Source organism: Engraulis encrasicolus, chromosome 18, assembly GCF_034702125.1.
Source record: "Engraulis encrasicolus isolate BLACKSEA-1 chromosome 18, IST_EnEncr_1.0, whole genome shotgun sequence".
Taxonomy (NCBI): Eukaryota; Metazoa; Chordata; class Actinopteri; order Clupeiformes; family Engraulidae; genus Engraulis; species Engraulis encrasicolus.
In genome coordinates, this window is record NC_085874.1 from 980,564 (window position 1) to 1,240,000 (window position 259,437).

At 41.2% G+C, this 259,437-nt stretch overlaps 13 protein-coding genes across 23 annotated transcripts in view; 5 read left to right on the top strand and 8 right to left on the bottom strand.

Moving 5' to 3' along the window:
- Positions 1–31,579, bottom strand: part of cd2ap (CD2-associated protein) — a 40,016-nt gene extending 8,437 nt beyond the window's left edge. The window contains exons 1-10 of one of the 3 annotated variants that reach the window (XM_063222721.1): positions 31,291–31,579; positions 25,690–25,847; positions 24,923–25,088; positions 20,390–20,490; positions 19,521–19,638; positions 16,856–17,025; positions 16,140–16,209; positions 15,734–15,828; positions 9,394–9,492; positions 7,368–7,404 (exon numbers count right to left, since the gene is read on the bottom strand). In XM_063222721.1, coding sequence (XP_063078791.1) covers positions 7,368–7,404; positions 9,394–9,492; positions 15,734–15,828; positions 16,140–16,209; positions 16,856–17,025; positions 19,521–19,638; positions 20,390–20,490; positions 24,923–25,088; positions 25,690–25,847; positions 31,291–31,294 — 1,018 coding nt within the window. In that variant the 5' untranslated portion in view covers positions 31,295–31,579. Of the gene's footprint in view, positions 1–7,367; positions 7,405–9,393; positions 9,493–15,733; positions 15,829–16,139; positions 16,210–16,855; positions 17,026–19,520; positions 19,639–20,389; positions 20,491–24,922; positions 25,089–25,689; positions 25,851–31,290 lie in introns of all 3 variants that reach the window. The other 2 variants (XM_063222720.1, XM_063222722.1) reach the window with 2 other exon arrangements.
- A 13,211-nt stretch (positions 31,580–44,790) lies between these two features.
- On the top strand, positions 44,791–54,699 carry adat2 (adenosine deaminase tRNA specific 2). Of its 5 annotated transcripts, none has more exons than XM_063222725.1 (7): positions 44,791–44,987; positions 46,732–46,900; positions 48,226–48,330; positions 51,863–52,013; positions 53,060–53,166; positions 53,454–53,526; positions 54,358–54,699. In XM_063222725.1, the coding sequence occupies exons 1-7, from the start codon at positions 44,806–44,808 to the stop codon at positions 54,384–54,386; spliced, it is 816 nt and encodes a 271-aa protein (XP_063078795.1). In that variant the 5' UTR covers positions 44,791–44,805; the 3' UTR covers positions 54,387–54,699. The 5 variants fall into 5 exon arrangements, with proteins under 5 accessions (XP_063078795.1, XP_063078796.1, XP_063078797.1 ...); XM_063222726.1 differs by having other exon boundaries at positions 44,816–44,987; positions 46,768–46,900; XM_063222727.1 differs by having other exon boundaries at positions 44,824–45,000; positions 46,768–46,900.
- A 2,415-nt stretch (positions 54,700–57,114) lies between these two features.
- On the bottom strand, positions 57,115–66,847 carry aig1 (androgen-induced 1 (H. sapiens)). Its single transcript, XM_063222265.1, has 5 exons — positions 66,437–66,847; positions 63,145–63,300; positions 60,818–60,919; positions 58,665–58,780; positions 57,115–57,474 (listed from the first exon to the last, which is right to left on the bottom strand). The coding sequence occupies exons 1-5, from the start codon at positions 66,575–66,577 to the stop codon at positions 57,294–57,296; spliced, it is 696 nt and encodes a 231-aa protein (XP_063078335.1). The 5' UTR covers positions 66,578–66,847; the 3' UTR covers positions 57,115–57,293.
- A 4,300-nt stretch (positions 66,848–71,147) lies between these two features.
- On the top strand, positions 71,148–80,742 carry ptchd4 (patched domain containing 4). The gene is made up of 3 exons (XM_063222266.1): positions 71,148–71,900; positions 75,036–75,513; positions 78,780–80,742. The coding sequence occupies exons 1-3, from the start codon at positions 71,301–71,303 to the stop codon at positions 80,429–80,431; spliced, it is 2,730 nt and encodes a 909-aa protein (XP_063078336.1). The 5' UTR covers positions 71,148–71,300; the 3' UTR covers positions 80,432–80,742.
- Positions 80,743–103,171: 22,429 nt separating this feature from the next.
- Positions 103,172–128,438, top strand: slc5a6a (solute carrier family 5 member 6a). Its single transcript, XM_063222598.1, has 15 exons — positions 103,172–103,519; positions 105,862–105,927; positions 106,376–106,427; positions 106,842–106,909; positions 107,149–107,303; positions 107,933–108,073; positions 109,181–109,310; positions 121,317–121,405; positions 121,843–121,955; positions 122,109–122,176; positions 124,140–124,226; positions 126,000–126,148; positions 126,475–126,578; positions 126,930–127,039; positions 128,424–128,438. The coding sequence occupies exons 1-15, from the start codon at positions 103,172–103,174 to the stop codon at positions 128,436–128,438; spliced, it is 1,695 nt and encodes a 564-aa protein (XP_063078668.1).
- Positions 128,439–133,830: 5,392 nt separating this feature from the next.
- On the top strand, positions 133,831–135,164 carry tcf23 (transcription factor 23). Its single transcript, XM_063222267.1, has 3 exons — positions 133,831–134,043; positions 134,368–134,643; positions 134,764–135,164. Exons 1-3 carry the CDS (start codon positions 133,912–133,914, stop codon positions 134,863–134,865), a joined length of 510 nt encoding a protein of 169 aa, XP_063078337.1. The 5' UTR covers positions 133,831–133,911; the 3' UTR covers positions 134,866–135,164.
- Positions 135,165–141,132: 5,968 nt separating this feature from the next.
- On the bottom strand, positions 141,133–144,543 carry srp9 (signal recognition particle 9). The gene is made up of 3 exons (XM_063222730.1): positions 144,325–144,543; positions 143,660–143,728; positions 141,133–141,665 (listed from the first exon to the last, which is right to left on the bottom strand). Exons 1-3 carry the CDS (start codon positions 144,496–144,498, stop codon positions 141,546–141,548), a joined length of 363 nt encoding a protein of 120 aa, XP_063078800.1. The 5' UTR covers positions 144,499–144,543; the 3' UTR covers positions 141,133–141,545.
- A 580-nt stretch (positions 144,544–145,123) lies between these two features.
- nsl1 (NSL1 component of MIS12 kinetochore complex) lies at positions 145,124–152,908 on the bottom strand. The gene is made up of 6 exons (XM_063222268.1): positions 152,590–152,908; positions 152,161–152,233; positions 151,905–152,032; positions 149,332–149,386; positions 148,758–148,825; positions 145,124–146,199 (listed from the first exon to the last, which is right to left on the bottom strand). Exons 1-6 carry the CDS (start codon positions 152,785–152,787, stop codon positions 146,113–146,115), a joined length of 609 nt encoding a protein of 202 aa, XP_063078338.1. The 5' UTR covers positions 152,788–152,908; the 3' UTR covers positions 145,124–146,112.
- A 16,496-nt stretch (positions 152,909–169,404) lies between these two features.
- Positions 169,405–206,481, bottom strand: ncoa1 (nuclear receptor coactivator 1). Of its 3 annotated transcripts, none has more exons than XM_063222733.1 (20): positions 206,264–206,481; positions 199,081–199,189; positions 194,986–195,152; positions 194,161–194,267; positions 192,745–192,922; positions 188,545–188,724; positions 187,530–187,628; positions 184,488–184,628; positions 183,989–184,136; positions 182,323–183,397; positions 180,642–180,819; positions 177,675–177,798; positions 177,209–177,377; positions 176,350–176,527; positions 175,719–175,870; positions 174,099–174,185; positions 172,606–172,984; positions 172,329–172,497; positions 171,671–171,860; positions 169,405–170,832 (listed from the first exon to the last, which is right to left on the bottom strand). In XM_063222733.1, the coding sequence occupies exons 2-20, from the start codon at positions 199,170–199,172 to the stop codon at positions 170,671–170,673; spliced, it is 3,975 nt and encodes a 1,324-aa protein (XP_063078803.1). In that variant the 5' UTR covers positions 199,173–199,189; positions 206,264–206,481; the 3' UTR covers positions 169,405–170,670. The 3 variants fall into 3 exon arrangements, with proteins under 3 accessions (XP_063078803.1, XP_063078802.1, XP_063078805.1); XM_063222732.1 differs by having other exon boundaries at positions 194,161–194,270; XM_063222735.1 differs by lacking the exon at positions 174,099–174,185 and having other exon boundaries at positions 194,161–194,270.
- Positions 206,482–210,208: 3,727 nt separating this feature from the next.
- LOC134468328 (sterol 26-hydroxylase, mitochondrial-like) lies at positions 210,209–220,274 on the bottom strand. Its single transcript, XM_063222269.1, has 9 exons — positions 220,029–220,274; positions 217,877–218,067; positions 216,335–216,534; positions 214,552–214,749; positions 214,055–214,218; positions 213,298–213,464; positions 212,677–212,758; positions 211,477–211,677; positions 210,209–211,126 (listed from the first exon to the last, which is right to left on the bottom strand). Exons 1-9 carry the CDS (start codon positions 220,245–220,247, stop codon positions 211,010–211,012), a joined length of 1,539 nt encoding a protein of 512 aa, XP_063078339.1. The 5' UTR covers positions 220,248–220,274; the 3' UTR covers positions 210,209–211,009.
- Positions 220,275–222,636: 2,362 nt separating this feature from the next.
- On the bottom strand, positions 222,637–229,453 carry rpl7l1 (ribosomal protein L7-like 1). Its single transcript, XM_063222737.1, has 6 exons — positions 229,339–229,453; positions 226,991–227,099; positions 225,714–225,877; positions 225,131–225,268; positions 223,900–224,009; positions 222,637–223,422 (listed from the first exon to the last, which is right to left on the bottom strand). Exons 1-6 carry the CDS (start codon positions 229,350–229,352, stop codon positions 223,214–223,216), a joined length of 744 nt encoding a protein of 247 aa, XP_063078807.1. The 5' UTR covers positions 229,353–229,453; the 3' UTR covers positions 222,637–223,213.
- A 56-nt stretch (positions 229,454–229,509) lies between these two features.
- Positions 229,510–243,376, top strand: pex3 (peroxisomal biogenesis factor 3). The gene is made up of 12 exons (XM_063222736.1): positions 229,510–229,797; positions 230,068–230,199; positions 233,425–233,506; positions 233,608–233,651; positions 234,028–234,149; positions 235,803–235,869; positions 236,188–236,242; positions 238,280–238,430; positions 241,287–241,348; positions 241,462–241,575; positions 241,854–241,950; positions 242,568–243,376. The coding sequence occupies exons 1-12, from the start codon at positions 229,728–229,730 to the stop codon at positions 242,643–242,645; spliced, it is 1,074 nt and encodes a 357-aa protein (XP_063078806.1). The 5' UTR covers positions 229,510–229,727; the 3' UTR covers positions 242,646–243,376.
- A 1,060-nt stretch (positions 243,377–244,436) lies between these two features.
- The window catches only part of serac1 (serine active site containing 1), an 18,117-nt gene continuing 3,116 nt past the window's right edge, over positions 244,437–259,437 (bottom strand). For all 3 annotated transcript variants that reach the window (XM_063222738.1, XM_063222739.1, XM_063222740.1), the window contains 12 exons: positions 258,455–258,580; positions 257,185–257,306; positions 256,681–256,809; positions 255,314–255,427; positions 254,582–254,744; positions 254,044–254,194; positions 252,890–253,139; positions 252,324–252,424; positions 251,264–251,361; positions 249,262–249,444; positions 247,147–247,290; positions 244,437–245,714 (listed from right to left, as the gene is read on the bottom strand). In XM_063222738.1, coding sequence (XP_063078808.1) covers positions 245,575–245,714; positions 247,147–247,290; positions 249,262–249,444; positions 251,264–251,361; positions 252,324–252,424; positions 252,890–253,139; positions 254,044–254,194; positions 254,582–254,744; positions 255,314–255,427; positions 256,681–256,809; positions 257,185–257,306; positions 258,455–258,580 — 1,721 coding nt within the window. In that variant the 3' untranslated portion in view covers positions 244,437–245,574. The remainder of the gene's footprint in view (positions 245,715–247,146; positions 247,291–249,261; positions 249,445–251,263; positions 251,362–252,323; positions 252,425–252,889; positions 253,140–254,043; positions 254,195–254,581; positions 254,745–255,313; positions 255,428–256,680; positions 256,810–257,184; positions 257,307–258,454; positions 258,581–259,437) is intronic.

Genomic DNA, 259,437 nt, shown 5'->3' on the forward strand with positions numbered 1-259,437 from the left:
TGCGCCGAGAAGATCACCATTTGCAAGAATCGCTAAAGCCAGACATTGATGTGAGCTGTTCCAAATTGAGACCAAGCGCACAAGTCTGCAAACAAGGGTTTTGCAAAGTGCACCACTAAAAATAAGAAAAGATATTCGTTGTGTTGATCTGAGTTATTTCTAATGTGTTGGTCACTGATTTTTATTCATTTTTGGAAAGGTAACGGCAGTCTTATTGCTGCCTGACTGGCGCCCATCTCATAACTTAAAACTACAGTCGGTTGCACCGCTACAATATCGACGAAATGTTTTAAAATGTACAACAGTAATTTAAAGGTAAGGGATAATGCATTGTCCACACGTGACTATAAGAAAATATTTCCCTACGGGGCAAATAACACCCCCGACGCCGAAGGCGGAGTGCTGTTATTCCGCTTTCTTGCACTGATGAGATGAAATGACTATGAATTGTTTTTGATTTCCCCATTTATAAATTGCAGTGGTGTGACTTGAGTGTGTAACTTAACTTAACTTTTGTAGGCTACTATCGTCCGAGTGTCTCCAGATTGTGATTATTTATTCAAAGACGATAGCAGTTTAGCGTCTGCCAAATGCAATGTAATGTAATGTAATGTAATGTTTACAGACGCTGCTGGCTGCATGGATATTGTGGGGGTTTTCCCTCCTAATTGTATTTTATGAAATTGTAAAAATAAAACTACCATAACCTTTACTCCTGTTGTCGGTCGTTCCTGAATCGTGGTCTAAATTTCACCTCTTACAATAGTGTCCAGTCCAGTGAATGATCTTGCATCCATGGCCAATTCGATAAAGCATATCAAGTGGACATGAAAGAAATGCGAAACTAAAACAACAGTGTGTCAATGCAAGCACTTTATTTATCACATGTGAAAAGAGAAAGCAGAAAGTGCAATGAGTTAATACATGTATGAAACAGTGTACAGGTCAGTGCTGGTTAAAAAAAAGAGATGGTAGGCTATGTGAGAAGGTATCTAACCCTTCTCACTGGTTTTAATGACTTGCACAAAGTTGATGCTCGTTTGGTGAACTTCAAAACCTGCGCTGTATTCGGGGATTAAAGTTTTTAAAAAATCCTGAGCCTGAACCTTTTGGTGCGTCCACGCGACCCTATACGATAAACGGTGAAACGAGAATTTCATTGCTTTTTAAGCTTAGTATTTACACTTATGTTTATCTTATTTATCTTATTCTTATGTGGGTGCCATGTCAGGGTCAAAATGATGAATGACTTGAATGACTTTTGCAACTCGAATAGGGCCTACCAAGGAGACCAAAAGGATATCAATAGCGCTAATCATTACATAATTACATACTTATTATTTGTAGTTACATAGGCTATTTCATCACAAAAGCATTAGAAAAGTATGTGTAGCAGAATATGAGCAACAAAGATTGAAATACCATGACATGTTAGATACATAAGAGGTAAAAGCATAATCCTTGGTTAAGCTTACTTAGGCCTACGTGTTTAATCCTGCCTTAAAAGAAAAGAAATAGCAAATGCCTGGACATGGCTGAATAATAATGCAAAATACTTTCAGTTTTAACGAATTACAAACGCAAATCAGCTTAATTCATTAATGTCATTTTGGTGGCTACTATGGACTATGTTGTCTGTGTCTGTACATAGATGTTTCTAGGTTTCTCAGCTGTACAATCAGTCTGCATGGATAGAGCTAGCTCTAGGTGAGAATTTGTGGTGCCTGCCCTGTAAATATTTGGGTTACTCTCCTATTGGGCTATTCTCGGAAAAAAGACTGCCTTGCTTCATCATCAAGCTCAAGTTGTTCTGTCCATCACCAGAGAGCAGTGTTATTGTTAGCCCTCAATCAATGACTAGAATTCCACTGAAAACTAAAGCCAAATAACAGATTGTTAAAAGCCATCAACAAGCCATTATGTGACAAATTATTTAACGATCTCACAATCATCATGAAAACGGCACCTTGATGTAGACTAAAAACGTGACAATGACAGGAATTATACACCCAACAACCAAACCTGTATTAAACTGCAGCTAATGGGATGAAACTTGCTGCTGTCTGCATGCAGACTGCCATCTTGCTAGGCGCTATTTGAGTCACTTTAAGTTGAACACAGCGCCAATGTCAATACTTTTGCATTGTTTTTTCCATCGGAGACAATATCAGTTAATATGTAGGTGGTGTTTATAAGTAACCCGACTCCTCTTAGCTAAAACATTAGCATAAAAGTTCGGTAGTTAGCGTACTAACAAAACTCATCATGAGTGTGGCATCTGCAACATGCTGAAGTGAAACTACCGTATTTTTTGGACTATATGTCGCTCCGGAGTTTAAGTCGCAATGGCCCAAAAATGCATTTTGAAGATGAAAAAAAACATATATACGTCGCACCGGACTAATCGTTGCACATTTTTGAAAGGTTATTCTATCCATGGAATCTATGTTGTGATAACTGGCGCATGGTAAGCTGCTGCTCAAAGACGGCATTGTTTTATAAACCAACATCTGAAGCAGTGGCAACGCATTCAGAGGTGGTGGTAATGCACCAACTAAGATGGTTTGCCAACCGCCATAAAACCACAAAAAGAAAAAGAAGAAGAAACAGTGATAACGCGCCATGTTGCCCTGTAGTCAGAACAACATTCAATTTTCGGCATTGTTTTGCGTTTGGACCGTGGGAGCGTTCGAGGCAACTTTGTTCCGTCTCCAGAGCACGCCTTTCTTTACCCCCTTTTCTGAGACTTCGGCCCATGACGGTATCAAAGGTGAGGGGGATTTCATCCATGTTGTGTAGCCTATGGTAGTGTCACGTTGTGCTCGTTTGTCAGAAACTCGCGGAAATGACCGATTTTCACCTGGAAGTCGGCTGACTGTCTTTTATAACACAGACGCTCGTTCTCGGATAGAGAGGCGATTGCGTTGCATAGCGCAAATAAATCCACGAGAGGGGATTGCATTGCATAACGCGATAAATCCACGAGGTCCCTGACTTCCGCAAAAAGTCCTAGGCCTATTCATTTCTTTGGCAATGTCATGGAGTCCGTAACAAGACCGTTGACTCGCAGCGCGCGCGTTGTTCGAGAACACATTTGTCCTGTATTCAGCTCTTCTTCTAGACGTGGGCCTTGAACCTTCAGATAGCTTTTTTGTTTTTTTTTCCAAACATGCACATTTCCTCCGCTTTTCTCCAGTCCCCAAACAGTTTTCCATTGAATCCAAACTTTCGTTCAGCTGCCCTATTGCCATTTTCGGCTGCATATTTAATTACTTTCAGCTTGAACTCAGCAGTAGGCTATATTAACTTCTTTTGGGTGGTATATTTCTATTCAGTCGTCATTGTAAATGCTATTTTTTGTTGTGGTAGGCTAAGTTGTAACATTTTTTTCTATCAGTGGTATTAGGCAACACAACATAGGCCTAGTTGCGCACATAGTGCTCTCCCGTGGACGTGGAGAAAAAAAACATATATATGTCGCACCAGAGTATATGTCGCATGTCCAGCCAAACCATGAAAAAAAAGTGCGACTTGTAGTCCGAAAAATACGGTATAACGAATAACAAATTATTTTCTTACTGTTGGCGTTCTCACAAGTAGTTGTAGATTGAAGCACATCTTCCTACAACCTCTTCCAACAACCCCAGAAACTTAAAGTAATCTGGTGATTGATTCATGAATCACGGTATCCAGCCATTATTTTGAATGGAACTACCGGTAGCATAATGCACAGGCAGTGGTTGACATTAGGAGATGAGACACAGATAAACGTTCCGTTCACCCGCTCCACACTCCGGGAGATGCTGTGACAGCTCTGGGTTAAGTTTTAAGTTGGGTTCAGAAATTATGAAAAGACACAGAGGGATCGAACGTCCGTGGAAAAAACAGAACCTTGTGTGTTGTTGACAGCTAATAATTAGCACTGAGCAGAGAAGCTCCATCAACACTGTAGTGCTTATCGACATTCTGTATGTCCAAACATAATGTCCAGTTTCATTTATGTTTTTGATGACAACGGCATCACCAATCCATAGCATGCAGATTAGTTATCTTTACACATATTTCTGCTCATAGAGCAGTAAACGGTGCAAGGTGCCTTGCCATGTAGAGAGAGTTGTTGACACTGCTCTGTGACCGCGCCATGAGAGCAGAGTCGGCGACTGCGAGCAGTAGACCGGCTGTGGTGGTCCGACTCGAGCAAGATACTGAAGTAGCATGCTTTCCTAAGACCTGCCCCCTTCTTCTTCTGATTGGTTAACAATGTTAGTTTTAGTGCGCTCCTTTGCTACCATTGGCTGACAAACGCAGGAGGGATTTCGGTTGTCTTTTTATTTATTTATTTACCGTCAATTTATTTTCGAGTTTTTTTTTTTTTTTTTTTAACCCACTGCCAATCGCTGCAAGCCGGAAATCCGTCCGGGGGCCGGAGAACTTTAATCCCTGTGTATTCAATAAAAGCTGGACATAACGCACAGTAAATAAAGAAAATGACATGAATCAAATCCCAGGAAAATCCCAGACAAATCCCATACAAACCGTATCCTGGGAAATAAGTGATTCAAAGTCTATTGAAATTTGTCCTCAAATTGCACCAAATCTGGGTGGTAATCCCCTACTATATGTGGTACATATGTTGTAGCCTACTTCAGTTGTTGGTACTCAGAATTGCATTTTTGTTGAGTAATGTCCATTTGAACCTCACGTGAAAGGGAGGGAACAAACGAGTATGGAGGGAACAGAAACACTCGCGCACGCACTAAAGGACAAGTTGCAACTGGTCGCGGAGCTTGCACCGACAACTAGCAAGGGGGATTTGTTTCCTACGTCGTGGCTGCTAGGCGGGCTGCGCACTATGGCAGCACTTCATCGTTGACTCGAGGAGATGTCTTTAGCGGGAGCATTTGAATGTATAAAAGGGCGTTGAACACGATGGCTACCTTTTCAGTATGCTTGGGGATGTACATCAATATTCTACGTCTTGATTCACCGTTGGTGCTTGTATCAGCACACCAAAAGTTACCTGACTAACGTTCATGCTGTGCTTTGCTGAGTAACCTAGCCGAATATATCCAGATAATCGTGAATTATGCAAAATAAAGTCTGCCAACATGTATTGCCATTCTAGGAGCGATGAAGGGACAAAGGGTTCCTTTGACACAGAGAATGTGTGTGGCTGCGCGCACGCAGTGTTTAGGTTACAGGTTTCAGGCAAATCATGGTGATCGATACGCCCTAGGTCCATAAGACTAACAGTAAAACAGGGACAATGACAAAAGGGATGAATTGCTTGAGAAAATCAAAAGGGACAGAGCAAAGTTATGACAACAAATTGACGTACACCATTATGCAAGGCTACATGTAGTTATGATGGATTAACCAATCAGTTACCGTTGCGTTAATAATATTTATGATAAAGATGACTTCAGCGCAGGATATCAGAAATAAACAAGACGGCTTTTAATTTTTAATATGGCCACATTACGCGTCAATACGCCAATGCGTATTAGGCTATTAATCATGAAACCTGAAATCGGAAGTAGCCTTATCTTGTACCCACCACTTTTCAAACCTTACTCACGTTTATGATAATTGTCCGGGCCAACACTTTTGAAATCAAACGGAAGCCGTTGCCTGCATGACATGGCATTTGCATGATAAGAGCATGGACGATCACGGCCATTAGCGAACACTTTATTCTCAACACTAAAAGAAATGTGTAGACTATTCCGAATGTGTTCGTCGTCGTTTTCAGCAAGCCTGTCATTGTCATGAGGACCCAATTTTTTCTCAGAAAACCTGACATCACAGTCCTCGTTGCGGACTCATCTGGCCGTAGTCTTTATTATTTGGTGTTGGTACTGTCTGTGCATCGTGTGGCATGGACATACGTTGGTACACACATGCACACACGCACACAACACGGTTCAGTTCAACGTTTATTGACCAGTAAGCGAGCAGACCAGCTGATTTGCTCTGGAATCTCGAAGTGAAAACTGACTTTTCTTGGGTTAAGTGTTGCAAGAATATTGAACTCATTTAGTAGGTCTATTATTGTGCAAAGTGTGTGTCGCAATATTGTGCTGGGGATATGTGTTAGGGATTGTGTCCATTTTGTTTGCATAAAATGTAACCGTTTGTGTGTTTAAACCAGTCGGTTTTGTTTTATGTCTAGTCATCCTGCACGTGAGAAGCAACGAGAGTGCAAATTACAAGTAGCCTACATCTGACACGTAGGCCTACAAATAGGCCTAAAGAACAAATTCTTAAGAAAGTGAAAGGTAATACAAATTAAATAATTGCTCAATAACATTTAAAATGAGCATTAAAAACAGTTGACTTACATTTTTAAATCAACAAAAACATTTAAAATGAGCATTAAAAACAGTTGACTTACATTTTTAAATCAACAAAAACAGTTAAAATGAGCGTTAATAACAGCCGATTTACATTTTTAAATCAACAAAAACTAAAACAAAATAAGCAGCCTGAAGGGACGTTTAGTTGAAACCTAAGGATGTTTAGTTTCGTAGGTCTTTTTGGTAGACGGAACGTCCTCGACGAAAGATCCCATGCCTTATACGAATGATCCCAAGTTTTATACGAATGGTCCTCGCGGAACAATTCATTAGACGAAACGACCTGTACCCACGAGCGCTAGTCAGAATTCCAAGAGCTAGGTGAAATTTAGCTTCTACTGTGATGGACCAACATCTGTTTAGCTATCGTTATAAATCTCAACTTTCCACCCATTTACGAGGCTCTAAGTTGCTCAATACTTCATTCCTCAGAGTCGCGGGGTTGTTGACATGTAAAACGAGGCATAGGGAACTTTGCTAGTGCACTATTAGTTTAGAAACAAGGCCAATTGTAGAGTCTGCGTCACATCACGGCTACAGCCTGCACCACAGAAGGTCTACACTGCCCTACAAAGCAAAAAGGCAGTAACTGCGCTGTTGTCAAAAATGAGTTACTATGACTTCAATGACATATATATCAAAACATTAATTTAAATAAAATGATTAATCTGCATAAAAGGTGGTAATATAAAGTAACAAAACTGCTGCATGTCAATAATCTCTCCAAAACTACTAAGACTGGATTGCAGTATCATTTTAAAGTCATTTTACTCAGTTTGGAGCTCTGTGCAGTTACTGCCTTTTTGCTTTGTAGGGCAGTACAGTACATACACATTACATTAAAAAAGCCAACATGTTTCGACTTTACACACAGGTCTTCATCAGGGCTTGGTTTGCAAATGAAGACAAATGCCTCACTTGTATATAGTGTCATATCACATATGCGTAAACACCAATGTGAGAATAAAACCTTTGTATAAAATGAAAAAAATCACTAAATAAATTAATTACCTGTAATTTTCACAGGCGGTGGGGGCTTCTTTGGTTTCTGTGAAAGACACACATCCATTTGTGATTAGAATTGGTGCAAAATTGTCATAAGGACTTCGAGTCCTATGGAATGTAGAATGTTCCAAGTAAAATTCTAGATGAACTGGGGTAAAATCCTTACTCCTCTAAAGCCAGGCCCAAACTACACGCAACTCCCGATTGTGTGTCCGATTTTGACGTCGGGTTGCACCGCACACTAGAAGATAATCGCAACTGTCAATCTTATCCCTGCTCGCAACCACAGAGACAATGCCCAACGTTCTATTTCCAGTCGCAAATATCAAACAGTGTTTGATTTCTACGATTTGCAATCAGTGACTCTTTGAGCTGCCAAAGTTCTATCTTAGAACGTCGGCCACGAAGGGGAAATCTTGCCTGACAATCGCTGGTCCTGGGGGGTAGCTTTCCACCGATTGTCGTCAGGGGGGTTTTCAGCCGAGAATCGGGCCGATAGTTGTGTAGTTTGAGCCAGGCTTAAGGGTTGATAGACAGGACTATGAAACTTCTCCAATGTATTAGGGAATTACAACCCAAACATTTTGTTTTAGAAGTTTGCCGAATGCAAATTAGACCCTAGTTCATTAAATATGCATATATTTTGGGTGAATCTTCAAAAGGTATTTTGCAAATTTGGGTGATGCCAGAGTGAAACACCTGGGATCATTTTGTTGGATGCAAAATAAAACTTTTTAAAGAAGGGATTGTGGTTATGTGCTTTGGTTTCCCCATGATATACCATTTCTACATCAACAAAACCCTTCTTTAAAAAGTTACAGAATGTTGCTAGGAAGAAGTTTTGAGATATTGTCTTTTATGTGTAATAAAAACATGTGAATCACACTTTTGAGAATTCGATCACATTTTGCATTCTCTACAAGTCAGGCCAGGAATAATATACCGGTATCAACAAAGCCTTTGGTGCACAGAAATCACATGTAGATATGAAGATCTGCCAATTTTGGTGTATCTAAGTAGAGAAGTAGGTATTAGAGAAGTAGGTATTCCATGTATTGGTTTTAGGGATGACCACTCCGTGCACATATTTTCGGAGTACAGTTTTTATGTAAACGCTTCATTTATCTACCACATGGTGGCGCTATGTCAGATTTCATTGATGCCATTTCAGTGACAGAAATTTTGGGAAATGTTGTACAATGAATTGATGACACTTTTTCTATTTTTTTTTATGATACCCAAATTCATCTTGGAGAGATACATAACCCCACCGACAGAGGGGTCCGCAGCATGTACTCTATATCGGCCCCGCCCCTATACGTTTCAGGGGGCGCCACAGAGTCCCTGTGCACCATAAGGGGTTAATATTCGGTGTCTGAGTAGCGATGGCCATTTGGGTATCAAATGCCAAGTATACAAAAGTACCGGAAGCACCTGCAAAATTACCCAAGATCGCAGAATGAGAAGAATAAGAATAAGAAGAATAGACCCTGCCATGGCTCTAACGATAGGGCACTGGGCTACTACGCCAGCGACCCGGGTTTGATTCCGGACCGGATCATTTGCTGAACCCTCTCCATCTCTTTCCCCATTCACTTCCTGTCCACCTCTCATACTGTCCTCTCATCAATAAAGTCGAGAAAGACCAGGAAAAAATCTTTTAAAATAATAGTAAATTAATAAATTAAAAAAAGGAAGAAGTATCGTTCGGAGAACAATGAGCTTTGCACCTCTGTGCTAGGGCTCTAATAATCTTTTTGAAAACAACAAGGCTTCAGACCGAGAAGGCGAAGGCACTTCAGTGCTCGAGCCATAGATATCTTAAAAAAAAAAAAATACTACTAATAAAATAAAAAAAAATTAAAAACTGAGTGATACAGAAGAAATACAAATGTCAAAGACTGGCCTATCTTCCCTTGCATGGACATGAACATTTACTTTGGAGTCCTAACGCTGCCATTCACTACATACGGTTTAATATAAATATCTTTAAAAAAAAAAAAACAATGAGGTAAAGAATAAACGAATTAACCTCTTTATCAGTTTCTGAAATCGCCACCACAAAGTTGTCCGGGAAAACACCCTCTCTCCCATTTATTTCTCCTCTCCACCACCCAGGTTCTCCTGTGTCCTACAAATGAAAACAGAAACATGTGAATCTGGCTGATAACAACTACATTGGATGGGCCATCCAGCGCCATCATTGAAACTGTATGAGAGTTAAGTGGACGATGTTCTATCTCTCAATAGATTGTTGTATGTAGGCCTAGGATTTATCACGATTAATTGTGATTAATTAACAACACACACATTAATGCAATTTTAAAATTGACACATTTTAAGCAATTTCAATTTCTTTAGTCACTGTTAAGCAAGACAAATGTAGAATTATGCCAAAGTAGTTCATAAAGTTCACTAAATTGTGCTAGGTTTCTTAAAAGATAATGTATTAAAGGATGTTGTGAGTCTATTTTCAAATTTTAACCTTTCCTACTAAAACAAATCATAGGAACTAGGGCTGGGCGGTTTTGGAAAAAATGAGCATCACGGTTTTCTTGATGAAAATTGACATCACGGTTTTCTGCACGGTTTTTTGATAAGCGGCGATTTCCCCCCAAAACTTAATCTTTCGGACGAAAAAAATGAAATTAAATTTAAAAATGAGATACAATCATGAATTTAAATTAATCTCCATTTCTATTTTATCACTTTTTCATTTCAATAATATTTTTATAATTTATAGTTTATATTTCCCTACCCAACACTTTAAGTTCCCTTTCAAGTAAAAAGGGTTAATAAATTATTATAAGCAGCTGTTTTTGGCTTTTTTCCCCCCAAGACAGCCCAAAACTGCATATTTCTTGTTCTACACCTGGCAACACTAATTGCTTAGTTGTTGTGGTACACGTGGCAACACTGATCACTAGGACCGCGTGTTGCTTGCGCAGCGCATGACTAGCGAGTAAACACAGTGGGACAGAAACGGAACAGACTGAAGAGACACGAAAACAAACGGATTTACTTGACATTGTGTGAATATTTTCTGTGAATTAAAGGCCAAATCTAACGTAGAATGTATTTTGTCAGGTAGTTTGTGTCTTATGGCGATGTATTTTGCTCCCAAATCATTTCAAACAGCAATGTAGCAATGTATCTTGTCTGCCCATTGCATTTTGCAAGCTAGGCTAAATTAGACTCAATGGCAAAACTCATAAGCAGCCTTAACAGCAGTCCTGCACACCAGTGTTAATTTCGTCAACCACGACGATGACGAAAATATTTCGTCAACGCCCCTTTTTCCCTTGACGATGACGAGACGATGACGCACTAAAAATTGCCTCAAGCAAATCAAATTATGACGAAAATAAAAAAAAAATTCGTCAAGGAGACTAAGACGAGACGAAATTTACAAGCCATGGACGAATGGACATTAAAAATATATAATATATAATTTATAATTAATTTGTAATTGTAATATAGGCCTAAGTGTCTTGAACGTCATAGGTGATTGCGGGCTCACGCTGTGTTGCCTGGCTTGTATCTGCTGGCAGCCAATGCATGGCGCCGCTCAGTCAGTAGTTCTGTAGCCTAGTAATTCAGTGTGTCCATTTAAGTTGAGTTTAGGTCCTAAAACATTCCCAGAGAAAGAGAAAAAATAGCCGACGTTGAGGGAAGTGTTCATTTTGAAACATGTTCAACAACCCTCTTATCCATCACGAGGACATGTGTTTCTGCATGACAGTCGCGCCAATCCTCCTCTGATACTGTCATTCTAAACCTCCTCGAGCTTCCACTATTCTCCTTTTCACTTAGGCTGTCTTAGCCCGGCGTTCGTTGTCTGTTCTTTTTTTGTAATGTTTGCTATATTTGTTGTTTAACCATATGAGTAGGCAGCAAGCAAATCATGAAGGTCGGATTTGTGAATTTATTTAAGTCAGTCACCGCGGGAGCGCGCGCCAGCAGGGGGAAAGTTGGCCTGTCTAAAGTAACAGAGGCACGGCTACTGTAGCCTAGTTTTGAAAAGAATCAATGGATGGGCGATCGCTAAGGAGTTTTAAACTGTTGAGATTTGAAACTTGTTCTCGCCGAGAGCAACGCTAAAAGACCCAAGGAAGTCGACAGCCGTGAGTCTTCAGCGTCTTCCTAAGTTCCAAAAACTCTTTCCAGGTCATGCTTATCGAGCCTCGACACCCCCGACAAACAAAACAGCATAGTGTTTAAATATTTGTATGTGCGTGTCCTTTCTATCGTCCAGTCTGCATACCCCTGCCTAACTATTTCTCCTGGGACTTTTGCAGGGCATACGAAGTGTGCTCTCGAAATCTATTTAAGCCTATTCCACACATGCCGCACGAGTCACTATCGTTCTCTGCTCGCATTGCCAATTGAAAACAAAAACCGTTAACTTGCATAGTCTAACATCAGCAGTATTTTATCTGACTCGTGGTCATCGGGAAGCCACTATCAGGGAGACTTCTTGAACTTCATGCAGACTTGGGATGTCTGGTCTTCCCACTGCCGGCAATCTGCAGGCTTTAAGTCCCGCGGTCAGGTGAAGAAGAGCATGTAGCTTCCTCCGTGATCAAACTCAAAATGAAATATAATATGCAGCAGCTTCTAATGCACGAGAGAGAGAGAGAGAGAGAGAGAGAGAGAGAGAGAGAGAGAGAGAGAGAGAGAGAGAGAGAGAGAGAGAGAGAGAGAGAGAGAGAGAAGCCTGCACCTGGATGTGTGTGTGTGTGTGATGCTCTTTTGCTCTATGATGTTGAAATTACTGATTTGGGTTATGGTGGAAAATGACCAAGTAACAAGGTGAATATTTGCTGCAATAGGCAATATTAGTAATACTTTGTGAAATAACAATAGCCATTGTAGGTTGTTTATTTTACACAATATTGACTAAAATGACTAAAAATTGAAATGTTGACTAAAATTTGAAATATTGACTAAAATGACTAAAATTTGACTATGACTAAAATTGATTTTCGTCATTTTGACTAAGACTAAGACTAAATTGGGAAGGCAATGACTAAAATATGACTAAGACTAAAATAGATTTTCGTCATTGTGACTAAGACTAAGACTAAATCAAAAAAAGCTGACGAAATTAACACTGCTACACACACAGTTGGGATGGTAATTAAATACAGTTAAGAATCTAAGAACTGTTGTAGCCTATTAGAATAGCCTTTTATTTAACTTTGTGAGATCAAATGTAAGCTAAGTGAATTTAAATGTTCATCATGATTCATCCATGCCATGTGGGTCCTTCATTAGGCTATGCTTCACTCTCACCAGCTTCTTTAGCGCGATTAACCAATTATTTGTATTGCTTCAATCAACATCTTAAATTGTGTTGACATTTCCTAGTAGAAAAGCAACAGTGGACTTATGTAGGCCTAGCAGAGTTGAAATGAACTGTGACACGAAGTATGAAGTTCACGCACATAGCCAACATGAACAACAACAACAACAACAACAACAACAACAAAAAACCGTCTCTCATCAAAAAGAGAACCTTGTGTAGGTGAAACCGAGATCACGTTTTTTTAACGGTATACCGCCCAGCTCTAATAGGAACACAAAAATTGTCATTACGTCTTTCACTCTGAAATTGAAACTTTTTTGTTTGCCTGGTTACCACCTGACCTAATCACAAGTGTGTCTTTCAGATCGGAGCGATTGTGTAGAACTAAAGGCAGTATGGGAGTTCCAAGGCTTTTGTAATCAACTGTTGATAAATCAACAAAGTCTGTTATACCCTCTGAAGCAACAGAGAGATGTTTTTGTAATGGTCAGGGTTTACAGTGTTCAGAATTCCGAGTTTTACAACAGCAACAAAAAGAAAACAATTTTATAGTTTACTGAAGGCCTATCTATACCTGTACCTAAAAATGCACTGGTCTGTTGTTCTTGGTTGGTTAATTACCACATTGAAAAAAAAAAAATGTTGTTGATTATCTTAGCGTATACATGCAGTCAGGGTCAGTTTTCCCAAAAGATGAACCCTGAAGTCAAATCATGTTAATTTTTGGTATACAGCACAATTGATTTAGGGGTATTCAAGGGTGCTGAATCCAAATCTGTTCTATGCCGGGTGAAAAAATGTACGGAAATGCCTCAAACGGGCAAAATCCAATATGGCCCCGATAGCAGGTTAAAATCTCGCAATCCATTTTCTTTTTAGCGAAACAAGGTATGAATATGAAAACAACACTTGTTTTTATGTTTTCATATATGGGGAACCCTATTCTGTCATCAGATTTAAGGTCAGATTTGAAGAAAATGCTTATATCATTGGCTGGCAGCTTTTTTTTTAAAAGCAGAGAGCCTCATTGTCAGCGATTTTTAGCATTTTGATCAAACTTTCAAGATCCACAGAAAATAATATCTGATGTCTTTGTGAACACCAATACTACCAAAAACTGCACTGAACTGTCTATTTCCACCTGAAAAAAGAATTTTGTGTCTACCTATTTCCATTCTTTAGTTACTGGCAGTAGAACATAGGATGACGCCACCAAAAAAGCCCTGATTTCTGACCCAAGAATAGTACTCTTCTGTGTCCATATTTTTTCTTTCAGGACAAAGTGCCTTTTATAGTGTTCATGTTTGGTACACAGCATTTCCATGAGTTTTGAAAGCGTTTGTAGTGTAAAATGAATCACTCATCACTTAAATTGTCTTGGGCCGATTCAAAACTTAGTGCGTGAACATGCCGTGAGGAGGAAAATTCGTATCATTCACATAGCCTGACCAGAGGCGTGTGTTCACCGAACAGCGTTTGTATTAGGGATGTGCTCGTTATTCTTTCGAATTTAGAATAGTCCTGTCGAATAAAAAAAAACGAGCCAGTCTCAAAATCCACAGTCATTCACAGCCTGTAAAATGCAGATCCCACATAAAAAAACTGCAGGGTTTCATTAAATTAACTTAGTATGATGCTCATCTTTCATTTCCAACAAGTAAGGCGAGTGTGTCTGAAAGCGTCCCGCCCCCCGCCGACACACACACTGTTTACAGCCAGGGAGAAGCAACGCATCTCGTGCATTTCAGGAATGGGCATTGGACATTTATCAATAAATCGTTGACACTGTAAATCTGCAATTGGTGATGGTTTTGTAAACATGGACTGTCATCTGCAACTATTCGGGAATAATGTCACATCAATTTGCGTCTGATTTGGCCAGCGGAAACTTTTGCGAGGTAAGCTACCCAGCTGTTAGCCAATGTCAGTGTCAACAATGGCAGGTTATTTCAATATCTCTAACGCTAATAATAATAAGCTAACAAGCGAAGTAAACATGGTACTCTTAGCTGAGGCGATTTTATCTGGCTCACTACACTATAATTATTATACAACTATATATAATTATTATGCAACTATTTGGGGGTCGTTTCATATGGAGTTGCTTCGGATTTGGAAAACAAACTTTTCCGAAGTAAAAAAAAAAAAACACCCCTAGCCGTCCGAATCGGGATACTGTCTGTCAACAATGTCAATTGCTAACTAATGCAGCCCAACTATCAAACAACTGTTCTTCAGTGGGGTTTATTTTGCCGTGCATGAAACTGGCTGGGAGTCTTGGGCCAACATTTCAAAAAACGCCTGGTAGTCAATGTGTTAAAAATATTTTTGTTTTCATTTTATTATGGCAGGGATTAACATGCATTGGTTTGATTATTGATTATCAATTATTTAGTCTTAGGTTCCTTAATATTTATTGTTCCATTTTTCCTTTCTTGCTATACTATTTTAATATTAACCTTACTTCATTTAGCCTTACTTTTTGATTAATTTCCCCATCAATTTTATTTCTCATTATTTTTCTTTTATTAGTTGTATAATATTTTATCTCTATTTTTATTTCATTTTTGTTTTACAAGTGTTTTGAGACCATGATGTATGGTGATATTGCACTCTAAACAATACATATTATTATTGTTTATTAAATATTATTTACAGTGAATCTGATAAAAGTAGTGTGTTATCTTCACAAAGACACCAACTCCATCTCTCTACTGCAAAGGGCTGAGCTCCAATGTCCATTTGAATATGGAGTGTCAGGCATTTTTGAAGTCAAATCACTTTAAATAAATAATTGTTTAAAATACTTGATTGACAGGTGCTATGGGGTTTGCTTTATTGGTTTAAACAATTATTTAAAGGTAAAAAAGGTTAAAAAAAAAAAAAAAAAAAAAAAAAAAGAGTAAATTTGAGTGTGCATTTTCTGGGTTACTGCTCCATTTCATACTGGGTTCAGTACTCCACTTCATAATATCATGATACCTCCAAAAAGTAAACATGTTCATCACAATTATAAGACTAAATGCTCAAAATAGCTGGCAAACTTTCTCTTAAGTGATGTTACCTTTGAGAGAATCTCAATGATGTCTCCTTCCTTAATGTCGAGTTCATCTTGATTTGTGGCATCATAAGCATAAGAAGCTTTGCAGTATTCTTTTACTGGATGATAAAAAAACAACATTCACATACACAGAATTTAAAAGGTGCACTGCGCAGGATTGTGGCCAGACCTACTTATTGCAAGTTAACTATGCTGTTCATTGAAACTGTGCTGTCTATTGCCAAATTTGATCTTTTCATGAATATTTACAAAACAACCACAACAAATATTACATAGTAGTGCACCTTTAAAGGGATGTTTACAAGTTTACAAATTTGCCATTTCTGTATCTGAAATTCTCGATGGGTAGATGAATAGAAAATTTAAATTAACATTTTTAACAGAAAAATCTTAAAAGTTGCATTCTCACCCTTTGCTTTGCTTTCCTCCTCTGTTTTCAAAGACTCTGGGTGGGGGGTTCCTACTGCAGTTGGTACTGGCTTTAAAAGAAGGAGGAAAGGGATTTAAAATGCCTCAGTTCTTTCCGATGTTAAAAATCTTTTTTATTACGAGCCGAACAGCAAAGCTTCATCTTGGCTTCATCTTGGATTTTGAGAAACTTGAAAAGATGCTCCTCTTCCCACAATTCCACCGGAGACGTTCCGTTTAGAACTAAGGAAATCTTTGATCCAACTCTTCACAATTCTTATTGACGTACAGCAGGTACAGGCATACAGGTAACATACAGCTACAGTATTACTCAATATAATTTGAGACAAATTATTGCATAAAATTATTTAAGTATTAATTAGAATTCAATAATTTAAATTCACAGACAGTTGATATTCATTACGTATGTTTTGCCCCGAAGTGCGGGCTGTCAAACTAACAATCACAAGTTTGAAATTTCATGGTTACAATTTTTTTTAAATCTTGTGATTAGCTGTTTGATCAGCGCTTTATCGAAGTTAGTGATTGGCGATCGGAGCATGTCTAAAATTAAACATTCATTCAGATCCTGTTCCATTTTCCATCAATGTCATCTTATCCACAAAGGGCATTAGATGTATTAAATAATTGTATAACTGTAATTAGCAGACATATACAGTTTAATCCCAACATTTAACCTATCATCATGATCCTTACCTTCTCTTTCTTCTCATCTGCTTCTGAGGGTGTTCGAGCTTTAAGCTTTACAGAGCCCTGGCTGAAAATGTCACCAAAACCAACTCCTTTGATCTTTTTGGGTTGAGCTTTGCTCCCATTGCCGGAATGAGGCAACGGTGGAGAACTGTGGTCGTCCTTGCTGCTGCTGGCTGAAAACCAAGCAAGCAAACACACAGACACACACACCTCTTGTGAATCATGGTAGGTGTAGAGAAAGCCATTTCAGACTAATTCAGTTAAAGCTAGGTTGCAGAGGTATGTAATTAGTTAAGTGATACGTTGGTGGGAAAAAATCCCTTTATTGACTTAGACCAGTCCTGAAACTTTTGTGTTCTGAAAATAGTGAGCCCTCCAAGTACCACCTTGACAACCAACTTTGGAATATCGCTGTAAAGGCCTTCCCTATTCACTTTTTACCAGTCAATACAGGAGAGATTCATAATGTTCATTCATTCCTAATGTGATGGCTGTTATTTCTGTTAACAGCCACTGAGGATCACTGAGCATAAAATATGTTGTACTGCAGTATCAAACCTGCAGCATAATAATAGCATTTCCTTATACACCAGTGTGGAGCCTACACTCCATCCAACAATTCTCACTTCCTCTATCATACACACACACAGCAAACACTGGAGATACAAATGAGTAGACATGCCATAAATGGTTTAAAGTGCACTGTGTAATATGTTTTAGCAGGTTCTTTCCAGAATTTATGCTGCCCATTCACAAATGTGTCCTTTTTCCACAAATATGTATTTCCAGAAATAAACATTTTTACTTGCAAAAATTGCTGTCATACAAGTAAATATGAGTTTATTATTATTTCATTATTCATGAAAAGACCACATATGGCAATAGGCAGCGCAGTTTCAATGAAGTGCATAGTTGCAATAAGTACTCTACCTTACCACTACCTTACACAATGCACCTTTAAGCATACAGTACACTGTGTGCAGAATTATTAGGCAAACATGTTTTTTGACCATATTGTCCATTTTATGCGTATTTTCCGCCACCAACCTTTATGAACATGAAAACCTATTGGATTTAAGCATTCCAGATGATGCATATGTGTATAATAAGATGGGGTGTGATCAAAGGAGCCCAACACCCAATATCCGGTGTGCATAATTATTAGGCAACTTTGCTTTCTTCTGGGAAAATGGGCCACAAAATAGATCTAACAAACTCTGAAAAGTCTATAAACAATTTTGAAGTCTTCCAGAGGGATGTGGCTCTCTTGAAATTGGCAAGACGTTGGTCACGTTAGCACAGAAGTATCAAATGCACCATTACAAAGTCATCAGTCTCACATGAAATGTCACTGCCAGAATTTGAGAAGAATTTAAGGTGAAACTACAAGAAAAGTATTACCCTGCAGTGCTATCATATTCCAGAATGCAAACTTACATCAGGTGTCCAGAAGAACAGGTTGTTGAGCACTCAGAGACATAGCAAAGGTAAGAAGGGATGACACCAGACAACCATTTAACAAGTTAATTAAGTCAAGACTGGGTCAAGAAATACCATAGGACAGAGTTTTCAAAGGTATTATGGACTGGTGAAAGTGACTATTGACCGACAGGGTGGATGAGCCCATAGCTGGATCTGTGAGGGAAAAGTTTGCAACTTTCAAGAAGACAATAGTATTTATGCAGTATTCTGCTGGCATTTCAGTAGAACTCAGGAACTCATCTGAGTGTGCACATTACCGATCTAGCCATGGGCTCATCGATCTGATCCATTAACAGTCACTTTCAGAAGTTCATAAAACCATTGACAAAATTGTCTTAAGACCTTTCTTGACCCAGTGTTGACTTACGTTTCTTGTTGAGTGGTCTTCAGGTTTCAACCTGTTTTACCTTGGTCATGTCTCTGAGTGCTGAATACAATGTTCTCCTGGACACTCGATGTAGGTTTCAGTTCTGGAATATAACAGCACTGCAGGGTAATAATTTTTTGGTAGTTTGACCTTCAATTCTTCTCAATCCGGCAGTTACTTTGTGAGCACAATGCATGTGACACTGATGGCTTTGTAACGGTGCATTAGACGGATATGACCAATATCTGGGCAATTTCAAGACAGCCACATCCCTCTGGAAGACTTCAAAATTGTTTATAGACTTTTCAGAGTTTGTTAGATCTCTTTTGTGGCCTATTTTCCCAGGGGAAAACAATGTTGCCTAATAATTATGCACACCTGATATAGGGTATTGGGCTCCTTCGATCACACCATCTCTTACTATACAAATATGCATGACCTGAAATGCTTAAATCCAATAGGTGTTCATGTCCATAGAGGTTGGTGGCGGAAAATATGCATAAAATGGACAATATGGTCAAAAAACATGTTTGCCTAATAATTCTGCACACAGTGTAGTCTTATGTCATTTGTTGAGAGTTTGAGCAGGCCTTCCAAACTATTCCATAGAAAAAAGAGCTGACCAGAAAAAGGTAGTCCGCTGCAAGAGCAAATTAATTAACTCGAGGGGAGGTGTAAAGTGAGCATATTTCCAGAAAAGGTGGAATGCCAATTGTGCCTACAATTTTTCCCCTTCCATTTGCTTACGGTGCACCTTCCGAGGTGTTTCTAGCTGGACCTTGCAAGGAGCAATCATAGCTACCGTAAGTGCTAAAATACCTGATTCCATGTTACTGTCTCCGTCAGCGTTATCCTTTTCCTCCATTTCTTTTACAAAATTAGAGGGAAAGAGGCCAAATTTTCCATGAAGAACACCGCTCCACCATCCCTCTTCCACCTGTAAAACACAAGGGTGTATTTAATCAGGCAATGGCAATGTCATATAGCAAACCATATGCAGAGTTTTGACTGACATATTACATACAGGGTGCTGGATGAAGTGGATGGCTGAGATTACAGTGCTATGACAAAGTTTGGACACCCTTTTTGGAAAATCATTGCATTCGTTTATCTCTTGTTGAGCTTTTGAACCAGCGACTTCATTTCAACATATATTAAACCACAGAAACAAAGAAACATTTCAGTCGTGAATTCATTTTAATAGCTGCAACAGAAACAATTGTAAGTGGTTTAAACAACAATAGGAATGTGCCTAAATATGGGCACCCTGAAGAATGCATTCCATTAATATGGTAGGGCTCATTTTTGCTGATCTAATATCAAGTATCCAAAAGCCTTTAGATCAGCTAAGGCGAGCTCTACTTTATATCAATGGAATAACTTCTTTGGGCTGCCCATATTAGCAGTATGCACATGCACATTTTTGTTTCAATCTACACTGCTGCAGCTACTAAAATGATTTCACAACTGAAAAGTGGCTGCTACAAAAGCTCAACAGGAGATAAACCAATAAACCAACAGTGTTGGTTAGGGTGGCAATGCTCTAATCCATGTGGGAAAGTACACTAACTCCATACTACAATACAATAGATGTGAATAGTAAACACACCTAAAATATAAACATCTGTAATACCAGAATTTTAAAGAAAATAATGTGCAATTAATTATTTTTATTAGGATCAGCTCACTTCTTCTGTGATCTCAATGACATCTCCCATCTTAAGCTCCAACTCATCTTCATTCTGGGGTACATATTCAAACAAAGCCTTGCAAAGGCGTTTCTTCGACTCTATAAGGTAGAGAGCACAAAGCCCACATCAATAATGACATCATCACAATTTAAACTTCATGAATCTGCAAAAAACAGTAAGAAACAATCAAAGGCAAACCAACCAGTGTGGTTTCTATATCATATTTGCAAAGAGAGAAGCTCTAGTCAGTTCATGGTGAACCATCTTCAGTGACCTCTGCAATCTGTTTGCGTTGGTACTCTGAATGAATGGTAAGGGACTGTTCGTTATTTATTTTCGGGGTCTTCGGAAGACTTCCACCTTTGGTTGTCAAATTTTGCATGACCCTCCCCTAGCGAGCATCAAAACTTTGACTACCTTCCCCACGTCGTCATCAAAAAAAAAGCATGAACCTCCCTTACGGAGAAGTTTCATCAACAGCCCTACTCTACATCATCTTTTGACAAACGTTGATTGACCCACGTTGCTGCTGACTGAATGTTATTGCATAGTACTGATCTTGAACACTATACTTCATGAAGGCGAGGCCATTTCGTAGATTTAGGCTACTGACAAATGTTCTTCCGACACAACGAGGGTCTGATGATGTGATCAATTTTAGCGAAAGGGGGAGGCGTTTGGATTTTGTTACATCGAAACATTAAACAAGGCAAACTACCTTGGAATGTTTTTTGCTTTTTTTTTAATTAATGTGCCAAACGTTTTTGCATGACCCTCCCCTTGAGATCAAAAAAAAATATTGGTTGAGACTCTCCGCAGCAAAGAAAAAATGGCACTACCCTCCCCTACTTTCCTCCGGTGACTCCGAAAATAAATAACGAAGAGTCCCTAAGATGGGTAAAGTGGCAAGGTTAGGATGATAGTTTAACCATACCACTGTGTGATATCAAAAACATTTTCATTAAAAAGAGTACTCCCCCATACGCCACACCAGACCATTGCAGATGGTCTGTGGAATTTTGTCAAACATTATATGTGTGAACATAATAATTAGGCAAAATTAAAGCATACTGTATTTTTTGTCCCCTTGTTAAGTCATGAAGGTATTGATTAATGTCTCGAACAAAAGGCATTGCAATCAATCCCTTGCATCAGTACTTTTGCATACAGACAGACTTTTCCCCCCATACACAGTAACACAATCATCTGAAATGTGATCTGAGAAAGACTAACTTCAGCCCCACACGCTGAAAAGAAATGTTTATCAGAAAGACATCCTCTTGTTTTTCCTTAAAGGGACACTGTGTAGGAAATGGTCAAAAATGGTATTGCAACTATGGTGCTCATTGAAACTAGGCTCCCTATTGCCAACTTTGATTTTTACATGAAAGTTTACTGAGTAATAAACAAATATTTTCTAGTATGGTCCAACTACAGTCATTTTTGCAGCTAAAAATGGTTATTTTAGGAAATTCAAAATGGCGGACCATGGAGAAGATCCCCCTTTTCATGGGTGAGTTCCAATATGTGACCTTCCGTCCTCCACTTGTGCTTGTGGCCTCATACCAGGAAGTACTATGTCATGATGACATCACTGACATCAGCATTATATTTCAATATCTCGCAAAAGCTCAATTGTAAAGTCATTTTCTCATTTGCAATTGGGATGGTGAATGTAAAACAGTCCACCAAAAATTGGTGTGGCTAGGATGACAGCTGGGAAACTTTATTATTTTCTCCACGGAGGAGGGGCCAGGAGGCGGGGCGAGGCCACAAGCACAAGTGGAGGACGCAAGGTCGAATATTGGAATGCACTCCATGAAAAGTGCAATTTTTCCAGTCATAATGAATACTTAGAATTTGATGGTGGTGGTAAGTATTCATGAAAAAGGTAACATTAGTGAGTGGGGCAGCATGAATTCTGGAAATAAACAACTAAAAATCTCACATAGTACTACTTTCTTGATATTATAAAACAAGCAAAAGGTAACTCAAAGTTATTATGGAGAACTATTGATCAACTCTCAGGAAAAGAACGCAAAGAGACTGTACCCCTTAATCTTAAAATAAATGACACATTGCAAAATGATAGTCTAATAATTGCAAATAGTTTTAATGATTATTTTATTAACTCTGTTTTAGAATTGGGTGGCAGCACATCAGCTCCTTGTCCGTCAACCAATCTAGACAGATCTCAATTCTGTGTTCAAAATTGTGCAATCTCTGTCTTGGATTTTAATATTATAGATGAAGTAAAAATAAATAAAATTTTATCAACTATATCCACCTCCAAAGCTAAAGACATCTGGGGCATGGACACCTTTCTCCTAAAGAAATTTAAAGATGTCTTAACTACTCCCATAGCTCATATAGTAAACAAGTCCTTGGAGGAAAATTATTTTCCTAATGTACTAAAAACAGCTATAGTGACTCCTATCTTTAAAGCTGGGGACAAACAGGATGTCACTAATTATAGACCCATTAGTATATTGCCGGCCATTTCGAAAATAATAGAAAAAACAGTTGCTGAACAGCTTGTGGAGCATTTAAACACAAAAAAACTCATGCACCCCATGCAGTTTGGTTTTAGAGCCAACCACTCAACCGACACTGCCATGCTGCTATTTTATAGAACACATCAAGGCAAATCTTGATAATGGAGGAGTGGTGGGTGCTGTGTACTTAGACCTTCGCAAGGCTTTTTGACACAGTACATCATCCAGTACTCCTCTCAAAGTTGGCGTGCTTTCAGCTGGCTCCAGGTGTACTAAACTGGATAGAGTCCTATCTATTAAATAGGGCCCAATGTGTTAAGATAAATGATAAAATATCTTCCTTAAAAAGCATGCTCTATGGGGTGCCACAGGTTCCATATTGGGACCTTTGTTGTTCAGCACTTACATAAATGATCTTCCATCTGTATGTGAGGGTGTGGAGATACTGATGTATGCTGACGACACTGTATTATTTACACACGGCAAAGATCCGGAAAAGGTGGCCAGCAAATTGACTCAAACACTAACTAAGGTCTCAATGTGGTTAAAAACCTCCTGTCTCACACTAAATACCAACAAAACTGTCACAATGTATTTTCACAATAGATTTAAACTAAATGTTGTTCCAGACATATATGTTGATGGAACAAAGCTAAATAATGTTGATGAGTTTAAATATTTAGGTGTGACCTTAGATTCTAAGAAACACATTAAAAAGCTGGGTAATACTGTAAAGTATAGCATATCAAATTTTAGACATATCCGTAACTCTCTGAGTATTGATGCTGCTGTGACTTATGTCAATGCTATGATCATGTCCCACCTGCATTATTGTTTATCAAGCTGGTCCCAGGCCAACAAGACTGTCTTAAGATCCATTGATTCACTGTACAAGCAGGCTCTCAAGGTCTTAGACAGAAGATCATTTCAGTACCACCATTGTCCTATACTGAGCAAGTATAATATGCTCAGCCTTGAAAACATCATACAATTTTCTGATCTGCGGCTAATCCATAAAATTATTCACAATGCAGCACCCCCACCCCTAAGAACATTTGTTCAACCCTGCTCTGAATTGATGAGCAGAACGTCAAGATCCACCATTAGGGGTGATTGTAGTCTCCCAATCCGACGAACTGCTTTTGCTCAGTCAGCCTTCTCCTTCAGGGCAACCAAAACATGGAATAGTCTACCCAGTAACTTAAAAAGTATTACTGATTATCAGGCCTTCTCAAGGGGTGTGAAAAAATGGATATTAACCAACCAGTCTTGTCAACATTAATCATATGTTTTTTAAAATATGACTCACACTGCATGCCATTTTAATGTGTGTGTGTGTGTGTGTGTGTGTGTGTGTGTGTGTGTGTGTGTGTGTATGTGTGTGTGTGTGTGTGTGTGTGTGTGTGTGTGTGTGTTTGACCTATGGCCTATGGATGTGCTTACTTGTTTATATCTTGTCTATGTTATTGTATTTTAATATTTGTTTTACCTGTCCAGGGACTGCAGATGGAAATTAGCTATATAGCTATAATCTGGCACAAGCCATCTTTTTACTTCTGTAATCAATGTGTATTGTGCATGGTCCCTGTTGAACTAAACTAAATAAACTAAACTAAACTAAACTTGTGTCCCTTTAAGGTAAAAAAAGACAAGATCCAGTCACGATGGCAGTCCTTCATTTCCCATGTTGAACAGCTGACAATGCACCGTAATGATGTGTAATGCATCAATGTGCACTTATGTACTTGCTCTTTGTCAATATCCTGTAAAATTACTCAGGGATTATCTTGTACCAACAAATTTGCCTTGTACAATGAGGCAGCCTCACATGTTTTTTTTTCTTTCTTTTAAAATCTTATGTGGAACAGTGGACAATAAAGCTGGACTAAAGCTGGAGTCTGGGCTTTCCTTTAGTTAGGGGTTTTGTTTTTTTTCTTGCCTGCTTTACATCTAATCATTTAGGTTGATTGCCTTGTACATATTTTTTTATTTTTTAAGATTCATTGACCAAAAAAAAAAAAAAAGAAAGACATACTCTTTTTCGACACACTGGGCTGGGAGCCGGGCTGGAAACCGCCAGCTGGAATGTCATAGGTGCTGATTCTCTGGACAAGACTGGCCACATTTCCAGCAACTCGCCGTGTGGGTTGACACTCTTCTTTCGCATCCTCTTTGTTTTCTTTTGATACTTTTTTCAGTTCCTGAGAAAAAAAGTTGTCGAGAACAAGGTTCATGTTACTTGTGTAACTATTAAGATGTAGAGTAGAGTAGTAGAGTATCATTTATTGATCCCGAGGGAAATTAAGGTGTCAAGTAGCATACATACATACATAAATACAGAAGAAGACACACAACATTGCATATATATTCACAAAAATTCGCCATACATATGTTCACAGGGTTAGATCTCCCTATCCTACTTAAAGGCTAGGTTTAGAAAAGCAATTGGCGATTTAAAAATATAGCTTTTTTTGATATTCAACTTTTATTATTTTAATATCTCATAATTCATTTTCAGATGACTGTTGTGTTCCATGTTGTTAACTTTCCAACAACATCAAAACCATCTCTTTGTGGCTTAAATTGACTGACGTAATGAAGCATGACTGTCCTACCCTCTCAATTCAAATATTCATTGTCAGTTTATCCCTTAATATTAGTGCCAGATTCCTGCAAATGCAGGTTCTGGGTTTCTACCTTGCCACTAAAAAGGTACACCAAGTTGTATTAAAATCTGTGTGGGTCGGGTTCGAGAGTGTCTGATTTCACGTAAAATGACCCAATGTAATTACATTGGTTTACCTTGACAAAATTGTCTGGAAAAAGGCCTCTTTTCCCGTTCAGCTCGCCCTCCATCCATCCCTCTTCCTCCACTCTGCGTACGTTCTTGATGACCTCCCCTGGCTTCAGGGTCAGCTCGTCCTCGTGGGCCGCTTCATAGTCATACTCCACCACAACTTCTACTTTGGATAAAACAACATGACATGAGGCAAGATGAACATTTACTAATGAATCACATGCCAACATAATACATATTTTGGCAACACTTGACTTGACACCAGCGTCAAAAGTATGACATGAAAAGTGTCGTAACAGTGACGTGACGCACTCATTGACATGTAAATAACATTGTCAATGTCAAACATTTTATGCCTCTGGTGCCGTGTAAGATTGTGGCCAGAGTAGGTATTGCAACTATGCTGCTCTATTGCCAAATTTGATCATTTCATGAGTATCAATAACTAATAAACCAAACAACTAAAAATATTACACAGTCCACCTTTAGGTGTCATTCAGTTATGGAGTTTGTGATTAACTTAACAATTTAACCAGACATGGAAAGAAAGCTCGTTATCTAAATCGAATTCGGTTGAGCGTATCCAAAAAGTGCATTAAACTGAGGCATTTTGTCAAAGACACAGTATTTTTTAATGAGCCCCTATTTCAGGTTGCCCACCACATTCGTTCAAGCGCTAAGAAAAGTAAAGACATGAGTGGAAATTTGAGCCAAGTAATTTTTGTGCACTGATCAACACTGTCCCTGGGGAAATGGAACAGTAACAACTTAATGCTAGATCCGAAAAGACGCTAAGCTTATACTTTGCTTGACGTGGGCATATTTTTGGCTTCAAACAAGTATGATGTGTATGTATATTGCTGATTCTATCTCTGCACTTGGATATCGACACAATGCAACACCCTGTAAGAATGGCGTTGTTTCTAAACAAACGGTGGACCAAAGTTCTCTATGCCTGGTTTTCCATGTCAACAACGTGTCCATGTCCATGCTTTGGGCAACTTTGAGCGTCGTAAATGGGTGGAAAGTAGAGATTTATAACGATGGCTACTTTGATGCCCTGAGGAACCACGGCAAAAGCCTTATGTTAGCATCGGCTAACTAGCGCTGGATTTCTCAATGCAAGGCACGAATGGAGTTAAGGTAAGCACCCAAACTTAGCCCGCAGCATCATGTTTTAACACCATTTAACCAATTTCACACCGGATTACCCCTTTAAGTACCCCCTGAAAAGTGCAAGAAATGGCACTTTTATGTCCAGAGCCAACTTTTGACTTCTATAAATCATGATCTAGCTCTGCCTCTGACAGCTTTGTCAGTGCAGACAAACATTAAGAAGTTCAGAGAGGCCGTCTTGGGACTGTCATCATGATTTAGCATTGAACAGTCACACGTTAAAAATGATTTTAACTAGAAATACTCCTAATGCTTGTTAAAATCATGATTAATATGTACTGTACACTTTCCAGACCCTTTTGTTTTCTTATATTACGTTGTGCTACTTTTTTGACTAGCAGATGGCAGCAGAAAAAACAGACAGTGTGATAAGATATAGACAGACATATATCTTGAAGGCCTAGATTAATATGAAGAACCCATGAAGAATGTTTGATACAGTGCTACTGTAAGTGGGGCTAAATGGGCGTTCCAGTCATCAAGTGCCCACATGGTTAATTTGAGGCCTGTATCTTCCTTCAAATTAAAACTAGATGTGTCCAAATGTGCTTGTACAGTTTGTATTTCATTCACAGGCTTGAAAAATGGGCGTGGCACCTAAACTTTGGAGGTCCTCATGTCCTCAACCGTTGGACGTAGGGTGCTAATACTTGGGGTTATTTCAATTGTACGGTACCCTTATTTGAGATATCAGGAAAATTGGAGTGGGTCACCTGGGGAGATTCTAGGGCCGTGGTCCGCAACCAACGGACCGCGGTCCAGATAGGGACCCAGAATAAATTGTTAAAATATTTTTGATGGGAGAATTCATTTTAAGCCGGAGCGTTACTTTTTTTCCCTATCCGATATAACTGCGCTTTTACCAGCACTGCACTGAGCAAGGCTTGGAAGCTACAAACCAATCATATGCGAGTCATACTAACTAAGGATAGACCGATATCGGTCCGATATTTGCATATTTCAAATGTATCAGTATCGGCCAGTAAGCGTGTGGTTTTGGCCGATAGGCAATATTTATTATTTTATGTCATTCAGGTTTTTTTAAAAGCACCAAAACACTTTTTTATTACTTGATTGTCAGACATTACTTGATTGTTAGAATGGATGTTTAAATGTTACAAGTTCTACTTCAATTTGATAATATTAAAGGAATGTTTATTTTCAACTTGAGACCTGGAATATTTGTCATTTTTTAACCATTTTTTTACCCATATCGGCCTCAAATATCGGGTATCGGAAATCGGGTATCGGCCAAGGGTGATGAAAAAAACATTGGTTTCGCATCGGCCATTAAAAAAACCTGTAAGCTTATCGGTCGACCACTAATACTAACCACATGTGTTACTTTTTAGGCTTTTATTCTGACGGATAGGCATGCCTATTGACAGTGCGTGTTGTCACTGTGACAAACTTCGGTCATTTAAAGCTTGCACATTAATGGCCATTCATCCGATTGATGTAGTCTATAATGTCAATGGATGGTGCAGACACAATTTGTAGCATGTGCATTTGCAGGGGTATACTCTGTTCCTCGGCATGCGATGGATTCTCATGACCCACTGTGGGGGTAAAAAACATCTCGCCGATCTCACTCAAGTAGCCGACCTCATCAGTGTGCCCACCTGCGACAACTCATCCATCATCCATACCCGTCATCCATCCCTAATTTCCCGGGGAAACTCCCTAAATTTGGACTCATTTCCCGCTTTCTTCCCGATTTGACATTTTTCCCAATTTCCCGATCTTTCACATTATCAAAAAACACGGTCGGTGCAGTATGCTAATTATCCCCACGCCCCCGTCAGTAAGCCCAACGAGCCACACCCCCTTTTAAAGAGAGACTGAGAGGGTCTTGCTTAGCAAGCTACCTGCCAGTGGATGTTATGCCAGATGCAACCAAGAATTGTGTTCCTTGAAAATACGAGCTGTCACCCTTGAGCTCTGTAGGCGCATGTGTGCCTCAGAAGCCGTTCTACAACGCTGTTCATATGGTAAACAGTCTGAGAACAGCGAATCATGTGAGTAACCTAATCACAACCTGCATCAGCACTAGTGGTGTCAACAATGATCCATATGGCGATGCAATCTAATGCGGGCATGGACGATCCAGAATCGATCCGGCAAGTTCCAGAATCGATCCGGCAATTTTTTTGAGTTTCAATTACTTCTATGGATATTTCTGGAGCAAATGAATGTTAAATTAAATAAAAACACTTCAAAACATTGCAAGACTGATACAGACTGATACAGACTGATACAGATTAAACATTTGTTTTGCTTTCAGTAGAAATGTAATGCATTGCAATGCATTGTAGAATTGAATCGGATCGCATAGAATCGAATCGTGATCGAATCGGATCGTGAGGGCAGTGCCAATCCACACCACTAACCAGCACTAGGTTTTACAAGAGCCCCAGACAACCAAACAACAAGGAGAAACTGATATTACATTATTTTCACACTGTATACTCATTTAACACATGCGCTGGGGGATTTTAGACAGAATCCGTCTTCGCACGCAGACTGTTGTGAAAAGCAGAGTAGAACGCACCGTCCAATCAGACTCTGTCGTCCCGTTGACTGTCAGGATTTGGCCTATAGAAAATGTCTCGAATTTTGGCTAGAAATATGGCATCAGGTCGTCGCAGCAAATCAAATGGAATGGAACAGTTATGTTGTTGACTTGATTGGCCGCCACAGGTGAAATTCGCTCCTCATTTTCATAATACTGAACTTGGCTTCATAATTTTGCTTCGCTTCACTCCCGTTTGCTTGCTTTCGCCTCCCTCACAGGAATGAATGGCAAACTTTGCTTCGTTTGGCCAAATTGTGTCCCTACCGTGACTGCATTTCCATAAATGTCATGTGCCTCGCGGTTCCGAAATGTTTGTGGATTGAGTTATTTTTATATTCAACAACCAGGTTAGGCTATTCAGTGTACAAAGTAGCTTGCCCCCGCTTTCATGAAGGATATTGGGGAACTGCTTGACCCTGTCCTTCACTGTTTTTTTGTTGGAAGGAAGTCACGAACATGCCGCTTCTTGTGCACACTGCCGAAAATCATTAAATTCTAGTCACTTCACTTCACATAAGGGCAAGGGCTTTCGGTGACATCAGTGCAACACGTCACCAAACATTGGTCAAAGTTGAGGGAAATCGTGGTGATTGGTTAAAATTGCGACACCACCTGGAATTCACGGGAATTGACTTCAGTTGCTAAAAGTTGCAAATCGCCAATTCCTGGAGGGACTGTTGGAGTGCACTTAATAATTAAGTTACATACATAACTACACTGGTAATGACAATTCATTAGCAATAATTAATGACAATAATGGCCCCATCCTATCACATTAATAGACATTATGCCGGACGTTTTACCCCCTGATCTTGGGAAACGTGTGGTAGTCCTGGCAAAATTTTAAATCTTTTAAAACATCACAATATGTCAGGGAAACGCAGGCCCGAGGACCAAATCTGGCCCACCTTGGGGGTAATTTTATTTGCCCTGCAAGACCATTTTGTCTATTGGCCTAAATTCTCACAAGCATGTCTCAAAGGCATATTCAGGCCCAGCCAGGACAGATAATACCTCAACCTCATATAGGCCCAGCCTATACACAGAATATGCGCAGGAACATTTCAACTAACTGATGAGAATGAGTGCTTGTGACATTTGCCTTAATTAAGTGCGTGTTTGCTACATTTTTCATTTAGTAGGCCGGCCTAAATATTGAGTTTGGCCCGCGACTTCGTCCCAGATTAAGAGTGGCCCAATGACAACTGGAGTTTGACACACCCCTGAAATATGTAGTCCAAATAGGGTTGACAACAGTCCTTCAGATTTCAACAGTAATCGACCCTTTTGCTTACAAGCAATGACATCCTTCATTCAGTGGCCAGGAGAAGTATAAATCCCCCTTGGACAGCTCATTAAGATCCGGGACATAAAAGCGGGACATATGTCCAAAACAGGAATGACGATAGCCTAGTTGTCACGTCAGCTTATTAACTTAACACTTTATAACAAATTAGGTCTATATAGGGACACATACATTGTTGTCGAACTTCTTCTTAAACCATGAGACACAAACTATACACTGCAGTAACAATAATGTTGAGCTCGTTAAATTATTTAACAATCTTGACGGTGGACTACTGTGGCGCAAAACTACAGTGCCACTGCAACCTGGATGGCTACCGCGGTGACACCTCACGCTAATTAGATGAGCTACCATATACAGTGCTAAACTTAGCATGCTAACTAGCCTGTAAGTAACATTGCATGGCATTTTTGATTCGGGATGACTTGCTATGGAACTCATCATGCCAGTCTGATGCAAATGTATCGTCAGGGTGTCTCTTGAAGAAAGGAAAAAAACAGCGGAATTAAAACAGTAGTAAAAATCGGGATGGTTAGCACATTCACTCACCCATAGCTGCTGTTCTTCAACTCGGGACAGTCTTATTTTTCAGTATCTATCCCGTGCGCTGCGTAGGCTTTCTCTCGTACCAGTAGCCAGCTATCCGAGTTGCTACTCCGGCTAGGTAGTAGGATTGAAAAGCATATGATTTGAAAATGACATTTAAGCGAACGTGAAGTTAGATTATTTCGACGACTTTATACCACCTGGCGGTGGACGCCCTGCCGCAGAGACTTTAAGATTATTTTGCAGGAACTGCACTCAGTCTCCGCCTGGCTGTCTAAGTTGCAGTGTTACCAACTTTCACCAAGTCCCGCGATAGTTGAACTGAGTTACCTTTGCCATCACATGATAACGAGTCAAAAGGGGCGAATTATAAAGCTATTACGTTGTTGTTGTTGTTTCAGACAAACATACAGCGCATTATAACACATTATCAGAATAGTAGCCAGCAACGTTGAATCAGCGCAAAAAATAAATAAATTAGATCTCACTATGAATTAGGCCTAATGCTGTTGTCCGATATTTGCCCATTCATATTTCCAGAACAGACACACACGCGTGCGCGCGCCTGCTGTTCATCATGTGTGCTGCACAGTTCATGGGCCTACACACACAAAGCTAATAAGTTGAGGTGAAGTTAAGAGGTAAGTCATCTAATACAAGAGCTTTTCTTACTCTACTGCATGAATTATTATTTTTAAAGTGTAAAAAATGTTTCAGTGTTTTTTGTGTTAAAATGAGTTAAATAATAGATGTCCAATTAAAAAAAAATATATATATATATATATATATATATATATATATATATATATATATATATATATATATATATATATATATATATTATATATATAATAATAATAATAATAAAGTTTTTAGCTAATAGTTGCCAAATGGCAACTTCATGCAGTCGTGGAATCTTGTGTAAAATCAGGGTTTTCCTTTAAAAGAGAATTTTCCCTTCATAAATCTTCAATATATTACTTTCCAAATGTTAAAACTCATTAAATGACATCAATAAAAAAAATATTTTTAGTATTTAGTGAAAATATTTTTGGTAAAATAGCAAAATATGGTAGTATATAGGCATACCCACATTTACATAAAAGCTTCCGAAAAGGTTGTTTACAATTATTTGCCAACATTTACAATGTATTTTCACATTAAGCATGTCTAAAATTACAAATATAAGTACAATGATTAATTTGGCACTAACATTGTAAGAAATATCTCATACTAATCTAATTCTAAGTCATTCCAATGGGGTTGATTGGGGTGAATGGCCAACAATGTTGTTCCATAACTGCATGAAGTTGCCATATGGCAACAATAACATTTTACCATTTCATAAAAAAAACCTTTGCATCTAAAGTTGGTTTAATGAAGAAAAATAACTGTTTACATATTCCAGATAGTGTTTGTATTTTTTTATAACAATATTTTGGGCTGAAATGTTAGTAATACCTTGGTTTATGGAGGCCTTGAGCGATGAATTCCACACACCAAAGTAGGTGATGAAAAAGGGCTTTCTGTGTTTATTTCTTAATGATGTGACCTGACGTTTTTTTTGTTTCAAAGTAAAAGGCTGTCTTATCACTAATAAGTACAAATAAACAGGTTATAGTGCACCCTCTATTAGAAAAACTGGAGAAAGTTTACGATTGCCATATGGCAAGCCCATGCAGTAGAGGCTTAAGAAAATGAGGTCTCCCGGCTCTTCAATTAGATGATTTACCTCCTAACTTAAAATGTACTTATAACTTAAAATGTACCAGCTTTGTAGTATAGGACCCATGTCAGTTTAGCCTACTTCATCCTACTACTTACTGTATATCTTGTCAGTCTTTCAAGTCACTCTTTAAGTCAGTTGGAGTAATTCTCCTGTTGTAGGCTAAGCATTACAATGTAATGTACACATTAGCCTACATGATGTGCAAGCCAAGGCCCTAATTCATTTTGCATGATCCTTTCGCAAGACTCATTTGTGACAACAAGGAAAACAGTTCTCAAGGAGGCCTGGTGGCATATGCCTAAGTCGCCGCCCCTTCTGGACGGCTCATGGGGCCCGAGAAGTCAAAAAATTTGACCGGGCTTTAATGGACTGATCAAACTTTTTTTCCAATCCACCTTGCCTCTCCCCCTAGAATTTACTTAGACATTTCTGAGGCACAGCATTATGTGTGATCTAGATGTGTGGTTCGACTCCCGACCCGACATACGAAAATTACACCAATCCAAATCTTTAAAGGGACACTGTGCAGGAAATGGTCAAAAAAGGTACTGCAACTATGCGGCTCATTGAAACTGGGCTGCCTATTGCCAAATTTGATCTTTAAATGAAAGTTTACTAAGTAATAAACAAATATTTTCCAGTATGGTACAAGTAGAGTCATTTTTGCAGCTAAAAATGGCTATTTCTGGAAATTCAAAATGGCAGACAATGGAGAAGATCCCCCTTTTCATGTATGAAAAGTGCAATTTTTTCAGTCATAATGAATACTTAGAATTTGATGGTGGTGGTAATTATTCATGAAAAAGGTAACATTAGTGAATAGGTAGCATGAATTCTGGAAATAAACAACTACAAATCTCACACTGTGTCCCTTTAAAATTCATTGCAATCACGTGAAATCCAGAGCACATGTCAAATGGATCAAGATTTAGCTTGACTTGCTGCATTCACTCTCACTCAAGTTACTGTATTTTGACTTAAGGCCACATGGACCGGAAGTAAAAGGGCGTGCCTTTATTAATTAATTAATGGGCTCGTGTTTGATGGCGAATGACTGGTTAGAAATTAGGCTCATACGATTTACCATCAACGTCTGCATGCGTATACAGACAGCAATGCATTCTGCATGAAAATGTTACATGATGGTTAGATGTCTTGGCCAACTTACCAAATTTCAGTCATGTTGCGATGAAAAGGTGACATGTCACATGGTGTCAAACTATCGCACGATCAATGCGACTGCAGACGGACCTGGCAACTCCTGCAGTTGCTCATCCCCGTTGATGCTCGTCTGCATGCCGCCTCCGCGAGGACAAACCGCTGAACAGTTGGCCAACAGTACACTACAGTACAGTACACGTGTACACGTGTGTGTAGGCTCACTGTCCCCTACATAAGTTTGCACTGCACCCCACTTCAGCTCGTGGCGTGCTAGTAGATCAAACTGGTGCGAGCTCATTGTCTCCTGGACATTTGTGGTCGACTTTAATGCACACCCCCGACCCCCCCAAAGTGATATATCTACCTACATCAGACACTGTGTGGGCCCCCTATACAGTGCATTTGGCCCTGGTAACTCAGTCCAACTTTACCCCCCTGTATGACACCCCTGCCAAACTGACCAGGCTACAGAATGAAGGTATCTTAGAGCCTGTTAGTTTTGCTGAGTGGGCAGTCATATGTCTTCCTTGAGGGGGTATTATCACCCTACTAGCCCACAGTATACACCCCTCCTCCAGAGCATGTGCATCCCACAGCAAGCAGCTGCCAGAATGCAAAGGTGGGCATTGATACTCGCTGCCTATGAATACACACTGGAGTATAAAGAGGGCTCAAAACATCAGAATGCAAAACATCAGACTTACTCTGCCATGCTCTCCCAAGGTCACCTGTCAGGAGGGAGAGGTGACGCTTATGGAACACGTGAATGGCACACCGCTGCAGGTCAAGCAGATCCGTGACTGGACTTGGAGAGATCTTGTACTGTCAAGAATACAGCAGTGGATGATGCAAGCCTCTTGGCCTACAACATGCACAAATCCAGAGCTCCAGCCCTACGCAAAATGAGCATGGAGGAGGAAGACAGACCATGATAGAAGAAGAACTACATGAGGCCCATTCAGGAGCCTCAAGGGTGAAAATGCTAGCTCGGAGCTATGTGCGGTGGCCTAACATGCTGACCTGGAGGCAGCAGTGTGTACTATAGATGTCACGTTTGTCAGTCCAACCAAGCCTCTCCAGCTGCAGCACCTTCACATGCTTGGGAGTGGTCCTCCCAACCACGGGATGAGACTGCATCTGGATTTTGTGTTTCCGATTGCCATTGATGCCTATTCTAGGTGCATTGAAGCTCATCTAATGCAGGCCTTAACATCTGCTACTACCACAGAAAAGTTACGAAGCATCTTTGCCACTGGAATACCGGCTGTCCTGGTCAGCGACAACGGGCCTAGTCTGGTCAGTGCGATACCAGCAGAGCTTCTCATGAACAGGAGACTCGGGAGTCTGGTTGAGTTAGTTCGCCCTGCACGTGGAGACAAAGTGGGACAGAAACAGACCATACAGAAAGAATATCACAATAAGCATGCACGGGACAGAGTATTCACAGAATCAGACCAAGTTTACGTGAGAGGATACTCAGGTCAGAAGTGGATTCCTGCAGTACTCATCGAGATAACAGTTTCATGGAAGGTGAAAACACAGGATTGAAAGGTGGCAAGACAACATCAGGACCAGATCCGTCCTTGTTACGATCAGGAAAGTATGGAAGACAAGATAGTTTTCAAGAAGAAAGTGTACCAGTAGACCTGGCACCTCCTGAACTTTGAGATTCAGAGCCGGAGCCAGAGCTGCCAGCACCGGAGACAGGTACCCCTCTGAACAGTCTCTTGAGGAGGGACCACATTTACCAGGTGGTTAGATTTAGGCAGGCACCCACTTATCTGAAGGACTACGCTCTTCTAGGGGTGCAATAATCCTTGTGTGTGTCTCGAGGAGGGCAGTCTACCCCTACCTTGTAGTTCAGTCAGCAAGTGTTCAATAAAGTGGAGCCTTTGGCTAGTTGGCACTTTATTACATAGGCTATATACAATACAATACAATACAATATATTTTATTTGTCATTGTGACAAGCACAATGAAATTGTGCATTCCTTGTTGTAGCAAAAATAAGTAAAAATAAAAATGGAATAAAAAGAATGGTATGTATATAAAAGCTATGCTTTTGAAGCAAAATTCAGTTCTGTGATGGCCGCTGCATAGAAAGTGTTTTTCAGTCTGTTTGTCCCTGTCTTCATGGACCTGAATCTCCTGCCCGATGGCAGCAATTCAAACATACTGTGACCTGGGTGGGATGTGTCTCTCAGAATGCACTTGGCCTTTTTTAGGCAGCGGGTGCTGGATAGGCCCTCAAAAGATGGAAGAGGGCAGCCAATGATGTTCTCTGTAGACTTTATGACCCCCTGGAGCTCTTTCCTCTGTGCCACAGTGCAGCCTGGGAACCACACACAAAGACAATATGCCAATATGCTCTCCACTGAGCAGCGGTAGAAGGACACAAGCAGCTTCTGACCGATGTTGTTTTTCCTAAGTATTCTTAGGAAATAAAGTCTTTGCTGTGCCTTCTTCACTAGCCCAGTGGTGTTGACACCCCAGGTCAGGTCCTCCCTGATGTGAACTCCCAGGAAACGGAAGTCTGAAACCCTCTCCACACACACCCCCTCAATCATAAGAGGCTGGATGGCCTGGATGGTCCTATTCCTCCTGAAATCCACCACCAGCTCCTTGGTCTTTGCTGTCTTCAGGAGCAAGTTGTTCTCTCTGCACCACCCCACCAAGCGCTCTACTTCATCTCAGTAGGCAGACTCATCTCCATTTGAAATAAGTCCAACTACTGTGGTGTCATCTGCAAATTTCACTATGGTGTTATTAGTGTAGACTGGGGAGCAGTCGTGGGTGTACAGTGTGTACAGCAGAGGACTTAACACACATCCCTACGGCGAGCCAGTGCTGAGGTTGAGGTCCATGGAGTCACTAGCCTTTTGGCCGGTAAGTTGTTTGGGGTACGTTTTTTTTTTTTGTAATTTTTTCTGTGTTCGTTATAAAAAAAGAATCCAATGTAGTCCTGGGCACTCATGTTTCTTGCATGTCCCAATAATATGCACCTTGTGACCGTGGAGGTCTGACACACCACTGCGTGCATCCTAACAATACCACCGAAAATCCTCCGGATAAATAAATAAAGTTGCGAAGTTTGATCTTAACTGACAAGCGACACAATATAGTCTACCTATTTTGGAATCTGCCTTGGAATCTGTTGTGGTAATCATCAAAAGGACCAAGGCAAGAGGAAAATATGATAGTAAGACAAAAGCTAGGAAGTTTGAGGACGATACAAACTAGGACAAGTGTAGTGGAGGCCAACTAGCAGAGTGTGGCATTGAACGTTAGTAAACCTCCCTCTCGAAGCATCATACAGTATCGGCAGCGTTGAGCTATCGGACTGATCTTTTAGCTCAGCACTATCGTGCTGTGCCTCCCATAGCCGAACCAATGCGTTGACTAGGAGGTAGCGAGTTTGAGACCCGAGGGGGACGGACTGCACAGGAACACTTCAGTTACACTGGGGCCGTGATCCAGATGGAAGTGAGGTTTAGGAGGGTGAGTGTAACGGAGGCCAACTACCAGAGTGTGGTGTGGAACGTTAGTAAATCTCCCTCCCGAAGCCTCATACAGTAACTATCGAACTGGTCCTTAAGCTCAGCCGTATTGTGCTGTGCCTCCCATACCCAAATCCATGAGTTGACTAAGAGGTGGCGAGTTCGAGACCCGAGGGGGACAGACTGCGCATTGTTGGTGAGATGCTGATGGGCTTTTTGTGCCTTTATTGATGATAGGACAGTAGATACAGTAGGACAGTGACAGGAAATCAGTGGGACAGCGAGATGGGGGAGATAGGGTTGGGACATGACCCAGGCCGGATTCGAACCTGGGTCCCCATGGGCATGCAAGCCCAAGTGGGGAGCTTAGCGCGCTGCGCCACAGCGCCCCCGCATTTGGTCAGTAATGTGTTACACAGGCTGCTGAGGGCTAGAGACATAGCCTTCAGAGCTGGGGATGAAGGGGGCCTAAAAACAGCAAGGGCCAACCTGTCACGAGGCATTAGGAAGGCAAAACAAGAATATACACAAGAAATAACCTCCCACTTCAGTGATAGCAAAGATGCACGGAGCCTATGGAAGGGCATCCAAGCTATCACTGACTACAAGCCGTCACCTCGGAGCTGCGAAAACAACACATCCCTGCTGAATGACCTCAACAGCTTTTTCGCACGCTTCGAGGAACAAAACAAGACCCACCTACAGAAAACATCTCCACCGCCACACGACCAAGCACTGTGTCTACCTGTTCATAGCGTGAAGAGGGCTCTCACCAGGGTCAACCCATGCAAAGCAACAGGCCCAGACAAAATCCCTGGACGGGTGCTGAAGGACTGTGCTGAGGAACTAAAGCATGTCTTCACTGACATCTTCAACACCTCACTACAACTATTTTCCACTCCTGCTTCAAAGCCGCCATCATACCGGTGCCAAAGAAGTCATCTCCATCCTGCTTCAACGACTACCGTCCCGTAGCACTGACACCCATCATCATGAAGTGATTCGAATGGCTGGTCATGACACATATCAAATCGATGCTGAACATCCACGCGACCACACACACTGCAGCCCACCGAGAGCCACACATTAACCCGAAGGCAGAGAAACTCAGGCGGCCATCCATCGCATTGGCGGGAACGGACGAAACATGGTCATACTTCCTGACCCGCTGGGGCGAATACAAGAGGGGCACTAAATTGGTCGGGTCCGATGTTGTCACTCAGCTGCTGGAGTGCTGCGAGGAAGACCTGAGAAAAGACCTCACCCGCACAGCAGGCAGAAGCCTTGTGGACAGCGATGAAAAAGACGTTCTCTCAGCTATGAAGGCACTTGCAGTCCGTGCAGAAAACACAATGGTAACGCTAAGGGGAGCCCAAAGGCAGAAAATCGAAGGTGAAGCCTGAGGGGGCCTGCATCTACTGTGGTGAAACGGGCCACGGCAAGACGCCGCAGTGGCGTGCCCGCCGTGCCGAATGTCCCGCATATGGCAAAACATGCCGGAAATGCAGCCGCCGAAACCACCTCGATAAAGTCTGCCTGGGGGGCCGCTCACCTACACCCCCGCCGGATGAGACTGGTGGAGTGTGCAACAAACAGCAGGCTGCAGCACACATCAAACTTTGCACACTCACCACAGACAGCGCCAACAAGGTATGCACACTGCCCTTGGCCCACCATCTGTACGACGACATGTGCGACAAGTGGATGAGACGCCCGTCTAGCCCTCAGCCATACGTCTGCCTCACCCTCACCATCGAGTGTGAAGACTACAAGGCGCTGGGCCTCGACCTTCAGACACACACCCGTGCCGTGACCCTACCTGCCATGGCTGACACGGGTTGCCAGAGCTGTCTGACTGGAGTCATAGTCGCCCAGCAGCTGGGCCTGAGCACAGACGACCTCATCCCTGTGTCCATGACCATGAGAGCCGCAAACAACAAGGGCATACGCATCCTTGGGGCCGCCATCGTCAGGTTCACCGGCAGCAGCAGCGACGCCCGGAGGCTGGAGACGCGCCAGATCGCATACGTCACTGACTCCTCAGACCGCATCTTCCTCTCTGGCGCCGTCTGCGTGGATCTGGGCATGATCTTAGAAAAATTTCCAACACTCGGGGAGGTCAACCTGGCAACCTCAGAGCCATGTAACTGCCCACCGCGTGCGGAACCCCCGGCCAAGCCGAACACTCTCCCCATGCCGGCCACGGAGGCGAACAGGGAAGCCTTGCAGAGACATCTCCTGGCTCTATACGCTCAGTGCAGTTTCAACACATGCCCTCACCCTCATATCTGGTCCACCGCTTCGCCTCATGCTCGACTACGACGCGACACCAGTAGCCCACCACACCCCTATCCCGGTGGCCCAGAGTGAGGTGAAAGTCGGCCTTGACCAGGATGTTCACCTCGGGGTGCTGGAAGAGGTGCCTGTTGGTACCCCCGTGACATGGTGCCACGCCACCGCATGGTGATCTGCGCAAAGAAGAATGGCAAGCATCGGCACACAGTTGACTTCCAAGCCCTGAACAAGCACGCTGTTCTTGAGACCCACCACACACAGTCCCCCTTCCAGCTGGCGAGCCAAGTGCCCAGCGGGATGTACAAGACTGTGTTTGACGCCTGGAATGACTACCACAGCGTCCAGCTGCACGAGGACGACCGGCACAAGACGACGTTCATCACCCCATGGGGGAGGTACCGGTACCTCTCAGCGCCGCAGGGGTACATAGCGTCGGGGGACGGCTACTCACGGCGCTATGACGAGGTGGTCGTGGACATTGGCAACAAGATCAAGTGCGTGGACGACACGCTGCTATGAGCTGACTCTATCGAGCTGACTCTACTTCCAGGCCGTACAATGGCTCGACGTCTGCGGCAGAAATGGCATCGTCCTCAACCCATAGAAATTCACTTTCGCCTCACCCACAGTGGACTTCGCTGGCTTCACCATTATCATGACTGATGTACGGCCATGCAGTCATTACCTGGAGGCAATTAGAGACTTTCCCCGGGCACAAAACGTCACCGATGTCAGGTCCTGGTTCGGGCTAGTCAACCAGGTGGCCTATGCCTTCAGTATGACCGAGCGCATGCAGCCGTTCGGGAAGCTTCTACAGAACGGCGTGTGCTGCGAGTGGTCCCTGGAGCTGGAGGTGGTCTTCCGTGAATCCAAGATGACGATCGTCCGGGAGATCGAGCGAGGCATTCGCATCTTTGACAAATCCAAGCCCGCATGCCTTGCCATGGACTGGTCGAAGGACGGAGTCGGCTTCTGGCTGTTTTAAAAGCACTGTCCGTGCCTGCCAGTCAAACCCTTCTGCTGCACCGATGGCTGGAAGGTGACCCTAGTCGGCAGCAGGTTCACCCACGCGGCTGAGTCCAGATACGCACCCGTAGAGTGTGAGGCACTTGCGGTCGCCGACGCCCTGGACAAGGTGCGCTACTTCGTGCTGGGCTGCAGGGACCTCATCGTAGCCGTGGACCACAAGCCCCTGCTTAAACTCCTTGGCGACAGGGCACTGGACGACATACCCAACACCCGCCTCAGGAACCTCAAGGAGAAGACCCTGCGCTACCGCTTTCGCATGATTCACATACCTGGCATGAAGAACAGGGCCTCTGATGCCATGTCGCGCAGACCGGTTGGAACTCGACATCCATCGCCCATGGTCCTCATGGACAACAGCGTCGCCATGGTAAGCCACCTCTCACCCAGCACACACACTGACATTGTGTCTCTCATACTGCGATCGGAGCCTGTGGACGACGACGAGGGTGACGTCAACGACAACGAGGTTGGCGACCTGACCTGGTGCACAGCGGGGCTCGAGCCACTACAGTCTGTGACATGGGACCGCATCAGAGAGGCCACCAGCAGTGATGACGACATGCACGCGCTGGAGGAGATGGCGGTGGACGGCTTCCCAGAGTCCAGGACGGGCCAGCAATGATCCGTGACTTCTATCAGTACCACGAGGACATCACGTCGGCTGACGAGGTGGTTCTGTACGGAGACAGAGTGATCACATCACCCTCCCTCCGCAGCAAAGTGCTACGTGCCCTACACGCCGCTCACCAGGGCGTCTCCATGATGGCAGCCCGCGTGGAGTCGTTTGTGTTTTGGCCGGGCATGTCAGCCGACATCCTGGCCACTCGGCGTGACTGTGAACATTGTGACCATATGGCACCCTCTCAGCCTGCAGCGCCCCCGATCCCCCTGTCATGCCTGTTTACCCATTCCAGGCTGTATGCGCTGACTTTTTCATGCACAGAGGGGTTCACTACCTCGTGATAGTGGACCGTTACTCCAACTGGCCGATCATCACCAAGTCTACGGGTGGTGTTCAGAATTCTGGCGTCAGGGTGTCTGAGTCTGTGTCTGTGTCTGTGTCTGTACCAGTGACGTTTTGTGGACATGCACAGGAGTGCTGCGCACGATGTTATTGTCACCTGTGATTGGCGCAGACTTTCGTGCACGAGCTGGACACGAGCTCATTTACATAGACTTCGCGCCAAAAACACTCTTATTAGGGGGTCGGACTTATGCCCTCCAGCGCAGAAGTGACCAACGGGGACTCCATGCAGGACTATGGTCGCATTGTTAATGTTGGATCCGACTCTCTCTCTCTCTCTTCTCCCTATTCTCATTTCTCTCTTTGTGTCTCGGGCGATTCAGGATCCTATCGTCCTCATTTCTGAGCCTGTGTGCCGACCGTGCGTCCTTGAGAATGTAAGTTGCTGTTATTGTGTTGTTACTGTGTTGTGTGTGTACTCGCGATTGTTGTTACATTGCAACATTGCGTCGGCAGCGCGAGTATGTGTTAACCGTTTCTGTGTTCCGTTGTCTCTCTGTTTATGTTATGTTTGTAATAGCACTTACTGTTTCTCAATGTCCGCGGGTTTGTCATAGTGCAGATTTGTGCAGTAATCTGTTACTGTGGCAGAGTAGTGGCTACATAGGTCCGTGTTCAGTTAAAGGGCTGCGTCACCGATTGTGCTCTGTGCGCTGTAGGCACGCCAGAATGCAAGACCAGCTCTCTTAAAGGAGCCGCGCTCCTTTTCTGTTGCAAAACACACTCGCTGTGTTTTTATTGGGTTGACTTGTGTACTTTGCTGTAGGCATGTACACATTTATGTGTGGTTAAGGAAACCTGCTTTAGGCAGTTTCCCCTCATTTATCATTCCTTTTCACTTGTATATATTTTGTATATATTGTTTTTCCATTTATTCATGAATGTTGTGCATTCGTGTTTATTGTGTTAATTATGATTATTATGTATATATGATTACTTATGTCTTTTTGTATTTCTATTTTTATTCTATTTTAGTAAACCACGGTTTCACGGTTCATGGTTCAAGGCCTTCAAACTTGTGTGTGTGTCCTTTCATTGGGATTATCCATTTTTGTTCTTACCGGACAACCTGTGCAGTTTGCTATTTTTCCCTGGATCAGCCCATTATACAGTCCTTTTTTATATGTCATATTAGCACCATTTTTCACGGGTGGCGCCATGGTCCTCATATGCCACTTGCGCCGGGCCTTCGCCACCTACGGGACACCTGAGGAACTGGCATCTGATGGGGGGCCTGAGTTCACATCAGCGGACACCAGGTCTTTCCTGCACAGATGGGGCATGCACCACCGACTCTCTTCCGTGGCCTTCCCCCACAGCAACTGCCGTGCCAAGATTGGCGTTAAGACTATGAAGCGTCTCATTACGGACAACACGGGCCCGAAGGGGGAAATAGACACTGACTCTGTGCAAAGGGCGATACTACATTATCGCAACATGCCCGACCCTGACACGAAAATCTCTTCTGCGATGTGTCTCTTTGGACGGCCTATACGGGACTTCATCCCTATCCCCCCCCGGCAAGTACAGGCCCCATGCAACATGGCGTGAGACTCTGACGGCGAGAGAGGAGGCCCTCCGCAAACGCCACATCCGCACGGCTGAAAATTGGGCCGAGCACACCAAACGCCTTCCACCCCTGAAAGTGGGGGACTTCGTCCTTATGCAGAACCAGACAGGTCTTCACCCCAACAAGTGGGAAAGAACAGGCCGCGTTGTTGAGGTGCACCAACATGATCAGTACGTAGTCAAGACTGATGGGTCGGGCAAAGTCTCTCTTCGTAACCGGAGATTCCTGCGGCGGTTCCTCCCCGTCCGCAATGATCAGATTCCCCCGGTCTATCCACGGCGACCTGGCACCCCGTACTGCCAATCCAGCTCCTGACGCCTTGCCGTTGCTGCCCGCCCCCCTGGGTAGCCCTGCGACGACGCCTGGTCCCTCCTAGTTGTTTATTTCCAGAATTCATGCTGCCCATTCACTTTAAGGCTCTCTGACGATTTTGAAAATTTGACCAAAAAAAAATTGACAAAGAGCCAAAAGTGACAGCCATCTTGAATTTTAAGGTCAAAAATAGGTAAAATCAATAAATCTACATAATTTGTAAATTTCTTGCCCAAATAGTCTCAGAAACCATGTATTATGCAGCACTGTGGGCAAAACCATTAAAAAGCAAATTTCCAGCTTGGCTGGCAGCAGCCATTTTGGATATAGGGCTCTAAAAATGTTCCCCACATTTTTGTGAGGGGCACCCCGGCTCATTTTTTTAATTTAACCTTTATAGATGACAAATCCAGTGAGAAACGAACCTTTCCTCTCCACGGTCAGGGAACTTCTACAAATGACCCAAGCCTACAATCCTTTTCAGGTGCATCACACCGCACCATTTCTGCATACAACAAATGGCATTCTTGGCAGATCAGTTCCTCTGGACTTTCCACCCTCTGTGCATGCATGGGCCAGTGAAACTTGAGTGAAATATTACACATTATATTATATTAGGCTATAACATATTAAAATGTAGTAGGGTCTTGTAAGGGGAGAAATTAAATGTAATTTGTTTATTCATTTTGTTTAAATAGCCTAGAATTATTCGAATTGATTCGAGGCCACTTCCACTTTACATAAATACAACTTTTACGAAATTATTGGCAACTGCAACATATAATGAATTGGGAATTTCAACGCAATCACGTATTTTAGTATGCACATTAGTATGCACTAGTTGTCGCACTACAATCGCACTACAATCAGCCTAAAATGCACTTTTGTTTTGAAAACCAGAATGACGGCCGTTCATAATTTTTCTGGTGTAGCTAGCTTCACGCACAAACACTTGGAACTAAGTGCGATCACAGTGCGATGCCAATGTAGACAAACTGACTTTGACAGTGCGCAAACACTGTTTTACTGTCTATGCCTGCACGCAGACGAAGCGATTTTTTCCCCAGAGAAATCTGTTGCAAGGTGGATATGTTCGGTAAGTTTTGACGTAGGTAGATCGATGGCTGGCTCAACGTTGTGTTAGTTATTCATTCCTCTTCTAGCTCTTACAAAAAGTATCCGAACCAATAAGCCTAATAACTACATGTCATAGTGGTTGCATCATAGTCCAATATCTGTCATTTTCATATCAGAGCGTTGTGATCTCAGGAGCATACTTTTCTTTATTACTTTGGTTCTGTGTCCCCCGGTGACTCGATTTTCTAAGGCACCGCTAGTCGTCGACTTCCGATTACAGTAGCATGTCTATGGTAGTGTTCCAATATGCCACCTTGCGTCCTCCACTTAACCAAACAGTAAAGTTTCCCCGCTGTCCGCCCAACCAAAACATTTTTTTGGGGGGCTATTCTGTATTCACCATCTAGTTTGCAAATGAGAAAATGACTTAACAATTGAGCTTTTGCGAGATATTGAAATGTGCTGTTGTCAGATGTCATCATGACATATTACTTCCTGGTACGAGGCCACAAGCACAAGTGGAGGACGCAAGGTCGCATATTGGAACGCAGCCTAAGACTTTTAACATTGTTTTTTAGGCCCATTGGTTCCACAGCCCATTGGTCCCACAGCTTGTAACTACTGGCCCGTGTTCCCACATTTCCAAGAATTTATTCAAATTTAGGCCCTATGTCCCATGGCTGGGAGAAAGGCATGTTCTCTTCTACCTCTGCCTTCCTGCTATTTCTGCCTCTCCTCTCTACCGCTCCTTTTTAATCCACCTCTAACAATGATGTTTTTTCCCCATTTGTTAAGCACTTTGAGTTATATGCCTTGTATGATACAGTGCTATACAAATACAATTACTATTGTTATTATTATTATTATTATTATTATTATTATTATTATTATTGTTAGTTTACTCGGAAGTTTGGGAACATGGAGTTGTGAAACATAGGGCCTATATTTGAATCATTTCTTTCAAATATGGGAACATGGAGCAGCATGAATAAGATGTGGGACCAACGTGCTGTGGGAATATAGAGCTGACCCCGCTGAGACCATTGGCTGGAACTGCTAGCCGAATCTCATACACATTTCAAGCTCATGAGTAGGTTACCTGGCTGTAGCCTGTCTAGCCTAGAGGTGGGCCATACATTAACTATTACTTACATTATTCCACTATAACTTGTGCATGATTATTGATAAGTGATTGATAAGTGTTACCAAATACTTCAGTTACAGACAAGCAATTCAAACAAGGTGGAGTGTTCCTTTAAAGTGATACTGTCTCATTTTTGGGAATAAGCTTATTGTACACCTCTCCTTGAGGTAAACAATTGAGTTTTACTTGTCTCCTGTACTTCCTGCCATTCTCTGAGTATGGCAGTGCACATTGTACCTCCAAGCTAGCAATTAACATTGAGTCCTATGAGACCACCTGGCGGCTAACTGGTCTCATAGGACTCAATGTTAACTGCTAGCTTAGAGGTAAAATTTGCAGTGCCATACTCGGAGAGAACGGTTGAAAGTACAGGAGAAACGTAAAACTCAATCACTTAACTCAAGGAGAGGTGTAAAATAAGCTTATTTTTAAAAAATGGGACAGTATCACTTTAATGGAGGCACTTTTCGATTTTTGACTGATAGTCTTCACAGATTTCCCAAAATATATTAAAATGTGTGTTGTAAATTACATTTCAGTCACATTGTTTGCATGACTCAAGAAAGTAGGATTAAAATGCTAGAACATGTTTTTTGTTTATTCTAGCTCTTCTGTTGCAACTGATCTGGAAATCCATTTCAGGGTTAGGAGTGGTATAAGCAAATGCAGACTGAAGATGAGAACACCAAACTTGAGCAGTGAAGTCAAGATACAAGAATTTTCTCCCCCTAACTTGGCTGATGTTGAGCGGTGGATGGCAGCCGCTTTTGATTTGGTAAGCTTTTACATAGTTTTATTTACATTGTTTTTATTTAAAAATCACACCCTCCGTTTCTTTTCTTTGACATTCTTTTCTGCTGTTTATTTATGCACTGGCAGGAGATGACGTTTCAACCTTGTGGTCTTCCACAGATTCCTGTAAGGTCGAACCGTGAAAATGATAGTGGTGCAAAGGCACGGAGACACAGAATTGTCTGTATTAACTTTTGACATTGGAGTTGTTCAGTGCTTAGCCCTTTCAATTGCTACACTGGGAACAGCACTGTTCTGTTCTGTTTTTTTTCTCCCAAGTGCGTCACTAGATCACATTACTTATTTTGTCCTCCAATGTTTATTTTTTCAGGGGTCCGAGCATTGGTTCATTAAAAGCTATTCGGGCCATTCTACGAAATGGGTGCCATTTGCATGTCAAAAGTTTTCAAAATTCAAGTTACCTTTTTTCAATTTTTAAACACTAAATGTACTTGTACATACATTAACTTACTTAAAAATGTTAGTGGGCCATCTTATAGCCTTTTAAATGTTTTTTTTACAAGACTTAAAGAATTAATCTGAATATGTAATTCTCAGTCCTGTTACCAAAATACATATGATATTTTAAAAAGACTTTTTAATGGAAAATAAACCATTTCTTTTGTTTTCCTCTTGAAAACACATGTTATTTTAAGTATTGACTGTTGTTTTGTCCCTAAAATGCATATATGTCTCCAAAATTAACATTATATGTGAGCAAATGGATTTTTTTCTATAAACGGAAAACGTTTTTTTACAATTACAGATTATCCAAACTGTAATTTACAATATGGTTTATATAATGCATATTATTTAACAATAACATTAATCATGGACCAAACATAGTTAGAGGAAAAGGGTTTTTTTTCTTTATTTTTTGTTAGAAATCATTAAGTAACAGGAAAGAGTTATGAGTAACAGGAATGAGTTTTCGGTAACTGGAATGAGAATTGGACATTGTTTTGAACATTTCATATTACATAACAAAACATAACATAATACAAATTTGAGAATGAGTAGATAATTGCGTATAGAGAATAGGATAATTGGGTATGCACCATGAAACAAACATGGAGAGAGAGAGAGAGAGAGAGAGAGAGAGAGAGAGAGAGAGAGAGAGAGAGAGAGAGAGAGAGAGAGAGAGAGAGAGAGATGTCCCATTTAAATAAAAGGACTTATAAACTTTAATTACAATTCCGCTTTCCAGTTCTGTCACTAATCAAAAGAATACCCCAGAGATATGTAAAAGTGTGTGAAACTTTTTTATTTTTTAAACTTAGTTGGTCATTAACGTCTAACTTTTTTTAGGCTACTGAAGCTTTGCAAAATGGAGAAGTGCCTGTTGGCTGCCTCCTGGTCTACAGAGACAATGTTCTTGGCAAAGGAAGGAATGAAGTAAACGACACGAGAAATGTAAGTTAAACCTTATATTATACTATTTTGTTTTGTAGCTGCTTATATGTTTTACCCCTTTCCTCTGAAGCAGTAATTCTTAACCATAGCGGTGTGGCCCAAACCTGGCCTCAATCACCAATTCAAGGGCCAGAAAAGAAAAGTTTTGCACCAGTGGGCTGCGAGTGCTGCATAGATTTGCAGAGGACACCCGAGGGGGCCTATTACGTCTTCTTCTGCCATGATTTAAGACACCCAAGACAAAGGATTTAACTCTCAATTTAGGCTCAAATTTGGCATACTGGTTCAGGTGTAGTATGCAGCTAAATTGTCATTGTAGCATGAGATGATGAATACAATGCACCATTGAAATCTTTGATGTCTTTGGGTTTAACAACCAAAGGGCGCTGCCAAGAAAATACTGATGTCAATGTTTAACGTTTCTGTGTACAGTAACAGTACAGTGCTGCTTGAAAGTATGTGAACCCTCCAGGCATGGTCAATACTGCCCTACAATATCAGAACGCAGTATCTTGAAAATGGTCGAAAATGGGTTTAGACCGGAAATTGGCTTTAAAATACCTTCTTCTTCTTGTGTTAAAATTTTTCGGCCCAACTTGGTCCCGTTTCGGAAAAAAACGCAAAAAACTGATTATACTGCGCTTTGTGGTTTTAGTAGGTTACGTGGTAGGCTACTAGCCAAGAACGCAGTATAATGCGATACTGCACTTTTATACTGCACTTCTCCATTGACACCGTGGTTTTGGTGTAGACAGTAATACCACAACAGAGCGCAGTATAATGATTTTTCAGCTAAAAAGTAATGAGAATGTTGTTTTTTTTCTTTTTTTCTTGTGTGCATAAATTTTCACCCTAAAAAAGTATTATATGGAAGTGTCATCACCACTTTACCTCCAACACAGTCGCGTGGACAGAAAGGAAACTTTAAAGCCTTTTTTCTCAGTTTGGCATTTTGAATTATACTGCGTTCTGAAATTGTAGGGCAGAATAGTCTGTTGGCTTTTGTAGAAGAAGATACCGCACACTCTTGTCCATCGTGCTGCAATTTATTAAATTGCAGCACGATGGACAAGAGTGTGCGGTATCTTCTTCTACAAAATTGATCTTGCACCCGCTACCTTCACCTCGATACCTCTGGTGTGCGCTGGTTTCCTCCTTCAAAACAATAGTCTGTTGGCACCATTTCCAAATACAGAACACACAGAAAAATCCCATATGTAATTCAAGAAATGTGGTTTATTTCACAAAAACTGAAAATGTATCGCATGCAAAAGTATGTGGACCCTTCTGTTAGTACCTTGTGGCTCCTCCTTTTCCAGTTATTACTTTGACCAAACATCTTCTTTTAAAGGGTCATTTCACGTGAAATCAGACACTTTGGGACCCGACCGTCACAGATTTCAATCATACTTACTGTGCCTGTTTAGTAGTAAGGTAGCACCCCAGAACTGCATTTGTGTGAATCTGACACCAATATTAAGGGAGAAACAGACTAGCAAAGGTTTACATATGAGGGTAGGACACTATACATTCAGCCTTGATTATATCAGTCAGTGTAAGTCACAAAAAGATGTCTGAGATGTTGTTTGAAAGCTCATTTCTATCTCTACAAATTACACACACAGTATGGAATACACAAACCTTCAGAATATGAATTATGATGCATTGTAAATTTAAAAAATGAATATCAAAAAACATTATATTTTAAAATAACCGGTTTCTTGTCTAAACATAGCCTGTAAGGTCATAAACAACACCTGAAAATTGAGTGTTTGGTTCTTTGTTCATTTCAGAGATAATGGGACATAAAGGTTGAAATTAGTTGTAATGAAGTAGTAATAGAGTAGTGTCAGGGACTGGACTGGCCATCCGGCAATACGGGCCTTTTCCCGGTGGGCCCTGCACCCTCGTCGGTCCCTATTCCAGGTACTCAGAAACTACACAGCTTCTGCCCATTGTCAATGAACACAGTGGAAGCTAGACCATTTTCAGCATTCAGAGAAGGCAGGGTTGAAAGAATAAGCTCAGTAAAGGAATTTTCTAAATGTTCAAGCATCAAAGGGTATGTTGTAGCTGTATATGATGGCAACTAGTGGCTAGCATGTGTTGAGGAATGTATGCCGAGGACTGGAGAGGTGAAACTGAACTTCTTGCATCCTCATGGACCATCTCCATCCTTCCCATATTCCGATAGACATGCCGTCATATGATATTACTATGGTATTACCATATTATTACTAGGTGATTTGTATGATGCCATATTTTTGAGTCCCATTATCTCTGAAATGAATAAAGACCAAACACCAGCATTTCAGGTGTTATTCATGACATTGCCATCTATGTTTAGACAAGGAACTGACCATTTAAAAAAATGTTTTTTTGATATTCAATTTTTAATTTTTCAATTTATGATAATTCATATTCTCAGGGTTATTGTATTCCATGCTGTTTGTGCAATTTGTAGAGCCAGAAAATGTCTTTCAAATAATACCACAGACATCTTTTTGTGACTTACACTGAGTGATGTAATCAAGGCTGAATGCATAGTGTCCTACCCTCATATGTACAGTAAACCTTTGCTAGTCTGTTTCTCCCTTAATATTGGTGTCAGATTCACAGATTCACACAAATGCAGTTCTGGGGTGCTACCTTGCTACTAAACAGGCACACCAAGTATGATTGAAATCTGTGACGGTCGGGTCCCAAAGTGTCTGATTTCACGTGAAATGACCCTAAACTCTAACCAGCCCCTCACATCGGCGTATGTTTTTTTCCCCCCACTTCTCCTTGCGGAACTCAACCAGTTGAGAGAGATTGGAGGGACACTTGGCCTGCACACAACATCTCAATGCTTTTGGTCTTGTTGTATAATAAATTTTGTTTCCAGCTTCAATTGTCTGACTGCTGGCAGGAGATTCTGGTCACAATTTCTCAAATTACCACTGTTAACCAAGGTCTGAGTCAGATCATGATGTCTTGATTGAAATGCGAAGATTTTAAACCGCCGCGGTAATTCCTGATTAACAGTAGGAATTCACACAATGAATTGACCTTTGATGCACCACATTGACTTATTAGCGAGTCCTTTATGACTCCTATTTTGAGTCATTGTGGGTCGTTATTGATTACTAATGAGTTCAACATCACTTTCTACATATTGCATATCTTAATTTACCATACATTAACTATTATTTACATTATTCCACTATAACTCGTGCATCATTATTGATAAGTGATTAAGAAGTGTTACCAAATACTTCAATTGAAGACACAGCGCACAGACATGTGACAACCATTTAAATATTTTTTTGTGAAGGTAGAGCTGGCATCCGATCCTTTGACTTACTTTGGAAGTTTTGCTCTGTGCGTTATACCGAACCACAGTGATGCTGCAGGAGGCGCACACAGGAGCTGGATGCTAATCAGTGAAACTGCATTAAAAGCTGAAAATGGGCTTGTCATCTTTAAAAAAAAAATTATAGACAAGGAGTTGATTGATATTTCATTTTGACTCTGTTTTTGTGCATCACAGGCCACTCGACATGCTGAGATGGTGACATTTGATCAAGTGTTGGAGTGGTGTCATTCAAACAATCGTGATGTAAAGGAAGTCTGTTCACAAAGCACCCTCTACGTGACTGTGGAGCCCTGCATCATGTGCTCCACTGCTCTGCGCTTGATGAGTATGACAAAGTTCATTTTTTTGGTCCTTTTTTACCCTTTTTTTACCCTTTGACGCTCGTGTTTGTGTGACCAAAATCCAGAATCCAGGAAGACAGACGAGATTTGAGATTTGTAAAAGCCGTAGGGCCGATAAGCGTTTTTTAATGTACTAGCAGGCTAAATAAAGATTGTTTGGAAGTGCCTGGACCAATGATTTTTTCCTCCCTTTTTGTTGAACATTGCACCCCCTCCAAGAGCACCAGTTGTTTTTTGAAGACTACTAGCAGCGCTCTACTGTTCGTCAGACGAGATTTGAAGTTGACGGATGTTTTGCTTGTAGTTTGTTTATCGTGTCATGACCAATCAAATAAGGCTCCTTTAGCCGTTCAAAATAAAGACGGGCTGAGTAGCCTAAATTAAATAAGCAGGGAAGTCACAGCAAGGCAGGTAAGGCCAAAGGCTCTGTGCTCCCAGTCAGTCGCAGCGGTTGAGGAGTATGCTCATGCTGACACTATCAAAAACAAAACTCAGGTTACAGGGATACGCCACTGAAAGATTTTGGCCAAGTGAATTAATTCACTGAATTCCCCATTGCTTTAGTTTAGTACTTTAGTACTTAAGTTTAGTTAGCCGCCAGCTGGTCTCATAGGACTCAATGTTAACTGCTAGCATGGAGCTAAAATTTGCACTGCCATACCCAGAGAACTGTTGAAAGTACAGGAGAAGGGTAAAACCGTATTATTTAACTCAAGGGGAGGTGTAAAATAAGCTTATTTCCAAAAATGGGACAGTATCACTTGAAGTCTTGGGACAGTGGCGAGACCCTGAATTTGACCTGGGGGTTGCATATCCCTTTAAGTTGCTGGTTACACTTATGCAGATATTAAATATAGGGTGTCCTCGAAAAATTGTATACACACACTGCAAATCAATGTAATCAATGTTTGGACTTCATGTAATGCGATTTTGAGACATCAAGGGAGATTGAATATGTGCAACGTCTGACATTAATATATGATTTCTGATACATGAATTTCTGATGGAAAATGTTCTTCCATTTTGGCAGATATCCCACTGATTGTGTATGGCTGCGGGAATGAAAGGTTTGGAGGCTGTGGCTCTGTTCTGGATGTTGCCTCAGATGGTGAGCTGCACACTGGCTCATCATTTAAGGTAAGAAGTCATGTGATATACTGCCTTGTTTAGCCCTTCAGTACAGAGCCTCTGTTATAACCGTGTATTGCCACCAAAATGGTAATGACCACGTTTTAATCGGTTACTCAAGACTCTTCATTTTCATAGCAATGTTGCTATGATGTAGTTGACTGTTTCCGGTTAAGACAAAGAGTGAATAGGCCCGTTGATGGGTCCAGCTGGAGTAAACAGTACATCTTGCATGCATATATGTTGATGTTTTGACATGACGTACACTTTACCATTGTCTTGAACTACACTTGCAGTGCATATCTGGCCATCAAGCAGAGGAGGCCGTCGAAATACTGAAACGATTTTACAAGCAAGAGAATCCAAATGGTAAGGAATTGCCATCATTTTAGTCCATTATGCGATTGTTAATACATAGTGTCGTGGGTTTGGTAAACAAAGACATGGCCAAGAGTGAATCCTTAAAGGAGGATTTTTCAGACCTCATCAGACAGGTGCTCTGTTTTGAATATTAAACCCCGTTTTTTTAGTTGTCTGCAATATTTTAGAGTCCCCCTCACAGTTCATCTGATGTTTGCTGCCATCTCTTTTATTTGGCTAATTTGTTTTTTGTCTCAAACGGCTTTAGAATGGCCGTCTAGGCATTTGTCCATTCTTAAAATCACCTTAATTGTTTTCATAAGTATGCATCTCTCCAAGTAGTTAGGGGTGTTCACTGGCATTCTCTGAATGAAAGGGGGAAAAAAGTATTTATAAAATGCTACATAAAACACGACAGAAGCAATGTTTCACGACCAAAATTGTTTTGGAATACTAGTGAATATCCAAAACACTTGGTTAGCTGCACATTCTTGCCTGGGGTGTGGGTGGCTATGTATAACAGAAAGTGCTCATAGACCCTCAATTAATTAATCATAATTTTGGTGAGCTGTACATTTTTGCCTGGGGTGTGGGTGGGTATGTATAATAGAAAGTGCTCACAGACCCTCAATTAATTAATCATATTTTTGTTAGTCACCCTCAATTAATAGTTTTGTTAGTCACCCATAAAGTTGTTGCATGAGCAAAACTGAAATTCATGTTTTTATGACTAAATTTACATTCCATCAAATATGTGCCATTCCCATCTGCAACTGACCAGATTTGATTTGGAATTTTCCATGTGTCTCTTTCACATTTTGAAAATTGTTCTTCTTTCAGCTCCCAGGTGTAAAGTGAGGAAAGTGTAGACATGCCGTTCATTATGGACAATCATCCTGTTGCAGATCCAAAGCGCTGTGACCAGACATTGACCAAGCAACTTTCTGATCAGGAAAATGGACACTTTCATTTTTAATTTTCTTCTCTTTTTGATTGTGTTGTAACCACTGCACTTTTGTGTATAAAAAAACTAGTCTTCAGCCATTGCCTGAATCATGGTTTTACCTTTGCGAAAGGGTAATGTTTTGGTGAAAGTTTGTGGTGGTTTTGTGTATGCACTCGCGATGTGTAAATGCGTGAATTTTCAGAGCTTTTTTGAATAAATAAAAACCAAAAAACTAACATAGTATGTAGTGTAGGCTGCTGGTTTTAGAAGTGAAGTTCATGATGTCATAGCTATGATGCCTTAACCAGAGTTCATTTTCAGCATGAGTCCGTAAAAGAGTTGTCATCTAATCTGTGATGTGGATTCAGCGGCTTAAAGGGGGAAGAACTTTTTTTTGCATGTGGGGCCTTATTTCTGGAATAAAACACATCACTCTACACACCCATACCACTTTTTTCGCATTTGGAAGATATTGTGTCAGACATTTTATTTTTGTATCCTGGATATGTGCAAACTCGACCCATTGCAACTAAATAGAAAGTTTACTCTGTTATTGCGTTGTCAGTAGCTGTCAAGAGTAGCTGCTGGCGCAGGCTGATGACATAGCTGCGTCGCCTCCTTTTGGTTTGAACAAAAAAGTGTGGACACATAGGGAGAGATGCGAAAGACCACTTCATGGCTTCAATTGATATCTCTACAACTGTAGAACATCTTAAAATAGGCACCAACTCATTTGTTGCCCCCACGGCTACCGTTGAGTGGATACCGTCTGACACAATATTTTCAGAACTGCACCAAAAGCGAAAAAAGTGGTATGGGTGTGTAGAGTGATGTGTTTTATTCCAGAAATAAGGCCCCACATGCAAAAAAACGTTCTTCCCCTTTAAAGTTAAATGAAGAGGACCGTGCGCCGGTGGTGATTGTAATAGTCTTAATGCTCTCTGGCATAGGCCACTCACGCTCTACTGTGTTGGGCTGTAATCACAGTCCCCATGTGTGGAGTCTGTTCCTGACAATTTTAGCAAATCAGTGGCCTGCATAGATCCTTTTGTAGGGCTCTGGAAGTGCCTCCTGTACCTCATTGTTCCAAGAAAGAGGTTGCAATCCTGCTGCTGAGAGATGACCCTCGGATGGAGATGCTTTGTTAGTCTAATCTAATGCACTGGGGAGGAAATGGCTTAAAAATACACCCTTAGTTGTGGCACCAGCATTTCTTCCCTTTTTGTCATGTCTGGTCATAGCCTTCACTTGTTGCACCAGATTGTTACTAGAAGCGCAGTGTTCTCCTTTGACCTCTTGGTAAGCTTTAACTCACTTGCTGCCATTGATGGCTATAGACATCATTCCAAGACTGGAAAGAGGATGGTTGTAAAGTGGTTAAAAACTGTGGTTATAAAGTAACACTATTAATAAACTAATATTTACTGGTCTGACCAAAGTAGAATATGTTGCTGTCGAAGACAGAGGACAGGAGAAGAGCCACCATTTCATGTATGAATGAAAAGTGTCATTTTCCCAGTCATACTGAATACTTTTGAAGGTCATTTTGATTCTTCTGTGTCTTTGGCATTTTCTACATTTAAAGGAACAGGCATTTTTGAATTTCACATATTTGCAGTATTTCCACATTGCATATTCCTATTCTTGAATGTGCGGATAATTTTCTTCTCTGTGTTTCAGTACTTGGATTTATTGGATCCGAATTATTAGCATAGCTCAGCATAATCACTGGAAGTAAATAGGAACATTAGCATCAAGCCACAAGTGATCACAGCACAGGATTAGTTTGGTGAATTTTACATTATTTCAAAGTAGTTTATAAGTACATTTGAGAGTGTGTTTGTTTGTTCCCATAGACTTGTATTGCTACGCTTAATTTACCTATGCTGTTAAACTAGGCAATGCAAACATGGACAAAAATGATATGCACATTCATGAATAAAGCTTGGAAATACTTCAAATATGTGAATCAAAAAGTGGTGGACTGTTTCTTTTAAGGGATTCGCCGCCCCCAGGTCACATTGAGGGTCTCACCACAGTTTCGACCAAAGTGAATTAATTTACTGGATTTTTTCCCCCAATTACTTTCTGTGTACTGTACATTGACATTGAGTGAAAATGACTAAAGTCATTAAAAGACTTAAGTAGGATAGTGTAATATACACTTATCAGCAGAGATCATTTCATACACTGGAGATGTATCGATGAGCAATTTCATCCCGCCACTTTAAAAATGTACAACAAAAATAAAACCATCATTACTGAATATAAAACTTGGTGGTCTACCCTGGGCCACAGATAAATATCGTCATTGAAAATATATTAGGAAGAATAGTCCTTTGTAGAAGAAAATGTAACAAATAATTTAACGCTGATATTCTTTTTTGTTTATTGGGCAGGGCATGTTGTGTTGTTCCATGTGGTTGGTGTAGTGAAATAAAGTTGAACACTTGAGAAGGGTTGGCCTCAGGGCTCTAAATTAACACCAGCCAACCGGCCAAATGCTGGTGAAATTTTAGTTTGGCAGGTAGAAAAGACCAACTTACTAGCCACTTTGTCCAATTAGTGAGTGTGTGTTTGGCTTGTAAGATTAACCTCTAACCCATTTTGGCTAGTGATGAAAAAAGTTAATTTTAGAGCCCTGATTGGCCTACATACTAGGTGATCATAAAGTGGTCTGCGAGTAAATAATATCACAGTTATGTATTGTCTGTATATCTGATCTTGATTCAAATGCTGATATACAGAATATTGTGAAGGAACCATTCCACAAGTTTTTTATTTATCATTTTTTAATTAAACATGTTTGAAATTCATCATACTTATCAAGTTATGATGATTTTTGTTTTGATGTCGAGTCCCATATATAGCTGTTAAGAATGTCTCCAAGGATGTAGAACAGACTGATGAGGACAGGCAAACAGGAGAAGATGACTACTTTCGACACCGTGTCAAGACGCTCCAACAGCGGATAAACCCATATTCCAGTCACTTGATGGACCCAACACATCCTGAAAAGGAAGAACGTAAGAAAGTAAGTATGTAGGCGTGTGCTTGTGGACAAGAGAAGCCAAAAGCCTCATAAAAAAGATGGGTTTTAAGGTGTTTAAAGATGGCCAGTGAAGGGGCATTCTGAATGTGGTTGCACAGTTTATTCCAAAGCAGCAGCTACTGTACATGGAGGGCTCTGTCACTGGTGGCCTTGAGTCTGGTGCAACGGATGGCCAGCTGGCCCTTGGAAGAGGACCATAACGATCTTGAGAGGGGGTATAGGGGAGGAGGAGGTTGTGGGGTGCCAGATCATGGAGGGACTTGAAAGTGAGAAGGAGAACTTTGAAGATGATGTGAGATTTGATGGTGAGTGCAGTTTTTTGAGTACAGGGGTGATGTGCTGCCAGGGCCTATAGTGCCTGTGAGGATCCAAGCAGCAGAATTCTGGACATATTGCAGTCTGTCTTAGGCTTTATTGGGAAGACCAATCAGGTTAGCATTGCAATAGTCTAGGCGGGTGGAGATAAAGGCATCAGTGAGGGTCTCTGACTGTTTGAAAGTGAGGGCCTGAGAGTCTGCAGATATTTATGAGATGGTAGAAGGCAAATCTGGTGACTTTTTTTGATATCTGACTGTAATGATGATGAATGTGTGAAACAGGTTTGTTACATTTTTCTTCTGTCCAGTTTAACCAATTTGATGGAAAATGAAACCCTTTTTTTACCAATAACTGTTCAGTACATACAATACCTTTGTATCATTCCAAGCTATTCAATAAATGTATAAGGCTTCAAATGGGAAAAAAAACTTAAAAATTAGGGTGACCTCAAACTTTTGAACGGTAGTGTATATCATCCTGCATGCATCACCCTTTTGTATTCGTTATCATCCACTTACATACATTCATTTTAAATGTTAAATGACTCCATCTCTAATGAGATACTGTTACCATCTACCATACTGTTACTGTTATTATCCCAATAGATGTCTTAGGTCTTCAGTGTCTCCTCTACTGGTTGTGCCTAGGCTAATATCCAGACAGGGTGACATGGCATTTGGTCATTATGCTGCAAAATGATGGAACCAGTTTCTTGCCCAAATTATAACAGTATCATGTTTTAAAAAGAAAAAAAACGTGTGTGCATCCCTATTAATTGTGTCTATTCCTATTCATTTTAAATATTAAATCTCTGATGACAATTACTGTTACCATAACACGTATCCAAGGGTGAAGCTGGAGACTGTGAGAAGTCCACAAAGCCGGCCTGGATACTTATGTGGCGTCGTCCGCATCTCAATAATGATGAAGGGGAGGACCGTTGTATGCTTGAATAAGAAATAAATGACATTTATCAACAACACAATAAAATTTAGCCATTTGTTTTGAAATCAGTTGTTCAACATCATGTCAGGCAGCCAAGTCGTGGGACTCGGAGGCAGTATGGAATGCAGCAGAGAAGTGGGACACAAAGTTTTTTAAATCCTCTTTAATTTTTTCTCTGTCTATGAACGGCTTCCCATACTGTTCCTGAGCGGCCATTGAACTTGTAGCTGAACTTACAAACATCCTTTTTGAGTTCATTTTTTCCAAAGAATGGCCTGCCCTGCCGCATCAGTTGGAAAACTGTTTTCTTTCTCTCTTCCAAGCCACATACTGCAACTATTCATAGAAGGGTTTGTTGAGATCTCATTCACAACTGGAGTTAGAGCAAGGTTTCTGAAAAAAAAACCTGTTTTTTTGTACTGAAAGCAAATAACAACAGACCCCTCAATGAATAGTTTTATTTTGACTGTTATCAACGCATAGCCTGAGTATCATCCTCCGTAGTGACCGCGCTAGCTCAATACTTTCGCTTGCTGACCACGGAGTCTGACCCTGCAGCCACCCCCGGCAGTTGGAAATTATCTCACTTAATGAGGGAATTAGCCTTTCGCAAAACCCCTCCCACAAACGGCCGCCAACCAATCCGAGCTCAGCAACGGTAACTAAGGAGTGTAGAACTTGTCGAGGTCCACCGTCCGTCAAAAACCTACGATTTCAGGGAGACATACAACGTGTGCCTATGGCACCGTCAGGGTCCGACACCATCTGAAGATTAATTAGGACCTCATTTTTTCACTTTCCCGAAGCAAAAACCTCAAGCGGACTGATAACAGGGATGGATTAAGCCATGTGAAGGCTATTAGCTCCAGGTGATCATATTTAAAATTAGCAGGCTAACTGTGCAATCGTCTTGTTTGCTAATATAGCCCCCTTCCCCCTTGCATTTAGCTGGCAGAAAACGTACCCTAAACAAATAATCAATGCATCGCTCAGACTTAAGGACAATATTATATGATATTATAGTATTGGATCCACGGCATTATGATTCAAATTTTATTGGGAAACTACTAGTTGCGTTGTTTAATATGCGCCAAATGCACAGCCCACGGAGCAGCCCCCACCCTCTCTCCTTCCCAGTTTGTGTCTGTGTATATGCGTCGAGTGTGACAGCAAAAAAAGTAACACTGAAATGGGGCTGCGCTTGTTCCAACCTTGTTATGAAGATATTAACTGTCAACTAAAACCATTAAAGTGAACAGAAGAGAAACGCCCAGTGTGACTGCCCAAGAGCTGCGCAGTGTCAGTGCCGAAAGCCCGTCAAAGGTCTTGGCAGACGGCAATGTCCCAGTTTACACCAAGCACTATCAAATGTCCTGGTTACAGACATCACATCGCCATCATCAAGTTGTTGTATTTCAGTTGAATATGTAAGAGGGCTTGGGGAGGGGCTTAGACTATCAGCGAGCCTATTGGCTGTTCAGATACTGAACGAATATCTGAATTCCAACTGCCAGGGGTGGCTGCAGGGTCAGACTCCGTGGTCAGCAAGCGAAAGTATTGAGCTAGCGCGGTCACTACGGAGGATGATACTCAGGCTAATCAACGCAATGATTGATGGACGTGTTCAACACACGTTTCCAATAAGACCTTTCATTCAAAATTGAGACGTTTCGTAGAAGACCTGAAGACGTTTCGTAGAGGACGAAATTTTGAACAAAACTTCTTTTTGGAAACATGCGTTGAACAAATTGTCCGTTCCCCAACACAATGAGCCCACGTGTTGGGTCTGGCACCATCCAATGTGGCTCCACTCGCTTTTGAAGTTTAACAAAAAATATACACATATTGTATGAGTTTGAGCCTCATTTGCATAAAAATAAATATAATTCAGAAAACTTCCAAAGCAAAAAATCTTTTTCTTTTTATTTTATGTCCCTAATAACTTAGTTTTGTAATCCAGTCTATTCATCTAAACTTTTGGCCTATCTAGGTGTGCCCTCTCGCCTTCAATCAATGAAAAATAAATTCTTCATACATACCATCCCATGGTTCAGCCACTGTGGAATAAATCCATCCAAAAGTCTGGGATATATCAACTCCCTGTCGTACAGGTAAAGGGTCCAAAACGATGCAACCACAAACTTGAAAAAAAAAGCAGTGAAGAATTAGCAGTGAAGAGAAATGCTGTAGTAAAATCCATTCAATGGTCAAAGGTCCCTACAATACGCTTAAGAGTCATTCTATAATTAGGGGTACACCTCGAGTCCATGTGCTGTATTTGTACATTTCTCTAACTATTAACTTTAACCAATCTTTTGTACATACACACAGGTTTATGTTTTAAATATTGCAAAAAGTTAATATTAACATTATTTTCCTCTACAAAAAATGTATATACAATACTGTTCTCTTTCGGTCGAATCGTTTGACACAGACTGTGACTCTATGAGGTTTAGCGCCCTTGCGTGACCGCTCTTGAAGCCTTTTTAAACACGCCTATTGCCTGAGTTGAGCTGTCACTCAGGCGCCCAGGCACCTATATAACCTGAGACTGCTCGCTCATCTTCACATTTTAGTTCTTCAAGACTCGCCAGCACAAGCCTTCAGAATACCACACCGATATCTAAATTTTCACTATATACCCCAACTTAACGGCTAAGTTTTCTGGGAAGTACATCTTGCCATTAAGCATTGAGGTAAAACTTGTAAAAACGTGTATTTTCACGTCAGCATACACAAACACCACAGACAGTTCCTGAGATTTCATTTCGAGGGCAGAGCACTAAAATTCTAAGTGTTCGATAATTTGTCTCTAACAGTTTCCATTCGGGCTGGCTACGGCACCCCGCCTTTTTACAGAAATAATGGATGCTGCCATACCCCCACTGAGGGAAAAAGGGATGCGTATTTTCGGGTACATAGACGATTATCTTCTATGCACCCCGTCAGCGCAGCTGGCTGTGGAACACACACATCTCTTACGCAGCCATCTGGAATCCCTAGGTTCCCGAATAAACTATCAGAAAAGCTAACCCCAGCTTAAATTGTGCACTTCCTGGGCCACACACTGAACTCCACCACGTTCGGTGCCAAACTCACGCCACAACGTGGAATCATTTCACAAGTGTCTCTCAAACTTTCAACTGGGGAAGGAAGTTAAATTTCGTATTTGCCTTCGCCTTCTGGGCTTAATGGCATCTATGATAGCGGTTGTACCGTTGGGGCAACTGTTCATGAGGGACATGCAGAGATGGGTGTTCTCGCTCCGTTTGCGTCCCAAGCGTAGAGCACATCTCAACCGGCAGGTAACGGTTTCCATCCCGTGCATCCGCGCACTGCTGGCCCAACTCATTGTGATTCGACGTGTGGTGACAACAGACGCTTCACTGAGTGGCTGGGGTGCCACTCTAGGGGATCTGGCTGTGGGTGGTGTTTGGACAACTTCACATCAACATTCTGGAGCTGACCGCAGTATTCTTAACGCTTAAGCATTTCTTGCCTTTGCTGCGCCATCACCACGTTCTAGTCCGTATGGACAACACGGCAGTAGTGTCATATATAAGTCACCAAGGGGGTCTGCAGTCGATTCGGCCTCACCGCATCGGTCACGATATTATACGCTGGGCACCGCACACCGCACACCTTCGTAAAACACTATCGCCTTGATGTTACAGCGTCCATGGTGGCTCACGCTGTCCTTGAGGCTGGGGGATCGAGACCTATATGAACTGCTTTGCACTGCTTTTTCACTCCCATTCATTTTCACTGGTTGGGTATGAGCACTCAGGGGCGTATTTAAAACTCCCATAGAGTCACAGTCTCTGTTTGACCGAAACAGAACGTATGGGTATTTCATACCCTCAGTTCTCTGAGGGAGATAAGTGAGACACAGACTTGTGCTGCCCCTTCCTGCTTGCTCGTCTTGCAGAGCTGGTAATGTGAAGATGAGCGAGCCGTCACAGGCTATATAGGTGGCGGGGCGCCTATGAATGACAGCTCAACTCAGCCGATAGGCGTGTTTAAAAAGGCGTGAGGGCGCTAAACCCCATAGAGTCACACAAAATAAAGCTGTTTTTAATTTCGTTTTAAAACAAGATACTGTTGGAGCAGTTCTAATATGGACAGGAAGCTGGCTCCAACATTTAGCAACATAATGACTACAGGTAAATGCTATTTCAACCTGTCTGGATTTGACCCTTGGCACAACGAGTAGAGGAGCCTCTGAAGAGCTAAATCATCCGAACCGTGGCTCAGTGCTTAGAGCACTGGGTTGGCAACCCAAGGGTTCCCCTAGGGGGAACCAAAATTGGCTCCAATCTCCAATCTGTTAGGATGATATTGCTCTAGCATATCTACATTTACTTACTACACCAACAGGAAATGCCAGCACAGCCATCAGCCAGTCCCTCAGACCAATGAGTTTTTTTCGCTGCCTCTCTTGTTCTTGGCAGAAGGCGTCCTTCATCAAGAGGCTGGCTAGGTCTGTCAGCACACATACACCAAAGAAAACTGCTTGGATTACCTAAGGGAAATGGAACAATGGACACAAAGGAGAATATTAAGAAATGCATTATTATTATTTAGTTACAGTGCACATCAATAATGAGTACACAACTTTAATCTTTAACTTACTCTGTGCACATATAACACCTTTGAAGCTTACCACAAAAAAGCAAGTGTAATGTTGTAACTGAAATTACATAATTTTCCATTTTTGTGACACAGGTGCTAAATCAGTCTCAGAATGTAGAATGACTCATTACACAGTATAAAATCACATCAAACGGTATACAAATATAGTGTTTAATAGAGAAAACCCCTTTCCATTTGTTGCTGTAAGCAATTAAGAGAAAGGACAAAGGGCCTGAGAAAGAAAAAGAAAGTTTTACACCTGAACGGTTGATGCTTATTAGAAGAAGACCATCAGAACTTTGGGTCATTTCACGTGAAATCAGCTTTGGGACCCGACCGACACGGATTTCAATCATACTTGCTGTGCCTGTTTAGTAGCAAGGTAGCACCCAAGAACTGCATTTTTGTGAATCTGGCACCAATATTAAGGGAGAAACAGACTAGCAAAGGTTTACATGTGAGGGTAGGACACTATGCATTCAGCCTTGATTATATCAGTCAGTGTAAGTCACAAAAGGATGTCAGATGTATTGTTTGAAAGCTCTTTTCTGGCTCTACAAATTACTCAAACAGCATGGAATACAACAACCTTCAGAATATGAATTATGATAGATTGAAAAATTAAAAATGGAATATAAAAAAACGTATATTTTAAAATGGCTGGTTTCTTGTCTAAACATAGCCTGCAATGTCATAAACAACACCTGAAAATGGGGTGTTTGGTTCTTTATTCATTTCAGAGATAATGGGACATAAAGGTCGAAATGAGTTGTAATGAAGTAGTAATAGAGTAGTGTCAGGGACAGGGCTGGACTGGTCATCTGGCATAACGGCCATTTTCCCGGTGGGCCCTGCACCCATGTCGGTCCCTATTTCAGGTACTCAAAAACTACACGGCTTCTGCCCATTGTCAATGGACATAGTGGAAGCTAGACCATTTTAAGCATTCAGAGAAGGCAGGGTTGAAAGAATTTTAAATGTTCAAGCATCAAAGGGTATGTTGTAGCTGTATATGATGGCAACTAGTGGCTAGCATGTATTCAGGAATGTATGCCGAGCACTGGAGAGGTGAAACTAAACTTCCTGCATCCTCATGGACCATCTCCATCCTTCACATATTCCGATAGACATGTTGTCATGTGATGTTACTATGGTATCACCATATTATTACTAGGTGATTTGTATGATGCCATATTTTTGAGTCCCATTGTCTCTGAAATGAATAAAAAACCAAACACCAGCATTTCAGGTGTTGTTCATGACATTGCAGGCTATGTTTAGACAAGGAACTGGCCATTTTAAAATATAAGCTTTTTTGATATTCAATTTTTAATTTTTCAATTTATGATAATTCATATTCTGAGGGTTGTTGTGTTCCATGCCATTTGTGTAATTTGCAGAGCCAGAAAAGAGCTTTCAAATAACACCACGGTAGGGATGCAAATTATCGATTAATTCATTAATCATTAGTTGATAGCCTTATTGATCGACTTACGATTAATTGATAAGCGGCGTTTTCCCCCCGAAATCTCAATGTTTCTAAAAAAAACCTACTAAATCTAAAGAATTTAATTAAAAAAATGATATAAAATACCACATTTAAATTGATTCTATTTCAATTCTTTAATCCAAAGGTGATTTAAATAATCCCACTATTCACACCTCTCTTCACACACACTCTTCAATATGCCGATTTCACCTGGGTCTCTTGTCAGTTAAATTCTCGATTAATTGCGATTAATGTTTTTTAATCGATTAACACATTGATCGATTAAAGTCGATTAATCGATTAATCGTTTGCATCCCTACACCACGGACATATTTTTGTGACTTACACTGACTGATATAATCAAGGCTGAATGCATAGTGTCCTACCCTCATATGTAAACCTTCGCTAGTCTGTTTCTCCCTTAATATTGGTGTCAGATTCACACAAATGCAGTTCTGGGGTGCTACCTTGCTACTAAACAGGCACAGCAAGTATGATTGAAATCCGTGTCGGTCAGGTCCCAAAGATAGATAGATAGATAGATTAGATAGATTATTTATTTGTCCTTTCGGAAATTTCACATGAAATGACCCCTTTACTTATCAGTCAAAACACTGTATCCAATGTGGTCCAAACTTAGGACATGGAATTCTAAAGTGGGGTGATTAATTCCCATGAAACCATGAAATATGCAGCACATGCCAAGGCATGGTGTATGTGGGTGTCGTCCACCTGATGAACACTTGTGCCAAATTTCATGCTTTTATCACCTTGTGAGCGATTCTTTCACCCTATACAGTGAAAGTGATGACTGGTGCACCAACTTGCACAAACCGTGACGGTGATGCAAACACTGCAGACAGGGACTAAACTGAACATTTGCAGTGGTATTAAATTAAGCTATTGACAGGAAAAGCAAAATAAAGAATTTTCAATAAATTCTATTATTAATGTACACCAATAGGCCTATAAATCACAAATAAGCGTAACAATATCTCCATCAGTTAAGAACTGCATTATAATAATCTATTCTATTGCATCTCTAAACATAAGTGGGGAACTAAGACCTACGGTTGTGAGGGGATGCACATAAAAATGAGTGGCACGACCCATGGCCTTGGCTGGAATATACCAGTATTTGGGGGGTCTTCGCATGGTAACATGAGAAAATCATTGCCCTTGTCTGTGGGGCCTACTTATAAGCATGTCTGAATACAGCCAGCATCCACTGAGTAGCTACACCGGACAAAGATGAGCCTGGGTGGATCACATTTCCTGTTTCACCATGCAATAACCTTGAATGATTATTGTATTGGTAGGCTGCCTAATCCTGATTTGCGGTTTCAGCCTATTATTATTGTTGTGCTATTGTGTGTAGTCGTTGTTAGTAACAGGCTAGGCTATAAGCTACTTGATGTTTTGGCAGACGTGGGTTTTTTTTTCATCGCAGGGAATTCAAGCAATTCTTGTTAGTAGGCTTTAGGCAGGACAGCGAAACAACAATAGCCTATGTCAGTCTTTGCCGTGAAGCACTTACCAGGTTTATGAAGGTTAAAAACTTCCAACTACCACCGTATGTTTGGTGTGCCGGTATCTCAATGGCTTTATAGTTGCACAGAATAGAAAAATAAGACAGAAGAATCGCAACTCTTAATATTTGAGAAGGGATGAGCGCCATGTTATTGGCAGCCTACGTCCGTTGGGTGTGAACGTGAATCCCCTCGCGTCCTCGCAGAAAAAGTGTTCGATTGTGTAGAGATCACACAAGAGCAATGACGGGATGTGCCCAGTTTTCACCACAAATTAAGCCAACAGCTCAGCTGCATAGCCGTCTACACGCGCGTGGACCAGTGATGCTGCTGCTGCTGCGAGACATGCAGGTAAGCCGCCTACGATTTCTCTGTTGTTCATGCCATGCCCGCTTCCTCCTTTGGCGCGTGTGCGAATGATGCGCATCCAATACGTGATGTGTCAGATGTTGGAGGGGCGGAGAAACGCTGCTATCAAGTGAACAATATTGACATAGTAGGCCTAGCTTATGTCTTTGTCTGAAAACAAGGGAGAGAGTTGACTCTAGACTGTTATTAATCTATCACAAGAATTTCGAGAATGGCCTTTGCCATATGAAGGCAAGAATTTAGAATAGGCCTATAGCCTACATAGAATGGCCTATATTTTTATTTGTCATTGTGACGAACACAACAAAATTGAGCATTCCTTGTTGAAGCAATAATAAAAATAAAAATAAATTAAAAATAAAAAGAACTGCATGATGAATCATTTGAATGTCTGTAAATGTTAACACTTATCCTACAGTAGTCTGATATGTGTCACTTGTTGTGGGAGGCTACACTTATCATACCCATGGTGAAGATTACATACTGCCATTCCAACATACCGCCATTCCGACATACCGCCATGCCAAGACCAAGTTGCTTTTAGGGGAGCGAGCATACACCTTTGGCATGTCCGGAGCTGTCCACGCATGTGGTGCTGAAATCTGCGTAAATCGTGCTCCAAGGGAAGGATGTCGGAATGGCGGGACATTTCATGGGGAAAAAAAGATACCGCCATTCCGACAATTGAACGTCAATGTCGGAATGGCGGTATGTCAGAATGCCGGTTGCCCCTCATGGCAATTCCAACAGCCGACTATCAGTGGCAGAACAATTTCACATAGGGCCCCAACCAAAACACAGATAGGGCCCCATACGCCCCCATATGGCCTGTCATGGTCATAATAGAGCCAGCAAGCCTCCATAACCATACAGAAGGGCCCTGGACCCTGGCACAAATGCCCTGTTTGCCCCCGCCCCGCCCCGCCCCCATAGCACTGCCCTTGGTGACTAGGCTATGTCTTCTGGCCAGATGTTGTGTCCAGATCTGCAAAACTCTTTCCTTCTTTTTTTTCCTTAAATCTATTCAAATTCGACTAACACGCTGTTTACACATACCCTGTGTATTTCAAAAAACAAAGACTTTTCCCTACGTTTGTGCCTTTGGTTTACACAAGGTTCTTCCTCTGAAAACGATTTTTCCTGAAAACTCAGGAAAAAGTGGAGACTTTGGATGGCTTGGATGGCATTCTCCTGGCTGCGCATAGGCTTAACGTAGCCTATTTATGACTGCTTTCGGCAGCATGCAGATTTTCCAATAGTGTGAACAAAGACATTTTGGTAAACTTACGAAAGAAAAATGAAAAAAGAAAAACACCCGGGTATGTCTAAACAAATAATTTGTAACTGGCTCTGGCAGGGGGCTCCACTGGATGGTCGTTGGTGTCTGCCTGGGGTTTCTTCCAAACTGAAGGCTTTGTGATGTTTACTTTTATTTTAACAAGACATCATTGTTCTATCCTCCTCCACATTCATTAAGTCATTCTGAATGTTGAGCCATGTGTCATGAAACAGTCATGAATGCCTTATGTACAGTTTATGACAGCTGTTATGCATTTATAAAGGCCTTTTCACACCAGAACAGCCACCGTTGGTGAGACAGAAGCGATTTTTACCGGCGACGGCGAAAATACATTGAAACAGATCTGTCCTTCCACACCAACACGGCGGTAGTCGGGTGGTAGTCGAGCAGTAGCGGTGCGGGAGACGACTCAGTGCTGCGCTACATTTGGAAAATCCAACTCAAGCGGAACTTTGACAGCGGCGGCCGGTGGTGTCCCGTTGAAATGAGTGGCAAAGTGGCAAAGAGGGGGGTGGTTTGAACAGGACTGGCAACGCACGCCGACATAGTCAGTGTGAAAAGCTAAGGCCAGATTCACACTAGAGCGTGGCGGAAAGGCAGCAAGAAGAGGGCTGTCTTCCTGCTTAGTCCCGGCCGGTGTGTTCTACTCGGCCTTTCACACTGACAGTGTCGGTGTGCGCGCCCAGTCCTGTTCGAAATCCCCCCCACGGCCATTGCTAGTTTGCTACTTTGCCATTCATTTCAACGGGACACAGCCAGCCGTTGCCGTCCAAAATCCGCTCTTGTTCTATTTTCTGAATGCAGCACGGAGCGGAGCCAGCTCCCGCGCCGATTCTGTCTGACTACCGCGGGTTGGTGTGGAAGGACAGATCTGTTTCCATGTATTTTCGCCACTGCCGGTAAAAATCGCTCCCGTCCCGCTTCCCTGCTCTGGTGTGATGCAACCCATATAGGAGGCTATGTGTTACCACTTTTTACAGCAGGTTGCAACAGAGCATATTGTTGTAGAGAGAGTTCCATTATAAAAGTGAAGATGGCTTGCGTATGGATTGCTTTCCTTGTACTCCGAGGCTCTGTTCACCGCTGCCGTTTTTGTGGGTTGAATGTCTGTTTTGGGATGGGTTCTAAAAAACTATTGTACTCTCTGTCTCCGCTTTTTATTGAGACCATGTACACTGAATGCACAATCCCCACTGCTGAAAAAATAGTTTTCTGACTTTGATGATGGGGTAGGCTATATATTCAAACGGAAACATGAGTTAAGACAGAATATACAGTGCCTACACACCCCTTTTCAAATGCCAGGTTTTGTGATGTAAAAAATGACAGACAAATTTCACAACTTTTCCCACCTTTAATCTAAGCTATTAACCTGTATAATGCAATTGAAAAATAACTTCAAAGCTTAAAAAGGAAAAAAATAGAAAATAAAAAACTTAAATTAACATGGTTGCATAAATGTGCTCTTAAATTAATTCTTTGTTGCAACACCTTTGACTTTTATTACAGCACTCTGTCTTTTTGGGTACATATCAGCGTGGCACATGTTGATGTGGCAATTTTGTTCAGTCTTCTTTGCAAAAGCACTCTAAATCTGCACAATGCTGCCTCCATCATACTTCACTTTAGGTATGGTGTCATGTGGGTGATGTTTTGCGGCAAACATACTTTGGGGATTATGTCCAAACCTTGGTGGAGTAAAAAGACATCTGTAATCTCCCAAATGCACGAGAGAAAATGTGTTATGGTATTGCAATTCCATAAGTGTCTGGCGCAAAATAACACTGTCCATCACCCAAATGACAGCATGCCTAAAGTGAAACACGGTGGTGGCAACATTATGCTTTGTGACTGTTTTTCTCCAACAGGAACTGGAAGTCAGGGAGGAGGGAATTATGAACAGTTCCACAGAGGCTGTGGTAGTGGCACAAAACCCTCGCGCCCTGTTAGAAAGGTGAAGATGCAGAGGAATTTAATCTTTCAGAGCGACAATTGCCCTAAGCACACATCTAAATCAACAAAATAATACCTCCACCAGAATAAGATTGAGGTTTTAGAATGTCCTAAGACGGAGTTCAGATCTGCTGGATCTGATCCCTAGACCTGGCTTGGCCTCGTGACTACTGTACCCTATTGTGTAAAGTGATTCATTGTACCCTATATTGGCTGGCACATGAAGCACCTTGGAAAGATTATTATTGCAAAGGCGGTTTTGAGGGCTGGTTTGGGTCGTGGCCGCGGGGCCAAGTTGGCCTGGCCCTTGGGGCCTCTGGCCCCCTGGGCCTGGGCCCGGTAGGCCCGTGCATTAATCCACCCCTGCTGATAGACTCCCCAAGAAATCTGAGTGCTGTAATAAAAGGCAAAGGAGCTGCAACGATGTATTAGTTTAAGGGTGTGTGCATGCCACCATGCCAATTTCAGTTTTTAATTTGATTTTCCCCCTTTAAAGCTTTGAGTTGTGAACATATTTGTCCTTCTGTCATTTTTTGTATCACAAAATCCCGGTGTTTGAATAAGGGCGTAGACCTTTTTTTTATAGGCACTAGAGTTCCGTTTTAGCCCTTCATGATTGCATTAAAAATAAGAGAATATGTGTTCTGCAAGAAAAGTTAACACGTGCCAGCAGGATATCGAGTAAAATGATGCGGTGTGTTGTGGGCCAAGTTGCCTTAAATCTCCCGACCCAATATGGACCGACGCAGGACTGAACCGCGCAGTGAACTGTAGCCTTTCGTTGCTTTAATACGCAAAATGGAAACAAATGAGGACGCTGCAAGCATAGGACTATTCCAACGTTTGCCCAATTCGTGTAGCGAGACCTGCGGTTTATTTTTGTTTATTTTATTTTTTAGTAATTAGCCGATAAAGAACCTGTTTTAGGCTATCTGGACGCAACAACTCAGGATGCATTTCCTGCTTTCATTGACACTGCAAATGATAACAGTCGCAGTCTACATGCCGACGCAAGCGTAGCCTTTGGTATTTAGCTATATCTTCTACACATGCTCTTGGGAAAACCTCTTCTGCCATTGCGGTAAGAATTGGTGAGGCTTGCGTGTGCGTTCAGGGAGAGAGGGCAGATAGCGATCAACGAACAGGTTTCATCTGGAATATAATCAGACGCAAATGTCCGCAGTGCTTTAAAGGAGGGTAAATAATTATCGTATGGACTAACTGACTAAGCATTAAGAGCCACGTGTCACATGTGCTTCTCAGGACAAAACGGGGCATCTGCAAGCAGGATCTGGAGGAGGATGCTGCGGCAAGTGATCCACAGAGGGCTCAAAGCTTCTTTCTACTGGTTGGGCTTATTTGTGAGCAGACACCCGGTGTTTTTTCTCACCGTCCCCGCAGTCTTAACCATCATATTCGGATCCACTGTCCTGAGCAGGTTCAAGGCAGAGAAAGACCTAGAGATTTTGGTCGCCCCGACGCACAGCCTCGCAAAAATAGAACGGAGTCTCGCCAACAGCCTTTTCCCGATCGACCAGTCTAAAAACAAGCTGTATTCCGACCTACACACTCCCGGCAGATATGGCAGGATCATCTTGCACACGAAATCCAGCGGCAACGTTCTGGAATTGGCTGACCATGTCCTTCACGTTCACAAGGAAGTGTTGGAATTACGTGTGAATTATAAAGGTTTCAATTACACTTTTGCACACCTTTGTGTTATGAGCCATCGGGACAAGCGATGTCTTCTGGATGATATCATTACAATACTCGAAGACATCCGATTAGCAATTCTATCAAATAGCACACTCTCCAAGGTGCCATTAAGTTACCCAAATACAACACTAAAGGTAAGACGCAAAGAGGGATAATCATTTTAACATGCTGATCTCTAGAGCTGCAATTTGCGGATACCGTAATATCACCGCTGCAGGATGATGATAGTGTGTCGAGGAAAGAGGTCCCAATTAAATTCGCACGAGACAAACAGTGTTTTATGGAGCGTCGCATGCGTAATTCGGCGAGTTCTTGTAGGCTTCGGCCTTCTGTGACTGATGTAACAAGCCGCACAATTCTCTTTCATTTAAGCCTGTCACCTAGGCCTATTTGAGAAAGAGGCTTCATTGAATATCCTACTGGAATCTCTCACCGAGGCAGTTAACACGTATGACTACTGTCGCCCCAGGCGCGCGCACACCCAGGTGTAGCCTAGCCAGCAATATTGGGGTATTTTCGTCTCCGAATGTGTGCAGTAATAGGACTACAGTCTGAGACATTTTGAATGCAAGGTCTTAGCCTGCGCCTCAGTAGTAGGGCACTTTGTTAGGTAATCACTAATTAGTCAATCGTCGCTATTTCTTGGCCTATTACCAATATCGTGAGGGGAAGTCATACGACATAGGCTACATTTTATTTAAGGTGATGTCGTCCCTGTGTCAGAGCAGTAAGGAATTTCCTCAGATTATTTGCATAAGCATAGTGGAATTTGCGGACTAATTTTCCATCTGAATCACATCCCCAAGTACTCCTGAAAACAACTCAATGTTGAATAGTAGCGTTAGCCAAATTCAATTTAAAAACAAAAGGCTAGGCTACTAGCATATGCCTAACATCTTTTTCACACAGCCATGTCTTATGACTGGCTATAAGATATAACCTAGACTACATACAGTACTCCAAAATGTTGTGCACCATAAATTGAAACTTAAGTAAATACTCCCAGGTCATTGTCAGGCCATCACCACCACCACTATCATCGTCATCATCATCATCATCATCATCATCATCATCATCATCATCATCATCATCATCATCGGCCTATTGAGAACACTCAAGGTTGCAGCAAGTCAGATAAGTGAAGTGGTATGCACTACAGGGATTGAATTGATGTTTCTTACTCTCCCATGCAGAAATAGACAGGGCCGCTGACAGCTTTGGACGGGCCCAAAGTCATCTGAAAGCCCCCACCCCCCATACATTCAGTGTCTCAATTCTGGGGACCATGTCTCCCAGGGCCCTGGACAAGACCCCTTTTGTCCCATCCTGATGGATTCCCTGGGCATAAATATACTTTGGTTATCATAGACATAAACAATAAAACATAAATACTTGTACATTAAAGTGCACCACTGGACAACAAGACGACTAAGATAAGAACATAATACATGTATTTGTGTTGTGCGTATATTTACGTTGTCCTCCTAGTGTAACATTTTGACATAGTATAGTATAGTAGTATATTATAGCATAGTAATAAAAAAAAAAGTTAGAGTCTAAACTAAACAGCTAAAATTGTGTAGTGTTTATATTTACAGTAGTGTAACATTCTGGAACATGGAGGATCTAGCTTCATGGCTGGCTGGTGGGTGGGGTTGACAGTGATGGGAGGGTGGGAAGAAAGTTCTGGTGGTGCTGGACGGGATGCTCCTGAATCTCTTCCCAGAGCCATGGAATTCAGAGTTGTGACAACTGGGGTACAGGAAGTTGGTTGGTAACATGAATCACACAGATTCAAACACAGATTCTGTAAGAGACCAGATACGCCACTGGTTGATTTCACGGTGTATTTCCGGTTTCCGAAACGAGGCAGGTTTGTATTAGTTCTATGGCAGATTTAGAGCTGAAGGGGCAGTTCCACCCTTATCCACGTGGTGGCCCGGAGACCAGAATGAATGGAGTCCTATGGAGCAAAACCCCTCATGGTGCCTTTATCTCAGTATATGTTTTTTTCTCGTGTAATTCGGATGTTGCTTTCGAAAGATAATATATAGAAAATACTCACGGCTGAGTTTTAGATCTTTTGAGCCACGCATATGCTTGTGCCATGCATATGCTTATGCAGATTTAGAGCTGAAGGGGCAGTTCCACCCTTATCCACGTGGTGGCCCGGAGACCAGAATGAATGGAGTCCTATGGAGCAAAACCCCTCATGGTGCCTTTATCTCAGTATATGTTTTTTTCTCGTGTAATTCGGATGTTGCTTTCGAAAGATAATATATAGAAAATACTCACGGCTGAGTTTTAGATCTTTTGAGCCACGCATATGCCTAAAAAGTGATTTTTAAGTGTCTATGACGTCACATCCTTAGCAAAATGCTAGTGAGTAGTGAGCAACAAAAACGCCTCCTGTAACAAATCAAACAGACATATGTGCTTTTTATTATACTGTTGAGTGAAACCCTTATTGAAATCTCCAGAACGACATTCAAATCTGAGCTTTGTTGATGAGACCTGGGTGAAAATTAAGATTTTTAGCATCTAGCTCCATTGGGTCCCATTCATTTTGGTCTCCGAACCATAGAACTAATACAAACTAATACAAACAACTGGTACAATGGGGCTTAATAGCGAGTGGCAAGGCTGATCTATACGGGCTGTGATTCAAATAATTCTAGGCAGCAGCTTTCTGTTCTCTAGAGACTAGCACAGAACCACTACAAAACAACCCAAGAATTTATTCAAATACCTTTACCAAACTTTTTGTGTTCTACGCCCACTTTCTGGAACTATTTTGGAACTGTCAACAGCAATTTGTGTGTGAAAGGCTCCATGAGCTGCCATCTTTGTGTAAAAATGGAACACTGTCAATGGGATTGGCCTTACTCTTACTTCCACGGCTCTGTCTCTTCCCAGAGAGAAGGAGGTTGAATAGTTTGTGTGCAGGGTGGATTGTGTCCCTGACAATCGTCTGTGCTTTGAGGGTGAAGCGGTGGTATAGGCCTACAGTCCCCTCCAAAAGTTGGAACAGCAAGCCAAAATTTCTTGTTTTTGTTTTCCATCGAAGGACATTTGGGCCAAAAGACCGAAAGATGAGTATGAAACGAAAGTTCAGAATGTCAGCTTTTTTATTTCCTGGTATTAAAATCAACATGTGTTAAATCATTTAGGATTTATTACTATTTGTATTACACCATTGTTATTCCTTTGGGACAAATGAAGACTCAATTTAATCTAATGTAATCTAACTTTTTTTTTTTTAATTCCAGGATGGTCGAGTGTCATTCATCGGGCACCAGCTTGGCGGCGTGACCGTCTCCAACAGCCGCGACCAGCAGGTGAAGTTTGCCAGAGCCGTACAGATCACTTACTACCTCCGCAACCACGGACCAGCAGTGCAAGACGTCATTGCCGAGAAGTGGGAAAACGAATTTTGCAAACTGATCCACAGATTATCCACTGCGAGTGAAGACCTGACCATCCAGTCGCTGACGTCATGCAGCCTCTTGAGAGACTTCCAAAAGACCGGCGTGCTCGCCAAGAGCGAGGTCTTGGTCAGCCTCGTCTTGGTGCTTCTGGCAGCCACCGTCTCCAGCTCCATGCGAGACTGCCTGAGAGGAAAGCCCTTTCTAGGTCTGCTCGGAGTGTTGACTATTTGCATAGCCAACGTGACTGCGGCAGGGATTTTTTTCATTTCTGATGGAAAGTTTAACTCTACACTCATTGGAATACCGTTCTTCGCCATGGGTGAGTGCCTCCTGCTTTTGTATATATAAAAAACATAGGCCTGTAGAGGCGCAACCACTCTTCACATTGTCCGCCCATATGTTATGAATGTATTCATGCAATTGGCCCTATACTGTACTGTAAGCTTATTTGTTAATATGGGTGGGTGAACTCAGTCTCATTTAAATCAGTCTTATATCTTATATCAGTCTCATTAATATAACCAAGAATTGTTGATTAAATACTACTGTCATTAGATACTACTGTTAATAGTATTCTCACATACCAGGGAAATTATCAGGGAATTATATACCAGGGAAAATATCACATGAACACAGCCAAAGGTACAGCTTATTAACTAATTTTCAACTACATCCCACAGATTGTGTGTGTGTGTGTGTGTGTGTGTGTGTGTGTGTGTGTGTGTGTGTGTGTGTGTGTGTGTGTGTGTGTGTGTGTGTGTGTGTGTGTGTTGAATGTAAGACAGGGTGGGGGAGAGACAAGACATAAGGTTGTGCTCCCTTTACCTTTGGTCAAGCCTGCTGAAAGGGGCAGACATGGCTCTGTTTTCACAGGCCAAGGGAGAATGGTGGCACAGAAATGGTATTTTCATATTTCTTGTCCTGGGCCACGGCAAGTCTGTCAGCTGGTTTACCGTTACTTAATGGCCATATTTATCAGTGGAGGGTGTAAAGTAATGGGCTGGGCCTTGGTAGATGACACAAAACGTAAGTGGAAAGCCTAATCAAAGACTTTCGATTGCCTCAGTTTGTAATACTAGACTACAAACAGTGTGAAGCATAGGTGGTATCATGTTGCAAATGATGTTCTTCACAAGCCTTTCAAAACATTTACTCACAATTGGGTTGAGGGCCATAGGACGCCAGCCGTTCAAGCTGGTGATTTTGTTTTTCTTGGGCACTGGAACAATAACAGACGACTTAAAGCTGCTTGGCACAACACACATGGACAGGGAGAAGTTGAAGATATCTGTAAACAGACCAGCTAATTGCTCTGAATACACTCTAATAACATGGCCTGGTATCCCATCAGGTCTTGCTGCTTTCTGAATGTTTAGTTGCTTGAAAGATTTCTGCACGTCAGTCTCCAGGAGCATTAGGCCTGGGTCCGAGAGGTGAGAAATGGAGGGGGGTCTTTCTTGAAGTTTGGTGCTAACCTCAAACATGTATAGAACTGGTTCAGCTCATCTGTGGGTGAGGGGTGAGATAATTTATTTTTCTTTCAAGCCTGAAAATAATGTGTTTTCCTTGAATCATTCCCTTCCAGTTGTTCCTCAATATTCCACCTATATTCGCTTTTTGCTGCTATGATTGTTTTTCACAGGCCATATCTGGCTTTTTTTTCCAAATCAGTGCATTCAAAGCAGTCTTGCAGGTTACTGTCTGAGTCCTCAGAACAACAGCAATTCGTTTAGACTGTGGGTGGGCTTTTTTTCCATTTCGGCTCGTAAGCTGGAAGGAGCAGCATAGAAGAATGATCCGATTTGCCAAATAGTGGGTGGAGGAGGGTCTTGACCTATCGTGGAAGGGAGTGTAGCAGTGGTCTCTCCTGTGATGTCCTGTGAATGCCAAAGTTTCTTTAAGAGCATGTCAATTAGAGCAGGGGTTCCCAAACTTTACCATGGCAAGGCCCCCCATACTGTATGTCAGCATATTCCAGCCAAGGCCCCCCTAACATGGATCGTGCCACACTATTTTTTTTGCATACCCTTTCACAACCATTAGTCTTGGTCTGTTAGTGGGTATACTGTTCAGAGATGCAATATAATGCAGTTCCTAATGGGAATATTGTTAAGCATATTTGAAAGCGTTAGGCATAAGTTTAATTTGGTGTACATTAGTTATTTCATTCATTGAAAGGTTTAATTTGTTATGCTATGCTTTTCTTGCCAACCTGCTACTGCCCCCCAGGGGTCCCCGGCCCCCACTTTGAAAACCACTGAATTAGAGCAAGTGAATCACTTATTTTCTACTTTATATCAAATGGTATGTGCGCCTACTGTATGTCAAGCTTTACCACAACATACAGCAAAACTCCATTAGCCTCCATAACCATTTGATTAGATTATACAGTGGTTCATCTACATATTCAAGTTCGTGTTCAAGGGTAATACAAAAGATGTTACTTATTCATTAGTACTTTCATAGTCAGAAAAAGCTTAATTTTGATGGAGATAAAGGGAAAAAATAAATAGCCCCATTGTACTGTTGTGTTGTCAAGGCACGAATAGACAAAGCGCGACATGAGCGAACCTATCGGAAGTAATTGACTTTTGAATTGAGTCGCGCGACAAAAGTGATTCGGGCGACTAGAGGAGAGAAACTCCTGTCAATGTTATGCATATTAGCTATGATGCGGTTTGGCCACAGCTGCCACAACCAATGAGAATGTTGGAATGCTTGCATTCTGCTTGTAACGGACATACTCTGTCGCTTCTATCTCTCGTATCGCTCTCGCTTCACAGCCTTGCGATTCTCTGTCACTTGATCTCATCACGGCTGGTGTGTATTCTCCCGGTCAGACTGTGTTGATGCATACATTGTGTCAGATTGGAACAAACTTCCCAATTCCGTTACTTCATATTCACACAATTTTAAGGCATTTTTTTGGCTGAGGTGGGCGTGTTGTCCATTGACTATAGAGCACAGTCTAACTATTCAAGATGGAGGCCTGTGCTGCAGTTTTCCAATGTTCAAATTGCCATCACACAGCTACATCCGAATACTGTCGTAGGCACTGCCTCCTTACCAGTAGCTACCACTTGGCAACTCGGCCAGTAGCTTTTATGTATAAAGTACAATAGTAAGCACAATTCGAACGCACTACAGAACCGCCATTTACATAACCTTTAAACCTGAAGTCCCTCTGAAGCAGGTTGAGACTAATCCAAATAAGTCAAATAACAGACAGCAGCATACATCATTAACTTGTGGAAGACAAAGGAATATTTGGTCTGCCCATTAGATCCCAGTGTAATGTTTTGACTTCTTTAGCCCCATGAACCATATGGAAAGAGCAGAGAAGGTTTCTTGTAAACATTTCTGTCTGTGCGCAAAACTGAGGATCCATCTGCAGCCTCTGATTGTTTTGAAACTGCTGACTGCTCTTGACCCTCCTCACAACATGGATATTTGTACACAGGGAAACCTATCTAATCTGTTAAAATATTATGACCTATAAGGTCTTGATGAGTTTAACATCATGTTATTGACCCAAATACACTTTGTTGAAATGTGGCTGTGTCTGTTTTTTTGTTTGTTTTCCAGGGCACGGCACAAAGGGAGTTTTTGAACTTTTGGCTGGCTGGAGAAGAACCAGGGAGAATCTCCCCTTCAAGGAGCGTGTCGCAGATGCGTTCGCCGATGTCATGGTCTGCTACACCATGACGAGTTCCCTCTACATCATCACGTTCGGAATGGGCGCCAGTCCGTTCACCAACATCGAGTCAGTGAAGATCTTCTGCCAGAGCATGTGCGTGGCCATCCTGGTCAACTACTTCTATGTGTTCTCCTTTTACGGCTCGTGCTTAGTGTTTGCGGGGCAGCTGGAGCAGAACCGGTACCACAGCGTGTTCTGCTGTAAGATCCCCTCTGTAGAGTATCTGGACAGGCAGCCCGCATGGTTCAAGACGATGATGAGCGATGGCCACGACCTGTCCACGCACCACGACAGCATACCGTACCAGAACCACTTCATCCAGCATTTTTTACGGGAGCACTACACAGAGTGGATTACCAACACCTACGTGAAACCGTTCGTCGTCATCCTCTACCTAATTTATGCCTCGTTCTCCTTCATGGGATGTTTACAAATCAGTGATGGATCTAATGTTGTCAACCTTCTGGCCAGTAATTCGCCTAGTGTGTCGTATGCTCTAACGCAGCAAAAGTATTTTAGCAATTACAGCCCAGTAATAGGATTCTATATTTATGAGCCCATAGACTATTGGAACAATACGGTTCAGGAACACCTCAAGACTCTGGGGCATGGATTCAATAAGATCTCTTGGATTGACAACTACTTTCATTATTTGAGAGTGGTGAATGTAAGTGTGTCAACAAAAAGCGATTTCATAAACATCCTGAAAACATCTTTCCTCAGAAGTCCAGAGTATCGGCATTTCACTGAGGATATAATCTTTTCTAAAAACGGGGACGAGTATGACATAATTGCCTCCAGGATGTACCTGGTTGCACGTACTACGGAAAAGACGCGTGAGGAAGTCGTGGAGCTGCTGGAGAGACTGCGTCCTCTCTCCCTCATCAACAGCATCAAGTTCATCGTCTTCAACCCCACCTTTGTCTTTATGGATCGCTACAGCTCTTCTGTCATCTCTCCCATCCTGACATCGGGTTTCAGTGTTTTAACCATACTCATTCTCACTTTTTTCCTGGTTATCAATCCACTGGGAAATTTCTGGTTGATTTTGACAGTCACCTCTGTGGAATTGGGAGTACTCGGTCTGATGACTTTGTGGAATGTCGACATGGACAGCATCTCGATACTGTGCCTTATTTACTGTCTGAACTTTTCAATGGATCACTGTGCACCCCACCTTTATACGTTTGTACTTGCCACCGAGCACACAAGGACGCAATGCATCAAGATTTCTTTAGAGGAGCACGGAGCTGCGATCTTGCAAAACGCCTGTTGTTTTGTAATTGGAATGTTGCCCCTGCTGTTTGTGCCTTCCAACTTGACCTACACGCTGTTCAAGTGCTCTCTGCTGACTGCTGGTTGTACAGTGCTACATTGTTTTGTCATCTTACCTGTGTTTTTAACGTTTTTCCCCCCCTCGAAAAAGCGACACAAGAAAAAGAAGCGTGCAAAACGGAAAGAGCGTGAGCGGGAAAGGGAAAGAGAAGAAATGGAAGGCATTGAAGTCAGGGAGAATCCCGACCATGTGACAAATGTCTGAACGGTTTTCAAGACAGATGAATGACAGGGGCCTATATCCTTTGCCGAAAGACATAAAGCCAAAAGCTCCATAATGTCCATGGTTGCTAGAGCTTTTCGGTCAAAGTAAGGCAAAGGCGGCAGTAATCATGCAAAAACAGCTATGCGGAGTACACACTTTGTTTTCCATTGTGCACTACATTCTCCACAGCAGTGTGTCATGCCTAGACACAGCCTAGTTCATATATAAACATCCTGAATGTAATGTTACTATACTGTTGTCCTTTTGCAATCTGTTGAAAAGCAATATTTACTTTAGTACTTCTTGGTATTAACGGCTCAGTATTCGAATACCAAATTAGCTATAAATATTACCGTGCCCCTCAGTCTTTGGGGGGTCATATTTTTGTAAGATGTAAACACAGTGTCATTGTTATTCAAACAATTACTAAGATTTCGAATTGGCTACCTGATACCCACTAAAATAATTTACTATTAGGTGATCCAAAATTGAATTAATAATGTGTGCATACATTTTGGACTACTGGTACTCTTCACCAAAGTAGCATCTCTGCCCCAATGCTGGCAGGATACTGTAGACGAGAATGTGCTACACAAGGTCCTGCAAGTTAGTGAAATGAATGACATTTCAAGATACAAAATTTGTATCTAAATGAGTGCATTGTCCAAGCTGGATAAATATTAATTCCTTACAGTTCAGAAGGAAAACAGGTCATTTCATGCCAATCAAACAAATCTCCACACGTTGGCATCTCAAAATATTCTGAAATATTATAAGGGCCTTCCTTAGACACCCAAGGGAAAGATTGGATTTTTTAAAGTGAAGTTGTATCCTTTCCAAGTTGTAGATAGTTTTATAGGGAGAGAGGGCTTTGATTTTGTTCAGCCTTTGTTGTTATGCAAAATTTTGAAGCCGTACAACGTAGACGGCTCAAATGTGGCATGCTGGTTCATGAATAGGTAGGCTATAGTGTGCAGTTAAATTGTTGTGTTGGTCTAGATGAGCACACATCTTAGCAGCAATCCCTCAAACTAAAATCAGCATTTTATGGCAGCATTTTTCTGTGCTCTGTTTAGGCCTTCAGAAGACATGCTGTTGTATTCGTGTTCAACATAGGATTTTGAGTTTTAGTCCTTATTGAGATAAGTAGAAGGCCCTGCCGTGGCCAACCGGTAGGGAACTCGTCTACCATGCGGCTGACCCGGGTTCGATTCCCGGCCCGGGTCCTTTGCTGAGCCCTCCCCATCTCTCTCCCCATTCGCTTCCTGTCCACCTCTCACACTGTCCTGTCAAAAAAAGACCCAAAAAAATCTTTTTTTTTTTTTAAAAAAAAGAGAGAGATAAGTTGAACTTTCACAAAAATCAATGATCATTGAATAAATCTCAAAATGGTCTCAATAGGAGACGTCTCATCAGAGCGCTTAAACACTTTGTGAATGTGCAAATATGTTTTTTCCCCGGAAGGCTTCACAATCTCTTCTTTTTTGAAAATATATTGTATATTTCTCTAAAAATGGAGGAAAGAGCAGAGGCCCCTCCTTTTTTGGACTTACACTTCACCCGGTACAGATGAACACCTGAGTAATACTGTTTGCACAGTTTTGTGCAGCTCTTTCTATTTTATTTTAAGTCCTACATAGTATGAACAGATTGTGCCAGAGCCATGGAATTCAGAGTTATGACAACCAGGGTCCAGGAAGTCAGTTGGTGACATGAGTCACATACTGTAGATTCAAATAATTCTAGGCAGCGTCTTTCTTTTCGTTAGAGACTAACACAGAACCACTACATAACAAGCAAAGATGACATCAAAATGAATTAAAATTATTTACATCTACCTTTACTGCACTTTCTGTGTCTGACACTCACTTCCTGGAACTATTTTGGAACTATGCCAATGGCAATCTGTGTGTGAAAGGCTCTATGAGCCACCATCTTGTGTAAAAAAAATGGAACACAGGGCTCAATTGGATTAGCCTAACTCTTATATGAACTCTTCTATGAACGGGTTGCTCCATTGGCACCAACAAAGCTCCAAAACCAAGATTAGTTCCAAAAACATATTGAGGTCAATCAGGTGTGCAATGCTCCCATGTGCTGTAGCCTACTGTATATAAAGAGATGCATACAACTAGTAAAAGGTATATTTTCGGGAAGAACAGATTGTAGCGCTTAAAGGAAAAAGACGTACACAAATATTTGTATGTTCACACAAGGTGTTTGGATGCTTTGAAAATGATTATCCAGATTTGAGATCTAAGTCTGCTGTTCAGATTATGATAGAATTTCCTCTGTGATCTTCTTGATTTTTGTGTGTATACTTATCTCAAAGAGGACAAAAAATTGAGCATACCCAAAAATCTGAGCCCATGTTAAGTGCAAATATGTCTTTTTTGAAGGCCTGCGTAAACATGCAGGTCCTCGCACCTGAACTGAGAGCCCTATCTCTGTCATTTCATGAAGTGAAGATACAGCGTTTCGTTGCTCAACCACGAAAAACGGGCAATAACGTGAATGCACCACGAAAATTAAAGTTATTTTTTTTTCGTGAATACTTCACAAAATGAAAGAGATACGGTTGGAACAGAGCCATAGGATAATCTAAAAACAAGCTGATGGCAGCTTTTGAACTTTATACATTGAACACAGGTTGCATGACTAATCATTTCTTTTGGGTGTCTTAGGAACATCTTATCAGATTCTTTTGAGACACAAGTGGTATGAGATTCTTGAAAGCATACATAGGTGTATGTCCTGCCTCTGGTACAACTATAGACCATATATTACAGCAACTTAAAAATGGCCAGCTACTCACCTTAGTATACTTCCTTTGTTCCTGCCACCTGTGTGTGGTGGTGTTGTCTCTTATGCAAGAAAAAAGACACCTATGGAATATTTTATATTCAAACTTGAAATCACATAGCAGACACATTTAGTTGGAAATGTGCATGACCTGTGGAAAAAAAACGGAATTGAGTGTTAAGCCTCTCACAGTCTTGAATGTAGTGTTTGACTATAGTATCAACATTCCCAAGTACATAACTTTCTGATCAGACATTTTTGTGATAAGTTAAGTTTTGAAGAAGTAGCTACAGCACTGACACAGGGCATTCTAATAGTTTCAAGATACAGACATTCTGCTTTAGGCCCTCTGTATGCTTGCTGCGAGCTGTAAATTACGTGCAGTAGACCAAGACGCAAAATACTGGCGGTATCATCCAGGGGGCAGAGAGCATGCAGCATTGCGACACGGAAATTGGGAACACAGACACCAAGGAAACCAAAAAACAAAAAGGACTCCCTGGGCAAGGAGACGATACTGTTACTGCTCCTACATTTGCACACTCCTTTTTCAAAGTGCAATGACAAAGTATGATCACAACTTTTTTGTAATTTCGGACAAGTTTCAATGAGACGCTGTTAAAAGTTGCTGCCATCGTCATTTTCACCAGAAAATGACGCCCCCAGTGAGTTTGAAGATATCACACTTAACACACGCGTTTGGCTGCTGTGTCTAACGCACGCAAAATTGACATTAAATACGCATGTTAACGCATTCATGCACGAATCGTGCCCGCGCACACGTAGCAAGCATACCGAGGGCCTAACACCTGCATACTACTAGGCCTACTGCACGATAAAATTAAAGAAAGTAATTAAGTTGCAATATTAATTTTAAAGATAAATATTACTTTAGTTTTAGAAGAGGTTTAGAACCATTGTGTAATTCTCTTCTAGGCCTACGTAATTATCTTCTTGGAAAAACTAAAATATTTTTCAATAGGCGCAAAAAAAAAAGCCATGATTGAAAAATACCCGGCCCGGCCAAAAAAAATAAGTCACCACGAAAAACATGGTCCCACACTCACATGTTGTTGAAACACCTGTATTTTTGATTATGGACCTCGTTTGCCATGACATTGTTTTCGTGTCTGCAATGTCACAAATATATCTCTATTTAAAATGTAAGCAAGATCTTGCATTGGTGATGCTACAGTCTGACTGCTATACATGGCCTTATTCAGCACCTGCCAAGGATTCTCAGTATGGTTAAGGTTTGGACTCTATTGGTCAATCCATGTGTGATCTATGTTCCCTGAAACATACTTTCAAAAGTTGAAAACTTTCAAATTTATCAGCAAAGAAAAATCTATGTAAATAACCTGGTCATTTACTATATTCAGGTAGTTCGCTGACTTCGTTCTTTGAGCACATACTGTAGAGCTGACACCAAATGTTAAAGTGATTGCCAATGATTTCAGTCTTCTCGAACATCTTTTTCACAACCACAGGGTGTGTCTTTTGATATGGTTGTTTAAGAATTGACAGGCAACTCATTGCAGCAGAGTTCACAGGGTTCATGGAGCATGAGACGTAATTTTCACTCATGGATAGGCCATGACAGAGTCCAGACCATAAACCCATTGAGAGTCTTTGGGATGTGCTGCAGAAGACATTGTGCAACATACAGACTCAGTCATCATCAATCTAAGGTCTTGGGCAAAAGTGAATGCAACACTGAGTGGAAATAAATCTTGTGACATTGCAGGTTGTTTACGAAGCAATGGCTCGGCAATTGTGTTCCATAATCAAAGCTAAAGGCAGTCCAACCACATGTGTGTGCAACCTTTTTTTTGGAGGTGACTTTATTTTTTGGCTGGCCAAATTCTTCTTAATTCATGCCCTAACCACATGGTTGTATCCATTTTGTTGTATTATTTTATACATTATTTTGCTGTCTGCTATTCGCACCTCAGTGTCACCTACAATGAGGCATGGTTAAGAAACTGTTACCTAACGTGTGGTTAAACGGAGTGGTTGAAATGTGGTTAGCTAAGCATGGTTATCTCAGGTGACAATATCCATACAATGAAGCCATTTGAGATGCTGGTTTGTGGCATCAGAATTAACTTCCCCAGTCTGGATGTTGCATGGATGCATCATTCACAAGTGCAAGACTTGTTTTGAAGAAAAGTTTTATTTAAAAAAAAGTTCCCTACGAGATGGAAATTAGCTGTAAAGTTTTTGGGACTTCAAAGCTAAATTGGGCATTGTATCAGCCAATAATGCCAAACCAACATAGCAGTGTATTGTTGACTGACCAATAAATAAAATTAACTGTATAGCCCATGTATAGCGACATTGTGTACCGTAAAGAAATACATTTTGAGGCTGCTAATTAATGTAATAATACCTTACCCTAATGGCACTATGCCTCTATCCTTCCCTAAAGTTGTGTGTGCATGTTTGTTACTCGACACCTGTCACATAAAGCAATATTGTTTTTTCTTCTTTTTTTCTCATTGTGATGTGCAACAACACTTTTTTCTGTCAGGGGTTTCAAGCTCCAATTCACAGTAGGCAGAAGAACTGCCATTGTGCATGCACACCAAATAAAAAATCACCAATAACATGAGTTTTGTTCTGCTCCCATCAAAGGTAAAAACAAAACAACAGTATATTTCTATAGTCTCTTTTGAGATGACTCACCTCTGAGTGCCAAAGTACAGCTGATGTAGGCCAAACTAGAGACTGAAACAACAACCGCAACAACAACAATCCGTAATGATGATGATGATGATCATGATGATGATACAGCGGCACACGGGGCCAAATATATTAAAAAGTGTAAAACATGGCAACGTGATATGTTCCTATGTAGCCTACCCTCAAGAAGTGTCAAATTTATTTATGTTTGGCCACTTCCTTTTTGATGAAACTTAGGTTAGGCACTGCTATTACAATATATATATATTAAGATTTGTATTCTGAAAATGTAATACAATGGCAACAGACCATGTACACCTTAAAGGAAATCTTAAATTGTCATTAAGTATGCTCTGAAGTCAAATAAGGTCAATAGATCAGTTTGGCATTTCATTACAGAGCACTATGAATGTTTTTGCTAACATATAGCAGTTGATTAGACTATACAAACCCTAACAGATCTATAAATCGTTACATCTATTGCTGTTAGTTTTTAAATGCGGGTATGTTTAGATATCACAGAACTATAGGTGGACAAACCAATCTGAGAAAGTGGAGGCCCTGCCATGTGTTCCTTCTGTGTGTGCTCTTCGCACAAGGGATTTTTAATTATTGGTTCTTATAGCTGAACAATTATTCTGTGATTTGGCTGACACAATTATGTGGCAGCAGGACTTGAAGTTCCTGAGCTAGAAATGTCTTCCTCTGTGCAAAAACTGGCACAGGTTAATTTGGTTGATAACCTACTTTGCTGATAACTTACAGTATGTACTTTGTCTCTATAAGACAGTCCCACAGTTTCCCACCTAAGCATAACACATTATTGATTTCAACATGCATCGCCGTATTTAAGTATTTGTAATGTTCACTTTGACAGCCCTAACTGCAGCAGAGCATGCACTGAAATGGGGATGGATGCGGATTCAGTAAGCTCTATACATACAAAACTAAACAAATCATTATAAGATGACCTTAAATAAAACCTGGCAAATGCCTGAAACACTGACTATGGAGGAATAAGTGTACAATGGAAAATCTGATTCAACATTTAAATATCTAAAAGGCAGGGTAAACCAGGGAAATCTTTTGCTCTGAGAAATTGACCATGTGAAATGTTTGAGAAAAGATTCCTCGCTACAGTTTTTGCCATGTTTATCTCCTGCAGATCATAGTATTTTGAACAGGGTAGGCCTACCACTCTACTTAAGAATCATTGTGGCAAGATAATTACAATGTAGCATATCAAGTTAATATAAATGGGGGAAAAAAAGAAAAGTCACATGTTAGGGTTCACAATGTATATACAGTATGCACCATTATCACGGCATTGGGATGCAGTTAACAAACTTTCAATTTCAGCAATCACATAATTTGACTTTAAGTTTGAAGTGACATGAACACCTCAATGAGGAAAGTGTGCAACGAACGCCCAATGTCCCAAGAACGGTACAAGCTAGGTAATCAAAATTGTTGTTCAAAAAATATCATTCTATTACCTGCATTGTCCTATTAATTTAGAATTGTTGTCTTTACGGGGTCTCTGTGCTGGCACAACATATACCCTGTTTTGGTGAGTGAAATTTCAAACTGATGAAAATCCAAAGCAGTACACACACTTCTGAAAATGTAGAACATATTAACAGAATGATGCCGCTGGTTAGGGTGAAATCATTCAAAAGAATATGTCCTTCTGCTTATGGTTTATTCAGATGTGGTAGGCAGAAATTTTAATCTGACATTTTATGAAATGGAATGGGGTGTACCAACAGATAAATAATAATAATAATATATATAAAAAAAACATTTAGGATTTGTAGATTTAATGGTCAGGTTTGGTAATAACTGCCTATTGAACATGTAAATAAATGAATAAATATCAATAATAGCAAAGAAAAGTTTTGATATGAGGACCTCTTTCTTTTCACCTAGACATTGTAGCAAGTCTGTGGGACACAATGTCTGTGAAGACGTGACAGTTTATCCTCCCACTTTGTGATGCAATGCCATTTCTGTACACACAGCATGACAGTAAAAAAAAATCTCATCGGATGATTCCCAAATGACTGTTTCTGCATGGTAATATATTGTCTTTATGCATATTTTTGTCTTTATTTTGCAAGGTTGCTTCTATGGTGTAAGTACATGATGTCTGGTATAATTACATTTGTAATGACATTTTAGTGTGTCGAATGTTCATCTTTTTTTCTATCTTTTTAAGGCAAAATGGAATTGTTTGTAGAATGATGTTTACTAAAAAGGCAATAAAGACCAAAAATAGTTACAGAGACCACGATTAATAAAATGAAATTATGCTGCCTCCTTCGAAATATCCATTGTACTAGTGTATTCTGAAACCGTTATCTCATTATTTTTTACAATATTTCCTGACAGGGCGAACAGTTTTTTGAGATTTTAATAGTGTTCACTGTGGTGGGTCAGAAAGAAGTTATTCCTGAACCTGGTAGTTTTTAGTCTGCATGATGCCAAAACACCTCCTGGACGGGAGATGAAAAAGTCATGACTTGTGTGCTTGATTTACACTGTATATGGCCAGATCCATATTTAGGCCTACAGTTATTTTGGAGAAAGTGACTAAAGTCATGCAAAAGAAGTGTAATTCCTTACATTTTAAATTTAGCAATATTATAATGTAAGGCATTATTTTGAAAAGGCAAGGCAAGGCAAGTTTATTTGTATAGCGCATTTCATACACAGATGCAACTCAATGTGCTTCACAAAATTAACAAATGCAAAAAGAAAGGAAACAGGGAAGAAAGAAGGAAATAAATTAGAGTCAAAGAACATTTAAAACATTAAGATAAAACATAAGGTAAAATAATAATAATAATAATAATAATAATAATAATAATAATACATAAACATAAAAATAAAAAATAAGAATTTAAGCTAGGGGAAAGCATCTGAGAAGAGCTTTGTCTTGAGTCTAGATTTAAAGCTATCAATGGTGGGTGCATTTTTACGTCATCTGGATGCTGGTTCCAAAGCTTTGAAGCATAGAAGCTAAAGGCTGTCTCTCCACACTTTGTTTTGACTTTTGGAATCACCAGCAAATTCTTCTCCGTTGACCTTAGTGACCTGGTTGGTGCATACAGCTGAAACATATCCAGTAGATATGTGGGTCCCATTCCATTTAATGATTTAAACACAAGTAGCATTGCCTTAAAATCAATTCTGTAGCTTACTGGGAGCCAATGCAGCGATCTTAAAATTGGAGTAATGTGGTCGAACTGCCTTGTTTTTGTAAGAACCCTTGCTGCTGCATTTTGTACAAGTTGAAGCTGTTTGATGGTCTTTTTGGGGAGGCCTGTAAAAAGACTGTTACAGTAATCAACCTTACTAGAAATGAAGGCATGTATTAGCTTCTCCAGATCATGCTTAGACATAAGGCCCCTAAATTTAGAGACGTTTTTTTAATGTGATAAAATGCAGACTTCGTAATAGCTTTCATGTGACTGTTGAAGTTTAGGTCACTGTCAATGAGGACCCCAAGATTTTTAACTGTATCCCTTGCTTTCAGTCCCTTCGTTTCAAGGATAGTAGCAATCTTTTGTCTCTCCTCTCTTTTCCCAAATATAATAATTATTACTTCAGTTTTATCTGTGTTCAGCTGGAGGAAATTGTGAGACATCCATTTGTTAATTTGGTCCATACAATGATAGAGTGATTCAAGGGGGGTGTAGTCATTGGGGGACATAGATAAGTAGAGTTGGGTATCATCCGCATAGCTATGGTAATTTATGGAGTTATTCTCGATAATGTGTCCCAGTGGCAGCATATACAGATTGAACAGTAGTGGTCCCAGAATGGAGCCCTGGGGGACCCCACAGTTCAGAGACATCGGTTATGAGGTATGTCTTTCAATGGCGACAAAAAACTTCTTTGTTGTAAGCAGGGCCGTCGTTAGGCCTGTTTTAGGGGGGTTTCCCCCCCTACATTAGTATTAGCCCCCCCTTTAACGATTTTGCAAAAAAAAAAAAATATATATATATATATATATATATATTTTTTACATTTTTCCAAAAACAAATGCAGTAAAGCACTGAATACGAACCACCAAGAAGGCAAGTTAAGGCCAATTTATACTTATTGGCGCTGACGGTTGCAGAGCCTGTGCAACCGTCTGTGCGTGACCACGCCTCCCACGCAGAGGCTCTGCAACCGTCGTCGCGCGCCTCAAAAAAATCCTGACTACGCGACAGACGGTTGCGAAGGTCGCAGAGAAAAGGCGCTGTGATTGGTCGTCTCGCTACTTCCTTGTTCTCCTGGCGGCACAGTTCTCCGGTAGTTTACGAGAGCCAAACTGTCAATATTCTGTGGAATACGAACGCTTTCTTTCTAGTCTGTGTAAATAAATGAAGCTACAATGACTGAATTAGTAAGTAACAAACAAACAATACATCAGTTTAGCACTCACGGCACAATGCCTGCAGTCTGACTACTGTACTGTAGCCTTAGCCAAATGTAGCCAAATGTAGCTAACGACATGAGACCTCGTGCGCAGATCTATAACATCAACAGTGGTTAGCGACCATAAGCAACAGGCGCCGTTGCTGAACTATAATCTGCCCTTTAATCTGAATACAAGTTTCTGTTTGCTTATTTATTGTTTAATGCCACTTATATCCTACTGCACAGCAATAAAAGCAGGGTGCACAGCAATATGTTATGCGGGGGTGGGGGGTGGGGGGGTAGAGGATTGTGCTTTGTGACTAACAACACCTCGAGAAAAGTGTAATTACTTACACGGATGAAATCTTCAGACCCAAAGTACCAATTTTCACTCACAATACCTGTGTAATAAATCCATTTGACATTGTCTTGAAATTATAGTTGAGCTTTAATATTTGTCTTAACAGTTTGAAAACACACATGAACTGATTAAAATAGCTACTAATGGAGTAAAAATGACCTAATATCTGCCGGGGATGCATAGTTTTCCAAGTAAGGAACCTGTTTGAATGAATCGCTTCCTGACCACTGCTCCTGGAGGCGCGCAGTTAGTAACTCCTTAAAATTCCTAGTCCTTGTGTAAATTATGCTCTCTGCATTTTTATCTAATCATTTTAACTTCCGTAGGCCTACATAATATTCATCAGTTGAAATGTTTTGTTTAGCTTACATATAAGGAATGTTCATTAAAATGTGAATTTAAAAAAAAATCACTGTAACTAGTGTTTAAAAATCGGTATGGTGCTCTTAAAATAATTGTTCAAGAAGACGCTTTTGCACACCTCTGTAGGTGGGCAGGTGCATAGGATATTATCCCAGTGGGGTTGTCATTCAAGTGTAAAGAAATCCTGCACACTGTCCATTCCACCAACAAACTTTAATACAACATGAAGAAGGTCGGATGACCGAAACAATGTATTAAAGTTTGTTGGTGGAATGGACAGTGTGCAGGATTTCTTTGCTCTTAAAATAATGAATTCATAGACAAAACCTTAGCAGGCGAGGTGAACAAAATTTGGTGCACGGTATGCACGCCCATTTTCTTCCTCTGGGGCTAAGCCCCCCCTGTCCCTCAAACCTAGTGACGGGCCTGGTTGTAAGTACGATTTTAACCAGTTGATCACTATGCCTGTAAAGCCAACCCAGTGTTCCAGTCTATGTAGTAGTATGGCATGATCAACTGTATCGAAAGCGGCACTTAAGTCGAGTAGCACCAAGACGGATGATTTGCCAGCATCAGAATTCAATCTTATGTCATTCATAACTTTAATAAGAGCTGTTTCAGTGCTGTGGTAGGCACGGAAACCTGATTGAAACTTATCAAGGTAGCTATTAGACATTAGAAAGGCAGTTAATTGGTTAAAAAACAATTTTCTCTATTATTTTACCCATGAATGGTAGATTGGATATGGGCCTATAGTTGTTTAGTACCAGTGCATCCAGGTTGTTCTTTTTCAGTAAGGGTTTCACAACTGCTTCTTTCAGACAGCCTGGGAATATGCCTGTTTGTAGTGAGGTGTTGATGATCTGAAGTACATCTGGTGATATTAGATGTAAGATGGATTTGAAGAAGGTTGTTGGTAGAATATCTAAGTCAGATGTAGAGGAGCTAAGACTTTGTACCGTTCTATTAAGAATGTCCACATCAACTAAATGAAAATTTCTCATGAGGTTAAGATTTAACTTCACCGTAGCAAGTTGGTCCGAATCATGGGCCGGTTGCACCTGTGTGAGTATGTTTGTACGTATTTTTTCAATCTTTCCTTTGAAAAAGGATGCAAACTCATTGCATACTGAGAGGAACTCAGAGGGCATTTGATTTGGGGGCCTTGCTAGCTAAAGACAGTTGCATGTAATCAGTAATGTAGTTTTTGAGTAACTTGCACAACAATACAGTATATTTAGGGCCTAGGCCATTTTGTGACCTATACTATCTGAAGAATTTTAAATGATGATCACAGATTCTTCAAGGAAGACTAGATTCGTTCACAGTGCATTTCTGGTTTTCGAACGAGGCAATTTTGGTTGCAGTTCCACCCTCTTTCAATGCGGGGTGCTCAATTTTTGGAGACCAGAATGAATGAGATTCAAGAGCTTTTATTGTCATTGACAAATAAATTTGACAACGAAATTGCATTTAATACAGAGTACACGTACTCCGGGTCGCAGCGTCTATGTGCGCCGCCACTAAACACAGGTTCAGTACTGTACTCATCAGGTAAGGATGAGGAGAAAAAAAATCCCATGGCTCCACATTATAAAAGTAACATCAAGACATAGGTTTAAAAAAAACTCATATACTGTAGGCATACAGGAAGCAACATAGACAGACATTCCTTACGAAAATCGACCATGGTAAACCATGATTTCGTGGGTTTTTTTTTTAGCATGGTTGGGCACAGTTTTTGGTTTCACTATGGTGAAATTAACCATGGTTTCACTCTAAAAACTAACCATGGTTTTACCAAGGTTTGTAATTATTCATTAAATTACACTTAGCTGCCACTTTTTTATCCAACACACCTATTGGTGACAGTCTTTGGAGCAATGTGTGGTTAGGTGCCTTGCTCAGTAATGGATGGAGGTGTAAGGAGAGGTAAGGGTGGGATTCGAACCTGCAACTCTGTGATCTTAAGTCCAACTCCCACAATTAACCATGGGTTTTTGAACATGGTTTGTGACTATGGTTAAGCCATAGACACAAACCATACTGAAAAAAACATGAGTTACCATGATCCATGGTTAGTCAGGAACCACGCTTTTCATGGTTACCCCCCAAAAAACATTGATAAGCCATAGCAATTCTATGGTTGGTTCAAAGTACTTAGAGAAACCATGGTTACTATAGTAAAACCATGATTACTATAGTAAAACCAGAGAGATATGGAGCTATTACCCTCAAAGTGCCCTTATCTCAAGATTTTTTTTTCTCTGGTAATTCAAATGTTGTTTCCGAAAGAGGATGTATAGAAAATACCCTTGGCCATGCATTTTGCTTAAAAAGTTATTTAAAGTGTCGTCATACGTCATACACATAGCAGAATGCTAGCGCGTTGTGGGCAATAAAAAACTAAAGGTCATGGCTGTGACCCCGGTTCTCTGAGGCAGATGAACGAGACATCTCACTATGGGTTATACCCTCTTGCGTGACATTTGCAGAAGCCAGCTATTGCGGCTACCAGATTCAACTATGGTTCAGTGCCGCTGTGGGCTAGGCAGGGGGAACTCAACTTGTCTTACGCGGACTTTGAATGATGTAATGTCCACACGCTCAACTCCGTTTCTTGAGGTTAATTGCTCACCATATCACTGCAGACTCCAATAGTCTTTGTAGACCCCAATAGTCTTTCACATGCAAGGTAAAGCAATCTTCCACAGTTCACATGATGAGATGAGATGAGACTGTATGGTTTTTATATTTTGTTCATTTTTGTTTTGCATAAGGTCATTTATTGTATTCATTAAACCTTTCAGTTTTTTTCGTTTGTCTTTCCTTTTGAATACCTTCAATGTTGAGTGCTAATGCTTTGACAGTAGGCTTAATTTGTCTTTTTTCGGAACCTTCATTTTGAACCAAGCTGTCTTCGGGACACTCATTTAACCCAGCAGTACTCATTTTCCATTCAAGTAAATGAGTCCATACATTGATTAGCAAAACACCACAAATGAATTCAACCAACATTCATTAAACAGCAGCCATTAATTCCACATAGCAAAACCATAAACACACAGCAGTTCAGCACATCAATAATTCAAAGCAACAAGAAATGTTCATAGGGCACCACCATCAAAGTTCAGTATGGCGTGGGGTGAGCATGGGGGAAGGCCATCCTTTTGTGTACTTATATTGCGGCTACCAGATCCAACTATGGTTCAGCGCCGCTGTGGGCTAGGCAGGGGGAACTCAACTTGTCTTACACGGACTTTGAATGATGTAATGTCCACACGCTCAACTCCGTTTCTTGAGGTTTATTGCTCACCATATCACTGCAGACTCCAATAGTCTTTGTAGAGCCCAATAGTATTTCACATGCAAGGTAAAGCAATCTTCCACAGTTCACAGAGTTTTAGTTAGTCCATCCAATGTAGTGCGAGTGCAGTGCGGTACGAAAAAGGATAGCCTTCCCCAAGCTCACCCCACGCCAAACTGAACTAGCACGCAGGTGCCAGGTGGGCACTAATTAAAGGCCCTCCAATTACGCACCACACATGCCCACCACACATGTCCACGATAACCAGTAAACAAAAAACAAATTAAAGTAAACCAATACCCATAAAGTGTACCATCATGAAAACCAAAAAATATAAAGAAAGTAATTATGGCTCCTACACCAGCTTTCAATCATGCCGCCAGGCCAATGAGCTGTGCAACTCTGGGGCTCAGGAGTATAAAACCGCCCCCGAGCATGCTCAGAGCTCATCTGAAGACAACCAAACCTCTGAGCCCGTGGGCAACAGGGGTCATCTGGTGAGATTTCTCGTTCATCTCCCCCAGAGAAGTGGGGTCACAGCCGTAACCTTTAGTTCTCTTTCGACTCACTCGATATCTCACTGGGTGTATACAATCTTTCCCAAATGCAATGCCAGGATTCAGAACAGGAAAGGGAGCCCCCCCGCTGGAGGCTTCTCCATACCCGCCGAGACCATGCTTAGAGACAAACTCAGAAGAGGAGGTTGGTTCAGGGGCCTATGCCCTGAGTCCTATGGCTGTGCAGCCTGATCGGCAGTATATCCGAAGGGTGACGGGCAGCCCAAGGCTCCTCAGACCCTAATACTGCTGCGCTCTTGGGGAGGCCCAGGGCGTGTGGACCGCCTTAGAAGAACGGAAAGGTCCCAAGGGAAAGTTGCACACCTGCGTCTGGCAAATGTGGCAGTCCAGTAGCAAGGACCCCATTTCAAAGAGTCAGCCCTCTCAGAAGGGCTGCAGGCCTGCAGGCAGGAGACCAGAACCGGTGTACTGTCCCTCTCCAACACAGCCATTAAGTACGGGGCACGTGCCCGAAACTAGCAACGACGCCCCAGCTGAAAAGGCGCCCAAGGCCATCCCATTTGGCTGGCCGAACGCTGTTCAGAAGGATGGGGCTCAGAGCTCCAAAGAGGACTCTGTAAGCCCGGCTAATAAGGCCTTAGGCAGTCTCTCAGCTTTGTAGGGGCCAAACCCACAGCTCCGGGCATGGGTGGAAAATCTTGCCTCTGGCCTGGGAGAGCAGATCCCTCCACAGGGGCAACTCCCAAGGATCCCCAGAGAGCAGCTTGTGAATCTCTGCCAGCCATGTTCATCCTGGCCACCGGGGAGCCACTAATAGCATGGTCAGATGTTCGGTTCGTACTCTGTCACAATCAGGGCAACGGGAGGAAAAGCAGCCCGCGTAAAGCAGCCTGCATGGCCAAGGGTATGCCAACGCATCCACGCCGAGAGCTGTCTCGCAGACCGATCTCAAGAAGAACAGCTGGCAATGGGCATTTTTTCCTGTGAGGCAAAAAGGTCAATGACAGCCTTGCCGAAACGTTGCCAAATCAAGCCTACCAAATTGGGATTGAGTCTCCACTCTCCTGAATGAGATTGGCCTTAAGACAAGTCTGCCCCCACTTTCCGAACCCCAGGCATGTGCGACGCCCTTAGAGAAGGGAAGTGCGGAGCGGACCACAGAAGCAGCTTCCTGGCCAAGCTGTGAAGCTGCTGGGAGCGCAGGCCCCCTTGCCTGTTGATGTAGGACACCACCGCAGTGTTGTCCGAACAAACCAGGTTGTGGTGACCTTGCAAGAGAGGTAAGAAATACTCCAGTGCAAGAAACACCATTCAAGGTAGTTAGTGTGGGTAGAGGCAAACTGGTAAGACCAGATTCCTCTCACACTCCAGCCTTCGAACACCGCTCCCCAGCCTAGCTTAGATAGGCCGGGAGCCAGCTACACCCCTCAGGATGTTTTTTGCTATGTTTTTTTCACCATGATTTCCTGTTAGCCTATACCCTGGGCCATAGCGAGTTGATAGGGACATCTCCCAACTCGGTCCCGTTTGGTCTCAGGGTCCAAAAAAAACAACTTTTAAGGATAATCTGCAGGCAAAATGATGTAGTTGTAAATATTAAGGTACTGCAACTGCAACAAATGGTCCTAGAACCCTGTAAATGTACTTGAGTCATCATGACACACAGGGGAACTAACCTGAAAAATGTTTCAGGGCTTGGGGCTTTTCATCTGCCAAATATCATCTTCAACATACCCAAAAAGCCTAAAAAATATTGTCTGCCTGACAAATTGTCTTCAAATTTGATCATTTTCAACTCTGTTATGATATGCATTAGTCCCTCAGATGTAAATAAAAAAAACTACCCAAGTTCATGAGCTTCCAAGATGACCTTTCTAGCTAAAGTACAACAGCTGCTATGTCCAAAGTTACTCACTGTAGCCTATCCGAAAATAGTAGCCTACTGGCAGGCATTCAGACAATTGCAGGTATTACCATTTCATATGGAATTATGAACACCAATTTCAACTATTGATGTTTATTTTTGCAACAAAAAAACAACAAAGCAAAAGGCATGAACCACATGATCAAAGATGCTGAGAATGTGCAGTTTCCTCCTCCAGGTCAATGTGCTCTCATTGTGCAGTACATGCATGATGTACCACAGGCAATGAAGGCAATATCAGAGAGAACATTCACAAGTCTACCTGCATCAGCTGAAACAATATTTAGCACAGACACTAAAGCCGGGCTTACACTGTGCGATTTTTTGCCTGATTTTGCCACGATTTGTCACTCGCACGACTTCTTGGGAGTCGGGCCGATTTCTTGCTCAATCTTGAGTCTGCATCGTGTAGTGTACATGGGGTAACGACAAGCGATTTCACCTCACGATCATGCAATCGTAGGGTCGCAAGAAAATCAAAACTGTTAGAAATCCTGTTCGTCCCTCGTGAGTAAATCACACGGTTAAAGCAGTGCTACTACTCGATTTGATACAAATTGATAGGGCAGCGCGATTCGCTCAAGCGCGTTCTCATCTCCACCTCAGGTGTGCATGTTCCCTCCTCTGCAGACCCGGGAAATATGCTTTTCGTGTCGCACAATGGGAGCATGTGAGATGTGAATTTTTAAATCTTTAAATTCCCTCGTGCAGTGTGAGAAGGAGCTTACTTATTGAAAATATCGCACAGTGTATGCCTGCCATTAGGCTACGTGAACCAAAATCAGCTGAGAGAGATCGCAAAAGGTTGTGGTGAACATTTTATTATAAATGGGCTGAATGTTCATCTCCCCCCTGATTAGGAGGCCTTTCTCGCAAACGACGAAAACAAGAAGGCACTTGTTTATTTACTACTGGATCACTGGAGCTCCCAAGATGTGATTAAAAAATGTCCTCCGAAGGCTTGTCATTTTAATGGAGGCGGATCAAGCCTACAGGGTAGAATCTGCTCAAAACATGAAGAAACAGATGTTAGGGTGATTATTTACATGCAATGCATCCAGACTAAAATGCCTCACATCAAGACCGTTACAGTCAGGGCAAAAGACATTTTCTTCATTCTCCTGTGCCAAGTCCTCAACTGTCAATATCATTTTTTACATGGGAGATAGACTAATTGACATAAACCTGCTGGCTGAAGATTATTCGCAGGAACACATTGCAACTCCTTTGGCCCAAAATGCCTTCGCTGGTGCTGACTGCACATCAGCATTCAAAAGCAAAGGAAAGGTGTGACCAATGAAGATATTGAATCAAACGTCAAGTAAAGTCAAATCAAACGTCAAGTCTTTGCAGAAGTAGGAAACTCATGGAATCTTGATGAACAGCTCCTGGATGGTGTTGAGGAGTTCACCTGCCGCCTGTATGGTTTTAGTCGCCGAGGGAAAAGCATTGATTAAGCAAGATAAATTAAACTAAAGAAGATGTCTGGGTCGAACATACAGGTTCGTCAGGGTCTCTCAATTGATCTATCTACTTTCCCACCGTGCAAGAAGGTCCTCAACGGTTCTTTCCCCAGTGCGGTTCACCCTGTAAACCACTGACTTCAACTACAACTCAAAGACCTGCCACATGCAAAAGTTCTCAGATGACACCGCCATTGTTGGATGCATTAAAGATGGACAAGAGTGGGAGAACAGGGGCCTGGAGGAGAACTTTGTCAGAGGGTGCAGAATCAACCTGCTGCAGCTGAACACCACCAAAACCAAAGAAATGGTGGTTGACTTCAGGCGAAAGCAAAGATTCATAAGGGTTACGTTATGCTGTCCTAAAAAGAAAAAAGGTATTAACTCTGCATAGCTCAAAATGAATTTAAATGATTTTAAAAGTATTGTTTTAGGTGGATTGTTGACATGTGACTGTTATACTCTATTGGCCCTATAAGTGTGTTCTTTGCATATGAATCATTTTATATATCTTTATCATAATAACCCATTGTCAAAAGCAATACAGTTACTGCCTTTTTGCTTTTGTAGTGCAGTGTGGTTCACCCTCATTCATTTATGTCAAGAAATTATTCTTTGTGATGAAATCCTGGCTAAAGATCTATGTGTTAATTAAGCAACTTAATGAAGAACCTCGCAAATCATGCAACCTGCAAGGTTTATTTTGATGTTGTGTGCATTTTTTCGTCCGGTTGAGATGCCCTTTTCCCAGATTTGGGCAACTGTCTGAAAATGTCTCTGCACTTCCCTGTTATTATAGTTTGCTTATCTTCCTCGTAGGGCTTTCAAGATAGAGGCACCGTTCGAAGTACTCTAAAATGACATACCGGTATATTGTGTGTCAGTACGTCTTGTCTTTTTTTCGTTATTGTCTTTTTGTCCCCATTGAATATAATGGTTATTCATTTCTTATCCTTAGGGAGTCTATGGCAACCCATAGAACCATGCATGGGAAAATGCTGGAGATTGGCACACAGATTCAAGACAGTCTCACCATTACCCCCAACAATTTATACAGTAGGTCCCCACCCCCAACCCTCTAATGGCACCAGTGGGTCAAATTTGCAGGTAGATTGTAGGAAGATTTCTGCTTACGTCCAATTGTCAAAAAACTATTGCTATCCAAATCCAACTACGATGGTTTTCCTGCCATTTGGTATTTTGTGAAAATGCTGCAATGTGGGATGTCTATGGAGCTCGTAGAACCTGAAAATGCTCAAATTTGGCACACACATTCTAGAAAGAATCCTGATTACTCACAAAAAATGTGCTCCCCACCCTAGTGTCACCAGCAGATTTGGCCCATAGGGGGCCCTGTCATTAGCAAAAAGGCTCACACATCGAAGTTGCAGGTACATGTCTGCTTCTGAAAACTAATTGACTGTCTGCCTGTTGCCTGTTGCTGCCTCTGACTGTCTGACTGACGGTACATAGGCTACACACCGCGGACGTCCACTGAACGTGTCCGTTATCAGTATGAAACGGTTAGAATACATGTAAACAGATCATGCCTTGCACACAGGAGCGTGGTGTAAGCACGGTGTAAGCGCGGCGCATGTCCGGCCCGACCGGACATGTAGGTGATGATCCTTGAAAATAGAACTCAGGTCTATTTCCCTGCACGGACGTCCGCGTTCAATGAGCGGGCTCCATGGAAAATGAATGGCTGTTGCCCGCAGATAGAACATGGACGCTGACTGTGCAGTATGCAAGGCAGCCCACTTGTTCTTGGACTTGCGATGCTCCGGGACACGTTAAGCGAATGCGAATATCTCGGTGTGTATGTACCGTGACTGTCTGCCTTAGCGACTTACGGTGCTTACACACTGCAAGCACGAGATGTCCACTTAACGTGTTCGGAGGCATCCTGTCCACAACGGTTAGAATACATGAAAACAGATCGTGCCTTGCACACAGGAGCGCGGTGCATGTCCGCGATGCTCCTTGAAAATAGAACTCGAGAAAAATCAATACAAATGCTTCTCCTCCCTCAATTTTGACCAGCACGACATGAGGTACATTTTTCTTATTTCATTTGAAAGAAATATTGTCAGAGATTTAGATTGGCATCGTAAGACCACTTATTTTTGACAAGAAATGTTATTTTAGTTTTTGTGCGAGACTGTGTAATAGACTACAACGAGAATCAGTCCTGTTACCACATTGAATGAACGCTTCAAAATGGTACAAAATCCTGTAGCCCAGTGGTACCAAAACTGGGACATGGTTGAGTAGTCTGGTGGGTGGAACCTCAAGCTAAATATGTAGGGCTATGGTTCCCAAACTGGAGGTCGGGACCCCTAAGGGGGCCGCAATGGTACTGCAAGGGGGTCTCGGACAGAAAGGGCTTTTGCCTGATTATCATCGACTTTCAAATCTCTTCGAGACTTGGCCGGACCTAAAGCATAACAACAAACGTTTCTCAAACGGTATGGTTGACCCACCTCCCTTGGTTTGTTACAGGTCAGGGCCAGAAAATGCTGTGCCTAAATTCAAACCAAACATTTTCTTATAGAACAGCTCTGCTTAAACCACGTCACTGCTATGAACACTCCTCCACCCAGGGCCGTTGGAGCTGCTCAAAGTTGATCGCGTCCAGACAAAGGGGGTGGAGTTCCCGAGTTATCTGGGGCTCAGAAAGTTCTTGCATTGCTTTTTACCTAACTAGTAGCAACGGCGAATGTGTTGCGTCACTAGGAGGGTGCGGCCTGGCTACATAAAATCTTGAATATATGATTTTATAACATTGTTAGTAACAATATTCACTTCAGTGGGTCATAAATGTAATTATCTTTCTGGTATGTTACACTAAATTTTAGCAAAAATGTGGTTTTGCATTTGCAAGATAAGAGGTGGGGGTTTTGTGAAAATATTCTTAGTTCCAAAAGGGGGTCCCAGCAGGAAAAGTTTGGGAACCACAGCTGTAGCTTATAAGTGCCTTAAGGAACAGTGAGACCATATACTGTAGCTTTCCCTCAAGGGTCTTCATAGGCACATTCGCCTTGACCGGGTGTAGATATGTAACTAACTAGGAGCAATTAACCTTCAACCCCTGCACTATTTATATAGAGCTGTTTGAAGCGTGACTGTTTTACTTTGTAGTTCAGAGCACCATATGCCGGCGCATAGTTCAGAAGTGCATTTTTATTTACGCTCACGTTCCTTTCAAATGTCAGTGTAAACTGGTTTATTGTGATGGGATGACGGTTGAGGACCTAATTATTCACAAGAAATGGAAATACTTGTTGGCATGTCATAACCATCTTGTATGTACAATTTGAAGATCAACCCAACAAGGCACATCTTTTGCGCTATAGGTAGATAGATTCAGACGACAGGAGCCCCTTTCTTCAATTATTATTTCAAGGTAAGGCTTTTCGCATTCCAAACAAGTTCATTTGCAGGCATTGACATCATGAAATTAAGTTGAGTGAGGAGTGCAAATAAATTATTCAACTGTCAGAATATGCTTTGGATGTTCTTTGTGTTTACTGTATCTGTTTGCCTATTTGCGTAGGTCTAGGTAAATCTTTATTTCTGTTGTGTGCATTGAGCGCTTTGTTTTACTTTGTAGCAAACTTGTTTGGCATGATTGGTGTGTTTCGGATATGTTGTAACACTTTTACTAGAAGATAAGCAGGTACTCGTGAAGAACCTCACACAGAGGCACAATTATAACACATCTGTAGGCTATTCAACTGTATTATATTTATTACGACTGCTTTGTTAAAGGATAAGAGCCCTATTTTGAACATTAAGCCCACTTTATTAGTTGTCTGCAATGTTTTAGAGTCCCCCTCACTGTTTTTTTTCATGTTTGCTGCTGTTTTCCGTTATTTGGCTGATGTGGATTTTGTCTCAACCGGCTTTAGAAGAGGCATGTCTGGAGTGTGATAGTTCTTCCAGTCTACTTTCTTCGTCTGAAGGTCTCATCTGCATTCAATAGTTTCCATCAGGGCAAAGAGTCTTATCCAAAATGATGCTTGAATTTATGGATAGGTGTATGCCTTTTGTTTATACATGATTTTAAAATGAGGAGTAGGCCTGTTGCAGTTTTACATTAGTCTAAGAAGCTGTTTACACGCAAATGGATATTTTTTTAAACGCTTTGGTTTAGGCCTCTCGTTAACGCGTAAACTGAGGGCTAAAACGCACCTGTCACAATGGAGATGTTATTTTTTGTCGTGTTGATATGTTAACGAATGAAAAATATCCACATTTAAAAATATCCGCATGTGTAACCAGCACCTCAATTAACATCTAAATCAAGTTGGAAGCATGTTGTGCAGAACTGGATCCTCATGAAGTTGTGATTAATGGTTCTCCATCAGTCGACTCGTTCGACATCTTTCTGTATGGGATTTTGTCCTCCTGTGTGACATCCAACTAAGAGGAAAGCATTTTAACCGGTTAACGTTGTTCCGGTCGACTACCGGTTAAACGGCTACCGGTTAACATCCCCAGAACAGAGTTGCCTGTCAATCTACCTTTCGGTACAGCACTGTTCATTTCGGAACAGGTATGTTCGGTTCGGTACAAATACAATACAGTGTACCATACAGGCCTACTCTCCATCTATTTTGTTACATTTCTAAATGTACAGTAGACCATTCAGAGGGCCCAGACAAAGCCGTCAGCAGCCGTGCCTATGCTGTGACAGTCTCAGGAAGAGTCCACCTTTCGCTCTCATACCAAGTATCCCACCTAATGGGGATGATAACATAAGAGATTAAATGTGATTAATTTGATTAATTAATTACAAATTCTGTAATTATTAATTCGATTAATTTTTTACCTATAGGTGTGACCACCTCAGGAAGAAAATCTTAAAGCTGAATTGTGCAGCTGCTCCATCTGCTACAGACATAATGGGGGAGGTGACTCAGATGCACTTCACCACACTGGATTATGTGGTTTTTGCCATCCTGCTCGTGGTCTCCACAGGCGTTGGGCTTTTTTACGCACTCTCTGGTGGACGTCAACGAACCACACAGGAGTTCCTCTTGGCTGATCGCAGCATGAGTTGCTTCCCTGTGGCTCTCTCCCTCCTGACCACTTTCCAGTCTGCGGTGGCCATTTTGGGAACGCCCTCTGAGGTTTACTACCATGGTACACAGTACTGGTTTTTGGGATGTTCCTACTTTTTGGGTTTGCTCATTCCGGCTCACATTTTCATTCCTATTTTTTACCGTCTGCGCCTCTCCAGTGCCTATGAGGTAAAGAAACCTTGTGTAATATTTTTAGTAGTTTCTTTCCAGAATCCTTGCTTCCCATTCACAAATGTTACCTTTTTCATGAATACTTACCTCCACCATCAAATTCTCAGTATTCTTTATGACAGGGAAAATGGATTTTTTTTATAGATGAAAAGGGGGCAGAGAGAGATGTGGCAGAGTTGGGAAATTGATCTCAGGCTGGAACTGAACCCTGGTCTCCCGCGTAACAGTATGGTGCCTTACTTAGCCTTTTGAGCAATGGCTAAAGACTGCCATATGTTTTAGCAATTAGCAAACCTGCTCTTGTTGATATACTGTAAGACAAATACATATAAAACATACTGTAACTAAGACAAAGTTTAGCAAAAGATCTCTGTTTATCCTTTCGTTTATCCATCTCAAGATCTCAACTCGAACTTCTTAGTCTTAGTTATGTTTTATGTCTTCCTTCTAAGGTACCCTTACACCGCTTTCACATCCAAATTTGTCAACGGGCACAGTGGCGTAAACAAATGTATCCATGCTCAGTCCAGAAAGATTACAAAACATGAAAACAGATTATTCCCTCCACACCAAACTGCTATGTCTGTGTGGTGGCCTGACACACCCAAGGGCAGCGGCCTAGACCTGCACAAATCCATATTGCAACTTGTAAATAGAGGCAAAAAGGTATATGTCCTTGGACAGGCTTGATCGCTCCCATTGGAAGAAGCGGCAGAAGTCTTTACAGTGTTTTTCCTGTGCAGCGTTGAATAGGCTGTGCTTGATATAGGCTCACAGGCAAGTGTGAAATTGACAACTGAACATATTGCTTAAAGGTGCACTGTGGAGGATGGTGGCCAGAGTAGGTATTGCAACCATACTGCTCATTGAAACTATGTTGCCTATTGCCAAATTGTATCTCATTGAATATTTACTAAATAATAAACTAATATTTACTGGTTTGACCAAAGTACAGTAAGATTTGCAGCTAAAAAAGTCTATTTCTGCACATTCAAAATGGTCACGGAGAATATCCACCTTTTCACGTATGAAAAATTCAATTTTTATGAGTCATAATGAATTTGATGGTGGTGGTAAGTATTTGTGAAAAGGTAACATTTTGTGAATGGGCATGAATTCTGGAAAGAAACTTTTATAAAATATTACACCTTTAACCATATGCATGCCCATGACCGTCTGTATGTACATGAGCTGTGAGGAGAAGTAGGCCTAATCCAGAGAGAAAGAAGTTGAAATAAATACAGCGAATGGATATTGGGTATTACTTGAATTTGAATTTTACAGACTGGTAGGCTACTGAAAAAAATAGAGACCTTTTAAATGGGCTCCAGGTAGAATTACATTTTTTATTAATCACAGTCCCGAGTCAGCCGATGCTTATGCGAATCATTAGTACCACCACTTCCACGGTCCGCTGTCAGAAAATCCCACATGCAACTTTTGACAGAGCGGTGTGCGCGAGAAACAGTTTTAATTTGAAAAAATCGCTTTACATATCGTTTTCAGATTTGTATCAACTACTGGCATTCCGTGATGAGAAACAGTCTCACAGCGAGTTTATTTGAACAGAATTTTTTCATTACGGTGTAGATTTTGAGACAGGCATGCCACGGGCACCGCGCAAATGACATTATCCTACCTTGTGCCCCTTTAATTGAGTATTTTTTGGTCCAAAACCGTATGTTAGCACATTTTGATATTGGCTGATATCTCCAAAGCCACAAGTTATTGAAGATTTGGGTAGACAATCAAGTTCTTGAGGTCAAAGGTCAAGGTTACAAGGGTCACACAATACTCAACTCACATGCCGTATTGATTCTTATGTCGGAAGCAGACTGATGGATCAGAAGGATCTTTACAAACACTACATTTACCTGGTCAAGTCTCCCTTACTGTTATCCGTATCGCCCATTTTTAATATTTTTTCCGCAACTTTGCCCTAAAAATGCTACTCCTCCTAGGCCTTTCCAGATAGATAGTGACACCATTAAAACTCTTTCCCTTTCAGCCATTTAAGCGAACTCAGATCTGTGACTCAGCATTTTCTTTGCATATGTGAACGCTTCAAAGTGTACCCAGACCCCTCAGAAATGAACCGTATGGAGACCATCGGGGTGTACCGGGTGTACACTGAGTTTTTACTTTTCTTTTATTTCTACTTTATACTCCAGTGAGGTTCCAATACTGTAATGAAATGCCAAAGTACAAAATGGTGGACATGTCGTTCTGAAATAAAACCCTTCGTTTGTGTACCACACCTATAATCTATTACAGTGCGGTAGCCGTACTGAAATGCTTCTGTTGAACTGGTTTATTTTAATGCCTCTTGTCTCTTGTAGTACTTGGAGCTACGATTTAACAAAACAGTCCGCATCTGTGGAACGGTGACGTTCATTTTTCAGATGGTGAATATTTATTTTCCTTTCCACCACAATAAGCATATTTTTATTTTCATAGAACCACATGAAATTGTATTAATAGCACATTACTTTGTTACAGTTTACTTGCACTTGCTTAACACTATTGCTTGGTTATACTTAACTTGACGCTGGCGTCATACACATGGCATAAAAGTGTTATAATAGTGTCAAAACAGTGTCATGACACGGTCATGGACGAGTCATAAACATGTCAATGTCGTTTTATGGTCCTGAAAAGTTGACTGTTGATTGTTAGGGTTGTCTTTACCATAACTGAATCTCACTCAATGACAAGTCCTAAAATGTTAATGAAATGGACATGTTTATGACATGCACATAGCTGCGTTACGTCACTGTTATGGCAATGTCATGTCATACATAACATAGGACGCTGGTGTCAAGTAAAGTGTTACACATTCCTTTGCTGCTGTAGGTCATTTACATGGGAGTTGTGCTGTATGCTCCTGCACTGGCTATCAATGCAGGTAAAAAGGCCATGGCAATCTCAATACAATAATGCAGTGGTTCCCAAACTTTTTTCTGTGGGGACCAACCTTTTGGAAATAAGAATATTTCCATGACCCCCCATATTCTTAGCCAATATTTTTTGTCTCTTAATATTGCTAAACAATTTGTCTGCTAACATTGCTACAAATTCACAGGAAAAGCAAAGTGAATATTACTAACCAATTTATTGAAGTATGTTAGCTGTTAACATTTAGATTTCACATTTTCATGCAAAGTCCCTTCTGTCCACGACCCCCTGCAATACCTCTGCGACATCCAAACCCTCCACCTCCCGACCCGCAGTTTGGGAACCACTGTAATAATAATACAACATCACTTCATCACCTGTTGTAAGAGCTCCTTGTTATAATGACTGAGTACACTTTACACAGTGACAGGACTTGACCTCTGGGGAGCAGTGCTAGCCACAGGACTAATCTGCACTCTCTACACTACTCTGGTAAGCACAAACTGTTTTCTTCAAGGCAGTATATGAGAGCACACTGGCCATGGCAGACTGGTAGAACAATGTGCTGATGACCGGAGCACTCATCATATTTTTCAAACTTTTTTAAATTCTGGTGCGCAGGTTTGTCGAAAAGGCACCAAAATAAGAAATGTTTTAAACATATGCTGCTGAGTGCTCCAGTCATCAGCACATTTAATTGCATCACCATGCACATTTTTCTTTCTCTGCAGGGAGGACTGAAAGCGGTGATCTGGACAGATGTGATTCAGGCACTCATCATGTTAGCCGGTCAAGTGGCTGTGATTGTAGTGGGGACTCTACAGGCCGGTGGCATCGCCGAGGTGTGGAGCCGAGCCCAGAATGGGAGTCGCATCTCCGGGCTTGAGTAAGTCTAGCTGCTCATTTTTCAATAGTACAGTATTGTGTTTTTGACTTCATGTAGCCTCTTAGGGCATTTTCACACTTGGTCCCTTTCAACTATTTAAACGAGCTCAAGTCTGGGGCTTGGCATTTGCTGTGCATCCCTATATGTGAGCGCTTTGTTGTGGTCTCAGTTCGAGTCGCTAAAAAGTCCACAGGGTTCACTAATCTGTGCATTGTGAACATAAAGCACTCTGTGTTCTCTTCACTTTTTTTCAATGAATTGTAGGCAAAACACTTTTTTTTATTTAATCTGAGTCAAGGTTCCTATGTACCATGTTTTGTGAAAATTGATCAATAATTGTTAATATTAAGTAGTAGGCACACATATTTTCTTCTGTTGGAACAACATATGTTGCATTGGGTGTCTCACTCTGGACTTTGTTTTTTTCTGATGAAGGCATGGGCCTACCTTTTTGTTGCATCCATATCCATAGACATGTCATTTTTGTCATGCCCATCCCACATTCACGTCATTGTGTGGTTTTGTACATTGCAAACTTTGACATCTACTGTAGTTGCTTGATGTAATGGTTGAGATGAGGATTGTTTTTTTCTGTTGTTTTACCTTTTGCACCCATCCTGGGTCTTCAGTTTGAACCCTGACCCACTAGAGAGGCACACCTTCTGGACTCTGGGAGTCGGGGGGATTTTCCTCATGCTGTCTCTGTACGGAGTAAACCAAGCCCAAGTGCAGCGGTACCTGAGCTCCCGAACGGAAAAGGAGGCTATTATGTAAGTAAATAAGTAGGTAAAATTCTTATTAGCACATCACATAGCACGTCATGGAAAATATTGGTAGCGCAGCCAAATTTGATCTTTTCATGAATATTTTCTGAAGAATAAACCAATGTTTACTAGTATGACCAAAGCACAGTAAGTTTTGCAGCTAAAAATGTCTACTTTTGGAAATTCTAAATGGCAGACCATGGAGGAGATGCCCCTTTTCATGTGTGAAAAGTGTTTCTTAGTCATATTGCATGCTTAGAATTTGATAGTGGTTCTAAATATTTGTTAAAAATGAACAATTAAACATTGATTACACGGTGCACCTTTAAGGAGTGAGAGGCAACAGAGGCAACAACTAAATTAAAAGAAGCAAATTATAGAAATGTATTAGAGTGTATCCATGTGCCATTTTTGAATAATGTTACTATCATTGTACATATTCTACCCCCTGCTTATCTAATTAGCGAATTGAATCTAATCTGCTACAACATGTGTTTAGATCTTATCTTTTTTCTTTGTTCTTGCCCATACACAGTATGTGTTGTCTTTTTGTGTTTTTTAATATCACATTAATACCTGTCTGTATGTAACGGAGGCTAACTAGCGCAGAGTTGGCGTGGAACGTTGGTAAACCTCCCTCCGATAGCCTCATACAGTCTCGTGCCGTTGGGCCGAGAGACTAGTCTCTTGGCCCAGCGGTATCGTACTGTGTCTCCCATTGCCGAACCGTTGTAGTTGACGAGGTCGCACGTTCGATCCCCGAGGGGGGTGAACAGGTGCAAGATGACCTCCGTCACAGTGGTGCCGCTGACCCGGGATGGGAGTGAGGTTTAAGGGGGAGAGTGTAACGGAGGCTAACTAGCGCAGAGTTGGCGTGGAACGTTGGTAAACCTCCCTCCGATAGCCTCATACAGTCTCGTGCCGTTGGGCCGAGAGACTAGTCTCTTGGCCCAGCGGTATCGTACTGTGTCTCCCATTGCCGAACCGTTGTAGTTGACGAGGTCGCACGTTCGATCCCCGAGGGGGGTGAACAGGTGCAAGATGACCTCCGTCACATGTATACACATATGTGCTGTCCTCATTTTCATATCTCATTCATACCCATCTCCCCAGGTCCTGCTATGCAGTCTTTCCGTTCCAGCAGATTGTTCTGGCATTAGGCTGTCTAATGGGTCTGGTCATGTACGCTCGATATGGAGAGGACAGCCCTTTGGATCAAGGCTTTGTGAAGACAAACGATCAGGTAGCTAAATGTATAACACAAAATGTTGCGACGAAACAATCAGAGATGGCAGCTTGGCTCTAACTAATATTGCCAACACTTCGGGTGGTAAGTATTTTGAGTATTTTGAATTGGATTCTAATTAGTGGTGGGCCGTTATCGGCGTTAACGTGCTGCGATAATGTGAGACTCTTGTCGCGCGATAAAGAAAATATCGCACGTTAATCTATTCTCAAAATATAGGTTTGGAGTTTGGGTATGCACGTCACCATAGCGTTTAATTGACAGACGCTTTTAGACTGCGCTCCAGTCGCTTCTCCTCTCTCCACCTGTTGTTTCAGCAGACCTATAGTCAAGTGCAGATATGAGTTGACCCCAAAAAAATTCTAACAAAAGGTTTCTCAGTGGTTTCCAGTTGTATCATATGTACTTAAAAACATACTCAAAGTCTACCAAAATCAAACTTCAGGAAAGGCCCCATTTTCAAGATGGCTGCCGCCAGACCCTTAAAAGGACTGTGGCATGAGAATAAAATTAGGACTGTGTGGTACTGTACAATTGGTCAAAACAGGGCCACCATGTGTACGCTCAAACCCTTGTGTGTGTGTTCTTCTGTTGTTGTTTGTTCCATTTTTTTTATTTTTGTTTGTTTAATGTTTTTTCTTATTTTTCTTTTTTTGGACATTTGTTTTTAAAAAAAAACATTTTCATTTTGACCTGAATGTTGAACAGAGACATTTTTATGTATATTCTGCAGCTCATTCCTATCATTTCTTTTTTGTTTCAATGACCTTGAAAAGATGCGCTAGTCATCACATTCTTCCTCCCACTGAGGCTTATTACAATTGACAACTTGACATGGTCCACAAGCAGTAGTCCATATGCCTTACAACTGCACCGTTGGGTTTGTGCAGTTACAGTGGATCATCTTCATGAGACTATTAGGGGCAGCAGGCTTGCTGGTCATAGCTGGCAGGAAGTGGTTGTCCACAAGTTTCCATCCCCAGTTCACTGGATTCAGCTGGGGTTCTATGTTCCCCACTGCTTCCAAGTAGACTGCTGTCGCATGGAAAAGCGCAGGTTGTTGTTGCAACTGTGACAGGTTAGGTTTAGGGATAGTTTTGGTCAGGGCACAAATTTACAACTCAGAAACATGGCATTACTGACAGGTTAGGTTTAGGGATGGTTTTGGGAAGGGCACAATTTGAAAACTCGGAAACATACAATGTGGGGAACATACAACCCTTTTTTAGAAAAAGGGTCCTATGTTCCCCGGTTCCTAACAAAGACAGGGGAACATTGGACCCGGGGAACATAGGACCCGGGGAACATAGATACGCTCCCATTCAACTCACCTTCAATTCCAAGTCAAGTCATGACCCGAAAGTAAGTTCTGAGTGATTGGAATTTGGTGGAACATTCAGTAGGGGGCAGTCGTTCTGGGTTAAGAACAGATTTAGTGGTAACAAGCTTCCTGCTGAAGATGTGGTAAGTTAACGCAGAGAAGCAAGTGAATCCGTACTCTTACCACCAAACAACACTGCCAATGCCTTGGACCTATGGTCCTGTATTGTGGTGCTGTCTTGATTTGTCATCAAAAACAAATTGGCACATGACTTGAGGGTAGAGCCCCCACCGACAAGTTTGTGAAAAGCTGTCTGTTTGCCAACACCAAAAATGCGTGACGTTGAATGACCTGTTACCAGAATGGCGATGACCCAAGTCATAATGTATTACTAAAGGCCATTTGCACTGTCATAGTGGAGCAGTGGATGTGGATGTGAAGTTTTCAGTAACTATTCCAGCATTGCACTGGTGGAACGGCGTGCATTAAGGGTCTACAGGAAACACATGGAATCTGTGGCCAAGTCAATTAACTAATTTAAGAGCTTCATGGCCATTTTAGACGCCATCTTGAAAATTACACCTTTGTAATATTCAGATTTTGGTAGACTTTCACTATGCTATTAAGGGCACCCTATAGTACAAAACAGCTAATAGAAAGCTTTTGTTTCAAATACTGTTTCGGAGTAGGGTGCTTTGTCATACACACTCTTATTTTAAGAGCCTGTAGTTGTAATATTTCTGTAAAAAAAAATCCTACAAAAACCATCCAATTGTACTTAGAACCACTTATCTATCAAGGTAATATTGTAATTAGAATATTACACGGTCAAAACATGTATAAAAACACTTTTCCTGATCATTTCACAGTAATCTTATGTCACACAGTCATCTTACAGAGTGCGTTTTAATATGCGACCTTGCCTCCTCCACTTGCTTCTCGTCATGATGACATCACTGACAACAGCATTATATTTCAATATCTTGCAAAAGCTCAATTGTAAAGTCTTTTTCTCATTTGCAATTGGGATGGTGAATGAAAAACAGTCCCTCAAAAGTTGTTGTGGCGAGGCTGACAGCTGGGAAACTTTATCGTTTTCTCCACGGAGGAGGGGCCAGGAGGCGGGACGAGGAGACAAGCACAAGTGGAGGAGGCAAGGTCACATATTGGGATGCACCCACTGTACTTTGAAGGGCCCGGTGGTGGCCATCTTGAAAATGAGGCCTTTCCTGAAGTCAGACTTGAGTAGACTTTTAGTATGTTATTAAGGACACCTTATACTACACAAAACAGCTCAGAAACCTTTTGTTAGAATTTTTTTAGGGTTGGGTGGTGTTTTTCCATAACTGCACTCGACTACTACTAAATATGAAGTGTTTGCATGCTGAAAACATTAATCCCTCTGCCGTGGTAGTTGTTGTTTGAGTGCTTTTTCATAAGTGGTAGACTAAAGAGACGTTATTGTTTGAGGTGAAGCATAGAGAGACATTATTGTGTGTGAGTAGCTACCAGCCCGACATAGCCTACATCTCCTTACGCATTGCATATAATACATAAACAACTTCCAGAAATCTTGCCTGTGCTATAATTGCAAAACATTCCGTGTGATAGTCCTATGCATTTTGAAGATTGTCAAACTGAAACTGTCAATATCTACTCTCGCTGAATGTTTGTGTTGCAATCGCGCACCTTTGCGATTCAATGAGATATTCTCATGTCCGACGGTAATAAACCTCGCGGTTGTCGCGCTTGACTTTTTTTTTTTGCAAACTGAATTCATGTCGAGTTGTAACTCATCTGGCATTCTAACCCTCAGAACAACTATGAAATCGCCGTGAGCCAGTGCTGTAGGTTCTAGATAGGCATATCCAGTAGCCTGGCTCTGCTGAGGGCTGCTCTGCCTACTGCAGTTTGCAGAAGTGGGCAGGTCTGGATTTCTGAGATCCCGCCCCTCCCATTTTGGATCTCGCCCCTCCTATTTTTCCTAGTAGTCTGTACAGTCCTACACCATGCCTACGTCACCCTATTTGAGAATTTGCGCCAAATGTCTTCTACGGCGAATGCATAGCCTAGTCTAGGCCTACAGCCCTACTAGTCCAGGACCAGCCCTGTAGACCCGTTCGCAATTTTGAGTTGAGGGCGTTTCTTGCTGGAATTGAGTTAGTGGGTTACTAGACATTTAAAATCACGGAGGTGCTCGTCCACCATAGTGCCAGATTTTTCACAATATGGCCGCCAAATATGGCCGCCATCGCCTATGACAAAAACCTGTGTTTTTTACTTTTAAACTGTTTATACACATGCCATACATCAATTCTGACCAATTTTTGGAGAGGAAACCATTTCTGACAATTACATGAGGAGAATGTGACCTTAAAAGGTCATTGCCAAGGTCAAATTTGCTATTCTGAAGAATGTCAATAGACTTTCATTGTAAAAATGAGAAACAAATTCTCAATTATGGTATGAGCAGTTATTTGCTGATATTGCTATGATTATTTTGTGTCAGTATAGTGTCAGTATAGTCCTTAAAAGGTCAAGGTCAAGGTTAAGGTCAAGGTCATGTTCCAGGAATTTCCCTATTCTGAACAACTCGGCCATGTGCTTGCCTATTAGGTCATTATTAAGAATAAGGAACAGCCATAATAATGTATATAAATGTAAATCTAACACTTCCACACAGTCAGAGGACAGGACAGCACATGCACGGCAACAGTCAACACAGATAGGAGCCCCCACTAGAAGAGGAGAAGTGTGTCAGACATCACAAGAGTACACAACTTCACTGCCTCTTTCAAATGCTTGTGCATAACAATCAAAGCGGAATAAGGCGAACACCATTGCATATGATGCTTCCCACAGCAAAAGCCTTCATATCAAGAACCTTCTCGCAACTTTTCACAGGATTGGTTCATGTTCAAGCTACCAGACAATCAGATCTGACCAGTCTTCTTGCTAGCTATGTTGTGGAATGCTCGAAAAACCGACAGAAAACCATACCAAGCACTTTTACAAGGGAGGATTATACATTGGCAGGTATCCAACTCTGATTATGCTGACAAATCATCACTTTCTAGTACAAAGGGTTCACACTATGCAGCCTTATTACTGTTTCAAGATGCTTCAGTGAACAGACACCTTCAAAAGTCTCCTGTGTCGGGCACAGAATTAAGCCAAGCTGATGATATACTGCAGAGGAATTTACCATGCCAAGAGGTACCTGATCATGCAAAGCCAGTGGTTCGACCGGCCCTACCACCAGACATGCTGCTGCATCCTGAAAACAAGCAAGCAACATTACTGCATGTTGCAACTGCAAAAGGTTTATCAGGAAAGCATGAATTGTTGATCAGCCTGATTCGCTCTGGTGTGTCAGGAGGAGACCTTTTGATGCGGGCTGCTGTACACACACTTGTCTCATCTGCTGTGGTGCCAATGATGCGTGCTGGCTTCCTTCCTATAATACCAAGACCCATTACTGAGTGTGCCACTGTCAGACACTGCCTATCCAACTTCCGGTGTTCGCAGACAGATGAACCAGGCATCAATGGCAATTTGTTGTGATGAAACCTGCATGAGACGGAGCACTTCAAGGATCTCTTCCACTGTATTGGCCCTTTCCATTGGACGCGTGTTATTCTCAGATATCAGGGAAAATTGCCTCGAGGTTCTGGCCTGGATGATGCATTGATGCATACAGGCATTGCACACTTCACTGGCTGCAGTTGCCCAGAATTTGAGTTTGAGGCCTTGATTGAGCAAGTGGAGAGCTTGAATCAAGACAAGTCAGAGCTCTGCCAATTCTTTGAGGTTTGGCTGGATTTGGCGGCCATCATTAAAAATGCTGTTGTCTCTGAAGGAAAATGAATCAATATGTGGCTACCATAACGTCCTATGCCAATCTTTGCAGTACGTAACTGCATTAATTACCTATGTTATGGGTCATGGTATCTTGAACAAATCAAGGTTCTAGTGTCAACACATTCTGAGCTGTACCATTGCTTTTCTGTAGGTCAGTGGGTTGTGCAGGATCGCCATTGCTAGTTCTGTGCTGTGGGAGGTGGCATAAAGGTTGAGCAGCATTCAGAGAGTATTTAAGGGTCATGGAGGACACTTTGTAGTAGGAGCCACACGCAATGTTAATGTTGCAGCAAAGTTTGAGCTCTTTCCATCAGATTACAATGATCACTGATGTCCTCAACTTTCTCACCAACAACACCACTTTGAAGCGGACAGAATGCCACCTCCAACATGCACTGAGCACCACTCCACGCCTTACATTCAACTGAAATGTGTCATTGTTGCTAGACGTTGTGGTTGATCCGCAGAATCCATACTCAGTGACCAGTTAATGTACCCGTTCCACTGCACAATCTGCTCAGCAACCAGGTTGTCACACCTCGCCTGCGCAACCGTCTCCAAAGCTTGCTTGCAAGCTTGTCTTCAGCTTATACAGGCAGGATAGGTTAGTTCTCATGAACATTAGATAAGTGGAATGTTTCAAAAAGGAATCTTCTGCAGTACAAAGATCAACCATAGAAGACATCAGCAATCATCGTAAAGGAGCAGAAGTTGGTCTCATCTAAAGACATAGCTGAGGCACATAGGAGGATGGACATTGCTGATGAACGGGGCATGAGTATTCAGCAGATCTCATTATGTCCTTTCAGCATCACCCCTTTTAGATGGTGACCTTCCGTTGGTTGTTAACAAGTCAAAGCTTGTCAGTGAAATTGAGCCTCACCTTAATCTCACCCAATGAAGCTCTGAGTCTACTTATTACCCTCATGTTCGGGTAGACTTCATGTCAAAGATCCGTCAGATGCCAGAATTTAGGCGCTGTCATCAATGCCATCATCAACTCAGCAATATCCCTCTGGTGACATCCAGAGCTCATCCATCTTGTGACTCCTACATTGAGATGTCATTGAAGAAAGGTGAGCGCATGGGGCGTACCAACTCAACAACAGCCGTTGACATCATTGGCATGAACGGACAAACACCCATTCCTCACCAACTTGATAAGTTCTGGGCCTCTTTGGAGAACAAGTGAAATCTCCAATTGTTAGTTCCAGACATTATTTATTATCAAACCAGAGGCAATACTACTGTCATTGTCAGCCCTGTTGTTGTTGATGATGAGGTGCTACCAGCAAAGTCAGCTGCTGGTGAAGAGATTCCAGAGCTCTTGAACTGCGTTGATGAGGCTTAGGCCAGGTTGCTGGTGCATGTTGAGTGGGCTGTTCGTGTGAAGCAGAAAAGTTGTTATAGACTCAAATGATACAGACACATTTGCATTGCTTCTCCACTACAGCCCATATTTCCAAGAACTTGGTATGCAGGAGATTTACCAGCAGTATGGCACTGGTTAGATGAGGAGAATCTAACCCCTCAATCAATTAGTCTCTCATCTTGGAGCGTCGCTGACAAAAACTGTGATCAAAGAACATATCCTGTAAGGAGATGATTGCATGAGTAGGGGGTTGCATGAGGTTGGGACTAAACATGCAGCCATGGTTTCTGATCCAGTCCAGTACTTGGCTAACTTTGGAGAGGCCAAAATATTGACCGAGTAAGATGCAACATTGGCTGAGAAGTACTTGGTGCGTGTCTGGGCTGGGGCCAGATCAACCACAACAGCTGTAATATTTGATGATCACAGAGAAGAAATGTACAGCAATGGTGCTGGAATCAATGCTCTTCCTCCCATCAGTAGTGCTATAAGAGGGCACATTCAGAGAGGGGCATTTCAAGTTCATAGAGTCTGCAACATACTTGCAAGAACCAAGGACCCCAAAATAAGGCATGAGCCTAAGCAACATGGGTGGCAGGAGCACACACCTGGCATACTCCTGCCATTAAAATGCCTGAAACCATTATCATATGATATCATAATGATAATATGATTTTTTGAGTTAAAATAAATAAATCACTACAATGTTACAATGTTCCACCTTAGTAAATGTTTGTGTTTTTGGCTTAATTTAAGCCTATGTCTTTATCATCACATTTATTAATTAATTATTTATGCTATGATGGTCCATCAAGTGTTAAGAAATATTAAATGTTAGAAATGTTAGATTTACATTAAGTGGCAGTTCCTTATTCTTAATAATGACTTAATGGGCAAGCACATGGCTGAGTTCTTCAGAATAGGGAAAAGACCTTGACATTGACATTGACCTTGACCTTGACCTTTTAAGGACTATACTGACACAAATAATCATAGTAATATCAGCAAATAACTCCTCATGCCATAATTGATCATTTGTCTCTCATTTTTACAATGGAAGTCTATTAACGCTCTTCAGAATAGCAAATTTGACCTTGGCAATGACCTTTTAAGGTCAAAATCACACATCCTCCTCATGTAATTGTCAGAATTGAATTCCTCTCCAAAAATTGGTCAGAATTTATGTATGACATGTGTATAAACAGTTTAAAAGTAAAAAGACAGATATTTGTCATAGGCAATTGCGGCCATATTTGGCGGCCATATTGTGAAAAATCTGGCACTATGGTGGACGAGCACCTCCGTGATTTTTAATGTCTAGGAACCCACTAACTCAAATCCAGTGAGAAACGCCCTCAACTCAAAATTGCGAACGGGTCTACAGGGCTGGTCCAGGACTATACACTATTCTATGCACACAGCTTGTGTCGTGTCTCGTCGTCGTTTGGAGTGCTAAATAAATGTATTTACTAAACACTGGACATAGAATCATTCATCAATCATAATAGGATATTCGATGGCGGTAGGCCCAAGTGTAGCACACCAGCATACATTGATGACTCTTATAGCTGCTTTCATGTAGGCTAATTGCGGTGTGAAGTGGTTTGTATTATGTCTCGTCGTTGGTTAAGTAAATATATTTACTAAACACTGGACATAGAATCATTCGTCAATCATAATAGCGCACCATATTTGAGAAATGGACCCAAATTATCTGGCGAATGCAGTAGGCTTATTCTATGCACACAGCTTGTTATCGTGTCTCGTCGTTTGAAGTGTTAAGTAAATATATTTAGACCTACTAAACACTGGACATAGAATCATCCATCAATAGCGAATGCGTTACCCTGTATTCTAGGGAGATTGTATCGTGTCTCGTCGTTTGGAGTGTTAAGTAAATAGGCCTACATTTACTAAACACTGGGCATAGAATCATTCATCAATAATAGTGAATGCGTAGTTGGCTACACTGTATTCTATGCACACAGCTTGTATCATGTCTCGTCGTTTGGAGTGCTAATTAAATATATTTAGCCTACTAAATATATTTAATTTTCATTTTCCACGTTCCAATTGCATGAGTGTTTATTTCCATTTACATAGAATAATTTGTCCTTGACCTTACTTTCTCTTTCATAGTAAAGGAGAAGATTGAAACGGTCTCTGCAACTGCTTTAGGTTCCATTGATTTAATGATAATGTTAAGCGCTGTTAGACGGTTAAAAACAAGGTCAGGGTGTCAGTTTGGAAGCGGGGCAGATGCAAGGATAGGCCTACCAAAGGCTACTGCAATGTCCTGCTCAGAGTCCAGTCCCCAATCCTAAAGAGATTGTGGCGACAGCATCCAGGCTTTGGGACTTTGAAGAATGTGCTCATGCTTTTCAATGATGGGTAGGCCTATGTTTAATTTCGAGCGGATCACACATGGAGTAGCCTAATTCGCCACTGCACAGGCGTTTTACTGCCTACTTTAGTTTTCTTGTAGTAGCCTACCCATCTTTCGCATTTTAGAAACTGGCACCAAATATCTGGTCTTCAAACTAAGATACTAAGAATTAGACAGTTAATATTAATTCAAATTAGACCCATGCGTTAACAAATACTACATGTATGTTATATTAGCTAATAGTAATAATAATAGCTTAATTTCCCTCGGGATTAATAAATTATACTAAACAGGGTCGCGTGCACTCGGTCGGTTCACTCAAAGCTCCCCGCTCGTGTTTCCTACACTCACCAAACCATTATACATTAGTGGAGTAGAGAGAGTGATTTTATTTGTGAAAACTCTGCGTCTCTGCTCTGCACGGTGCAGTGACTTCCAGAGATATTTTTCTTCCCATGTAGAAGCTTAGCGCTGCCGCTGAATGACAAGGGGGCACTCGATGTGCTCAGGGGGGAGGAGGAAGATGTGCTCAGGGGGGAGGAGGGAGATGTGATCCAGACCTGCCCCCCGCCCTGCACACTGCAGTTGAACATACTTGGCCTACTACGCGCAGAGCTCCTCCCTCTCTTAAAGGAGCCGCTGCTTCTTTTAACAGTCAGTGGCAGATTCTCTCTCTCTCTCTCTCTCTCTCTCTCTCTCTCTCTCTCTCTCTCTCTCTCTCTCTCTCTCTCTGCCCATTAGAAATGCTGAATTGTTGAGGTATTATTGTTTAAATAGCCTAAATGTTTGATAGATGTATCTGTATTTGCCTCTACAACTTATAGCGCTGTTCATTTTGAAATTTCAGTATACTAACTAGGGATGCACGATGTATCGGCCAGATGTATCGGTATCGGCCGATATCGGCCGATATTCAACACATCGGACATCGGTCTGATGGGTAAAACTGGGCCGATGTTAACGCCGATGTTTTTTTTTATATGTTACGGTTCTAAAAGAATGGACTTGACGATGACTTTCACTGTCTGTCTTCTATTTTGTCTCTATTTTTTATCTAATTATCACAGGGAGTTAAAAAGTGTTTTTGGAAATAAGACGACATTCAAAAATTCTGTTTGTTTGCATCATTGTCATCTCTTTTTTTTTAAAAAAAGAAAGAAAAACATCGGTATCGGTTAATATCGGTCATCGGCCAAAACCGCAATATCATAATCGGATATCGGTATCGGCTGAAATTTTTGACATCGTGCATCCCTAATACTAACTGTAAATGCTTCCTAACATATTGGACACACTTTACACATATTGCTGTGATTTTTTCATCTCCAAGTATCAACATGACCATTTTTTGAAGATGAGATGCATTTTGGAAAAAAAGATGAGCTCTGGTCTAATGCGTTTTAAGAAACCACAAGGTTTTTTTCGGCATTATTTCGCTATCGTGCCTATTCTGAATGAGCCATTTTGATATAGATTAATCTAGATTAATCTAGATTAATTTCATAATTACAGTGAGATTAATCTAGATTAAAAAAATTAATCTATGACCACCCCTAATTCTAATCCAAAAAGTCAAAGAGTGCGCGCACATCAGTTGCACAGGTGCCTAGATAACCAAGATAACAGAAATAAATGTCCATAACACTGTTCGATGCTCCCAAACAAAGTTGTAGTCTGGAGGGAATTTGTGGATTTTCATAACAATTGTTCACTTTGTGACAAGTTTCTGATTTTTTGCAAGGTGTTAGGTATGGGTGTAAGGTTTCCAAAAATCATTGGAGGCAAGTTCGCGGTGCCCCCTATTGGCCGGTATCCATTACTTTCAAAATGGCCCCTGCTGAAAAGAAAACGGGTTGTATCCTACCTTATTATGGTCTGAAAATGTTGTAGGGTGCAGCTTTTCCAATTTCACTAAATAAAATAATTGTTATGTAAACACCATATTACTATTTGAAGGTAATTTCTTGAGAAATACCTGGTCATGGTCCATTTTTGCTCTAAAAATGGTCCATATTACCAAATTACCAAATTATTGGGAGTCTTTATCTTTTCCTTTGAATTGGATTCTAAAACAGATGGGGAGCCAGTGCAGAGGGGAGAGGACAAGAGTGATGTGGTGATGCTTCCTTGTACCAGTTACAAGTCAAGCACCAGCTGTATTTGGGACTTGGGGAGGCCAAAGTACTGTAGAGGGTGTTGCAGTAGTCAAGCCGAGATGTTAAAGGCATGTATAATGGTTTCTAAATCCTGAAACGATAGAGAGGGCTTTAGGTTGGCATGAGTCTAAGTTGGTGAACAGATTCAACCGTAGTTCTTCACTGGAACAGGCTTGGACCCACAATTTTCCATGGCACCAGTGTGGGTCGGTCAGAATGACAGAAACTTGTGTTGCTTTGTGGAGTCTTTGCATGTAACATAAGCACAGTAATTTGTATTAAAAAAATAGCTTACTGCCTCTACATGTGCAGATTCTAAAACTTGTACTATGAGTGAACCCATCTGCTAGGGCAGTCATGGGTAAGCGGTTAGGGCGTCAGACGTGTAGCCCAAAGGTTGCTGGTTCGACCCGCCAGATTCGTGGGGAGATTAATGAACCAGTGCTCTCCCCCATCCTCCATGACTGAGGTACCCTGAACAAGGTACCGTCCTGCCGCACTGCTCCTTTTCGGGCGCCATTGGGTGGCTGCCCCTTTGCACGGGTGAGGCATACATGCAATTTCATAGTGTGCAGTGTGCACTTGTGTGCTGTGGAGTGCTGTATCATAATGACAATGGTAGTTGGAGTTTCCCAGTTGGGCTTTTACTTTTCACTTCCTCAACACAGATGAATGGTGGTCCATGGTTAAAAGAAAAAAAAAAACTGGCACAAAGTAGTCATTGGTAAGAAAACAAATCTGCATCATCTGCTCCCCATTTATCAAAAGCATTGTTGCTAACCACTCATAGTTGTTTGCCAGTGGGGAAATTGTTTACAATTGCAACCAACAAGTTGCTAACATGGTCGAGAAACACTCGAGCCCATGAAGCACTCCTGCTGACCACTTGGCGTTTGTGTTATTTTAGCTGGTGGTGTACTTTGTAATGGATGTGCTGAGAGATCTACCTGGACTCCCAGGACTGTTTGTCGCCTGTCTCTTCAGTGCGGCTCTTAGGTAAGGAACTTCCGGTATTTTTCAACACCATAGAGATAAGTGAATATTTGACTAACAGTTATAGTTGCACTGAGACATTCTACATGTTAAAGGCCAGATTTTGCATTCTGACCCTTGTTATAGTGTATAATACCACATTCTACTCAACCATGGTAGTTCTGTGTCATTTGAGTCACTCCCGGAGATATTGTATTTGATGTTGGGTGATAGTCATGATTGTGTGTGTGTGTGTGTGTGTAACCTTTTACAGTCTGAGACGTCAACTATTTTTTATTGTAGTCTGCTCCTGAATGTTGATGAATCACAGTGTGATGTCATGGGTTGATATGACCTCATTGAAGGTGGTTCATGACTTCCCCCCTCTCTCTCCCCCTCTCCCGTCGAACGAGACTATTTTGTGATATTGAATGGACATTGTGTTCATTGTGTATTTTCAGCACTATATCTTCTGCCTTTAATTCCTTGGCAACGGTGACCATGGAGGATTTGATCAAGCCCCACTTCCCTGCAATGAAGGAGTCGAGGGCCACCCTCATTTCTAAAGGCCTTGGTAAGCATTACAATTCAGCCATTCTGTAAAGCGATACGGTCCCATCTTTTGGAAACAAGCTAATTTTCCATCTCTCCTAGAGATTTGTATCTCTCTCCCATTCATCCAACCTTTCCCCCCTTCATGATCATATGTTTTTATTACTGTTCACAGCGGTGGGATTTGGATTGGTGTGTCTGGCTATGGCTTATATAGCCTCCCTGATGGGGTCTTTGCTACAAGTAAGTGTGCTATCGTTGGTTCTAGGGATGCAAATGATCGATTCATCCATTGTTTGTTGATTGACCTTATCAATCGACTTACGCTTAATTGATAAGCAGCACTTTCCCCCCAAATCTCATTGTTTTCCAAACAAAAGATTAAATCTTTAAAAAATAAAATTAAAAATGAGAATATCCAAAGGTAATTTAAATGTTTCCACTCTTCACACACACTTTGTCATGCCCATTTCACTTGGGTCTCTCACCACTCGAGTTGGTGATTAATTGCAATATTTTTTTGACTTAAGTCGATTACTTGTTGACATCACATACATAGTTGGTTCTGTAATTAAGTATACATCCTAGAAGTAGAAACCATACTGGATTTGCCATTAAGCTTGTGGCCGTCATATAGAGTGCATCATGCCATTCTACATCCTCAGCAGTCTTGACCGTGCGTGAGTCCACCTCCAGCACAGATTTTTGCTTACATGACAACTTTTAAACAGTGGGGTAGATTTTGTGCACATGTTATAGTAGGTCCAGGAACTAAAGTTAACAGGAGCATGAACCTAAATTATTAATGATTACAATTTGGAGGTCAGCACATTTTTTTAGATGGTCACTTTACTTTATTTGGATGTACGAGTGTGATTTGTAGTATGAGAGTATGATTTGTAATAATGAATCTACAGTGAGCACAGGGAGTAGAAAAGGAGTATAAAAGGCACACTTGGAAAAATGGCAGGTGGGGACATTGCAATCAACCCTTGGGCATCGAGTTCTACTCGTCTTACAGTATTTCTCAATTGATTTTGTACATTTCTCGAATCTCTCTCGCAATTCATTCTCAAAACAGCTTTAACAAATGGCAAAACACCGTGGATGACCTGCAAAACCAAGTCTCTTGCGCAAAACCCAAGTTTTTGTGTCAATGAACGTATCAGTGCCAGCAGAATGGTTAGTCATTGTGTCATAGTGTAGTCCGTGTATGGAGAAGCTAGTCAAATCGATTTGTCATGTTGTCAATTGAATAATACACTCTTGAGGATCTTTTCTGAAGCAAATGTTGTTTAGATTGGATGGGAAATGTTGTAAATTCGACTTTACTGTATATTACATCGATCAGATAAGATTGTCCTAGATATATATTATAGACTATGACCTATTTATTGATAGGTTTTCTCATTGCAAAATAGGAAAAATAGCAAACGCTGGTTGAGGTGTCAAAATGCGCCCTCTACCGTCCCTTTTTACTTGTCTTGCAAGCCCATGTGAAAAAAAATCTAGAACTGTAAAGCAAAATAATTTTGAAACAATACACTGATACTGTATAAAGTGCACTTACTGTCTTGTGAAATTATAGGGAAATATTGTAATTTTGCGTGGAGCGTAATTATAAAGGCCACATGAGGCAAAGAGTAATATAATGCAGTACAGTGCCTACTGTTGTATTGTATGCCTGTATTCTCTATCCCTTATACTGCCTTTGATTAGAGAGAGTCAATATTTACCTGCGAGCAATTTACCAATTCAGATCACATTTCTAGACAAAAGTCCAATGGAAATTATACAGTGCTTATCACATTATGACAGCTTGGTAAATCATTTTGCATGTCAAGACTTAAACTATGACCTAGGGCCTAAATGTTTTGGGGGGTGCGATAGTTTCATGCATTCAGTGACAAAGCTTTTTGAGTGATATGACAAAAGCAATTGATAATGTACGAAAAAGCTGAGAATTGTACACAACCATTGCATTGGTGGACGAAAGCATTTGCTAAATGCTGAAAACTATGAAAAACGTATTTTACCATGTGCACAGGTAACGGCAGGAAGTCACAATTGAACAAGACGTTTTGAGAATGATTATTCTGTTGTGAGAAATGTAGGCTACAAAACCAATAGAGAAAAACTGTAAATGCTTAAATGACTTTAAATTCCACATGGTGCTGATAGACCACTTATTTATTTTGTCCAATAGGCTGCATTTAGTATTTTTGGCATGGTGGGTGGTCCGCTTCTTGGTCTGTTCTGTCTGGGAATGTTCTTCCCCTGCGCTAACCCTGTGGTAAGTAAAGTTCAGGATTTACACAGCTATTGGCCTACTGTTTAAGAACATTTTCTATTTTTTCTTTTTTGTCTTGGCGATCATTGATGCTCACACTAAAAACACCAACTGGAAGGGTTCACATGTAAACGACTTATACGTGCCTAATTACTGTCGTATAAGACACTTCTAAGACATGTTGAGCAAAATCAAGGCTCTACTATACTGTATCGCTCAAAAGTACGGGGTGACCCTAAATTCTCCAGTTATTTTTTTTGCTGTTCAAGTTGTAAACATTCATTGAAAGGTGAGTACTGAAAAGCCTGAGCTGAAAAAAGGTTTGATTACCCATCAAATTAACTGTACAGTACAGTTAAATCTAACCAACCTGTTTCACGCAGCCGTTGTCTCACCACATTGTAGCCCAGTGAAACACGCAGGGGGCGCCATTTCGTTCATAGAAAACTACTGGGGGAGAAACTGGAGAGATGTCTGTTGAAGTGCAGTAGAAGGACCAATAGCTCTAAAGTAGTGAATTTATTAGAAGGCCACTATTGTCTGAAAAATAAAGAAAGCCTGGCTTCCCTTGACCTCCTGGAAAGCACGCCACTGCAACCGATTGTCTTGACCATACTTAAGAATCTTACATTCCACAGTCCCTTTTCCAACATTAAATTGGTTATTTATTGTTGGCATTCATTTTAGAGAGCAGTGGCACAATTAACTGATTTTAAACTAGAACTGCAATTCAAACAGAATCAGCTGAATTGACAGAAAAAGGTACGACTATGCCATCTACGGACGGTTAGCCCATAGAAAGAGAGTAAACCCTAAGATATAAAATAGAAAGGAAGAATACACAGGCTCGCACACTAATAAGGACAGAGGAATGAGCTCCATACATTTTTTTTTCTTGTAACAAAATAGTTATGAAAAAATGGGTCACAATCACAATTAAAAGCATTACAATCAACGTTGGTTCACACAATCACAGTAGGCCTAACATAAATTCCTTTGTCCCTAGTTATATGAAGTGAAGGTGAAGAAGTCCCAAAACAAAGTGAAAATATATTAACAGCAGGCGTACAACACGATGAATTTAAGCGCACAAAGCAGAAGCACTTCAAGCACAACTGCACAAATAAAATAAAACAAGTATGAGTGAATGGAGCAGTAGTGTCTCGGGACCACCCCACAAAGGGAATCTCGCTGTAAACCACAGTTTAACAAAACACATACACCTGCGATTATGGGCACACATTCACTGTTACAATTGTACAGCACAACTGTAATCACAGTACATGGGACGAAAACACTAAAGCACGAAGGGCAGCGGTAACTCACCCAGTCCAGACACATAATCACCCAAATGTAGCTACAGTGACCAGCTCGTGCCCCACGCCACCAGAACAACCCCAGGCACCCCGGAAGAAAGGAGGAAACAGCGATAGGCCTACTAAAAGCCGCCTTCACCAATCCATGTTGGTTGCCGGAAAATCACATGATACGAAGCAGTTCTTCTACACTAAGTAGCATAAAGTTATCAATACACTTGACAATACATTTGATCTTTCTCAACACATAAGGCAATTATACAGACAGTTAGGCAGGGCATCTGACAACTTTGGCCAGACCCAGGTCACAAAGTCATCTAAACAACAAAAGGAAGTCATTTCAAGGAATTACTATTGTATCAAAATGCATTATGAACAGAAATACAAACAACGAGTTTGATAAATAAAAGAAGTGCCATCTGGTTTTGATGAATTGTTCATCTTTCCATCTTTTCTCCAGGGTGCCGTAATTGGGTTGATAGCAGGCCTCACGATGGCTTTCTGGATTGGAATTGGCAGTTTCGTTTCAAGTTTATCTACCACAGATCCTGGACCAAATGTTAACATGACCACTGCACCAACTATGACCTTTGTGACCTCTGGATCCAGGTGATATTGTTATGATAGGGTAAATAATTATGATGTACTGTTTGATAACTAATTTGCCTACTGTTCTTTTAGTAAATGTGGATCTTATCAATTTCTGAAAGCTGACATTAGCTGTGTTGACTGCAGGATACGTGCTTGCTGCGTGGTTCTGTGTAGTGGTTCTGTGTAGTCTCTAGTGAAAAAAAAGCTGCTGCTTAGAATTATTTGAATATAGGCTGTGTGAATCATGTCACCAACTGACTTCATGTACCCCTGTTGTCACAACTCTGAATTCCATGGCTCTGAGTAATGCTAATTTTGGACTTGAATGTCTATTTTGTATGCAGACCCACGGGTGTCCAGGCACTTTACTCTCTATCGTACATGTGGTACAGTGCCCATAACTCCGCCACAGTCGTGCTGGTTGGACTGCTGGTCAGCCTTCTCACAGGTGTGGAACTACATTATGTACAATGATATTTTTTGTAGTAAGCTGTGGTGTTGATTGTAATATGACACTAATAGTATTACTTCCTAGTTCATATTATGCTTAATACTGAATGTAATGTGCTTTGCTGTTTGCCTGCCATTTTAACATAAGCCACACAATGGGCCTTGGTTACATGGGACATTTAATTAAGAATAACTCATTAAATTCCAAATGAAAACCATCATGTAAACGTAGCCATTGTATCAAGCTTAAACAATTCAGGTAACTTGTTGTGTTTTGAATGTATTCAAGGTGAAATTGCTGAAGTTGTAGTAGGCTTGACCTAACCAATTTGCTTTAACCTTGGTTTAGGGCGAATGAAGGGGAAGATCATAAAGCCTGGTACAGTGTTCCCTGTGCTTGGCATATTGCGAGACTGTTACAAAAAGATATTCAACCCATTCACCAATCTGGAAAATAAGGTAAAACTCTAGTCTTACAATTACACATAGAATTGGATTGAACGTTTAATGCCAAGTAAGCATTGCAAAATGTAAAAATCCTTCTGAGTTACATTTACTTTTGTACAGTCACTATAACTTCTATAACTTAACTTCTACTGACTGCACATATAAATGTTGCACACTGATTCAGGGCAGTGCTGCGATACATTTCTGCAAGTTCTGTGTGAGAGAAAGTGAAAGCCAACCTGGGAAACTCCAACTCCCATTGTCATGGGGACACAGCACACAAGTGCACACTGCACACAATGAAATTACATTCATGCCTCACCCATGCAAGGGGGCAGCCCCCAATGGCTCCCCAAGGGAGCAGTGTGGCAGGACGGTACCATGCTCTAGGTACCTCAGTCATGGAGAATGATAGGGGAGAGAGAGCGCTGGTTAATTACTACCCCCACCAACCTGGCATGTCGGGGGTCGTACCGCCGACCTTTGGGCTACAAGGCTGACACCCTAACCCAGTGTTTCCCAACCTATGGGTCGGGACCCAACCTATGGGTCGCCAAAGATCCACAGTGGGTCGCGAAGCCCTATCGATTTTAAGGGGTTTCATTTTTAATACCAGCCCACGTTGAATAAATTACAAAGTATTTTAAACTAATATATGCATAGAAGCAACAAAATGTAAGTGATGCATTAAACAGTTATTCTATATTTGACTGAAGACAAACTGAGGAATAAAATGATAACTGAGTTTTCGCAGGAAACAGAGTATCATGTGACTCCCTCTCGTGTGGGCGCTCACACGATTGGGTCACCAAAGCTTACAATGGTAAAAATATGGGTCCCTGAAGAAAAAGGTTGGGAACCACTGCCCTAACCCAATGATTCCCAACCTTTTTTGCCCCGGGGCTCCATTTTGACATCCCAAATGTCTGGGACCCCATAGAACATCATATATTTAAGTGACTGAAAAAAAGACTGAGCTGATGCAAAATACTGCATTTCTTACAAGACATTTGTAGCCCCTTGCACGCCGTCCCTCCTGTGGCCTGTAGACATTGAAAGTTAACTACTATAGTACTACACTACTATGACAGTGCACTGGGCCTTCAGTAACACATTACGACTTGGTCATTGCCATTCTGGTAACAGCTCATTTATAATGCCGTGTCTTAAGGGGTTAAAAGATTTAATGTGGCATTTCAGAATCACAATATTAATGAATTAATTTTATTAGACATTTCAGGGGACCCCATTTGAATTCCAGGTGATCCCATTTGGATTACTGACCCTGAAGTTGAAACCCTCTTCCTTAACAGTTTAGCTATGACTTCCCAAACATTCAGTAATCCAGCATCACCAACAGCACAAATGCTAAAAATTTGTGTGTATGTGTCCCCAGCGTTTGAGTCCTTGATGACTGGGCTATTCAGCCATGCATAAGGGTGCAGGAGATCATTGGTTTTTCACTCTCTCCACTCCATAGTCTTCCCTGCAAATTCTGCCCTTATATGAGTCTATATTAAATAACTCCTGGATGTCAGCTTTACAACAAATATGCATACACACTGCATGACTTGTACAGTTCCAAACCTAGCATATTTAAAATGGGTATGTGTTATGTGTACGTATATACAGTATGTGTTCATCGTATGGTATTTTACTGATATGATATGTTATTCTTTAAAGGTGCACTGTATAAGATTTTTTGTTGTTTATTTCCAGAATTCATGCAACCCATTCACTAATGTTACCTTTTTCATGAATATTTACCACCATCAAATTCTAAGTATTCATTATGACTGAGATCCCCCTTTTCATGTATGAAAAGTGCAATTTTCTCCATGTTCTGCCATTTTGAATTTCCAGAAATAGACATTTTTAGCTGCAAAAATGACTGTACTTGGGCCATACTACAAAATACTAATTTATTACTTAGTAAACTTTCATGAAAAGATCAAATTTGGCAATAGGCAGCTCAGTTTCAATGAGCAGCATAGTTGCAGTACCTTTTCTGACCATTTCCTGCACAGTGCAGAGTGCACCTTTAACATCCCATGTCTATCAGTCCACAGCACTGAACCAGCAAATGAATCACAAAGATGAAAATGTGTCTTGCTGCCAAACCACTGAAGAGTACAGTCACAAGGGTGATGTGCTGCAGGAAACAGGCATGTAAACATGTCAACTCTACATTTCCATTCAATCTCTCCATAAATGGAAACGCCATGGATGAAAGGAAGAGGACATGACCCCACAAACTGGGATGAGTCCAATGTTCACCACGACATTGCAAATTATGTCTCTGCATATTATATTGCAGTGGTTTTTAAAGTGGAGTGTGGGGACCCCTGAGGGTCTGCCAGGGGACTCGTGAAAAAGTTTGTGCGTTGCCAGGGGATTCTTAAAACATAAATGGACTACTGTGAGGCCAACCTGATCTCTCAGAATTCCGTGGAATGGGCACAGATCTTTGGGACACGAAATCTGTGTCAGTCGGATTTTGCCAAAATTACGTGCCCCTGGTTGTTTTCTGTGATGGACTCAAGGAAGTGCTTTCTATATTCTCACAGCACGGAATTCTGAGAGATCATGTTGGTGAGGGAAACACAATTACACAGCCCCACTTTGCATTAAAATGACAATTAGGAGCGATTCATATTAATATGACGATTTCAAAAGGCAATTTTATTTTTATAGCACATTTCATGGAGTTATACAACCCAATGTGCTTCACAAAAAAACTGAAATAAAAGACGGCAATAAAGTACACCGATACAAGCGCACAGTTGTGGCAAAGACAAGAAAATAAGCATCATTACACAGTTGTGGTAGCAGTCATCTGTCGTACAATTATGAGGGGGTCCTTGCAATACTTTTCTTCTCCCTGGCACCAAAGTAAAGTTTCGGAACCTGTTATATTTGTATAATATAGACTACAAAATACATTGATTGAAGCAACAAAATATGCATTTTCAACTGGATACATTCTGTTGTTTCCAACTTCAGGCCTTAGCAATTGGAATAAGGGTGTCTACAGACTGCCATGTCTAAAAGGGTATAGGTCTACAATTTCATAATTTCAATTTTAGGCTCTAAAAAGAGAACAAAGAACAAAGAGGATTTGTTTGTTTGGCACCTTTTAATCGTGAGTGCAAAAAAACAAAAGCTACCTCTGAAAAACAAAAGCTACCTCTTACATGTTATTTGGTTTCTCATTATGTTAGGACATTTTAACATTGAAGTAGTACAAAATCTGATAGCAAAACTAAAGGCACCTATTCATAAGTACGTATACCTAACCACTTCCCCTAAAATACACAATTTAATTTTATGAATTTGTGGTGTGTTAAATGATTTTTTTTCAATTATGTATTTCAACAATTTTTGATAAGCAACAAGCCACTTGAGTCTGTGTGTATTAGTTGAGAGGAGTTTTACCACAGTCCACTTTTTGCCATGCTACAACTGCCTTATAGGCCATTCAATCTAGCTCAAAAAAGGCCAAAACATGGGACGAATTGCAATAGTAATGGTTCCTTTTAAAGGGGGCAATATATAGGATTAAAAGTTTAATTAATCACTGTCCAGAGTCAGTCGATGCATATTTGAGTCAATAGTAAGTGAACGATGACTCAGAGAACCCCAAATGTATTTTTTGACAGACCAATCCGAATGAGTGTCGTGGGGAACACTTATCATACGAAAAATATGCTTTACATAATGCCAGATACTATTCACATTTGTGGCACTCTGATGAAAAACATTCTCATGGCGAGCTTCAACAACATTTGTTTTATGACGGTGCAGATTTTGAGACAGGCATGCCACTGGCACCGCACTAACTACGTAATCCTGCATTGTGCCCCCTTAGGTGATCATTAAAGCCCCTTGCAGCACATATTACAAATCTGCCAATTGATATTTAGTGGAGCATTCTTTTTTCAAGGTCAAATTTGGAGATTTCACATTCATTTTTCCATTGGGTGACATAATAGGAGATACCAGGTAAAAAGGGGAAAATGTTAAATTATGACATTGAGGCAAATATTTTTCATATTGTTTTCTGAAATATGATGATTAGATATGCAAATGAGGTCATGTGTACTGACATATGTGGTAACAAACCAAACATAAAGCAAAATGCAATAGTAATGGTTCCTACCTTATAGTGATCCTCTGCATCATGTTAAAAAATCTATCCTCATCAATTTAGTAGAACATCAGGTCAAAAGTAGCTGACTTAACCCTTGAAATTGTAAACTGCTTTGGAAATCTGCTACTTCAGACCTTTAACAAAGTATGTTCCACTAGTGATGAAGGTTGATTTTTCATATGTGATGTAGGATGGATTAAGTATCAATAAAAAGTGTGAATCATTACTTTCGCAATTATTTAATGTTTAGCCCATTGTTGCATATTTTACCACACATTTAAGTAGATGTGATCTCATTTGCATATTTATCATATTTAATCATCGTTTCAGACAACTTGCAATACAAAACCCTTTGTCTTAGTTTGAATAAAGTAATGTGAAAGTTTAAAATTGATATCTCGTAGTTTTACATTTTACCACATTCACTAAGTAGTTCCTATATTGTCTCCCTATGGAAACTTTGATTTTTCCACTAAATATAAATTAGTAGATTTTTAATATATCATTTAGATATAAATAGGGATTACAAAAGACTACACACCCAGCGCCACATCTACCACCAATAGAAGCAAATGAAAAAAGAAAGCAACACAATTAACCAATAGCCTACCCTGACATCATATTGAAAAGTCAAAAATAAAAAAGGCCTTTTATATGTATGGCTCCTACTTTCTAAATCCAGCACAAACACACCCTCTGGTGGCTTACCGTGTAAACAAACAACTCTACTGTGTAATATTTTATTTTCTTAATTTATTATACTGTACAAGATTACATTTGTATTATCTGTATTACCGGTAATCATAGCTAGTAGGTAGACTTGGCTATTTGTTCAGTTATCAGCCACAATTGTAAAGATGAAAATAAACAGAAATAAAACATGAAACCCTGACTCTCAATCATTTTTTTACAAGCTATGGACTGTAGGTAAATTGCAAGCTGAGACAAGTAATGGTGAGTTGATAAAAAGCACATTGAAAAAAAACATAAAAAATACATAATTGAACAGCACAGCAATATGGTAATGAACAACACAACATGCATTGAGGCAGCTGGTTAACTAATGGCCATCCTCGCCTTCCACCTCCAAAGATGTGATGTTTCATTCCCATCTCATGTCATTATTTTTGACAATGGAGTGAAAAACACATATCAGCCATATAGAGTCATAGAAAGAGTAATATAAAATAATTTAAGATTGGTCATGTTGTCTTCACAAGTTAAATATAGCCTGCCACTGCTGCAACAGTTCAAATAGTGTATCGCTCAGGCCTATGGAGAGGTACTACAGGCAGTATTTCAGCGGGGGCAGAAATATTAACTAAGACAGTTTTCTGTTGCATTTGTTTTTCTCTTCCGTATATTCCGCCACTATACTTACCATTGTAGCCTACTGTAATTGTACAAATGAGACAAATGTACCAAGACATTTGCTATTTGAAAAAAGAACATTCTGTTGCAAACTGTTGAAACATGGTTTGGCCATAGTTTGTCCATGTTGTTTTGAGAAAATCGTTTCTGATCCAAGAAAAACTGCAGGAACTGGAGCTTGAGCTTGAACTCGAGCTTGTAAATAAGAGTGCGAAGAAGCCAGCTTTACTGGGAAATGTGGCCATTTGGGTGTTTTCCAAATGCCTAATGATCCTTCCAAATCTGTTTTGTTGAATTCCGCCCCCCACATCTCTACATTATTTTAGAAAATAATTCATGGACGGTTGTTACTCCCGTGCATCTTTCGTCCTTCCGTTGACAAGGAGAAACTGGGAACAGAAATCTTGGCTCTTCTTCTGCAGTTTGGGGTTAACGGTCAAGGTAAGAGCGTGCAGCTGGAACGTTGGCCTGAGTTTTCCCAAATCCTCAGTTGTGGGGGTAGGTGGGGGTGGCGACTCACTATGGCAGTGGTTCTCAACTTTTTTTTAACAAACACCCCCTGGACCTGATTATACGCCTCCCAATTCCCCCTTGACCCCATCATCAGCCTGCCAATGCAGTATTGAAAACAGAATAGACTAATGTCACCCAAATGGCAACTGAGCACCCCCTGGCCCCTCCTCTCAGCCAGAGATTCTTTAAGTATACTCAGCTGTATCCCTCTCAATGCCCCCATAGGACCCCCATAGGACCCCCTAACGCTCCCTGGGGAGCTGTGGAGCCCCGTTGAGAAACACTACACTACGGGCAGGGACGGGTTATGATTCCATGGGCCCTTGGGCTGGACAACAAGAAAGCCCCCCCACCCACCCCTCGATGGGTGCTGCTAGGGTACAAAATGATTCATGTGTTTTGGCCAGATGTGAGAGTCTGTTGTTGGGGGTATGGGAGGTAGTCCTCTGAGAAAGATTTGAAAAGAGTGATTTTTTACGCAATACGAGCATGGAAATAATATGTTTGGGCTTCAGGGCCCCCTAGACTCGTGGACCCCTGGGCCTAGACCCAGTTGGCCCGTGCAGTAATCTACCCTTGGGGGTGGGAATGGCGTCTCACTACGGGCAGCCTGGCCCGTGGGAGGCAAGAAGTGATGGGAGGAAATGACATCGGCCTTTGAGATGTTGGTATTATCTCCTTAGTGAAGGATGGGGGGGGGCTGCTTTATTAAAACTAAAGACGTTGGCGGCAGAGAGAGAAATGAGATCAGCCACAGTGGTCTGAAACTTTTAGCTGAGGCTCTCCCTCCAAAAGGTGTAGGTTTTGGAATTACTTTTCAAAGTGTTTTGGTGGTAGTTGACAACTTTCAATGGACAACGTCCTGACGAGTACATCACATCACGCGGAGACCGATACGAGCAAAGAAGATCACCTGCTGGCTTCTGAGGAAGTCCCATCTGATACATCTGGACAGGGACCTCAATGTGATGCGAAAAAACTAGTGAGCTTCTCTTTTTACATTTACAGCCTAGTGCAGCATTACAAGCAAATGATCAACTTGTAAATAAAATGAGCATGCTATGTTGATATGTTTTATCATATTCTATTTTCTATCACATTCTATCAAATTTTAGTTTAATTTTAATTAATTTTAAATGATTCATGCAGCATATTTAGAATTTGTATTTTACATCAGTTGTTCACAATAGGACTGATGAATTTTATTTGGTTTTGAAAAATCAACTTATGGATGCTGTCAGGTTTTGTTGGAAACTCTTCATTCGGACATCATATACTACTTTTAAACGTTTGTGTTTTCCTTTAGATAAAGGCTGAAACGACCTTGGCAAAAGGAATGAAGTCTTATAACTCTCCGGAAAATGCAGCTCGTGAGAGAAGTCGGGTGAAGAACCTGCGCGAGGCATTCCACAATCTTCAGGCGGCACTCCCCTCTGTTCCACCAAACACCAAGCTATCAAAGCTAGACATCCTCATTTTGGCCACAAACTACATTGCTCATTTGACAGACACCCTGGACCAAAGTAGATGTTTTAGCGATCACACGTTCTCTAGGGCCGGTGGATATCTACATCCAGTAAAGGTGGGTTGATTCATTTTTGACTCATCATTTTATATGCTGTTACACATTCTAGTTTTGAATACGTTTCATTGTTTTATTTTTTTACTGAGACATGAGCCTGACAGATTTTTTTCATCACAGAAATGGCCGATGCGCTCCCTCCTTTACTGTGGAAACACAGAAAAACTGCAGACAGGTATCCCAGTCGACGAGGAAATGAGCGTCTTCTCCCAAGACTCTTAGACTTGAATTAAATATGGAATGGATATGTATGCATTAAATATGTCATGCTTTTGCAAACCATCTGGGCTGTGCACCACAAATATCCTTCACCATGTCATACCACCAACTACTGCATGATATGAAGTACCCCAAATCACTAACCAGTGAAAGTATTACATAACACTTCTACCCTTTGGTTGTGTCATTTGTTGTGTCAAACATTTGTTCCATGAGAAACACAAGATTGATTTGAATGTGGTCAGTATTAAGTATACAGTATGTTACATGCAGTACAACAAATATACACAAAAGTGGACTATGTGCTGTAAATGAATAAAAAAGTTAAGGTCAAGGACTAATCTTTGCAATAGAATGGAATAGCCATATGGACCATGATCAGGTTTTGGGTTTGTTTTGTTTTGAGTACCTAATTGGAGCTAGTAAATTGGAGGTGCATAATACTAGATGGCACAACTCTTCCTGAAACTGTGGGGGATTAATTCTGAGCATGAGGATTTTCATTATTTTCATTTAGGCCTAATTATTTATCCATTAGCTCCACAGCAGGTTATTAGACATTTTTTTCTGCCATTCTGTGCTTTAAATATAAGCACAAAATTCAACACCCTCAGCTATAGTCCATGCATTATGCTATGAAATCTCCCCCTAATTTAGCCTACCGTTGCTAGTTACTTTGTACATTTTTGCACCACAATGGCTACGAACCATGATGCAGACAGACCAAGCACAGTTTGATTACCATTTTAACTCAGCACTTGGCACATCATCATCATCATCATCTCCCGGCTCCCGGGGTGCATTATGACTCCATGAGCCCCTGGGTCAGACAACAAGAAAATATGAGAATGAAGCTTGTGCTTCAGGGCCCCCATGACTCTTGGGCCCCGGGGACTGGGCCTGGTAGGCCGGTGCAGTAATCTGTCCGCTCCCTCCTCTTGCACAACATGTTCTACAGCTCCTTAGAAGAAGTGCAGTTGTCAAGGCTAACACTACAAATCTGTCAAACCAGATGATAATCCCTGTCTTCTTCCATACGGTAACCTAATTGGAATGGATAAAGAGTGGCTATGGAATCAGACTTAGACTGAAACTGTTAAACACTGGCTTTTGACAGGGAAAGTAACTTTGGCCCATAGGTATACTACGTTCTTCTAAAACAATGCATTACATGTAATTATGCATTGTCTGAACTTCAGATATAAAACCCCCAACTCTGATAAAGTTGGGACACTTTGTAAACTCGGAATAAAATCAAAATATTAACATTTTCAAAACATTCAATCCATTCATTAGATTTAGAACAGTGAAAAGACAACATATCAACTAAATTGATACTCTACTAAAACCAGGAAAAATATTGTTTTGGGGGACATACGACAGCCTGATCTCACAGAATTCTGTGAAATTAACATGGAACCTTGGGACACCAAATCTGTGGTATTTTCACAGATTTCTCAAAACTTCCATGTTGGGGTCACAGAAATTATCTCTGTGATGGACTTGTGGAAGTGCTTTCTATGTTAAGTCTATCATTAGGAAAAAATATGCTTTCTGTAAGTCCTGTTGTATTAATATTCATAGATAAAGGTGCAAGTGTTTTGTCATTTGTGTTGTGCTGAACATTTCATGAGATCCGCATTCCATAGTTAGTGCCGCCAACTGCGAGTCCAACGATTTAAAGGTGCACTGTGTTATATTTTTGTTTATTTCCAATATTCATGCTGCCCATTCATGTGTCACCTTTTCCACGAATACTAAACACCATCATCAAATTCCAAGTATCCATTATCACTGGGAAAATTGCATTTTTCATACCATACATGAAAAGAGGGATCTTCTCCAAAGAAATAGACATTTTAGCTGCAAAACGTACTGTACTTTGTTCATACTAGTAAATATTAATTTATTATTGAGTAAATATTCATGAAAAGACCACATTTGGCAAAAGGTTGCACTGCTTCAATGAGCAGTATAGTTTAAATACCTTATCTGGCCATCATCCTTCACAGTGCACCTTTAACTTTTTTGCCAGGGCAATGACCACAACAAATGACAAAACATGATCATTGTCACAGGAGCTTTGGGCTGTTCTGCTGAGGCAGGTGTAGACTCAAGGTTTAGTACTAAATTACTCAAGAACAACTATCTACAGTTGTGCTCAAAATAATAGCAGTGTCTTAACAAAAATGAGGAAATGTCAAAATAGAGTAGAGTAGAATAAAGAAGATTGCTTTCATGACCAAAAATGCATTGGGGACACTGCACTTTCACTGCATATTCTATTTCAAAGCAAGACAATTGGGAAAAGTAATTCGATTTCATATTTCATAGAAAGTGAAGAAATACCATGTTCATAAAAATAGCAGTGTTGACATCTGCCTTTGGAAACTCAAAAAGGTTCTGTACAAACTAACAAATTCTGGAAAATTCAAATTCGCTGAACATCCTAAACTATTTTTTTTTCTGGCATAAGGTTTCTGATAACTGCTTTGCATCTGTGGTGCATGGAGTTGACCAAAGTCTGACACTGGTCAACTGGTATTGCAGTCCAGGTTAATTGTGCTACATTCCACAATTCCTCTGCGCTTCTTAGTTTTACTTCATGAACAACTTATTTTATGTCAGCCCACAAGTTTTCTATGGGATTAAGGTCCGGGAATTGTGATGGCCAGTTCATTAGTTGGATGCTAATTGTCTGGGCCCATGATTTTGCTTGCTTGATGGTGCAAAAAACCATCTCCATTATACTTGCACCAACATGGTAGAAAAAACGTAGTGTTTTGGGTGTAAGGGTCACACTTTGTCTGACGTCCAGCAAACAAAGAATTCAAGGCATAGTACACAGTGAAGATAGTTAGGCATGATGGTGCAAGCATCATGATATGGGGATGTTTTCACACTATGGTGTTGGTCCAATTTACTACATGCCAGGAATCATGGATCAGTTTGAGTACATGATACTGGAAGAAGTCATGTTAACCTATTCTGAAGAGGAAATGCCTTTAAAGTGAATGTTTCAACAAGGCAACACACCGGCAAGCAAGCAAAATCATGGTTCCGACAGACAGAATTCAACTAATGGAGTGGCCAGCACATTCCCAGACTTTAGTACCCTAGACAACTTCTGGGCTGACATAAAGTAAGCAGTTCATGAGGTAAAACAAAGAAACACAGAGAAATAGTGGAATGTAATACAATTGACCTGGGCTGCAATACCTGTTGACCGTTGCCAGACGTTCAACTCCATGCACCACAGATGTGAAACTGTTATTATAAACCATGGTTATGCAACAAAATATTAGTTTAGGATGCTCAGCAAAGCTGCATTTTGAAGAATGTGTTAGTTTTTGTACAAAACATTTTTGAGTTTCCAAAGACAGATGTCAACACTTTCTTTTCTTGTGCTGTCTGTCTCTTACGTTATTGTGTCTTGTAACTTTCAGTGATAATTTATGAGGAACACACCTATGTATTGTTTGTGTTATTTATTTTCTCCTTGTATTATTGTTATATTTGTGTCGTTTATTTCCTTATGTAGTAGATTTGAATTTCATGTTTACTACCCCTCTGTGTAGCTGATATTTGTTAATCGTTAATTAGAAGGGAAGAATATCATGTAACCTATGTTATGTTTGCCGCCACTCTAAGTGGCTGATATTTGTAATTGTCAATGATTAAAGGAGCACTCCTGCCAATTTCAATATGCTGTTGTATTGCTCACGCTACCCTTGACCTGTCAGTACGCGGTGATGCCTTTTTTTTTTGTCTCAGCCCTTTCCGAGATATGAGCTGTTCTAATGGGGGGCAGGTTTTGTTTACATTTTAAAAAATCTTAAAATAGGTCTACTCCAAATATTTTCCCAAAAGGTATCACTGTTTGCTAGTTGTCTGCTGATGTTGCATAACCTTTAGGAGGTTTTTGGGAATAAATCAAGATTTATTATTTTTTTTATGTAGCCTAAACAAACACCTGCCCCCATTACAATGACCAGGATCTCGGATCAATGACCAGGATCTACTGACAAGTCCATGGTAGTGTGAGCATTAGAGTAGAGTAGAGTAGAGTGCTTTTATTGTCACTATATAAATACAGTGAGATTCTGTTTGGAAGCAACCCACAAATGCCCACAAAATAAAGATATATTAACAGTATAATAAAAAAAATATATAAAAGTCTATATGCATCTCACAGTATAGAGAGTCCTGGAGTATTGAGGGGGGGCAGGTGACGTATTGAGTTCCGAGGTCTAATGGCAGTAGGATAGAAACTGTCCTTCATTCTCGTAGTGCGGACACGCAGTCCCAAAGCGCCTGCCAGATGGTAGCATGGTGAAGAGCCTGTGACCAGGGTGTGTGTGGTCTTTAAGGATGTTTAATGCTCTGTTTGTGCAGCGTGTATGGTGGATCTCCTAAAGTGTGGGTAGTTGGCAACCAATGATTCTCTCTGCTGTTTTAATAATGCAGTGTAACATCATCTTGTTGTCGTGTGTGCAGCTGGTGTACCAAGATGTAATATGTTATCACTGATTCAATCATACACCTGTAGAAGTTAGTGAGTAGATCTCGTGGTAGCTGGGCCTTCTTTAGAGTCCACGGGAAATATAGCCTTTTTAGCTATTGCAGAGGTGTTAGCGCTCCATGACAAGTCCTGGCTGATGTGCACACCCAGGAATCTGAAGCTCAGTACTACCTCCACTGGCTCCCCTCCGATGTTGATGGGTTGGTGGTAGTGGTTGCCCTGGCCACACCGCCTGAAGTCCAAGATCACCTCCTTCGTTTTCTTGGAATTCAGGGCCAGGTTGTTGTCTTGGCTCCAGCGTGCCAGCTGCTCCACCTCCTCTCTGTAGGCCGTCTCGTTGTTGTCAGAGATAAGGCCAATCACGGTTGTGTCGTCAGCAATTTAATGATGGTGTTTGTACTGTGCTTAGGAACACAGTCATGAGTGCATTACAACTCCATGTTGAAATTGGCTGAAGTTATCCTTTAATTGAAAAGATCCCAGGAAGACTAGAACGCTAAAAGCAAAAGCAAATGGGGATCTAATAAAAACAAACAGCTATTTTTATGAAGATGCATTTCTTCGCTCTCTGTGAAATATTATAAAATTTAATTATTGTTCCAAAATTTCTTGCTTTGAAATAAAATGTGCACTGTGTCCCCAATGCATTTTTGCAGAATTATTTGAAGAGTCATGATATTTTTGCTGTTATTCTGAGCACAACTGTATAGGTCCATTGTAGGATACAGTATGTCATGTTGATATTGTCTTCATGATTGTTTCACACGGTCATACCGAATTTCCTATATTAATTTCCACCTGGAACTCTAGGCAAGTGAATAGTATAAATGAAATAGTGAATAATATAAACAATGTAGGCTATAACAAACAGCAACCTGTCGTTGTCGTGTGTAGAGGGGTTAGACAATGAAACTGAAAGCGGTGCAGTGCGAAGGTTCAATTAAAGGGTAAGAGCCCAGTTTTGCTCAACATATTGCAATGGACACAACACATGGGTGACATATCAGAGATCAAAAAAGTAGATATTCTTGGTGCACGTGTTGTTGGTACAGTAAGACAGCAAGTCTGTGTGATGTGTCAAGAGTCATGGTATCCAAGGTAATGTCTGCATACCACCAAGAAGGATTAACCACATCCAACAGGATTAACTGTGGACGCAAGAGGATGCCGTCTTCAGGACAAGGATGTTTGGGTGCCATGTATATTGACCCTGAGCAGCTGACGATGGACCATTCTGGTGAACACAGTAGAGTTGAGGTGCACATTTCATTCTACCGTGATTTGGACAGCTGTGGTTTTATTTTTTTGCATACAGTCTAGGTTAGCACCCAAACATCCCTTTCAAACAGTGTCATTTTGTGTCCACAGTTAATCCTGTTGGATGTGGATCATCCTTCTTGGCATTACCTTGGATACCGTCCATGGCTCTTTATACGTCACCCTACACATTAGTGATCTGCATCCAGTCATTTTGCAGAGCTCTGGCAGTGCTCTTCCTGTGCCACCTAGTACAAGGAAGGAGATAACGAAACCTGTTGCTGGGTTGTAAAATCATCCTATGGCCTTCTCCACATCCCCTGGTGTACTGGCATGTCTCCTGGCATCTCCTCCATTACATGCTCTGGACGCTGTTCTGGAGAAAATTCGGTAGGTGACAGACAAAGAAACAGACAGACAGACAGACCAACGCAACTGAAAACATAACCTCCTTGGCGGAGGTAAATATGGACAAAACAGGGGAAAAGTAGTTGAGAAAACCAGTATGCATTTATTTGGTCACTGGAGACTGAACAGGCACACCTGTATTTCATAAGACTTAAAAAGACTGATGCATCTTTCAGCCTCTTCTGGTGGAAACCAACATGTGTGTGTGTGGTATGCAATACCTAAACCAAAACCTGGGGACAGCAGCTCACTTATAACTTGATTATAGTCCACTTAAATAAAAAAGAAAAAAAAAAAAGAAAAAAAAAGGAGATTAATTCCGTAATTCATCCAGATGACACCGATTTGACGTCTTCTTGACATCTCCTCTTCTAAACGGGTGACACAGCTGCTGTTGCACCACAGGGCTCTGAAATCCATCCATCAGACCAACCCTTATGTTCGAAGGGCAAATCTTGTACAGTTCAGTTCAAATAAACAAAAAAAGGCCATAACTTCAATCCGTTTCCATTGCACCACTATGGGACTCTTTAGACACCATCAACCTCATCAATTTCCCATGAAGCTTTTCGATCTTCTTCACATCCTGCGCTTGATCCGTCTTATACTGCAAACACTGCATGACAAGACAAGACAAGATAAGAGTTACCACATCATTCATGAAAAGACCCATCGCTTAACTGTAAGATCACTTGAAGTCGTTATCAGCCATCAAAGGTTCATCGTTTACAGTGATGGGCAAACAATCACCTGATTGAATTGGACAGATAGAGCCAGTTTATTTGGAATGCGTTTTCCAGTTTTCCCATCACTGATGCCAGATTCGCATAGGATTAATATAGGGCTGGGCGGTTTTGGAAAAAATTAGCATCACGGTTTTCTTGATGAAAATTGATATCACGGTTTTCTGCACGGTTTTTTGATATGCGACGATTTCCCCCCAAATCTTAATCTTTCTGAGGAAAAGATCTCAAATTAAATGTTAAAATGAGATAAAATCATGAATTTAAATTAATCTCCATTTATATTTTATCATTTTTTCATATCAATAATATTTTCTATAATTTATAGTTTATATTTCCCTATCCAACAAAGGGGATAATGCAGCATTTCATAAAATAACCTAAAATCTTGACCAGGGTGTCATAGATTTTTCAAGGAAGAAGGGTTAAATGATTATAAGCAGCTGTTTTGGGCTTTTTTTCCCAAGACAGCCCAAAACAGCTTATTTCGTTCTACACCTGGCAACACATCCGGCGCGTTGCGCTGCCGCTGGACTAGCGAGTAAACAACAGTGGGACAGAAACGAAACAGACTGAAGACAGACACTGAAAACAAACGGATTTACTTGACATTGTGTGCATATTGTCTTTGAATTAAAGTCCAAATCCAACGTAGAAGGTATTTTGTCCGGTAGTTTGTGTCATATTGCGATGTGTTTCGCTCCTATTTTGCCCCCAAATCATTTCAAACAAATATAGCAATGTAGCAATGCTTGTCTGCCCATTGCATTTGAAAGCTAGGCTACTTTAGCTTAAAAGCAGTCTTAACAGCACTGCGCACACAGTTGGGATGGTAATTAAATACAGTTAAGAATCAGATAACTGTTGTAGCCTGTTAACATAGCACCACATAGAATTGCCTTTTATTTAACTTTCTGAGATCAAAGGTAGGCTAAGTCTTAAATGAATTGAAATGTTTGTCATGATTCATCCATGCCATGTGTGTTCATCATGTTTCACTCTCACTAGCCTCTAGCGCGTAACCAATTATTTTATTAGTTCATCAACATCTTACATTGTGGTGACATTCCCTAGTAGAACAGCAACAACAGTGGACTTAGCAGAGTTGAAATGAAGTGTCAGAGACTTATGAATTAGAAGAATCTTTGGAAGTGTGACACGGAGTATGTAGCTCACGCACATAACATGGTAGGCTATAAACAACAACAACAAAACCGTCTCTCATCAAAAAGAGAACCTTGTGTAGTGTAAACCGAGATCACGGTTTTTTAACCGTACACCGCCCAGCTCTAATTCCAATATTACGTATGGACCACAGGTAATTCGGAACAATTACATAGATTGTCTGAGTTGCGCCATGTAGGTAATTTACAAAATTTAACAAATTACCTACTGTGTTTTTGGCGAAACAGACGTACATTTAAATGGAACCATGAGCAAAAAGAGCTCCAAGAAATACTCCGAAACGAAACAGGAAGTTGTGAAATTGACAAATCCGGTCATGTCTGTAAATTGATAGCCAGGCCACGCCCTCCTAGTGATGCAACACCTCCGGCATTGCTTCTAGTCAGGCCAAGAGCAATGCAAATATCGTTTCTGATCTCCAGAAAAATTGAGAACTCCACCCACTTTGTCGAAAACCTGTCAACCAGTAGCAAACCTAGGGAGGCGGGTCAACCATGCTGTTTGGGAAACATTAACTGTTATACTCTTGTTAAGACCAAGTCTCGAAGAGATTTGAAAGTCGGTGATAATCAGGCTAGTAAATTAAGTAAGTTATAGACTTTTGCTTTTGTTCAGACTTTTGTCTGAATGTGCCACAAAATAACAGAGGTGAGGAGGTAATTGTGACATTCCTGGGCCTTACCACAGCATCATCTGTTACTTTTATGCAGAGGTTCCCATCACAGTGCCTGTACTTCAGAACCACCCTGACCTGAAAAACAACAACAGTGGATTATAATCAATAATCAGGAAATGTTACTGTTTTTTAATGGAAACTTTCTAAGAGGACAAAAGCTTAAGCCATACAAGTATCGAGACTTTGAACGATGACAGAATATGAATAATGAACGAATGAATAAAGTTTAAGTACAACATACTGTAGAAGCATGTACAGTAACTGTACTCTGTGTGGTTCTGGCCTGGGTTTTAGCCTATAAAGTTTGTCCATTTAAATAGTGTAAACCAATATGATGGGAGAATAACAATCCATGAGAAAAGAGGGGAAATCAATCAGATCTGGCCTACAAACATTGGGCACAGCAGTAGGCTAACCATTTGGAATGTAACAGGACATCTGGCAAGTTGGACAAGGATATCAGCCCACCACCTCCTGATTCTTTAGAGTAAATTCTTATATTCGTTCAATTAAAATTACACACTTTTGAGGTTGCCTCTCCACCAAACCGACATTCTTTGGGATTTACGCCTGCCACACATTCTAAATGTGGTTTAGGAGCTGAAAAGAGATTACAGTTGAGGGGAAATGGTTTCTTTACGGTAAAGTATTAGCTAGTGGATCGCATTTACCTTCATCGGATCCGTGAGATACAGTTTTTCGGCAGCCCGAGCAAATTCCTCCCAAGCTTGATAATAAGGCATGATTCCGTAGAAGTGAGAAAGAATAAATGAGTTAATGTATTGCTTTCTAGCTCCACGGTACAGCAGACTTCCACTTCTCTTATGGTACGTAAGCAATAGCATGGGCAGTAGCGTGAACTCAGCGGAATTAGAACATTTAATCCGGATGTGGTTAGCAAAAAGCGGCTAAAGATATCCAAAGTTTCAAAACAAAAGTCTCGAGGTCTACTCGCTGCAAAATGCTGGAAACAACTTACTGCCCCAATCTTGTTTTAAAAGGAAATTAAAAACAGCTTTATTCTCATCTGCCTTTGGTGAATAGTTAGTTACTTACACACAATTCACACAACAGTTCTTTATTCTCTTTCCTCTTCTTGTCTTTAGCACATTGAATGACATGTAAGATAATGTGCTATAAATATTTTGGATTCATCGATTGATCGATGCCAAATACCCAGAATTCTATGGAGCAGTCCTGCTGTAATGTCTCATACAAAACAAAATGCCATACTGCTCTACAAACTCAAACCAATCATTTGAGGGACTTTTTATTTGTATTGAAACTAGTGAGTGATTCTAATCTCATCTTATATTAAAATGCAGCATGGGCAACCAAGCCTACTTTTTTTCTTGCAAGTTTACTAGGCTACCATGCTTTGGCTTTTTGAAGCAACTCATCAGTGGTGAATGTCCGAACAGTTATCAGAATCCATTAACAGGAAAAAAAAACACTAGGTGAACACGTCAGTGATCGAGGCTCCAAAGTAACCTTTATTTTTTTTAATTTTTTATCAAGTTAATACCCGATAAAACAGCATAGGAAAGCAGATTGTAGATTCAGCTCATGGACATGGACAAAGGTACAGTGACATGGACATAGACAAAGAAACACACAACAGACGGCTTTAAATGCTCAACAGAATATAAGTGAACGGAATGAGTTTCCATAGCAGACAGTAGATTTAGGACATGGATATAAAAAGCAACTAGTCATGAATGAATGGCAGGGATGCAAATTATCGATTAATTCATAATTTTTAAATTGATTGACCTTATCGATCGACTTACGATTAATTGATTAATTTTCCTCCTGAATTCTAAATGTTTCCCGAATGAAGACTATTAAATTTAAAAAAAAAAAAAAAAAATGTAGATAAAATGCAACATTTAAGTTAATTCTTCTTATATTCTTTAATTCAAAGTGGATTTAAATGTTCTTTCTATTCACACCCCTCTTCACATGCCCATTTCACCTAGGTCTCTCGTCAGTCGATTAGTTTTTTTTAATCGATTAACACATTGATGGATTTACGTCAATTAATCGATGAATTGTTGATATACCTCATGAATGGTGAATGGGGAGCTGTTAGCAGATGGATAGTCCAAGATACTTTCAAAATCCTTTTCTGCTGGGACCCACCTCCTTGTGACCCACCTCCAATACATTTCTAAATGCCAACATTTCTTTGTCTCTTAAATTTTGCAGAAATTTACTGTAGAAGTAACTTAATGTATTAACATACAAGTGGAAACAGTTACTAACCAATTTATGGAATGGTTATTTCATGAAGCATATATTCAAGGTTTTATGCAAACATTCCCTTCACTCTGCGACCCCCCCCGCAATACCCCAACGATCCCCATAGGGGTCCCGGCCCCCAGTTTGGGAACTACTGGACTAGTGGCTGTATCCCAGTTGGGGCGATCAGTCTTGTCTTTTCAACAGCTGTGGATTCTTCAGATCTCTGAAGTCTTGGATGATGAGGGCTGCATGCTCAACACCTGATGCAGACCTTCTGCTCTCTCACAAACCTCCTCAAATGACTGAAGAAAAGGAAACAAAGAGTAAAAAAACAAACAATAACAAAAAAAAACAGTTAAAATGCACCACTGGTCAAGATTCTAATTCACCAGAAATAAAACCCCTTTCATTTTCAATGGGGTCTCATTTCTGGTGAATTAGAGTTAAACTGGCAAGTTGGCACCACAACGTGGCATGGAAATCTAAGGGGTATATTGAAGTGTGGGTCACCAGATCAGTCAAACAAAAACAGCTGACAGCAAAGAATCAAGGATATCTTCCATAACTCCCATGCAATGCCTCTGCCATTGACTTCAACGTTAAACTCATCATGGCAGTGATTAAGACAAAAACAGCCCTAACCAAGTATTGAACATTGACATGTTATCTAGAAAGTAACAAATGTCAACTGATTTGATGTGACCCGAATTTCTTTCTTTTTTCTGAAGAAAATGGTGATTTTATTACAATACCTGTATTCTAATAATGTGATTTCCTCAATTCATGTTTTATTTGGAGCTGGAAGGCCGAAATATAAAATAAACAATTGAATGATTGGAATAGTTCATAATGTGGGCAATGTACCTACAATCCATGAAAGTTGAACATTATTGATGGAATATTCTAATTATATGGCCAATCAATATTAGGGCTGGGACATTAATTTCGATTAATTAATCACACAAAAATTAACACGATAAAAAAAATTAACTCATTTTAACCGTACTACAAAATATAGCTTAATAGTTCTGGATTAGACCAGTGGAGGGCAGTATTACGCCTGATGGTGAACAGCCTGCTGAAATTGAAAAGAATTCTCTCTTCTTTTAAAAAGGAACAATATCTTTAGATTAAGCTTATTTATTGTCATTAGACAAAATCCATGTGAATTTTTTTTTTACTGTTCTCAAGTCAGATACTTAAATGCGATTAAAATGCAATTAATTCAATTAATCAATTTCAAACCCTATAGATTAATTCGATTAAAAAAAATAATGGAGTCCCAGCCCTAATCAATATATTACAGTTTTAACTTGGGATGAGTTCAGAAATCAATATTTGGTGGAATATAATCCAACAGTCAACCAGTCTATCGCATTGTTCTTGGATGACTTATTTCCCCTCCCGGTGCAAACAATCAAGCTGCTGAGTTTTATTTGATTGCTTGTGACCATCCCTCTTCCTCTTGATCAAATTTCAGAAGTTTTCATTGCACTCAGGCCTGGAGATTGGGCTGGCCATGACAGGATCTTGATCTACTGTCCTTACACTAATTGACCAAGCTATGTTGCTTGGAACATCATCCTGCTGAAAAAGACAATCCTCAATTCAACAATTCAATTCAACATTGTCAGAGTAGAGGGAAGCAAGTTTTATTCCAAGATATCTTTGTATGTGGCTACAGTAATGGACCTTTCACAAAGATGTGAAATTTGGCCAAGGATTGGTGATGATCTGAGGGTGCTTCAGGAAGACTTGAATTGGGCAAACTCATCTTTGCGAATGACTCATTACTGAAGCCAAATACAAACAGCACAAATTCCAGGCCAAAACCCCCTCGAAAAACTCTGGAACGTGATCAAGAGAAAGCTGGATGGTCACAAGCAATCAACCCAAGGTGAATTCTTGCACCAGGCTTGAAAAAAGTAATCTAAGAACAACTCTTAGTTAAGACAACTCTTAGTTAACACATTAATTATGTTGTTTTAAAGTGAATATCAAGCTTGTTTTCTTTGGATTTTTTGAGGTCTGAAAACATTGCATATTTTGTGTTATTTTGACCATTTGTAACTTTCTGCAAATAAATGCCATAAATGACATTTTCATTTCGAGATTCGGAGGAAATGTTGTCGGTAGTTCATAGAATGAAACAATGATGGTCATTTTACTGAAAAACATGCCAAGTAGTAAAACCAGAAAAACCGGTCATTTCAAGGTGTTCTCAATTTTTGCCAGAGATGTATATTTTTATGCACTGTGTAACACTGTGTAATATTTTTAGCAGTGTCTTTCAATAATTCATGCTGCCCATCACGAATGTGACCTTTTTCGTATACTTACCACCATCATCATATTGTACAGCAAGTATTCACTACGACTGGGAATATTGCACTTCTCATACATAAAAAAGGTGGGTCTTGTCCATGTCAGGCATTTTGAATTTCCAGAAAGAGACATTTTTAGCTTCAAAACTTTCTGTGCTTTGGTCATACTGCCAAATATTAGTTTATTATTTAGTAAAATAATTTGTCAATAGGCAGCACAGTTTCAGTGAGCATCATAGTTGCAATATCAACTCTGGCCACCACCCTACTCAATGCACCTTTAAATGCATCAGTCAGCCTTGTTGGGAATAGTTCTTCCCCTTTATGAAATATCAGCCACTGGGGGCGCTGTGGCGCAGCACGCTAAGCCCCCCACATTTGGGCTTACATTGCCCATGGGGACCCCGGTTCGAGTCCGGCCGGAGTCATTTCCCAGCCCTACCCCACCTCTCTCCTCTCATACGGTCCTGTCATAATAAAGGCCAAAAAAAACCCCAAAAAATACATTAAAAAAAGAAATATCAGCCACAACTAACCTTCATCACAGCAATTGTTTCCTTATAGTGTGTAGCTGCTTGGCCGAGAACATTCTTCATGATGTCATCTAGGAAAGTAGGTTCAAGAAAGCACAGAGGGGGAAAAATACCAAATCTCCATCATGAAGTGTACAATTAATAATGACTTGCGATTGCTAATTGTAGTCACGTTATTACATTAGACTGTTCAACATTGTACATCACGTGCAAAGTGCCTGGAGGATTTATCAATATGGGTTGGCCATATTTGATTTGGTGGTCATCTTGAAATGTATGCATTTTTCACGATTCCTCCATTTCAAACAAATATTACTATAATAATAAATAATTCAAATATTCCTCAGCATATCAAGAAGTAAATCTGCACCAATTTTCATGCTTTTACCAGAAAGTGCCAGTTGGATTCATTAGTATGGGTAGCCATATCTGATTTGGCGGCCATCTTCAACAACACCCCCCCCGCCCCCCTCCCCAAATGCCTCCATTTCTACTACTAACTGCACCAGTTTTCATCCTTTTGCCTGTAGTCAACAGAATAGAGACTACACGTAAAAAAAGATTAATGATTGCTCACCTTGAGAGGTCTGTGGTTCTACTTTGTCCTGGTTAATGACATGTTCATACATCTCCTGGAATAAAAAAAATACACATTGCTATTATATTTATGGCTTACTATACTCAGTTGAAAATATATGAACTTCCAAATGTTCACGTCACAGTAGCTGCCAACTCAAAGTGATGTACCGCACAGCATATTAAAACAAACTGTTATAGTTCTCAATATAACATATACCAATGACAATACACACCAAATTGAAAGTCATCTTCATGATTTTATAATATAAATAAATACAGTTTGTTGATGTTGATTCGTGTTTTTAAGGAGGGAAGGTCAATGCACACATTGTTTTGGGTGATAATCACATCTGCTGTCCACTTCCTCAGTCCAAGATATCGGCAATTCTAAACAATTTCTGCATTTTCCCATTTTATTACATGGTGCCATGCTACAAAGGACTACGTATGGAATCAACACTTGATGAAACTTTCTGTCAGGCTAATGCTATTATGCAACCATGTTTTTTTAGATAACTGGAAAAATATTGGCGCTTTTACAAAAAATTGCGACTCATTGATCCTTTTACACACAGATCGCCATTGACATAGTTCCAAAATGTGTTGTAGTGCATGTTGGGGAGGGGTCTGTTTGTTAAAGTCATGATCCAATTACAGAGGAAAAGCATTGATTCCGAGATCTACACATTTTGTGAAGTTTTGTTATGTTCTGATGCTGTCAATTGTGATGATATTGTAGCACCAGTGAAGCATACAGTATATAAATTCAGGTCAATGTGTAGAAGCCCCCCCTGGGCTCACTTCCTGTCACAATCTCACACTGAGTGCGTTACAATATGCAACATTAGGCCCATACGACTTGTGTTGCTGTCGACCAACATTGACGAAGCACGTGAGCGAGAACTTGTTGTCACGATGTGGGTGTTATTAAATACAGCGCATTTACAGTCGGCCACAAATATGAACAAGACGATGAGCTCGCACCGATTTGCTCTACTAACACACCACGTGTGAGGAGTGGGGGGACAGGCAGTGAGGAGGAGCTGAAGTGGGGACCTGCACAAACTTGTGTAGAGGTGTGAGACAAGACCCATATACACACGTGAGTGAGTTGTTGACCAACCAGTTCATGGGCGCGTGACCTCGGAGGCAGTCCGCAGACGAGCGTTGAAGGGGATAAGCAACTGCAGAGGTTGCAAGATCTGACTGCAGTCGCATGCATCCCGCGATAGTTTGACACCATGTGTGACATGTCACCTCGTCAACGCAACATCGACGAAATTTCGAAGTTTGACAGGAAATCTAACCGTCATGCAGCATTTTCTTCCAGGGTGCATTGCTGTCTACATGCGCATGTATGCGTTGACGACATCTCGATCGCACCTATTGCCTCCTCCACTTGTGCTTGTCTCCTCGTACCAGGAAGTAATAATGTCATGATGACATCACTGACCACAGCATTATATTTCAACATCTTGCAAAAGCTCAATTGTAAAGCCTTGTTCTCATTTGCATACTGGATGGCGAATTAAATACAGTCCCCCAAAAGTTGTTGCACAAGTGGAGGAGGCAAGGAGTGTGTTACAATATGCAACCTTGCTCCCTCTACTTGTGCTTGTGGCCTCGCCCCGCCTCCTGGCCCCTCCTCCGTGGAAACGATAGTTTCCCAGCTGTCAGCCTCGCCACAACAACTTTTGAGGGACTGTTTTTCATTCACCATCCCAATAGAGCTCTTCAGCGTTGACGTCAACTTGTATGCGGCGTTTGGACTTCCGGTTCGATGGCGATTTTTTTACATTGCAAAACGCCATAGAGATTCAGGTTTGGCAAAAATATAAGTTGCACGGCAACAACGAACATTAGCGTGTCCCCGCATCCCTTTCTCATTAGTGGAACGGATCGTATCATCATGTTGGTGTATTCACATGTAAAATCATGACGATTATAATTCAATATTGCTAACCCCTTTCTGATCATTAAAACTTCCGAACTACATACTTTCCTTTGGTTGCCATGGGTACAAGCCTCCGCACGTACATGCCGTTAGATACAGGCGCCGCTTCTGTAGTCGCCAAAAGCTTCCGGGTTTAGCATATGGACGCAACATCGTATTTATGTCGAAGTTTGACACAAAATGATCAACCATGTCATACCTACAGCCTATTTTTAACACCCTCGACAGTTTGCGGGTGTTCGCTAAGCGCGTGCTTGCACTCGGAGCTTATTTGAAATTTACCCCTATTCATTCCCAATGGAGGCCGGAAGCCGATACGAACCAGGAAGTCCTTAAATGCTAACATGAAAGACTACAATCTACTACATGCTTCCGCGTTACTGAAGAACTCTATTGCAAATGAGAAAAAGACTTTACAATTGAGCTTTTGCGAGATATTGAAATATAATGCTATTGTCAGTGATGTCATCATGATATATTACTTCCTGGTACGAGGAAACAAGCACAAGTGGAGGAGGCAAGGTCGCATATTGTAACGCACTCAGAGTCCTGTCAATAAAGACATACAAGCCCCTATGTATACAGCTGATGTTGTAAAAATATGACAACCAGCCTACCATCTGTTCCCGCTCAGCCTTCAAAGACCTCAAAACAAAAGGCACAATCCTCATGGGATAACAACGACGTTTGCTGGTTGTGTCGACAATTTTGTCATCCAACAGATCATCCATTGTAATGGCATCACCTACATAAACAAATGAGAGGAACGTTAGAACAAAACGAGGCATCATGCTACACCAAGCATTGTTCAAAAGCCATCATAGTCGTTTTTACCAAGTCTTCCATTGTACAACATATGGTTGAAGCACGTACCATTTTCAAAGAAAACGTCTTCACTTGAAAACCCATCTATTGAGGAATTCTGCTCAACCGTGGAATCGAATGTCTGAAATCAGAAGTGTAGGCCTACTTTAGTATGCTAATGGGGGCAAACAGCATTTGAATTTTTGGCCCACTAAGGTTTTCCCACTACGAAAGACATCAGTCTATTTTTAATGGTACTCGGTAGGTGTTCCATCATGCAGGGATAGTTTTATTTTACAGCTGATCAGGTCGTGCGGTGCCTATCACTGCCAGTTATTAGTCAACAAAACCAGCAAAGGAACAGATATTTGAATGGCCTCCACTGTATGCATTGTGTTAACATACAGGTAACTATAGTTGTTACATAATAGCCTACTTAAATCCAGCTTTCTGAGGAGGTCTCTACACCGCACCAGAGTAGGCTACGCTGGTACTCACCGTCATGAGTTCCTGTACGAGATCTGTTTTGATGCCTTCAGGAATGTGACTCTGATCATTAAAGAGGATATTCAATAAAGCTTTGTACTTCTTCAACTGACAATCTACGATCTCTCTAGATTTAAATTTAACCCTACACTCAAAATCAGACGCCAGAACGCAATTTGCTGGCTCCGTGCGGTCTTCTTTTAGCGCCATTATTATTTTCAAAATAAGCGGTGAGCCTGGCGGAAGTACAACATGCAGACCGGATGTGTGATGTCAGCATAAACGCAACAGATAACAGTTCGTCATATTTTCAAAACAAAAGCACCGTGATCTCTGACCAGCCATATACTCTCAGAGGGTGCATCCCAATATGTGACCTTGCCTCCTCCACTTGCCTCCTCCACTTGCTTCTCGTCATGATGACATCACTGACAACAGCATTATATTTCAATATCTTGCAAAAGCTCAATTGTAAAGTCTTTTTCTCATTTGCAATTGGGATGGTGAATGAAAAACAGTCCCTCAAAAGTTGTTGTGGCGAGGCTGACAGCTGGGAAACTTTATCGTTTTCTCCACGGAGGAGGGGCCAGGAGGCGGAACGAGGAGACAAGCACAAGTGGAGGAGGCAAGGACACATATTGGGATGCACTCACAGCGTCACAGGCCATTAGGAAGACCTCTCCAGTGATGGGTTGGACCCCCTTTTGCCTTCAGAACTGCCTGAACTGCCTGCATCAACACTCGAGTAGGCTGTGGCATTCCAACTAAAATAAATTGGTTCTAATTGGCCCAAATTATGCCATATATCCCCAGTCTGAAACGTTGATGTAGGCCACAGACTTCTATTATAATTCTATTCTATTATAATTATAATTCTATTATTATATATATGTTATACTATAGAAGTCAGTGATGTAGGCTAAGGCAGGGTTGACCCATGTTTTCATGTTGTTGATCATGCCAAATGCTGACCATTCCACCTGAGTGTTGCAGTAGTAGATATCAAGACTCATCAAACCTGGCAATATTTTCCCTATATTCTATGTCGTTTTTGGCGAGTCTGTTCAAATTGTTGCCTAATTTTCCTGTTATTAGCTGACAGGAGTGGCACCAAATGTGGATTTCTGCTGCTGTAGCCCATTTGCCTCAAGATTTGATGTGCTGTGTAATCAGGGATTCTCTTATGCATACCTCGGTTGTAATGAGTGGTTATTTGACTTAATGTTGCCTTTGTATAAGCTCAAACCAGTCTGGCCATTCTCCTCTGACCTCTGCCATCAACAAGCCATCTTTGACCACAGAATTGCTGCTCACTGCATTTCCCTCCTCTTTTTCGTACCATTCTTTGTAAATCCTAGAGATGGTTGTGTGTGAATATCACAATAGAACAGTCTTTTCTGAAATACTCAAATCAAGCCCTTCGGCACCAACAACCATGCCATGTTCAAATGAATTTAAATAACCTCTCTTCCCATTATGATGCTCGGTTTGAATTGCATCAGATCATCTCGACCATGGGTGTGTTCCAATATGCACACTTGCATCCTCCACTTGTGCTTGTGGCCTCACCCCGCCTCCTGGCCCCTCCCTCGTGGAGAAAACAATAGTTTCCCAGCTGTCAGCCTAGCCACAACAACTTTTGGGGGACTGTATTTCATTCGCCATCCAGTTTGAAAATGAGAAAATGACTACAATTGAGCTTTTGCAAGATATTGAAATATAATGCTGTTGTCAGTGATGTCATCACAACGTATTACTTCCTGGTACAAGGCCACCAGCAGAAGTGGAGGACGCAAGGTCGCATATTGGAACGCAGACCATATCTACATGCACAAATGCCTTGAGTTGCCACCATGTGATTGGCTGATCAGAAATTGGCCTCAATGAACAGTTGTAACAGGTGTTCCTAATATAGTGGCCGGTGAGTGTATTTATAAATGCAAATTGTTTCTCCCAACTGCTGTGTTGTGATTCACAGTGTTTATTATTGGCGTGAAAGCCATGAACACAGTGTTGTCGCGGCTACTCACAGCAGCTCTGCTCATACCTATATCTATGTTGTATGGGAATGCGTTCCAGACAGCCCCATTCTATTAGGTCTACTCTATTTCTAATGTCATTTAAAAATTAATCAATAGGCTTAAGATTTTTCATCACATCACTCATCACTGGGGTGGCCAACTGTCCTGCATATCACATGTATGTACAGCCGCGGCAAAAATTGAGAGACCTCTTCGAAATGTTCAGTTTTTCTGATTTTGCAATGGATAAGTATGTGTTTGAGTAAATCAAACATTCTCATTTCATTCTATAAACTACCGACAACATTTCCTCCAATTTCGAAAGAAAATATGGTCATTTAGATTTATTTGCAGAAAATCTCAAAATGGTCAAAATAACTCATAAGATGCAATGTTTCCAAATCTCAAAAAAGGCAAAGAAAACCAGATGATATTAACAACATAATAGTAATGTATTAACTTAAGAAGAATTCAGAAATCAATATTGGTGAAATAAGCCTGATTTGTAGTCACAGTTTTCATGTGTTTTGGTATGCGTTCCATTACTCCTTCACATTGTTCTTGGATGACTTTATTCCAGGCCTGTTGCAAGAATTCAAGTTGCTGAGCTTGGGTTGATGGCTTGTGCTTTAAATACCTTAGTGTTCACATCACAAATGACTTAACATGGACAAACAACACACACAACATCATTAAGAAATCCAGGCAGAGACTGTACTTTCTGCGCCTGTTGAAAAAGTTCAAAGTTTCCACACCCATCCTAAAAGCCTTTTACTCCTCAGCAGTGGAGAGCATCTTAACAGGGTCCATCATCACCTGGTACGGAAACGCCACAGTGCGTGAACAGAAAGAACTACAAAGGATAGTGCACTCTGCTGAGCGCTGTATTCGTCAACCTCTGCCTGCCGTGAAAGACATATACACAAAGAGAGTGCTATCTAGGGCCCATAACATTCTCAAAGACCAGTCACACCCAGGATATGGACTATTTAAAAAAACGAGATCTGGAAGGCGACTGTGCTGTCACAGAGCTAGAACTGAAAGTCTGAGAAAGAGCTTTTTTCCTCATGCCATTTGCTTACTGAATTCCTCCTAATTACTTTGATTGAACACACACACACACACACCTTTTATTTTTATTTTATTTCTTCTTCACCCTTCTTCTGCACACTTGTTTTGCAACGGCCATGCATTTCATTACAAGTGACACGAAAGTGTCTCTATGTACATGACAAATAAATATCCTTGAATCCTTGGTGACCATCCAGCTTCCTCTTTATCACATTCCAGAGGTTTTCAAGGGGGTTTGGTTCTGGAGTTTGGGGGGAATTTCTCTTATTCTGTCCACTAGTAAGCACATCACAAGCACCTCAGCACCTGAAGTTCAGTGTCCAGTGGCCTGGGGGGCACATTGCGCACCAGGTATCCCACATTGTCCCTCAGAAACATACACCTTGGACCTCTTCACAGGTGTCTGGTCACCCTAAGGATGATTAAAAGGGCTCAATGTTTTTCAGCCGCATAGGCCTACTAGGTAGAAATATCACAATATGTCTGTTTAATGTAGGCTTAACAAAACATTGAAGGCTAGGCCTAATTCGGGGCAACCCAACATTTTAAAGCCGTTCAATTTTATTTCTCCAAAAAATAAATAAATACTGTTTTATTTTTTTTTGCCATGGCCTCTACTCAAACTGAAGACTAATAATTATGTCGGCAAGACCAACAACAGGTGGTGACAAAACAACAAAAGTAATGTCTGTAGTTCACCTGCAACTCAGTTAACTTTTCATGACCATAAAACTTTTATGACATTGTTTTGGCACTATTATGTCACACGTAGGCTATGACACCGGCGTCCGGCAAAGTGTTGACCCAGTCTCTAAGAGACAAAAATGTGCAATACACCCTCTATGGGTGAATTTTAGGGGACTGCTGGAGGAGGTTGTTGATGAAAATGTAAGCTGTAAAGAAAAATTCTCTCTATCCCCCAAACAAATCAATACAAGACAGCTGATGTAAAATCGGTGAGTGCGGTTCTTAAAGGGGCATTCCACCGATGGAGACATGAATAGGTATTGAAAGTGGGTCATATATGTAGTAGAATAGTTGCATACATTTCTAATTTGGTGCCTTCTTGGTCGAGAAAAGGCAGACAAATGTGACAACAATCCCCATGATGCATTGCAATGCTCAAGTTCCACAGGCCACACCCAGGCAGCTATGCCAGTAAGTACATTCGACATGACATCAACGCAGACATGCGCATGAAGACAGCAATGCAACCTGGATCAAAATGTGGCATGACGGTTAGATTTCCTGTCAAACTTCGAAATTTCGCCGACGTTGCGTTGACGAGGTGACATGTCACATGGTGTCAAATTATCGCGGGATGAATGCGGCTGCAGTCAGATCTTGCAACCTCTGCAGTTGCTTATCCCCTTCAACGCTTGTCGGCGGACTGCCTCCGAGGTCACGCGCCCATGAACTGGTTGGTCAACAATTCACTCACGTGTGTATATGGGTCTTGTCTCACACCTCTACACAAGTTTGCGCAGGTCCCCACTTCAGCTCCTCCTCACTGCCTGTCCCCCACTCCTCACACGTGGTGTGTTAGTAGAGCAAACCGGTGCGAGCTCATCGTCTCGTTCATATTTGTGGCCGACTTTAAATGCGCTGTATTTAATAAAACCCACATCGTGACAACAAGTTCTCGCTCACGTGCTTCCTCAATGTTGATCAACAGCAACACAAGTCGTATGGGGCTAGTGACTTACTGGAGCCTCAATGCCAGTGATTTCAAAAGCACTGGCACACTGATCTGTGATAGGTCTGTTAGTGCATTAGGTCCAACCCCCTATGGGTGGGTAAAAGGCTTGTAGTCTCAGCAGAAATCCACACTTCCTCCTACAATGATGCAAAATGACGATTTTTACATCATTGTAGGAGGAAGTGTTAAGAGGTGAATACAGATTTCTACTGTCTCAGGGGGAACGGAGAGTGTTGCACGACCATTCAAAAGTATGACTGGGTGTCTAGCAATAAGGGCGTTCATGACAGCGTCTGTCCTGTGAGGTTGAAAATTTGCTAGGCAGCGAGCATGCTCAGTGTGTCCGCGTGAAGCATCCTGGTTAGAATTTGCCGTTCACGATGCAGTTGAAGGGAGTGACCTCTGCGCGGCAGTCGTGTCACATGGCGTTGAACCATCGCGGGAACAAAAGTTTTGTCAAGCAGCTACGCAGTAGCAGAAACCAACTGCCGGGCAAGAAGACCTCCTCCATGATGTGAGGAATCTGCCGTGATTGGTGTTCATAGCTCATGTGATTCATGTGTGTGTAGTTGAACGTGCTTCATTTTCTACATGCTCAAATGCATTTCATGCTCAAATGCAGCATACTCAGAGTGGTATCATCCATATGTATGGTCGCACAACCCACTTACAACAGTAAAAAAGAGAAACAAACCACCCTGTCGTCAGATGCTCCATCTTCGCCACGTTAGGTGTGTATGCCCTTGGTTACAAATTCAGTACTATTCCGCGGGCCGCCTGCCCGACGGTTAGAGTAGTGGTTGCGCGCCTGACTTCCAATCGTGAGGTCCCCGGTTCGAAACTGCATCGAAACACAGGAAGTCTTTACTTGCTGATGGTTAATGTGGAAACAGACCCGTTGCGAGAGACTTATCTTGTCTTTGATGTATGAAAGTGCACGAAACAGAGTGGCCTTTGTGGTTGGCGCGCCATGGTAAAGCTACATATTGAACACCTGGGTTCATTCCTCGCAGGATGGGTTGGCGCTGTTAAGTAATTTTAAAACGGTCCTATCCTATCTGAATGACGACTTTGGTCCCAAAACACAAAATGAATAGCCTAAAGTGAGTACTAATTAACTGAATTATTACATGGAAGTGAAGCCAAATCATCACAAATTTAACTAAGACTTGTAATATGATTCACTGAGTGGTAACCTGTATCTCTACCACAAGACCACCCGATTTCTCTCTGATACGCAGCGAGAGTCTCGCATTTCACAAGCATGTGCCGACGATGGTATGCGAGTCATGGAATTAGCGCCATGATTATTTAATTCCACGAGAGGGCGCCCTGGTACACCCGCTGTCAAAATAGGTAGATCCACCCACAGACCTATAGATCCACCTTCTTTGCCGCTGTTGAAATCTCGTCGTCCTGATGTGTCCAGCTTGGTTGCGACGCAGTTATCCCCTCCTTTTTATGACCAAGCAAATCACGTTTTGATCAAATCTTTTGCTGCGTGATTGCAAACGAGCCTAGTGGAAAGCCTAATGCAAAATGGGTGGAGTGTCCCTTTAAGAGTAGACACACCTCCATAGAAGGGGCAAAAACTCTTCATACTTTGTTAGGCTAATTAACTAGCCTGATAAACCATAGTAAATGAGAGATTGGATGTTTAATTTAGTCTGGCCCAGATGAACGACACATCCGAAGATGAGAACAACCTGTTGTCTTTCAAACCGTACAGTGCCTATAGGCCAACGCTCTGACCAATCAGCGCCATTGCTTGTTGTGCTTTCCCAGCGTCGTGGGCTTCGTCCATGGAGTTAGTAAGTACATTCGACATGACATCAACGCAGACATGCACATGCAGACAGCAATGCATCCTGGATGAAAATGCTGCATGATGGTTAGATTTCCTGTCACACTTCGAAATTTCGGCGACGTTATGTCACATGGTGTAAAACTATCGCGGGATGAATGCGGCTGCAGTCAGATCTTGCAACCTCTGCAGTTGCTTATCCCCTTCAACGCTCGTCGGCGGACTGCCTCCGAGGTCACGCGCCCATGAACTGGTTGGTCAACAACTCACTCATGTGTGTATATGGGTCTTGTCTCACACCTCTACACAAGTTTGCGCAGGTCCCCACTTCAGCTCCTCCTCACTGTCTGTCCCCCCACTCCTCACACGTGGTGTGTTAGTAGAGCAAACCGGTGCGAGCTCATCGTCTCGTTCATATTTGTGGCCGACTGCAAATGCGCTGTATTTAATAACACCCACATCGTGACAATAAGTTCTCGCGTTGATGTCAAGTTTGACAGGAAATCTAACCGTCATGCAGCATTTTCATCCAGGGTGCATTGCTGTCTAAATGCGCATGCATGCGTTGACAACATCTCGATCGCACCTAGTATAAGAACTGGAGAGAGTGAATAAGTCCCGCCTCCAGTCATTTCAATGGGAAATGCCAGGGGCTGTTCACTCACGGAACTTCCTGTTAGCCACAATTGGCTAACCCTAACCACGGGACAGTGCAAAATGAATGGGTGTCAATGGAGTTTTTTACCATTATAATTTTTGTGAATTTTTATAATTTTTTGTCCTGAAATATGAATATTAAGTTCGAAGCTAGAAATAATAAGACCCCATTTGAGTAGCGTTTCGATTATTTTGCGCCACTAGATTATTATATACTGGGTCACAAAGCTCAATTTTTATGGGGCCAAACCCATAAACATTAGCACGATGCTAGCGAGTACAGGTTGAAATCTTCTAACCAGCTGTAAAACTACACACCTGAACGATTTGTCAATACAGCCTATTGTTAAACAATAGTCATAGTGCTTACCAGGAATGTTTTGTTGATAATATTTGTGACTGGAAATGGCAGTAGCAATGTATTTAGCATGGGTTCCCCTTTCCATTCCATACATTTTCCCACATGAAAGACTGGCCTACGCTCGTTACTGCAGAATGCATGCAAAGCTAACTGGCTACAATGGGAACCAATGAGACTGAGCCTTCTCCCCTGTGTTCTAATTTCTCTGATTCAGCCAAAATTGAACCTTTTTTCAGCTTCCAAAATGGAGTCGTTTCCACCACCAGTTTATTCAGCCAATTATGTGCCACATTAATGACTGACTTACGATTGACCAGAAAGATATATGGAAGACGGGCATTGGATGCATGGAGGTGCCCAACCACACACCTGTATAGGTATGTGTGCCCAACACTAAACTCGCGCACCCACCAATCGCGTCCACCCTCTTTGAACGAAGTGGTGGCAGATTGCTGACGAGGAAGTGCCTTGCTAATCAGCGAAGCTAATCAGCCAAATCCTGACCCCTGGCTTCGTCGCCACTCCCTCAAAACCCTGCCCGCTTTCATTCAAAACACATCTCTACGTTGTGATTGGTTTGCCAGATTTAGAGCATTTAGGCAATACACGGCTATGGACAGAGAAATTAGAACACAGGGGAGAAGACTGTTGCTGTGTTCCATTACCCGTACTTACCGCCCTTTCCGCACTGTGTTTGGGTACGCAGGGTGTTCCATTTCTAATCGCGACGGTAAAGTGTACTGTAAATTACCCGGATAACGCCCCCAAAACGGCCATTTTTCGAAGTGTGGTGTTACTGTACACTTTTCGCACTCAACGGCCGCCATGTTTGTGACGTAGTTGAGTGCCAGATCTGTCAAACGGTTGAATCTCTGTGATAACAGCATAGTTTTGATTCCAAAGACAATCGCCATGTGTATTAGAGGCAGGGGTAACTTTAAAAAGTGTTAGCATAAGGAACAGTGCCTTCCGTGTTGAATTGCATATTGGCGGTTGGTAAACTCGGATGTCACGCGACCAACCGTCATTTCCGTTAAGTGTATCAGACAGAACGGGAATCGGAATGTACTCGCCTCGTGAATTGCGGAGGGTGGAAAGGGTACTTCACTGCACTCAAACAAGGTACACAGTACAGAGGGTGAATAATGGAACACAGCATCAGTCTCATTGGTTCCCATTGTAACCAGTTAGCTTTGCATGCATTCTGCAGTAACGAGCGTAGGCCAGTCCTTCATGTGGGAAAATGTATGGAATGGAAAGGGGAACCCATGCTAAATACATTGCTACTGCCATTTCCAGTCACAAATATTATCAACAAAACATTCCTGGTAAGCACTATGACTGTTGTTTAACAATAGGCTGTATTGACAAATCGTTCAGGTGTGTAGTTTTACAGCTGGTTAGAAGATTTCAACCTGTACTCGCTAGCATCGTGCTAATGTTTATGGGTTTGGCCCCATAAAAATTGAGCTTTGTGACCCAGTATATAATAATCTAGTGGCGCAAAATAATCGAAACGCTACTCAAATGGGGTCTTATTATTTCTAGCTTCGAACTTAATATTAATATTTCAGGACAAAAAATTATAAAAAATCAAAAAAATTATAATGGTAAAAAACTCCATTGACACCCATTCATTTTGCACTGTCCCGTGGTTAGGGTTAGCCAATTGTGGCTAACAGGAAGTTCCGTGAGTGAACAGCCCCTGGCTATGGATCAAGGCTAGACCAGTCGCAGGTTAAAAAAAAAAAAAAGACTCCCCGCAGGTGGTGCTAGTTTACTACTAATTAACTTCATCAAATACAGCTGATGTCAAAATTATTAAACCTTCCCCCTCCTGATATTAGACACCTTTCTTTTCTCAGTGAGAATGACCTAACAATTTACTATTATTTTGTAAACAAATACACTATGGAGACCATGTCCAATAAGTTTAATTTGGATATTTTATTGTTACACAGAGTTTAAACAAAAGAAGAGCAAAAATGGCATGGACAGAATTATTAGCCCCCTCCTAGTCAGTAATAGTCAACAATTTACCCTATCTGCTGGTAGTGTACCCTATTTGAACTCTGTGATTAGTTCATAACTAATTAGTTCATAATTCAAGGTTCCTTGAGAGATTTTGGTACATATATTTCAACTTGTTCTAGCTGGTCCAAATGTATGAATACTCAACATTGACATTAATTAGGGGACCACAATGGAAATAAGTCTTGGGACTATTTTGTGTTTTCCCCTGTCTATTGTATTCCTTTTAATGTATGGGTACTGTTACTATACAATGTTTTTACATCTAATAGACTAAATAAATTCACTCATAAATCCATTCAATTTTTAGCACTCATCACAGATTCTCTACACGTCTGAGGTCCAGACTAATTTGGATGTGTATTTGGGGTAATGTTATTTGGCGACCCACTGAAGAGCTCGTGTAACTGAGGTGATCTGCGCTAGTTGGCCACTCTGGGCTCGAACCCGCCACCTTTTAGTCAATGCTCTGGTTTGGGCATTGGAAACAGCATGATACCACTGAGCTAAAAGTCCAGACCGACAGCTCAGCATACCGATACTGTATGAGGCTTCGGGAGGGAGGTTTACTATGTTCTACGTTGGCATCCATCACTCTCAGCTTAATCTAGCTGCAGATTTCTGCATGTTCTCCAACAAATTTCCATCAGTCTTCATCATCATAGTCATTGTGCTGTGCTGTAGGACCTACACCCAAACAAAGGGTTAAAGGTGCACTGTGTAGGATGGTAGCCAGAGTAGGTATTGCAACTCTGCTGCTCACTGAAACTGCCTACGCCAAATTTGATCTTTTCATGAATGTTTATTAAACAATAAACTAATATTTACAAATATTACTACAATATACTACAATGTCCATTTCTGGGAATTCAAAAAGGACATGGAAGATCCACCTTTTCATGTAGCCTATGAAAAAGCGCTATTTTCCCGGTCTTAATGAATACTTTGAATTCGATGGTAGTGGTCAGTACAGTATTCATGAAAAAGCAGCCAGCATGAATTTGGGAAAGAAATGACTTAAAATATTCCACAGTGCACCTTTAATAATTTTGACCTCAACTGTACTTGTACTGTAGCTTCCATAACAACCATACCCATGTAGTAAAGTGACGTACCAAAGATACATTTTCATTCAAGTGCAGTATTTGGATAAATTCATTGAATTCTGTTTTGATTGGTGGTTTTATTGCAGTGTTTTGCATTCTCACATTCATGGATGTTAAAGTTATGTTAGTGAAAGCTTTATTTCCTTCCAAGGTTGCCATGTTCACCTTGGGGGTGCGGGTGGGGTGGTGGGATCTTTGCAATTTGCACAAGAGGTGAACATGAGTACTGTAGACTTGAACAATTTAAGTCACAGCAGCCACATCCACTCAATTATTAGATGACTTGAAAATAAGACTGATTCAGCAGATGAAAACGTTTGAAGTCTCCTCCAGTATACAACTGATTGTCTAGAAAGCATCCAATGACAAAATGAAAGTCCAGGTGTGTGTGTGGGGTAGGGAGGGGAAATGAATAAAAAACAAAAAAACAAAAAAACTTCATTCATATTGTCCTACAGAACTGCATTGACGCTTCTCCAGAGGTAACAGATATGATACACATGTACACACATTTCAATTATTTATATTACTTCTTAATGGAAAAAGTGGAACCTTGTTTCAAGCGACCACTACTATTACAATGGGAAAAAGACATCAACCCTCAGCTGACAAACTCCAAACTGTAGTTATCAGAGGTAAGGCAAACACACTAGATGAAGTATCCAATGGGGGAAAGTTCAGTTTTCAGACTTTGAATATGTGATTGATAAAACCACAAATCTTGGATAACCAACAGAAATGATAGGTGGTGCTAATGTTATCAGCTAGATGTAGCATGTTGTGCTGTGCGCCGTTATCTTGACTGATGTAGTTCGCACTGTGCATTCCGCTCACCTATCTATCCTTGCATACATTCGCATACACAAGGGCATTTTTGACAATTTATGGCAATGACAATATGGAATGTATTGAAAGGCTGTATCAGAAATCGTCACAATCGGGGTGGGGGTGAGGGGGCAAGAAGAAAAAGACGAGGAGGACTAAACTACAGGGTTGCCAGATAAGACAAGATGATTTCCAGCCCAAACGGTCATCCTAAGCAGCACACCAAGGCGTGAAACCGCCCAAACTGGCAACACTGACCACACAGGCACAAGGAAACAAGAGAGTATTATATGAATTAGAGTCCAGGGCGAGCTTCTACATCTGCTCCTAGGGCTGTGGACATTCTCAGGATCCCCCAACAACTGTAACTACTTTCTTTTATTCCTTTCCTTTCCTTTCAAAACAAACAAAAAAATAAATCATAACAGACATGAAATTACATTCATAAAATTCCTTTCCCATAGTGATTGCGAGCTGTCCTTTCTCTTCACTTTCTAGCACTGGCCCCTAAACATAGGTGATATTTTCTAGTATAAAGTGCAAAAACTAGATTGTATTTCCTGCAAATTCCTGGGTATCGCCGCATATAAATCGCATGTAAAAAACAAAACAGCAAATGTATTTTTTATAGAAAGGTTGACATAAGAAGATCAATATTGTAGTGTACGTTTTTTTCATTAAACGATGAGGCACGTCAAATCTGTATAAAGAACTGGCTTTCTGAAAAGCACTATTAGCTACTAACCCTACAAGGAGATAAAAATAAAGTGTCAGAAATGCTTTGTCCAAGGTGCATAGCATTGAGTACTCTTTGTAAACTATTACTGTTTTGTAAAAATTGCATTTTTTCTTGAGAGAAAAAAAGTTATGTAAAGTAAAACAAAAACAATAGACAGACAAAGAAAAATTGTGGTAGATGGTAAGAGGCACTGGTGTCTAGTATGTAAGCTGTACATTGAAAATTAGAAGACAACACCAGGTCTACCACATGTAAGAAGAATTAGCAGTGTCGTGTCACATGTTGTGACTAGGAACAGAGCATCTCTGATGAAAATAATTTCAGTTCCATCTACAATATGACCAGAGGTTTCGTTATACATATATACATTTCGTTATACATATATAACAAACTTTGGTCATTACATCTCAAATTGTAATGGCTCATGCACTGAACAAACCACACCAGGTAACCAATTTTAGTTTGAAATAGTTTTGAATAAAAGTTTGAATAAAAAAGAAGAAAATCTTGTTTACAGCATATCAGTAGTGTTCTCTAAAAGACAAAGGTTCCACCTTTTCAGACCGGTTTAAGATTTCACAACAGAGAATTAAATAATATGGCCTTTTTAAATTAACCCGTACAGAAGCCAGTCCTTGCTGTCCTCCTCTCAGCAAATATCACATTCAGCAGTCGTTAAAACCATTCTCTCACACATAGCAATCTTAATACCTACAGGATATATGCAGGTATGTTTTTGCAAGATATCAAAATCCAATCATCATATTTTCAAAATCAGATGCACAGTATTTGACCCCCTCTCCCACACAGAAAGCACAATCAGAATCCTATACACGTAAGTAACTATACACCTTAAAAGGAGAAAAGAACAGTGGATGATGGAAGGCTGTAGCTATGACCACAAACATGAGGAATTACATAGAATTCATACAGATACAAATTCATATATATATATACACACACACACACAGTGGTATGAGTAACCAAAGTTGGGGCATCCTTTTGGAAAATCATTACACATTACATCGGTTTATCTCCAATAGAGCTTTTGAAGCAGCAACTTCATTTCGACATATGTTGAACCATAAGGAAAGAAAAACATTTAGTTATTAAAATATTTGAATAGGTGTAACAGAAACTATTTTGTGTGGTTTGAAACAAAAATAGACATGTGCATAAATATGGGCTCCCCAATGGAGGCACTGAAGAGTGGCAAATAGGGGTCTCTGAACAACTCTTTGTTGATTACAAACAAAGATAACTCATTACTATGAATTAAGAGAAAGGTTGAAGAGAAGTTATCTGGAAGTCATGGATAATGTTTCTGCACAGCCAGAAATGGAAAGTCATGGGAATGGAAAGCATAGAAAGCCATGGGAATGGTCCTTGTCAAAGTTAAAATGCGGTTTGTTGAAAAATGGTTAACAAAGCATGGGTAAAGGATGGTAATAATGCTAACAGGCACACTACAGAACACCTCCATAGAACTACAAGAACTGAACTCAGCTGCTGATAATGTAGCCTTCTACATGGGTCCTTCAGTACATACTTTTCACAAGGTAAAAGCTCATTGGATGGGTGATGCATAACAATGATTTAGACTTTTGCAAAAAGCACATCTGGACAAGCTAAAATCATTTTGGGAAATCATACTGTGGTCAGATAAGACTGAGCTATAGGTATTTGACAGTAGCAATGGGAGATGTGCATGGCTAAAAAAATGCACACTAAATTCTATGACATCTGGCATAAAGCACATCATGTTACAGGTCTGTGTGGCTAGCATATGTACTATAAAACGTATTTAAGTTAAACTTGAAGTTGAGGGCCTCACATTGTTTTTTTCCCCCAAATATCAACAGATTTTTCAAAATAAAGTTCAAATGTCAGTCACAAAGTTAAAAGAGTTTAGCTCTGAAAACGTGTCATTGAAAATATATGAATTTATTTGAATCAGGCTGTAATAGAAGACAGATAAATAACCTGACTGAATAAGGTGTGTTCTACATAGAATAATTGGCAATTATTCAGTAGTACCACACTGTTTGGACTTGTCTGTTTATGTAGCAAGTATCCACAGGCCATTAGACCAGCAAAGGTGAGCTCTACTTCATATTAGAAGGGTGCCCATATTTGTGCACAAGCCCATTTTTTGTTTAAATCCATGTAAAATTGTTTCTGTTACACCTATTAAAATGATTTCACGACTGAAATGTTTTCCCCCTATGGTTTAACAAATGTTGAAATGAGGTTGCTGCTTCAAAAGCTCAACAAGAAACCCATGTAATTATTTCCCAAATGGGAGCCCAAGCTCACTCATACCGCTGTGTGTGAATGTGTGTGTGTGTGTGTGTGTGTGTGTGTGTATATATATACATATACATACTGTATATATACATAGGTTGACTTAATGGGTAAAATGTCTGATGTCTTTGTATCGCTGCTGTACTATATGTACTCTGTACACTGTCTCCACTATTAACTTGCATAAAAGACCAACCTTTTATTAACAGGCACAGTAAAACAGTATTGGATATTTGGCATAAACCTGTGTTGGTGGTTACAGTCAGAAAATGAGGCTGGTTCAGGAGGGGTGGGGGTTAAAATAGATACACAAATACAATTATGCAAATTTAAATGATTATATTAACTCTTAGACAGGAGCATCAATTCCCACACAGGCACATCAGAATTACCATCCTGTGTTTCCCCCTTCAAATAAAAGGTAAAATTGTCAATATACTAGCAAAAGACTATTCTCACTAGTATTCTGGTATCTGGTAGATTTGGTCAGCTTCATAATTTTTCCATTAAGTATGTTCATTTTTCATCCCGATCCTTATAAATTATATACTGACTGATCACTTTAAACCAGACTCCAATAGAAACCAACAGGAGTTCTTGAACAGATAAAACAAATAATATCGGTTAATCCAGTACATGATGTAAGTCATCTTCTAGACACTCAGTAAAACCAGCAGCACTGCTATTGAACCAAATGAAGAGGAAGACTTGCAGGTTTGCTGGACTAACTGCTCGGTCAAAGTAACCAAAATGACTAAGGCCACATTCACTGTATGTTTCATCAAATGGTACAATTATGTCTTGAGGAGAAGGCCTCTAAACCAGCCTTGTATAACACACCCACTAGATAAATACACGGTGCCTGCAAAGATAAACTTATTTGAGCAGGATCACAAATCTAAGTAGTATCTGTCTTCGTATACTGTAGTACTGGGTGAATAGGTTAACATATGCTGACATAACCCTATTAGTAGAAGTCATTTTAATGTCAGATGGGTGAAACAACTTTAAAATAAGTGCTCTTGGATTGAATAATTCTCTTGCAAGATACCATACCGGTATGTTTTTTTCCTCTCTAACAGTTTTGGGTGATATGAGAATAATGACGAGTAATACCCAAAATAAAGGGGCAGAGGATCAAATGCATTATATGTAACATGGTAGAAAAAAAACTGTAGTGCTAAGAGACAGTGTCTGACTGAGACTTAGTAGTCACATGAGCAGTCAACAAGCCGTAGTGGGCAGCATTTTGTTTTACCAAACATCTAGTAGAGTAAGATACATCAAACAGCGCCTTCCCAAAGCAAAGGAGTGTGCTCAAGTTTGGTCTCCTAAGGGGGCGTTGTTCTTGCCTGGCTCTTGCCCGACCTGTAGTTCCGCACAGCTTTGTGAGCTCCACTACTAGGTCTGGGAGCATGTAGCAGGATTCCATTTCTACAGTCAAAAAAATAATCACAGCATTTATTGCTTCAATATCAACACATTCTTTCAAAACCATTTTCTATTGATCTCTAAAGCGTCAATATGGTCTATAATATGACCTGTAACTCCTCAATGTGAGCTGGCAGTGATATTGAAGTGATAAATGCTAGGCATTATTTTTTGAGTCCAGAAATTGAATCCTGCCACATGCTCCCAGACCGATGTGTGTGGGAGTGCCACCAGGGGGCTCCAGAGCACACACACGGAGGTCTGGTAGGAACCAGGCTAGCGTTGTTCCCTCCTTCTTCTCTTTCTGTGGCGTTTGGTGGCGGCTTGCGGAAGGTGTGCGCTACCACCATCTACAGCGTTACGGGAACTCCCATTTATTCTCAACATTAAGTCTCCTATGGGTCTCCAAACCTAAGGTCTCCTAAAAGGTCGTTCACCTGACGTTACACGGATCCTGGAAAAGTACGGGCTTGATTTATCTTACTCAACAAGAAGATGTTTGGCGTAGTGTTACCAGGATGACCAGTGACATCACACTGAAGCCAAATCAGAGGAATTAACGAGTGAGGGTTTGTCCACAATACAATGCTTTTTTGCCTATGGGATGTGTTGCCAGTATTTCGAAACCTGAGCATTCAAAAAAAATACTGAAGGTGTTAAGATTTTTTTTTTGCTGACGCTTAATTATGTACAGTTATGTACAGTATATCTTCACCCGTGGATGTTTGCAACTCTTATGAAGAAAGTATGGCATGTTTTCTTTTTTTTTAAAATAGAGGTGCATCACAGCAATAAAATGTCTTTTAAGCCACATCGTTCCAAGGGGAAACAATTGCATTCAAACTAATATGATGTGCAGCAGCGTTGCATTGTTGACACCCTCTTTACTATCCTCGCCTTATTTTGTATGTGTAACGTAGCATGTGGTGGTGCACACCAATGCACTGAGCATACACTAATATATCCTTGAGATGTTAGAAAAGGGAAGGGGGATAATAATGCTTGTTAAACACACCTGATTAAATACATTTCTATGTTCTATTTACATGATCAAATATTTTTGCAAAACTGAATATCCACTGACCAGACAAGGTTTTAGTTTAAATTACATTTGTCCACAAATGTGTTCTCTCTATGTAAAATGTCTCTTAAATGCTGAGGCATTCATAATTCTGACATCAAAATAGCACATACTATTTATAGCACAGAAAACCTGATTTAAAAAGTCTGTAATCTTTTTTTTAAAGCAACAGTTGATTTAAGGTAGGTAGGTAGGTAGGTAAAGACTGTATTTGTCTGTGCTGTACAAGAATACCAATTTGCCTGGCAAAAACACAACACCATACGCCCGACAGAGTCAATTGAGGGTCTTCTTCACAGCTGCTAAGGAGAGGAGAACACAGTATCCCAAGGTAGTCTCATTTTAGACAACCTACTACGGCGCAGCCTCCCCATCTGTATGGAGTTTGTCCCGTCACTGAAAATAGACAGGCAAGAATTAAAACAACTGGGAACATACTCCCAATCAGGCACGGCACAGAGGACCACGTTCTTCCACAGGACCAGCTGAAAAGTCTTCGATGCATGGGAGAAAATAAAGTAATACATCCCCAAAGAAACATGACAAAGCCAGTGTTAAGATATCCTTTGAAAACAGGCCCAAATCTTCAAATAAAACGATTGGAGACTGAGATGCCAACCCAGAATCTCCAACCTTAGCAACACACAAAGTTTGACCCAAGGGCAAAAAATGGACAAGAGGTAGTGACTAAGATCTTCATAATGTAAAGCTGGTCTGTAACAGGGTCTCTTCCACAAAGATGTGAATTCACAGAGGGCACTGATCCAAGAACAAACGGGGTTTTTCCATGGTCCCCCCCTTAACTTCCAAATTCACCCACAAGTGGACGACAACCTTTCAGCACTGAGCGGCTCCTGCTGGTAACTCTGGAAAAGGAAATCAACGGAGATGAAAGTAGATCTGTACATGAGGAGAGATATACTTTCGGCCATCATCGTCAAGTTGACAGACGGCACTAAAAAGTCACTCAGTGAGAAGCTGCTGCAACAGACTCTTCTGCTGAGATGGGGCTCCAGTTTGTCCTTTGTGGGTCCCCATCGGCCCTCCAGGCTGGTTCAGGTAGGATTCGTTTCCCACCAAGTTCACTGTACACTGGACATCAGCAAAGACCTGCACCTGCTGCACCTGCAGTGGTGAAACATTAAAGAAAATAACACAATCTTTCAATCTTTTTTTTCAGGGACCTTTCCTATTTTTTCTTTTCACTTTTTTGGGGACTTTTCTAGGCCGGTATTTGTTTCATTACTTATGAATTTGTTGAATTCATGAGTGCCTGACAATACATTTTTTGTAATATCTTGTAGTCTTGTAATATCACCCATTTTGCAACACCACATGATAAACAACAATAACAAATATTGTCCATTCCAGGTGTGGCGCATGTACATGCGTCTCTATTGGAAAAGCCAGAGAACTATGTACTAGTGAAAAAGAATGGAATTACTAATACTACACAATTAATTACACTTAATGAACACTTCTCAACTCACTGAATGCCAATCATGTAATTATACCGTTTTTCGTTTCCATATGTTCAGCGACAACCCGTAATAACAAGATTTCATTTAGGCATTTTATCCCAACACAGTTTTTGATTTTATTACAGCAAAGTATCAAATATGGATGCTGTAATATAGTGTGCCGAACAGTTGGGGTAGTCAGTCAGAATGATAAGCAAGCAAAGACAAGATTTTGATACATTTTGATCTAAACTAACCCTCGATTTGCTTAAACTAGCTTCTGAACCGAGACACATAGAAATAATACTTTTTCAACTACTGAAAGCTGAGATTCTCACCTTTAAAACCTAAAAAGCATTATTATTGGTCCAATACAAGGCTTCATCAAAAATGGTGTAGATTGCTGGGACCACCGAAACTCCAAAAACATGGCATTTTTGGCATGAATCATGGCAGTCAGTGTGTTAAGCTAGACAGATTTGTTTAGAGTATATTTCATTTACCTGATCATTGCAAATAGAGCTGATGGTACCATGGTTGTTGTTACCTATGGCAACAGGAGGCCCAGTTGGGGGCAGTGATCCCACAGCCCCTGAGGTACCCGCAGCCATGGAAACCGTAATACTCATGTTATTGTACAAACCCTGCTGGCCAAACGCCTGGGAGGAATTCAGTCTTGCTTGGCTAAACAGACTTCAAAAAGAAGAGAAAACAGAAAGCATTCAACTTCAAATATTGTTAAAAGTAAAATAAAAAAGGTATTAAACAAAGGCACTGTACACAATTTTGGTGCCAATTCTGGTGGTTTAAAAAAGGATGATTTGAGAGGATATGCATGCTGCCCATCATCAGCAATTGTTAACAACATCATTTAACGGTTTGGTTGGTATGTAGCGAATTTGCAAATCGCAGTATGGCAGGCTAATTTGCGAATCTCAAGATGGCAGGGAAGGACTGGAAGATGCAACGCTAGTCAGCTGGAGTGCTATTTCTCAAGGACATTGCAACAATGCTATGCAAATAACTTGTGCTGTGCATAGGATCACTTCTTCACACGACTTGTGGGTGGTTTTTGTATACACTATAAAATAACACATAAATAAATGGATAGTCAATGGTGCCTTTAACCGATGCAAATGCAACAGAGGCTGGACAAAATACCTGTTGCCTGCTTCTGCTGGCTGCCAGTTCCTGTTGATATCTCTTGCCTGGTACAAAGTAGGGTGCTGGGCCTGTTGCAACAGAATATTCTGAGAGCTGGAATTCTGTGGTGAGAGGACAGGCCCGGGTGGAATGGGGTCGGGTGGGAAAGATGGGTCTCCTAGATATACTGAGGACAAAACATAATAAAATAATTTTTAAGAACATAGCGGAGGATCATGGCATAACAGTTTTCAATTTTCCAATTCTCAACATAAATAACGTAAATGCAATTCACCTGGTCCTTCGGGCTGCTGAAACATGCCATACTGGCCAGGTGAGTTCATCGCTCCCACAAATTGCCCTTGCACCAATCCCATCAAGTTCTGATTGCTCAGTGGTGGCGCTCTATCGAGAAGCTTGGGGCCCAGTGGCCCACCACCCCCAATTGGACTGAAATTACTTGGTGAGGTGGGAGTGCTCGGCGCAGACACGCCGCTGTACCCAGCAGAGAAGCCAAACTGCTGCTGCTGTGGCTGCTGTTGCTGGCTCTGTTGCGATGTACCCCGGACCTGCTGCTGCTGCTGAGGCTGCTGCTGAGGTTGCTGAAGACCTTTCGGTACGGCCTGCATCCCCAGCTGCCCTGGTGCCACCATGCTCTGCCTCATCATCAAGACCTTAAAGTTAGAGCATGACATTTTAGTCAATTATTTTCAAAAAACGAATGTTGCCTATTCTACAATTGTATCTTTTCATAATATCTACCAAGTAATAAACTTCTGAACTACTTTTGGTCTGACCAAAGTACAGAAAGGTTTGCAGCCAAATATGTTTATGACTGATAATTGGAAACCCGGCTTCACAAGCCACACTTAGATCTGGGTGGAATTTTCAGATTCGCTCGGCTTCCATGACCTTTGAGGATGTCAAACCAATCAGGATCGCAGGATTTTAAGAGATGTTTATAAGAGATGCGACGCAGTCAAAGAGGTTAAATGTAGTGGAGACGGAAGACAAAAAGAAGCAAAAAAAGCAACCATTACAGACAACTAATGGAGTCACACATCGGCATGGCTTCTGCATGTTGAATCTGTGAGTAGTCAAAGTCATTAAAAATGCCAGACAAGTGTTTTCTCTAATCATGTGCAAGAATTTTTGATAAACCCACATCTTCGGCGAGCTAATCGCACTTCCATAGTACCAGATGAATGTTTGTGCCGACACACAACCTTTAAAGGTGCACTGTATAGAATGTGACTAGAATGGGTACTGCAACTATGCTGCTCATTGAAACTGTGCAGCCTATTGCCAAATTTGGTGTTTTCATGAATATTTACCTAATAATAAACGAATATATATACTATGGACCAAGTAAAGTAGGTTTTCCAGCTAAAAATGTCTATTTCTGGAAATTCAAAATGGCGGACCATGGAGAAGATCCCTCTTTTCATGTAGGAAAAGTGACATTTTCCCAGTCATAATGAATACTGGGCAGCATGAATTCTGGAAATGAACTGCTACAAATATTTCACAGTGCACCTTCCACCTCTTTGACTAAGACACATCTGTACAGTGAAAATGGATAACACCATATTATGTCACATCTGTGAAAATCCCACCCTTCAATCCTTTTTGGTCTGTCAACTTCTAGGTTACCAAATAGTGGATTCCTCACAGATCTCTGAGCATAGAGCTCGCACAGCTTAATCAATTATTCAATCAATCAATAAATCAATCAATCAAATAACTAAAAAATAAATACAAAAAAAATGAAAGACAAATAAAGTCGACCTTCTGCTGCAGGAGCTGTCGCTGCCGGTGCTGAAAGCTGTAGAGCTCTCTCTGCCGCTGGGCCATCATCTGAGCGTTCAGTGGCGGCTGAGAGAGAGAGAGAGAGTAAGGCCCACTCACATTTACAAAGGTTGGTAAAAAGATAACTATGAATATTAATAGGGCACACACATTTCAGCTCCTGAGTGGAAAAAAAAGTTTGACAGGCTCCAGGCCACTGCTGATTGGTCGAATGTCAAGATGTCACTATCTGTCTGAAAGCCTGATTTCTCCTGATTAATTTGATGTCACCCACTTCAAATATATCAAATATAGTCACTTGCCCTATAAATGGTTAAGATGTTTCCTTTAAAGGAACAGTCCATCTAATTTCAGGAAATTGCTCATATGTAGTTAAGCCACTATTTTATGGTTCAGAAAGAAAAAGCACTCCAACAGTGATCCCAATGTCATCAGTCAGCTACGTCTCATATTGTGCACTTGTGTCAGTGCACTGACGGTTAGTGCATAGTTCACACAGTGCACTGAGGTCTTCAGTGCATAGTGTCGTGGAAAAGTTTGGGCACTATGCACTGTGCCCTCACTGGAAGTAGCGGGCGGGCATTGCATTAGCTCGTCAAAATATTGGTTGGCTACTCTTAACATTACACAGCGTCTCGTGCTTGTATTTACATTGTATTGTATTTACTCTTCTACTGAACTGAATGCCATGTTTCTTCCATTTTGTTAACAACATGGCGGTTGTTCAGTGCGTGCAGTGTCCATCGTTCAAGTGTAACGGAGGCTAACTAGCAGAGTTGGCGTGGAACGTTGGTAAACCTCCCTCCCAAAGCCTCATACAGTGTCAATGCCCTTCGGACGGGAGACTGGTCTCTTGGTCCAGCGGTATCGCACTGTGTCTCCCATTGCCGGACCGTTGTAGTTGACAAGGTCACACGTTCGCGCCCCGAGGGGGACGAGCAGGTGCAAGATGACCTCTGTCACAGTGGTGCCGCTGACCCGGGATGGGAGTGAGGTTTAAGGGGGAGAGTGTAACGGAGGCTAACTAGCAGAGTTGGCGTGGAACGTTAGTAAACCTCCCTCCCAAAGCCTCATACAGTGTCGATGCCGTTGGACTGGGAGACTGGTCTCTCGTACTGTGTCTCCCATTGCCGGACCGTTGTAGTTGACGAGTTCACACGTTCAAGCCCCGAGGGGGACGAGCAGGTGCAAGATGACCTCCGTCACACAAGCACTGTTTTTGATCGTTGTTAGGGCAGCATCCATCATCCAGCTTTCAGTGCACTGAATTAACCGAAATATGAATCTTGAATCTTTATTTGTCTTTATTTCTTTTTTTTTAATGTATTACACATTTTATATATATACTGTTTTTTTACATACATAAATCTATTTGGGTAAAGAGGTTGGACTGCTTTGTAGCATGTAGTGATGAAGAGCTTTGGTTTGGGTGTGTGAGTGTGTGCAATGTATGCGTTTGGTGTTATTTGGGACCCCCTCGAAGACGAGATGTCTCATCTCAAGGGGTTATCCCTTAATAAAGAAATTGCATTTCAAATTTAAATCATAGGTACATGACAATACATATATTCTATCTTGTAAATCATTTTTCACTCTTACCTGCTGTGGTCCCTGCAGCCGTTGCTGCAGCTGGAGCCTGAGCTGGTTTGGGGGGAGGCGGAGTGGGCCACTGGGGGGGGCGCTGGGTGCTGCTGGAGTTTGGAGCCTCACAACCCCCTGGGCGCCGCCTCCACCTGGGAGAACAGCTCCACCTGATCAGAGAAAGTAGATTAGGCTTCAATGGAGCTGCCGAAAATCATATTTCCACCTGTACTGGCTAGCATTCTGCTAATGTATATGGATTTGGCCTCATAAAAGTTATTCGAAACTAGTCCTAAAAAGAACTGACTAGAGTATTTTTTTCCCTTAGATTTTTTGCACCTCTGGATTACTATTTACTAAGTCGGCAAGATATAGCTTGTCGACTCAGTAAATAGTAATCCAGAGGTGCAACAAATCGAAGAAAAAAGAAATACTCTAGTCAGTTCTTTTTAGGACTAGTTTCGAATTTATTATTAATATTATTATTAATATTTCGGGGCAAAAACATTATACAATGAGAAAAAAAAAATAGGCAGCTCCATTGAACCCCGATCGTGTTTCAACTGTCTGTGTGGTTCTGCAGCTAGTTGACCGTGGGCAACTTAAAATCACTGAAATATATATAAACATATATTCCAGTGTCTCTGACCTGAGGATGAGTCCAGACCGAAACCCTGCTGTGCCACTACAGCAGTGGCGTCCTTGCTGGGGAACTGAGGGGAGCCCGGGGCAAACGGCTCAGGGTAGGATGGCAACTTGGTGTCCATGGTCACATTGCTGCCAAGGCCTGCTGAGGGCTGAGTGGGCAGCCGATCAACACATCCACCCTGGGAATGAGATGGAAGGATTGAAGACTTTGTTGTGGGTTTTACATCTTCAACAACCATTTTTACGATTCATGTGGGTTTTTTTTATCAGTGTTGTCACCATTAATATGTTAACACCATATTCACAGAAATAAACAAAAGACACAAAACTAATGCTTTTCCAATTAACTCTCAATATGAAATTAAATTGTGTACAGGCCACACTAGCTGGTTCAACACATCCACCCTGGATGATATGGAGAGTGGTATGGGCTTTATCAACTTATGATTCGAAAGTTTTTCATGTTCTTTAATTGAAGTTATTTAATGTTTTTCATTCCATATTTCCTGCTTTTTTTATTTCTTTTCATATTTCTTGCAAAGCACATTGAACTGCATCTGTGTTTGAAATGTGCTATTCAAATACACTTACCTGCCTTTCCCTTACATCTTCAACAACACCTTTTGTGATGGCAACAGTGTTGTCACCATTAATATGTTATTAATTAAAATTCAAATTCAAATGATTAACTCCATTATTATTATTCCCAGAAAGAAACAAAAGACAAAAAACACCAATGCTTTCTCTGTGTACTCTCAATATGAACTGGTCACACTAGCTGCCAATTTTTTCAAAAGTCAATGTGGCCCCTGAGCCAAAGAGTTTGGCCCCCCACCACCCCGTAAACTGTGAGCCTGTACCTGGACCAGCTTGTCGATGCCAAGTGCTCTATCCAACTCTGCCAGCTCGCTCTCGTCTGTACCACTCAGGACAGACACCAGCTGCTCCAGCAGGGCCTTCTCATCACTGCGGCCCTCAGGCGTCGTAGGGGGGCACAGCATTTCATCCAGTGGGCAAGGAACACACTGCCTATATCATTACCAACAAATAAAATGTGTTTACTAACCACCTATGTGATCATCTGTATTTAAACTGTGAGTTTTATGTGTTTGTAATGTCTGATGAAGGGCATGCTGTCTGAAACATACAAATTAAATGAGAGAAACGGGAGCTTGGTGTTGCAGATTTGTTTTGCTATTACTTGACTTTGTTAGTCCAGCACCCATTTTTGAGATGGACCGTGTGTGTTTTCTTTGTTAAACTTGATATTTACAGGGTGTCATGTCCTGGGTTGTTTCACACATGTAGAATTGCCATGCTACTCACTCTTGTGGGGAAGGCAGGTGTGATGATGCAGGGGACGCCAAACTATCCCCAAATGCCAAAGTGTCACCAAAGACCCCTGGAGACTGAAAAGGCTGGGCATGTTGAACCTCCTCCTGCAGCAGACCTACAAGAGCACACAAATTACTTATTTGAACACGTTTTTTCCCTGTTTTATTTGTGGTTAAGAGCACATTTTTGAAACTTGGATATCCCCTCTGAAACTATTTGTTTGTTGTTGTGTTGTTTGTTTCCACGTGTTGGATTGTGTCTAAAATCTGTGGCGCATGTGGCCAACTCTACCTAAAACCAAATTCATCTGAAAGTACACCAGAAGACACCGCACTTTCCACCACTTTTCACATGCACAAGCAAAATGAGAATACAATTTAAATATAATATTCATATACATCTACAAAGTAATAATCAGAGCCGTATATAAAGAGAGTCTGGCCAACTATGGGTTCGAACGTTCGAGCTATCCCACTATTTTGATTGGTTCTGGGCTGGTCACATGTTTTATGGACGCCATTTTCGTTCCCCACTCTCCCATTAATGAGCATGATCAGATATAAAAAATAACGCTTCACTATAATTTTATTACATTATTATTATGACAAACTGTTGTGCATATGGCTGTAGTGCAGGGCCGGGTCAGGCCAGGTAAAAAAAACAACATTGTTTAACTCGTGACAGAAACAGAGGATTTGGGACATACACGGATATAAACTCCCCTTTATGGAATAAAAAGGTCAGAATTAATAACCGGAAAGCAGGAGATTTCTCCGTGTTGTGCGAGATAAATGTATTTTTCCCCCCTTCAACTTTTGTTACAAATACTTTTGAAAGAAATAGTCATGATGATGGCATGCTCTCAAAAACTCCTGTCCGCACATTGAAAACGAATGAAGTTAGGTTTCTGTCATAACTTAAACTTAGCTTGTCAAATCTTAATTGCCACCTGTAAGTATGCTACACTGTGAAAACATAACTTTGCCCACCAAGCTATTATTTCTGTCGCGCTAATAAGGTCCTTTCCCCCTGCGATTTAAACTCACGTCCAGTCTCATAGTACTATGAATATCCAGACTCATCCTACGAGCATCCAGACCCATCCTACAGTTCTACTGTCTGAAATCGCGTTTATGCACGGCTGAGCACATTGTTATTTTTAAACTACTAAATCTCGACACAACGTGAAACTTTGGCGCAAGTATCACCCTGTACCTGTACATGAACTTGACCATTGTTGTGAATATTATTTCTGTACATTACTTAAATATCTACTTTGACGTTGGCCCTACCTAGGCAACAACAACACGGAAGTAACGCTTGAATGCACTGCTGAGCACATCAAAACTATGCTGACAAAACCCTCTTTTAAGCAAACCCCTTCTATACGAACAAACTTGTTAACGTTTGTTTTCATATGTTGGGATCTTGATAATACTACAACCCAAGTTTGATGGTCTATGAAGCCTTTAAATCCAGCGATTTTGACGGTATGGGTTACACTGTAGAATCCTCGCTGTGGGGAGCGAAAATGGCGTCCATGATTCGAGTTGGCCAGATTCTCTTTATATACGGCTCTGGCAATAATAAAGCAGGAGCGCCACCAGGTGGCGGATGGGGGTAACTAGAATGATTCTACTGGCCCCTTTTGAAGGCTATTAATAAATATACTTTTACACTATTATTTTGCTAAATCTGTAAGTCATCATGAGGCCCCTAAGATTTTTACCAAATCCACAAAGCAACAACAAGAACAGTTCGACTTCACTGTAGGGCTGCTCGATTATGAGAAAAATCAATATCACGATTATTTCAGTCAATATTGCCATCACGATATATTTAAACAATATTTATTTTAAAGACAAATTCATTGTGCTAAACAATTCACAATCTCCCCTCCCTTCAGCAGTTGGAGTGGAGGGCCATAGAGAAACACGCAGTGGTGTTCTGCATGAGTGTTGGGTAGCAAGTCTGCTTTGTGCTCGCAATGGCTCAGGAGGAGCGGAATTTGGCAGCATAAACAAAAGACAAAAACATTGTTTCAAATTGATATAATGAAATTTGATATTGTTTGACAGCAATATTGATATCACGATATTAATTCGATATATTGCACAGCCCTATCTCCCTCCCTCTCTCTCTCTCTCTCTCTCTCTCTCTCTCTCTCTCTCTCCACTGTCTTACCATGATACAGGCAAAAGCCCAAAAATATACCCAAAAAGAGAAAGAATAAGAACACTTGTTTGACTTTTTCTTTTGCTCATACTGAATAAACGACCAAAAGGTCAAACAAATGTGTGGTGTACATCTTTCTTTTGAAGTATTGAACACTCCCGTGTTCACCAGCACCTAGCACAGTGGTTCTAAACCTGGCGTGCGGGTACCCCCTGGGTGTGCCAGAGATTTCAGGGGGTGCGGGGATTTTGTTTGTGTTGAGGTTATGACCAAAATTCTGCAAGCGACCATTATAATTAGGCCAAATCAAAACATGTTTTGGTCCCCATGTAAAGGCATAAGGTATTGATTAATGTCTCAAGCAAGAATCATTGTAATTAATCACTAAAATAATTTTGGTAACACTTTATTTCAGGGATACATCTATAAGCACTAATACATACAATGTTAATGCCTGCATAAGTAACTTGTAAGGCATGTACTAAGCAAACGCCTACTAGGTCCTTACTAAGGTTAAATTGGTAATAAATCCCTTATTGTGCATGAACAAGACATTTGCAAATACATGCCTAACAAATGTTTGATTTTGCTTTGTATATACCTTACTTATACAGGCACATTGTATGTATTAGTGCTAATAGATGTATCCCTAAAATAAAGTGTTACCATAATTTTTTAGTGTGTATATACGTGTAGACGCTTAAGGGTTAAGAACCACTGACCTAGACGTTGGGCATGGATCTTTGAACTTTTGCAAAGAATAAGCCTTAAGTTTGAGCTCACCAAGGCCAGGCGTTCCAGGGGGCTCTTCCTTCACGCTGACGTCCTTTGTGACGTTCTTCTTGGAGACGGAGGGAACATCTCGCTCCTGCTCCTGCTCCTGCTCCTGCTCCTCATCCATGCCTGATGCTCCAGCACCTGGAGGCGTCTGTTTCAGGTTGTTACCTTCAGTGGAAAAGTGCTGAGACACAAACACACAAGAAAAGCAAAGAAAATGTTTACTATAACATAGGATTTTTTTTTCTTATAGAATTTATAGTTTATAGAATATGCATAGAATGTGTAGTAAATATGCAGTGTCCCGATAGGCTATAAATATATCTAGCGACATCATATTAAGATACTTCAAAGTTGATTTTTGTTTGTTTGTTCAAAGCTGAGTTATTATCTAAGTAAGTAAGTGTCGAACTGAAGACTGTTTTAAGGTAGTAGATATAGGGTTGGGTCAAAGCCGTCCAACATGACACTGTCCTTCAGTGCTAACAGATGCTTTTGAAAAATAATTTCAAAAAAATCTATTTTTTTTGCATTTACAGTAAGCAAAAGTATCCGTTGCACTGAAGGACATGTTGGACGTCTTTGACCCGGTTGCAGCCATGTTTGTTTTCAGGTTCTCAGTTGAGAGGGAGGTGGCGCACAGCATTTTTCAGCATTGTTTCGTTTGGAATGACACTTGATATTTAGGTCTTAATAGGCTAAGGACACCTTTTCCCAAAAAGGGCTTAGGCATTAAGCAGGCTTTTTTTTAGCAGGTGCCTTAGGCTAAAATGGGTTAAAATGGCACCAAGAGACGCATAACAAAACAAAATGAAAATTCTCCCACAAAAAACTCGAAATCTGAGACGAAGTCATGGGCCATATGTAACGGAGGCTAACTAGCACAGAGTTGGCGTGGAACGTTGGTAAACCTCCCTCCGATAGCCTCATACAGTCTCGTGCCGTTGGGCCGAGAGACTAGTCTCTTGGCCCAGCGGTATCGTACTGTGTCTCCCATTGCCGAACCGTTGTAGTTGACGAGGTCGCACGTTCGATCCCCGAGGGGGGTGAACAAGTGCAAGATGACCTCCGTCACAGTGGTGCCGCTGACCCGGGATGGGAGTGAGGTTTAAGGGGGAGAGTGTAACGGAGGCTAACTAGCACAGAGTTGGCGTGGAACGTTGGTAAACCTCCCTCCGATAGCCTCATACAGTCTCGTGCCGTTGGGCCGAGAGACTAGTCTCTTGGCCCAGCGGTATCGTACTGTGTCTCCCATTGCCGAACCGTTGTAGTTGACGAGGTCGCACGTTCGATCCCCGAGGGGGGTGAACAGGTGCAAGATGACCTCCGTCACACATATTCCTGTGACACACCAAATGTCATGTTCAAGTCTTATTACACTATACATTAATGGTGTATGTGGGCCATGCACTTAATCTCTGCTGCACTTTAAGTGGGATGGGGGGGCTGGGGGGGTCAAGCACTGGTGTCACTTTTACCTCGTTTTGCACTTTACTTGGAAACCTGCTACTACTAAGTATTGTACCCCAAACACAATTTCGTTGCCTTTTTGACAATGACAATAAATTATTGAATCTTGAATCTTGAATCTTGAATATTTGAAATGATCTCGCTGAATAAAATGACTCTGCGGGCCAGGGGGCCCAGGGCCTCAGTTTGACATCCCTTGTCGTAACGCGAAACATACCAAATTGCTGTGCCTGTCGGTAGTTTTCTGCGAGGTAACCGTGCACAAGTCTGCAACGGCACATGTGGTCTCGAATTCTTCGCCACCCTTCTTCTCGGCCTTCACACGAACCGTCTGCAGACTGAGAGCAGCAGGAGGGGGCAGGTCTCCCAAGTCCTTCTCGTCGGCGTCAAGAAGATATCGCAACAACTGGTGGTCCTGAGGCTCCCTGGAGCCACAGGCGGACTGACCAGACACTAGACTGGGGCTGGCCGGAGGCTCTAGTTTGATGTCCTTCTGGTTGGTGGTGTCAGCCTGGTCCAAGGGGCTGTGATCTTGCAGAAGTCGGTGCAAAATTTTATGGCGCTCCGTCAGTGTACTGTGTGAGGCAGGACACTGGGCCGATAGGGATGGGGCGGGGTGAGATGAGTCTTGTTTTGATGACTGGTTATTTATAACCATAACTGTTCCATTTAGCAAACGGTTATCATGCAGGTTGTCCAATTGCGCAACTTTGCAGCCACTGTCCCCCGTCAGTGTCTCCTCGGTGGGTGTTCTGGGGACTGTGTATTTAGGGGACGTCGTATTGGGGGCCAGAGTTTGTTGTTGTGAGGTCACAGGAGCGGAGGACAAGGAGTAGTTAACGGACGTGGTGGTTGTTCCTTTGACAAGCTGCTGCTGCTGGTGGGGCAGCAAAGATGACGGAGATGGCAAAGCACCACAAGGAGGTGGGGAGAAAGACGATGACGTTCCTCCTCCATGGGCACGAGGAGGACTACCAAGATCTGCACTGCTTTCTTGTTGAGGTCTGTGAGATATGTAAGAGGTAGTGGATGCTAAGAGGGGACTGCGCAGTGGGGAGGGGCTTCCAATTGGCTGGGGATCAACGTGTTTTGGGGTGAGGTACCCCCCGTGGCTTGAGGGAGACGAGGCCGAGCCTGCGGTTCCCATTCTGCCATTGTTAAGGTGCAGACTGTGGCACAGTTCACTGGTGGGCTGGGCAGCAGTGTAGGAGGAGGGACAAACTCGAGAGGGGCTGGCAAGCGTTGGGGGAACACTGGGTGGGGTGGTGTTTTCCTGAGTAGTGTTCTGTTCCCTACAAGGGGTTGAGAAATAAGAAAATATGAATGCTACAATGTACCACTAGCACACAAAAACAGCTACAAGAAATCCTCCATCCCCTCAGCTGTAGCCCTACACCCCCGCATGCACGAATAACAACCCAAATCAACTTTGGAATGGCTTCAGAAAAATTCTGGAACACATTCTGGAATAGCCCAGTCAAACGCCTGACTTAAACCTTATTTAGGTGACACAGCGTGACCTCAAGCAAGCTTTTCACTCCAGACATCCCAGGCTTTGGGAGTTGTAATCGTTCGAAAAAGGTCATGAACCACCGCAATACTGGAATGCAACATTTAATGAAATGCATGCAAGATGGACGATGTATGTAAGATACTCAGACTTATGCCTTGCTGTCCTGTGAAAGTTTACACCCTCAGGCAAATACTCTATGATGAGATGCAATTGTTTTGGTGGTATTAAATAAAGCAGATACCATTTGTTCATTCGTGCGATACTGGTGAAGATCAAACCATACTTAATGACCAATTTAAATCAAAATCTGAGAAAGTCCAACGGGTGAACAAACCTATTCCTCCGACTGTATGCAAGATGTAAGACGTACCTGTCAATAGTGTGGATGCCCATGATGAAGGGCTGCACGTCAGGGTTTGGAGGGCAGCAGAATTTGCATCGCGTCTGGGCACTTAGAGGTGTCCCATCACTCAGAGTGAAGCGATACAGTGGGCTGACGGCTGTGCCATGGCTCATCACTTGGCATGGCAAGGCAAAAACAAATAAATATAGAAAAACAACAAAACAAGCACTTCATCCATTATACAAATTCTTTTATCAAGCTTAATCATTCTCCTTCTACTCTGTGGATCTTTTATATCTGCAACAATATTGTCTTATATCTTTTTTATACATTTGCTTGGGGTGCAATTCACATAATAATTTCAATTCCCCAACTTGGCAATAGATATATTAGCTACTTCATGAAATATCCTGTGTTAATGCATAAGAAGAATGAATGAATGAATGAATGAATGAATGAATGAGTAGCAGCTTTTTTAAGTACAGAAGATAGGCTCTACATCTCAGCCAGTGGGTCAATGTCTTACCCTCGTTAAGAAGCTTCTTAGCCAGTGAGGGCTCCTTGCCCTGAGGCTGAAAAAAGGCGTAAATGCATTTCCTGACCACGTCCTCCCACCCTGGACGCCCAGTGGACCTCAGAGCACTTGTCTCAATGGAGATAATTTTCCCTGTAGTAAGCAAATGCAAACCAGCATTGATAACCAGGGAAAAACATTTTGAGCAACCTCAAGTAATCTACTGAGGTTCATCTTTAATGAATGAAGAAACATCAGCGGTAACATTGGTAACATGACTGGTGTAAAAGCAACAAGCTCCAACACATCAAAAACCAAGGCATTGGTTGTGTAGCCTGAGTATCATCCTCCGTAGTGACCGCGCTAGCTCAATACTTTCGCTTGCTGACCACGGAGTCTGACCCTGCAGCCACCCCTGGCAGTTGGAATTCAGATATTCGTTCAGTATCTGAACAGCCAATAGGCTCGCTGATAGTCTAAGCCCCTCCCCAAGCCCTCTTACATATTCAACTGAAATACAACAACTTGATGATGGCGATGTGATGTCTGTAACCAGGACATTTGATAGTGCTTGGTGTAAACTGGGACATTGCCGTCTGCCAAGACCTTTGACGGGCTTTCGGCACTGACACTGCGCAGCTCTTGGGCAGTCACACTGGGCGTTTCTCTTCTGTTCACTTTAATGGTTTTAGTTGACAGTTAATATCTTCATAACAAGGTTGGAACAAGCGCAGCCCCATTTCAGTGTTACTTTTTTTGCTGTCACACTCGACGCATATACACAGACACAAACTGGGAAGGAGAGAGGGTGGGGGCTGCTCCGTGGGCTGTGCATTTGGCGCATATTAAACAACGCAACTAGTAGTTTCCCAATAAAATTTGAATCATAATGCCGTGGATCCAATACTATAATATCATATAATATTGTCCTTAAGTCTGAGCGATGCATTGATTATTTGTTTAGGGTACGTTTTCTGCCAGCTAAATGCAAGGGGGAAGGGGGCTATATTAGCAAACAAGACGATTGCACAGTTAGCCTGCTAATTTTAAATATGATCACCTGGAGCTAATAGCCTTCACATGGCTTAATCCATCCCTGTTATCAGTCCGCTTGAGGTTTTTGCTTCGGGAAAGTGAAAAAATGAGGTCCTAATTAATCTTCAGATGGTGTCGGACCCTGACGGTGCCATAGGCACACGTTGTATGTCTCCCTGAAATCGTAGGTTTTTGACGGACGGTGGACCTCGACAAGTTCTACACTCCTTAGTTACCGTTGCTGAGCTCGGATTGGTTGGCGGCCGTTTGTGGGAGGGGTTTTGCGAAAGGCTAATTCCCTCATTAAGTGAGATAATTTCCAACTGCCGGGGGTGGCTGCAGGGTCAGACTCCGTGGTCAGCAAGCGAAAGTATTGAGCTAGCGCGGTCACTACGGAGGATGATACTCAGGCTATTGGTTGTGCACCTAAGAAGGCCTAAAATCAGTGTCCGTATTAACAGACTTGATCAGCCTACAACTTTTACAGACAGATTTAAAGGTGCAATGTGTAGGATGGTGGCCAGAGTAGGTATAGAAACTACTGTATGCTGCTCATTGAAACTGTGCTGCTTATTGCTAAATCTTTTCAATAATATTCAGTAAATAATATCTAGTATTTACTGGTAGTGACCAAAGGATATTAACTTTTGCAGCGAAAAATATCTATTTCTGGAGATTCAAAATCATCCCCCTTTTCATGCATGAAAAGTGCAATTTTCCCAGTCATAATGAATACTTAGAATGTGATGGTGGTGTTCATGTAAAAGGTAACAGCAACCTGGAGCCTAGGGGCCCCAGGCCATCTTAATCCGGCCCTTGTGGCAGGCATACATAATCATCAGGGACCCTTCTCATCCGAGACCTCACATGTTTGAGCTACCGCCCTCTGGAAGACATGGAATAGGTCCATTTGCTCTGCAAACAACACAGTGTAGAGACAGCTTCTTCCCCTCTGCCTTCAGACTTCAACTCAACATCAACTCTTTGAATGAGCTTTTCCAAGGTGCCCTCCACCCTTTTACTGTGTGTAGAACAGAAATGACCTACACGACCTGAGAAGCCGAGGTCGCTGAAGAAGTTTTGCCATGAATTTGCTTGATTTGCTCTGGACAGGACATTGACATGTTTGATTTAGCTCAATACGTATGGCAATAATGGCTCTGGCTCGGGACATTCAGAGATACAGTATGAACATTCCAATTGGTATTCTGGTAAACTGTGTCAAAGCTCATTACGATAATAATAGCTTGACTTAAATCACTGAAATTCACTCTGGCCGCTTCACTTCCGGCGAATTAGCTTTGGTCGCTTTATTCACTTACCCTCCATAGACAAATAATGACTTCCGTCGCTCAGGTAGTGTAGGTTGCTCTTGGTGTACAGGCAGCTTTACTGTTCTCCTCAGTTTTTTACCCCCATTGAATGCGCAACCAAAGGCCCTTACTCCTCATCATCTATTCATTTTCTTCCATGGACTGAGCAACCAAAAAAGACCGCCAGCTGTATTGTGTGGCAATAAAGATTCTACTTACTTGGTTAATGTGTACTCCATTACTAAGAAAAAAAATAAAACACCCCTTGATTAAGTTATTTGCTGCAAAGGTTTGAGTTGCAGCTGACCGTGTCTTTAGTTGGGATGAGCATTCTAACGATATTGTATCGAACCGAGAAATCGTGATACACAGAGTCAAGGAGACAGTATCGTACAAGGAGACAGTATCGTGATACGCCCTTTCAAAGTTTTATTACCCATTAGTCCAGAAAATAACCTTATGATTTGATGTGATAGTGTTTCCAAACTTCAATGGAGATACATTTCAGAAATCGTGGGGTGTATCGAACCGTAGGTCAAAAATCGTGATACGAACCAAATCGTGAGTTGAGTGTATTGTTACAGCCCTAGTAGAGCACCTGTGACATATACTACATGAGAACCCAGGTTCGAGTCCGGAATCCGTTTCACAGCCCTACTCCATCTCTCTCTCACACCACTTTCCAATATATATTTTTAATGGTTACCTGTGGGATCCTGTTTAGTAATGAAGGATTCCGCGACGACAGGTGCCTGTTGTGAACGGGGAGCTCGACAAGCAACGCAGATGAGGCAGCTAGGCACATCTGTGGCAGAAAAGGGGACACATTCTAACCAGCTATCTAGCAACAGAATACAAATGTAAAGAAAGCATCTGTGTCTCTCTATTCAGCAATATATTTTCTTATAGAAAATCTGTAGTCATCAAATGCAAAATTCTCCACCCGGGGAAAAAAAGTCCAGCCAAGTCCAACAAACAATGCTGATTATCCTACTGTAGTGCATGTGTACTACATAGTGCGTAAATTATTTTTCACTGTTTAACTGCACACAGCTAAAATCGAGGGTGTGAAAAAAATCCCTTGGGTTCTCAATAAAAAATTGCATAGCAAAGCAACACACTAATATTGGCAGAAAAAGTCATGGTCATGGAAAGAGCCTCTTGCTGGGGACATTTTTAAATCGAAAGTTTTGAAATGTAAATTCTGTTTAGGTATAAACGAGAGGCCAAAACCAATGCATTTTCCAAAATATCCATGTACAGTGTTTGTGTCCACTGCACTAATGATTGAGCTGGCCCTCTCCCAGGGTAGACTGGCTCCATGGCATGATGTGTGTGTGTGTGTGTGTGTGTGTGTGTGTGTGTGTGTGTGTGTGTGTGTGTGTGTGTGTGTGCGCGCGTGTGTGTGTGTGTGTGTGTGTGCACTACTTAACCCCGTGCTAATGTACTTACAAAAAACTCTACTTGGAATCTGCACTTATTGTTCTGTATATTCCCTGCACACCTTGTATCTGCAAGCATTGTAGGCTATGATTATGTCCTTGATTGTAAGTCGCTTTGGTTAAAAAGCGTCTGGCAAATGCAATGTCATGTAATGTAATGTGTAAAAACACAGCCAGCTTTCCTTCTCCCTCCTCCTTCAAGAAAAGATGGAAAGAGCCTCTTTCTAGGATAATATCCATAATATCCATATACAGTGTGCATGTAAACGGCCTCCTTACCTTCTCCCTCCTCCTTCAGGGAACGAGGCTGCAGCACAGAGAGACACTGCATGGCCTCGTACTGCTGCCGTGCCTCCTGGTTCTCTGAGTCCATCTCGTCAGGTGGCCTCTTCAGCAGGCGGCAGTTAAACGTGTGACTATTTCTCCAGCCCGTCTCCTGAGGCCATAGCCCTCCATTCACTGGAAACACATTACATTACATTACACTTCACTTAGCTGACGTTTTTTTAAATCCAAAGTAACTTACAGTTATTGTTTTTCAGGGTATTGGTTACAGTCCCGAGGGCAGTGTGGAATAAGGTGTCATGCTCAAGGGGATTTCCACCATGGATGAAGGTATAGGGAGGGGTCAGGTGGGATTCGAACAGACAACCCTGAGATTAGACCAACTCTCTAACCACTAGGCCTCAGCTGCCCAGAGCACCACACAGATGCAACTACAGTTTATTTAGAGGAGTTGACTTTCTGAGTTATTGAGTGAACTTTGCACAGGACATACTCGCACAACTGCAAATTCAATGTGCAACTTTTCCTAGCCTGTACAAAGGGTTACAGTTAATGAGAAAGACATAACAGTTGACTTTCACCATTAATGGTTTTATCATTCAAGCTAATATAAATTCAGGTAATATAAATTCAAAACTTGCAGGTGAAAAAATGCATATAATGTAGATGTTTCTATTATTTCCTAACTTGTTTGAAAGATTAATAATGCTGACAAAGCAGTCATGTGTCATGGTACATTTTAATAGTTTTAAGAATAAAACCCCTTTTAATTTTTTAAAAGCCATTGAGATATACAGTGAGTCCAATATGTATTTGATCCCTTTCTGATTTTGCCAGTTTGCCCACTAATAAAGACATGATCAGTCTATAAATTTATGATAATATGTATTCAAACATGGAGAGACAGAATATCAAAAATAAATTCCAGAAAATAACTTAAAATAATATATTTTAATTTATTTGTATTTAATTTAGGCAAATAAGTATTTGACCCCTCTAGCTAAAGAAGATAAAGTGCTTTGTGGCAAAGCCCTAGTTGTCTAGCACTGAGGTCAGATGCTTCTTTTAGTTGATGACAATGTTTGTGCATATAGTAGAAAATATTTTTGCCCATTTTTCTTTGCACATTATCTCTAAAACATGAATAGTTTGTGGCTGTAGCTTGGCAAATGGGAGGTTCAGTTCTCTCCATAGAATTACTATAGGGTTAATATTTGGAGACTGTCTAGGCCACTTCACGACTTTAATATGCTTCTTATTGAGCCACTCCTTCGTTGCTTTGACTGTATATTGTGTATTTTTGTCATGTTGGGAGATCCAAAAATGGCCCACCCTTCAGTGTAGTGGTGGAAGGAAGGACGTTTGCGCTCAGGATTGCACATTACATGTCTCCATCCATCCATTCGTTGACGATGTGAAGTTGTCCTGTGCCTTGGCCACACACACACCCTCAAACCATAATGATACCACTTTCATGCATGATGGTGAGGAGGGTGTTCTTGGGATCATAGACAGCAGTACTCTTTCTCAAAACACATTGAATTGTGATAATGCCAAACATCTTGCTTTTGTTTCATCTGACTACAGCACCTCCTTATCATATCCTAAATCAGTCTGATGTCCGTTGGCAAACCTCAAGTGGGACTGCACAGGTTCCTTCTGAAGTAGAGGTACCATGTGTGCACTACAGGAATTTAAACCTCTGTGGCATTAAGTGCTACCAGTAGTTTTCTCAGTGATTTTGGTCAGTAGCTTTGATATCATTGCCTAGTTCATACCGTATAGCTCTAAGGTGATTTCTTTCTGTTCTCATGATTATCAAATCCCTACAAAAGGTCAAATCTTGTATAGAACCCCAGACAGGCTGATGGATTGTTATTTTGTATTCCTCACATTTTGGAAGAAATGCATCAACANCTGGGTCATTAATACCCAGTCTCTTTCTTGTGGCTTTGCAGCCCATTTAATCTTTGTTCAGGTCTAAAATCGTGTCCCTGATATCATTTGACCACTCTTTGGTCTTTCCCATGCTGGTGAGGTTGGAGTGTGACTGATTCACTCATACTATGGACTGATTTTGCTGATTCAATGTGTCTTTTATGCATGTTAGTATGTACAGGTGTCTTTAATTCAGATGACAAGTTGATCGGAAGTGCCCATCTGGTCTGTGGGCCCGGAACTGTAATCAGTTGGCAGGGGATCAAATACTTATTTTGCTCGATGAAATGGAAATAAATTAATATATATTCTCTTCAGTTAATTTCTGGATTTTCTTTTTGATATTCTGTCTCTCCATATTAGAATACATATTATCATAACATTTATTGACTGATCATGTCTTTGTTAGTAGGCAAACCAACAAAATCAGCAAGGGATCAAATACATATTGGACTCACTGTATTAGTTGATGTTCTTGTAACTAGTCTTGTTTTAAGTTGCAGATGGCGCTTCCTAAAACATATTGATTTAAATGGTGAATGGTTTGAAAAGGGGCACACACTCTAATATGGTGCTGGACCGCCTTTAGCTTTGATTCTGCCGCACATTTGGTGTTGTATTGTTTCAATAAACTTTGGCAATGTCTGGATTTATTTCCTTCCAATCTAGCATTAAGTCTTCACCAACATCTTGTATTAATGATGGTCGAGTCTGAACACTGTGTAAAGAATATCCCAAAGATTCCCACTGATGGATAAGAACAATCACTCTCTGGAAAATACAGTGGCCACGGTGTACTATGGAGGTGCAGCCTGAAGACACGTTGCGTATGGGGAGTGGGTGCGACGCCATGACGGATAAAAAACGTGACCAATGTCGACTCTGGAATTTTTCTGGAATTTGAATTGCATTGTGGGTGTGGGCGGCTGCTGTGAGTTCCGGCTCCAGTCGAAAGAGAATGTGCGGTTGTTATTGTTGCGTTTGTGGCTAAATTAACCACAGCTGTCGGTCAGTCTTAAGCCTGGCTCAAACTACACAAATATCGGCCCGATTCTCAGCTGAAAACCCCCCTTACGACAATCGGTGGAACATTACCCCCCAGGACCATCGCAAGCGATGGTCGGACAAGATTTCCTCGTCGTGGCCAACATTCTAAGATAGAACTTTGGCAGCTCAAAGAGTCGCCGATTGCAAATTTTAGAAATCAAACACTGTTTGATATTTGAAACTGGAAATAAGATGAGATAAGATAAGTATGCCCTTAATTATCCCACCATGGGGAAATTAATTTGTTGCAGCAGTAACATACATACAGATGTGCAAAAAGCAAACGGCACACATACAGACACGGGACCAGGAGGATTCAAAAGTATATCAAATAGATAGAAATAGAGATGTTATACAAAAAGGAGATATTTCTGTTAAAAACAAGTACATTAGTAAAAAGTACATTGGTAAAAAGTGCATTAGCAGCATCATAAGAGGAAGAGGGGGGCTAGAAATAATAAATAGGTTAAAAGGTTAAAAAGTTTAAAAAAAAGAGGGAGTCACAGCAGCTTAGCATTGTCATCATTAGTCATCAGTCATAATCATCAACACCATCCCTACCACCACCACCACCACCACCACCACCACCACCACCATCATCATCACCATCATCACCATCATCATCATCATCGCTACCGCAGGGGTTTGGTGTAGAACGTCGGGCATTGTCTCGGTGGTTGCGAGCAGGGATAAGATTGACAGTTGCGATTCTCTTCTAGTGTGCGGTGCACCCCAATGTCAAAATCGGACACACAATCAGGAGTCGTTTAATTTGAGCCTGGCTTTAATTGCAGGGAATAATTGTCAATATCTATGATACAAGAATCACAAGGTAACCTTCTCTGCACTGCATTCTCCAGAATTTCCGCGACCGCTTTCCTCACAGTCTTAATGATATCAGCTTTGTTCCTAAGAAATTGCTACAGTAGCATGATTCACAGATCTACATAGCTAACTTGCGGTACATTTGGATAATAATTGCAGCGAACGCCAGAATCCTCCTCGAGCCCCTCCCATTCACACTTCTGCAGGATGGACTCGTGTGACAAGCAGTGCAGTCTACTCAGTATATTTCTAATGCTTTAATGAGTGGACATTTCGGCCAACATTCAACTGCGTCTCCAATATAAACTTGTTTTACCTGTGCTGCGGGGATTTGCGCTGCGTTAACAAACTAAAAATTAAAACAAAAAACACAGGGTCACTCACTTAGGCTCTTGGGCAGCAGGCTGCGCACAAATTCATTGTGGTCGCCCACGTGGAGGATGCTATACACACTGGAGGTCATCAGCTCTTCCTGGGTGTAACCAAGGTAACTTGTGACATTCCCAGACACAAACACGATCCGTCCCTCTCTATTCACCACAAAGAAGAAACCATTCAGGGCCTGGAAAAGAAAAGCGAAGGCAAGGCAATGTCATAACAGGTCAGTATCTACATGTCATTTTTTATTTGTGTACAATTATCTTTTTATGAGCTGACATTTTCAACATGCATTAAACTTGATAAATGTAAACTGGTCAAGTATCAACACAAGGTCATTCAACACAACACACAACACAACAAAACAAAAACATGATGGGTGATGCTTTCTTTCTGTCAACCAAATTATTATTTTTTAATCTAAAAGGTGGAGTTGTATAGACATGGCCCATGGATCAGAAATCTGTGGGACAATTCTGAATTATGTTGATATCAGGACCCAATATCGACAATGGATCGGACAAGCCCCATCCCTATATTTCACCCACTTTGGTAACACGCTGCAGGCGACAAAAGCACTGAATCTCAATGGGTGGAGTAATTGACGAAGCAAGCGTGATGAGCAGTAATTTCACATTCATTTTTAAGCGGTTTAGCAGTAAATTTGATTATGTTTTATTTGGTACCATGGACTTCCATTGCTATGCTTAATATGGCTATACTGTTAAAATAGGCAATGCAAACACATTGAGAAAAATCCTATGTATTCTCATGTTACCAGGGCTTAATTACATATGAGCAAATTCCTGAAATGAGGTGGACTGTTTCTTTGATTCACTGCTGCTTTCTCACTCTTTATTTTTGATGACGACTTTTTTCTGGCCACGCTGTGTATATACTGTATTTCTAAAGAAATGAGGAAGGAAAGGAGGAAGCAATCATTTAAGGTTGACATTCCCAAATAAGGTTAAATCAAAACTGCTCAGTACTGAAAAAGGAAGTTAATCACTGTAGGTTTGCACTCCAAAACATTCAAGTTTAAAGCTACATCCATACACATTGCTACTTGTAACTTGCTCAGCGAGAGAGGTCAATAGAATGTTTATGTTTTCCAGTGAAGCGAGGTTTAAACAGGCAATCGAGTACAAGCGATGCGATGTGGGCAGCTTCCGAGATAATGATGTTTTAACTTCAAGCAACGTCACGCATATAAGCCAGTAGCCAATTCTGAGTGCGGAGTTTGGATCATTGACAGTCAACTTCTCGCTTTTGCAGTGGCAATTAAACCCACAGGAACATTAGCGAACATTCCATGAACGAGTGAGGAACAAGCAAGAGCTAGAAACGAGTAACTAGTAGCAATGTGTGTGAATGTAGTTTACTGAGGTGGACTGTTCCTTAAACTCATAGCTACTTTCTCACCTCTAGAAGGAGTGGTCCCAGGGCCTCTTTCTCCTCCATCACCTGACTGCTGGATGAGATGTCACTCTGTTGTACTTCTTTCTTGGGAGACGCCAGATCTGCTTTCTCTGCTGTTTTCAACACATTCACAGATCAACAACCAGCATTTTATTAAGCATGATGTCCCATGTGCTTTGAAGAAAGGTCTAAAAAAGGATAAGGGTGCCAATAGTGAATATGTGAATTTCAATGTTGTCATATGTCAATTGTGCTCCACGGTGCAGGGCTGTAATAACGGGCAGCATGTGTGAATGAATGGTGTGCTGAAACTCATTTTACAAGGCTCTGGTGGTGCTTCTCCTGTACCACCTTGTAAACATGGCAATTTAGCTGCTGGGTTGTAAACCCTACTATGCCAAGAAGAACAGGAATACTGACTACAGAGCCAGAGCAACTTTCAGCACAAAAGGTCAAGACATCCCTGCACTGCATTGCATTTAAGTCCTATACGATCAGTGCTTAAAGCTGCCCTCTGCATTTTGCATGAATTCTCATGGTGTCGCAGCATGCCTGTCTCAAAATCTACACGTCATGAAAAAATGCAGTTTAACTCCCCTCGTGGTCTGAATGTTTTCATGTTTTTTGACTATGAAAATAGGGCTTCGGCCATTATGGAGTGTCAAGGGTTAACTGAAGCACAAAACACCATAGCAATTCTTAACTATTGCTGCTTATTACAATCCATTCCTTGAAGATTTCATTAGATTTCCTCATGAATTAAGTTTTTACATCTGATCAGTAATCTCATTTCATTATGAACACACAGAAGAAAACCTTGTACCACACCTTGCTCACGACGTCGTATCTGCTGGATCTGGTCCATAGTGCTCTTCAAGATGTGGCACTTGTCAGGCTTGACACTTAAGCTGGCTATGTCACCCATGTTGGCCGATAGCAGCTCTACAAGCTCGTCAATGTAGCGGCACTCCAGCTCACGCCGCTGCTTCTCCACACTGTAACAGAGATCAGAAAAACCAGAGCCATGGAATTCAGAGTTATGACAACTGGGGTTCCCGGAAATAGATTTTTCACTTAAATGTAGATTTAATCAGTGCCCTGCAGCGGCTTTCTTTCCATAGATTAACACAGAACCACTACACAACAAGGCAAAATTAAGGAGAAACTAACTAGATACGTATGCTAGCGCAATATATGCACTAGCAATTGGCTTATTTGTGATTAATTCGCTGACATTACGTAATTCTGCAAAATAAGGGCTATTTTAGGATATGGGTTACACTACTACACTATGCTGTGGAAGTCACTTCCTGGCACTAACAGGGCAGTTAGCACCATGAGCAGCCCTGTGCTGCCATTTACGTGTAGAAAAAGTGGAACAAAGCAGTCAATGGGATAGGCTTGACTCTCCTATTAGATGGCTCTAGGAAAAACACACAAGGGACACCATAGTTTACAAATCACCGTCCTTACCTCTGGCCCCTGTGTTGCCCCACCTCCATGGAGAAAACAATAGTTTTCCCGACTATCAAATAGCACAAAGCAAGCATTCTCCCGGTCAACATCTCAAATGCAAATGAGAGAATTATTTTTGAATTGTGGTTTTGTGAGACACTGACATTGTCACATTGTCACAGAAATTGTCAGGTCTTTTGATAAACAGACATTTGCTTACCTTCGTTTTCCAAAATATATTTGTTCATACCCATCAGTGTATCCGCATATACTGTTGAGAGCTGTCATGAATATGCTATGCCTATGGGCGGCTGTGCAGCAAGAACAAGAAAACCAGAGTTTTTGACTCCTCACTTTTGAAAAGAATAATTGTCAGACTAAAAAATCTGTTTGTGTGTACAAAAAGAAGGCTGGGAGCCACAGAAAAGATAGAAGGACAAAGATTGTACGCCCAGTGTAGATAACGGAGCTCTACACACAATTGTGAATTGAGTGTATTAGTTACAGCCCTACAAGATAGTGTTTCACATGTGTTCTGGATTTCAAATATGATAGCAGGGCATTTTAAAGATTTGGATTGGCGTTGCAAGACCACCCATTTTCGGAAGGCAAGAAACGCTTGTGCGAAACTAGGCAATAGACTACGACATGTGCCTCACACATTTCACGTGAACCGAGGCTGAAGATGCACAGCCAGCCCTACCCTGGCTGAGGTGGATACACACAATCAAAGCTGAACATCCTATTAGATCCAACATCATATTAGGATGTGAACTTTTTTGGTTGTGCCTTTTTTGCGGATGGCCAGTGTATAACGGCATTAATATTTACAAACCCCAACTCCGATGAAGTTGGGACTAGGGATGGGCATAATTAACCGATTAACCGATGATTGATCATTAAACATTTAGTCGAAGAAATTAATTTTCACCGACGAACCGTTAAACAAAAACAAAAACTTGAATGTAGGTTGTTCTGCCTTCCATTTAATTCCATGCCTGAGTTTAGTTTCTCTCACGTAAATCCTATGGTGAATACCGCCACCTAGTGGACTTTCTCGCGGTACTGCGCCTTAAGTGCAACTCTACTTCCTGGTTAGTTGCAGCCAGTTTTTTCAAGTGTTTTCTGCCGTAAAGCCACCGGACTTCATCTCTCCCGCAATTAATATCTTTTCACACTTGAGTCTTGGACAATATAAGTCTGTAAGTGATCATTTTGTGTTGGATATTGTTTGTAACGAAATTGCATTGCTATTTTGAGGTAAATTTCGATCTATTTGGCTCTAGAAATGATGTTGCCTGGAAATGTTGGCTAATCTCATTCTGCTTTCGGTTAGAAAATGACAAAGTGTACTGTAATTACTGCAATGTGAATTACAAAAAAAGTTAATCGACAACGTCCATGATGTATCACTTGAACACCGCGCATCCAAGCCCTGTAAAAGACGGCGGTGATTCATCTCAACATAGCCTCGCCTCGATGTCTGCACTGTTATGTGCCTTCGTTGTTGGCTCGCAACTTGAAGCCTCCCTCGTTTGCGCATTTCAGGTTTAACTTTTCTTGTTTATCACTTGACACTTGTGTTGTTAATAAAAACAAATCCTCAAAGAAAAACGTGATGTTTTTGATGTATTTTTGTTATACAAGTGTATAGGGCATGGTGGGCCTAAATGCGTGCTGTTTTTAATATAAAAATGTTAATGGTTAACCGATTATTAATCATTAATTCTCCCGACGATCGACGAAGAAATTTTCACCGTATGCCCATCCCTAGTTGGGACGTTTGGTAAACAGTGAATAAAATCAAAATGCTATCATTTTCAAAACATTCAATCTATTCATTAGATGGAGAATAGTGAAAAGACAACATATTAAGTGTTAAAACCGAGAAAAAATATTGTTTTGGGGGACATATGTACTCATTTCTAATTTGATAAATCCAACACGTCTCAAAAGAGTTGGGACGGGGATCAGTGAAATTTAGTAAACATCCAAATAAGATAAAACAACAAAGAAGAACATTTCAAAATGAATTGTACTGACGGACAATATACGTGTCCAGGTATAAGATCATCACAGAGAGGCTGAGTCACTCAGAATTAAAGATGCAAAGGGAATAATTACCATAGTTATTACATACATTTTTGAATTCCCTTTGATTTACCACGATTGAGTGTATATAAGACATATTTTTGTTAATAAAAATCATTGTATAGGTTCATGACATCATGAAATATATATTGGCTGTAGTCTCACTCTAATTCCTGGAGTGCTAGAGCTATTGAAAATTGACCATATTAAGAATGCTTTAATGCATGCAAATGATACAGGGGTGTAACATTCTCCTAAGCACCTGAGAGCTCACTTGAAATAGACCCAGAAGACATGGGAAACAGTCCTTTGCTTACAGAAGTCAGCAGAAGTTGTAGAAGTCCATTCTTTTTGACAATAATAGAGCATGGCACATCCTGTGCTACAGTGAAAATGGACCATCCAACTTGTTTTAGTGCTAGCTTCAAAAGGCAGCCTCCATGATGGCATGCGGGTGCAGTAGTGCATTGGTTAAGATGTTCTCACTCATCTGTAGAGTTAAATACAGTGCTGAATGGTATAAATGGGTTTTAAACAGCATGAAAAGCCACTCATGCATTATATTTTGAAGGGAGATCTTCGATTACTGCCACATAGTAAGGTCAAATTGCATTCTCTACTATGTTTTAACAGTTTGGCTCCATCATAAGGACCAGCAGGTGATAAAATGGTGGGTTTTTGGTCAAGACCTGTCACACTGTAAGCACTACAGAAAGGAAAACATTGCAAACCATGACAAGGAATACACCCACCATTTAAGCTGGTGAAATCATGTCCAAGATAGGAATTAACACTGTTTTTTATATAAAATCATCTCATCGGTTAATGTATTTAACTGTTAAATGTTGTCTTTTGTTTTGTTTTTAGTCTTCCTCGACATTTGCTGCCATTTATTGTCCCCGTCCCAACTCTTTTGAGACGTGTTGGATTTATCAAATTAGAAATGAGTACATATGTCCCCCAAAACAATATTTTTTCTCGGTTTTAACACTTAATATGTTGTCTTTTCACTATTCTCCATCTAATGAATAGATTGAATGTTTTGAAAATGATAGCACTTTGATTTTATTCACTGTTTACCAAACGTCCCAACTTCATCGGAGTTGGGGTTTGTAAGTGAGTTCCGAAGTTACATGCATGATGCAGTTGGTGGTGCTATAGGTGCATAACCTTTGCACAAACGCCTCACCGTGCAGATCTGCCCGATTAGGTAGCTCATTAAGCCTTGGTCATTACAATTTACAATTACAGCGAGGAGTGACTACTCTACAAAGTTATACCAGAGGCTTAAAGTAGATAATAAGGGCTAGCTCAATGGACATTGTGCCTCATGTCATGTCATTGATAGTGGATTGAAACTAGGAGCAATTTCCTCACCTTTGTCCAGACGTATCACATGGCGAGCCTTTTCTCTTTCTGGACTCAATTGAGACTGAAGGTTCAAAGGATTGGTCATCAGTGGCACTCATGATGAGCTTCAGCACACCTACGAAAAAAAAAGTTGATTATGCTTTTTCCCACTGATAACAGTTCATAAGTCAATAGGTCACTATTGGTGTCATGAAACTGATATCAATATATCCACTATCTTCACCATTTGAGTTAGTAGTTAAAGGGCAATTCTGGCCATTTCTTGAACATGTCACATCTGATGCAGACCAATGAAAGTTGATCAAAGGGGAAACCGTGAGAATGTTTCATGCGGGCAACGCAAAGTTAGCCAATTGCGCCGATTTCTATTAAAGGGGGCGATATTGAGTCTGCACCTACTGTAACTAAAATAGATGTGAGATGTGATATTGAGTCTGCATAAACTAGATGCGTGTGAGATTTGAATGAAACCCTAAAGAGAGCATCATGATCTGCTTCACTAGTCACAGTACATGTTGACAAGCATGCTTCTTTTGGTGAAATTCAGCTTCCTACTGTTGATGGCATCCACATAGCTTCAAGCCGTGCCACTCCCACTACCCAGGCTTGACTTTAAGCATGGGGCACTTTTCCTTGTACAAATCGCTTTTTACCACCACACGTGCTTGACACCATCTAAAAAATGTTTTGTTTATCTTGGCATCATTAGATCACAGGACATGATTCCAATAACCCATATACTTAGTTTGTATGACTCTAATAAGAAGACCATGATTAACAAATTTGCATTAGATTGTGTCAAGCATATGTGGTGGTAAAAAGTTATTTGTACAAAGAAAAGTGCCCCATGCTTTAAGTCAAGCATGGTGGTGGGACTGAACACACACACACACACACACACACACACACACACACACACACACACACACACACACACACACACACACACACACACACCTTTTATTTTTATTTTATTTCTTCTTCACCCTTCTTCTGCATACTTGTTTTGCACCGGCCATGCATTTCATTACAAGTGACACGAAAGTGTCTCTATGTACATAACAAATAAATATCCTTGAATCCTTGAATCCTGGAAATGGTTTGGAGCTGTATGGGTGAAATCAACAGTAGGAAGCTGAATTTCACCAAAAGTCGACATGTACTGTGACTAATGAAGTAGATCATGATACTCTCTTTAGGGTTTCATTCAAATCATCTAGTTTAGCCAGGTGCAGACTCAAAATGTAAAAGTTCAATGTAAGGCAAGGATGAAATGCACACCGATGACTTCCCTTTTAATTCCTTTCAATTTCAAGACGTTTCGAGCCAACACAGCCCCTTCTCAGACACTCTCTAGGAGTTGAACATAGGGGTGGACTCACTTTTGCACCAGCATAATTTCACAAAAGTGGAAAAAATATGCCATTTAAGTTATACTATTGATTACTTTTCTGTCGTAAGCTCAAAAGATGTTGTACTTGTATTACACTTACTCTAGGAGCATTTTGGGAATAACTTGTGTGTTTATTACTTCAGCCAGGAGGTTATATGATCGCCCGATTTCTGTGTTGGCATGTCCGTCTGTTCGTTCGCTGCTATTTTGTGGCCTGCCACAAGTGGTCGAGGTGAATTGAGAAATGACAGGGCGTGCCTGCGAGGTGGATTGATGGACAGTGACCACAGCCAGAATGTAGGCTGTAACGCACAGATTTGCTGTGCCTACATGGCTGCGTAGCCAATAGCACACCAAATAGGCCTAATATCATAGGGGCTCTTCGCAGAGTTAATTGTTCTCCGAGTGTTTGACCTGTCAACCAAATCAGCTTTCGGAGTTCATTGTGCTCCAAGTGATTTCCTGTTCAGTTGAAGTTCACGAAGGGTGGAGATATTAATAATGGCGAACAGTAGTTAACAGTGATGATAGACAGCGCCAAGTTATCCAGTTCACTAAATTTAAGGTTAATCAAAGTTGTTGTGTGACAGTCACCACAAAGCCAGACAGAATGCACAACGGGCAGATTTGCTGTGCCTGCATGGCTGAAGCCACACTTGCGTAGCCAATAGCACCAAAACATAATGTAATGTAATAATGTCATATAGGCCTAATGTCACGCATATCGTTGGAGTTAATTGGGTCATTTCACGTGAAATCAGACACTTTGGAACCCGACCGACACCGATTTCACTCATACTTGGTGTGCCATTCAGTAGCAAGGTAACACCCCAGAACTGCATTTGTGTGAATCTGACACGAATATTAAGGGAGAAACAGACAAGCAAAGGTTTAAGCTTACATATGGGTCATTTCACGTGAAAACAGACACTTTGGGACCCGACCGACACAGATTTCAATCATACTTGGTGTGCCTTTTAAGTAGCAAGGTAGCACCCCAGAACGGCATTTGTGTGAATCTGACACAAATATTAAGGGAGTAACAGACTAGCAAAGGTTTACATATGAGGGTAGGACACTATATTCAGCCTTGATTACTGTATATCAGTCGGTGTAAGTCACAAAAAGATGTCTGTGGTGTTGTTTGAGAGCTCTTTTCTGGCTATACAAATTACACAAACAGCATGGAATACAACAACCCTCAGAATGAATTATGATAAATATTATGAAAATTGAATATCGAAATAACTTATATTTTAAAATGGCCAGTTCCTTGTGTAAACGTAGCCTGCAATGTCAATCACCTGAAATGCTGGTGTTTGGTACTTTTGTTCACTTCAGAGATATTGGGACACAAAAAATATATCATCATGCAGATCATGAAGTAATAATATGGTAATACCATAGTAATATCACATGACAGCATGTCTATCGGAATATGAAACAAAAATGGTCAGTGTCCATGGTCCAAGGTTTCAAAAACTAAGGCATTCATTTATTCACACCAAATGATGATTTCTGAATGCTTGAACATTCCTTCTCTATGTACCGGTACCTGTGCAATCCTCCCTTCACGTTAAAGAGAGAAACAATGGTTACACGGTCATTTTGTACTCCACCAGTGCATTTGATACAGCAGCTGTGTCTAGTTTTTGACTAGGGGCCCACGAGGGTGCAGGGCCCACCAGGAAAATGCCCGCTATGCCAGATGGCCAGTCCAGCCATGTCCCTGACACTACTCTATTACTACTTTAATACAACTCCTTTCAACCTTTATTTCCCATTATCTCTTAAATGAATAAAGAACCACAAACACCATTTTCAGGTGTTGTTCATGACCTTACAGGCTACGTTTAGACAACAAACCGGACATTTTAAAATATAAGGGTTTTTGATATTCAATTTCAAATTTTTCAATTGATCATAATTCATATTCTGAAGGTTGTTGTATTCCATGCTATTTGTGTAATCTGTAGAGCCAGAAAAGAGCTTTCAATCAACACCACAGACATCTTTTTGTGACTTACGGGGACTGATATAATCAAGGCTATGTAAACCTTTCCTGGTCTGTTTCTCCCTTAAATGAAGTTAATATTGGTGTCAGATTCACACAAATGCAGTTCTGGGGTGCTTCCATGCTACCAAAAAGGCACACCAAGTATGATTGGAATCGGTATAGGTCAGATCCCAAAGTGTCTGATTTCACGTGAAATGACCCTTGTGCAGAATATTATCTATTGTATTATATCTTACAGAAATGTGATGTCACACCGCAGGACATATTTTCCTCAGTGACTGTGAAAACATCTTAAAAATGGCAAAAAATCGGGGAAATTACACAGACCACTGACAGTTATAAAAAACTTCAGCCTTTGAACAACATAATTCATTCCATTTTTTGCAAGAATTGGAATGCTTTTTTATTATTATTATTCATTCACTCTTGTCAACCATCCACTAAAACAGCGCATTTTAAGTCCACCAACAAATTTGAACGAGACGATGAGCTTTCACCAGTTTGATCTACTTAGCACATCACATATGAAGTGTGGGGGACAGGTGGAGAGAAGGAGTTTAAGTTGGGTGTATGGCAAACTTTTTAGGGGTGTGGGACAACGCATCTACATACAGTATATGTCAGGGAACTTTTGGCTAACCAGTTCAAGGGTGTGTCACTGCAGAGTCGTGTGCCAATCCTTGCAACAAGCATCAACTGCAGGAGTTGCACGGTTCGTCTGCAATCGATTTGATCCCGCGAGAGCTTGACACCATGTCTCATGTCGCGTCTTCATCACAACATGACTGAATTTGGTCAATTCGGAAACGATTGCTAACCATTATGCAACAATTCCAGTCCAGCATTGCTGATGGTCTATCTATGTAGAATGGGCCTAATGTTCAACTACCCAATGGATCTACATATACTTGTAATCATGAATGTCCTGAACCAGGACCATTGGACATTCCCAATGCCCAAAGAGAATCAAGGTTATATTAAGGTGCTAAGGTTACATCATCAAAGAAATAGATTTTAACAAAAGAAATCATTTGCCTGACCATGATCTGTCTTCTTGTCTCTGGATTAGCACATTGACTCAGATTATGTTATGTTTATGGTAAGATTAAAAGAGAAATGGCAATGCTGCTTTACGACTGGTGGTTTTATATATGGTTATAGATATTCCACATTCATGACAGGTTCTTCATGAATGTTGAGTCAATGTCACATTTAACAGTCATAAATGCTTTATGTGTCGTTTATAGCAGCTGCTATGAATGTGTTGAAAGTGAAAGCCCAACTAACTCCCACTGTCATTGTGACACAGCACTCCACAGCACACAAGTGCACATGCACCCAACGAAATTGCATTGATGCCTCACCCCTGCAAAGGGGCAGCCCCCAATGGCGCCCGAAAGGGAGCAGTGCAGCAGGACGGTACCATGCTCAGGGTACCTCAGTCATGGAGGAGGATGGGGGAGAGCACTGGTTAATTACTCCCCCACCAACCTGGCGTGTCAGGAGGAGTCAAACCGGCCACCTTTGGGTTACAAGTGTGACGCGTGACGCCCTAACCGCTTACCCATGACTGCCCATGTTATGAAGGGACCCCTAAAGTAACGTGTAATCGAGAAGATTACCCCACCTGACACTCCACCCAAAGTAGCATTAGCATTTTTTGTAGATTGTCAGCTGGACTAGTCCTGCCAGGTGGGGTAATATTACAGTATTCTGCTACTACTTTACTAAACCTAAGTTATTTCACCCCAAAAGTCACATTATCTCAGCACATTATCAAAGATGAGATTTTCTGGAGATGTTACTCAACAACAGCCTAACTTTTATATTTCATGATTTGTATGGTACTGTTCATGGTTGCATTCTATGATTTTTGTTTAATTTAGCCTGAAGATAGCTTTCAAGCAATGTCATCAATTGAATGTACCAATAGCGGATCAATACATACCACCAACCTAATTCAGATTCAGATTGACTCTGAAGAAGACGTGACGACGTTGAAACGTTAGTCTTGGCACTTTGGCAATAAAATTTGCCCAATGTAATTTTTCCACATAGATGCTCAGGTGACTAGGGCTGCCCAATTATGAGAAAAATCAATATCAGGATTATTTCAGTAAATATTGATATTACAATTTTTTTTAGATGATATTTCTTTTAAAGATAAATAATAGTGATAAACAATTCACAATCTTCTCTCCCTTCTGCAGTGTGAGTGGAGGGCCATAGAGAGACACAGTGTTCTGCATGAGTGTTGGTTAGCAAGTCTGCTCTGTGCTCGCAATGGCTCAAGTGGAGGGGAATGTATTACACTTCACGTAGTCTACCTTTTTGGCAGTATACAAAAATATTGTTTCAAATCGATATTATAAAATGTAACATTGTTTGATTGTTTGATATCACGATATAAATTCGATGCACACGCCTACCGGTGACTCTTCTTTGCCTGTTAATTCAGACCTTCTTAGTTCGTTTCTCCTTTAATATTGGTGCCAGATTCCTACAAATGCACATCTAGAGCTCTACTTTTCACTAAAAAGATAGGCTACAGCAAGTTTCATTAAAATCCATTCTGTGCAGGCCCCAAAGTTCTGTTTTCACATGGAATGTCCCAAGTGCTAAGTAATAGGATGTGGCAGTGGGCTGTGCAAAACAGAAAACTGAGTTGCATGCTATTTCTGTGTTCCACTATTACAATTTGATATTGCTATACTAATGTTGCTGTTATATAACTCATGTTGTTCAGACAAGTATGTTGTATTCACACTCACCTAGAAGTGTGTCTAATACCAGGGTTTTATTGTTTTTATTGTTGTTGTTATTTATAGGCCTATCTTGAGTTGTGTGTAAATTGAAAGGGGCTTTGAATCTGATTGTATTGTGTAATGATTACAATTAAGGCCTTCTATTCGAGAAATATCACACAGATTCACAAACATGTCGTGAGCATTTCATCAATCATTAATCATTCGTTTGATGTGGCCTTCTGTAGCTAGGTGTATGCCTTTCCTGATTAGGGGGAAAAACAACAGTAGGATGCAATCCACCGTGACCCCACATTATAGCTGTCAGTAACAGAAAAAAGTTTTGTTGACAACAATAAACCAATGTGTTGTTCAGACATGACAGACAGATGTTATGATTGTTGACATTAGTCGCTTTGTTTATGAGTATTCACACGCGCGAGGGATGACTATAACTAAGAAAAACGCAATATGTCATCACGTGCCAACGTTTTATATCTTCTTTCATGTATGGTCGCAACCTGGATGCAGCAAGCTAACTCTTACGCACATGCAAAATAAGGTTGCTCGGACCCAAACATTTGTTGCGCACTGGACTTACTAACCACTGTTGAGTTGCACGAGTGGTAAATGCTGTCAAGGACAGAATGTAAGTGTTGCACGGAGGACTAGTTGTGTGTGTACGTGTAAAATTGATTCGTTGTCAGATCTCGAAATGTCTAGCAACTTTAAGCTAGCTAGCTTGCTAAACAGCTAGCCAAGTTCTTTCTGGCTAGCAAGCCACCAAGTAGCTTTACTAACATACCTGATAAAAGGATCTGTTATTTGCATGCTTAGATGCAAAATCTGAAACGGACATTGGCCGCTGTTCCAGGTTAGTTTTATAGCTGACATGTAGGCCGTCGGTAAAATGTGACTGATCAAAAGTTTCTGGACAGAAATTATGAGACATTCTAGTAGTTGGATATGAACAACCCTGCAATTATACAGCAACACAGTTGTAGGGCTGGCTGGCTGCATGAAGACGTTCCCTACCTAGTGCTCGCCACACGTCGTCGGTTGTGTTTCCATTGGTTGGTTCTTTTGAAAAAATATATTTCAAAATAAAACCTTAACTAGCCTTCACTTGTGTATATATCGCTAATACGAGTTGCTGTGGAGCATTAATTCTGGGATCGCAGTGTGCTGCCCACCGCCATTTCCAACCATTACACAAATAAACAGAGAGCAGTGTCGTACAGGCACGTAACATGACGTCAGGAAAGCGCGTTCCCGCAAAATCGTGCATTACTGGTGAAAGTCTGAAAACTGCCACAACCAACTACAAGGTCTTCGGACTGACATTCCTGACCCAGTTTTTCCCTCTGAAAATTCTAATGGATGTTTTTTTTTTTTTTTCAAAGAGTGGAAAAAAAAATATTATTGTTGTTGTTATTATTATAACAATAATAATAACTAACGATGATGATGATGATGATGATGATGATGAACTAATTAGGCCTATTAGGCTGTATAATGTCAATATTGTAACAGCATTTAGGGAAAGGGTAACAAATTTGCCTTTGACATTGGCCATTCATTTTCAAAAAGATACTTGACGAAATCTGTGAGTGATTGCATTCCAGGTATCTGGCTAAACCATAAGTTAACCTTGTGTTAGTTAGAGGTAGGCCTACATCATGTAATAGAGGAGCAGTCCTTAGTTTCTCAACTAAATGACACATGTGGGCTGTAGACAGCCTACAAGTGTCATGTCATCGACTTCATGTTGATTAACTTAGCCAGGTTTATCACTTAACCATGTTCTTCGAATATCCACCTGAAAACTGATCCCAACAATAAATAGTGATGATCAAAGTGAAAGTCCATCAGGGAAACTCCCATCGTCATTGTGATTGTCACACAGCAGCACTCCATAACACACAGTGCTCAACATTGCACATAGGGCTGCACAAATATTCGAAAATTGTGATAAAATCGTGAAATCGGAGTAGATTTAAATCGTGATTTAATCGTGGCAATAGTGACCTACCTTTGAGAGCGTCCTTGAAGACAGAACATACTGACAGGCTGGTGTTTCTGGACAGAAATCTGTCCACCTAAGTTTCATGCTATTGCCTTTACATAATTATTACAATTCATTTTATTTTTATTCATTTATTTTTTACTCATCCGGTATATAATTCATTCTTGGTTATATTTCATAATGTTATAATTTTCAAAAAAAATCTGCAAAAAAATCAATAATCGTGATTAATAATCGTGATTACGATTTTGACCAAAATAATCGTGATTATGATTTTTTCCATAATCGTGCAGCCCTAATTGCACTCAACAAAATTGCATTTTATGCCTCACCCGTGCAAGGGGGCAGCCACAAATAGTGTGGCAGTGCAGCAGAACGGAACCATGCTCAGGGCACCTCAGTCATGGATGAGGACGGTGGAGTGCAGTGGTTTATTAGTCCCCCACCAACCTGGTGGGTCGGGACAATTAGAGGACTCTACTGTCCTACTAAGGCTAAGTGCAGTAACTACGCCAACATGGAAACTGAGAAAAGACCTTCAAAGTACTTGGTACAAATTTGACATTGCAATATCTCTAAAACGGGACACATCTAGACCATAGACTTTGTCACAAAATAAAGGAGGGGTTATGAAGACTATTTTCTGTCTAAACCCCAAAAAAATGTTACTGCACTTTGCTTTTGGGCACTCTTTCTGAAAGGGTACCAATTATTTCCATTTGAGGGTAGTTTGGCTGTTCTCTTTCATGGACTCGGTTCACCATCTCTATGGGAGACGCTCATTGGTTGTTCAACCTGACGAAGACGTCTTTTATCACTCCTGATTGGGCAAGCTGCGTTGGGGGCGGGACGCCATCTGTTTTGCGTGCAAACCTCGATTTCGATCTCTTCGGCTGACTGCTTGACCGACTGGGTTTAACTGTCCATAACAAGTGCTTTGTGTGCAACTTCGCTGGGTGCCCAATCAAGACGAAGAAGTACCGTCTCGACTGAAGAAAGTGGTTTCTACTCATAACTAAACTAGTATAACTAAACTGCTTCATTCGACGAAATTAAAGTGGTAGTTCGCTATTTTAGACATTAAGCCCTGTTTGTGTGACTTCTGGGGTGAAGTAGAGATGTTCTCATCACAATTTTGACATTTGGTGCTGAACGGAGCATTTGGGTATCCAAGACTGCAGCCCCCCCACCTTTACATTGACTCCAATGAAGCACTCAAGCAATCGATCATAAAATGGCATTAAACTTTCGTTTGCAGAGACATGAAACTCACCGAGTGGTCAGAGGTGGGCAGCGATACGTTGGCTCGAAAATCACCGCGAAATACGCTTCCAGAGAAGATATATTCATTATTGTCCGTCTTCATTGATTGTATTGGTTTGACTAGTATTACTCCGCGCGACCGGAAATGGGGGTGCGTTTGTTTACGTTACTATCTATGGTTTGTATGCAAGCTGTAGTTTTTGTAGCCAGTCCCGCTCAAAGATAGCCGTTCTACCTCGTTCCTTGATGTCTACATAAACAACACACTATCGCTACCTACTGGCTGGATGTCTACTGCTATTCAACGGCGCCTGGGGAAAAATAGGTCCGCCAAATGCTAAACAACAGTTAGAAGGCATATTTCGCTGCAATTTTCGGGTCAATTTATCGCTGTCTACCACTGACCACACGGTGAGTTCCATGTCTTCTCAAACAAAAGTTTAATGCCATTTTATAATCGATTGCTTGAGTGCTTCATTGGAGTCAATGTAAAGGTGGGGGGGCTGCAGTCTTGGATACCCAAATGCTCCGTTCAGCACCAAATGTCAAAATTGTGATGAGAACATCTCTACTTCACCCCAGAAATCACACAAACAGGGCTTAATGTCTAAAATAGCGAACTACCACTTTAAAGAACTGTGGTTGAAAAACTGTGTAACTGCTGAGTCACTGACAAGCCGCTAAGCCTGCTACGTCTTGCTAGTGTGTTTACCTTAGCATTATAGGCTGCCACACCGTCTGGCTCTATGATGGCTACTTCTGCTTCTGCTGCGAGAAGAGGAAGAAAAGGACCTCCGTGAATGCCCCAAAGGCTGTGGATTCTCTATCTCGGCCAAGGACCCACACACTGTCTGCATTGTCTGCCTCGGCTATGCCCACACCCGTGATGCCCTCACCGGCGGAGAGTGTATTGAGTGTCGAGAGCTCAGTGCTAATGCCCTGGAATGCCGTGTCTTTCCTGAGCCACACGATAGCCACACACGCCAGTGGCTGCTACGGTGAGATCGTCATGGAGACACCGGATGTACCAGAGAAAGGGCTCAGCTGGTCAGTTCCTTCCACTCGACGACGCCCCACAGCAACGCCATGGCTTACTTGGTTTCCGAGCCAGAGGAGGAGGAGGTCACCGCGGCTAGCGACAGGGGTCCCCCGCCTCTCGAGACTCGTGCAGCGCATGAGACATTCACTGCCCACGAGGGCCACTACTCTCCAACGGACCATTTCTACGAGATCTGCGAGAGGGCGGCTGTGAGGTTGGAGGTACCCTGGCCAGAACCGCAACCGCTTCGACCCAGGGCATGGCTCGACGGCAGGCCTCTCCAGCGTCCACCCATCAATTGAAAACTCTTCCTGCTGTTCCAGGAGGTGGCGGGTCACGTGTGCCTACCCCAGGTCAAGTGCAATCGGGAGTGATTGTAACACTCCCATTGAGATGGTGAACTGAGTCCATGAAAGAGAAGAATAAGTCATGTACTGTATACAGTATGTACCCAGTTCTCTGAATGAGAAGAGGGAGCCATCTCTTTGTGACACCCGTCTTGCGCCATCCAAAGAGAGCATGACTCGAAAAGAGAGGTTTGCACGCAAAACAGATGTTTTTGGCAAAGTGGGCGTCCCGCCCCCAACGCAGCTCGCCCAATCAGGAGTGATTAAAGACGGTCTTGTCAGGTCCAACAGCCAATGAGCGTCTCCCATAGAGATGGCTCCCTCATCTCATTCAGAGAACCGTGGACATATACATGCCCTATAGTTTCCCTCTCCCTCCACTAATTCTTTGGTTGGCATTGAGCTCTAACCTGTTCTCCACGCACCAGGATGACAACGTCTCAATTTCATTTAGATATGCTGTTTTGTCATTGGAGATCAACCACTGTGTCATCAGCTAATTTAACTATGCCGTTGGAGTTGTGAATTGCTCTGCAGTCATAGGTATTTTTTTCAGCCTGGATACTAGTTTGGATGGGGCAATGGTATTAAATTCAAAGCTGTAGTCAATACCATTTTATGAGCAAGCCCTCTTTGTTACTGAATACCTTACAAAATAATTACAAACCCACTTTTTACATTTTATTGTGTTGTAATAGAACAATGCAAGTCTGGAGCAATTTATGATGCGATAGGCCTATTATAGGGCCCACATTTTTTCATTTAACTTATCCTGATAGTTACACAGAGGCAACAAACAGTAAGTGGACAGAATAATGGACAACTAGAGAGGAAACATCAGTAAAAATGAGTGCAAACGGCCCTACCGCAGCTGTAACGGTAGGGCACTCGTCTGCTACGTGGCCGACCCGGATTTGATTCCAGCCCGGGTCATTTGCAGATCCTTCCCACTCTCTCTCCTTTGTCTCTCTCTCCCCACTCGCTTCCTGTCACTCCTTCACTCTCCTATCATACAAATACAGTCACAAAGACCCAAAAATATATTTTGAAAAATGAATGCAAACTAATAGGTTTCTGTCGGTAAAAAGGTAACTATTAGCAGAAGCCTATCTCCTCTCAATAAAGTGTAGGTTCAATTGCCTGTCAGTAACCAACACTGTGCGATTGAAGACTTTCAAATCGCCCACGCTTTGGTCTGGTTTAATCTTGTACAGCTTGATGATCTGGAAATGAGAAAGACAGAACAGGTCTGAATGTGGTTTTTTTTTGCATGTTATACAGTGGTCAGCCGTTATTGTATTTCTTTTAAATATTTTTTTTACACCAACAGGGTTTCCAAACCTTTTCCAACTTGGGGCCTTATTCACAAATGTTTGGGGCCCACTTCTGGCCCAATAGACTAATGAAAGTCAACTAAATACTCAAAATCAACACAGACACACACAATTTTTTTTTTTTTGATTTTTATCAAATTATTAAGACCCAGTTGGAATACCTTCAGGGCCCACAGTTTGAGAATCACTGCTTTACACTATATTGATTACATTTTTGGAATGGCCATTCGTGTTCTTACCCTCGCCAGAAGCAGGTGCATCTCAAGCTCTGCGATCCGACGGCCCACACAGCCTCTCACCCCAAATCCAAAGGGGATGGAGCCGAAGGGATTTGGCCGCAATCTCCCATCTCTTAACCAGCGCTCTGGTTTGAACCTTGATGGGTCGGGAAAAACCTTTTCATCTTGACTGATGGCGTAGTGGCACAAGGTAAACATTGTCTGTTGGGAGGATGAGACAAGAGAATATAGGCCTACAGTGAGCTGTGATGACATGTTATTTGGATAATACCCATAGGAAAAAGATAAAACCTTCATGGTTTGGTGTGAAGTTGGCACCCCATATGTTGAAAATATTAATAAAAGCATTTTGGTGCTTTTTTACAGGTGGAATAAATGGGTTCAAACCCGTAATACAAAGTATTTGCTGACCAGATGAACTCAACAAATTACTGTTCAATCATGAACAGCACATGGAGCACTTCTGAAAACACAGACACGGTGGCTGGCTACAACTGATTATCATTCTGCTTCTAAAGTACTCACATCAAGGTCACGTCCTTAAAATTAATGAAAGTGGCTCCCCCAGCTGTGATCCGGTTCCCATCGTTCAGTTCTGGGAGCCGTTCAAAAGAATCGGCTTGTTCACGCATGTCACAACACTAAAACACAGACACGGTGGCTGGCTACCTCGGGAACTGTGCCATTCTTGGTGCACACAGGTCACAAAAAATAATTAATGAACAACCAGGGGCTGCACCAGATTTAAAAAAAAATGTTTTTTGGTCTTTGACTTCCTTTTTGTGACAAGACAGTGAAGGAGTGACAGGAAGCCAGTGGGGAGAAAGAGACAGGGAAGTGTCGGCAAAGGACCCGAGCCAGAATCGAGCCTGGGTCTGTCGCGCAGCAGACGAGTGCCCTACTGTTAGTGCCACAGTAGGGCCTACACTAGCTTTTTCGAGCAGGTCCCTCAAGATGTGGTGTCCTTTTTATAATGTGGTGGCAATTGCCTAACATCAATGGTGCATGTAGAGTAGACCATAAAATGACAACATGCTGACGAACTCTAATTGCTATTAAAAACAAATTGATCACGATTAAGAAATTAATTGATCTAATCGCAATTAATGTGGTTAATTGCATATGTTTTTTTTTTTACATATAGTTGAAATTATATTACTAAACAAAAGAGTTAGCTGAGCTGTGCTCAGGATTGTAAACCTTCTTGGGAAAGTGATGTCCCCCAACTGTCACGCTTCCCTCTGATATGAGGCGGGCGTTGATCGGAACTACTGGATACATCCTACACACACACACACACACACACACACACACACACACACACACACACACACACACAATTTCCAATAAGTTATGAAAACATTACTTATTATCTACATCATCCAATTTTAAATAATTGGTTACTTTCAGGTATTCATAAATGAAACACATTATGGCTATTACACGTACAAACACAATTCCCAAATCACCTGTACAGACACAATGTCATGTCACTACAAGTGATTTGGGAATGACAATAACATTATTTACACTTTACACATTCTGCAGTCTTCAACAGTTAAGTTGAATGAATCACACAATTCATCACAGTTGATGAATGTGCTGAGGAAGGAGGACAGAAAGAAAGAAAGAAATCAGGGAAGAAAGAAAAGGATAGAATAAGATATGAATGAAGGATATGAGTAGGATATAACTAGTGAATAGAAGTTAATAATACTATAATAACTAGTTAATAGAAGTTTCAAGGAGAGATTTGAGAACACCTAACTAGCGAAAGAGGGATTCTTTTCACATATAGTTTTAACTGTCATTGTAGGCTACCTGAGTGCCTCCTTGATGACAGCCTTCAGGTACCGCATGTTAGTAACATCTTGGGCAACAGGAATCTTTCCGCTTTCAAGACTGTGGTTCACTTCTTGATACAAAGTGTCTTGAATTTTGGGTTCTCGGGACAGTTGATACAGGGTCCACATCAAGGTGTTGGAAATCTGGCGAGGATAGAAAATAATTATTACTATACTTATTACTATACTTTTTATTACTTTATTTGAGGTATGACTGTGAGAGAGAGGCAGGAAACAAATGGGGAGAGACGGATGGGGAAGGATCGATAAAGGACCTCGGTCCGGAATCGAACCCGGGGCGCTGGCATAAAGGTATGGCATCTTCGCTCATTCAGCCACCGCGTCCTCAGTACATAATAGCCTAATTGATATACACAATGGATGCTGAATACTGTGTCATTTGACTCATAACTTACTTCGTCATTTGACTCATAACTTACCGTGTCTGGCCTACCAAACTGGTGGGATGCTGCACTGTTACACCAGGGGCCCGGGTTCGATTCCGGCCCGAGGTCATTTCCCAAACCTCCACTGTCTCTCTCTCCCACTCATTTTCTGTCCCACCCTTCACTATACATCTATTTTACAGATATTTGTATGGGCTTTTTGCCTTTAATGCAGATAGGATAGTGAAGATCGAGAGGAAGTGAGTGTACGTGGCACCATAGTGCCCCCGTACTATCTTAATAAAGGCGAAAATATATTTTAAATAAATCAATATATGAATAACTTACAGTGTCTACTCCTGCCAACAGGAGCTCAGCAACAGTTCCATACACCTCCTTGATGGACACATCCGTGTTTGAGAGTAAAAAGCTCAGGTAGTCGCCCTCCACTTCCTGACCTCTGTCAACATGCTTCTGAATGCCTGCCATCTTCATGTCGATAAATTTACTAGCTAGAGAAAACATCTCTTTCATTCTCTTTCTCATTCCATTCTCTTTAATTATTGGTATTAAAATGATATATATCATGTAATTACATATATACTTTTCTTGCGTCTGACGGAGTTGATAGATATGAAGTTGTGAAGATAAACATTCAAAAATGACATACAATACATATATTTATTTTGTAAAAATGTAGTTTTACCTGGCTAAAAACTACACATCTTTATCTACATTAATATATAATCATAATAAATAGCTTATATGGTGCATCTTCAAAAACATATTTTCAAAACGTGTTTTGTCCCATCTCTCTAGAGGCCCTGTCTGATTAATTAGCTCACCAAAGGTAAAGATGCCCTCCCATCCAGCTGTGTACCTTCCCCAGAAAGGGAGAACACTTCGGCTCCATTTGGGTGTCAGAACCACCGGCATGCTGTTGGAGAACATCATGGCAATCGAGTTCACAAAGTCCTGTGTCTCCATCGGGATCTCTTTCTCCAAACACCCAATCCGAGTTTCAAACAGAATAGCTGAGATGCCTAAATCCATGAAAAAGAAGAAATGATTCATGAAGTCGCAAAGTACTTCACAGTTTGCTCAAGTACACAAAGTATGCAGACATACTGTATATCCACGGCACTAGTTGGATCAAGTTTGTGGTGGGTTCTTGTTAGGTTTATAGTGCTTTTCAGTAACAACACAGTCTATCTACCTCATTAGGTACAATTGAGTAAATTGTGTAACAGTAATATCATGCGCTGGTGTTGTACTTACACCATGAATTTACTTCTACTTTTGACAACTGTGATTGTCAACAATCTGTTAATAAATTAAATGATCTGCAGTATAGGGGTGGGCGGTAACCGCGGTATAATATCGTGTGCGGTATTTTTTCATCAATGATAGAGATTTTGTCTCATACCGTCTACCGCAATAGAACATTGCGTCCTGTAGATGTAGTTCTAGATATAGATATAGTTATAGATTAAAAGCAGGGCTTTGAACCGTTATTTTTTTCCAAACGTTCCGTTCCGAACAGAAACGGAATTATAACGTTTCCGGTTATGAGTTCCACCAATAAATTGACGTTCCCGAACCGGTTAGAACAAAAAAATATTGTTCCCGGAACGGTTAATTTCGATCCTGTCAGCTGATTATTCTCCATAGGTCTAACTGACGTTAATTAACCAAGAAAGACGGAAATGCAAATGAGTCAGCCTACATTCCGAACTGTTTATTCAAGTGGATGAAAAGAATATCCTAGAATTTTGTCATTCAGGGACGACCTAAGCGGAGAAGCGGAGAATAAACCTCAATGATGAAAATGCGCGCTCCACTCTGACTTGGGTCACGGGGAGCACTATGATGGACATTGTGACCTTGTGCATATTTGAAGCGGCCATGGATGCCCAATAACGTTGAACATTCTCGGTGCACTTTACACACACATTTCTGCAATGTCTTACAATGATGCAATGGAAACTCTGTCCTTTTGTTTGACAGTCGTTTCTCTTATTTAAGATGTGTAGTGGAGACTTTGTAATCCACAGCTCTCTCTCCATTCAGTCAGAGAATATCTGATGTCACACAGGGCGTGAACCTCAGTCGTCATGGTAACGTGCGCAGAAAAATAATTACTTTTTTTTGTTGTTTGAGGAACGGTATTAACCGGTATTAACCGGTTACCATTATTTTGAAATAAGTGTTCCCGTTCCAGAACATAAAAAATAATAACGTTTCCGGTTTCGTTTCTGTTCCCTGTAAAATACAAAAAGTTCCTGGTTTTCGTTTTCGTTCCTTGAACCGGTTCAAAGCCCTGATTAAAAGTTTAAAAATATGTTTTCAAATGATTTGAATGACAAGAATTCCCACATAGAAGATAAAACAATGTCTGACCAGTGATTTCCAAAAAATAAAATGCAAAAAAATGGTGTTTTGGTCATTTTGCCACAAAACGCTTAATTTTAACATTTTATACACAAATGTACAATACCGTGATATATACCGTGATATATACCGTGGCTACAATTATACCGGGGGTATACATTTTTGGCCATATCGCCCACCNCCTACTGCAGTATAGAAATTATGGTAAATTACCCCCAAATCTAATGAATGAATTACCTTCAAGAGCAAAATTGTACAGTTCTTTGGAAACATCAGTAACCAGATCCCCAGTTGGACTGGTCTTGCGAACGTGCTCTATTCTCCTCATAAAATCTGTGATGACCTCGTTGATAACGTGTTCATACTGCATGCAGTCTTTGGGGTGGAGCATCCGCTTGTTGAGTGCACTTCTTAGTGTGTACCACTTATTGCCCTGTCTTGAGAACATTAAAAGAAGAAGAAGAATACAAAGATCTGCCAATGTCCAATTTGTCCAAAACGGCGGAGGGTGGGGGTGCTGCTAGGCACCATTGTGCTAAAGGCTTTGGAACCCCTGTCCCATAGCATTTGCCCATGTTGACCCAGGTGCCGGCCTGGTCATTTCCAGTGCTGCCAGATGAGACTGATGATTTACAGTAAAAAAAATGCTCAAAACCAACCAAGAAGCACTAAATTCCATCCAATTCAAGCTAAATTCTATTGATTTTCATGGCCATATATTAACAGAAAAAAACATGTTCAAATGCCCAGCTTTTACCTGTAGACAACCATACCCCAACAATCTTCATTTTCCTATCAATATATCATAAAAATATATATTTTTTAAAGTTCGCTCTTCAATGTGTGAACTGAAGACTGAAGTACCTTGAAAAGTTGCACCTGCTGAAAAAGAAACCTTTGAGGTGTGCGGGCTCTCAAAAACACTTTGTCAAAAAAACCCTATCAATACATCAACCTGGTCTCACGGAATTCTGTGAAATCTGCATGGCCCTTTGGAACACAAAATCTGTAGCAGTTTGCCTAAATTCAGTGATCAGGTCACAGAAGTACTTCCTATGTTCCTACTGTACTGTGCGACCCAGTGTAGCACAAAATTAAAGTACCCTTTGAGGGTGCTGTGGAGCAGCGAGCTAAGCCCCCACATATGGGCTTGCATGGCCATGGCGAACAGGGTTTGAATTCAGCCTAGGTCCTTTGCCAGTCCTGTCCTAACTCTCTTCCAATCTCTTCCTGTCATACTCTTGTCTGTCCTTCATCGCACACAATAGACCCTTTTACTGTTTGTAAACAGATATGACGTAATTTGGCTGTGTGCACGTTTGAGCAGAATGGACCATGCACCATTCACTTGGACTACAGAAACTAGCCAAGTGTTTTTTTCCGAAATAAGAAAACAGATGGTTATGATAACTTCAGATATGCAGTGGGCAGCACAGACAAGGGCATTCTGTCAGTCCAGTCAGAAACACAATTCGCCATGGACCCCCTAGCACCCCGTCGGCCCCCACTGCAGTAGGCCACACATGTTATTTTTTTATTCTGTATTTTTAGTTTTTGAAATGTCTGTGTGCATGTAACGTATTTGGCACCTTTCTATTTCCTTCTGGGGATCAATAAAGTCTCTCATCCTACTGGCACTGGGCCACCTATGCCGGCGACTTGGGTTTGAGTTCTGCCTGGATCATTTGCCATTCCTTCCCCGATTCTCCAGTCCTATCAATAATAAAGCATCAAAAAGCCCTGAAAATATATAGAAATCAATAAAGTTTCCCTACTTACTCTGTGAAGGGGCCATAGCCAAAGCCCCTGGCATCTCGGTACTCTGTCCACAGCTCCATGTCCCCACGGGAGGGGAACTTGTCGTCCTGGCGGAGCAGCTCCTCTACCAACTCTGCACTGCTCAGGGCCACTGAGGAGATGCTACCGGCACACTTCCTGTACATTGGCCCATACAGCCGTTTCTCATACACCTACCAAAAGTGTATACAATACAAAACAATATGTATTTATTATAATTTACATAGCATAATATCACAACTAAGAAGTTAGTTTAAAATACACCCACATACAGTAATTCCTGTACATCTGCCCATACAGGCGTACATACAAGTATACAGGCCCATACACCTGCCGTAAGTAAAGTCAATTTGTTTCTTTCATAGCACATCGTCGCTGTCCAGCAGAAACCATCTTCCTCCATGACTGAGGTATCCTGATGCATGGTACCGTCCCGCTGCACTGCTCCCTTGCACGGGTGAGGCATAAATGCAATTGAGTTGTGTGCTGTGTCAAAATGACAATGGGATTATCCCAGGTGAACTAGTCAGCACACAAGTTTACAGGAACTAGAGCCTTCTACAGCTCTGTTCTAGAATGATAGAACCTTTCCTATGAGAAAAAAAGGGCCTCACCAGCAGCATCCACACAAAGCATCAATGTTAATCTTTTGATGTTATAGATCAGGGGTAGGGAACCTATGTCTCGAGGGCCGTTTGCGGCCCTTCAGGCCGTTTTATCCGGCCTCCGAAATAATTTTGATGTTATGCAGCTTCACATGAAATATGACATATTTTGTAAAGGAATCTTAGAAAATACATTTACAATACAATTAAGTTATATTCAGGGGACCTAGAGAAGGGGTCTGTTTTAAAGGTGGCTGCCTACAATATAGGCCTTAAGTGCTGAGGGGAAATCCTGGTTTGTGTTCATAGTACGACCCTCTGAGGACTTTTACGGCCCTCAGCTGAATTTGAAGTGGCCCCTCGAATGGAAAAGGTTCCCCACCCCTGTTATACATGCTGTATTTCTGCGTAGAATTAAACCGTGGTATGTATCTCATTTTTAAATGTTTTATTTTTTTTAATCTGATCTCATCTTAAGCTTGCTGTGAATTCAGTAAAGCAATTTATTGCACTAATGCAGTGCAATGAAGTGTGCAGATTTTTTCCATTTTCGATTAAACCCTAGACTTCACAACAGATGAGCATTGACCCTTGACAACATCAGAGTTGTATAGAGTAGAAGTACTGTTAAAAATTACAACAATTACAAAAGTAGTAGGATGTTACATAGCGGCAACTATATAATGTCATACTCCTGGTTCTGTAATCATCCGTAAGAGTAGACTTCTACTTTATACAACTGTGGACTACTTCAGATACCAGATGATGATCTCCAAAATTCCGTGCTCCTGGACACGGATGTTAAGGACACGAAATTCGTGTCCAGGAGCACGGATTTTGCCAAAATTCCGTGCTCCTGGACACGGAATTGTTTTCCGTGATGGACACATGGAAGTGCTTTCTATATTCACAGCACTGTGTCATTAGAACACAGTGCTGTGTGCACTCTATCATTAGAAAATACATACCAAATGCTAATCCTAAACAAAATAATGCTATGGCAATTTAAGTTGTGCCCTGACCAAAACATTGCCTAACCTTAACCTGTCATTAAAGACATATTTTTGAGAAATACCTTTTCCAGTTGGTTGATAAGCTATCAAATATAATGAATGAAAGAATACTAGCTGTGCCCCAGACCAAAACAAACCCTAACCCTAACTTGTCAGCAGGCCTAATAAATATTTTTTTGAGAAAAAATATTTGAAATGAGAAAAATCCTGAGAAAACACAAGACTGTGGAAACATGGAGCTGTGGGAGTATAGAGAGAGCCCTTCTGTGTGTCCATCATGGAAAACAATTCCGTGTCCAGGAGCACGGAATTTTGGCAAAATCCGTGCTCCTGGACACGGATTTCGTGTCCTTAACATTCGTGTCCAGCAGCACGGAATTCTGGAGATCATGTTGCAGCCAAGCACAAATAAAGTTGTAAATAGCATTTTATTTCCTCTCGTTTTTTTCTCCCTTAAATGAAAATCAAAATGATCACATCACACTCGAGGGAAAAAAATGCCTCGGCCTTACCTACCTGTAGCTCATGCAAACGGTGAAAGTAGCCTTTGAAAATCATCCTGTACACAGTCTTCCATGTAGGTGCACAAGGAAGATCTGCTGCTTTGAGTTTGAAATCGCTCTGTGCAGTTGCCACGTTACATCCTACATTTGTGCTGCAGTGAGCAATTGTTGTTACCACTTGCTTCAGGCATATCCGACCTCTTGTCTTCACCATGTTGATGTACACGGCCATGATAACAGCTCAGAGAGAGTAACTGAATAAAGTCACCAAACCGCTTCTCTATGAAATGTGAGTTTCTGAATAAGATGAGCAGACATGCACCACATGAATTTCACAACACAACAGAGATGGGAAATAGTAACACCTCTTCTTAAGAAAGACTTTCATTTGCAGTTTGACCACAAACTTTCTTAATTTTAGAGTGAGGACATATCCCCTCAGAAAGACTGAGAAGGAAATTGAGTGCAAAAAATGTCCCAAAATGACATGACAACATTCACTGGCCCTTCAGTGACAGACAGCCATGCATTTTTCTCCGTTAATGCTGTATAGGCCACATATGTGCCTTTCAGAATGTGCTAGATAGCTTCTGATGTATTAAGAAATATAAAAATAGACAAGACTTCCCAGCTGTCCAGTGAAGGGCACTGTATGTCAGGTTCATTTTGTGTCATTGATTATTAAGTGGGCTTGCAGAGCTAGTCCCGCTTCTACAAACCCCAACTCCGGTGAAGTTGGGACGTTTGGTAAACTGTGAATAAAATCAAAATGCTATCATTTTCAAAACATTCAATCCATTCATTAGATGGAGAATAGTGAAAAGACAACATACGTTTTAAAACCAAGAAAAAACATTGTTTTGGGGGACATATGTACTCATTTCTAATTTGATAACTGCAACACGTCTCAAATAAGTTGGGACGGGGATCAGTGAAGTGTAACAAACATCCAAATAAGATTAAACAACAAAGAAGAGCATTTCAAAATGAATTGTACTGAAGGACAATATGAGTGTCCAGGTATAAGACCACCACAGAGAGGCTGAGTCACTCAGAATTAAAGATGCAGAGTGAATAATTACCATAGTTATTACATTTACGGGGGCAGTAATGCATTGGTTAAGTTGTTCTCACTCATCTGTTCTCACTCAGAGTTATAACTTACAGTGCTGAATGATATAAATGGGTTTTAAACAGCATGAACAGACACTCATGCTCTATATTTTGAAGGGACATCTTCAATTACTGCCACATAGTAAGGACAAATGGCATTCTCTACTATGTTTTAACAGTTTAACTCCATCATAAGGACCAGCAGGTGATAAAATGGCGGGCTTTTGGTCAAGACCTGTCACACTGTAAGCACTAGGCCTACAGAAAGGTGGTGAAATCTGTCTAAGATAGGAATTAACACTGTTTTTTTAAATATAAAATCATCTAATCGGTTAATGTATTTAACTGTTAAGTGTTGTCTTTTGTTTTGTTTTTAGTCTTCCTCGACATTTGCTGCCTTTTATTGTCCCCGTCCCAACTCTTTTGAGACGTGTTGTTTTTACATATTCATGAATATCCCCCAAAACAATAATTTTGGTCAGTTTTGATGGCTGATGTGTTTTCTTTGTGCCATTCTCCATCTAATGCAAGTATCAGACGTTTTGAAAATGGCAGTATTTTGTTATTATTCACAATTTACCTTGACTCCCAACTTCTATGGAGTTGGGGTTTCTACATTGGAAATAGACAGCACACCAACACAGTCACACCACACGGGGGCGCCACCTAACTTGTGGGTCCTTGGGCATTATGAATAGTTCCAAATACCAGTTGGCACAAAATCTTTGGCCTCCTATTAGAGAGTTGAAGATGAAGAGGAACTTCATCTTTCTGAATAACAATGACCCTAAGCACATGTGTAAGAGATTTGAATCACAAGAATAAGACTCGCTGACATTTTGGAATGGCCCAACCAAAGTCGAGACCTGAATCCCATCAAACATCTTTGGGGTGACAGGAAGAGGGCTGTGCACAGTGCACAGGACAAAAGTGTTGCAGGACAAAGGGGGCTGCAACAAAGCATGTGTTTAAGGGTGTGTGCATATATGCAACAATGCTCATTTCAGTTTTTTTTTTAAATTTCCCTTTAAAGCTTGGAGTTCATTTTTAATTGCATTGTAAAGGTTAGCTTACCCTAAATTTGGTTTAAATTGTGAAATTATGTCTTGCTGTCATCATTTACATTTTACATCATGAAAACCTGGCATTTGACGAGGGGTGTGTAGAATTTTTTTAGGCACTGCATACACCAGATGCATCAATCCGTGCCTAAACAGGCGTTCACATTGTTCATCCATTTTAATGTGGAATTCATGTGCACCTTTCTGTTAATTTTTTTGTACAAGGTCAAAATCTTAACCAACACTTCTGGAGGGGATATTAATGAGTGAATTGAAGGTCCACCTAGGAAACTCCCATTGCCATTGTGACACAGCATAGTGCTCACTGCACACAGTGAAATTGCATTATTGCCTCACCCATGGTTGCGGGTGATGCGGCAGGACGGTACCATGATCAGATAATACAATTCATATAGAATTTGTTTACACAATGATTTAACATAACAGTTCACATGTAGTACTGTTTATTCATTAACTTGCAATATGCAATATGACAGTCATTACAAAGAAACACAACAGACGCTATGTCCATGGTTTGTTCAGACAAGACTTCTTCGTGAAAGATTGCCCGAAATTGAACAAGAAGGCACAAAAAGAGCCCAAACATACTTTTAGGTTTTCCAATGGTCTGGAAACTGGTTAACCTGATAGCATGTCCCATCAAGAAGGAAATGAAAAATCAGACATTTAAAAAAAACACACACTGACCATTTCGCTGCTATCTTTAATAAGACAGAAAACGGCGATTATTAAAGGAACACGTATTAAAGAGGCACAACGGTTCAGTCCTAGAGGTCTGAAACGTTATGTATTGAAGAAAAGAGTGAAATGGTCCGTGTGTGGGAGTTTTTTTTGTTTTAATTTCCTGATGAGTGACCCATGGGCCATCTCCTATGCACCTGCCAACTGAGGTGATAAAAAAACAAGTTCAAGGAAATTAATTTAACTGTCTGATGATGTTGATAGCATGTCCCATCAGGTAGGTAGGAAATGAACAAAAATGCCACAAAAGTCCCAATGTCTCTTAATTCAACTGTCTTATGATTTTGTTGATGTCTTCTGCCCGTGCTCCGGGGGCACCAATGTCTTTCAACAGTCCGACTTGATCTCTGGCTGCGTGGCGAGGAACTGATAACTTGAAGGGCAGAAGGAACTGACTTGCCGCACGGAAGCTTTTCCCAACGGAATAGATTTCGTGAATGAGGTCTTCCAGACAGATGATGCCATGCTTACCTGAGTTTCATACACAAATAGTAAAAAAAAGGTAGTCAATTTCATTGTTGTTTCACATCATATTGATACACCAGTCATTTAATAGACGTTTTTGCGATTCCCTTTTTGGAATGAAACTTGAAATATTTAGAATATTGACTTATTACTTGAAAATAATAGCCTAAGCAAACTGTAAAGACAATGAGACAGCCTTCCTGTCAAGTGAATTTGGCCCAACATTTAAGGGAGGGACTCAGGCTCCTCCCGCTAGTCTCCTTCTTTTTTTTAATTGATTTTCAGTGGTGTCATTTTGGTAGTATTTGAGGTAGGTAGCTTAATAGATGTGGAAGGCAGTATAGTTGTGGAAAGTAGCAGTGTTTGGTTAAAATTGCAACACCACATCGAATTCACGGGGATTGGCTCAAGTTCTGAAAAAGTTGCAAATCTAAACATCGCAAATTCCTGGAGGGTTAGTTTAATGATTATCTATTTTCTTACCCATGTGTTCTTCAATGAATGCGTTGTCAGTGAGGGCAACCTTCCTCTTGTTGACCTTCGCTTGGCCTCTCTTCAGGATGAGTTCACGTACTGATTTCAAATTGGGAAACCTTCACAAATCACAAATGAAATACATTTTCAAACACAACGTCAGCCTCAATGTCTTCAGTCCAGTTACATCAAGATAGTCAAGGGAATTGAAACAAAATGCCTCATGGTAAACAAAAATAGAAATCATCGTGTTCAAAATCAATTGCAAATAACAGACATAACTGAGCGTGTACACCAGAAACGGCCTAAGCTACCAGAGTAGCCGAGGTTGTTGAAGTTTTGCCATGAATTCAATTTATTTGCTCTGGACGTGACATGTTTGATTCAGCTAATCACATAATGGCTCTGGCTTGTCAGCCTGGAACATTCAGAGATATGAACATTCCAATGGAGGGCCCCCCCAGCATGCATGCTAAGCAGCATGCTAAGCCCCGCACTTGGGCTTGCATGCCCATGGGCACCCAGGTTCGAGTTCGGCCCCCCATCTCTCTGTCCAACTGATTTCCTGCCAATCTCTACTGTCCTATCATTAATAAAGGCACAAAAAGCCCATAAAAATATCTTTAAAAAAAAAGAACATTCCAATTGGGTTTCGCCAAACTGAGCCATGGTTCATTACCATAATATCAGCTTGACTTTAATCTCTGAAATTCGCTCTGGTTGCTCTGCTCCTGGCAAATTCGCTTTGGTCGGTTTATTCCTCGATCCTCTATAGACAAATAAATTAATTTTGTTGCTCAGGTAACTTCGGTCGCTCTTGGTGCACACGTAGCTTAATGAAATAGCAGGCAGGTAAGAAGCCACATTCACCTTGCCATGTCACGTCATCATATGATTTATATCAGTGGTTCCCAAACAATTTATACAGGAGACCCCCTTTATATATAAATATATCTTGAGTACAAAAGTATTCTTATAATATATATTGCCTCAACTCCCTCCACCAGGTTAAGTTACCTTGAGGTAGTGGAAAATCATCAAATAGAAGAGCCTGGAGTAATCATTTCCGTACCAAAATGACCTGTTGGCTATCTATTAGCAGGTTTACCACTTCCTGTATGTCAACTTAGCCAGGTTTATCACTTAACCATGTAATGTTCTTGGAATGCTCCCATGGTCAAACAGTGAACAACACCAGCTCAGAGGAAATTGGGAAAAATGTTTAGGAACACGTTCTTACCCCCATGCCACATAAGGTTCCACTGTCTTCAGCATCTTCAGTGATGTTTTGTTTATTCTTATAAATGTGCCGCTGAATATTTTGCGCACACGGAACATGTGCAAGACTTTCATTACTTTGGGACTGATGCCTTTAACCCTGCAAAAGAAACAGGTGAAAAACGAATGAATAATTATGTACAAAACGGAGTATTCCACCAATTTCAACATGTAGTTGTATTGCTAACGCTACCCTTGACCTGTCAGTATAGGTGTTTGTTTACGTGTTGTTTATTTACATACTGTATTCTTAACATACCCAAAATATCATACTTAAAGTCAATGTTGTGTTGTAACGCATTTGCTAATGTTGTATAACTTTTGGAATTATATTTGGAGTATGTTTAGATGCTTCAAACAATATATAACCCATTCCCCATTAGCTGGCCACGATCTTGGAAAGAGCTGAACAAAAAAATGTGATGCATTTTTGGAAACTAACCAGTCAAGGGTAGAGTGGGATATACAACTGGCATGTTGAATTTGGGTGGACTTCACCTTGAACAATTCCCAAACAGATGAAGCAAGATTTGATATTGTCTTACTCTTTGATTCTGACGATGAAGGCAAGGTTGTTCTTCACGAGAGGCAGGTCTGGAAGAGGCCTCCCTTTGGCTCTCTGAATACGGCGCTCATCTCTGTGGTGTCGCTTTCCATGTTTGAGGAAATCTTCCAAGCGCTTGAAACGAAGAGGCCGACCCTTTTGTACCTGATGACCAAAAAAACAAACTTCAACACACTTGACTTACTTACTTTACGACATCCAAAAGTTGTTACCAGAAGCAAAAGGGGCAGATCAAGAATGAAATATTGAACCAACATAGGGGTCAAGTGTTTTCCACCAACTATGGACCTTTGGTGGAAAAAAATAATCGAAAATTAATTTATCTGATACATCTGGAATATAAATTAAGCTTGCGGCACATGATTAAATTGGTCTGTTTCAAAGTTGGCTTGGCAAGTGTTCTTTTTCAGTTAGGTCACATGTATTTTAAATGTTTAAGATGCATTGTGTATGGTGGTGGCCAGAGTAGGTATTGTAACTATGCTTCTCATTGAAACTGCCTACTCATTGCCAAATTCGATATTTTCATGAATATTTAGTAAGTAATAAACTAATATTTATTTACTAGAATGACCAAAGTACATTAACTTTTGCAGCTACAAATATCTATTTCAGGAAAATCAAAATGGCAGACATGGAAAAAATCCACTTTTATATGTATGGAGAATTACATTTTCCCATTCATAATGAATACTTAAGAGTTTGATGGTGGTGGTAAGTATTCATGAAAAAGGAAACATTTGTGATTGGGAAGCATGAATTCTGGAAAGAAACTGCTAAAAATATTATTACACAGTGCACCTTACGTGGATGTCCAATAGAAAAATGACTACCCAAGTTCACAACAAGGAGAGAGGAAAGTAAGCCATCACCACTACCAGTAGACCAGTGGTTTTCAAAGTGGGGACCTGGGAACCCCGGGGGCCGCGGCAGGTTGGCAGGAACATTATAGCAAAAATGAAATAACTGAATAATATAAACAGCTGATGTAAAGCAAAAATAGACTAATACTCCCATTAAGAACTGCATTATAATATTCTACAGCATCTCTGATGGAGGATCTACTGTGACTGTGTCATCACATACAATGTACAATGTATTTATTATGTTCCTGACGTCCTTGGATGGGTTTTGAGGTTTTTTGAGTGCACAAAAAAATTGTGCGACACGGCCCATATGACGCGGGCCTTGACTGGAAACTACTGATATATGGGCACACCATGTAATGTTTGGGAAGTCCTGCAATAGACCACTCACCTTCCTTTTTTGAAGGAGTGCTAGTTTGGCCTCGGTTGCCTTGATGGCTTGGTATTTTTTTCTTTTCTTCAAAAGATTCTCAGGAATCAATTTGATGACCTTGCCTTCCCTGAGCAAATAAACCAAGACACAAAATAGGAAACAAAGATTTAGATTATTATTAATCATGGATATAAACAAACAAAAGGAAACCACAACATTCACAGCAGCATTAAGCAATTTCCATCTTCTGACTGCTCCAGATTGGAAACACTCAAATAAGCTTAGAGAAAGAGAGAGACAGGGCTTGCAACTCTGAACTTAATTAAGCATTAGAGATGCACAATACCACTTAAAAAAAAAAGGGGGGGGTGACCTCAGGTCTGGAATCGAACCCGGGATCCCTGGCGTATCAGTGCAGTGCCCTACCGATTGAGCCACGACGGGGCCACACCACTTTAAAAAAAGAGAAAATAATTGCACAGCTTTGTTTTTTTTCCACCTGTGGTATTTGTTTTATTGTCCATTTCCATGTAGATATAAATGTTAGTAAATGTATAAGGTGGCTCTTTTCTGCCATGCTGCTTTCAAGTCAACGGAATGTGGAGAGAAGTTGCATTGTTTCGTGTAATAACAGCAGCAGTGCCTGGTATCAGCAAGTGTTTGACGAGAACGAGTATAATGAGCAAGTATTGGGGCCAATACCGATTTCAGTATCGGTGCATACCTAAATTATTTAATATTATTAATTATATTATTATTTAATATTTAAAATAGTGTGCTTAGTAAACTCACAGCTATTCAACCTCAGTACCAAAGAGCAGAATGGGGTAATTTCACATGAAATCAGACAGGCACTGTTTCTGACCAGCACGAATCTTAATTAAACTTGGTGTGCCTTTTTAGAGGAAAGTTAGGTAGGACTACAGAGTACAGAACTGCATTTTTCATGAATCTGGCACCAATAAGAAAGTTATACATGATGGAAGGACACTATACATTGATCCTTGATTATGTCCTACAATCATTTAAGTCACACACAATATTGTTTTCATGTTGTTTGAAAGCCCTTTTCTCTACAAATTACAGAGACAGCATGGAATACAGCCCTCCCCGCATGGGTGACAGGGTAAAGTGTGGCTGGCCCTACACTCTGGAATAACATGGCATCATACCAGAGCATAACATAACTGTCTATCACGTTTGTTCATCACGACTTTGCATGTTAACTTGTGCTCCACAAAGTCCTGTGACAGGTTAGGTTTAGGGATAGTTTTGGTCTGGGCACAATGCTACTACAATTAAAAGGGGGTATAAATTAACAACCCCATCCCCAAACTAATTTTGCCTGATAAAATTAAACTTACAGGCCACCTTGGCTTGTGGGACAGAAGTAAACATGTCATTTATTTGTCCACATCAGACCTAGAAAGAAATCTGTTCATCTCTGGTCCTGGACATGAAGACATCTTCTTTGACTGCATCATTGCAGTTCCTGGGATTTTCCAGCACCACAAGATTACTAGTTCCACTTGTCACAAGTGCCACATGCTTCTCTTTTGGGAGGTCGCTTTGAATGAAGGGAAATAATGAGTTGTATAGTTTTTATTTCACCCACCCAGGACTGTGGTATGTTTTGGGATTGATTTTGGATCCTGCTCTGCTGGTTAAGTTACTTTACTGATTTCTCATTACACAACATTCTATGACAAACTATAGGGGGGAAAGTGTCCAGGGACGACTTTGAAGGGAAAACACACACGCCGCCTAATTCTGCTGTGAAAACGTGAGATATCAGGATGCCCGACTTTAGAATGGCCACGTGGGTGATCTGAACAAATCTGAAGAATATTACATTTCTTTAAATTAAAATTCCCCCTAAACACCAGAGACTTGGTGCATACGAGCTCTGCTCAACACGACTCGACACAAGCTATAATCTTACGTTCCACTAATGATATGCCAAATACAACAGAAATAGGCATTTTGATCCACTGTGATCAACCCCGGAAGTTAACAGCAGGTAAACAACACGTTCCATATCTTCCAACAAGTCCAGGGAGTTTCGCGAAAACAAAGACAACACACTAATTTTAGCATGCAGATTAATATTCGACGTCTGCCAAACATAGGCATGTAGGCAAATATTCCATCAACTCGGATATTTCACTTAAAAGAGCTCGTTTAAAGGGTGTTCATGCGTTGGATCGTAGGACCATGGGGTTCAAGACACAAGCTTATTTCAAAATAGTTCAATATTCAGGAAATATTTAACAACGACAGCTGCGAGTCGACCGCTTGTAACTCGTCAAACCATAACTTTTTCAGAAATTACAGATTCATTTAGATAAAAAATCCGCAATCCTTACCCTGGCTCTGCCATGTTCACAACCTCTCCTCCTTCGGTACAAGACTACGTTTCCTTTTCCGGTTTCATCAAAATAAAAGTCAGAAGAAGATGAAGTCCTCGATCTGTATTGCTCGATCTCTGGCTTAGTACGGTTACAAAAACTTCTATTTTGATGAATGTTTTTCGGGTTTGTTTTACTTCTGGGTCTAATGTTCTACCTCTTCGGCATAGCCGCACTTCCGAAGTTTAGAATGAATGTTTCATCATGACACATTCATTGAAATACTGGTAAAGGTGCACACATATACACAGAAACATATACATTGTGAAACCTACAGTAGATGCTCATGGAAATCATTATCCACCGCTCTCCGTCCGAAATAAGTCTGTGAGACGCACTCAGGAACCATGCTAGCACCGTGGAATTCTGTCAAACGCCACAAAAAGAAGTTGCTCTTCGTCGGTGTTTTCATTGGAGGTACACTATAAATAAACTTTTTTTAATCATAGAGTGCACGACAGAACTTCCGTTTGTTACTTGTTGGTGTTAACTTTCCCCCCAGTAAGTTTTGCAACTATTGACTAAACAAAGCTGTACGTCTGTATTGTGTCTGTGCATTTCACTCATGACAGGCAGTCGGTTGACCTGGGTCGGTACCTCGGGTAATCGTGGGGGAGTAAACCATCGGGTAGGCCTATCGGTAACTGTAGGAAATTAACTAATGCAATGTTTTCCCCCTGATTTCAGGCGGATATTTCTTGAGTAAGTATGCTCGACGAAAATTACAGGAAATCCAGGACCAGGAGGCAACCGAATATATTACCCAAGCAAGACGGCAGTACCACTTTGAGAGTAACCAACGGACATGCAACATGACGGGTAAATTCACATCAGCGCTGGATTTTACAGAGGCCTGAGTGTGTGCTGTCATGTTTTCAAGGGTTGTAGACTTGATGCAGGGCAGGTGGATTGGCTGTAGACCAGGGGTGGGAAATTATTTTGTCCCGAGGGCCGCATTGGGTAGAATACTGAGCGAAGGGCCGGATGCCACAGACAACTTCAAAAATAAAACATAGTGTACGCTGACATAGCTTGGCCTTGGCAGCAATGATATCCCTGCACATATTTAGATGACGCCTATTATAGTAAGACATGTCTTTGGTTAATCGTAATTTTGCAAAACACTTGTTTTAGTTAGCATTAGAGGTGCTCCGATTGCTCGGCTGCCGATCATGACCGGCAGATAATGGCCAAAAATAGCCTGATCGGTGATCGGAAAAACATGCCGATCAAAAAACCGATCGAGAGATATTAAATTCCTCACGCAACCATTTGCCTTTACACCTGGCGCTGCATGTAGGCGCTGGCTCTGCACAGCTGCAACTGCACCAAAAGAAGGCATCTTTGCTTGTCTATAACTTTTCGCCATTCCCCCCTTCATTTCCACCATTCATAACCATATCTGCATCAACAATGATCTGATTTTCCGATCCATGCGCCGTTTACCTGACAATGTAATTTGCGATTGAGTAGGACCTACTCGCCAGTGAGCCATGTTACGTTATAACCTGTGTAGTTGCCTTGGTCAGCACGCGACAACTTCACGTTGTCAGCACAAACATGTCAATTATTGTTTTCAAAGTTGTAATTGGCAGTCAGTCGATTAGTTTGATAGTCGCTGAAACACTAAACGGCGACAGATGTGGTTAAAACTTGAGAGAGAGATTCAGAACGGTAGTGGAGCACTGCAACTGTGAACGGTGACAGAGAGGGGAGGGGCTCTCCTCACGAGGCTGCTCATTTAAAGCGACAGGTTGTTTTTTTCTCGTATGTGGAAGACTATTTGATGTAATGTTTCAGTTTCAATTCAATCTTAAATAGTTTAGTTATTCTATGCAATAACTTATACATTGATTAATACTGTAGACTGTATTACCAACACTAGTCTGAAAGATAATAATAATAATAATAATAATAATAATAATAATAATAATAATAGGCCCTAATAATAATAATAATAATAATAATAGCCTAATAATAGACATGTGCAAATTAAGATTGATTGGTTTATGGGCAGAAATGGTATTCAATAAAGATAATGAATAGGCTATTAAAAAAATAGGAAATCATTTTTGTGATCGGCAATGATCGGTAATCGGCAGATAAAGATTTTTGGTGATCGGTATCGGTGATCGGACCCAAAAAATGGTGATCGGAGCACCTCTAGTTAGCATTTTAAGAATGTTGAGTAACCTTTTGAATTTGGATTTAAAAGTTGTCTTTTCTTGTAAAGGCTCTGGGGGCCACATGAAATGGCTCAGGGGGCCGCATGTGGGTCTGAGGCTGAATCTCAAATGGTGCACTTGTGCACTGTAGTGTTCATGTTTCAGTGCGCATGCCGTATTAGTTACGCACTAAAACATAGTGCTCGAAGTGTACAAGTGCACCATTTGAGATCCAGCCTGTGTTTGCCCGTCTGCTGTAGGCTATATAATGGGGCTATAGGATATTCGAATCTTCAAAGGCTATGTTATATGAAATATGATACAAAGTTACTCTCTGAGCCAAGTATAACACAACACAAAGTTACCGTTAGTAGTTTACTGAAGTGAACTTTAAAGCTGCTCGCGCCAGATACAGAAAACAGTACTGAAGAGATTATTAGTTCTGATTGGCCCACGTCACATCAGTAAGGTGGCCAAGCTAAATGATCTACAATATGAAACCCATGAAACACCATACATTATTGTTGTGAAGCAACTTTAGAAACTCAGATTCACAATTCAATTTGACATTCACTATTAATCTTTTCAGGGGACCTAGTCAAGGTAGTGTTGTCAAGGTTGGCTGTCTGTAAAGGGGAGCGTACCTATGTTCCCCTGGTCCCATGTCCCATGTTCCCCGGGTCCTATGTTCCCCGGATCTTTGAATGGGACCGGGGAACCCTTTTTCTAATAAAGGGTTCTATGTTCCTCGCATTGTATCTAACCCTTCCCAAAACCATCCCTAAACCTAACCTGTCAGTAATGCAATGTTTCTGAGTTGTAAACTTGTGCCTTGACCAAAACTATCCCTACACCTAACCTGTGGTGCAACAGCAACCTGCGCTTTGCCATGCCGCAGCAGTCTACTTGGAAGCAGCGGGGAACATAGAACCCTTTTTTGAAAAAAGGGTCCGAAGTTCCCCGGTTGCGGGAAACATGGGACCCGGGGAACATAGGGATGACCCCTGTAAAGTGCTTGGGAAACCCTGTTGTTTCTAGTTCATCTGTAGCCTACCCCAAGCAGTTTCAAACCGTTCAAACCAGAGTTATTGCAGACTCTGTTGATGGTGTTTGCTCTGCTGAGACAGTAGGCTGTGTACATCAGTGGTTCCCAACCTTTTTCTTCAGTGTAAACTTTAGTGAGCCTCCCCCATGGCGTACTGCACAAAAGGCAGCTCACTAACTTATTTGTTCTATTTGAAATAGATGTTTAATGTGAACTTTGCCTTTTGTTGAGTTGTCATGCTTTCTCATAGCATAGTAATGTTTTCTCATAGCATAGTAATCACATTAAAATGATTAAACTCTAGAATAAAGAGGGAGTCGTGACCCCCATGGATATCTGGCAACCCATCCGGGAACCACGGATGCATAGGACTATGACCATCAGGGGCATGCAGTTATTTTCACCGATTGAGCACGAAGGGCCACTTGAAATTGTTTAAAGTCTTCCGAGGGCTGTACTATGAACCAGGATATCCCCCTGTAGACCTGTATTTAAGATGGACAGTCACACATTTCTCTAGGTCCGCTGCAAATATAACTTAAATGTATTGCAAATGTAATTTCTAAGATTGGTTTACAAAACATGTCATATTTCACGTGAAACTGCATAACATTAAAAGCATATCAGGGGCTGGATAAGACGATCTCACAGTCCGTAAACCTGATTTTTAGAATGCTGATGCAAACATACAAAATATGTTCCTTTAGGTAATGAGAATTTCTCCTCTTTTTGACATGGGTATGTTGAAATATTTGGTTCAAAGTGACACAACATTGATTCTATGTAGTACCGAGGATATGTCGGTTTTCATAAACTCTTTGACTCTTTTCCCAGTTTTATCTATGCTACCATCCCTGAAAGAAGCCATCATCATACGTTTAGATGCAGAGAGCCTTACATCTTTGCTAAAACAAAAGTATGTTTTCCCATAATTTACCATCATTTACCATCTTAATAAATACAATTATGAATGAACAGCAAATACACAATATTTGACCGATGTCTATTATTTTGTAGACCAGCAAATAAGGTTGAGATCTGGGAGGATCTCAAAATAATCAGTAAGTTGGGTTTTTTTAACAACAATCCATTTTTATACAATTGTAGCAATAGCAATAATATGTGTATAGCACATTATCATACAACTGTCATTCAATGTGCTAAAGAGAAAAGAAAGAAAAGAGAGAAGAAAACATATGCTGTACAAAGTTTCTGGTTCCAGCATTTGACAACATAATGACTAAATGCCATTTCATCCTGTCTGGATTTTACCCTAAGCACAACTAGTAGAAGAGACTTGGAAGACCTAAGACATGTTTTAGGATGATTTTGTTCTAGCTAGGCCATTTAGTGACTTGTAGACTATCAGAAGAGTTTTAAACTCGATTCTAAATCTTTGTTTTGCCACATTGACATTTGGCTGTTCTTCAATTCTAGGTTTTGCTCGGAGTGTAGTTGCAGTCTACTGTACCTGCATGCTGGTCGTTCTGTTACGAGTTCAGCTCAACATCATTGGTGGTTACCTGTATTTGGATAACTCTGGGAACAAATCTGGAATGGTAAGTCCTTGAACATCTGTTTTTGGCATATGTGTAACCATTCGTTCAGATCAAAAGTGGCCAAAGCGAACATGGTCTCCGTGATCACTGAAGAAGCTTTGCCAGGAATTTGCCTCACTTGCTCATGAGGAATAATATTGGGATGTTGGATTTATCACAACTTGCCTACCAGGGGCATTTGAAGACACGATAATATAGATGGAATTATGCAAATTTCAAAAGACTTTCAAAAGACATTCAGGCAGGGGACATGCTTGCTGTGTCCCTAAAACTATGCATGCAACCCAGGGCCCAGAGTGCACATGCTTGCTTCAGGACAACCAGGGCACTTTGCACGATGGCAGTGTCATCTAAGGCAGTGGTCGGGACCCCCCTTATGGGTCGCCAAAGATCCACAGGGGGTCGCGGAGCCCTCTTGATTTTAAGGGGTTTCGTTTTAAATATATATAGCCCATGTTGAATAAGACAAAGCATTTAACTAATAAATGCATAGATGCAACAAATTCTAAGTGCTACATTAAACATTTATTCTATATTTGACCGAAGCCGAATTGAGGAATAAAATAACTAAAATAAGTTTTCGCAGGAAACGGAGGGCATCTTGTGACTCCGTCTCTTGCGGGCGCTCACGTGGTTGGGTCACCAAAGCTTACAATAGTAAAAACATGGGTCCCTTAAGAAAAAGGTTGGGAACCACTGATCTAAGGGGCAGATAGCCAACGGGTTCTCATTAATGTTTTCCACCATCGTTGGACTCTACCACAACCTCAACACGTTTCAGTATCGCTGATGCCCATGATTTGACTGTTCTCACAGTCTTCATATTTTACATGGCCACGGGATGTGCCTGTTTGACATGGTTGTTTAACAAATGAGAAGCAAGCCATTGCACCAGAGTGGTTCAGGGAGCACAAGACATCATTTTTACACATGGATTGGTCACCACAGAGTCCAGACCTCAACCTCATTGAGAATCTTTGGGATATGCTGAATAAGACTTTGCACAGTGTTCAAGCTCTACCATCATCAATACAAGATCTTGATGAAAGCTAAATGCAACGCTAGATGAAAATAAATCCTTAATTAATAATTAATTGGAAATAAATCCTAATCCAGATATTGCAGAAAATAATATATTGAAACAGTACAACACCAAATGTGCACCGTGATCGATGTCAGGCTTGACACTGAATTACAGCAAATTCTTCCAATTCCAAATTAACCTCCTTAATAGATTGGATCAGAATAGCCTGAAAACACACTTTCCACTGATTTATCTAAAAACGCCCATTTACAGTTATTAAACATTTCAAGCGTATGGTGCCACTATGTAACATTGATTTGCTAAGATTTTACAAGGAAGCTACTGTATGTTAGTACAAAGGAGCAATTTTGCAAAAAGCAGAGCAGGTCCAGGATGTTCTAAAGTTGGGGCGTTTGATGCAACCTAATGCAGTCTCCACAAGTACTTGGGTCACACCTCAGTTTCATGCTGAATTTTGTTTGTTTGGAAGGTTAGCCTCTTGAAAAGGACCATCTCATTTTCGAGGGGGTCCCACATTCAATACCACACGCTCACACACCCACACACTTGGCAGCGTTTCTCCCTGCCGAGGTGCCACTCACAATAAGGTGCCCTTGCCCTTTTTTAAGGTCCAGTTTGCACCCCCTGATGTCCAACAACAGTATTTGTCCAGTATTCAACATCTTCTTGGAGAGGGTAAGTAGAAAGTGTGCTCAAACAATTGTTTTTGTTCTCCCTGCTACCCTTTGGAAAAGTAAAGCCAAAGCTTTTGGTTTATTTTGGTGTACATTAGTTATTAAATTCATTGAAATATTTTTTTTGCTTTGCTATGCTTTTCCTGCCAACCTGCCGCAGCCCCCCTAGCACTCATTTTTTCCTATCTCTCTTTTCCCCTTAATTCCTACTATAATCTAATACAGTTGTAATGCACTTTGTGAATGTCTTGATCTGTGAAAAGCGCTGTGAAAATAAACTTTACTTACTTACTCACGAACTTTGTCTCTTGTCTTCTAGGGCTCAATGGCTTGATGACTGTTGTGAAGCGAGCAGTGCAAGAGGAGTTGGGAGGGTAGGTATGATGTAATGTACAATTATTACCTCCGCCAAGGAGGTAATGTTTTCGGTCGCATTGGTTTGTCTGTTTGTCTGTCTGTCAGCAGGATAACTCAAAAACTTGCGAACGGATTTGGCTAAAACTTTGTGCAGTTGTTAGTAATGACCAAAGGAACAAGTGATTAAATGCTGGTGGTGATCCGGAGCATGAACTGGAACCAAGACCTTTTTAAAGATTCTTCTCCATTGCTGGCCTATATGTCTAGACCCCCCTAGTGACCAGAAATTGCATTGCGGGGACTCCACAAAAAGAAGGCAGAAAGGTGTAACATGGTCAACTGTTCTATCAAGCAGCTTCCTTGGCGGAGGTTTGCGCTCTCTGAGTGCTTCTAGTTGGCCTTTATTTCCTAGTCCGTCTTTCTTTTTTCTTTATATCCCCATTCTTTTATCTTGCCTATTTTGCACTGGTCTGTGGAATGGCCTTTGTACCTCTTACCTTTTATTCTTGATGTTTGGCCATGTCTTGCCTTTAACTCATTATTGCATAATTCTAGTCTTGACGCTGTACAGCACTTTAGCCAGTTGTTGCTGTTTTCAAATGTGCTATATAAATTATACGTAGTTACTTACTTCACCAAGGAGGTTGTGTTTGAGCAGGGTTTGTTTGTTGGTTGGTTGGTTGGTTGGTGTGCATAATACCTTGCCAATGCATGAAGGTGTCGTTCTGACATTTGGCAAGCCTGTTGTATGTTAGTATACACAATGGGTGTGTAAATCCTGTCTTAAATCGTGGTGTGAATTCAACATGTATTCAAAAATCTACTGAAATTGTGCATTAAAGCTCCTCATGCTTTGCGACAAAATTAAAGTTTCTCAAGCACACATTCCCATTATAATGCTGTAGTTGTGTGTGGATCTGATGAGTGGGAGATTATACCAAAGATTTTCTTAGTAGAGTAAGATAAATCAAGGCCATACTTTTCCTGTTTGGGGTATCTTGCTCTACTAAGAAAATCAAAGAAAATTATACAACCAATGCACGTACTGTTAAACTAGGTCTTTAACCTGACTTGCGTCACCTGGCTGTGTTTTGGAAAAACTCCACGTGAGGGTGCTCTGGTTTCCTCACGCAACCATCTGAGTACTGTGAAAATCATGGTAGGATTTTCCATAGATCAGCGGCTTTATATGGCTCTTCTTTTAACTGTCACTTTCCGCTGTGTCAGTTTAATGTGAGTGACTGAAGTGGCATGTCAGTAAAGATGACGGAAAGATTGGTTATCCAATCACATGCCCCTCATTCGAAAACATGTTGGTTATGGGAGCCAGATGGTATTGTGTGCCCAGATGGAATTTTGAAGATGAAGGCGAAACATACCAGCTGGAAAGAGTCAGGTTAGCATAGTCCCACCCCAGCACAAAATCTTGTGTTCAAGTCATATGCATAGGCCAACTGTAATACACATTAGCAATGATCTCACTCCAAATAAAATTACACTGCGGGCCAGATTTGCCCTCCGTTCTGAGTATGACATTCCTGGATTAAGCTGATGAAATTCGGGTACTGGTATGAGCTGGCTACAAGTGTATACATTTATACAGATTTATGTACAAATGTACACATTATTAATTGCTAATAGTACTACTTGGCAGCGTACAAAACTAAGACAATGCATTATGAACAGACACAATTGAATAAATTAATAAAATACAACATAATTAAACAATTCAATGCAATAAATGTTAAGCTAATCGACATAAAGATCTAATGCTCTTCAGTGAAATAGCTTTTTTCTTACTGCCATCCTACCATTATCGTTTGCAGTAAAAACAAAACACTAACACATGAAATATAGCAATTTTAGTAAAAGTATTCTTTTTTATTATTTGCAGCTTGTTGCACTTTGATGAAGGACTGAGTGTCCGAAACGTTGTGCCTTTAAAAACTGATTTAGCGCATAGAACATCATTTCCTTTCAGTTATCTTCTGTTTGGTCCAGCACCTATGCCGCTGATGTTTATGCATTTTCGGACTTTTTGGATCTGTTTGCAGCACGTCCCTGAAGCAGCACCTGTCCCTACAAGAACTGGACGAGCACCTGTCCACCATCCGGCAGCGCGTGGAGGAGGGATTTGGTACTCCCTCTGACAAGCCCCTGTCTTGGTACTTGATGCCAGATGAGGAGAACACAATAGAGGCTCAGGTACCAAAAAACCTTTTGATTTCAGAATGATAAAAAAAATACCCTCATCTTAAGAAGGTGCACTGTGTAGGATGGTGGGCAGAGTAGGTCTTGCTATGCTATGCTGCTCATTCAAACTGTGTACTTGATGATGACAGATGAAAAGAATACAGTAGAAACTCAGGCACAAAAAAACTTGTTTATTTCGTAATTAAAACAAAATTCTCGCGCCCAAATAAGATATTAACTGAAACGCTGTGTGTAATGCATGCATGTGTGGTGGACAGTGTACAAGGTTTTGTCTACTACTTTGAACCATAACCTAGGTTCTATTCTAGTTGAAGTGTGCAAAAGTGCTCTATGGAATTATAAAACGTTAACTTAGGATTTGTGTATGTGCAGAGAGGTAGGCAAAAGTTTGGGCAGCCCTTCAAGATCTCATTTTAATTTGCTGTACTTATACCAGAGCGAGATTTATTTTCCCACAGAAACATAGCTTTTTTTAAGTAATCAGAATACAATAAATGTTAAAAAAAAGGGTAATGATGGGTTTGGTTTATAACTGAGAGGTTGCATCACAAAATTGTTTTAGCGATTTTGCTGTATCTTCAGATTCAAAGAGATGGAGCAAATCATACAATGTTTTTTAAAAAGGGTATTTAACATGGGTAATACCTGTTGGTGCTTATCAGTCTTGGAATGGAAACATGGGGTTGGCGACAAGTCCAAGACCAGGACCCCGTTCCTCGAAAGCATTGTTGCTAACCAGTTAGCAACTTAGTAGGTTGGCAATGGGAAATTGCATTGCAACAAAGTCAACAAGTTAAAGCTTTCGAGAAACACACTCCAGAACTGGTCAAGTGTGAGACAAGTCCGAGTCCAAATAGGTTTGAGTCCAAGACAAAACAGAGTCCAAAAAGATTAGATTCCAAGACAAATCCGAGTCACATGTCAGTCAGTGCTGATCAATGAAAAATGATGAATGACAATGTGAATATTTGAAGGTAACCTATGTGTCATGTATGTGAAGATTAATTAGTATCCTGCTCTGCCCTATAAAGGCAGTATACTAACATTTAAACTGGGAAAAATGCTGTCAAAGATTTGTAATTAGATTGGATAATATTGTACTATAGTTTCTGCAAATTAGATCTCTAAAATGGGACACATTTGGGACAAAAGGTTTTGCCAGAGGATGACGTTAATCAAGACCATTTTCAGTATAAACTCAATTTTGAGAAAATATGTAGTTACAGTACATTCAATTTCATTTCATTTAGAGCATGTATTTTCAGAACATTACAAATGGTCAAAATAACACATCAGATGCAATGTTTTCAGATCTCAGAAAAGGCAAATAAAACAAGATGACATTAATTTATAAAACAACATAATACTAGTAATGTATTAACTTAGGAAGAGTTCAGAAATCAAGTACTAAAGCCCTGCTACCTGCACAGTTATGTCTTATTAAGGAACAAAGCTCAATAATATCTAAAAAATAACAAAATCCTCAACAAAAGGCAAACTGATATAATGATTTTTCAAAGGGGTGCCCAAACTTTCGCACACCATAGTATTTACAGTAATGTCGGACTTGTGTCATCAGTTATAATGGTACAGAAGAAACCTTAGAGGGTTTCTGTGGAGAGCACAACTGGTCTTATTACCTGCATGTTGCTGTGCTACAAACCTATTGTGACATTTCACAAGCCTTGCAGAAACATGATGGTTCTTTGACTGAGCAGCCTGTCAACTGGTCGTCCTTCAAATACACAATGTGCATTTATCAGCACGCTTGAGACAATCCCCTCTTAAAGGTGCTCAGTATTACATTTTTAGTTGTTTATTTCATGTAGTTTGTTTTCATGCTGGCCATTCACAAATGTTTTCATGAATAGTTACCACCACGAATCAAATATTCATCATGACTGGGAAAATTGCAATTTTCATACGTGAAAAGGTGGATCTTCTCCATGTCCTCCATTTAGCTGCAAAACCTACTGTACTTTGGTCATTCTAGTAAACATTAGTTTATTCCTGAAAAGATCAAATGTAGTAATTTTAGAATAGAGTACTTTTATTTATCCCGAAGGAAATTGAAGTAATTACATACGCAGCTGCATAGATACAAGACATACTGTAGATATAGGACATACACAAAGACCTAACACACATTGCATATTGCAGTAAAGAACAAATCTGAGTTTAGCAAAATGCCTTACATCAGTTAACACACACACACACACACACACCCACGCTCTCTCTCTTACACACACACACACACACACACACGCGCGCGCATGCACACGCACACGCACAAATACAAAAAAACATAGACTCAGACCTAATACCGTGGTTCATGCAGTCCAGTCACCAATGAGGATCTCTGATAAGAAGAGTGTCCTTCTTATCCTTCTGTGTGGTGTTGAAGAGCTGGATGGCCCTGGGGACAAAGGACTTCCGTAGTCTATCTGTCCGGCAGGGGATGGCAAGGAGTCTGTAGCTGAACAGAAATGGGTGCAGGGGGTGACTGTCATTGTGGAGTCAAGTCTGCTAAGGGTCCTCTTCTCAGCTGTTGTAATGAGAGCCTCCAGTCCCATGCCCACCACAGACCCAGCTTTCTTCACCAGCCTGTATCGACGTCCAGCTTCCCTTTTCCTAATGCTACCACCCCAGCAGGCAATAGCATAGGACAGGACACTAGCCATGACAGACTGATCATTTGGCAGTGGACAGAACCGTGTAAATGAGCAGCATGGTCTGGCCACAATCCTACACAGTGTACCTTAAAGAACTTTCCTCCTGCTCTATTCTTTCAACTACTCCCCTAACCCCTATCAAACTCTACATGTTTGTGAATGTTTGCATTGTCAGGGTGGTGACCATGATGTAATTCACCTTAAGCTGATGAATGAAACGAGAGACATACTGGAAAGGTATTTTTTCCCACTAAAAAACTTAAATTACATACAATATTTACACATTTGGGTTAATGTACATTGCTGTTTTTGACTTCTTTTTTTCTTGGTTTTGTCTTCTGCTTCTGCAGCCCTGACTTCAGCGTGGTGATGAGAATGTGTGTGAGTCGGGGGTTTAGCCGTTTTCTCGATAACATCGCCGAGTTCTTTCAGCTGCCGCAGGGATGTCTTGAATCGTCAGAGAGGTCAGCCCTACATGAATTCAAATGCTGTTCTGATGAAAAAAAATAGTGTAGAGTAGAGCAACTTCATTGATTCCAATGGAAATAAAGGTGTCTAGCTGCATACATACCATATAATACACATCATACATAATCCATGATGGACTCTGATGAAGATGGTACATCCATCGAAACATTAGTCCCCATGTTGTGCACTTTTCATTGGAAGAGGAAAAGAATTGCCTCTGTGCTGCTCCGGTGTCTTCTCTCACAGTGTTTTGTTTTGTTTGTTTTTTTTTTAGTCTCACTCAGGGACGTCTTCCTCTTGCCAAAATCATTCCCATCGTAAATGGACAGATTCATTCAATTTGCAGTGAAATACCCAGTCATTTTGTCCAGGTAAGATGGCTTTATTAACCAATAATAGCAGGGAACCCAAGGGTCATGGAATTTCTGGAATATCATGGAATTTAATAAAAGTTTTTCCAGTCATGGAATTTTACCATTTTGCATGCAGTCATGGAATATTCTTAACAGTTGTGTAGAAGCAAAATAAAATTGGTTTGGTGTCTAACATTGTTTCTTACTGGTTAAACTACAATGTTTCACCAGAGACTGTTTGGTTTCGTGCTATAATGTGCAACTTTTTAGAATGCAATGAGCCCACCTAAGTCTGGCGGTGGCTCTGCGTCGGCTCTAGGGGTGAAGATAATCTTCAGTTTTCACACTTTTTAAACGTTTTAACAATTTCTTTTTACGGAAGTGGTCATGGAAATTCTGTTGTTGGGGTCTGGAAAGTCATGGAAAATCATGGCATTTTATATCTGAATTAGGGTGGGAACCCTGTAATAGTCTTCATAGCTGATTGCAAAAAAAAATCTTCTTGTCCTTGAATTATGTAACTTATTTGGTAAATTATGTTTCTTGTCCTAGACATGATTTCAACAACTCAACTGGTAGGTGTATTCTTCATCATGACTGTAACATGACTGTTTTGTTTTTGTTTTTTTTTGCAGGATCTCCTGTTAATTGACCAGGTGAAGAAATTTGCAGCGAACGTTTATGAGACGTTCAGTAGTCCGCTAGAACCGTAGAGAACAATCGGATGAAATGTTGCTGGCTCCATCAGTTTGTTTTCCTTGTTTCCTACCACCCCTCGAGTTAAATGACTTGTTTGAGCTTTTTCCTGTTCTTCCAGACATTATCTAGGTCTGGGGATATTATTCCTAGTTCCAAGCAAGCATATTACCATTTAGCTGAGCTGGCTTGGTCCCCATTGGACTCAATGATAACATGCTAGCTGGGAGGTACACAGTGCATGACCAGAGTCAGATAATGGCTGGAGGAATAGGAGAAAGGTAAAACCAGAGAAATTCTAATATATGAGAGGGCTCACTCATGACGTTTGCCACGATTGCCAACTAGCCGCAGTAGGCCTAACATCTAGACAAGTGAAAAATGAATGGGTTTCAATCGAGCAGAAATTGGAGCCAATGGGAGTTAGCCGTCTCATAGGTTAAATATTCTCTGGTAAAACTCAATTTACCTCAAGGGGAGGTGAGAAACAAGCTTATTTCCAGAAATGATGGAATGCCTCTTGAAACAGGATTTTTAACAGAGTTCTATGGGAGCTGTATAATGTTCAAGTAAAATTCTAGAAGAACTGGGGGAAAATCCTTACTCCTCAAAGGGTAAAGCAGGTCGTGAATGAAGAGGTGGTACTGAGAGGTGTCTGTAAACGGACCTCACCTAAGGAGACATTTCTGATGGTAAAACAACAAAGCTAACACTAAAACAACTCTACTGCAAATACCCTGAAGCAAAACATTTTTTTTTCCAAGTAGAGACATCATGCGCACCTGAAACATGTTTTGAACTATGAATATCAGAATGATTATTTTGGCATTGTTGTAAATATTGGATATGAAATAAAAATGTGTTTTCCTCTCTGTAAATGTTCTTATTTTCTCAAGTCTGTTGAATATAGTAATGACAGTAGCTGTAAAGTTTCCCTCATCACATTACATTACATGGGGAATCGAAGCATCTACTACAGTATCAGCAAATCCAATCCACTTTTTCACAATTTATTCACCCCTCCTGGGCCCATTCATACTACCTGTGATTTTGATCTAACTATCGGTCTTTATGAAAATCCCCACAGACTTGTAAAATGTCTGTGGAATGTAATCTTGTGATTTTCAAGGCTGGGATGCCAGCTCTTGCAATTGTGTTTATATGTCGGCAGGCTCTTCCTGGAGCCCTGAGGAAGGTCTGTAGATCAAAAGCTTGGTGATTAGTTAATGTAAAAATGTGACTTCTCTCAGATGTGATACAATGAATAAAATGATGCTTCTGGAGGAAAACAGCTCCACAAGACGCAATACATCATGTATATTTATATAACACAATATAACAACTAAGAAGTTGAGCCAAAGTGCTTTAGGCAACATTGTTCCAAGTAAAATCAAATCAAAGGGCGCCGAAGCCTTCTGATCTATATCTTCTTTCTCAAAGTCTTTTCAGCCACAGACTCCATGCCCTTCCCTGCAGGACAGGAAGGTCCTTTGTCCCATGGATCCATATGTTTAGCTACACACAGAAGGAAACTACTGTAAAGAGAATATCATCATTAGGGACTGGACTGGCTAAACCCCAGTTATTCAAGGATGCTAACTTGACAATTAATTAAGCTTCACTAATGTTGACCAAAGGTGTCCCCCCTCTCAACAGCTCAAGATCTCTCCGGCCCCCTCGAGTGCTGTAGACCACTTTGACAAACACTCGCAGAAGACACCCATGACACTTGGACAAAATGTTCATAATTTAGACACCTGTGATCAAGAATAATTAAATATTACACAAGACATTTATGGTTTATGTGATTTAGAAGCTCTTTATTGAAATGATGTACAGCTCTTATGACTTAAAGTGTATTTAGTTTAGATAAAAACTATTTAATTAGATTTTACTTAGATAAAATGCTTCAAGACTTTATAAGATAGAGGGCAATAAGCGACAGTAAGTTAAAAAGTTTTAAGTTAGAGTGCAGTAATTATATATGACACACATACATAATCGAAAGTTCAGCAAGGCGATTCAAATCTAATCAAACGCTTCCATGAAATTTAATAATAAAATAGCCATTAAAATAAAACAAACATCGATAAAATCAAAAGAACAAAATAAATAGATGTGATGCGGATGCATTGAGGTGCAACTGAGGTAGAGGATTCAGAATCACCACGCACAAACGGGCACACAAACATGCGCACATTCACACGTGCACACTCGCGCGCACACACACACAAGGAGGATTCAAAATTATGGCAACGTCAAAGGCAGAAGTCACATGGCGAAACACACACACGCAGTGCTGGTGGGGTTTATCCACTGGGGTTATCAGTTTTATGGGGTAAGTGGTTACAGATAACAATTGAGACCCAGCAGTTATGCTGTCACATATGGCACCACACACACAAACGCAAGACCACATTAAGAACACCCCACCCCCAACACGCACGCACGCACACACACACACACACACACACACACACACACACAGAGAACAGTAACACTGAAGATCAGACTCCTGGCAGTGACTCATTTAAATCCAGCAAGTGCTCAGAAGCAAACACACACACACACGTAGGCAGGCACGCATGCACTTTGAAAAGAGACACATGGGTCCATTCGGCCATCGTCAGGCACTGTAAATTCTTTTTCAGATCTGAAATGTGTGGGCCAGTGCAAAATGTAAACTCACGCAAGTGTGTGCGTGTGTGTGTGTGTGCGCGCCTGACCACCAGAGGAAGGGACATTAGGACATGTGTCGAGTAGTCTCCTCTGTTTGTTTTCAACATTGCTACTTGTAGTTAGTTGGTTTGTGGCTAATGTCCTCGTAGAGCGCCGTGCCCATTGGCCAGAGCTTCAATACGGTTGGCTGTTGCGTCCGAGTGCTTCCTTCTCATTGGCTGATGTTGCCCAGGGCTTCAATCTGGTTAGCTGCTGCGTCCGAGTGTTTTATTCTGATTGGCTGATGTTGCCCAGGGCTTCCTGTATGAACTGTAGGCTCCGCCTATACAGGAAGGAATCCTTCACTTGTGGCTTACAGATGTTCAGATGGTCCACATCCACCTGGATTAACTCCCCAATACCTAAATCTACACACACACACACACAACACACACACACTAATGTTAGAGATGCATTTGGACAGGAGTGTGAAGACTTTTTATAGGCAATGTACAGTCAATCCGGAAAGTATTCACAGCGCTTCACTTTTTTCACATTTTATTATCTTACAGCCTTATTCCAAAAAAATGCTACAAATGAATCTCTGTTGTCAAAATCCTACACAAATTATTCCATTATGACCATGTGAAAAACAAGTTGTCTTGACAGTTTTGAAAATGTATAAAAAAATAAAATAAAAAAATAAAAACATTTTTACAAAAGTATTCACAGCCTTTGCTTAATACATTGTAGAACCACCTTTGGCAGCAACTACATTCTTTTTTTTTTCATTTCAACCTTTCAGTACATTGAAATTGTACATTTTGAGTCTGCACCTGGCTAAAATAGATGGGTGTGAGTTTTGAATGAAATTCTATGGAGAATATCATGATCTGCTTCTGTAGTCACAATGCATGTTGACATGCATGCTTCTTTAGGTGTAATTCAGATGTCCAATGTTGACGACATTTATACATCCCCAAACGATGTCAGTCCCACTACCATGTTTGACTAGCCAGATGATGCACTTTTTTGGTAAAATTCACTTGTTTACCACCACACATGCTTAACACCATCTAAAGCAAATTTGTTTATCTTGGTCTCATTAGACCACACGACATGGTTCCAGTGATCCATATCCTTGGTCTGTTCATCTCTCTTGAAAAAAGTGAAGCGCTGTGAATACTTTCCGGATTGACTGTAAATCTACACACGACGCATGCACACACTAATGTTAGAGATGTTCAAGTGGTCCACATCCACCTGGATCAACTCCACAATACCTAGATCTGCACGCAGGCAGGCAGGCATGCACACACGCACAATAATTTCAGTGTTTGAACTGTTCCCATTGATCCCCATGCCACATGTAACAATGATAAACATGGACTGTGTAATTATTCTCCATGGTAGCTATGGTAACTTGTTACGTGAGGGATATACAAATGAATTAACACAAGGGGATATGTTATAAAAATAGTTTTTATAACATATCCACTATTGGATATTGAATATTGGATATCCACTATCCACTATAACACTATTCATTAAATGACATTCACCACAAGATCCACCTACGTTGCATAAAACACAAACAGACCTGGCCACAGAAAATTCGTTCCACTTTTAAAATGCCCTTACAATACAGAAATAATGTCTAACATATAGATATAGCCTAAACACAAAATATAAATCCTTTACTGTCCTTTTTCAAATGTCCAAACACCACCAGAGGGAAACTCAGCGGTCAGCAATCCTACAGAGTCAGCCCAGGTGTGTTGTGGTACCACTAGTATGGCTAGGGTGTTTCGGAGCCGATAGTCGTGATGGTTGTGAGTGTGCGTGAGTGTGTGTGTGTACCTGCGGTGTGTTGTGGTACCACTTGGATTTTGATCATGGGGCCGATGGTGGTCGGTTGCGTTTCGGTGAAACTGAGAATCTGGAACCGTCTCTCTTTAGCCACGCCCACAAAGCTGTCATTCAACTCCCTCAAGGCCGGCGAGTCTGTAGAAGAAACATCAATTACCACACACACACACACAATATATATATATATATATAATTTATAGATATATATACACACTGCTGGCCATATGTTTACATACCCTGGAAGAATGTATGATATGTTAACGATTTCACATAGAATATGAATGATTATGCAAAAAAAAAAAATTCACTCATTGTAAATGACTGACTGAAGGCATTTCTTAGCAATCACCTGTGTTTCCTCTTTCAAAATCACAATTGCAACACAAACTACCGAAATGACCCTGAACAAAAGTTTACACACACTAGTTTCTGATGCTTGTACGCTGCCCCTTTTATCAATAACCGATTTAAATCGTTTCTGGTAGTTGTGGATAAGGCTCTAATTTTTCTCAGATGGCAAAACTGTCCTTTTTTCCTGGCAGAATGGCTGCTTCCTATAACATCTTTTGGTGTCTTGATGACCTAATGCTCAACGTTTCCCCCGAGTGGCTCAATGATGTTGACGACAGGAGGGTGAGACAGCCACTCCACAACCTTCATTTCATTTATTCTGAAGCTAATGGCACTTTACATATTGCCATGTTTGTATACCCAAACAATGTCCCATGTGAGTGTCAATTTTCCTCTAATCTTTTTCACAGTTAATGTATTAATCGTTCTCTGAACATGGACCAAAAGTACAGTGCATTTGTAAGTCATATGCCCCCATAACATCAGCAATCCACCACCATGTTTCACAGAAGGGGTGGTGTATTTTCATCATTGGCCTTGTTGACTTAGCCTCGCGACGCCATCCTCTGTACTCCACCCAAAGATTTTGGCTCCGCACATCGTCTGGCAAAAGCCTCGAGCTCGGTTCTCTCAGTGTTTCGCCAATCAGCAAACAGTTGAGAGTGGTGACGTAGAACTCACCCGCGAGCTCCGTTACTGATTGGTTAAGGTAACTATATTCACACTTTCGTTTTGTTATTTGTTTGCTTTTGCGACGCTATAACGTAACAGGCATGCTAATAAAGCACAATATGGGTTTAATTTTTTTTTTATGAGTTTGGAACTTCAATTAATTTAAATGATAGAGTAAGATCAGACCATCTCCCATCGTCCACGGAGACGGATTCCTCATGGCTTTTGCCAGACTGATTGACGGAGTCAACAGTCGGTTATTCGCCCAGGCTATTGTTGACTGTTCTCCAACTGCAAAACTGAAAAAGTTCAATGTTGGTCTCATTTTTCCAAATTACTTTATCCTAGGTGTGTCAGCACTTTTGGTGTATCGAAGGCAAAATAATGTGTGCCATTGTTGTAGTAATGGCTTTCTTCTGGTAACCCCTATAGCCTACAGCCCATTTTTCCTCAAGTGCCTCCTTGCAGTACGGCTAGCTAAAACATTTCACACATAAAACCTAGTTCAGCTGAAGTAATTTTTTGGTTGAACAATTTCCCTTGCAATCATGGGTGAAATTGTATTTGATCTACCTGACTTTTTCTTGATGTCAACAGAAACCCTAATATTATACCTCTGAATTGTAATTTCAACAGTGTAAATAGACATTTTTAATTTAAAAAAATACTTTTTATGTCCCTTTTCTGTTTCATAAAGTTCAATGATCTGCCCTTTTGACAAATGTTTTGCTTTTTCCATAACGTAGAACATGCAACTGTCAGTGACGCACTGATTTGGGGGATGCAAGGTTCTCTTAGGAGTCCAGCAATGACATTTTATGCACAAACAAATCACAAAAAAAAACATCACCAGCGAAGATGGTTGTCAGTAATGGCCATTCACACCCATTTGTGTGAAGTTGTATGAATGTCATTTGCCCCAATCAGCATTTCAAGAGACAAAACACAGTTTTACAATAAATGGCCTCATTCAATAACCATAGACAAGGATTTGTGTTATCGTTCAAATTCTCTGCAAAATGGTTCCAAAACTAAACATTCTTCCGGGACACTGTACACACACACACACCCCCCTCTGCATACCTCTGCACAGCTCTCGGACCTCTATGGACGGGAAGAGCAGGTACCGGACGTTGACGGAATACTCGGCCATGAAGGTTCCGTGGTGCGGAACGCTGTAGAACAGAACTCCTTTAGTGTTGCGTAGCAACGGTTCTAGATCTGGGTCCCTGGAGGCATCCAAGAGCATCTTCTTAACCAGCAGCCCTGGAACACAATACACACACACACATTTATCTTCTTGACCAACAGCCCTGAAAGACCATACATGCGCGCGCGCACACACACACGCGCACACACACACACACACACACACACACACACACACACACACACACACACACACACACACAAACACACAATATAATATCTACCCCGGAACACAATAACCACACACTATATTATACTAAACACACACACACACAATAACCATGAACTATATTATACAACATTGGGCATTAGGGATGCACGATGTATCGGCCAGATGTATCGGTATCGGCCGATATTTGACATTTCTCAACACATCGGACATCGGTCCGATGGATAAAACTGGGCCGATGTTAAAGCCGATGTTTTTTTCATATGTTACTGTTCTAAAAGATTGGACTTGACCGTGAATTTCATTGTTTGTCTTCTAGTTTGTCTCTATTTTTAATCTAATTTTATCCCAGGGAGTTAAAAAGTGTTTTTGGAAATAAGAGGACATTCAAAAATTCTGTTTGTTTGCATCATTGTCAGTCTGTATTAAATGTTATCTTTTTAAAAAAAAAACAAGAAAACATCGGTATCGGTTAATATCGGTTATCGGCCAAAACCGCAATATCAACATCGGATATCGGTATCGGCCGAAATTTTTCACATCGTGCATCCCTATTGGGCATCACAAAGCATATGATATACATTTCTAAAAATGGTGCTATTTTTGAGGTTCTTAAGCTGACGTATGACAAGCGTCAGTCATTTGAGCTGATCAAATCTTGTGAACCGCCCCTCTCTCGCTACAGCGCTGAGTCTAGCGAGTGCACTGCACGCGAGGCGACCAGCAGAGAAGAATCGCCTCGCCGCGAGTCAATTGAAATAGCGGCAACGGTGAGCTGGGAGAAAAAAAATTCTCTTTCAGGCAGGCAGTTCAAAAGCTGTGCGTCTCATATGCTCCAAAAACCCCCAACAAAAAGTTTCAAAACGTGTTGCATAGCTACCACGTGTGAATGAGAATCTCCACAAACAAGAAAGTGTTACTTAAACCGTGGCCGTGGAGTTTGGGCTATTGGGGGTTGTAGCGAAGGGGAGTAGTTTACAAGCCCAGAAGGTCTGGGTTCAAGTCCTAGCTGGGCAACTCTACTCCCCTTCGCTACAGGGGTTATTTTTTGTAGACTGGGATAGTCGCCAAGGGGATACAACCTGGCTCTCGGCAGATGTCTGTTTCGCTCAGCTTTGTGAGCTACACTGGAGATCGCCAGAAGAAAAATTGTGTCCTCTGTGCTACACCTCTGCCCCCCTTTCCTGTGCGTGTGCGTGTGTGTGTGTGTGACTCAGTTAGGAAGGGAGAGCTTTGAGGGTCTGAGCCTCCAGCAGTGACAACAGTAACTAGCTATTATAGCTAACCAACAGCCCCAAGCATACCTTCGTTTGGCCACTCCAATAACTTCTGTAGCCACTGCTGTGGTGTTTCTTTGTTTTTTTGTACAGTTACCTGACTGCATAGCCAGAGACCAGACACTATTGGCCCAAAGTGGTTTCATCCTGAAGCAAGCCTAGCTATCCATAGGCTACCATAGCATTGGCTGTATGCCCATTTCTTTGAAGTTGTATGCTTTTTTTTGGAGGCAATTGAAAATATAAAAAGGCATAGTAGTGCGTGTGTGTGTGTGTGTGTCTTATTATGTCATTACTTTGAATTCAAATTCATTCAATTCGGAATTTCGTACAAGCCTGGTGTGTGTGTGTGTGTGTGTGTGTGTGTGTGTGTGTGTGTGTGTGTGTGTGTGTGTGTGTGTGTGTGTGTGTGTGTGTGTGTGTGTATTACCTCCCATGCTGTGTGCGATCCACACTACTGGTCTCTCTCCAACTCCTGCAGCTTTCAATTTCTTCAGCAACTCAGAACTGCGATACGCCAAAGACTTCCTACACACACACACACACACACACACACACACACACACACACACACACACACACACACACACACACACACACACACACACACACACACACACACACAGAGTGAGACTGTGTGTGTGTGCGCGCGTGCGTGCGTGTGTGGCCTGTGCAGGCAATGGGGAGGACAACTTCCTGGGTTTCAAAAGAAAGAGCAGTGGCAAGCTGGATACCCAGGCACAGGGATTTGGTGTGTCATCAGACTGGCCTGACCTAAACGATTTGTGCTGGAGGATGGGCACTGAATTAAAATTGGACCTCCAAGCTTCAACCAGTAGAGGTCACTGATGCAGTGGTGGGTGACCCATCAATCACAGTGCAAGCCAGGCTGCACCATGACAACACCCCCCAATCTCCTGCTACCACAAACATCCAGGAAAACCATTCTGCCCACCCAAAGGGGACCGTGATATGAGGGTATTTTCGTCTAGTCTGAAACTTCAGGGAAAATTAGCCAAACTCATCTGTGCAGACCACGCTACATCACATGCCATATTCAGTACGAGATCCTCATTTTCTGTGTGAAGGCACGCTTACAGGTTCTCTCCCTACAAAATACAATCGCTCTCTCTGGTTTCCATCCATTCATTCCCCTTTTATGCATACTACACGACCCACCTCAAGACCTGCAGTCAGTAGCCCACATCATGAACAGTTGTCCATCATGGAAAAGGATTGTACACTGCCAGACAGACATAACCGACTGGTGGATCTCATCGCTGCCCAGATGCCCTGTGCTCCTCAACTTTACAAACACACCCCTGGCAAGTCCCACTGTTTTAATTCATCCACAAACTGTCTCTCAGGAATGCCCATGTTACATCCTGGTTGTGTGTGTGTGTGTGTGGGTGTATGGGTGTGTGTGTGGGTGTATGGGTGTGTGTGTGGGTGTATGGGTGTGTGTGTGGGTGTATGGGTGTGTGTGTCACCTCTGGTTCTCGGCGGGGCACTTGGCTCTCCAGTCGCTCAGGTGAGTATCGTACTCCACAGACAGAATGCGCAGGTACGGACAGTCAGACGCCAACCAGCTCTGTTAAAAAACACACACACACACACACACACACACACACACACACACACACACACACACACACACGTTAATATACAAACATGCAGGTATGGACAGTCAGACACCAACCATACCTGTTAAAACACATACACACAGACACAGAGACACATTACGGTAATACACACGCAGGTGCGGAGTCAGACGCCAACCAGACCTGTTTAAGCACACACACACACACACACACACACACACACACACACACACACACACACACACACACACACACACACACACACACACACACACACACACACACACACACACACACACACACACAGCATGTTAATTGAGGGAAAAAGTCAATAAAGACAAAAAAAGAAGGGAATAAAAGTAGGATTGGAACCTACATTCTTCTGATCCCAACATTAGGCAGTATCTGCAAGAGTGACAGTAGAACTAACCAATCAAGGAGAGGGAGGGACTGACCTTTGGCCAGCATTCAGTATAATCCTCCCGTCCCACTCCTGCAACTTCAGGCTCTGTGGTTGGTTGAGTGTCCTTGTTGTCCTGTCCCGCTGCTGCTGCTGCAAGCTCTACGGTTGTCTGAGTGTCCTTGTTGTTCCGCCCTGCTCCTGTTGTGGGCTCTGTGATTGGCTCCAGGTCTTTCTGCCTCCAGGTCTTGAAGGCGGCGCCCAGTAAGCCGTGGATGAACAGCACATCCGCTTCGATTGGCTGACTGGAATTAAAAGAAGAGATCAGTGGAAACATCAGTAGACAGAGACACTTCATTAAGGAGGAGACGAAACACTGAAGAAAGCGTCCATAGAAATGAACAGGGGCAATTGGTAACACCAATGTGGCATGTGCCTGCACATCTCCCACCTGTCCGGCAACAAGAGCCAATTGCTTGCTGAGCTGAGCTGTCATTTATGCAATCATTTTGCCGCATCGACGCGTCAGCTTTTACAACTGCTCAAACCAAATCAGTATGCCTTCGGAATATCTGCTGCCGGTCGGTGGCCGATGACTTGTGCGACACATCGAATAGCTACTCACATGGAGTTGCTACAGAGTCCGCACCACTTAATCCTACGGGCCACAAAGCAGAACGTGTTGTCGTGACATGTTCAAAATTAGCGGTAAGAAAACGATGTTTTACTGCGTTGCTTTCATATTTACGGCCAATCTTAGATAAATGTATGATCATAATAGTAATAATAATAAACAGGGAAAACGTATGCCAACAAGTCACCTGGAGCAAACATCCATTGTGTCGGGAAATGAAAAATTTCAGGCAGAATTATAGATGTGGATTCATGCAGCATCTCAAAGCCACTGGCAATATTTCTCCATCATTGCATACAGTGTTTGTGTGTGTGTGTGTGTGTGTGTGTGTGTGTGTGTGTGTGTGTGTGTGTGTGTGTGTGTGTGTGTGTGTGTGTGTGTGTGTGTGTGTGTGTGTGTGTGTAAAAGACATAAACTCAGTCTCTCCATCACCGTATATAGTGTGTGTATGTGTGTGTGGGTGTAAGTAGTAGTCTGTCATACTGTATAGTGGGTGTGTGTACTGTACATAGTGTGTGAGTGTGTGTGTGTGTGTGTGTGTGTGTGTGTGTGTGTGTGTGTGTGTGTTCTACTACCTGGTGCGCGTGTGTGGATGTAGTACGTAAACTCCGTCATGATATTTCTCCTCCACTGCGTCGGCGTCCATGTTGGCCAGAGCTCTCGCCGCATGAGATGACGTCATGACACTGGAGGACTGAGCCATCTCAGCTAACACACAGAGCCAGCCTGCAGACATAGACACGGACACAGACAGACAGACAGACAGAGACACACACACAATATTATCATCAATTATCATTATTATTATTATCAATGTGTTGTGTTTTTTTTACCAAACTTGAGATGAGCCTTCATGCTGCTCTTGTCAGCAGTGATTTTGACATTTGAACTCTGACACTCGTGCTATTTTTGCCCAGAGACTTTGTTATGGTTGAATCATGAACACTGGCATTTACTGAGAATATTGATGTCTCCAGTCGACGTTGTCCTGTGTTCCTTTCTGACCTCTTGGATCCATCCTCACTCTGTGTGTGTGTGTGTGTGTGTGTGTGTGTGTGTGTGTGTGTGTGTGTGTGTGTGTGTGTGTGTGTGTGTGTGTGTGTGTGTGTGTACCTGACTGCACTATGGCCTGATGGCTGCTTGCGTCCAGCGACACATTCCCAATGATTCTCAGAATGTTGCGTTGGATTTTCGGAGAATCACGACGCAGCATGAAAACTCTCTGAAGCAGCTGAAGACCGCCATTGGCCACAATGTGCTGACAATGAGACAACACCTACACACACACACACACACACACTTCTTCAATTGTGTCCACAATTAAAAATTGAGTTTCCATAGACATAAATTTACCAATTGCAAAGACACTCAGGCATGAACTAGATAGTTGATACCACAGTGATCAACAGTCCATAGTAAAGTTCTCAAGGATATATGCACAGTGCCTTGTTCTCCATATAAGTCAATTACCAATTATAGATGATGTTGAACAATAATTTTGCAGGTTTTTTGCATTAATTTTTGGGAAGCCAAGCATCCTTAGCCGCCTAGTGGCCAGCCTATGCATGTGACGTATACAGAAGGGGGTGAATGAGTTGGGGTACCAGACTGAAAGGTTGAACCGTGTTGGTACTGGTAGTACTGGAAGTCTACTCTTTGCAGTAAAAACCTGAATGTCCTTGTCACACACACACACTATACTGTAGTGAATGTGTGTGTGAGTGTGTGTGTGTGTGTGTGTGTGTGTGTGTGTGTGTGTGTGTGTGTGTGTGTGTGTGTGTGTGTGTGTGTGTGTGTGTGTGTGTATGCGTGTGTGTGTGTATGCGTGTGTGTGGGTGTGGTCACCTTTGAGTGCTGTACAAGGGCTTGGAGGCAAAATGATTCGACCTTCTCAGATGGAATAGAGGTGAGACTCTGGGCGTACGGCAGACCATTACCTCCAAAACACCACAGGCCTCCCTACACACACCCACACGCACACACACACACACACACACACACACACACACACAGTTCATTCGGAAAAGGGGAAACATTATGGGAAAGGGTTTGGGTTAATAGTTCTATAGTGTGATCAGGGTGTTCTAGAGTGTTCTATAGTGTGTTTTATATGGTCTGTTCCAATCTCTGCATTGTGCACTGAGATGCAGTCCACTTTCCGCCCTCACGTAACAACAAAATTTGAGGGTGAAGTGTTGGTCCAAATCATGTCTGATACACTTAACGGGAATGACGGTTGTTGTGTGTCATCAGAGTTTACCAACCGCCAAAATACAATTCATCACGGAAGACACTGTTTGTTATGTTGACACCTGTCTCTTACACACATGGCGATTGTCTTTCGAATCAAGACTATGCTGTTATCATGGACAGTCTGCAGTTTGACAGATCCGACATTCAACTACGTACCAAACATGGCGGCAGTTGAGCACAGTAACTCCACACTTCAAATGAGGGCTGGTTTGAGGGTATCATCTCGGTACTTAACAGTAGTGTTGCACCGATACCGATACCAGTATCGGCCGGGGCCCCGATACTGCACTAAAATGGTGGTATCGGTATCGGCCGATACCAACAAATAGGGCACCGATACCATTTCCAGCTGCTCATATGACTCTTAAACGCAGCCTTGATCTTAGTTATTTTATATCATAGGTATTTAAAAAGTATAAAAAGTTCTACTGGAGTAGGCAGCAGCCTGACAAAGCCATAATAGCAATGATGTTACATCCAATTAGTAGCCTATATGACTTTTCATATATATAATGTATATACATTTCAAACAGAGTAGTATCGGTATGGGTATCGGCCGATACTGCAATCGGGTATCGGTATCGGGGCTAAAAAATGGTATCGGTGCAACACTACTTAACAGTACACTTCACTTGCCGCGATTAGAAATGGAATGCCCTACGTACCCAAACAGTGCAGAAAGGGCACTAAATATGGAGATTGGAACACATGGATTGTGTTCTTCAGTGTTCTTTTTTCAATATATTTTTCAACTTTATTGAGACATGACAGTGAAGAGTGGGACAGGAAATGAGTGGGAGAAAGACAGGAGAGGATTGGGAAATGACCCTGGTCGCCCGCATAGCAGTCAGTGTGTGTGTGTGTGTGTGTGTGTGTGTGTGTGTGTGTGTGTGTGTGTGTGTGTGTGTGTGTGTGTGCGTGTGTGTGTGTGTGTGTGTGTATGTGTGTGTGTGTTTTACCCGCTGAGCGTTGAGTGCCTGTGTGCTCTCTCTGAGTGCCAGAGATGTAAAATACTGAACACAAGCGTCCACTTCCGACTGGGGAAGAGAAGCCAGCAGCTCACGAAGACCATCCTCTACTGATAAACCCTACACGCACACAACATTATTACATTACACTTAGCTGACGCTGTTATCCAACAATCACACACACACACACACACACACACACACACACACACACACACACACACACACACACACACACACACACACACACACACACACACCAGGCTTGTACGAAATTCCGAATTGAATGAATTAGTAATGCCATAATATGAACACTAGGTGGTGGTGTTCTATGTACTCTCAATGGGTGGTGTAGCTGAAATTCAAAGAAATTCAAGGTAATGACACCCCCTAGTATTCGTATTATGGCATTACTTTGAATTCAAATTGATTCAATTCGGAATTTCGGAACAAGCCTGACACACACACACACTCACTCACTCGTGTGCTACTCACGTCTTCTATCTGTGGCAGTGGTGGTGGCGGTAGGAAGAATCTCAGGTCCACATGAGGAGTTCTGGCCAAACCCACCGCGGTCCGCTGGTCTAGAACCTGAGCAGCTGTCTGGTACTGGTAATCTAACAAACACACACACACACATGCACACACACACACGCACACATTAACAAGCGTATACGCACTAACACACACGCACACATGCACAAACGAATATAAAACAAACATGCACACACACACAAATATAAACAAACATGCACACACACACAAACATAAACAAACACACACACACACACACACACACACACACACACGGGTGGTTGACGTTTAAGGGCGTAACGCAATTTTAAAAAAAAAAACAGTTTTTCCAATTCCTGAAAAAAATGATGGAAAAAAAATAGAAAAATAAAGCACTTAGTGGTCCATGGAATTTCGCCTTATTTTTGCCATTTTTGGGAAAATGTGTCCTGCATCAACACATTGCATAGGCATGTCACACCGCAGGAAAATGAAGTCGCACCACAGGAAATTCACTGCATTATGGCCATTTTAATCCTTTTGTGTACATGACTGACATCTGAGCTCATGCTAACTTGATAATGATAATGTGTTTAATCTTATGTGTTTTCATTTATAAAAAAATAAGAGCAGTCTATAAGAGCAGTCACACCACAGGACACCATAAAATGAACCTAAGCATTGCGTGACAGAAACATTGCAATATGAAGACATATTAAGAGGTTAATAGTCACCATAAACTTCCACAGCACTCTCCAATAACTGAGGTAATGACTGGTTAGGAGCCAGTCTTTAAGACCCTTGTAGTTGGGCTTGCAGCTGCCCATTCACAAACATGGACATACATGTCACCCCACAGGACGCAATTTGTGTTACGAAATTGAACTTGTAGTTAATATTACTGTCTTGAGTTTTTTTCACATTCACATATCTTAATATAAAGTTAATATTTATGCAATCATGCCAAATGCTTCATACATTATTAAAAATGTTGTTGGGTAATTTATATATATATTGTATTCCAGGTTTCATTAATGTTACAGTCACACCGCAGGATATTTGACATATAAACCTTTACATAAATCTTATGAAACATAATGTACCACATCTTCTTTCTTTGACATTGTTTTTTAAAGGAAAAATAACAATTTTGTAGGTTTTTTAACCAATGTTATGAAAAAACAAGGCGTCACGTCTCCCACCCACACACACACATATACGTTGCATTACAAGGCAACGAGTACCAACATACCATGCCAGTGTGTGTGTGTAGCTAGTTCCTCCACTGCTCGCCTTCGCTCCTCTTGTGATTCTGATCGAGATTTCTTCAAGAGGAGCCACAGAGACACATCATGGGGATCAACATCCTTAGCATTACCTACACACATACACACACACACTGAATGGTTAGACTACACAAACACACACACACGCACGCACGCACGCTATATACACGCACACATCATAAATATCATAAAACTTAATTTTCATAGTTTTAATTAACTGGCCATAATAGCATCAACTTGTAGTTTTTTTGTCTTTTGGGCTTTCTCTCAGGACGACAGTCGCTAAGCCTCTTAGCTCTCCCAAGATCTGGCAGCACTGGTAGCAGGCTAGGGGCCGAGTGAACAAGGGGGCAGGGGGCTGTGAGTGGAAACAACACGATCAAGTAAATGCTATAGCACAATATTAAACGCTGCCTTTCTTTCAATTAACAGTGTTTTGCGGTGTTACATGTGTGTACATAAGTAAGAAAATGTCAGTTTTACCAAAGTTTTGCCGGCATCTCAAGTCTATTACAACAAGAAGTAGCTTGCATAGCTTGTTTTCAGCATAAACAAATGTTGGTTGTTAAACGTAGCTGATAGACATCAGAGACAATCATTCCCTTGATGGGGAAATTAGTATTTTTTTATTCACCGTTTTGCTGTTTTCTTGCCTGTGGGGTTATGGTGGCTAGATATGTAGAGCACCGTTTCTACTTTGTTTACTAGCCAGCGAGCTAGCTACAGACTCACTGTCAGCTGTCGGAGGTTCGGAGCCCTCTCGTGCACTGGCGTCTCCATTATTGCTATGGTAGCCATCTAGTTGGTAGTCAACGGATGGAGCACATGTAGGCAGAGTCAAAAGCGTGGGCAAGTGCAAGAGCAGCACAGAGCAAGATAATTTGCTTCAGAGAATCTCAGACTTTAAAAGTCAATGTTTCTCGATAAATTTGACATGCCAAATTCTATT

Coding starts and splice junctions, on each gene's coding strand:
- adat2 (XM_063222725.1), top strand. CDS start 44,806: ATGACGGCCGTTCATAATTTTTCTGGTGTAGCTAGCTTCACGCACAAA. Junction 52,014..53,059: donor CACTGCTCTGCGCTTGATGA/GTATGACAAAGT, acceptor CCATTTTGGCAG/ATATCCCACTGATTGTGTAT. Junction 53,527..54,357: donor CAAGCAAGAGAATCCAAATG/GTAAGGAATTGC, acceptor TTCTTCTTTCAG/CTCCCAGGTGTAAAGTGAGG.
- aig1 (XM_063222265.1), bottom strand. CDS start 66,577: ATGGCGCTCATCCCTTCTCAAATATTAAGAGTTGCGATTCTTCTGTCT. Junction 60,920..63,144: donor TGGCATTTCCTGTTGGTGTA/GTAAGTAAATGT, acceptor TTTTTTTTCAAG/TTTGTGGTTGCATCGTTTTG. Junction 58,781..60,817: donor AGTGGCTGAACCATGGGATG/GTATGTATGAAG, acceptor TTCTTATTCAAG/CATACAACGGTCCTCCCCTT.
- ptchd4 (XM_063222266.1), top strand. CDS start 71,301: ATGTGCTTCTCAGGACAAAACGGGGCATCTGCAAGCAGGATCTGGAGG. Junction 71,901..75,035: donor ACCCAAATACAACACTAAAG/GTAAGACGCAAA, acceptor TTTTAATTCCAG/GATGGTCGAGTGTCATTCAT. Junction 75,514..78,779: donor AATACCGTTCTTCGCCATGG/GTGAGTGCCTCC, acceptor TTTGTTTTCCAG/GGCACGGCACAAAGGGAGTT.
- slc5a6a (XM_063222598.1), top strand. CDS start 103,172: ATGGGGGAGGTGACTCAGATGCACTTCACCACACTGGATTATGTGGTT. Junction 106,910..107,148: donor GCACTCTCTACACTACTCTG/GTAAGCACAAAC, acceptor CTTTCTCTGCAG/GGAGGACTGAAAGCGGTGAT. Junction 108,074..109,180: donor ACGGAAAAGGAGGCTATTAT/GTAAGTAAATAA, acceptor CCATCTCCCCAG/GTCCTGCTATGCAGTCTTTC.
- tcf23 (XM_063222267.1), top strand. CDS start 133,912: ATGGACAACGTCCTGACGAGTACATCACATCACGCGGAGACCGATACG. Junction 134,044..134,367: donor AATGTGATGCGAAAAAACTA/GTGAGCTTCTCT, acceptor GTTTTCCTTTAG/ATAAAGGCTGAAACGACCTT. Junction 134,644..134,763: donor GATATCTACATCCAGTAAAG/GTGGGTTGATTC, acceptor TTTTCATCACAG/AAATGGCCGATGCGCTCCCT.
- srp9 (XM_063222730.1), bottom strand. CDS start 144,498: ATGCTATTGCTTACGTACCATAAGAGAAGTGGAAGTCTGCTGTACCGT. Junction 143,729..144,324: donor ATCTCACGGATCCGATGAAG/GTAAATGCGATC, acceptor GTTGTTTTTCAG/GTCAGGGTGGTTCTGAAGTA. Junction 141,666..143,659: donor AAGTAACAGATGATGCTGTG/GTAAGGCCCAGG, acceptor CTTGTCATGCAG/TGTTTGCAGTATAAGACGGA.
- nsl1 (XM_063222268.1), bottom strand. CDS start 152,787: ATGGCGCTAAAAGAAGACCGCACGGAGCCAGCAAATTGCGTTCTGGCG. Junction 149,387..151,904: donor AGGCTGAGCGGGAACAGATG/GTAGGCTGGTTG, acceptor TTTTTATTCCAG/GAGATGTATGAACATGTCAT. Junction 148,826..149,331: donor AGAACCACAGACCTCTCAAG/GTGAGCAATCAT, acceptor CTACTTTCCTAG/ATGACATCATGAAGAATGTT.
- ncoa1 (XM_063222732.1), bottom strand. CDS start 199,172: ATGAGTGCCACTGATGACCAATCCTTTGAACCTTCAGTCTCAATTGAG. Junction 184,629..187,529: donor TACTAAACAGGATCCCACAG/GTAACCATTAAA, acceptor TGCTTACTACAG/GGAAAATTATCTCCATTGAG. Junction 170,833..171,670: donor GCTCTATTTGCAATGATCAG/GTAAATGAAATA, acceptor TCACCACTGCAG/GTGCAGCAGGTGCAGGTCTT.
- LOC134468328 (XM_063222269.1), bottom strand. CDS start 220,247: ATGGCCGTGTACATCAACATGGTGAAGACAAGAGGTCGGATATGCCTG. Junction 211,678..212,676: donor GACATCACTTTCCCAAGAAG/GTTTACAATCCT, acceptor TCCTCCCAACAG/ACAATGTTTACCTTGTGCCA. Junction 211,127..211,476: donor TGCACCTGCTTCTGGCGAGG/GTAAGAACACGA, acceptor TCTCATTTCCAG/ATCATCAAGCTGTACAAGAT.
- rpl7l1 (XM_063222737.1), bottom strand. Junction 225,878..226,990: donor CACTCCTTCAAAAAAGGAAG/GTGAGTGGTCTA, acceptor TTTGGTCATCAG/GTACAAAAGGGTCGGCCTCT. Junction 225,269..225,713: donor TTCATCGTCAGAATCAAAGA/GTAAGACAATAT, acceptor TTTCTTTTGCAG/GGTTAAAGGCATCAGTCCCA.
- pex3 (XM_063222736.1), top strand. CDS start 229,728: ATGCTAGCACCGTGGAATTCTGTCAAACGCCACAAAAAGAAGTTGCTC. Junction 230,200..233,424: donor ACGGACATGCAACATGACGG/GTAAATTCACAT, acceptor CTCTTTTCCCAG/TTTTATCTATGCTACCATCC. Junction 241,349..241,461: donor ACGAGAGACATACTGGAAAG/GTATTTTTTCCC, acceptor CTGCTTCTGCAG/CCCTGACTTCAGCGTGGTGA.